General features: G+C 42.7%; 6 protein-coding genes, 1 long non-coding RNA gene and 2 other non-coding genes across 22 annotated transcripts; 4 read left to right on the top strand and 5 right to left on the bottom strand.

Annotated features, from left to right (window-relative positions):
* Window positions 1-32,960: 32,960 nt before the first annotated feature.
* On the bottom strand, window positions 32,961-81,989 carry Hspa4 (heat shock protein family A (Hsp70) member 4). Its single transcript, XM_069993738.1, has 19 exons — window positions 81,628-81,989; window positions 69,344-69,401; window positions 67,379-67,519; window positions 64,233-64,355; window positions 61,462-61,561; window positions 59,659-59,792; window positions 57,267-57,511; window positions 51,985-52,061; window positions 49,233-49,384; window positions 48,949-49,055; window positions 48,480-48,613; window positions 47,122-47,303; window positions 45,906-45,995; window positions 41,992-42,144; window positions 41,137-41,262; window positions 38,941-39,048; window positions 36,686-36,805; window positions 35,296-35,457; window positions 32,961-35,112 (listed from the first exon to the last, which is right to left on the bottom strand). Exons 1-19 carry the CDS (start codon window positions 81,732-81,734, stop codon window positions 34,906-34,908), a joined length of 2,526 nt encoding a protein of 841 aa, XP_069849839.1. The 5' UTR covers window positions 81,735-81,989; the 3' UTR covers window positions 32,961-34,905.
* Trnaa-ugc (transfer RNA alanine (anticodon UGC)) lies at window positions 65,214-65,277 on the bottom strand. Its single transcript has one exon. It is a non-coding gene; the product is annotated as a tRNA-Ala (tRNA).
* Window positions 81,990-82,220: 231 nt separating the features above from the next.
* Window positions 82,221-123,615, top strand: Zcchc10 (zinc finger CCHC-type containing 10). Its single transcript, XM_069993735.1, has 5 exons — window positions 82,221-82,402; window positions 102,400-102,602; window positions 116,781-116,939; window positions 120,746-120,787; window positions 122,361-123,615. Exons 2-5 carry the CDS (start codon window positions 102,562-102,564, stop codon window positions 122,632-122,634), a joined length of 516 nt encoding a protein of 171 aa, XP_069849836.1. The 5' UTR covers window positions 82,221-82,402; window positions 102,400-102,561; the 3' UTR covers window positions 122,635-123,615.
* Window positions 122,511-134,688, bottom strand: LOC138807909 (uncharacterized). Of its 4 annotated transcripts, none has more exons than XR_011366337.1 (4): window positions 134,641-134,688; window positions 133,893-133,981; window positions 133,364-133,499; window positions 122,511-122,596 (listed from the first exon to the last, which is right to left on the bottom strand). It is a non-coding gene; the product is annotated as an uncharacterized lncRNA (long non-coding RNA). The 4 variants fall into 4 exon arrangements; XR_011366335.1 differs by having other exon boundaries at window positions 133,432-133,499; XR_011366336.1 differs by lacking the exon at window positions 133,893-133,981 and having other exon boundaries at window positions 133,432-133,499; window positions 134,621-134,681.
* On the top strand, window positions 134,101-198,438 carry Aff4 (ALF transcription elongation factor 4). Of its 7 annotated transcripts, none has more exons than XM_069993723.1 (21): window positions 134,101-134,398; window positions 150,875-151,001; window positions 155,569-156,351; window positions 158,283-158,330; window positions 162,231-162,317; window positions 167,389-167,425; window positions 169,313-169,361; window positions 175,504-175,558; window positions 176,192-176,229; window positions 177,594-177,756; window positions 178,716-179,633; window positions 180,398-180,486; window positions 181,859-182,099; window positions 185,179-185,273; window positions 185,829-185,892; window positions 185,998-186,134; window positions 186,345-186,416; window positions 189,043-189,136; window positions 189,932-189,975; window positions 191,020-191,240; window positions 192,429-198,438. In XM_069993723.1, exons 2-21 carry the CDS (start codon window positions 150,879-150,881, stop codon window positions 192,554-192,556), a joined length of 3,486 nt encoding a protein of 1,161 aa, XP_069849824.1. In that variant the 5' UTR covers window positions 134,101-134,398; window positions 150,875-150,878; the 3' UTR covers window positions 192,557-198,438. The 7 variants fall into 7 exon arrangements, with proteins under 7 accessions (XP_069849824.1, XP_069849825.1, XP_069849827.1 ...); XM_069993724.1 differs by lacking the exon at window positions 134,101-134,398 and adding an exon at window positions 134,961-135,106; XM_069993726.1 differs by lacking the exon at window positions 134,101-134,398 and adding an exon at window positions 135,206-135,357 and having other exon boundaries at window positions 177,621-177,756.
* LOC138808092 (small nucleolar RNA SNORA40) lies at window positions 180,740-180,867 on the top strand. Its single transcript, XR_011366390.1, has one exon. It is a non-coding gene; the product is annotated as a small nucleolar RNA SNORA40 (small nucleolar RNA).
* A 1,671-nt stretch (window positions 198,439-200,109) lies between the features above and the next one.
* Window positions 200,110-201,240, bottom strand: Leap2 (liver enriched antimicrobial peptide 2). Its single transcript, XM_069993737.1, has 3 exons — window positions 201,096-201,240; window positions 200,539-200,678; window positions 200,110-200,290 (listed from the first exon to the last, which is right to left on the bottom strand). Exons 1-3 carry the CDS (start codon window positions 201,150-201,152, stop codon window positions 200,254-200,256), a joined length of 234 nt encoding a protein of 77 aa, XP_069849838.1. The 5' UTR covers window positions 201,153-201,240; the 3' UTR covers window positions 200,110-200,253.
* Window positions 201,241-201,659: 419 nt separating this feature from the next.
* Gdf9 (growth differentiation factor 9) lies at window positions 201,660-219,766 on the top strand. Of its 5 annotated transcripts, XM_069993730.1 has the most exons (5): window positions 201,660-201,919; window positions 205,258-205,417; window positions 215,119-215,314; window positions 218,523-219,449; window positions 219,659-219,766. In XM_069993730.1, exons 2-4 carry the CDS (start codon window positions 205,400-205,402, stop codon window positions 219,422-219,424), a joined length of 1,116 nt encoding a protein of 371 aa, XP_069849831.1. In that variant the 5' UTR covers window positions 201,660-201,919; window positions 205,258-205,399; the 3' UTR covers window positions 219,425-219,449; window positions 219,659-219,766. The 5 variants fall into 5 exon arrangements, with proteins under 5 accessions (XP_069849831.1, XP_069849833.1, XP_069849832.1 ...); XM_069993732.1 differs by lacking the exons at window positions 201,660-201,919; window positions 205,258-205,417 and adding an exon at window positions 210,331-210,394; XM_069993731.1 differs by lacking the exons at window positions 201,660-201,919; window positions 205,258-205,417 and adding an exon at window positions 210,354-210,427.
* On the bottom strand, window positions 208,440-210,358 carry Uqcrq (ubiquinol-cytochrome c reductase complex III subunit VII). The gene is made up of 3 exons (XM_069993736.1): window positions 210,268-210,358; window positions 209,940-210,106; window positions 208,440-208,638 (listed from the first exon to the last, which is right to left on the bottom strand). Exons 2-3 carry the CDS (start codon window positions 210,091-210,093, stop codon window positions 208,544-208,546), a joined length of 249 nt encoding a protein of 82 aa, XP_069849837.1. The 5' UTR covers window positions 210,094-210,106; window positions 210,268-210,358; the 3' UTR covers window positions 208,440-208,543.
* Window positions 219,767-228,681: the final 8,915 nt, after the last annotated feature.

Here is a 228,681-nt window from a genome sequence, read left to right as displayed (position 1 = left end):
TATAGAAAATTAAGCTGTGATCTTAGATAAGAGCAATAACTAGAAAATGTAATTTTTCAAGCAATACAAAACTTTATAGCACAAAATGCAACAGAGAATAAATCCTACCAAGACGCAAAGAATTGTTTTCTGGAGAAATTAGGTTTATAAAAGACAGAGTCAGGCACTGGTGGCTCATGCCTATACTCCTAATTACCCAGCAAGCTGAGATCAAAGCTAGCCTGGATAGGAAAATCCACAGGACTAATATACCAGGTCTCCAATTAGCCAGCAAAGAGCCAGAAGTAGAGGTGTGGCTCAAGTAGGTAGCCTGCGCTAGCTTTGAACTCATAATTCTCCTACTTCAGTTTCCCAAGTGCTAGGATTCCAGGCATGAACCACTGTACCTGGGCTCCAGATAAAATTTCTTGTTTGTTTTTGTTGATTCTTGAGGAGTTGCTGGGGATCAAACCCCGGGCTTCGTGAATGCTAGACAAGTGCTCTACCACAGAGCTATATCCCCAACATCCAAGGAAGATTTCTTATAAAGCTAAAGTAATTAAAATAGGTATGTTGCTGGAGAGAGAAATCAATGCACCCAGGAATTCAATAGATCTAAATGTATTGGTTTGGGTTTGGGAAGGGGAGCTTGTTCTTGTTTTTTTGAGAGTTTTTGGTTTTTTGTGGGTCAGTCATGGGTCTTAAAATCAGGAGCTTACACTCTTGCTTGGTTTTTCCACTCAAGGCTGGTGTTCAACCACTTGTGCCATGCCTCCACTCCTTAGATCTACATGTAGATGAAAACAAGACATATATAAGAGCCAGTCACCAGTGGCTTGTGCCTATAATCCTAGCTACGCAAGAGGCTGAGATCTGAGAATCCAGGTTCAAAGCCAATCTGGCAGGAAAGTCCATAAGATGCCTATCTCCAATTAACCACCAGAAAACCAGAAGTGGGGCTATGGCTCAAAGTGGTAGAGCACTAGCCTTGAGCAAAAGAACTCGGGGACAGTGCCAGGCCCTAAGTCTGAGGCCCATGACAAAAAAAAAAAATGTTTTTAAAGATACACACACACACATAAGCTCAGGTTTTTAAAACTCAGGGGAAAGGGGTGACATTGTTCAAAAAGAAATGTATTCTTTATCTGATGTAACTGTAACCCCTCTGTATATCACCTTTACAATAATAAATAAATTTTTTTAAAAACCTCAGGGGGCATATATATAGTTTGATCAGCAATTCTAAAACAAGTAAATCATCCGTAAGAAAACCATAAAACTTTTAGAAGCAAACAGAGGGTCTTTAAAACTCAAGAGTAAGAAAGATTTCCCAAATAAGTAACTGAAACACGAGCCATAAAGTAAAAGATTGATTTGACGGTATTTTTCTACATGGGGAAAGATAAGAGTTGTTGGAGCTTGCGCATGCACGCAGAGGAATCTGAAAGGATGCCTGCGTAGGTGGAGCAGAATGGATGTGGGGAACGTTTTATTTATCTTCCACTGTTGTCAATCCTGTGACTACAGAACCTACTTTGCAAATCCATTTTTAATGCCTATATTTCAAAAGATATCATAAGCAAAGTAAAAAAAAAAAAAGACAAGTCACAATCTCACGCTAGATATTTATAGTCCTATAGAAATGGAATGTTCATATCCAGGCTACTCAAGAAATTCATAAGGAAAAAGACAATCTAGCCAAGTGCTGGTGGCTCAGACTTGTAATCCTAGGTCTGAGATTGAGGATCATGGTTCAAATCCAGCAGGCAGGAAAGCCTGTGAGACTCTTATCTCCAATTAACCACCCAAAAGCCAGAAGTGGAGCTGTGATTCAACTGGTTAAGCACTAGCCTTGAGCACAAAAGCTCAGGTACAGTATTCAGGCCCCAAGTTCAAGCCGGAGGACCAACACACACACATACACACTCCAACTTTAAAAAAAAAAAAAAAGTGGAGCCAGGCACTGGTGGCTCATACCTATAATCCTAGCCACTCAAGAGGCTCAGATCTGAGGATCACAGTTCAAAGCCAGGCTGGACAAGAAAGTCGGTGAGACTCTTATCTCCTATTAACCATCAGAAAGCCAGAACTGGTGCTATGGCTCAAAGTAGTAGAGTTCTAGTCTTGAACAAAAGAGCTCAGGGACAGACCCAAGTTCAAACCCTACGACAAAACAACAAAAAAAAGTGGGTAGAAAGATAAACGCGCAAATCACAGAAGTGAAACTTCTATTTACTATTTACTAATTCCACCCTCCTAAGAGTGGCACTCACTAATTAACAAGCTCAATAAGACCCAATGCTGATGACCCCTGGAGGAAACAGGGTGCTGGAGTCACTCCTAGTGGAAGTGTAAATTGGACAACTACTTTGGGGAGCAGTTTGACAAAATCTAATTAAGTTAAAGATGGGTGTACCCTACCATCCCTATTTCAAAATGTATTCCCTAAAGAAATTCAAGAACAGATGCACAAAGAAACATTTAAAGAATGCTCACAGGCCAGGTGTCAGTGGCTCATGCCTGTAATCCTAGCTACTCAGGAGGTTGAGATCTGAGGATCTCGGTTCAAAGCCAGCCCAGGCAGAAAAGTCTGAGACTCTTTATCTCCAATTAAGCAATCAAAAAACTAGAAGTGGTGCTGTGGCTCAAGTAGTACAATGCTAGCCTTGAGCACAAAGAGGCTCAGGGACAGTGCCCAGGCCCTGAGTTCAAGCCCCACAACTGACAGAAAGAAAGAAGAAAAAAGAATGCTCACAGTTTCACTGCAATAAAGGAAAGCCGGAAGCAACCTAAGTGGCCCAAGAGTTGATAAATGAATGCATAGAATGAAATGTCAAATGAATTTAAAGAAATGTGTAGAGGGGCTGGGAAGTTGGTTCAGTGGTAGAGCGCTCGCCTTGCATGTTTAAGGCCCTGGGTTCGATTCCTCAGCATCACATAAGCAGAAAAAGCCAGAAGTGGCACTATGGTTCAAGTAGTAGAGTGCTTGTTTTGAGCTGAAGAGCTGAGGGACAGCACCCAGGCCCAGAGTTCAGGCCCCATGACCAACAAAAAAAGAAAAAGAAATGTATATTCACAGGGATAAAGTTAAAACACACACACACACAAACACACACACACACACAAACAGTATGAGTGTAGTGATACACACTTTCAATCCCAGCACTCAGGAGGCTGAGGTAGGAAGACTTTGAGTTTAAGGCCAGCTTGGGTTGCATAGCAAGACCCTGTCTTGAAATAATAACAATAAGAGTCATAAAAGCACATTACAGAGCTAGGCACTGGTGGCTCATGCCTATAATCCTATCCACTCAGGAGGATGAGAGCTGAGCATCAAAGTTCGAATCCAGCCTGGCCAGGAAAATCTGTAAGTCTCATCTCCAATTAACCACCAAGAAAAGCCAGAAGTGCAGGGGTGGCTCAAGTGGGAGAGCACCAGTGTTGAGTGGAAAAGCTAGGGGAGAGTGCCCAGGCCCTGCGTTTAAGCCCCTAAGGAGAGCACAAGAAAAAACGGGGTTGCCGGGCACTGGTGGCTCACGCCTGTAATCCTAGCTACTCAGGAGGCTGAGATCTGAGGATCACGGTTCAAAGCCAGCCCGGGCAGGAGAGACCGTGAGACTCCTATCTCCAATAAACCACCAGAAAAGCGGAAGTGGCGCTGTAGCTCAAGTGGTAGAGCGCTTGCCTTGAGCTGAAGAGCTGAGGGACAACGCCCAGGCCCAGAGTTCAAGCCCCACGGCCGACAAAAAAAAAAAAAAAAAGAAAAAGCTTAATCACATTAAACATCCATGGAGATATGCAAAAATAAATTACTATTTGACCATGTTGGAAAATCCTAAGACCAGAAATTTCAATTCTTAGTATATTCATTCAGTTGGGGGGGGGGGGGGAACCACCTAGTGAGGAAGGGGTGATATTGTCCAAAAAGAAATGTTCTCTTCACTGGGATATGATAAATTATACAGCAGTCTAGATATTCACACACTGTGGGACCAAAAGAAGATACTTTTAGGAGAGAAAAAAAAAAAGATGTGATGTATGTGCCTCTTCGTATTTGTATTAAATATATATATTGAAATAAACTCCAAGACATGGAAACAAGAGATCTCTCTTGGTTAAATTTTTATTATTTGATGATTCTGTCTTCTTCACCTGATAAATGGTGTATTCACATGGATATCCTCGGGCGGGTAGAGGGGAGGGCACAGAACTCAGGGGAAAAGGTTGAAAACATGCAGCAGCTCAATGGACATGGGTGACAGTGAATTACACAACTTGTGGGTGGAGATGGGACGGAGGCATTGGGAAAGAGCAAGGGAACAGAAGCTACTGAAGGAATATACTCATTACCTGACTCATGCCATTGTGATCCCTCTGTACATCACCTCTATACTAACTATAAACTAAATTATGAAAAAAGAAACCAATTCTTTGCCAGACTTATGTAACTGTTACTTATGTAACCCCTCTGTACATCACCTTTATAATAACAATTTTTTTTAAAAAAACACCTAAAAGTATTGTGCCTCTCTGCTACACTTCCCATCAGAATAATAGGTAATTCTCCAAACAGAACAGTAAACCCGGAAATGTGTTTCACCAAAGAAAACATACAGATGGCAAATAAGTGTAGGAAAGATAACTCAACACGCTAGGGACATGCAAATCAAGAGCAAAAGGAGGTATCACTAGAGCTGTGAACAGGCAAAATAAATACCAACAATGCCAACTGCCTCCTACCTGTGTGATGGGCATGTAACAATAGTATCATTAAGCCAGGCTCATGTCTGAAATCGTAGCTACTCAGGAGTCTGAAATCCGAGGACAGTGGTTCAAAACCAGGCTGGGTAGGGAAATCCAGGAGAGTCTTGTCTCCAATTAACTGCCTAAAAGCCAGAAGCAGAGGTGTGGCTCAAGTGGTAGTACCAGCCTTGAGTGGAAAAAAAGCCAAGGAAAGCATGAGGCCCTGAGATCACTACTCAAGAGAACACAGTCACAAAGGTGTACAACAAAGGTCTTCTTAGTATCTATCAGTGTGAGGATCTGTCCATTTTGCTCCATTTTCTTTATTTTGTGGGTCATGGGCCTTGAACTCAGGGCCTGGGCACTGTCCCTTGAGCTTTTTTGCTCAAGGCTAGCAGTCTACCACTTGGAGCCAGAGGACCTCTTCCAGTTTTCTAGTGGTTAATTGGAGATAGTCTAGTGGACTTTCCTGCCTTTCCAGTTGCATCTGAATTTCCTGCCCAGGCTGGCTTTGAACAATGATCCTCAGATCTCAGCTTCCTGGGTAGCTAGGATTACAGGTGTGAGCCACCAGCACCGGGTCTGCTCTCTTATTAGCACACCCTAATCCTCCCGCTGTACACCTTCACAAGCTCCAGAAGTGTGGCTGAGCTCTGTGGGGAAGCAAAGCAGCCCTGGGGAGCTCAGTCTAGAAAAAGTGTGGACACAGACGAGACAAGAGCTACAGGACTTCAGGAGAGAACATTGAACACAATCTTCTGCAAAACAACAGGGATTCCTGGAGCCCCTGTGGAAGAGGTCTTTGGAGTAAAGAAGATTGGTCCTAAGCTAGGCGCCTGTAATTCTAGCTACTCAGGAGGCTGAGATCTGAGGATCGTGGTTCAAAGCCAGCCCAGGCAGTAAAGTCCATGAGACTCTTATCTCCAATAAATTAATCTGAAAAACCTGGAAGTGGTGCTGTGGCTCATATGGTAGAGTGTTAGCCTTGAGCACAAAGAAGGGACAGAACCCACGCCCTGGGTTCAAGCCCCATGACTGCAGAAGAAAAAAGGAAGAAGGAGGAGGAGCAGGAGGAGGGAAGGAAAAAAGGAAGAAAAAGGAGGAAGTACAAAAAGGTAGGAGGAGGAGGAGCAGGAGGAGGAAGAAGAGGAGGAGGAGGAGGAGGAGGAAGGTAGGAAAGAAGAAAGGAAGGAAGGAAGGTGAAGAGGAGGAAGAAAGAGGAAGGAGGAGGAGGAAGAGGAAGGAGGAGGAGGAAGAGGAAGGAGGAGGAGGAAGAGGAAGGAGGAGGAGGAAGAGGAAGAGGAAGGAGGGAGGAGGAAGAGGAAGGAGGGAGGAGGAAGAGGAAGGAGGGAGGAGGAAGAGGGAGGAGAGGGAGGAGGAAGAGGGAGGAGGAGGAGGAAGGAATAAGAGGGAGGAGGAGGAGGAAAAGGAGGAGGAAGGAGGAGGAAGAAGAAGAGAAGAGGAGAAGGAGAAAGGGGAGGAGGAGAAGGGGGAGGAGGAGAAGGGGGAATGAAAAGGGGGAGAAGGAGGAAGAAGGAGGAAGAAGGAGGAGGAGGAAGGAGGAGGAGGAGGAAAGAGGAGGAGGAGGAGGAGGAGGAGGAGGAGGAGGAGGAGGAGGAGGAGGAGGAGGAGGAGGAGAAGGAGGAGGAGAAGGAGGAGGGAAGAGGAGGGAAGAGGAGGGAGAAAGAGGGAGGAGTGGGAGAGAAGGAGAAAGGAGGAAGAGGAGGAACGAGGGAGGAGGAAGGAGGGAGGAGAAGAGGAGAAGGAAGGAGGAGGAGGACATTATTGATCCCTTCAAGCTTCCTGTTCTAAAAGCTCTAGCTGCCCCCTGGCATTCACAGGCTCCTCAGTCCTCCAGGAGAGACAAGGACACTGGGAAAACCCGAGCCGGTCCTCTGCCTGAGCCGCCTCCTCCACGGAGCCCTCCAAAAGCCAAGTGGGAAGCCAGGCATCAGTGGCTCCCACCTGCAATCCTAGCTAATCAGGTGGCTGAGATCTGAGGATCGCAGTTCAAAGTCAGCCCTGGCAGGAAAGTCCCTTTGAGACTCTTATCTCCAATGAACCACTCAAAAAACCCAAAAGTTTTGTTTTTTGAGCAAAGTGGTAGAGTGTTCGCTTTGAGCAAAAGAACTTGGACAGCGCCCCAGGCCCTGAGTTCAAACCCCATGTCCAAAACAAAAAAGAACAAAGTGGAGCCTACAGACAGCAAACAGACAGGATGGAGATCTTCTTGTGATCCAGAGAAGCTGAAAGGGGCTGGCAGAGAAGAGGTAGCCAGGAAACACCAAAGAGAAGAAGGCCAGAACCCTGTGTCCATCTTTAGAGAAATGAGACAGGTATTGGTCACAGAACATTCTAGAAGGGGATGAAGGCAGAGCCTTGGTCCCCATACAACACCCTGCCTCTAGCGTAGTCATTCCTTCTGCCCTTTCTGAGACTAATGCTCAACAGGAGCTGGAATCAGCTGTCTGGAAAGCCAACCTGGACAGACTCCATGCATAAAACCAGAAATGCAAAACTCTCAGAGGACCAATCTCTACAGTGCTATATTCCCAGAATTTACTGGGTCACGGGGCTCAGGGACAGCATTTTACACAGGGAAGGGACTCAGGAACACTAGTCCTGGCAAAGGCCAGGCAAAGTTCAGGCAAGGAATAGCAAAACACTGACTGAAGCCCCCAGAGACTCTGACTCTCTGGTGCCCAACCCTGACTTCCGGTAGGGTAGTGTTTCTGAGCCACAGAGGTCATTCCTGGCACCCATGTCTATCCCCACACAAAGAACCATATATTAACTCTGAAGGCTGGAGTCCTGGCAAAAGGGAAGAGCCAGTACATTCTTTCCAGCCAACAACATTCTCTGGGTTTTGGCAAAATGACCTGCCATGAGCCTGTCTTACCATGCTAGACCCATTCTTCCCACTAAAGACTAAGACAGGCTCCTGACACCAGGGAGGAAGTTCTGACACGGGGGAGCAGAAAGCCAGGTGCACACAGATGCCACCAGCACCTCAAGTTCTGGAAATATTCCTGAAGGATGCAGGAAAGGCAGACAAAAGACTTCATAGATGAGTAGCCGTGCTTCTGTTGGGAGAGTTGGGGCGGGAGTGGGGGTGGGAAGACCACCACTGTGGGCTCTGACAGATTCTATAACCCAAATTCCATCTGTTAACCAGTCAAGTGTTACACAAAAAAGTGTCCCTATGGCTACCAGGCAATTGGATTCTTGACCTTCAGTTCCACTTTACTAGAGCGAGTCATAGCAGGTGGATTCAATGTATGAATACATACAGAAGAATGAGAAGAAACATGGAAATATGATTCAAGGTAAATAAGATTTCACAAAGCTAGATAAACTAGATAGAATCTGGCTGTTCGGTCCCTTTTTTTTTTTTTTTAACTTGGATCCATTTAAATTATATTTTCTTTTTTTTTCCCCCTCTCTCATTTTAAGAAAAACCAACTACTAAGGCTTTTGAGGGGAAATGATATTCCAGATGGAAAACGGCAAAAGAATTCTGTGGCTAGCCAGCAAACCAGGTTCTGTGGCTCTGAGGAAGAAATGTATTCATGGCAAAACTGGGCATTCCAGTTGACAACCATCCTCACGCTGCTTCTAAGGAAAAACCAGCAGCAAGAGAGAGGCAGAGGCCACTGATTCTTGCCTGAAATCCTAGCTACTCAGGAGGCTGAGATCTGAGGATCACAGATCAAAACCAACCCTAGGCAAGAACTCCATGACATTCTTAGCTCCACTTAACTAGCAAAAAGCCAGAAGAAGAGTTGTGGCTTGAATGGGACAGCCTTGAGTAGAAAAGCTCAGGGACAGTGTCTAGATTGTGAGTTCAAGCCCCTGTACTGGCAAAAACAAAAACAAAAAAGTGGGAGAACAGACCTCAGGGGACAGAAAAGGAGAGGCGTGAAAGCAACAGCACCTCTTGTTTCCACGAGTGATTTCCTAATCCCAGAAGAGCCTGGGTTAGGAAAACCTTGTACGATTTGTATCACTGGGTACTTGGAAGATAAATGAGAAGCTTTGGGAACTTAGATTATTTGCATCAAGGCCGAAGGAAGAGCTGAGCTGATCCCATGATCCTCTGCCATGAAACTAGACCTTCTCAGTCCCAGCATCCTAGGGACCATGAGGGTTCCTTCAATAGCACAGATCAGAAGAGCCAAGGATGAGGCACACCACAAAGATGATAAGGTCACAGCTATCAAACAGCAGTGTCTGACTTCCAGCCCTGGCTCTTCCAAAACAAAGACAGCAGTGAAGCCAGGTGCCACTGGCTCCATGCCTACAATCCTAACTACTCAGGAGGCTGAGATCTGAGGTTCAGAGTTCAAGGTCAGTTTGGATAGAAAAATCCCTGAGACTCTTATCTCGTAATTAACCACCAAAAAGCCAGAAGTGAAGCTATGGCTCAAGTGGTAGAGCACCAGCGTTGAGCAAAAAAGCCAAGCTAGACTGTAAAGCCTGAGTCTGGAGCCCCATTACTAGTACTACATAAAATTTTAATCTATTTCACACACACACAAAAAAAACCCAGCTGATCAAGAGTGGAAAGAGAGGGAAGGAGGGAGGAGGATTTTTTTTAATGTGCTTTAAAAACAATTTCTGGGTTGGGAATGTGGCTTAGTGGTAGAGTGCTTGCCTACCATGCCTGAAGCTCTGGGTTCGATTCCTCAGTACCACATACACAGAAAAAGCCAGACGTGGCACTGTGTGGCTCAGGTGGTAGAGTGCTAGCCTTGAGCAAAAGCAGCTCAGGAACTGGGCCCAGGCCCTGAGTTCAAGCCCCGGGACGGACAAAAATTAAATTAAAAATTAAAAACACTTCTGCTAGCTCCTGGGAGCTCAGAGAGCAACGTCAGGCCTCACAGCACCGAGCCATAGCCCATTCTCACCGCCATTATCCGATCAAATGTGTTCAATTGGTTAGCAGATGACTATCTACAGGACTCGGAATTATCTGCCCATTAAATCAGCGGGCTAATACAGAGGTTTTAATGTTGAGAATGAATCTTTTAGGCAATAGCTGCTTACCTCAAGCTTTTGTGCTAAAGACCCCCAAAATGAATCTCTAAGCAAAAGAACATCTGTCACAGCAGCAGACTTAGCCAACAGCGAGATAGCTGGGCCCATCCTGACACCCAGCAAGCATAACACACACCTATGCATGTGCAGCACATGCGTGGTACAACGCGCATGCCACACACAGCGCATGCGTGGTATGGCATATGCACACGCACATACACCGGGCATGCAAGACGCATGCGTGGTGCAGTGCGCGCATGCGCATTCACAGGCACATGGGGAACCTGTACATCTCCTTTGTAACAACAATGAAAGACATAAAAGCCAGTTGTGGTGCTCAAAACTCACATGGACAGGAATTCCTGTCTGGAGAGTAACCCTCCGAAGCTTAAGAGGGAGACTGAGGCCTGACCTAAATTCATGTGAATCTCAGCCACCTCCTTTTCAGGCAGCACAGTACCTTTCTCCCTCGGCCCCACCTTGGAGCATGCCATCAGCAGTGGGCAGCTCCAGCCACGTTTCTGTCCCTCTTTATTTTTGCCAGTCAACATAGCCATAGCAAAGCATTTGGGGTCTTCTAAGGGCTGCCTGGCTCTGGAGGGGAGTTCATGGTGCTGATACCTAGAATGCAGATATTGAGGAGAACCTGGGCCTGCCCCGAGGGGAACAGACACCTACAATCCAGTGTCAGCTGAGGCCACAATACAAACACAAAACAAGACATACAGGATGAAAGCCAGGCACTGGTGGTTCCACGTCTGAGATCCTAGCTACTCAGGAGGCTAAGATCAGATGATCGAGGTTCAAAGCCAACCCCAGGCAGGAAAGTCTGAGACTCTTCTCTCCAATTAACCATCAGAAAACCTGAAGTGGTACTGTGACTCAAGGTGGTAGAGAGTTAGCCTTGAGTGAAAATTCTAGGGGACATCACCCCAGGCACGGAGTTCAAACCCTAGAACTAGCACGTGTACACACACACACACTCACTCTCTCTCTCTCTCTCTCTCTCTCTCTCTCTCTCTCTCTCTCTCTCTCTCTGTCTGTCTCGGTGCTGGGCCATGACTCAAGAGCAAGGCTCTGAGTTCAATCCCCAGTTAACACCAAAAAGAAAGCATACACGAAAAACAAATGTCTGTCTCAGGCAAGCATGGTGGCATACACTCAGGAAATCAAAAGCAGAAAGATCATTTGAACCCACAAGTTCGAGACCAGCCTGGGAAGTACAATAAGAGACCTTTCCAAAATAAAATGTCTCAACTAGGAAATTTTGATATTTTGTCATTTTACCACAGTGTTGTGAGAGAAAGACAGCACTAGAGCTTGAACTCAGGGCCTTGACTTGGCTCTTTCACTTCAAGCTAGTGTTGCACCACACCTCCACTTGCAGCTTTTTGCTCCTTAATTGGAAATAAAGAGTATCCCAGATGTGTCTGCCTGGGCTGGCTTTGAATAGTTTTTGTTTTTGTTTTTTGTCGGTCGTGGGGCTTGAACTCCAACCACAGTTTTAACTGGGCAAAGCAGAGGACTGATTCTTCCTGGCTTTGGAAAATAACCAATGATTTAATGTTGATCAGATATACCAAGGTTCATATTCAATGTCTAATATTTAATAGGTGCCCAGTATATAATAGTGAGCTTTTTTTTTTTTCTGTCGGTCATGGGCTGAACTCTGGGCCTGGGCACTGTCCCTCAGCTCTTCAGCTCAAGGCGAGCACTCTACCAATTGAGCCACAGGACCACTTCTGGTTTTCTAGGTAGTTTATTGGAGATAAGAGTCTTATGGACTTTCCTACTAGGCTAGCTTTGAACCATGATCGTTAGATCTCAGGCTCCTGAGTAGCTAGGATTACAGGCATGAGTCACTGACGCCCGGCATAGTGATCATTCTTATTGTTTATCAATGAATCCGTGTGGCTTTTCTTGTATCACCTAAGTTATGAATAACAGTATTTAATATTTCTTAAATACCAGAGCATTTTTAGTACAATCGCAGACTAACTGAACAATCATTGTAGAATACCTATTGCTAACTAATTAACTGAACAATCATTGTAGAATACCTATTGCTAACTCTTCTCATGAGTGTAAAAATTCAAGTTCAGCTTCTCTTTTCATGGTCTATTCTTGTCTCCCACAATAAACTGTTTACCATTTCAATTATTTTCATTCCAACCACTGTGATCACTGTACTTAAAATCCAATCAGGCTTCTAATTTTAAGCATCTTTGTGTGTGTGTGTGTGTGTGTGTGTGTGTGTAGCACCAACAATTGACTAACATCCTAGATTTAACATCTGTTTGCAGCAGTAAACGCTTTTAAATTTGAGAACTGAAAACGCCCTATCAGGCAATTATGAGCAGTTCTTGTACTGTGATTCATGGCTGTACATCACCAACTTGTTTGGCAAAGGCAATAGTTGTGATAGATGGGACCCACAGCCAGAAAGAAGCATTTATGTAGCAAGAAAGCTCGAACACAGTACCTGCCAGAGGAATATCTTTGGACACGGCAAACAATCTACTATGTTTCCCTGGGTGCCCTGCTGAGGGTCTGCCTTTTAATTCACAAGGAAACTAGGTTACCCTCGAAATATGAATACAAAGAGAGGAATCTCTGATGAGGTCAAAATGAGCCCTCAAAACACAGGCTCTGCCGGGCGCTGGTGGCTCACACCTGTAATCCTAGTTACTCAGGAAACTGAGATCTGAGAATCGTGGTTCAAAGCCATCCTGGGCAGGAACATCCATGAGACTCTTATCCCCAGGTAAGCACCAGAAAACTGGAAATGGTGCTGTGGTTCAAGTGGTAGAGTGCTAGCCTTGAGCTGAAGAGCTCAGGGACAGCACCCCGGCCCAGAGTTCAAACCCCACGATGGACAAATACACACACACACACACACAAACACAGAGGTCCTGCTGGATACCAGTGGCTCACACTTGCAATCCTAGCTACTTAGGAGGCTGAGATCTGAGGATCCAGGTTTGAAGCCAGCCCAGGCAGGAAAGATGGAGAGATTCATATTTCTAATTAACTACCAGAAAACTGGAAGTGGAGCTGTGGCTCAAAGTGGTAGAACGTCAGCCTTGAGCACAATAGCTCAGGAACAGTGCCCAGGCCCTGAGTTCAAGCCCTATGGCTGGGAACCAGCGGCTCGCACCTTTAATCCTAGTTACTCAGGAGGCTGAGATCTGAGAATCATGATTCAAAGCCAAACCCAGGCAAGAAAGTCCAGGAGACTCTTAGCTCCAAGCAACCACCAAAAGCCAGCAGCAGAGGTATGACTCAAGTGGTAGAGCACCAGCCTTGCGCAAAAAGAAACCAAGCCAGAGTGCAAGGTTGTGAGTTCAAGCCCTTATAAATGGCACACACGCATGCACACACACACACATGCATCTACACCAGATTTTTACCCCCACTATGGCTGCCAACGCTGCCTGCAATGATACTGCTGGCAGGGCCAGGAGCCTGTTATTTAGAAGGAAGTCAGAGCAAGGAGAAATACAGCCATCGATTGTCTTGGAAACCAATGCCCTGCTGAGCTTATAGGTGCAGGGATCAACTAAGAAAGAAGAGGATGGAATTGGGGCTGAAGATGGGAGGTGATACAACTGAGGTAGCGTGGACTCATTACCTGCGTGGAAAGAAAGCCAGACTAGTGTGGCCTCCATCCTATCCCAAGACTCGAAATAGACTGTGAAGGATGTCTAAAATTTTCCAAGTGGGAGTTTTTAATACCGGTCACAGTGGAGGACAAGAGGTCACTAAGCATCTCAGCCTTCTATGGGAATGTCTAGAACTTCAGCTGCAAAACTGAGAGGATCTTTTCCCTGCTCTCCATTCCCCCTCCCACCCCACCCCACCCCCATCACCAGCCTCTAGTCAAGAACCTCCCTGCCTTCTCTTCCTAGGAATGAAAGCTGGCTGTGAACAGCAGATGTGGAAGGGTAAGGAGAGTCACTGTGTCCTGCTCTTATATCGTTACTTCCCCGCCTCCTACTACCTCCTCCTAAATGGCTTGGGCACCTGGCCGCCATCTTCCCCCACTGATCCAGCAAGGACGTCCAACTCTTTGTCTCTTCTCTTCCTACTCCCTCAGGACAGGTTAGGCACATGATGACAACCAATGTCTTGCTGGGCTGGTGGCTCACGCCTGTCATCCCAGCTGCTCAGGAGGCTGAGATCTGAGGATCACGGTTCAAAGTCAGCCCAGACAGAAAAGTCCATGAGACACTTACCTCCAATGAACCACAAAAAAGCCAGAAGTGGAGCTGCAGCTCAAGTGGTAGGAGGAGAGCCTTGAACTTGCTCTTATTACTTCATCAGTTAAATGTAACGCCAGCTTTAACTTGGTGCGTTTGGGTACACGATTTTCAAAAACATCACTCTCAGAAATGTCAACCACAGAGGTGTGGTGAGGGGAAAGTCGGGGAATGGAAGGAAGACAGAGCACCACATGAACTTTCTGAAAAGAACACTGCAAGAGCAGTGGGAACAGTAAATTCAAAGGCCTTGAAGGCGGCAGCATGCTAGGCCAAGTTCAAAGCACAGCCAGGAGGCTCACGTAACGGGAGTAGCGCAAAGCAGCCATGGAGCCAGCTGGCAGGAGGAGGACATGAAGAACCTGCGAAGCCACACGAGGGCAGTGGCTTTTATGTTGATAGAAGAAAGCTGTAGTAAGGAGGTTTTTGAGTAGAGAGGTAACAGGAGCCGCCTTGTATTCTGAAAGGCTGCTACCCCTGTAGGATTCAGAAGCAGGTATAAGGTGTAAGGCCAGGGCAGAAGCAGGAGTCCCGCAGAGGAAGCTAGGACAATCATCTAAATAGAAGATGGACAGGGCGGCAGAAAGCGGCACCAAGTGGTGAGATCCATTCTGAAGCGTAAAATCTGGCTATCCAATCTCTACCTTGCAGAACTAGACAGAGAAATCGGAAGTGGAAATAGCAATCAATAATAGGTTACTAACTAGGTCACCACAGGTGCATACACACACTGGAAAGGCATCTGTGAGTTGTTGTTGAGTGAAAAGCACATTGTGGCCCGGTATTATGGTGGCCCCATTATTAAGACCCTAAATTAACAGGTACATCATTATGCAGAGGAGACACTCAAATCTTTAGCAGTGCTTTCCCCTGAGGAAAATATGACAGGGAGAGCCTGTATTTCTCTTTTTGCCAATCTTGGGGTTTGAACTCAGGGCCTGGGCGCTGTCCCTGAGCTTCTCTTGCTCAAGGCTAACATCTACCACTTGATCCACAGCGCCACTTTCAGCTTTTTTTTTGGGGGGGGGGGGGCAGGTCCAGTCGTAGGGCCTGAACTCTGGGCCTGGGCGCTGTCCCTCAGCTCTTCAGCTCAAGGCAAGCATTCTACCACTTGAGCCACAACGGCTCTTCCAGCTTTTTCTGCTTATGTGGTGCTAAGGAATCGAACCCAGGGCCTCAAGCATGCAAGGCAAGCGCTCTACCACTGAGCCACCTTCCCAGCCCATTTAAAAATCTTTGTAAGTATATAACCAGGTGCCAGTGGCTCAGGCCTGTAATCCTGGCTACTCAGGAGGCTGAGATCTGAGGATCACTATTCTAAGCCAACAGGAAAGTCTGAGACTCTTACGATTAACTACAGAATAAGGAGGAAAAGGAAGAGGAGGAAGAGAAGCAGGAGGAGGGGGAGAGAAAGGAGGAGGGGGAGAGGAAGGAGGAGGAGGCAAAGGAGGAGGAGGAGGAGGAAGAAGAGGAGTAAAAGGCTGAAAGTGGAGCTGTGGCTCAAAGTGGTAGCACTAGCCTTCAACACGAAAGCTCAGGGACAGCAGGCCCTGAGTTCAAGCACAAGACCTGCATAAAATATTACTACAAGAAGACTGCTGAACTGATAGAAATATATCACCATTAAAAACAACAAAAAACAAAACAAAAAAACCCACCAGGTACTAGTGGTGCACACTTGTATCCTAGCTACTCAGGAGGCTGAGATCTGAGGGTCACAGTTCAAAGCAAGTCCAGGCAGGAAAGTCTGTGAGACTTTAATCTCCAATAAACCACTAGAAAACCAGAAGTGGCACTGTGGCTCAAGTGGTAGAGCACTCACCTTGAGCTGAAGAGCCGAGGGACAGCATCCAGGCCTAGAATTCATCCCACAACCACCAACAACAACAACAAAAATGCCGGTCACCAGTGGCTCATGCCTAATAATCCCAGCTACTCAGGAGGCTGAGATCTGAGGATCCCAGTTAGAAGCCAACCCAGGCAGGAAAGTCCTTGAGACTTTTATTTCCAATTAACTAACTACTACAAAAGCCAGAAATAGAGATGTGGCTCAAGGAGTAGAGCACTAGTCTTGAGCACAAAAGCTCAGGGACATTGCCTAGGCCCTGAGTTCAAGCCCCAGGACTAGCACCAAAAAAAAAAGTGTGAGGGTCTCCCTTAGAACAGAACAACTTTCCTCAGACCCACTCTGGGGAAAGGCTCAGAGTTTTGTAGAGTTACTCCCATCCTGCCTGGAAGGGCGCACAGGACTCTTCAAAGATCCCAAGTGAAGGTCAAAAGTTCCTGATGATTTATGATTTTCCTCCCTTGATATGCAAGAAGGCCATGGCAAAGGGGAAGAAGAAAAAGAAAGCTGAATGCTACTTATCTAAAATCACTAATACTTTCTGAGAAGCTATAAAATGTGTCTACACTTGCCAAATGCATGTCAAAAGAACTTTGATCTCCAGCCTGGCCAGAAATAGCCCATCCCCTTTCAAGCGTAGATATATGATTTCTGTGCCTCAAATCTTCCTGGTCAGAGACACAGCCTACTCTTAATTATTTTGAAATGATTGAAAAAATGGAGCTATAAATCGATACTTTGGTATGACATGGCGATTTGACACACACACACACCCACACACACCCTTAGACATACTATAATGGGTTATTAACAGTGTCTCCCCAAATCTATTGAACTTTTTCCTCCCAAAGCTATTCACTAATTAATAGTTGCTCATACAGTCATCTTTTTTTTGGAGTAATTATGTCACAAGGCCCTGTGATTTTGTGATGAGCACATAATTGTGGCCATTAAAATTATTTGTATGGTTTTTAACCTCGTGACAGAAATCAATGAGGCTAATTCTCAGGATGACACAAACTTCATAAAAATACAACCAAAAAAACACCTAAAGCTCATCTTCTCGTCACTTGCTTCCAAAAGCTCACTTGTGAATCTAGAAACTCCTCTATCTGTCTTTTCATAGCCACTTTACCCTGATGTGTAAGCCACATGCCTGCCCAAACTGTTTCCTGGCCCTTTGTTCCCTTAACCAGCTGTGACCTTGAAACCCAACTGCACATCTCACTGATGAGTGCCACACTCGCTCAGAGGGTGATGTGGAGAGCTTGCTGGCTTCCCTCATTCAATTTGAGGAGAGAAGGGGTAAGGGGATCACGTCCCAAGAAGCTCAGCTGTTCTCATGGTTCTCCGCTGTGTATTCAAGCTCTTCCTGTGTCCCTCAAGACCCAAAGCTACTGAACAGCTTCTGAAACCCTTCTACATAAACACCTATAGAGCCTCCTCTCATTTGCAAACAAAAAGCCCCTTTACTTATACCTCTATCATCTATTCCAAAGAAAGCAATCCATCACCTAGGGAGCTGTCAAACATAAAGACACCTACAGCTGTAATACCTGCAGTGGTGAAAAAAAAAAGTGAAAGTGAGCAAGGCTCATTATAGCTCGTGCCTGTAATCCTAGCAACCCAGGAGGCTGAGATCTGAGGATTGAAGTTTGAAGCCAGCCTGGGCAGAAAAGTCTACTAAGTAGCAAAAAGAAATGGAAGTTGGAGATGTGGTTCAAATGGTAGAACACCGCCTTTGAATGGCAAAAACCTTATGACAGCACTAGGTCCTGAGTTTAAGCTTCAGTAGTGGTATGCATGTGCACACGCACACACACACGCACATGCACACACAGAAGGAACTGCAGACAGTTGATGCCCATTTCCAGAAAGTGCTGCTGCACATCCAGACAGCTCCCTGGAGTGCAGGAGGAGGCATGGGGCGCAGAAAGGCCCAAGCATCCTTTCGCACCATTTGCAATGGAACCATTCCAGGAACCCTGCTGGAAATGTAATCCAATTAATGTGATGAGTTGACTGCTGATCACTATGATTAGAGCCTTTGCTGAAGCTGAAAATCTAGAGACTGGAAAGAACCAGATCTAAGCAACACACAGACACACACACACACCCCTTAGGTGGGCACTGATGTAGCCTGAGCAGCTGACAGCAAATGACTCCCCTCTTTCTCTCTCCATCTTCAGAGCCCCATGGCCAGACAGGCCGAGAGCTTTCCAGCACAGGACCCACTTCCTCCAGAGAGAACCTGAATGCAGAGGTACCCAGCAATCTTTCCTTCTGAGACTTGTTTCCTCCAAAAAAGAGATTCAGGCTTTCCATGCACCTACCCAGGGATGCTCAGAAAGCAGTCGTCAGGAGAAATAACTTTCTGGAAGGTCAAGTTGGCCTGGGTAAGGGCATTATTACACTCCCCATATTCACCAATATGAGCCGGGGACTGGCGCTCACACTTCTAATCCTAGCTACACAGGAGGCTGAGATCTGAGGATTGCAGTTCAAAGCCAGCCTGGACAGGAAAGTCTGTAAGACTCTTACCTCCAATAAACCACTCAGAAAACTGGAAGTGGCGCTGTTGCTCAAGAGGTGACAATGCCGAGGCCCAGAGTTCAAGCCCCACAACTGACCAAAAACAAAAAGAGTCACCCACCAATATGGCCCTAAAAGGAAATCTCTTTTTTTTATTATCCCAGATGATATTAACTTAGAATCCTTTAAGTGCTTTTCTCCTCCCTCTTCCCCTGTCAATCATACTTGATCATTTAGAAAGGCCGACAATGTTTGTCTAAGATGAAATGACTTGTGAAGAATTCCACACCCCACCCCCACAGTCTAAGAAAATTATCATTACATGCCCCAACTTGCCAACCTGATCCCCCAAAATGGCAGAGGTGGCCCACCAGGGAGCTGACAGTTCTAATTAGGGAGAGACTTGATTAGCACAATCACTACACCGAGAAATCTCTGTGGAGAATCCAATAAAAGCTCCAGACATGTCTAGGCAAACTACAAAGAGGAAGAAGAAATATACTATGTGCTGACCGGAAGAATGCAAGCCCTCCACAGGCCTGGCCAGTGCCTACACTGGGATACACCTTCCTCTATTCATCCTTTTATCCATCCTCCAACAACCCATCATCCATTATCTACTTAACTGCGTATCTTTAGAAGTAAAAATAGGCTGGGCACCAGTAGCTCCTACCTGTAATCCTAACTACTCAGGAGGCCGAGATCTGAGGATCACAGCTGAAAGCCAAGAAAATCCATTAGACTCTTTTCTCCAGTTAACCCCTAGATAACCAGACCTGGTACTGTGGCTCAAAGTGGTAGAGTACTAGCCTTGAGTGAAAAAGCTCAGGGACAGCACCCAGGCCCTGAGTTCAAGCCCCATGACTGACAATTTAAAAAATAAATAAATAAAAGCCATCCAGTCACTAGTGGCTCACACCTGTAATCCTAGTTACTCAAGAGGCTGAGATCTGAGGATCACAGTTCGGAGCCCAGGCAAGAAAGTCCATGAGATTCTTATCTACAATTAATAAGCAAAGAGCAGATGTGGAGCTGTAGCTCAAGTCATAAAGCGCTAGCCTTGAACCTAGAAGACAGGGACAGCACCCAGGTCCTGAGTTCCAGCCTCAGTACCAGCACAAAAAGAAAAGATTAAATAATCAGGTGGGAGTTTATTGTGTCCTAAGAGCCTACTTGTATCTCCAGTGAGCTATCTGGGCTCCCTACTCTTAGACTCAGCCGCCTCCTGTTTCTCTGGAACCCCACATGTCTGGACCACCCAATCAGCTCTGGCTCCCATCTTTGGTGCCGCTATGCATTTGGGAAATTCCTGCAAACATTAGTACCAGCAAGACCCTTCCTAGAGCAACTGTCCATCAAGCCCAGCATCCTCTACTTCTGTCTCCTTTGGTACAGACTGGTCATGAATCTCAGCCCCCATCACCCTCACACTCTACTTCTGGATGGAGGAGGAGGGGATATCAAGTGTCACAGGTAATTTAGTTTGCACAAGAGCATATTGGGAAATTATTTATCTGTGTTCTCTAGAAACTGAAGGCTGTCGTAGATCTTGCTGATTATATTACCCCATGGAGAGGCAGAAATAAGCCTAAAGGTGGCAAGTTAAATCACTACTTTGTAATTTACTAAAACAAAACTAATACCCAAAGATGTGTGTCCTCGGCCGTTTTATAGCAATTTCACCATTAAGCTGTCTTTGATTGCGAGTCATAACAATGAATAAAGCAAAAGGAAATGGATATCTTCTGCCTGGCACAAGAATTATTTATTCCAAGCACGAATGGTTTTCCCCATAAGCAAAAATACAATCAGGCATCATTTCGAGAGTAGCCACAGCCCACCAAACAAAGGAGTTAAGATCTGATTGACGATCGAAGTTTCGAAATTCAAAGCAAACCTAAGCAAGAAACTCTTTGAGACTCTTTAGACTCTTGTTTCCAATTAACAAATAAAAAGCCAGAAGTGGAGTTGTGGCTCAAGCAGTAAGAGTGCTAGCCTTGACAGAAAAAGCTAAAGGGACAGTGCCCAGGCCCTGAATTCAAGTCTCAGTACACAGTACACACATACACACGCACGCACGCACACACGCACGCATGCACTCACACACAACAAATGGGAATGATCAAGGTCCCAGTGTATAAGCATACTGCTTCATTTGCTATTGTCCCCAAAGAAAGTCACAAAGTCCTCTCAGCTGGAGCTAGAACCTGGGAGTCTGAATATCTGTAGGGTTTCACACACAGGCCACAGCTTGTGTTGAATTAATTCCACGTTCTTCTTCAGACTCTTAGCTCCCTTATTAGCAGAAGTCCAGGTTCTCCAGCCTTTGGCCTCTGAGTTGTACCATCAGCTTCCCTGCTTTTGGACTTGGATAGAGTCAACATCTCAACTTCCCTGGCTTGCAGCTTGAAGATGGCCTTAGCATGGGATATCTCAGTCTCTGCAATCACCTAGACCAGTTCTTAATAAATCTGATGTTAGAAATAGATACAGTTGCTGGGCACTGGTGGCTCACACCTATAAATCCTAGCTACTCAGGAAGCTGAGAATCTTGGTTCAAGGCCAGACTGAGCAGGAAAGTCCATGGACTCTTATCTCCAATTAACCACCAGAAAACCAGAAGTGGCGCTGTGGCTCAAGTGGTAGAGCATTAGCCTTGAGCTGAAGAGCTCAGGGACAGTGCCCAGGCCCAGAGTTCAAGCCCCATGACCAACCAAAAAGGAAAGAAAGAAAAAGAAAAAAGAAATAGATATAGGTCACCTATTAATTTTGTCCTTTGGGAAAACCCTGTTAGAATGGCTTGGACCCATTTGTCCATATTCTTGAGGACATATGTCTCTACACTTATCCAGGCACATCTTTTGGGATCCTGTGAGGAGCTAGTGACACTGGGACTATCAGCATTAAGCTTCCCACTAAGAAACTGGGGATTGGGGCTGGGAAGGTGGCTCAGTGATAAGAGTGCTTCCCTCACCTGCTTGAGGCCCTGGATTGCATTCCTCAGCACCATTTAAGCAGAAAAGCCAGAAGTGGTGCTGTGGCTCAAGTGGTAGGGTGCTAGCCTTGAGCTGAGGGACAGCACTTAGGCCCAGAGTTCAGCCCCCATGACCAACAAAAAAAGAAAGAAAAGAACCTAGGGATCTCCAACACCAGAACCACTACCCAGCCAGGCACTGGTAGTTCATGCCTATAATCCTAACTTCTCAGGAAGCTGAGATCTGAAGATCATGGTACAAAGCCAGCCCAGGCAGACAAAAATCTATGAAGACTCTTGTCACCAATTAACCAGCAAAAAACAAAAAAACAAAAAACCCAAAGCAGAGGTGTTGCTCAAGCTCTGGAGTGTTAACTGTAAGTGAAAAGGTCTAGCAGGAGCATAAGGTCCCAAGTTCAAACCCTAGTACTGTGACCCAGAATCTACTACCTACCCACAGCAGCTCTGTGTGCCTTGTCTGACCCCACCCTACATGCAGCGCACATCTAGTGTCTCGCAGCATCCTTCAAAAAAAAATGTTCCCCTCCAAGTATCCATCTGCCGAGGCAGGGAGGCGTCCCTGCTATACAAAACCTGTCTTAAAAAGCACTACGCATGCTCAGTGCTGGTGGCTCCTGCCTGTAATCCTAGCTACTCAAGAGGCTGAGATCTGAGGATCCCAGTTCAAAGCCAGCCCAGGCAAGAAAATCTATAAGACTCTTATCTCCAATTAACCACCAGAAACTGGAAGTGGTGCTGTAGCATAAAGTGGTAGAGGTAGAGCACTAGCCATGAGCAAAAGAGCTCAAGGACAGCTCCCAGGCCCTGAGTTCAAACCCTACAACGAGAGACAGAGAGAGAGGAGAGAGAGAGAGAGAGAGAGAGGAGAAAGAGAGGAGAGAGAGAGAGAATACAAGTGGGGTCCCCACTACTACCCCTGGCTCCTAGACCTATGGGGAATCAACAAAGATTCAGAGAGGCCACACTGGGACCAGACTCCTGACAGGGCTGACAATCAGAAACATGAGTAAATGTATGCCAGCCAAGGTTGAGGTTAGATCCACTAGTTACTCGAACTCAGCTCCTAGGCTCTGCCCCTGAGCTTTTGTACTCAAGGTTGGCGCTCTACCATTTGAGCCATATCTCCACTTCCAGCTTTTTCTTAGTTAACTAGAGATAAAATGTCTCATGGAGCTAGGCCGCTGGTAGCCCATACCTGTAAGCCCAGATACTCAGGAGGCTGAGAGCTGAGGCTTGTGGTTCAAAGACAGTCAGGGACAGAAAAGTCCCCATGAGATTCTTATCTCCAAAAAGCAGAAGTGGTGCTGTGGCTCAAATTGGTAGAGCACTAGCCTTGAGCAAAAGAGCTCAGCGATAACACCCAGCCCCATGACTGACAAAAAGAAAAAAAAAGCAGCAGAGGCAGCTCAGGGACTTTCCCGCCCTGGCTGGCTCCCAGTGGGTGATCCTCAGATCTCAGCCTCCTGAGTAGCTAGGATTACAGACCTGAGCCACCAGTGCCTGGCTTGCCCAGTTACGAGACAGACAGGAGAGAGAGAGGGAGGAGAATAGGGGAAGAGAGAGGGAGAGGAGAGAGATAGGGAAAAAAGGAGAGAGAGAGAGGAGAGAGAAGGGGAGGGAGATCTGAAATCAAAATGGTCCCCAGAGTCACAGACCTTCCAATTCTAATTCCAAGGAGACAGGTTTATGGATCATTATTAAATTGCTGAGAAAAGGTATAAACCTGAAGAATATTAAACATAAATCAGACAAATGAGGCTGCAGCTCCATTAGTAATAGGAGACTTGGGCACAGGCCAGCAGTACCAAAAGCCTCATGGCCATGTAGCTCAGGGTGGAGGGGAGTAGGAGTGGGGGGAAGGAGGGAGGTCTAGGCCCACAGACGGGAGTTCTAACCCTCAAGGTCCACCTGGAACTTTTGCCTTTGGGCTTCATGTTCGAGACTTGAGACAGCAAGAACAGAGTCACATCACAGCAAGTGAATGTGGCACAAACAGGATATGCCAAAAGCTGCCTGTGCTGATAGCTCAGCTGGGCCAAGCCAGGACAGAAGCGAAGCATAAAGACTCCTAAGCTTAGTCGGGTGCTGGTGGCTCATGCCTGTCATCCCAGCTACCTACGAGACTGAGATCTGAGGATTGTGGTTTGAAGCCAGCCTGGGCCAGGAAAGTCCAATTAATCAACAACAAAACCAGAAGTAGAGCCATGGTTCAAGTGGTAGAGCACTTAGCCTTGAACATAAAAAGCTCAAGGACAGTTGCCCAGGCTCTGAGTTCAAGCCCTAGGACCAGGCACCAAAAAAAAAGTTTGAGAGGCTTTGGTGATGGAAAGATCTCTGACATGCTCCCCTGGGACCCACAAGGATGATACTGTCCCACCTTAGACAAAGGGACACACAGGCGAAGTGAAGCCAGGGCTCCGGCTGCCTGGGAGGACATTTGGCAAACAGTTGGGCACAACTTCTCTGCCACACTGGACTCTCCCATCATTTGTTTCCTGTTTGGAGCATTAAAAAAAATATCTTAGCCGGGGGCCAGTGGCTCAAGTCTGTAATCCTAGCTACTAAGGAGGCTGAGATCTGAGGATCATGGCTCAAAGCCAGGCCGAGCAGGAAAGTCTGTGAGACTTTTTGTTTTTTTGGTCGGCCGTGGGGCTTGAACTCTGGGCCTGGGCGCTGTCCCTCAGCTCTTCAGCTCAAGGCGAGCGCTCTACCACTTGAGCTACAGCGCCACTTCCGGTTTTCTGGTGGTTTATTGGAGCTAGGAGTCTCACGGTCTCTCCTGCCCGGGCTGGCTTTGAACCTCGATCCTCAGATCTCAGCCTCCAGAGTAACTAGGATTACAGGCGTGAGCCACCAGCGCCTGGCTTGTGAGACTCTTATATCCAATAAACCTCTCAGGAAACCAGAAGTAGTGCTGTGCCTCAAGTGGTAGAACACTAGCCTTGAGCTGAAGAGCACAGGGATAGTGCCCAGGCCCAGAGTTCAAGCTCCACGACTGATCCAAAAAAAACCCAATCTTTTCCTCCTAGACCTGAAAGGACCTGGAAATGAGTTACACCCTCTCTCTGGGGCAATGGCAGAGATTGGCGCTGATCCCTGGGGTTGAGACAAGAGGACAGCAAAGTGGCCTGAAGTAGGTGGATCGTGAGAAATGATCAGTTTGAGGGCCTCCGCTTCCTTACTACCTGTGCCAAAAGCTTGAGTTTGTCCCCTACTTTCTCCCTCCACACAGAGCCAGGCAGTGGGCCAGGGCCATCTGGGACTGAAGAAGCAGGCTCAGAAAGAAAAAGAAAAACCAAAAACTTGTTTCTCAACTGTGACTAAGAACAATAAATGTTATCAATAAATTTATTGAGCCCCACAAGTCCTGTGGAGTAACAGTTTTACAACTATTTATAACAGTAATAAGAGAACCCCAGAGAGGGTAAGTAATGTCCTCAAGGTCACACAGGTGGAGAGGCTAGGTTTGACCAAGACCCTATCTAGCTCAGCCTTTAGGCCTCACTAAAAGGAATGAGCATGAAGCTGGGCGTCAGTGGCTCACGCTTGTAATCCTAGCTACTCAGGAGGCTGAGATTTGAGGATCAGGGTTCAAAGCCAGCCCAGACAGGAAATTCTACAAGACTCTAATCTCCAATAAACCACTCAGAAAACTGGAAGTGGAGCTGTGGCTCAAGTGGTAGAGCACTCGCCTTGAGCTGAAGAGCTGAGGGACAGGAGGCCCAGAGTTCAAGCCCCACAACTGACCAAAAAAAAGGGAATGTGCATGTGTGCCAGAGCATTCTACCAGTGAAGCAACTCTCCTCTTTCTGTACAAATCCGCTCCTTGTGGATCTCCGCCTGTGTTCAGACAGTACTGAGACTCCCTCATTTTCACAAATCTTCAGATGGATCCAGATGTCAGTGGCTCACGCCTGTAATCCTAGCTACTCAGAAAGGTGAGATCTGAGAATTCTGGTTCGAAGCCAGCGGAGGCAGGAAAATCCACGAGACTCTTATCTCCAGTAAACTACTCAGAAAAAGCCAGAAGTGATGCTGTGGCTCAAGTGGTAGACTATTAGCCTTGAGTGAAAGAAAAAAAGTATAGGATCAGCAGTGTAGACCCAGAGTTCAAGCCCCACTACCAACACAAAAATAAAGTAAAAAACAAACCTCCAAATTGTCCCAGGAGATGAAGCCATCACCAACCAATTCCATTTTACAGAAAGGAAGAACGGAGGCACTGAAAACAGAAAGGTCTTACCCAAAATTAGCCAACATAGGTAATCAAGTCCGAGCTGTGAAGCAGGCCTGGCCAGTTTGTCTCAGCCTCCAGGCCCCTGAGCCCCTTAGCAAGTAACAGCACCTGGAGTGGGGTAGCCTCTCTGGTCCTCACGGTCCTCTTGCAGGAGAGCATTTTTCTGGATCCTTCCCCTTCCTGGCTGTCCAGGGAAGCACCAACTGACAACACTTCCAGCTCCCCGGCTAGAGCAGCAGTGTCAGGCTCCCTAAATATTTACTAATAAATCCTGAGAATTTATAATAAAGTTAATGGGGCCTAACTGATGGGCCCAAGCCAAAAAAAAAAAAAAAAAAAAAAAAAGGAGCCAATTACCCAACATCCTCTGCTATGTGATCTTAAAACAGATGTTGAAATGTGTGAAATGATGGCTTGTGCTGGGGAACTGCAGGTACAATTCCACCCGTCCCTTTTATGGCCGCTCATAAATGTTAAAGGCGGCCAAGATCTACATCGGAAATTCAGTTGTTGTCATTTTTGTGTCCTGCCTTTCTGAAGCCCAGGCTACATTTTAGAGTTGGTGTCCTGGCAATTACCCACAATGCCAATGAAAAGCTTGTAAAAGAAAGAGCGGCAAATGGTAGAGTGCTAGCCTTGAGCAAAAGAAGCCCAGGGACAGTACCCAGGCCCAAGTTCAAGCCCCAGGATTGACCAAAAAAAAAAAAAAAAAAGACTGAATCAATGAAGGCTGGGAATGTGGCTTAATAATTGAGTGCATGCCTAGTATGCACAAAGCCCTGGGTTTGATTCCTTAGTACCACATACACAGAAAAAGCCAGAAGTGGCGCTGTGGCTCAAGTGGTAGTAGGGAGCAAAGAAAGGTTCAGGGACAGTGCCCAGGCCCTGAGGTCAAGCCCCGGGACTTGAACAAATGGCATTCCTAGTCCCCAGAAGAAGGTGAAAAAGAGGAACTGGCCGTCAACACTCACCTGTAATGACCCCAGTTCTGGTGGAAGAGGGAAATAGAGGTCACCAGCTCCTGTCTTAAGAGTTTACATGTCAACACATGCAAAGCAGAAGCGTGAAGCCAGACACTGTCAACTCACACCTGTAATCCTAGCTGCTCAGGGGGCTGAGATCTGAGGGTCACAATTCAATACCAGACTATACAAAAAAAAAAAAAAAAGCTCAGGGACAGCTTCTTGGCCCTAAGTTCAAGCCTCAGGATTGGCACATACAGAGAAAAATAGTTGCACAAAAGGTTTCAGCTTGTCAGTTTGAGTATAATGCATTTTGATCAATGGTACCCTTTTCATCATTTTCCATTTCTCCCCACCCCACCCATCCCCTCAATTTTCCTAGTTCCATTCTCTTTCTCCCTCTCTCTCTCTCTCATATATATACACACATACACACACACATTATGGTTGAATTCACACATCTGTCCTCTCTCTCCATTTGTCCACCCCCTTTCTTTTTTCCCCCTCCCACACACATTATGGTTGAATTCACACACCTGTCCTCTCTCTCCATTTGTCTACCCCCTTCCCTTTCTCTCTTACACACACACATTATGGTTGAATTCACACACCTGTCTCTCTCCATTTGTTTACCTCTTTCCCTTCCTTTCTCTCCTTCTCTCTCCCTCTCTCTCTCTCTCACACACACACAAACACACTCAAGTGCCAACTTCCTGGGATTCAGTTGTTAGGTTATAGGTCATCATCCTAAGTGACCCGGTTGGAACCCACCCCTGTCTATACCATACTTAGTCAATATGCATGTGTAAATATGCAGATGGACTTGTCTGCAGACCAAGTGCTTCCTGCAGACAGATGCGAGCCCTATCGGTCTCACCAAGCCAGTGCAGAGCCCCCTGGCTGTTCATGAAAGGGAGACAAACAAGCCCACAGATGACTCAGGCTCCCCAGTTGTGGTAACTACCAGGATCTAACAGTTGCTATGGCATTTAAGCCAGAGAGTCAGCTCCCTCGTGAAGTCCTGGAGAAGGAGTTGGGGAACCACCATCACAGCCATTTATTTCTGAAAACCCAAATTAACTGGCAGCAATTTCATCCACAAACTGTGCTGCTGGAGCTGTTAGCTCCAAGTTGGGCCCTGTGGAGTGGGCAGAAGAATTGAATGTGGTTTAATGGAAATTGTTTGACTTAGATGTCATTGGGAATGCTGGGTCGCCCCAAGGCCTTTCATTTGGGCTGAGGACCCGACATCTTCCCCCCGCCCCATCATACCACAGGGTTATCTTATGATTTGAGGAAAGTGTACTTGAGATTAGAGCTGGATCCAAAAAAGGAACTCCCAGTCAGGTTGCTAGTGGCTCACGCCTGTCATCCTAGCTTTTCAGGAGGCTGAGATCTGAGAAAGCCAGTTCGAAGCCAGAAGGGACAGAAGAGACCGTGAGACTCTTATCCCCATTATAATACTCCCTCCCCCCCAAAAAAAGCCAGAAGTGGAGCTGTGGTTCAAGTGGTGAAGTGCAAGCCTTGAGATAAAAAACCAAAAAACTTAAGAGAGAGAACACGGACCCTGAGAAAGCAAAAAACTTACAAGACAGGGCCCAGGATTGGCACTAAAAGCTCCCAACTCAAAAAAATGCTTCTCTACCTTTGACAAGCCTCCATCCTGGCCAGGAAAAAGACACACAAAGACATCCCAGACTTCCCCATCCAGCGAAGCTGGAGAAGAGGCACAGGAGGCCGCAGGAAGCCAGACACCCGAAGCAGGCAAGCGCCACACGCTATGACCAGAGCGAGGACAGATTCTTGTAACCCAGATCGCCCCTGAGCTAGAGCAAGCTAGATGTGGCATTCAAATCAACACAAAATCCTACTGTCAGAAATAACCTCAAGGAAACCCCACACTTACCTTGGCTGTTCGAAGGAACTCACTGCATAGTGGTTGTAGTAGTAGTAGTAATCCCTCCCTCTATTTATTCCCCAGAGCTGGGTCCGCCCTTCCCACCTCCCACTCACAGGCCTTGAGCTCGCTCACACACACAGCTGTTTATTATATAAATCCACAACCTCAAATGTTTCTCTCATAACTGGTGCTGGAAGAGTCTCTCTTCTCCAGGACAAAAGCATCATTAGCACCTGTGAAGCTGTTAGAACTAGCACATTCTAGACCCTTCTGCAGATCTACCGACAGTCTAGAAGTGAAACCAGGAACTGTGCTTGTAAGGAGTCTCAGGTGCTTGCAGTGTACTCCGGAGTGGGGAGCTCACAGGTTCAGGAGGGCTTTCAGCCGCTTCCTTCTACTCTTATGCCTGCTTCTCTGCTTCTGTCTTTTGTTTCTTCTCCTGATTATTTTTGCCAGTCTTGGGGCTTTGCCAGCCAGGGCCTGGGCACTGTCTCTGAGCCTCCTGTGCTCAAGGCTAGCACTCTACCACTGGAACCACAAGCTACTTCTGGCTTTTTCTATGTATGTGGTACTGAGGAAACAAACCCAGGGCTTCATGAATGCTAAGCAAACACTCTACCACTAAGCCACCATCCCAGCCCCCTCCTGATTAAATTTTACAGTAACCAGGGAAACAAACTGGTCCAGACAGAACTTGCAAGAAGGTAGTGCCAGAAAGCAATCATCTTTAAAGGGACTGGAGGCTGGGCACTGGTGGCTCACACCTGTAATCCTAGCTACCCCAAGGCTGAGATCTGAGGATTGTGAGATTCAAAGCCAGCCTGGGCAAGAAAGTCCATGAGATTCTCCAGTTAACTACCAAAAAGCCAAAAGTGGAGCTAAGGGACAGTGCTCAGGTCCTGAGTTCAAGCCCCAGTACCTGCACCAAAAAGAATAGACCTAAGTAGATTGAGGTCATTACAGAAGTAGGAAGCCCATACTCCCTACCTGGGGGCTAAGGACATGTGTTTCTGAGCCAGGATCCTGGCCTGGCTGAGGACAGGAAGAATCCGAAAGCTGACCACGGACTTTCTTATGCCTAGAAAGCCAAGTTCTTTCCCTTTCAAAGGGCAAGTCACAAACCTGCTTTGATTCCTTGTATGCTGTCTTCTGTCATTTCATGTGATATCAGGACTGGGGTAAGGCCAAATTCTAGAGCTGGAGAAACAGAAGATTCTAGATGCTGTCATTCCCCAGCAAAAGGCAGTCCACGATCAGCACGTGGCACAATCTTACTCTCTCTACCTCATTCAGACCTGTTGAAGTGGAATAAAGGACTTTGTTAAGTCACACCAGTTTTGCTTTAACTCTCCCGAAGAAGAGTAGATGGCTTCCACAGCAAGTCACAACTGTGGGTTGACACGGTGCTGCAGCCCAGCTACTAAGGCAAAGGGCAATGGCGCCCCCGTGTGGCAGCATCAACACTAACTGCATGTTACCCAAGACCAAAGGGGCCTAGGAGGGACTGGGGATTCTTGGGGTATGAATGCCACTTGAAATTTTCATTGTCCAATATTTGTTATCCATAGTCAGCCACTGTCTGAAAACATTAAATTGAAAATTCCATAAATAATTCATATTTTTTTTGGGGTCCGGACGTGGGGCCTGAACTCTGGGCCTAGATGCTGTCCCTCAACTCTTCAGCTCAAGGCTAGCGCTCTACCAACTTGAGCCACAGCATCACTTCTGGTTTTTCTTTTTGCTTATGTGGTGCTGGGGAATCATGCAGGGCCTCATGCATGCAAGGCAAGCGCTCTACCACTGAGCCACCTTCCCAGCCCCAATTCATAATTTTTTAATCACACACCTCATACCATAATGATAATCTCATGCTGTCCCTTGCAGGGCTGTGACATCCCTTCTGTCCAGTGTGTCTGTCATACCCTATCTGCCCATTTTGTAGTAGCCATTTAGGTTACGAGATTGACCGAGTCAGTGTTGTTGACCTCAATTACTGTTCCTAATTTATACATTTACTACAGATGTAAAAATAAAAATCATGTGCACACACAATTTAGTTGGAGTAAGTACCCCATTAATAAGGAAGCACAACTATAATGCTATTTCCAGACAAATTTAGTACACCTTTCTCCAGGCTAGTGCTTCTCAATGAGCTGGCATGAAGATTCCTGGCTCTACCATGTTTTATGAAATTCATTCACCTTGCTCCTTCCCTAATTTAGGAAGTGCAGGGTTGAATAAAATGATTCAAAATGCCAGACTCAGCCTGTACTGGTGGCTCTATACCTGTAATCCTAGCTACTTAGGAGGCTGAGATCTGAGGATCAAGGTTCAAAGCCAAACAAGGAAGGAACGTCCTTGAGATTCTTATCTTCAATTAACCACCAGAAAACCAGAAGTGGAGCTCAAAGTATTAGAACACTAGCCTTGAGCAAAAGAGCTCAGGGACAACACCCAGGTCTTGAATTTAGTGCCCAGACCTTGAGTTCAAGAGCCATGACTGGGAAAAGGAGTGGGGGTGGGAGGGAAGCCAGGCTCATGCCAGTAATTCTAGCTATTCAGGAGATTGAGATGAGGTTCATGACACAAAGCCAGCCCCAGGGAGTGAATGTCCTGCTTTTTCTGTCTTGCCAGCATATGCCAAAACTGGACTAGTAAAGCCAAGACTGGGCCTGGCACTTGTCCATGGATATTGGGCAAATTCAAAGTATCATCTGCCATCCCCCCTGATCCCCTAGAAATAGACATTTATTTTCCCATGTGTGTTGCTCATACTTTATGTGGGCTTTTTTTTTTTTTTTTTTTAACATTTCTACTGTTGAAGTGACCGATGCTTAAGAGGTCATGTCCTAACTAAGAACCCAGTGGTTCATGCCTATAATCCTACTCAGGAGGCTGATACCTGAGGATCACAGTGCAAAGCCAACCTGAACAGGAAAATCTACACGACTCTTGTCTCCAATTAACCACCAAAAGCCAGTTGGAGCTCTAGAGTTCTAGCCTTGTATGAAGTTCAGGTTCAAGGCCGAGTACCTGTTACAGAACTGCCCCCCTCTCCCCCCCCCAAAAAAAAAAGGTCACAGGAAAGCAGCATTCCAGGCCTCAAGGTCCTGTCTCAGGTCCAAGGTCTCCAGATGACTGTGGGAAACACTCCCATTTGTAGAACACTGCCCAACCTCCCTCCTCTCCCCTCCCTCTCCCTTCCTGGCCAAGTGCTCAGATACCTTTAGCCTACTGAGCTCAAAGCTCTTATACCAATCCCTAAGAGACAATAAGCACACGTTCTACCACCTAACCCAGGACTCCAGCCCTTTTTGTGCTTCTCCAGATAGGGTCTCCAATTTCTGATAGAGGCCAGCCTTGGATCAAGATCCAAGATCCCAAGCAAATGGGATTACTGGTGTTAGCTACTATACCTAGCTTCTTTGTTGAGATAGGGTCCTTCTGCCCAGGCCCAGGCCCAGAGGTACATATCACTATACACAGCAAAATAAGGATGGTTTTTGTTTCACATCTCCAATTTTTGGAAGCCTTTTACTTCACACACTTCCTAAGGGCATTCCTGAAAAATCTCCCCTCTTGTTAAAACATCTAAATAACTTCCTAACGAGCACCAATATCCTATCTCCCCTATGAAGACCACTGCTGTGCCTGAGAAGCCTCCAGTTACTGTCTTACAGCCCAAACCCTCACCAACCCAATGGAAGCAGAATTCTTCACACACTTCTCACCCAAGCGGCCCCATTGATAAAGTTTGTAATTGCTTTGGTTTCCTTCCCAGCACCCTCTTGTGCAGGGTCACACGCCAAACGATCCCAGAACTCCTGGAAGCTATCTGGGCCCTGGCCCACCTCTGGATGGCTGGGCCTAGGCTCCTACTCCAAGAACAGACACAGGAAAAAACCAAGCTCACCACACACATGCTTAAACCTGGCTAGACCAAGAGAGTATAAGATGCATGACTGAGCCCCAAGGCCCTGAGGCTGGGGCAATTAAGGTTATCTTCTGATGACTTCTGCCCCTTGCCACACTTGTAAGCACCCTGCATTCACACAAACACCCATCTTTCACACACCCCATTCATCAATCAGGGCACCAATTGTTGTAGCCGCTTCCTGCTTTGGGCATACCAACCTTGGCACCTTACCTTCTGATGCTGTCAAACCCTCAAAGAAAGACCCATGGGGAGCTCACACACTCTGAGGAGCAAGGCAGGGATTCCTACACTGGAGGAGCAGAGTAGGAGTGGGGGACAGGGATATCACCTCATGTCCCAGGGGGCAATGACTGCATTGTTACTCTGACCCAAGGGCTCCAACAAGGAGTTTTTATTTTTCTCCCTCCACTCCCCCATCGATCCCTTTTTCAACATGCATGTGTGCGCGCGCGCGCGCGCACACACACACACACACACACACACACACACACACACACACACGTTATATTAGGAAATTAAGAAAATCATTCCTCTGCGTTTAAGACAGGTTTCTTTTATTAGTTTTTCCTAAACTTGTCTCATGTTTACTGAGTATTTTTCTTTAGTGTAAGAATGTGACTTGGAGTTTTAACAAACCAGTTTGGATAACGCAACCTGGATAAATACTTGTTTGCACACAAGTTATCAATCCCCACTCTCTGGCCTGCTCCATGGAAATTTAGATGGTCTTACAGCCTGTCTATACAGAGGGCAAGCAGACCACATTTTATTTTTCCTCTAGTTTTTAACTTTCCAATCCACCCCCATCCCGACACCCAAACCCTTCCCCGCAACACACACACACACAATGTTTAGAAGAAATGGCCATTAAGGACTGAGTCAGTTGCATAAGAGTTGGCTTAATTCCGCAGCCAGCACTTTGAGGGGCTACTGGCCTCACGGCAGGCCAGCTGAAGTTCCCTCCTGAAGCACACCCAGGAAAGGAAAAAAGAGGATGCTGGAGGCCCAGGGCTCAAGTCCTGTGGAGGGGGGAGAGGGGAGAAGGCCTCCACGGCAGCCTCTCCCCTCTGTACACAGTTGTCTCTGTAGCGCCTAAGGGCAGTAACATTCTAGACACTTCCTGGATGGACAGAAAACACAATCTAGCTATGCACAGTATAAGCTTATTTCCAACACAGGCCAGTACTCACAGAGACGCTCTGTTACACAGATTACCAGTTATTACAAAGATCTGAAACATAACCAACGAAACTTATTTTATAGTAACAGTTGCTAAGGCAAGTAACCAACTCTGGCCTTTAATACAGGCTCCCCTTGACGTTTCCAAAACACCCCTCCCTATCCTTGTGCCCCCAAAGGGCACCAAGGAACACTTGGGCACACCTGATCCGTATGGCTGCACATTAAGAAATGTGGTGTCGCTGCAATGCCAGGCTGCGTGTTCCCAACGCTAATCTAGGACTCTTCCCATACAATCCAGTGTATCTGAGGTTTCTCATCATCTGTCAGCTGTTGAACAAATACAAATTGGCAGGTTCATGACAGATATTAACACTTAAACATAAAAGTAATCATGAATGAGCCTAAGAAAGCACTTTTAATTCTTATCCCAGGGGTTTGGGCTGAATTTACACAGAACATCTGCCACCTGAACAAACAGGCCGGGATCCAAATCCTTATACCATAATGGAACAAGGATCAATCATTTCCTCAAGACTTGCCATGCCCATATGGGACAGTATTTAAGCTGAACTGAGGAAATTAGCTCGCTTTAACGCTTGGGGTCTTCATGAAAACACTTTCAAGAAGTGTCTCCAAGTCTAAACTCAAGTTTATAACTTGCTCTGAGGGAAGAGGGTATTTCCAAGAATAGCACATGGCATTTACTGGGAGCTCTTTCCCGAAGGGGAGGAGGGAGGGGAGAGGGCTGGGGGTGAAGCGTGAGGAAGCCTGGGATCCTCTCCTAAGTTAACACATTCCAGGCCGAGCTCTGGCCCTGAGAGAGAAGGAGCCCCTACCCCAGCCCACACCAAGCACACAACCTTGGTGATCATCTCTACAATTGATTTTAGAAGCATAAATTGAGCTCCTTGCCATTTAAGTAATAATGCAAAAGAGCCTTCTTGGTAGCTAGTCATAGCTGTTGCTATAGCTCAGCTTTCCAAAACAAACATTCTTCTAGAAGCATGATTAAACAAAAAAAAGGAGTGAAGCGTAAGCTCAGTAACACTAACTGGGCTTCTAAATAGTACCATTATGAAGAGATACAATGCACTTATAATTTCTGTACCTAACTATTTAGAAGTCAAAATGCTCCATACATTACCTATATCCCCCGCCCCCCCAAGATCCCCTAAAAACTGACTAAGAAATCTCCAGTATTTGCTTGCTCTAGTTGATATTTAGAACAAAGTTGACAACTTAAAGCTTTATAATAGTCTGTTTTAATATAAACAAGTGTTGGTATCAATCAATCAATCAATCAATGTCCATCTCAGGAAGCTTCTTGTCCGTGTCCGAAGGCACAGCCGTGTCTGCACCCTGCTCCGTGGCCCGAGAGCCTGGGTTGAGGTCTCCTTGTCCGTCCACTGGTCCGTTCTGCTCAGCATTTTTCTGCTCCTCTTTCGGAGGTTCCACTTTGGGTTTGGGCTTTGAAACTATAGGACTACAAATACTTGTCAGCTCCTAGAATGTGAAGAGAGAAAAACCATAGTTTCTTAATCAATTAGTAAATTTAACAAATGACAGGCTTCATTCACCCTTTCTGGCCAGATCCCAACCCCCAACCTAAATGAAGTTGTCTCCCACAGGGCACTGGAAGACTAGAGATCAAAATAATGCTGACAAGAAATGACAGTTCACTATTACCTTAATTTTAGCTTCAATCTCTTTTGTCTTGACAACGGGATCCACAGTCAGACTCTGCTTGTTCTGTAAATTCAGCCTGGTGTTCATCCACTCCATTGCCTCGTTCGTGCTTTTCTCTACCTTCGCTACATCGGCAGCATCCAAATGGTCGTACTGGTCCTCCTGCAAGCGCACAAGGTCAGGCAAGTGGTCATGGGTAATGTCTACCTGACCTATTCAGCATCTCTCAAACAGCTCAAGAATGATCGTGTAGCATCATCATTGCAGAAGAGAGTAAATATTCAAGAAAGGAATGGCCCTAATTTCTCAGACACTGAGGAAACAGATTTTAAGGGCAAGAAAAAGATGTAAGGGGACAATTAAAAAGCTCCAATAGTGTAAATGGGTGTAGTTTTTACACAAAAATCTTAGGAAAATAATGTCACATTGTAACAAGTTACTAAGATACCACAGGCATGCTAGTCTGGAACAAACACAATAATGAATACAATTTTTAAAAGGAGGCCTTTCACAAGCATAATTTACTGACAATCTATCAAAGCAGAGAGGGGTATAGCTCAGTGGCAGAGTGTTTGCTGAGCTCAGGCTGTGACTGTGCAGACTCCCTGGGGAGCCAGGGAGGGGACGAGAATATAGTGGAAAACAGAGAGGTCAGAACCCACACTGTGTAGTCAAACTAGAGTTGAATTCCAGCTGTACTGGCTCAGAACCTTGGGTCTCTTCACATTGGAAGTCACCCACATATGGTGACTCTAATACCTACTTTTTTTTTTTTTTTTTTTTTTTTTGGGTCTGGTCGTGGGGCCTGAACTCTGGGCCTGGGCGCTGATCCTCAGCTCCTCAGCTCAAGGCTAGCACTTCACCACTTGAGCCACAGCGCCACTTCCAGCTTTTTTCTTATGTGGTGCTGAGGAATTGAACCCAGGGCCTCGAGCATGCAAGGCAAGTGCTCTACCACTGAGCCACCTTCCCAGCCCTCTAGCACCTACTTTACAAGGGTACTACGGGAGTCAAATATTTATGGAGTATGTTATAGAATACTCAAAATCCTTGTTAGGTAGTTTACTGGTGAGATAGTACTCCATCTGCGTAACAAACCACCTAAATTACAAGCCTAACATGTTCACAAGAAGTCCAGCACAGAACATGCTGCCTAATACAGAAGAAGCATTTTACAATAAAAAAAGGGAAATTATACAATACTTCTCTAGGTAGAATTCTAGATTCCACCTATTAAAGAGAAACAGCAAATCCTATGGTTCCTGATACATCCATAAAAAACATTGCACATTACATTAAGAGAAAGTCTGCTAGGTAATATCATGAAATTTAACTCTGCAAATTAAGAGTAAGAATATATGACAAAAACAAAAACAAAAAACACCCTTACCTTGTTTTTGAAAGAGCTGATTACTTTCATATACTGTTGGATTTGTTTGCCTAGTTCTTCAAATAATTTTGGTCTTTCTTCAGATTCCTGGAACCGTGTCTTAATGGGTTGGCCTAAATTCTTAACAAAAGAGAGAATACATAAAGTCTTCCTAGGGTAAACATTTGAAGGTTGTACTATTTCTATTCTGACTAAATCTGGATATGAGCTAAAGTACATCTAATCTCCATAATTCATATGTGCATGTACACAACTCAAAATATGTTTCAAAATCCAAGCACTGGTAGCTCACACCTATAATCTTAGTTATTCAAGAGGCTGAGATTTGAGGATCACAGTTCAAGGACAGCCTGAGAAGAAAAAGTCTGTGAAACACTTTGACTCCAATTAACCACCCAAAAAGCCAGAAATGGCTTTGGTTTATTTATGTATTTATTTTTTGGCCAGTCCTGAGGCCTGAACTCAGGTCCTGGGCACTGTCCCTGAACTTCCTTTGTTCAAGGCTAGCACTACTCTACCACCTGAGTCACAGTGCAACTTCCAGCTTTTTCTGTGTATGTGATACTGAGGAATTGAACAGAGGGCTTCATGCACTGCCAGCCCTTGAAGCTGTGGTTTAAGTGATAGAGTGCTAGCCTGGAGTAAAAAAAAAAAAATCAGGGATAGCAACCAGTTCAAGCCCCACGACAAGCACCAAAAAATACAGTAAAATAAAATAATAATAATAACAATAACAATAATGTCTCCCCAGACTGCTGGAAATCAAATGCTGCCACCTGCTGGGTAGAGTATGTGCCTCAACACTGCTTCCAGACTTCCTGAAGTAGCTGTCATCTGAGCCTTGGTTCTCAAAACACAGGGGGGGGGGCACGACACGACGATGACTGGGGGACCAAAACTTACTTCCCTCCAAACAGAGATACACAATACTAAAGTTTATCTGGCAAAAACTTTTTAAATTAAAAATTAACAACACTTGAATGTGTCTGATGAAGCCTTTAGATCTAACCAACTCTCTTACTAGATAAGGTTAAAGACAACTATGGTGATGAAAAACCAGCAAAACAGCCTGGAGGAAGACTCTGTGGAACCAATGACCACTTCTTCAAGTACTCAGGGAAAAGGAAAAGCTATTCACAGAGGTTGAAGGGACACATCAATAAATGTATGCATTTTATTTGGATCCTGATTCAAGCAAACTAAAAAATAATCATTTACTGAACAATGGAACTTGAAAAATGAATAAAACAGTGACATTAAGGTGTGATAATGGTACAGTATAAAGCTGTATTTTCTTTAAAAATACACACTGAAATGTTAATTGATTAAGTATCATTTAAAGCATGAGATATTTGCTTCAAACAATTGGGGATGGTCTGAGAAGCAGAACAAGAATGAAACAAACGGGCTGGGAAGGTGGCTCAGTGGTAGAGCACTTGCCTTGCATGCCTGAGGCCCTGGGTTCGATTCCTCAGCATCACATAAGCAAAAAGAAAAAAGCCGGAAGTGGCGCTGTGGCTCAAGTGGTAGAGTGTTAGCCTTGAGCTAAAGAGCTGAGGGACAGAATCCAGGCCCAGAGTTCAGGCTCCAGACAGGACCCAAAAAAAAAAAAAAGAGAGAGAGAGAGAGAGAGAGAGAGAAACAAACTGGCCTAGTGACTAAAGCCTCTAGTGACCAAAGTCTCTCAGAGTGGACTCCTGACTACGTTTGCCAGGAAGATACATAGTACTATCCTTGAGTGACTCCACTCAAGAGGTCAGTCTCAATAGCCGTCTGGTACAAACCCAGTAGTAATACAGGGCCAAGACTAAAGGGAAATGCACATCCTTGTATACTTGCATCCCTTTTCAAACAAAAGCCCTCAAGGGTCAACAATAATCGTCAAATACAAAACCGGATACTTTGATCACAAATCAAAACTACATACATGGCCCTGTCCACCCCAACTACAAACAGAATTTCAGGGTCACAGATTCCACATGGCTATTCTTTGAATCTCTAACCCCAAGAATGCAGAAAATTTTTAATTCAGTGGAATGCTGGAAATCAAAATCTAATTGACAGAGAAACAAGTAGTTATTATGAGACTCTAAAAGTGAAAATAACAATGAGCTTATATCATAAAGAGTATTCTCTAAATCACAGATTTTACCCTGTGTTTTTTAACATGACATGATAATTTGTTTCAGATGTATGCTACTCTTCTTGAAAACTACAAAGGTTTGAAGTATTTCTAGTCTCAAAGAGTCACTTACTTTTAACTCTGTCAATTTATCTACGTAAACTTGCTTTGGCTGGTCTTCTCCATCTTCATACAACCAATTTTCAGTATCTTCTAATTTCAAGGTAAAACTGTTACGATCCTAAAGATAAGAAAACATTGTAAACAGATCAAAAATCAATTGACACCTGGTAGGTGGTACATTCCTGTAATCCTAGCATTCAGGAGGCTGAGGCAGGGAGAACTCAAGTTTGAGGCCAGCCTGGACAACACAGCTATCTTCCAAAACCTAAAAATTCACAATATACAGAATGCATCTATTTTTCTGGAATTTGCTTTAAAAATTAATGTAACAAAGAAATAGAGGATATAAAAAAAAAGGCTGGAAATGGTGTGTTTTTTTTTACAAGGTACAGGTTATTTGTATAGTATCATTTATGCTAGAAGGAACTTGGATTGCATTTGAAGATTTCACAACTAAAAATTCCAGTTAAAAGTTAAAAAGCGGGCCTGGGAAGGTGGCTCAGTGGTAGAGTGCTTGTCTTGCATGCATGAGGCCCTGGGTTCGATTCCTCAGCACCACTTAAGCAGAAAAGGCTGGAAGTGGGGCTGAGGCTCAAGTGGTACAGCGCTAGTCTACAGCTGAAGAGCTGAAGGACAACTCCCAGGCCCAGAGTTCAGGCCCCATGACTGACCAAAAAAAAAAAGTTAAAAAGCCAGGCTGGGAAGGTGGTTAGTGGTAGAGCACTTGCCTTGCACACACGAGGCCCTGGGTTCGATTTCTCAGCACCACATAAGCAGAAAAAGCTAGAAGTGGCACTGTGGCTCAAGTGGTAGAGTGCTAACCTTAAGATGAAGAGCTCAGGGACAGCACCCAGGCCCAGAGTTCAGGCCCACTGACCAGCAAAAAAAAAAAAAAGTTAAATGCCAGAGTCAGACACTTACAGGTGGTGCACAACCTGTAATCTTAGCTATTCAGGAGGCTGAGATCTGAGGATCACAGTTCAAAGCCAGCCTGGGCAGAAGTCTGTGAGATGCTTATCTCCAATAAACTACTCAAAAACAGTCAGAAGTGGTACTGTGACTCAAGTGAGAAAGAGCTAGCCTTAAGCACAGAGGAGAGACAGTGCCCAGGCCCCAAGTTCAAGCCACAAGACTGGCAAAAATAAAGTTTAAATAAATAAACAGAAGTTAATGCCAGTGACTCAAGTTGTAACCTAGTGGTAGAGTACTAAGTTCAAAACCCAATTGTGGAAGGAAAAAACAATAAAAAATAAAACAATAAAAGCTGGGGATTAATGGTTTATACCTGTGCCAGCTACTGGGGAGACTGAGATCAGTGCAAACCCAGACAAAAGGTTCAAGAGAATCCCCCCATCTCAACAGACAGGTCTGGGCACATATGGGGCACTTGTGGCTCACACCTATAATCCTAGCTACTCAGATGGCTGAGCTCTGAAAATCAAAGTTAAAAGCTAGCCCAAGCAGAAAAGTCTTTGCAACTCTAATCTCTTAATTAAGCAGCAAAAAAATCTGGAAGTGAGGGTGTAGCTTAGGTGCCAACCCTAAATACGAGAGTGTAGTGTGAGGCTCTAAGTTCAAGCCCCAGTACCATGCGCACACAAACATATACACAAAGGTTGGGGCATAGTGGCACACAGTCTATCATCCAGCTATGAAATGTTAAGAGGATCATATTCCGGCCCACCCCAGAAAGCTAAGACTAAAGCAAAACATGGACTAGATGCATGGCTTAAGTAGAATCCTTGCTTGGCAAGTTCCATAGCAACAACAAGAAAAAACAAACAAACAAAAGGAGAAGTAAGGAGAAGTGCAGTCCAAGTCCAGCCCTGGGTAAAAACTCAAAACTCTACTTAAAAATTAACTGAAGCAAAAAGGGGGCTGAAGGTATGGATTAAGTGGTCTAGCAAACTGAAGCCCTGAGTTCAAACCCCAGTACCACCCCCAAAAAGAAAAAGAAACTAATATACACTAAAACTAACCTATGGGAAATACTACAAAAAAAAAGATACTAAATAAACTACAGGGCTGAAGAGAGGGGTATGATTCAAGTGTTATTGATTGCCTAGCAAGCACAAGGCCTTGAGTTCATATAAACTACCCCCATAAAAGTACATTTTAAACCATCAAGACATACACATAGACTAAAATTCCCTAACACAGTTCTAGATGCTCCTAGAAGAACAGCTTACACTGCGGCCACACTTACATCTTCACTCACAAACTTCTCATATTCACCACCAAGCTTGTCTCTCATTTCGTACACATATTCTTCCACGGCGTTCTTAGCATCATTACGCTCCTTCTCCAGTTTGTCCTGCATGATCATCTTACCCTAGGAAGAACAACGACATAAGTAAAGACAACTACAACAATTTCCTATTGAAGTACTTACTAAATAACCAGTGTAACTTAAAAGTACAGAAGCATTCTTCCCTGAATCCTTTTAGTTCTGTGAATCCCCTAACAAAGATAAGCTGGAAGACTAATTGATCAACAAATGGTAAAGGTCAAGGAGAGTTTGAGTGGGTTTAGGAAAAACTGATACTCAAGATACAAAAAAAAAAAAAAAAAAAAAAAAAAAAAATCAAGATACAAAAAAGAAAGACTACTGATATATTCTGCTGTATTATTTTGAAACACCAAGAAAAACTGAATTTATTCACAGTGTAAATGCTAAAGGCCTGTAAAACAAAATTATTTTGAGATGGAGCAGGTAATTCAAATAATGCTACCATTAATGCAATGTTCTTTTTCCTACTGATCCACTCCCATGACCCACCCACTTCAGGCACCCTCAAGTCTCTAGTGAACAGCACCATCCCTAAGATAAAAATAATACCGTCAGACATCTTACAACAGAGTTTCTGGCAATCAGACATTGTTAGTAGTGCTATAAAGAATTTGGGCTTACCACAGAATCTATTTCTTATACTATCCTTATTGCCCAAATACCTAAATTATTTTCTCAAAGCCCAAACTAGCAAAAAAAATGCATGGACACAACTAGACAAGAATCTGATTATAATCATACTATTTTGTTCTAACACACTGAAAAACCAACCTCATTTTCAATGTACAAGTTGAGCATCTCTCGGTCTATCTGCCATAATAGCTGATTCTCAATTGGCAGGTCCACAGTACTGGTCTTCACTTTTGCCTTCTTGGCTTGAGGTGGTTGGTCCGTCTTTTTGTCTTTTGATCCAGCTTGAGAAGTCTGAAATTTAAAACAATCATTAAAAACAAAATATATAGGCTAACTTGAATTTCAAAATGGGTCAAATGTCAAAAGCTACTGTGGTTCCCAATGATCTAAATAACCCGTAACCATACTAACTCGGAAGGATCCAAGAGTTAAGCTCAGAGATGGAAATGTGGTTATCAGGGATTGGGAAAGGGGAAACGGGGAGTTCTTTCACAGGTATAAAGTTCCATTGTGCAAAAATGAAGTTCTAAATAACAATCATACTGCAATATACAGATACTTTAAAATGTAACCTTTGTTGTATGCATTTTGACACAATTAAAGTTTTTTTAATTTGATTTTTTTATTGTGAAAATACCCTACCAGAGGGGTTACAATTACATGGCAAGGTAAAGAGTACATTTTTTTTCTTTTTGGGTCCGGTTGTGGGGCCTGAACTCTGGGCCTGGGCGCTGTCCTTCAGCTCTTCAGCGCAAGGCTGGCGTATAGAGTACATTTCTTATCAAGAATTGTTGCCTCCTCCTTTGTTTCCCCTTCCCATCTCAACCCCCTCCCCATGACGCTCCCCCGCAACAATTAAAATTTTTATAACATTATATACATAGCAACTCCTGCAAACCCACAACCAACACACAATCACTATTTTTATGTTTTAGAGCCGGGAGCTGGTAGCTCACACCTGTAATCCTAGCTACTCAAGAGGCTAAAATTTGAAGACTGCAGTTCAAAGTCAGCCTGGGCAGGAAAGTCCAATTAACCCCCAGAAAACCAAAAATGGAACTATAGCTCAAAGTGGTAGAGTGCTAGCCTTGAGTGCAAAAGCTCAGGATATGTCCAGGCCCTGCATTCTAGCTCCACAACCAACAAAAAACAAAAAACAAAAAATTTTAGGCTGGAGATTTAACTCAGAGGCAGAGTAGGTGTCTAGTACTCCCGATGCCCTGGGTGCTATTCCCAGCACAGGAAAAAAGTAAAACTTTTGTCTTCCTTTCTCATCTAAACACAGGTATGCATATGAAATCAGTGTGGAGAGGGTATCACAGTGTGATCCCTATAATGTCTATAGTTATGTACATTTCCACAAGGACTGAGATCCCATTTACCTGACATAAATGCACAGATGAGAAGGCACTGACCTTTATCCCTTTCTACACATTCTATTCTTCAAAGTGTCTACTCATACACTATGCAGTTTTCTTTGGGTTTTAGTGATTTCTTTCCCCACAACTAATTGTGTCTTAGTTTTTTCAAATTTTATATTTTTGTCTCTACAAGTTTTCATCACTTCTTCTATGCTTGTCAAGCCTTTCCTTGTACATTAACTCAAAAAATACATTTTTTGAAGAAAACCTTACTATATAGCCTAGACTTATAGTATAGTCTAGGCCATAGCCTTCTTGTTGGAATTACTGGTGTATCCAACCATGCCCAATCTCATTTCATTTAGAAACAAAACTAAGAAAGGCACTTCTGCTCCTAATCTACCCCACGGATCAGGACAGGAAACTTTCTATGGCTCCCGAGCATGGCGAAGAGGGCTTGGGCATGAGGTCTTGTGATTCTTTCTCATTCATCTATACACACTGACCTATACAGAGTTCCTACTCTCTCTCAAGTTGAATGGTTTTCCATCTTGGAAAACTCCAAGGCAACTAACAGAATCTGCAAGCACAATCTCTTTAGTCCATTTCTTTGTTGGGGGGACGGGGTTTGGCAGTGCTAGGATTTTATCAGGGCCTTGAACTTGCTAGGCAGGCCCTCAACTGATAAGCCATGTTTTCAGGTATTTTGAACTTTTTTTCTTTGCTAGTACTGAGGTTTGAACTTAAGCCCTTGCACTCCAGCTTTTTCACTCGGCTGGTGCTTTACTACTTGAGCCAAACCACACTTCCTGTTCTGGCTTTTTGTTGGCTTACTAGAGAAAAGTCTTACAGATTTGTTTGCTCACACTGTCTTGTAACCTTAATCCTCAGAACTCTTTTCTGAATGGCTATTTTTTGTTTGTTTTGGTACCATTCCTGGCCTTGAACTCAGCCTGGGCACAGAGCCCAAGTTGCTCACTTGAACCACGCTACCCTTTTGGCATTTTGGTAGATAAATGGAGGCATGAGTTTCATGGACTATCCTGCCTGGATTAGCTTTGAACCATGATCCTCACCACTGGCACCTAGCCTTTCTTCTTTTTGAATATTACTTGCCCAGCTAAAGGAAAGCAAGTAAAAATCTTGTTTGCGGACATGAAAATGGATAACATGTTTTAGCAACCTTAAGGCTCTGCCAATTTTGTTGAACACCACAATGAGAAATTCCTAAAAGCCCGAGATTATACTCTGCAACTGAAGAACAGTCTCAAATAACTAATGTAGGGGGCTGGCTCAACAGTAGAGCCTAATAAAAATGCAAGGCCCTGAGTTCAAGTGCCTCAGTTCTAGCACTGCCTACCCCGCCCCCAAAAGGGTTGAAAATATTCAAAAATGTTACACATTAACTTTAGCATGTATCAACTACTTAAATATAGTCAGTATTTTCAGTCTTTCAACAAAAAGACATGAGGAAGGCAGCTGACAGACTGAAGAAAAAAATCTTAATTCTCAATAGTATCAAATAAACTATGATGGTGTCTCAGCCACAGCCACCAAGAAACCAGCATGAACCATTTACTTAGCCTAGCACAACTAAGGCCTCCAAGTGCTGTCCTCCCATCCACCAACTAGAACAACTGAAAAGACATCTCACAAAAATGCCCTTCCCAAATACACCACAGAACCGTGCTAAAAATTATCTAAATAATAAAGTACAACTACCTTCCAAGGCATATCCTCCTCAGCCAAAATCTTGCACAGTACTACTGCCTTATTGGCAAAAAAAAAAAAAAAAATGGGGGTGGGGGAAGGGTCGGTCATAGGGCTTGAACTCTGGGCCTAGGCACTGTCCCTCAGCTCTTCAGCTCAAGGCAAGCACTCTACCACTTGAGCCACAGCAGATCTCCAGCTTTTTCTGTTTATGTGGGGCTGAGGAATCGAACCCACGGTCCCATGCATGTGAGGCAAGCACTCTACCACTAAGCCACCTTCCCAGCCCCATTATTGGCAAAATTGTTACAGGCAGTTTTGACCAAGCATGGTTTAAAAAGAAAAAAGAGAAATTTCAAAGGTTTTAAATTCTTACGCACATGCTCTGCAGTTCAGCGGCCATGTAGCTCTCAGCCCCACATTATCATTGTGTCATCTGATGCTTATTTGCCTCCCTTTAAATTTTGTGCACATATCCTCCCCAAAAAAGCAACTGCAAAAGTATGTCAATCCTTTCAAGTCAAAAAGGGGACATCATGTAGTAGTTTAACCAATAAAGGAAAAATTGTAGATTATTACCAGGTGTGGTAGCTCATGCCTGTAATCCTAGCTACTCAGGAGGCAGAGATCTGAGGATCATGGTTCAAAACACCAGCCCGGGCAAGAAAGGCTGTGAGACTCTTATCTCCAATAAACCACCAGAAAACCAGAAGTGAAGCTGTGGCTCAAATGGTAGAGCACTAGCCTGTAAGAGCTGAGGGACAGTGCCCAGGCCCAGAGTTCAAGCCCCATGACAGACAAAAAAAAAAAATGTTGAAAGATGACTATTTTTAATGTGGTGGAAGCTGGACAAATACCCCTAGTACATACCTAACTATGCCCCAGGGCATTCAGTTTTTCCCAACTAGGATTTTCTTGGAACCACATACATTCCCACAGGGCCTACTACATATGAAAAGTCTCAATCATAACAACTCATACCTCCATTTCTTCAGACTCCGCCTTATTTTCTGCTGGTGTCTGCTGCTGTTGCTCTTCCACATGTGGTTCTTCCTGGTCCACTTGCATCTTCTGAAAAACAGGTCAAATTAAATCCTGGGAAATGCAAGAAGTCTAAACCGCCTTCATGACATACCGACAAAGTCAGATGGTATAGAATTCCTGCTCAAGTACCAGCACTCAGAATACCTAGGCTCAAATTCCACCTATGGAATATACTATACTACCTGGAACACAAAGTTTCCATTCTTAGATCAACTAATATAATCTGTATGAAGAGGGTAACAGTTGCCCCACACATATATTAGGGTGACCAGAGAACTGTTGTATTTAACTACAGCACTCAAGAGTACCCCAGGGCGGCATTGTTCACAATCTACAAAATACAAACTCAAGACTGCATGAATTTCTCCAAGCTACCTCACAAGCAATTTCTTTCAAGAGTCTTAACTTTTCCAAGCAATTCCTACACCTGCATTTTCAGCCTTAAAAAAGTACAGCCACAGCCGGGCGCTGGTGGCTCACGCCTGTAATCCTAGCTACTCAGGAGGCTGAGATCTGAGGATCGCGGTTCAAAGCCAGCCCGGGCAGGAGAGACCGTGAGACTCCTATCTCCAATAAACCACCAGAAAACCGGAAGTGGCGCTGTAGCTCAAGTGGTAGAGCGCTCGCTTTGAGCTGAAGAGCTGAGGGACAGCGCCCAGGCCCAGAGTTCAAGCCCCACGACCGACAAAAAAAACAAAACAAAAAAAAAAAGTACAGCCACTGCATGCATTGAGGAATGTGAACACACTGAAGAGTTCTCTCAACAGCAATAATGAGGTTTATGGAGAGGGTGAAGGCTCCCAACACCTGAAATTTATATGAATACCCGAGTACTTTGAACAATGTTAATGCTGATATCAGAACACTTCAAACAAAATCTGAATATGAGATCCATCTTAGTTTAAGCTTTGAACAAGAGCATAATATGAATCACTACAAATGAGTAAGCAATTTATTCTATTTGTTAAAAAAAATAAAGACACAAGAGTGTTCTTCTATAACAAGAATCAATTTCCACAAACTATAAAAATGGCTCAACACACTGGAGTAATTAGACGTGTATAAACCTACTCTCAGCAGCTCAGTCTACCTGCTATCACATCTAGACAAGTCACCTGAGGCCAATATATATGATATAAAATAACCAGATTACCTCTTCCTCCTTTGCATTTTGATCAGTTTCCATAGGTTCCTCATTTTCCTCAGACTTGTGCACTTCCACTAGGGATGCACTGGACACACTGAAAATGCCATGAACATTTACTCGAACCTTGACTTTCACTTTTGAACTGGAGCCATCAGACTGGGGAGTGACTTTCTGAACTGAAAACTGAGCTAGGGACATGAGAGATACAAGAGAACAGTAAGAGGATGAATTCAAACATGAATACATGCTCACACTGCCAGGTGATGTTCGTGACAGATCAGTAACACAACACTTCAAATGAACAAAGTGAGCATTCATCCCTAGAATGTTCCTGAGTCATCATCCGATTCCTCTCACATATAGTCAAGCTCATCCTGTTCCAACAAAGGGCTCATATATCCCAATTTACTTTGCCTCCAGTTCCTTATTTCGTCTTTATTTGCTATGATAAACTTCCTGCAACACAGACATGTCATATTCTCATCTACCTGCTTTTATCATTACCAAGAAACTGCCATTTCTAGATTGTTACTATGCCAGGGTTCTATTTATGTTGAATTCCCACAATGCTGCAACTGAATTATCATGCTATTCCATGAGGAAAGCAGAGGTTAACTTTTTTTCCACAGCTTATACATATCAGTGAAAACACTTCCAGTTCTTTATCCAAAAAGTATAGATCAATTTTTATTATACAACTGTAGAGTTTTTTCTTCTTCTCATCTGGCAATAATTCCAGAGTATATACATATAAAGATTTCAAAACCTAGAACATACTAACCTGACAAATTGCTAATGATTTTGTATGTGCACCTTGTAACTATATGTTAAAAGTCAGAACTGATTTAACTCTTCTACACACCATCAAGCACCACCTTATGTACAAAGTATAACCATTCAGAGAAATACTACATGTACAGTTGGAGGCTCAATTAAGTAACAATCCCGCTATTTTCTGAACCTGGTAGTTAAGAATGGAAGAGATTTTCTTTTGTGGCCTTAAAAAAAAAAAAGCCTAAATTTTAGAATACCACATTGGGGGGGGGGGGGGGGTCCGATCGTGGGGCCTGAACTCTGGGCCTGGGCGCTGTCCCTCAGCTCTTCAGCTCAAGGCTAGCGCTCTACCACTTGAGCCATAGCACCACTTCCAGCTTTTTTCTTTTTGCTTATGTGGTGCTGAGGAATCGAACCCAGGGCCTCAGGCATGCAAGGCAAAGGCTCTACCATTGAGCTACCTTCCCAGCCCAGAATACCACATTTTTTATTGCTGCCCATTCATTTCTCCAAGTAGATGCAAAGTTTTGCTATTATTGTATTATTTCAATTTTCAATTCAAATCATTTTTTATTTCTAACTCTTCTTACCTATAGCAGGGTCTGGATAGGGCAAATCCTGAGGAGAGCTGTAATAAGCCTCGAGAGTGAAAGGCTCCTTTCTATAAAATGTGAGAACTTTAGAGAAAGGAGCAGCATGATTTTTTGGGAAGACTTCACAATCACTAAAGGGAGGAAAAAGACAAAAATCATTCAAAATTCAAACATCTAAGACTTGGTAATTACTATAGCTCAGTCTTCTCTAATGACATTATTTCTAGATTTTAAGTGTCCCAAAATACTCTCTTCTCTAAGTAAAAAAAGAAATACACCCAATCAGCACAAAAAGACATAATAGCAGTAAGACCAAGTATAGGAAATCAGGGCATAAAATTAACTAACAATAACTGTACCATATATTATTCCAAAATATTTCAGAGTTGTGTACGGTGGAGGACAATTTATTACTCAGACTTAACACTGAATTAACTAAGTATACAAATAATAAGTAATGTATTACCTTGATCCTTCTTCAGCTGGTGAATTCCATCTCAGCGATATTGGATATGCTACCACATCGGTGATAGAAAATTCTCTGACTTTGAAAGCAGGCGATAAGATTGCACACTAGAATGACAATTTTTGCAAATTTCATTTGCAAGTGGACACTAAATGAACCAGTATCACTACCATCATGATTTTAAGATAGCATCACTGAGGATAATCTTTAAATATTTACATTAATGACTTAATGGTGTCAGTCTAACTTTTGTTGCAATGATATAAGAGCAAAAGAAAACTTACCTGCAGTGCACAGCCTCGAGTGACCGCTTCATCAGCATTTAATGTTGTACTAAGCTCTTTACCAAAAAATTTACTGATCTTCTCTTTCACTGCAGGGATTCGTGTGGCACCACCAACAATCTCTACTGCATAAATGTCTTCTTTCTTTAACTCTATATTTAAATAATTAGACATTTAGGGTCTGATGATAGCTCAAACCTGTAATCCTAGCTATTCAAAAGGCAGACATGGAGAGGGAATCCATAAGACATTATTAGAAAAATAACTAAAACAAAAAGGGGCTGAGGGTATGGGCTCAAGTGGTAGAATATGCACTTAGCAAGTCCAAGGCCTTGAGTACAAACCCTAGTACCACCAAAAAAACCCCACACATAATTAGAAATTTAGATTAAAAAAATCTTGATGCAGGGTACTAGTGGCTCCCATTTCTCATCCTAGCTACTCAGAAGGCTGAGATCTACATAATCTCAATCTAACCCAAACAGAAATGCCCACGAGACTATCTCTAAAATAACCACCAAAAATCTGGGCTAGAGGCATATTCAAACCTTAGTACTGACAAGAAATAAGCTTATAGCAAAATAACTCTGACTATATAACTAACTCCTCATCCCTCATTCCCTACTCCAAGATTTTATATGCATAGACACAGAAGTGCGCGTTTTGATTCTCAAGTTATAGGAAGGGAGGGGAGGCACAGAAATAGGATTTTAAGGCCAACAACCTATGTCCTATGGTATACAGAACTGGCACCGTCCTACACAAGGAATTATTATAAACATCAACTAGCTAAAGATCTAAGTATGCTGTACCAGAAGAAGGCTTTCACAACCCTGACCTGCCATGAAAGAAAGAGAAATATTCAGTTTTACCACTAGACATTCCAGTATTTTATTCACAAAATACATAGTATACAGTTCACATTAAAACACTGGTACTCATGAGAAGGTAAGGAGGTATGTTACCAAGGCTCCACTTTTCATCACTAAATACAAACTTAATACTGCTTGTTTTCCTAGTCACACTTTATCATTATCAACCACTACTTCTATTTCTTGAGAAGAATTAAAGATGGGAGATAAATCAGGCACAGTGGTGGGTGCCTATAATTCCAGCTATTTGGGAAGGTAAAACATCAGGATTCCATGAGCCCATGAATTCTACATGACTCTGGGCAATGAATGTACTGAGACTCTTTTGCAAAAGATAAAAAATAGGAGAATGGGGGGCATAGGACAGGAAAACACGAATATCTGTCATTATCACTTTGAGCTTTTTGTTGTTTCGTTTTGTTTTTGTTGGTCATGGGGCTTGAACTCTGGGCCTGGGTGCAGTCCCTCAGCTCTTCAGCTCAAAGCAAGTGCTTTACCATTTGAGCCATAGTGCCACTTGGATTTTCTGGTGGTTTATTAGAAATAAAGAGTTTCACGAGGCCGGGCGCTGGTGGCTCACGCCTGTAATCCTAACTACTCAGGAGGCTGAGATCTGAGGATCACGGTTCAAAGCCAGCCCGGGCAGGAGAGACCGTGAGACTCCTATCTCCAATAAACCACCAGAAAACCGGAAGTGGTGCTGTAGCTCAAGTGGTAGAGCGCTCGCCTTGAGCTGAAGAGCTGAGGGACAGCGCCCAGGCCCAGAGTTCAAGCCCCACGACCGACAAAAAAAAAAAAGAGTTTCACGGACTTTTCTGCCCAGACTGCTTTGAACTTTAATCCTCAGATCTCAGCCTCCTGGGTAGCTAGGATTACAGGCATGAGCCACCGGCTCACTTTGAGCTAACGCTGTATCTCAATACTCATTGAAACAATAGCAACCAACAACAGTATATTCTAGGAAAACATTTTGTTCAAGAAGGTTAGAAAAGTGATGTATTCTGAAATTAAAAGGCTACCTTCTGGCTAAAGACAAAACTGAAATATCCTGATAAAGAAATAAGTGTCTATCATACCTTCCTTTTGCTGTATATTGTCTTTCAGCTAACCAAGGATTCACAGACAGAAAAAAATTACAAGACCACTACAACTCAACTGAAAAAAGAACTGTAAGCAAATAATTCAGAAGTTAGTATCTGAATGATTTTGTTGTTGGTGGTGGTGGTGGTGGGGCTTGAACTCTGGGTCTGGACACTGTCCCTCAGCTCTTCAGCTCAAGGCAAGTGCGCTACCACTTGAGCCACAGCACCCTTCAGGTTTTTTGGTGGTTTAAGTTTTCTGGTGGAGATAAATTTATGGGCTTTCCTGCCCAGGCTGGCTTGGAACCATGATCCTCAGATCTCAGCCTCCTGAGTAACTAGGATTACAGGCGAGAGCCACTGGCGCCTGGCCCTGAATGATTTTTAGTCTGTTTTTTTTTTTTTGGGGGGGGGGAGGGCGGGGGGTCGTGGGGCCTTAACTCTGGGCCTGGGTGCTGTCCCTCAGTTTTCACCTCAAGGCTAGCACTCTACCACTTGAGCCCCAGCGCCACTTCCGGCTTTCTTTCTCCTTATGTGGTGCTGAGGAATCGAACCCAGAGCCTCATGCATGCAAGGCAAGCGCTCTACCACTGAGCCACCTTCTCAGCCCCCCCTGAATGATTTTTTTAGCATCCTTATAAGATTGCCTTGGGGAGCAGTAGCACCCAAGGGGAAAGAAGTATAACATGGAACTGAAGCTGACAAAACTGATACTGCATAACTGTATGAATTGGGGAAATAATAAATAATATTCTCCAAAGGTTGAGAGATACACAAATGATGTCATCACAAAATACTTACTGGCTTGTTCTAAGACACTGCGAAGTGGTGGCTCCACCCGAGCCAAGAGATCATCACACATCTCCAGAAATTTGCCTCTATAAACAGAAACAATAGGAGAGATCACAATTCATGTCTATGTGGAATATATGACTAATTTTAACACAGTGTTGGCATGAATGTAGAAAACTTGGACCCCCACCTACATTCCTGGGTAATGTAAAATGAAAATGAGGTTTAGCAGATCCTCAAAATGTTAAACCTGAAAGTTATCAAAATATTCAGTAATTTCACTATAGATTTGCAACCAAAAGAATGGAAAATGTAGCCTGGCGCCGGTGGCTCAAGCCTGTAATCCTAGCTACTCAGGAGGCTGAGATCTGAGGATCTCAGTTCAAAGCTAGCCTGGGCAAGAAAAGTCCATGAGACTGTTATCTCCAATAAACAACTAGAAAACCGGAAGTGGCACTGTGGCTCAAGTGGTAGAGCGCTCCCCTTGAGCTGAAGAGCACAGGGCAAGTGCTCAAGCCCAGAGTTCAAGCCCCATGACCGACCAAAAAAAAAGAATGGAAAATATTAAATTCATGCAAAAACACCCAACATGAATGCTCAAAAGCAACATTATTCATATAGCCCAAAATGCATTCAACTCAAATGCTTATGAACTGCAATTCAGTAACAAAAAGAAATTCAAATAAAAGGAATTGACAGATGTCACATGTGAACAAACCACACACAAAAAAACATACTAAATAGAAGTCAGTCAAAAAAAACAAACAAACAAAAAACACCTATTATTCCATTTACATGTTCTAGATAGGCAAATCAGAGACAGAAAATTGATTAGTACCCCTGCCTAGTTTGGGGTAAGGAAGAACCAAAGAAAATAGCTAATAGAACTTTTTCACACACACTCTTCACTCCTAGTCCAGTTCCTCTATTAACAATTGTTTGTCTTAGTGTGGTGCATTTGTTATCAGCAATAAACTGATACTGATACTGAGTATAGTTTCTCCTAAGGCTCTAATGGTTTTGACAAACGCATTAGGATCTACAGTATTTTCACTGTCTGTGAAGTTCTGTGCTTTGCCCATTCATCCCTCCCTCCCCTTCCAAACTCCTGGTAACCATTGAGCCTTTCATTCTACTGACCCTTTTACTATACTCCATAGTTTTGCCCTATTCAGAACATTATGTGGGTTTCGAAAGAAACTGAAAAGTTAACAACATGTACTTAAGTCTCTCGCACATCTGGCTCATTTAGGATTTCTTTGTGAAGCAGGATAATGCTCTAAAATTGAGCTGTATGATGGCTGCACAGCTCTGTGAATATCCTAAAAAATTACGAAATTATACCATTTAAGGGTAACTGCTCCAAATTACATCTCAATAAAAAGAAAAATGATCAAGTATAAAATATTCCCAATAGAATGGCAAAGATTGCTAATACCAACAGCAATCAGAACTTGTATACACTGGGAGTTTAAACTAATGCTTTATAGAGACGAAAACAGTTAAGCCTACAGCGACAGTAGTCAGCAACACAAATACCTGAGGAATGATATGTGACTAAATGACTCTCACAAAGTGTTAGGTTACTTGAGTTAAAGAAATCTCACACAGAGACTACATACTGTAAGATTCCTTTAAAAGAAGTCATTATAATAAATTGAATCTATGATCAAAAAATAAAACTATCACATCAGTGGTTACTTCTACAAATCAAGACTAAGGAAACCTTGCCAAGACACTGGTATATTTTGCAATGTTAAGATTAATCACAAAGGTATATGCATTATTTGAAAATGTCCCCAATTATTAAAAACAGAAAGAAAATTCCTCAATTCTATCCCTAAATTTTATCCTTAAGTATTGGGAAAACAACAACAAAGAGTTCCCAATTAAAACCATAAAAAAGGAGATTTGAGAAAGATGGTAGCAGAGGTTGTAGGGTTTCCTGAGGAAAATAATTCACATGTTATAGAATTTACCCACTCCAAGAGTACAAGTTAATAACTTTTAGGATCAGAGTTAAACAATATCACCACAATGTTTCAAAGCATTTCCAACACCCTACAACAATTGTTTTTTCATTATCCTCAGCTATTACACCCAACTCCACCTTCACACATATCACACACTGCAACAAGCCCACAGAATCAGGCAACAATGAATCTACCTTTTGTCTTTATAGACTTCCCTATTTTGTATGTTTCACGTACAGTATTTGGTCCTTTACAACTGGCTTCTGCTATTAGCATGGTTTTCATGGTTCATCCTCAATTTAGTATATAGCTATACTTTACATTAATTGTCAAATAACTGTCCATTAGATACAGCAAAATGGGCTCATTCTAAAGTTCTTTTCAAAGGAAAAGAGGACTAAGTCTTTATACAAAAACCAAGGGCTGAGTATGTGGCTCAAATGGCAGAGCACTTGCCTAGACCTAAGTTTAAACCCTAATGCCATTAGGGGAAGAAGAAAGAAACAAAACCCAAGTAGGGTGCTGGTGGCTCAAGCCTGTAATCCTAGCTATTCAGGAGGCTATGATCTGAGGATTGCAGTTCAAAGCCAGCCCAGGCAGGAAAGTCCGTGAGACTCTTACCTCCAATAAACCACTAGAAAACCGGAAGTGCTGTGGCTCAAGTGGTAGAGCGCTCATATTGAGCTAAAGAGCACAGGGACAGTGCCCAAGCCCAGAGTTCAAGCCCCAGGACCGACCAAAAAAAAGAAAAAGACAAACAAAATCCAAACTGAGTGGTATAATTGGAAAAAGATGAAGAAAGGTATATGGCAGGAAAAACAGAGTGCAGAAAGTTAAGCACACATTTTTTAATAATTTACAAAAATAAGAAAAACTTGGTTTCAGTTCTAGTTATTTCATCTGAAACTGAGCAAAAGAATAAACTATCTGTCAGGTGCCAGTATGTCATGTGTGTCATCCTAGCTACTCAGGTGGCTGATATCTGAGGATCCCAGTTCAAAGTTAGCCAAGCAAGAAAGTCCCTGAGACTCCTAACTCCAATTAACCAGCAGAAATAGACCTGTGGCTCAAATGGTAGAGCACCAACCATTAGTAAAAAAAAAAAGCTGAGGGACAGGGCTGGGAAGGTGGCTCAGTGGTAGAGCGTTTGCCTTGCATGCCTGAGGCCCTGGGTTCTATTCCTCAGCACCACATAAGCAAAAAGAAAAAAGCCGGAAGTGGTGCTGTGGCTCAAGTGGTAGAGCGCTAGCCTTGAGCTGAAGAGCTGAGGGACAGCGCCCAGGCTTTGAGTTCAAGCCTCAGGAGCAGAACCAAAAAAGCAACAATCTAGAGACAGAAGCGTATTGATAGCTGCTTCAGATTTGGAGAGAATAGGTGCCAAGTTTCTTTGGGGGTGACAAAAAAAAAAATCCCATAATTAGCAAGTGACCAAAGTTAAATAATTGTATAAATATACTAAAAACTGAATTATATGTACACTTTATTTTTTTATTTTTTTGCTAGTCCTGGGCACTATCCCTGAGCTGCTTTTGCTCAAGGCTAGCACTCATCACTTGAGCCACAGCACCACTTATGGTTTTTTCTGTTTATGTGGTACTGAAGAATTGAACCCAGAGTTTGATGTATGCTACGCAGGCGCTCCACCACTAAGATACATTCTCAGCCCTATATGTACACTTTAAAATGGCAAATTTTATGACAGGGAAAGTCTGTCTTAGTACAAGAATGATACAAGAAATGCAACAAAAAAAATTAGAAAAACTTAGAAATTAGAAACAAATGTCAAAAAGAGACTGGAGGCCATAAAGTAAAAGTATAACTCAAGAAGAGAGGACCAGCGGTGAACAAAAAAGCCAAGAAAGAACACAAGACCCTGAGTTCAAACCCTAGTAAAAGAACTAAAAACTGAAATGCCTTATCTGGGCACTAGTGGCACTCCTCTGTAATCCTATTCAGGAGACAGAGTTGAGGGTGGCAGTTCAAGACAGCCCAGGCAGATCAGTCCGTGAGACTCCAATGAACTACCAGAAAACTGGAAGTGGCCCTGTGGCTCAAAGTGGTAGACTTAGGGATAGCCTCTAGGCCCTGAGTTCAACCAACAACAACAACCATCAAAAAAAACTAGTTATAATTGAACTGGGATGATAAAAAAAAAAATCTAACGAGTGCTGCCGAAAATGTGAAAAAGTGGAGCTCTTATGCGTTGTTGGTAAGAATGTATTGCGGCAGGCGCCGGTGGCTCCTGCCTGTCATCCTAGCTACCCAGGAAGCTAAGATCTGAGAACTGCAGTTCCAAGCCAGCCCAGGTAGGAAAGTCCACGAGACTCTTATCTCCAATGAACCACCAGAAAATTGGAAGTGGTACTATGGCTCAAGTGGTAGAATGCACACCTTGAGCTGAAGAGCTCAGGGCCAGCACTCAGGCCCAAGAATTCAAGCCCCATAAATGACCAAAAGAAAAAAAAGTCTTATTAATTTTGGTGATTACTCAAAGTTAAACAATGAATTATTCCAGGAACCAAAATTAATTCTACTCCTAAGTAGTCACTTAAATGAACTGAAAACAGATACTCAAAGAAATGTTTGTCCACAAATACCCAGAACACTATTCAAAACAGCTGAAAGGTAGAAACTAATGTGGTATATTCATACAATCAAATACCACTTGCCAAAAACAAAAGTACTCACTGATACACTCTATGATATAGACAAATGTAAAAAGCAGATACATATTTCACAATTCTATTTATATGAAATATCAAAAAAAAAGTATTTTTTGTTTTTTTTTTTAATCTGCCAGGTATAAGTGGCTCATGCCTGTAATCTTAGCTACTCAGGAGGGTAAGATCTGAGGATAGGAATTTAAAACCAGCCCAGGCAGGAAAGTCTGAGACTCTTACCTCTAATTAATCACACACACAAAAAAAGCTAGAAGTAAAGCTGCGGCTCAAGTTGTAGAGTTCTAGCCTTAAGCAAAAGAAGCTCAGGGATGGGCTGGGAAGTTGGCTCAGTGGTAGAACGCTTGCCTTGCATGCCTGAGGCCCTGGGTTCGATTCCTCAGCACCACATAAACAAAAAGAAAAAAGCCAGAAGTAGCGCTGTGGCTCAAGTGGTAGGGCACTAGCCTTGAGCTGAAGAGCTCAGGGACAGTTCCCAGGCTCAGAGATCAGGCCCCACAACTGACAAAAAAAGGAAAAAGAAAAAGAAATGAAGTTATCATATTAACTACCATGGTAATCTTAACAACTTGTTAATTAGAGATGATGAGGGGGGAAAAAATCACAGTTTACCACAACATGAAAATATTAATATGGTTACCTATTCATCGTTCCAGATACATCAACATCATTCATAAAACATTCAATGCTTAAAGGTAGATCTGAAGCATTTGCACTCATCAACTTCTTGAGTTTCTCACACTCTTGAGACAGTCGTAATAATGCACGGATTTTAGACTTTATGTCAAGCTTATACTTCTTCCCAAATTCTTCACAGAAATGATTTACTAACACCTCATCAAATTTTCTGCCTCCCAGTGTTGTGTCAAATGCTGTGGCCAACACCTTAGGAAGGGAAAAGAGGATAATTAACATAATAGCTAATAAATTCTAAAATTTATTATAGCACCTATTTAGTTATGAGTTTAAAAATCAGGGGTACATTTGTTATGGGTGAATAAAGCCATGTGTATCATATAATCCTTGCTAAGACTACACTGTAATAGAGACATCCTAAGTTCTAGTTTTTATAGTGTATGCCACGTATCTAAACACATGAGATCTATAGGTGACAAAGCTACTAACATGGTAGAAGTGGATTTCAAACCCACCCCTTTTCTCACTATAGCAACTGACTTCCCAGTAACAATTCCATATCCAAGATCAAATACATTAATCTATCATGTACTCACTTCTAGTCTTCACACTGCAGAAAAGCTGTGAATAATACTGAAAGCCAGACTGTTAACTATCTGTTTACTATTAGAAGGATCAAATCATTCTTAATCACAATTTGGGTTCTATATAATACAGAAGTCTATGAATGCTTCGGTTTTCAACATTCCAATTAGAAGCAAATTAAGATCTAATTAAACTTATTAATACAAGTAAGCAAGTAAGTCTCTTCAAACAATTTCACATGTCTAAGAAATTTTCTTGGAAGTGGGGCTGTGGCTCAAGTGGTAGAGCACTAGGCTTAAGCTGAAGAGATGAGGGACAGCGCCCAGACCCAGAGTTCAAGCCCTGGGACCAACAAAAAAAAGGAAAAAAAAAGAAAGAAAAAGAAATGTTTTTTATATTAGCTGAAAAATAAGACACAGAATTAAATGTGATTCCAATTCCATTTTTTTAAAACTTCAATTAAATACATCAAACTGGTAAAGAGCAGTGAGACTGTCTTTTCTTTACAGAATTTTTGAAGTTTTGATGTTCTATAATAAATATTATTAACAATTAATTTTAAAGACAATCACAAGATTCAGAAAACTGAGGTGTCAGCCAATAAGTCAATTTTAAAAATTAAGGAGCTGGGAAGGTGGCTCAGTGGTAGAGCACTTGCCTTGCATGCCTGAGGCCCTGGTTCGATTCCTCAGCACCACATAAGCAAAAAGAAAAAAGCCGGAAGTGGCGCTGTGGCTCAAGTGGTAGAGCGCTAGCCTTGAGCTGAAGAGCTGAGGGACAGCGCCCAGGCCCAGAGTTCAGGCTCCACGACCGGACCCAAAAAAAAAAATTTTTTTTTAAATTAAAAGCCAGGTGCTGGTGGCTCATGCCTGTTAATCCTACCTACTCAAGAGGCTGAGATCTGAATATCACAGTTCAAAGCCAGACTGGGCAGAAAAGTCCATGAAACTATTATCTTCAATTAACTATCAAAAAGCTAGAAGTAGAGCTGGAACTCAAATGCTATAGTGTTAGCCTGGAGCAAAAGCTCAGTGACAGTGCCTCATCTGTAAGTTCAAGTCCCAGGACTGGCACACAAAAAAATCTGTCACTAACCCATAGGATTTAAACTATGGCCAGAATTTTCCATCTAGAGATTAAAAACAGGGCCCACCATAGTGGTTCATGACTATAATACAGCTATTTGGAAGGCTGAGATTGAGGAGATCAGCCCCAAAAGGATGTCCACCAGGCAAGAATTTGAGGCCCTATCCAAAGGTTATGGAAAGTTCTAAGTGCCAATGGGCAGCTATTCAAGAAACTGAAATCCAGATGATTGCAGTCTGCAGCCGGTTAGGCAAAAAAAGTCCAGAGATATCATCTCCAAATTACCACCAAAATGCCAGGCTGGAGGTGTGGGTAAAGTAGTAGAGAACCAGTCAATCAAGAAGCTAAGTAAGTCCTTTTCACCATCCTTCCAATCATCAGGGCAAAACACACCAAGGGAATACATTGAAAGAATCCTCCTCATAAGCCTGCAAGGTAAACACTGCTTCTCCTGTATTATCTATATTATGAGAAAATTAAGACTCAGGGATGTTAACAGTTTTTCCTCAAAGTCTATGTACTTTATTTCACATCATGGCAACTTGCAATAAATTACTTGAGGCTCACAACCCCTACTCTGCCCTACAATACCTAGATTCCAACTCAGTTGGCTCACAGAAAGACTCCATTAGTCAAACAAAATTTTTCAACCAAGTATTTTAGCTTTAGCCCTCAAAAATGTGTCTATAGTCTTAATATAGTCTTCTGGAAAACAGTATACTTACTTTCAGCTTTCCTCTATTAAATGCACAGATGGAAACTTGGTAAGCAGAATGTCCCATGTCTACAAAAACTACATTTCTTGGTTTCTCTTCCAAGGCAGGAAGATCTTGCTTATAGATTCCATATGCAAGAGCAACTATACAAAAAATAAATTAATTCAACACATCATCTAAACAATAAAATTCACTTAAGTAGAAAAAATAGGTTTATATGTGGTCAATAGAGTTATATCATGCCATGTTTTAGATAGACTAAAATTCTTTGTAAGCACTGACTAATTTATTCATGAAGAACATTAACCCCCAAAAGGTTAAATAAGGTTAAATTGAGCCAGGGGCTGGTGGTTCATGGCTGTAATCCTAGCTACTCCGGAGGCTGAGATCTGAGGATCACAGTTCAAAGCCAATCTAGGCATGAAAGTCCATGAGACTCCAATTAACCATCGGGAAAACCTGAAGTGGAGCTGTGGCTCAAAGTGATAGGGCACTAGCCTTGAACAAGAAGAGCTCAGGGATAGGGCCCAGGGCCAGAGTTCAAGCTCCACAACTGACAAAAAAATTTTTTTAAACAATTAAGTGGGGCACGGTGGCTCATACCTAAAATCCTAGCTACTCAAGAGACTGAGATCTGAAGACCACCATTCAAAGCCAGCCCGGGCAGGAAAGACCGTGAGACTCCTCCTATCTCCAATAAACCACCAGAAAACCGGAAGTAGTGCTGTGGCTCAAGTGGTAGAGCACTCGCCTTGAGCTCAAGAGCTGAGGGACAGTACCCAGGCCCAGAATTCAAGCCCCACGACAAAAAAAAAAAAAAGGGCTGGGAAGGTGGCTCAGTGGTAGAGCGCTTGACTTGCATGCCTGAGGCCCTGGGTTCGATTCCTCAGCACTACATAAGCAAAAAGAAAAAAGTTGGAAGTGGCGCTGTGACTCAAGTGGTAGAGCGCTAGCCTTGAGCTGAAGAGCTGAGGGACAGCGCCGCCCAGGCCCTGAGTTCAGGCCCCACGACCGGACCCAAAAAAAAAAAAGAAAGAAAGAAAAAAGAAAGTCTATGAGATTCTTATCTCCAATTAACCACCAGAAAATGAAGTGGCACTGTGGCTCAAGTGGTAGAGCCCGCACCTTGAGCTGAAAAGCTCAGGGGCAGAGTTCAAGCTCCATAACTGACCAAAAAAAAACTTCAAAGTTGACCCATGCTTCCTAACATCTCTGGTGGACTTTCCAAGTCCTCCTCTCCCCCAACATACTTGCTTCAATTTCTACTACTTTAGTGCCATTCCCAAATATCTAGTCACTAAGATACCCATTTCTCTAATCCTACCAGTCCACAACTCAGAAAGAAGAACCAAAGCATTGCTACACACAGACAATAAGAGTGTTCCTTCCCAAACAAGTAACTAAGTTAAATACTATGAGGGTACAGAAAAAAATACTAATGGACTTAATTTTTTATATTTGACATAGTGTCCAAAAACACTTATGATACAGGTGTTAAGCAAAGAAGGCATTCCTCTAAACAAAAGAAATAACAAGGGGCTGGGAAGGTGGCTCAGTGGTAGAGCGCCTGCCTTACATGCCTGAGGCCCTGGGTTCAATTCCTCAGCACCACATAAGTAAAAAGAAAAAAGCCGGAAGTGGTGCTGTGGCTCAAGTGGTAGAGCGCTAGCCTTGAGCTGAAGAGCTGAGGGACAGCGCCCAGGCCCAGAGTTCAGGCCCCATGACCAGACCCAAAAAAAAAAAAAGAAAGTCAAGATTTTAAGATTCAAAATTTAACAACCAAAAAGTAATAGTTACATAATTCCTTCTTACCTGCAGTAGTTTCATTCATTAATCGCAGACAATTGAGACCAGCAATCTGTGTTGCATCCATCACTGATCGTCTTTCTGCATCAGTATAGAAACAAGGAACCTACAACATAATTTATGTTTATTGTACAACTATGAACATCATTTTAATTAGTAAAATCTAAGAATACTCTTAAATACCTATAGCAATTTATTCTGTATATAATCAAAAAAGTATTCTAAACTAGAAAGAAAATGTTATATGCATTCTTTCAGTAGTACTGGGACAATGGACAACAATGTACAGCATTATACAACATGTACTAAATAGATCACAATAACAAGAGATACTATTGTAATACAAAAGCCACAGAACACACTATCTTTACAAAGGCCTGCTTATGAAGTTTGACATCTAGAAATCCGATTAATAAACAGTTCCCTAAGGCTGGCTCTCCAGAGACTGAGGCAAGGAAATTGTGAGCTTGAGGACAACCTTGGTTCACAAGAGAAAATAATCTCAAAATGAAGTTTTTAAATAAAGTCTCTTAAATGGACAGAAAACTATTCCTAACTGATTAAAAGTGGCTCACTATACCTCAATTGTCTAAACAAACAATGTCATTTTTTGAGCTGATTGCCTGTTGTTCCTCGAGGAGCCTAGAATTTGGATATATGCTAGGCACAGGGTACATCTATGCGACTGACCACCAAAATAAAACCCCTGGACTTCTAGACTCAGGTAGTTTTCTGGATGGAAGTCTCTTCAGATATGCTATTATGCCTAAAGTAAGCACGTACTCTTAAAATCTTGTGCTTAATTTCCTCCAGAAAAGATATATTACCTTTTGTTAATTTTTTTTTTTTTTTTTTTGTTGGTCGTGGGGCCTGAACTCTGGGCCTGGGCGCTGTCCCTCAGCTCTTCAGCTCAAGGCGAGCGCTCTACCACTTGAGCTACAGCGCCACTTCCGGTTTTCTGGTGATTTATTGGAGATAGGAGTCTCACGGTCTCTCCTGCCCGGGCTGGCTTTGAACCACGATCCTCAGATCTCAGCCTCCTGAGTAGCTAGGATTACAGGCGTGAGCCACCAGCGACCGGCACCTTTTGTTAATTTTATATTGTGCTTTCACTATAAATAAAAATTCAGCTATAGCTCATCTATATGCTGAATCCTGTGATTCCTCTAGCAAATGGCTACAATTCAGTATAGTCTTCAGGACCTAGCATATTATCCTTTGTTTTTTTTTTTTTTTTTGCCAGTCCTGGGGCTTGAACTCAGGGCCTGGGCACTGTCTCTGAGCTTCTTTTGCTCAAGACTAGCACTCTATCACTTGAGCTACAGTGCCGCTTCCCACTTTTTCTGTTTATGTGGTACTGAGGAATTAAACCCAGGGCATTATGCATGCTAGGCAAGCACTCTACCACTAAGCCGCATTTCCCAATCTGGCAAATCACCTTTTAATTTGATCCCATAACTGGAAAAAGCTGAGTTATTTCACTATTTTACATAAATTTTTCTTCTGCATAACTCAGGATCAAAGCTAATGCACTAAATGGAAAAATAGGATCAAATCTGGGAGACTTGTGGAGACCTGAAGAGGGGTAGGAAGCACCTAACAGAGGACCTACTGCATCAACCAGCCACTGAAGGCATCAGGGTTATTGAATCTGCTTCTAGTGCAGTATTTTTATTCTTTGCTTCCACAGAATGTGGTACACAGCTATTATCAATTATTACTGCCAGTGCTGGTGACTCGACCAAATTAGCAAGGGTAAAAAAGCCAAACAGTCTATTTGCCAATCAACATACCAACTTAAGGCAAAAGAGGCCCCACAGATAAAGTACCAGAAAACAATGGAGACATAGGACTCATCAGCAAAGCCAATCTAGCCATCCATATTTCAACAACCTCTAAAGAGTCCACTGCACTTTAAGCACAAACCTACATATAGCTAGGCTTCCCACTAAACGGATATGGAAAAGACAAAACAAAATCTACTGCTATCTTGTTTTTAGTACTAGAGATATATACAGCAAACAGGAAAAAAAGACAGCATATTTAAAGCAAGTCAAGGACCTGGGTTTAACTCCCAATGACGAGAGAGAGAGAGAGGACAGAGGACAGAGAGGAAAGAAGAAGAGAAGGGAGGAGGGAGGAGGGAGGAGGGAAGAGGGAGGAGGGAGGAGGGAGGAGAAAGAAAGAGATTATTTCTTTGGAGAATTTGGGGGGAGGTACTGGTACTGCAGGTTGAACTTGAGTCTCATGCTCTAATTTGGCTTTTTCACACAGCTGACACTGTACCTCTTTAGCTACACCTACATCTCCAGCTATTTTGTATGTATGTGCCAGTCCTGGGGCTTGAACCTAGTGCCTGGGTGCTAGGAGTCTCATGGACTCTCTTTCCCATGCTGGCTTGAACTCAGGGCCTGGTGCTATCCCAAAGCTTTTTTGCTCAAGACTAGCACCCCACCACACAACCACAGCTTCACTTCCAGCTTTTTGGCAGTTAACTGGGGATTAAGTCTCATGGACTTTCCTGCCCAGGCTGGCTTTAAACCTCACTCAGCTACTTCCAGCTTTCTGATGGTTACTTCAGTCTCGCAGATTATTCTGTTTAGCCTGGCTTTGAAGCATCACTGGCAGATCTCAGACTAGAATTACAAGCATGAGCCAGCAGTACCTGGCTCGGAAAAGTCTTAAAATAACTATTATAGCCTGAGATAAAAACAATTTTACTTGCAATTAACACATTTCTTTCTTTGCTTCTGTAGCCATGTAGTGACCAAACTCACCGAAACAACACAATCCACAACAGGCTTCTTAAGAACACTTTCTGCTGTCTCCTTCAGTTTGGACAAAAGCATGGCCGTCACTTGCTCAGTGGTAAAACTTCGCTCCTCTTCCATATAAGTAACCTGCAAAAATACAAGTAAAAAGAATCCAGACTTATGGTACTTTGTCATGACCTAATCCTAATACCTAAAGTAAACAATGCCTTGCAAATCATCAGTGTAAGATTGTAAAAGGGAACTGAATAAAGCTATTTGTAAGCAATATTTACTTGAAGGTTACTTTTGGCTTTTTAACAAGCTTTCTAATCATAATACTCAAGAGATGGAAGATGCAAAGTAAAACAAAACTAAGACAGCTACCTACACAGAAGCAAACTAGTATAACTATGAACCACTCCACCCTATTTTACATCTGACATGTGTCTGACTTACTGTGTTTACTATATTATTCACCTCCCAATAAAATCTAATCTAATCTAAGCAGTATTTTTGTCTAACTTACCATAATACCACTTAGATGGTCACAATAAATACTTGTTGACCCGGATGAAAGTCTGAAACCTTGGTAAGAGTTATAAATGTTAAATGATGAAAGAGTGCCTAAAATAATCCATCCCACATGCCCTTATTCCAGAAATGCCACCCAGCAAAGAAAATGTTGCTGTCTTCTTTTAGCAACTACCCCAACTCAGAAAGAGTGCACCTTCTCCTCACTCCAGTCAATAATAACTGATCATAGCTTAGCATTTAACAATATATTACATTTCATACTAAAGTTTGGGAGGCTGAAGATGCTGCTTTCACTGCAACTTTTAAACTGTACCCATTCTACCTGCTTAATTCTTTTTTTTTTTTTTTTTTGGTCCGGTCATGGGGCCTGAACTCTGGGCCTGGGCGCTGTCCCTCAACTCCTCAGCTCAAGGCTAGCGCTCTACCACTTGAGCCACAGTGCCACTCCTGGCTTTTTTCTTTTTGCTTATGTGGTGCTGAGAATCGAACCCAGGGCCTCATGCATGCAAGGCAGGCGCTCTACCACTGAGCCACCTTCCCAACCCCTATTTGCTTAATTCTTAGTCAGTTCCTTCCCTTTGTACTAGTACCTACTGCTTCCCCAGATACTCCTCCCAGTCTCACTTTGCTTCCTGCTGTGCTGACTTCATCTGCAAACATCCATTCTATTTCTTATTTAGCACCTCTTCACCTCTCTCTTGTGCACTCAAGCTTCATCCCTTATGCCAACTGTACCTTAAGTAAACTTGTGATCACTTTTTAAGTTACAGAATTTTTCCTTTCTAAATTCAAATAACTTCTCAGCTATATAGTCACTAGTACCTTGATTTGTTCTTGTATTTCATTAATATCTGCTGTTTTTTAAGACTGTTCTTATGGTTACATCTAAAAGTGGGATGTTTCAAATACCAAATCCCTCTATAAACTCACCTGGCCTAAAAAGTTCACATACGCTTCTGAATTACTTTTATTATCTCTGAATAAAACAGGCAGTTGTGTCTTATCCTACCTACCTTCTAGTCTCTCACCCCTTTTGTGTGATCAGTTCGCTATTTCTTCACAGTGGGATTTCTCAAGATGTCTCAACATTAAAGACAAAATTCACTCTTCCCCAAAAGAACAAACCTCTTTCCAATCTACCCATCACCAAAAACATAACCTTACCTGGCTCATGACTTGAAAGTCAGGATTCTTTACACTTGCTCTGCCAGTCATTCCCTAAACATACTAGAAAAGTGGCTGCCCCACCAACAGCAATGTCAACTTCAAACCCTCACACTCTAGGCTACAATGCATATAGCAGCACCACCAATAGCTCCCACACACCATCCATATCATGCTAGGTGGTCAAGCATAGTGGTACAATCCTGTAATACCATCTACTCAAAAGGTGAAGTGGAGAATGCAGTCAAAAATTCAAGCTGGAAACCAGTGGCTCACACCTGTAATCCTAACTACTAAAGAGACAGAGACCTGAGGATCACAATTCGAAGCCAGCCTGGGCAGAAAAATCCCCGAGACTCAAAAACCAGAAGTGGAGGCTGGGAAGGTAGCTCAGTGGTAGAATGCTTGTCTTGCATGCATGAGGCCCTGGGTTCAATTCCTCAGCACCACATACACAGAAAAAGCCAGGAGTGGCCCTGTGGCTCAAGTGGTACAGCACTAGCCTTGAGCACAAAGAGGCTGAGGGGCAGTGTCCAGGCCTTCAGTTCAAGCCCCACAACCAACAACAACAACAACAAAATTCAATGCACATCCTACTTAAGAAAACAGGTAGGTTGGGAGGAATGGATGAGAATGTTGAAAGGGGTGACATTGATCAGGATGCACTGTCCATAAACTGCTCTGTCGAATGGCAACTACTTTGTATAATGACCTAAAGCTTTTATATGTGTGTATAGCCGGGCGCTGGTGGCTCACGACTGTAATCCTAGCTACTCAGGAGGCTGAGATCTGAGGATCACAGTTCAAAGCCAGCCCGGGCAGGAGAGACCATGAGACTCCTATCTCCAATAAACCACCAGAAAACTGGAAGTGGCGCTGTAGCTCAAGTGGTAGAGCACTCGCCTTGAGGTGAAGAGCTGAGGGACAGCGCCCAGGCCGAGTTCAAGCCCACGACCGACCAAAAAAAAAAAAAAAAAAAAGATTTTATATGTGTGTATAAAAGCACATACATATACATATATATATATATATATATATATATATACACACATATATATACATATATATACATATATATATATACACACACACACACACACAATTTTTTAAAGGTGGAGATACAAGGACCTTGCTTATTTTTATACAGGCCCAGTGGAACAGTTATCAAGACTCCATCTCAAAAACCAAGCTGGGCCTGGTAGCCTACTCCTATCATCTGTTAGGAGGATAATGGTCCAAGGCTATCTGAAAAATAAACCAAAGCAAAAAAGGGTTCAAGAAGTACATGCTAACAAGTGCAAGCCCCTAAGCCCTGAGTTAAAACTCCAATACCAAAAAGCAAAATCTAGTCTTTACAAGCAGAAGTTTTTCTGTTTAGTATTTACAGTTTGTATCATAAAGACACTGCTGTATACCTTTACTGCTAGTAAATACTGCTGTTTAATCATAAGACATTATCTTGAGAATCTCACCTTTATACCCGTTAATCCAGTGGACAATTGCACAATATCATATGCAAGGTTTGATTTTTCTGCTTCCACAAAAGGATCAGAGAATGCTCGCCCATGGAATCTTTTAAATCCTTGGACTGTGTTCTTTGCATTGGAAATTACCTAAGGGAAAGAATATCAGAATAAAAGACTTTTAAAAAAAATTTTTAACAACTTTAAAGTAAAAAGCATTTTTTACAGGGTTCAGTTACTTCTCTAATTAACCCCACAAAAACTGGAAGTGGTTTTGTGGCTCAAAGGAGTAAGAGTGCTAGCCTAGAGCAAAAGAGCTCAGGGACAGGACCCAGGCTGAGTTCAAGCCCACTGGGGGGAGAGGGAGAGTCTGTTCTTAAATTTCTAACACATATGAATGACTATGAGCTTTCAAGTATTGCCTAGTTTATGGCTCAAACGTTCTAGAAACAAGTTCATCAATTCAGAAATTAAAGTTAAAGATCAGTGCCAGTAGCTCAGGCCTATAATCCTAGCTGATCAGAAGACTAAAATCTGAGGATTGAGGTTTAAAACTAACCTAAACAGAAAAGTCCATGAGATTGAAAGCTGGAAATGGAGGTGTGGCTCAAGTGGCAGAGTACCCTCCTTGAGTAAAAAAGCCAAGCAAAAGTGAAAAGCCCTGAGTTCAAGCCACAGTGGATAAACAGCAACAACAACCACCAAAGAGTTAGAGGTGTAGCTCAAATGACAGCCTAACACAATGAAACCCTGAGTTCAATACTCAATACCAATTAACAACAAAGAAAAATAAAATACCCAATTAAATGAAAAAACAACTGATCAAGCTAGATGCTGGGGGGTCACTCCTGTAATCCTAGCTACTCAGAAGGCTGAGATCTGAGGATCACGGTTCAAAGCTAGCCCAGGCAGGAAAGTCTGTGAAACTCTAATTTCCAGTGAACTACAAAAAAACAGAAGTGGCGCTGTGGCTCAAGTGGGAGAGTGCTCACCTTGAGCTGAAGAGCTCAGGCCCAAAGTCCAAGCCCCACAACCAACAAAAAATAAAAAAAACTGACTGAGCACCTTTTCCATAGATTAGGTTTTACCTGGTCCCAAGACAAGTTCTACCAGTCTGAACCACAAGGTAAAATATATAACTCTTTAATTTTATGGACACCTTCGATATTTTTTTGTTTTTTTTTTTTATTTTTGGGTCCGGTCGTGGGGCCTGAACTCTGGGCCTGGGCGCTGTCCCTCAGCTCTTCAGCTCAAGGCTAGCGCTCTACCACTTGAGCCACAGTGCCACCTCCGGCTTTTTTCTTTTTGCTTATGTGGTGCTGAGGAATCGAACCCAGGGCCTCAGGCATGCAAGGCAAGCGCTCTACCACTGAGCCATCTTCCCAGCCCCACCTTCGATATTTGGTTGAACAAAATTCTTGCCATACTTACTCAAAAACCAGCACATACCTCAAGTTCTTGGTTTGCAAAGAAAACTAATGACAAGTCCCTAAATATCCTTCAAAAAACTTGAATAACAAAGATCAGTAATGAACTTAAGAATAAGATGAAAGGCCCAACAAAACAGACATCAGGGAACATTTCAAATATCAAGATCAAAGCAGCTTTTCTTTGCCTGACCTTGCTTTGTTTTGATCTTTGGCTTGTTGCGATTAATACTTAGTCTATAATCCCAACACTCTGGATCCCACTCTTACTACTGAGGTAAAAGGATCTGGGCTATACTGTGAGACTATGTCTTTTCCCCATTCCCAAAGAAACAGAGTGGAAAAAATACCAGAAGTTTTCATTAAACATATTGTACTGCTGTTGCTAGTTGAAAGCTCTTTACTTCTCACTCCATGAAAACATGGTTCAGGTCTGTCTCTGTCAGCTTACACGTAAGGTCTACCAGTACTACACAAAGCTGATAAAGAACAGAGGAACCAGAGAAATAAGTCAATTTAGGGAAAAAAAAAAAAATCAAAACTCTACCTGGCTCTTAGCTGCTGCTCCAATAGACCGATTCTTAGGACCAAAAGAAATGCAAGCCCTAGAAGATAAAGCATAAATTTAAGAATCAACTTTCATTTTAATATTACATTCAAAACCACTGTAGAAAAAAAACACTGCAGGCAAGATTTATTAATTTTCTAAAAACTACATTTTAATGGTACACAATATGACTATGATTTTGACCTTTCTATTGAGTTAAACTGTTCATGGAATGGGCTATCTTAGAATGAGTCCTATCAGCCAGGCACTGGTGGCTCATGTCTGTAATCTTAGCCTCTCAGGAGGCTGAGATCTGAGGATCATGGTTCAAAGCCAGCCTGGGCAGGAAAGTGTGAGAATCTTTTTTTTTTTTTTTTTTTTTTTTGTCGGTCGTGGGGCTTGAACTCTGGGCCTGGGCGCTGTCCCTCAGCTCTTCAGCTCAAGGCGAGTGCTCTACCACTTGAGCTACAGCGCCACTTCCGGTTTTCTGGTGGTTTATTGGAGATAGGAGTCTCACGGTCTCTCCTGCCCGGGCTGGCTTTGAACCGCGATCCTCAGATCTCAGCCTCCTGAGTAGCTAGGATTACAGGCGTGAGCCACCAGCGCCCGGCTAAGTGTGAGAATCTTATCTCCAATTAACCACCAAAAAAAGTGGCGCTGTGGCCCAAAGTGGTAGAGTGCTAGCCTTGAGCAAAAAGAACTCAGGGACAAGACCTAGGCCCTGAATTCAAGCCCCACAACCAACCACAACAACAAAAAATAGACTTTATAGTCTAAAAATAAGCATAAGTCTAATGTGACAGAAATTGCCTAGAATACCACGAAGTGGACAAGCCAGGTCTACCATCCTAATTCTTTAAGATTAACATTCAAAATCCCACTATAAAACAATACTTACCCATCAATCAATTAGTTGTTGATTTGTTTTGTTTTTGGTCATTGAATTTGGGAACTAGGTACTGTTCCTGAACTTTTTCGCTCAAGGACAGCACTCTGCCACTTTAAGCCTTAGTGCCACTTCTGTCTTTCTGGTGGTTAATTGGGGATAAGAGTGTTACAGACTTTCCTGCCCAGGCTAGTTTTGAACCGTGATCCTTAGGTCTCACTCTCCTGAGTAGTTAGGATTACAAGTGCCTGATACCAATTAGGTGCTATTGTTTTTAAGATGGCCCATGGCTAGCCATTGGTGGTTCTGACCTATAATCCTAGCTACTCAGAAGGTTGAGATGTGATAACGATCATGATTCAAAGCCAGTTTGAGCAGGAAACTGTGAGACTCTTATCTCATATTAACCAGCAAAAAAACCAGAAGTGGAGGTATGTTCAAGAAGCAGAGTGCCAGCCTTAAGCAAAAAGGCTAAGGAACAGTGCCCAAGACCTGAGTTCAAATGTGTACACACATGTACACACACACACACACACACACACACACACACACACACACACACACACACACACACACACACACACACACACACACACACACACACACACACAGCTCAGTAGCAGAATGTCTGGCTAGCATGTCCAAAGCCCTAGATTCAAGTCCCAATAATTAATGAAAAAAAGATATACACTTTGAGGTATGGTGGCAATACCTATAATTCTTGGGAGACTATGAGGCAGGAGGAACACAGGCTGGAGTTAAGTTGGAGGCTACAAAACAAGTTCCAGGACAGCCTGAGTTATATAGTTAGACCCAGTCTCAAAAAAAGGCCAGCTGCCAGTGGCTCACTCCAGTAATCCTAGCTATTCAGGAGGCTGAGGTCTGAGGATTGCAGTTGAAAGCCAATTCAGGCAGAAAAAGTCCATAAGACTCTTATCTCCAATTAACCATCAAAAAAGCCAGAAGTGGCCCAAGTGGCAAAGCACTAGCCTTGAGCAAAAAAGCTCAGGGACAGTGCCCATAACCTGAGTTCAAGCCCTAGGACAGGCATAAAAAAACAAAAAACAAACAAAACAACAACAACTATGAAGCATGCTTGTAATCTTACGTACTAGGACATAGAGGCAAGCAGGACCACAAATTTGAAGCCCGGCAGTTTGAAGCCAGGCAGGGGTAAAGTTAGGGAAACTCAAAAACAAAATAATGATTTCACTGTATTGCTCAGGTATTAAGGGCACTTGTCTAGCAAGCATGTAACTCTGGATTCAATCTTCAGGACTGAAAAAAAAGACAACTGGAAAATAGGAAGGATTAATTTGTTGAATTAAGTCAATAGGTAAAACACTAAATTGTTTTGAAACTAAAAATTCATGTTTAAAAAATAATCCTAATATTTCACTGAGAAGTCCAAAAAGATTAAGTTAAATGTTAGAACTAGTACTAAATTGTAGTCTGATACAAGTTCAATATAAGAAAAAAAATACAATTTAAAGAATACCTGAAATTACACTGTCCCTCCACACTGTAAGTGGCTACTATTGGCATTTAAGTAAATATTCCTCTTCAATCTTAATATGCCCAGTAAATTCTAAAACAAGAGAACTGAAATACCTAAATTGAAATACTCCATGCAAATATACTTCTCAAAATACTCTAGGTTTGTGGGGCAGGTAGGTGGGAGCAGCCCTAGGACTTCAGGGCCTGGGCACTGTCCCTAAGCTTTTTTTTCCTCAAGGCTTTTGCTCTACTACTTGGGCCACAGCTCCATTCCCAGCTTTTTGGTAGTTTATTAGATATAAAGAATCTCAAGGGGGGCTGGGAAGGTGCCTCAGTAGTAGAGTGCTTGCCACATAAGCAAAAAGAAAAAAGCTGGAAGTGGCGCTGTAGCTCAAGTGGTAGAGCACTAGCCTTGAGCTGAAGAGTTGAGGGACAGCGCCCAGGCCCAGAGTCCAAGCCCCACGACCAGACACACATACACACAAAAAAAAACAAAGAATCTCAAGAAGTTTTGTGCCTGGGTTGGCACAGTCCTCAGATCTCATCCCCCTGAGCAGCTGGGATTGCAGATGTGAACCACTTGCACCCAGCTACTCTCAGATTTTTGACATGAACAAGTGTGAGCGTATTTTTTTTAATTGTCAATTACTCCTTCCCAGGAACTTTCCAAAATTTTCACACAGTCTGCATGCACACCTTTCATCCAAGTAGGTCAAGCTCCCTTGTCTCACAGATTTCATTACAGAGCTTTCATATGCCAAGTAGTGTGCTAAGTGTTCTATACTTGATACACCCAAATACTGTAAGAACTCTAGCTGACCCAATTTTATACAGGAAGAACCAACTCAGGTTATAAACAGCTAGTAAATAATTAAAGTCCAGGATTTGTTATCAAGACCAAAAGACTCCTACCAACCCTGTTATATTCACCCGTACTTCTTCTAGAACTCATTTAGACTAGTGCAATCCTTCTTCTGTTCACATAGTCTCATCTTATTTTCAAGTTCTACGTAGTGTGCCTTTCCTGATCACTCCAGCCCCCACTGACATACTTCTCCATAGGTCTCTGAACATTATTTTAACTTTGTACTCTGTAATCTTTTCCATAATGTACTTTTGGTACTGTATTTACTATTATTTCCTCCTTGATCAGTTACGCCTCTAGACAAGAGGGATCTTTTCTATTCTACACATGTTAATGCTGTACAATCCTCAGGAGTGCTCACACACTTTGCTTCCATTTCAAACTGCAAACTGACACTACAGGAAATAAATTAATTTTACATTCAAAAACCTTCTGTTCTAAACTTTAAGTCAAAAAAAAGTATTTTCAGCCAGGGAACAGTATTGCTCTCCCTTTGCTGGGTCAGAGATGTTACTGACCAAATATTCATAGACATTCCTATAGGTTATGAATAACTGCAGTTGCATAGACTTAAAAAGTAGTTTATGTGTGTAGAAAAAGCTATTCATTATACACTGTTGCTCTAATTCATTTTCTAGAAAATAAAGTATTTTAGAGAACACACAACAGCAACTCCCAAGTTAAGAGCTATAGACAAAACTAACATGGAAATGGATCCTGACTTAATCAAGAGTCTTTGGTTACTGCCTCCGCCCTGAATTATAAAGTACCAAAAGTTAATATCAAACACTCACTTTTCAGATTTGCAGTTTCTAAATAAAATACAGCAAACCCTTAGTTAATTAAGTTTTGCATATTGTTAAAACACAGAGCTGTAGAATCTGAAAGGTAGCTTCTTGCTGTTCTATTAAAACTATACAATGGGGGCTGAGAATGGGGGCTGGGAATGTGGCTTAGTGGTAAGAGTGCTTGCCTAGCATGCATCAAGCCCTGGGTTTAATTCCTTAGTATCACATAAACAAAAAGTCAGTAGTAGTGCTGTGGCTCAAAGTGGAAGATGCTAGCCTTGAGCAAAGGGAGTGAGCTCAGGGACAGTGCCTGGGCCCGAGTTCAAGCCCCAGGACTGGGAAACAACGCAAACACAAACACAAACACACCCCTATACAATGTATAAAAACACTTCAGTCTGATGCCAGTAGCTCATGCCTTTAATCTAGCTACTCAAGAGTATGAGACTTAAAGGTCAAGGTTTAAAGCCAGTCCAAGCAGAGAGGTCTGTGAGACTCCATCTCCCATTATCCACCCAAAAAAAAAAACAAAAACGGAGTTGTAGCTCCAATGGTTTGAGCTCCGTTCTTTTTTTGTTGGTCATGGGGCCTCAACTCTGGGCCCAGGCGCTGTCCCTCAGCTCTTTAGTTCAAGGCTAGCACTCTACCACTTGAATCACAGCGCCACTTCCTGCTTTTTCTGCTCATGAGATGCTGAGGGAATGAACCCAGGGCCTCAAGCATACAAGGCAAACACTACCACTGAGCTACCTTCCCAGCCCTTGAGCTCCATTCTTGAGTGAAGAAAACAAAGTGAGAGGCCCTGAGGTCAAGCCCCAGAAAAAAAAAGACAACATGATTTACAAAACCCTGCTATTATCTACTGTGCCCTGCACACCTGCTCAAACTCATCTCACCATTTCCTTAAGTGGTCCACGAGGAGCCACAATCTCAACCTGTCAAGTATGTCAAGCTTGTCTGGCTTCAGGTTTCCCCCCTGAGTTCTCTCCAGCCAGGAACAATGCTTTCTCAGACCCACTGTGACAATGACTTCATGGTAACTACTCATCTTGCAGGTCTTGAGAGGCACTTATTTCAGAGCACATTCCAACTGTCCACTCCAGATTCAGCTTTTATCAAGTTTCCTCTTACACTCTTATCATATCCTGCACTTTTCTACTTTTTTTTCCTGTCAGTTTTGGGGCTTGAACTCTGGGCCTAGGCACTGTCCCTGAGCTCTTCAGCTCAAGGAGAGCGTTCTACCACTTGAGCCGCAGCACCACTTCTGGTTTTCTGGTGGTTTACTGGAGATAAGTCTCATGGAATTTCCTGTACAGGCTGGCTTTGAACCACGATCCAAAGATCTGAGCCTCCTGAGTAGCTAGGATTACAGTCATGTGCCAAGAGCATCTGGCTCCAGTTTGTTTTTTTTTAACTAGTAATAAATGTACTTTCATTTAGCATCTGGCTATTTCCATTTGCTATGTTCTATGTACCTCCATACTGCTGGCATTCAACATCAGCTAAAATAAAACCTAGATTTGGTGGAAAGGCAAGGACCTCTTCTGGGTAAGACTCCACTAAATCCAGATGTTACATGCACAATTTGACCTGTGGTATAGACACCAGTCAACCTGCATCTCCTTTCTACTCTCATATTTAAGCAAACCTACATCAGAATCTGCATAAAAACAAGATCCAGCCAGGTTACCAGTTGCTTACTCCTATAATTCTAGATGCTCAAAGGCTGAGCTCTAAAGATCTTATTTGAACACAGCCTGGGAAGAAAAGTCCATGAGATTTTTTTTTTGGAGGGGGGGTTGGTCATGGGGCTTGAACTCTGGGAACTGTCAGCTCTTCAGCTCAAGGCTAGTGCTCTACCACTTGAGCCACAACACCACTTCTGGTTTTCTGGTGCTTTATTGGAGATAGGACTCTCACGGACTTTCCTCTCCGGGCTGACTCTGAATCCCAATCCTCAGATTTCAGCCTCCTGAGTAGCTAGGATTATAGGCCTGAGCCACTGAGGCCTGGCTCCATGAGACTCTTATCCCACAGTTAACCAGCAAAAAGTTGGAAGTGGAGCTTTGGCTAAAGTGGTAGAATGCCAGCTAGTTGAAGCACAAAAGCTCACAGGGATATCACCCAGATCCTGAATTCAAGCCCCAGAACACACACACATACCCAAATCCAAATCTATTCTTCCACAAAAACCAAATTTTCCTTTTTTTTTTTTTTGGTCAGTCGTGAGGCTTGAACTCTGGGCCTGGGCACTATTCCCTCAGCTCTCCAGCTCAAGGCTAGCGCTCTACCACTTGAGCCACAGTGCCACTTCTGGCTTTTTCTGCCGGAAGTGGTGCTGAGGAATCAAACCCAGGGCCTTATGCATGCAAGGCAAGCACTTTACCACTCACTGAGCCACCTTCTCTGCCCTCCCTTTTTTTTTCTTTTACCAGATCTAGTTAAGAACTTAGTTAAATTTATGGCATTCCTGCATATTTATGGGGAACATGAAGGTAATTAATTTATAGTATTTTTATCACAATTATAGAGTATGTGGTAAACCACTTATTAGTCTTTAAGGCAAATTTAACTGCCATGAGAAGACTAGCTTCTTTTATATGAAATCAACTTCTTCAGTTTCAAATGGAACTCACTGTAAAACTATTGTACATGAAAATAATCTAAAAGGATGGATAGGAACATGGTTCTATCCAATCCTTAGGATTCTCTTTATATGTCCTGCCCCCTTTGGAAGTAAAGCATGGCCAATTCTAGGCAGGTAAAGAGCAAGGAACTGTGTTCAGGCTTTCTTTAATTCCTCAGGAATTATACTATTTTTATAGAAAAGAAACTTAGACCCAAAGAAACAAGATCAAATAGGAAATCGGTGCTAAAATGTTTAGTAACCATCTTGGAAAAAAAAAAATGTGTGTTCCACTCTAGGGGCTTGAATTCAGAGACTGGGTGTTTGTTGTTCAAAGCTAGCACTCTACCAGTTGAACCACAGCTCCACTTCCAGCTTTTTCCTAGTTAATTGGAGATGAGTGTCTCATGGACTTTCCTGGCCAGGGTAGCTTGGAACTGAGACCCTCAGATCTCACTCTCCTAAGTAGCTAGAATTACAGGCTTGAGTCACCAGCACCTAGCTAATCTTGAATATTTTATTATTTTTTCCTCAGTACAATTGAATCAACATGGTAATTTATTCATGCATATATAATAAAGTCAGACAAAGCTCAAGCATTGCCTTTTCCCAATCCCCAATACCCTATTGATCAACAGTTTTCATATCTTCATAAAAACACTATGTAGAGCTGGACGTTGGTAGCTCACGCCTGTAATCCTAGCTACTCAGGAGGCTGAGATCTGAGGATCATAGTTCAAAGCCAGCCTGGGCAAGAAAAGTCCGTGAGACTCTTATCTCCAATAAGCCACTAGAAAATGAAGTGGCGCTGTGGCTCAAGTGGTAGAGCACTCACCTTGAGCTGAAGAGCACAGGGACAGTGCCCAAGCCCAGAGTAAAAAAAAAAAAAAAAAAAAAGAAGCAACATTGAGCATGACCTTTCCAGGATGGCTTCTTGTTCCAGCAACAGAGTTCAGGACCCATGACCGACAAAAAAAAAAAAAACACCACTATGTAAGACTAGAAGTGTGGCTTATTGGTAGAGTGCTTGCCTACCATGTATGAGGCCCTGGATTCTATTCCTCAGTATAATAAACAGAAAAAGCCGGAAGTGGTGTGGCTATGGCTCAAGTTGTAGAATGCTAGTCTTGTGCAAAAGAATCTCAGGGATGGGGCTGGGAAGATGGCTCAGTGGTAGAGTGCTTGCCTTGCATGCCTGAGGCCCTAGGTTCGATTCCTCAGCACCACATAAGCAAAAAAAGAAAAAAGCTGGAAGTGGCACTGTGGCTCAAGTTGTAGAGCACTAGCCTTGAGCTGAAGAGCTGAGGGGCAGCGCCCAGGCCCCGAGTTCAGGCCCCACGACCGAACCCAAAAAACAAAAAAAAAACTGTATTTTTATTTATTTATGTTGGTCATGGAGCTTGAACTCTGGGCCTGGGCACTGTTCCTCAGCTCCTCAGCTCAAGGCTACTTCCAGTTTTCTGGCGGGTAATTGGAGATAAGAGTCTCACAGAATTATTGGCCAGGCTGGCTTTGAACTGCAACCCTCAAATCTCAGCCTCCTGAGTATCTAGGATTATACTTGTGAGCCACTGGTACCTGTCAACACTGTATTTTGATAGTTACCCTCCATCATTCTCTCCCCAACACCTGCCCCACCCCATGTCTCAGTCAATTCAAGTTATATTTTTATGTTCTCTATATCTTTAAAGTCTAGAATCTGCAAATGAGTATATTTGGGTTTTGAGCTTGGCTTATCCTGCTCAATAGGATCTCCTGGTTCCATCCAAATGACATTTCATTTGTCTTTTTTTTCCCCCCCCTGGTCGTGGGGCCTGAACTCTAGGCCTGGGCGCTGTCCCTCAGCTCTTCAGCTCAAGGCTAGCGCTCTACCACTTGAGCCTCAGTCCCACTTCCGACTTTTTCTGCTTATGTGGTGCTGAGGAATCGAACCCAGGGCCTCATGCATGCAAGGCAAGCACTCTACCACTGAGCCACCTTCTCAGACCCTTCATTTGTCTTTATAGTTGAGTAAATTCTCTCTCTCTCTCTCCCTCCGCCCCCCCCCCCCCAGATATCTTCTATTTTTCTTTATCCACTCATCAGTTCTTGGGCACCTGGGTAATTAAACTGTTTGGCTACTGTGAACAAAGCCGCAATAAATAGGCCTGCAGGTATCTTTAATGTACATTAATCTGCACTCCTTCAGCTATATGTCCCAAATGTGATATGCCACAGTCATAAAGGCAGATTTTAATTTTTTTGAGAAACCACCATATTGGTTTCTATAGTACTTACACTAGTTTACATCTCATCAAGCAGCTGTTTTCTTAGTGATAATCATTCTGACTGAGGTGAGACGGAATCTTAACTTTTATTTTTGAGTACTGGAGCTTGAAGCAGATCCTCTCACTCAAGGCTGGCATTTTACCACTTAAACTTCACCTCCAATCCAGTCTTTTCGCTAATCAATTGGACAGAGCCTCTAAGACCTTGGTCTCCTGAGTAGTTAGAATTACAGGCATGAGCCACCACTGCCTAGATTAGCAGTTTTGACTTACATTTCCTATACAGTTAAGGATGCTGAACACTTCTTGCATCTAGTTTCTTCTTCAGAGAACTGTATCTAATTCTCTTGCCCATTTATTAACTGGGTTATTTGTTTTCAAGTTTTGGTCCTTTGTTTTAGCTCTATGTAAGACCCTTTATCCGTTAAATGGCAGCAAAAAAAAAAAATCTTTAATACTTTTTTAGAAGCAGAACACAATACACTTCTCCGGAAAAACAAATTGGAATACCCATTGTTATAAATAAGGGCTAGGCGCTTGTCGATCCAGCCTGTAATCCTAGCTACACAAGAGGCTGAGATTGGAGGAATGAAGTTCAAAACCTGCCCACGTAGGAAAAGTATGTGAGACTTTTTTTTTTGGTATGTCATGGGGCTTGAACTCTGGGCCTGGATGCTGTCCCTCAGCTCTTCAGCTCAACGCTAGTGCCACAGCGCCACTTCCACTTTTCTGTTGACTTTCATGTCCGGACTGACTTTGAACCATGATCCTCAGATCTCAGCCTCCTTAGCTAGAATTCCAAGCATGAGCCACTGACACCGGACGAGACTCTTATCTTTTAACCACCAAAGAGAAGTGGAGCTGCTGCTCCAGTGTAGCAAAACTCAAGGACAGTGCCCAGACCTTAGTTCAAGAACCAGGACTAACACACACATACATAACATACATATACAGACACAGACATACACACACTATAAATAAGGTGGAAAAGAGCTTAACTGAGTTTTTGAGGGTGAAATGTCCTAAAATTGTGGGGATGGTTGTAGTGTGTGATTACACTAAAGCCTATCAAGCTGTACACTTCAAATAGGTGACCAAATAGGTGAAGTACAGTGTACTTCAATGAAGTGTTAAGAAAACTATAAAACAAACTCAGGTCAAAGACTGAATCAAACATCAACTTGAGAGTTCAAGGATGAGACTTCAGGTGAAACACCAAGAGCAGGCCAAAGGGGGTGTGGATAAAATCTGACAAGAGGAAAGACAATGAATCTTTTAAGTAATAAAAAAAAGTGATATATAGAACAATCTAGTTCAGCTAGAAACCTGCCAGGATAAGATAAAAAATTAAGGGTGAACTTAGTACTGTTGGCTTACACATGGAATCCTAACCACTCACAAAGTTGAGAGTTTAAAAACAGCCCAGGCAAAGCTGGGCGCTGGTGGCTCACGCCTGTAATCCTAGCTACTCAGGAGGCTGAGATCTGAGGATCGTGGTTCAAAGCCAGCCCGGGCAGGAGAGACTGTGAGACTCCTATCTCCAATAAACCACCAGAAAACCGGAAGTGGCGCTGTAGCTCAAGTGGTAGAGCACTAGCCTTGAGCTGAAGAGCTAAGGGACAGCGCCCAAGACCAGAGTTCAAACCCCACAACCGACCAAAAAAAAAAAAAAAAAAAAAAAAAACAGCCCAGGCAGATACTTCTGAGATTCTTGTGATTCAAACCTCCAATTAACCGGGAAAAAGCCCACAGTGGAGCAGAGCACTATCCTTGAGCACAAAAGCTCATGGACCAATACCTCAGGCCCTGAGTGTCAAGCCCCATGACTGGTGCAAAAAAGGAAAAAAAAACTCAGGATGAAAGGATGGGCCTCTGGCTCAGGATTTAGAACCTTGAAAAGCCACATTTGAGAACCTGGAAATAAGTATCATGGGAGTTTCTTACCGAATTGTTTCTAAATAGAAGGCAACAGATTATAAATTATCTACATGGTTCAGGGGAAGGAGTGGCAGAGGCCTGTAATCCCCACACTTGGAAGACAGGCAGGATGATTCAAAGTTCAAGGGTACTCTAGGCTACAAAGTTACCTGGCCTTTGAGGAGGAGAAAAAAAGAAAAGAAAAAAAGCAGCACAGACAACATTATCTACATGTACTCAAAGACATGCTTTTTACCCTAATGAAGGCAAGACCTGAGTGAGTCACCATTTTTGGAGCTCTGTCTGTACCGGTACCATCACCACTGCTAAATTGTATAAGTCAAACTAAGCCCTTGACTCTAATAATCTTGACCAACCACCTCCCACTCCCCCCCCCCGTATTATCTTCAAAATGCAACACTACTAAGGGATAGTTCACACAGATTGGGCAGAGAATACCCCAACACAGCTAAAAATCATGAAATGAGGTGAGGGAAAGCCGAGAAGTGTCGACAAGGATAGCATTAAAAGGTCTGGAGCTGCAACTTTTGTGTTACAGCGCTCGCCTAAGCCTACACAAGACCCAATACTCATCTCCAGCAACACCAGGGAAGGGGGTTGGGGGGAGGGGAAAAAAAAACTCAGAGGCTGAGGCAGGAGGATCACTAGGAAGAACGAGGCCAGCCTAAGCTACATAGCTTCTGCCTCAAAAAAAAAAAAAACAACAAAAAACAAAACAACTAACTACCAAGTGTCCATTTTATTAAATCTCTGTCTTTTATCAATCCATGCTACCCTACCTGGCTAGAGATAGCGGATGGGTGTATTCGGAGCCTGACCCCAAGGCTTCAGCTCCCTGCCCCCCCTCTTCGAGGTGCTGCCCCGCCCCCACTCACGTGGGACTCTGGAGATGGCCTCGCCAGTCCGCAGTCCTCAGAACCCATTCAAGTTAAGAACTCTCATTAAGCACCTGCTGTGTGTTAGGGTCCGAGCCTTAGGATGGGTATTCAAAAATGGTCAGCATGCCTTTTGGGGCCTACACTCCACCCTTTTATTACCAAAAAAAAAAAAAAAAAGACTCCTAGTCCATCCTCCATCCAGGGCCTGCCTCCCTTCCATTTCTGATCCATGCCCTCTCTCCGCTAATTGAGTATTGGTTCCCTCCCCCCCCCAAAAAAAATAGGAAATGAAATCTTCCTCTGGCCCACGGGAAAAGGCCCCGCACCTGGGGTCGACAGGCACTCAAAGGCGGGTGGGCCGCTTGGAGTACCCCGAAGGGGACGGTGCGGATCTCTTACCACCTGGGTTCTGGGTTTAGAACCAGGTGACCCGACCCCCCCCCCCCCGCCTCTCCCCGGGCCTGCATTCCCCAAGCCGAACGGAGCGAGCCGCCACCTCCCCAACCCCAGTGCACGCGGCCGGCCCGGCCCACACTTACGGCGTGCAGCGGTCGCTATATTCATTAGCAATCGTCTCGATGCCCCCGGCACGGGCCACGGCCACGTAGCAACTCTGGAAACCCAGGTCTATGCCCACCACCGACATGGCGCCGGTTATTTACTCGGGCTCAGGCCCGGGTCCGGCCGCTGAAGAACAGGACGCGGACCCCGGCGGGGCTGACTGGGCGCGCTGAGAACGGGCCGCGAGAGCTGCAAAGGCCGGAGCGAACGGGGGAAACCTGCGGGTTGTCCACACGCGAGCCGCCTGTAAGTCCTTGGAAGGAAACGCCGCGACCCTAGGGCACCCTCAGGCCGGCTCTCCGGCACCGGCTCAGCCGCCACACAGCAGGCGCCGGCCGCGGGGGCGGAGAAGATCTCGAAAGATCTCGTTGCGACGGGAATCCAGAGCTGCAGCGCGCGAGAACTGCGCAGGAACAGAATGTTCTCGCGAGATCCCGGCGCCTCAGCAGCTTTTTCTTTCGGAGCCTGCCTCTCCCCCCGCCCGCCTCCTCCCCACCCTCTTTCCCCCCCCCCCCGCCCATCTCCCGCGCGCCTTCATTACGCAAGCGCTTGCGTCACGTCCTGGCACCGGAAACCTGGGAAGGTGGAAGATGGCTGAAAGAGAAGCGGCCTGATTGAGCCTGCGCACCAGTTCCCGGCGGCGCTCACACACCAAGCACCTCCCTTTCCGGAAGAGAAGACGGAGAGCCAGCGGGAGGGCGCTGAAGGGGCGCTGTTGGCCTACTTCTGTGTTTAATCGCCGAGAAACTTAAGGTGATGCCGTCTCCGCCACTCCCCTCACCCTTGTGTTGAGTTCCCCGCCCCACTCCCCCCAAGAAAGAGACACGGTTTAATCTTCAAATTCTGCCAGATCCATTCTCAGGTCATCGGGATAAGTTATTAGGAGGTTAGGGGAACCGGCCATGGTTTGGGAGGGACAAGAGACGGGGGGGGGGGGGGGGTGGAGAGAATTCCGCTTTGAACATGGCCTTTAAAAGCGGATCTTTGCCACTGTCGAGGAGCGCCCTCACCAGCGAAAGGAAGGAATCCAATCCTAATCACCTCACCTCAGTTTTCTTTCTCTCAGCCTGCCTCCCACCCTGGTGAAAACCACGTGTCAGACTTAACCAGTCCCAAACACATTCCAAGCCCTGTGCTAGGCCCCCAGCTGGTTGCCAGGGGCCACTTATGTTCTGCCAGATGGATGACAAGTTTACATGAAGCTAATGAACCTTAAACTTCAAGGCCCTCTCACACCTGATCCTGGAAGAGCAGGAAACCGTTGAGACTTTAGTAGGTGGAAAGGGGAGGCCAACGTGTTTTCTGGGAGCAATTCTGTATAACATTTATGATCGGTTACCTATAGCGACTTAAGAAGAATTTGAATCCCCCAAGTCTCCAGTAATGTGTTTTCATTATTGTGAATATTTAATTGTAAATAATTAATTTTGGTGTATTTTAAGAATCCCCAGCAGGGGACCAGGTGGGTTAGATCTCGGCTGTAATCCTAGCTACTAGGGAAACAGATTAAAAGGATCAAGGGTCAGGCCTAACCCTAACATAAAGTTCTCCACACCTTCCATCTCAATAAACAGGGATGGGAATGTGGCTCAGTGGTAGAGTGCTTGCCTAGCATGCATGAAGTTCTGCGTTTGAGTCCTCAGTACCATATAAACAGAAAAAGCCAGAAGTCGCACTGTGGCTCAAGTAGTAGTGCTTAGCCTTGAACAAAAGAAGTTCAGGGACCAGTGCCCAGGCCCTGAGTTCAAGCTCCAGTTGGCATAAATAAACAAGCTAGGAGTGATGGTGCCTGTCTATAATCCCAATTACTGGGAGGCATAGGTAGGCAAATCATACCGAAAAAATTTAAGCAAAAAAGGGCGGGGAGTAAGGCACCAGTGATAGAGCACCTAGCCAGCAAGTGCAAGGCCCTGAGTTCAAACCCTAGTACCACTGAAAGAGAGAATTCAACAGCATATAAATTTCAATTCTACAAAACCTATATTACCCATATATTAAGGGAGGGGATAGCCAGGCACCAGTGGCTCATGCCTGTAATCCTAGCTACTAAGGAGGCTGAGACCTGAGGATCACAGTTCAAAGGCAGCCTGGGCAGGATAGTCAGTGAGACTCTGATCTCCATTAAACCACTCAGAAGTGGCTCTGTAGCCCAAGTGGTATAGCGCTAGCCTTGAGCTGAAATGCTGAGGGACAACACCCAGGCCCAGAGTTCAAGCCCCACAACTGACAAAAAATAAAATAAAATATGGGAGGGGGTTTACCTAGTACAGGGTGGCTATGTACATATGTACAGAATGATAGATACTGGGAAGATTTCCCAAAAAGAAAAAAATGCTCAAGCTGGAAAAATCAGCAATAGAGAACTAGTATGGTTTCAAGACTACAAAAAGTTTTGTGTTGCTGTAAAACAGACTGAGTTGAAGATAGGACTAGAGCAATGCCTTTAAACATTCAAAAAGTAAGCAAAGAATAAAGCACATTATCCTGACACCTCACTCCCCGTAAAGGAGGCATTTCAATCTCTAGCAGTACTACTAAAACATAGGTGGTTTGCTTTTAAATATCTATATTGCCACACGGTTTTCACCTTTTGGCTATTACAAACCTATTTTCTTTCTCTTTGTGTATGGGAGGAGGGGGGAGAGCGTGCCATGCGTGCATGCATGTTTGTGCCAGTCCTGGGGCTTGAATTCGGGCCCTAGGTGCTAGCCCTGAGCTTTTATGCTCAAGGCTAGCACTCTACTACTTGAGCCACAGCTCCATTTCCAGCTTTTTGGTTGTTAATTGGAGATAAGAGTCTCACAGGGGCTTAATGGTGGAGAGCTTGCCTAGCTTGCATGAAGCCCTGAGTTTGACTCCTCAGTACCACATACACAGAAAAGGCTAGAAGTGGTGCTGTGGCTCAAGTGATAAGAGTGCTATCCTTGAGCAAAAGAAGCTCGGGGACAGTGCCCAGGCTGAGTTAAAGCCCGCAGGACTGGTTAAAAAAAAAGTCTCATGGATTTTACTGCCTGAGCTGGCTTCGAACCTCTATCATAAGATCTCAGCCTCTTGAGAAGATTACAAGTTTGAGCTACCAACACCTAGCTTGCAAACCTATTTTCCCTTTAAAGAAGATACCGGGTGGTATATGGAAAGAGATAAATGGAGTAAAGGAGTGGAGACAAAATGAAAAGCCTATGGAAAAACAGAAAACAAAGATGAATAGATAGTTGTACATCCATGCTCATAGCAGCTTATGCATAGTAGTCAGAAGCTAGGAACACTTTATATTTCATAATGGATTTTTTTGTGTGTGTCAGTCTTAAGGCTTGAACTCGGCCTGGGAGCTGTCCCTCAGTGTTTCAGCTCAAGGCAAGCAATCTACCATTTGATCCACTGTGCTACTTCCACTTTTTTGCTGGTTTATTGGAGATAAGAGTCCCACAGACCTTCCTGCACAGGCTGGCTTTGAACCACAATCCTCAGATCTCAGCCTTCTGAGTAGCTAGGATTACAGGCATGAGACTCTGGCCCCCGGCTACATTGGATTTTTATTTTATTTTATTTTTTTGGGGGTCCGGTCATGGGGCCTGAACTCTGGGCCTGGGTCCTGTCCCACAGCTCTTCAGCTCAAGGCTAGCGCTCTACCACTTGAGCCACAGCACCACTTCTGGCTTTTTTTCTTTTTGCTTATGTGTTGCTGAGGAATCGAACCCAGGGCCTCATGCGTGCACGGAAAGCGCTCTACCACTGAGCCACCTTCCCAGCCCTACAATGGATTTTTTTAATGTGATAAAGACCTATCACAAAATACTGTACAGCCTTAAAAAGATGGCTTTTTCTGATGTACGCTAAAAGCTGGATGATTTTTTTTTTTTTCAGGAGTGAATAGGAGATCTATTCCTGGGGCTTGAACTCAGGGCCTGGGCATTGTCCCTGAGCTCTTTTGCTCAAGACTAGCACTCTACCACTTGAGCCATAGTGCCATTTCTGGCTTTTTCTGCGATTAATTGGAGCTAAGAGTCTCATGGACTTTGCTGCTGGGGCTTGCTTTCAATTGCAATTCTCAGATCTCACCCTCCTGAGTAACCAGGATTACAGGCTTAAGCCACCAGTGCCTGGCTAAAGATGGATGATTATTGAAACATTATTCTAAGTAAAAAGCCAACTAGAACTGGACAAACTTTTTATGATTCCACTTAAATAAGGCACCTACAATAGGCAAACACATAGAGACAGAAAAGCCAAATTACTGCTTAACACTGACTTGTGGGTGAAATGGAATGGGGAGGTACTATTAGGGCCAACAGAGGTTGGCGGTGTGGCTCAGTTGTAGAGTGCTAGCCAGTGAGTGAAAGTGTCAGATACCAAGTTTGAGTCCCCATCTCAAACCAAAAAGAAAAGGAAGAAAAAAAAGGCATACAAAATTTCTATTAGGTACAATGAAACAATATTGAGGATAGTTAGTGGTAAAGGTTGCACAATCATGTGAATATACACTCCATGACACTGATCTGTTTAAAAAAAAAAAAAGCACAGTACTCACAACTGAACGCTGGGCCTCACACGTGGTAGGCAAGTGCTCTACCAGTTGAACTATGCCCCCAGCCCTTGTGGGGTTTCATTCTTTCTTCCTTCCTTCCTTCCTTCCTTTCTTTCTTTCTTTCTTTTTTTTTTTTTTTTTTGTCTAAGACAAAGACTTGAACTGGGTACATGACCTTGTGTTTGTATTTTGTTTTGATTTTTGTTTTTGCTGGTCCTGGGGCTTGAACTCAGAGCATAGGCACTATCCCTAAGCTTTTTTGGCTCAAGGCTGGCATTCTACCACAACTTCACTTCTAGATTTTGGTAGTTAATTGAAGATGAGTCTCATGGACTTTTCTTCCCAGGCAGGCTTTGAACCTGTATTCTCAGATCTCAGCCTCTGAGTAGCAGGGATTATAGGCATGAGCCACCAATGCCCAGCTATATTTTGTTTTTTGGGTTTTTTTAAGGAAGAAATATTTATTTTTTAATGTCATATTTTATGAATATTCTAAAATTTCAATATAAAAAAGAAGACAGGGCAGGGACAAACCCCCAAATAGGAAGTAAATGGTGGGGCAAGTCTACATAATATATTTTGTTTTTGAGGTAGGGTCTTCATTAACTTTCCCAAGCTGTTCTCAAACTTGTGATCCTCTTGCCTCTGCCTCCTAAGCAGCCTGGATTACAGGTTTATGCCACCAAACTTGGCTGGTTTATAATTTTTAAAGTGATTAAAATAGTAAACTTATGTTAAGTATATTTTCACACACTTTTTGTTTTTGTTGTTGTTGTTTTCCGTCAGTCACAGGGCTTGAACTCAACATCTGGGTACTGTCCCTGAGGTTTTTTGCTCAAGGCTAGTTCTGTACCACTTTGAGCCACAGCTCCACTTCCTGGTTAATTGGAGATAACAGTCTCTTGGTCTTTTCTGCCTAGGCTGGCTTTGAACTGCGATCCTCAGATCTCAGCCTCCTGAGTAGCTAGGATTACAGGTGTGAGCTACCAGTGCCTGCCTCCCACAGATTTTTAAAAGTAGAAAAAAAGTCAAAACTGGCATGATGTAACATGCCTGCAGTCTCAACTCTTTGGGATGCTAAGGCAAAGGGATTCCTTGATCCCAAGAATTCAAGGCTACCCTAGGTAACATAAGCCCCATATCAAGAAATAAAGAAGCTAATCTTTTTTTGTGCCAATCCTGGGGCTTGAACTCAGGGCCTGGGCTCTGTCCCTTAGTTTTTTCACTCAAGGCTGGAACTCAACCACTTGAGCCACAACTCCACCAATAGCCTTTTGGTAGTTAAATGGAGATAAGAGTCTCACAGAATCTCCTGCCTGGGCTGACTTCAAACTGTGATCCTCAGATTTTAGACTTCCTCTCTTGGAAGGCATCCTTAGCCTTTGGCTAATTTGGCAAATGGTACATCTTTTTATGTCCCAGCTTCATATCTCACCCGCCCTGTTGTCTTTGGCACTACTTTCCATTTCAAATACCACCAGCCCTATCAATCTTTTTTAATGATTTGTCCTTCTCAAAATAAAATGTAACTAACATCAGGCACAGAGTACTCATCCTGCTATAAATAGTTTCCTGGATCATCAAACTTATAGCCCACGGGGCTATTCTGGGGTATTTAAATAAATGAAGTCAGAAAAAGTCACTTGAGAATTCTGAAGAATCTAAAGTGGTAAGAGTTCCAAGAGTCCTAGTTGTTGAAACAATAAAGTTTCCAGAATGCTGTTCATTCAGAAAGTATGTTGAGAATTTTAGAAGCAGGAAATTGTTAGATTGTTTTTTTGCTGGTACAAATATGAACCGTTTAAATGCACAGGGTTCACAAGCTGCCCAGAAACAAAAAGTTCCCAGTCCCTTGGGAACTCTTAATCCTCACTGCCAGGTGTCCATCAGAATCATGTCCTCCCTCCCAAGAGGTTTCTGCAATGCTTTGTGTCATGAAGAAGCCACCATTAGGGAATGGTATCTTTCTGACCTCCGTTCTCACAGTGAGTGGCTCATTGCCCATAGTCAGAATAACGTTCTTAAACTCTAAAACTCCAGTACCTCCATAGTAGAGGTGCCAGGTCTCTAACTCCCAGTATACCTGCTAGACATATATTCAGTGACTCTAAATTATTATTATTTTAATGTCTGTAATCCTAGCTACTCAGGAGATTGAGATCCAAGGATAACAGTCCAAAGCCAGCCCAGTCAAGAAAGTCCATTAAGACTCATGTCCAATTAACCATCGAAAAGCAGGAAGTGGAGCTGTGGCTTGAAGTGGTAGAGTACTAGCCTTGATCAAAGAAGCCCAGTTAGGGCTGGGAAGGTGGCTCAGTGGTAGAGTGCTTGCCTTGCATGCATGAGGCCCTGGGTTCGATTCCTCAGCACCACATATGCAGAAAAAGCCGGAAGTGGCACTGTGGCTCAAGTGGTAGAGCGCTAGTCTTGAGCTGAAGAGCTGAGGGACAGCGCCCAGGCCCAGAGTTCAGGCCCCACGACCGGCAAAAAAAAAAAAAAAAAAAAATAAGCCCAGTTACAGCAACTAGACCCTGAGTTCAAGTCCCAGGGCCAATATGTACGTACACATAATCAAGAAAGTGGCATTTTCGCCGGGCGCTGGTGGCTCACGCCTGTAATCCTAGCTACTCAGGAGGCTGAGATCTGAGGATCGCGGTTCAAAGCCAACCCCGGGCAAGAGAGACCATGAGACTCCTATCTCCAATAAACCACCAGAAAACCGGAAGTGGCGCTGTAGCTCAAGTGGTACAGCGCTTGCCTTGAGCTGAAGAGCTGAGGGACAGCGCCCAGGCCCAGAGTTCAAGCCCCACGACCGACAAAAAAAAACAAAAAGCAAAGAAAGTGGCATTTTCCTATTTAATAAATAAGATGGGCTTGGAAGGTGGCTCAGTGGTAGAGTGCTTGCCTTGCATGTATGAGACCCTGGGTTCGATTCCTCAGCACCACATAAGCAAAAAAAAAGCTGGAAGTAGTGCTGTAGCTCAAGTGGTAAAGCACTAGCCTTGAGCTGAAGAGCTGAGGGACAGTGCCCAGGCCCTGAGTTCAGGCCCCATGACCAACCAAAAAAAAAAAAAAAAAGTGAGACAACCAAGACCTGATGAAGTTGAGGAAGTGGTTCAAGTTTACACAACTTGCCAAAGCCCAACTTTTACAATTGTCTCCTCCACCACCACTGCTTCTCTTTCAGCTCAGGCTTCTTGTATACCAGACTCATTAAATGTTAAACTAGCTTTTTTTTTGTTCAGTGGTGCTGATGGCTCACACCTGTAATCTTAGCTGCTCGAAAGACTGAGATCTGAGGATCCAAGTTTGAAGCCCACTAAGCAAAAGAGTCCATGGATTGGAAGCATAGCCCAAGTGGTAAAGCGCCAGCCTTGAGCAAGAAAGTCAAGTGAAAGCAGAGGCCCTTACTTCTAGATTTAACACACACACACACACACACACACACACACACACACACACACACACACACACACACACACACACACACACACACACACACACCAGCATTTGCTAGGACTCTTAAATAATAAAAATAAAAATATTTTAAAAAATTGCTAGGTTAAGTCAAGTACAGTGACTCAGAACTATAATCTCAGCTGCTCAGAAGGTAGAGCTCTGGTAGCTCAGTATTCAAGGCCAATCCAAACAAAAGTGAGACCTCTAGCACAATATGGAAACTAAGCGTCTATAGGAGGATTGTGGTTTGTGGCTGGACTGAACAAAGTGTGAAAAACAATGTCAAAAAAAAAAAAACTAAAAAAGTTGAGAGCGTAGCTCAAGTGGTGGAGCAACTGCCTTGCAAGTGCAAGGCCCTGGGTTTAAACTCAATGAAAGCCCCCCCAAAAAGGAGCACAGTTTAGTCTCTTGCTGTTTTTACTGAAGCATTTGGCCAACCATAATACTCTGGGATGTTAAAAACTACCATCGTAGTTCACTAACTCCAAGTTGGCTGACAGCCTAAGTAAGGTCTTTACCACACCCTCTCCAACTGTCTGCTGCCATAGTAGCACCATGATCTCATCCAGAGTTCTTCCCCAAAGCCCAACTCTTATGCCCTTATTCAGGCCCATTCTCTTATGCCTTTGGCCTGCAGTATCACTAGCAAGTCCCTGCCCTTTCCTTCTTCATAATCCTCAAATCCTTGGTGAACTTTACACAGCCTTCCCCAGACCACGTAGGCTGCTATGATCAGATTTAACACCTTCATCTAAGCCCCTTGATCACCAATAATTTTCCTGGCATGACTCACACCTAGTCTCTTTATCCGCCAGCTCCACCCTCTTCTCAACCAGCCCCAGCCTGGGCCTTCTTCCACCTCTAGCAGCTGACATTCCAACTGCACTCTCAAGTCCTGCTTGTTGATCTGGTCAGCTGACACCAGAAAGGTGACTCCCTGTTCTTCAGCTCTGCTCTTGCTCTGGCCTGTCCTATGTCTCATCAGGCAGCCATCCTGCCAGAGCAGCAGCTGCCATTTCGTTCAACTTCAACTTACAGAATTTTTCATCTTTTTTTTTTCATTTTAATTAGCAGATTCATCAGTATGCAATATATCCTATGCTGCATTACCTTCAGCTGAAATACGGTTACTTGTCTCAGGAGTGAACATTTCCTTGCTTCTTGTTCCAACCTTCAAAGGCAATGATTTTTCAGGTTTCCACATTAAAGAGACATCCAGAGGGCTGAGGATAGCTCAATAGAAGAGCGTTTGCCTAACGTTTGAGAGACCCTACGTTTGATCCTTGACCCTCCCTGGCACCAAGGGCGGGGGAAGAATAGTATTTGTAATTTGATAAAGGCCAATGTAATGACCAAGTCTCAAGTTCATGTGGCACTGTGCCCATGCGTTGCTTTGCCACCAAAGGAGGACCATCTATTCCTTATTGACATGTAGTGTTCAAATGCAATGTGAGTTCAAAATCTAAATATATCACAGATGAGTCCAGTTTGACACTTGAACACCAGCAATGCAAGCTCTCAGAGGAAAGTGACCAACAAGGTATTTTCCAGGGATGGAGGATGGAACCAATCTCTGTAGCTACAGGCAGGAGCAGGAGCAGCAACAACAAGTAAAGAGGTAGCCCAAGCTCTTTGGAAGCATCAGGAGCTTCTGACAAGACAAAAGCCACATTTAGAAAAGGTTGAGTGACATCATCCAGAAAAAAAGCTTTCATTAAGGAGGTTTTGTAGAGCAAAAAAACACAAGACTGGGTAATGTGTGTGTGTGTGTGTGTGTGTGTGTGTGTGTGTGTGTGTGTGTGTGTGTGTGTGTGTGTGTGTGTGTGTGTGTGTGTGTGTGTGTGTGTGTGTGTGTGTGTGTGTGTGTGTGTGTGTGTGTGTGACAGTACTGGGGTTTGAACTCAGGACCTCTATTTCTTTTTTTTTTTTTTTTGCCAGTTGTGGGATCTGAACTCTGGATCTGGGCACTGTCCCTCAGCTCTTCAGCTCAAGGCTAGTGTTCTACCACTTGAGCCACAGCCCCACTTCCAGCTTTTTCTGCTAATGTGGTACTGAGGAACCGAACCCAGGGCCTCATGCATGCAAGGCAAGCACTCTACCACTGAGCCACCTTCCCAGCCCATGGACCTCTTTCGTGCTCAGCTTTCTTGCTCACTTTTTTTTTTTTTTTTGCTCAGAGCTGGAATTCTGCCACTTGAGCAACTTTTTTCAGACCAACATTTTGCTAGTCACTTGGAGAAGAATCACTGAGCACTGGTGGCTCATATCTGTAATCCTAGATACTCAGGAGACTGAGAGCTGAGAATTGCAGCTCAAAAATCAGCCCAAGCACACAAAATTGGTTATCTCTAATTAACCATCAAAAAGCTGGAAGTGGTGGTATGGCTCAGGTGGTAGAGTGCCAACTTTGATGGCAAAAAGCCAAGCAAGAGCACAAGGTCCTGAGTGCAAACCTTACTACAAACACAGATGAACGCGTACTCACATGAAAGCATGTGCACACACATACACAAATTGGAGGAGTCTTAAAGATTTTTCTGTCCAGGCTGGTTGTGAACCACAGTCTTTCAGAATAATGAAGATTATAGGCATTATCCACTGAAACCTAGCAGGACCTGATATTCTTGAAATGCTTTCGACAAATGAACTTCTCAACAGATAATAGAAAGGTGGTTAAGACGTTTTTCTTCAAAACCAGATAATTGACCCTTTAGGAACACTTTAGTCTACTAAACATGGGTATACTTCATATCATTTCCACCAAAAGGAAAGGTTTATTATTTTTTTTACAGTCCTAGGGTTTGAACTCAAGGTCTTATACTTGCTAGGCAGACACTCTATCGCTTGAGCCACTTCCACATTTTTCAGAAAGGGTCTTGTGCTTTCATCTGAGGCTGGCATCAAACTAGATATTCCTACTTCAGATCCCTTCATAGTAGAGTGATAGACACCATTGCACCATCATACCTAGCTTATTCTTTGAGATCAAAAGTCTCGCTGATTTTTTCCCTTGGCTAGATTTTTTTTTTTTTTGCCAGTCCTGGGGCTTGAACTCAGGGCCTGGGCACTGTTCCTAAGCTTCTTTTTGCTCAAGGGCTTCATGCATGCTGCCACTAAGCCATATTCCCAGCCCTTGGCTAGATTTTAAATGACAATCCTCTCTTCCAAGTATTGGGATTACAGATATGAGCCACCCTACCCAGCCCCCAAAAGTTATCTTTAAAAATATATATAGGGGGGCTGGGAAGGTGGCTCAGTGGTAGAGCGCTTGCCTTGCATGCCTGAGACCCTGGGTTCGATTCCTCAGCACCACATAAGCAAAAAGAAAAAAGCCGGAAGTGACACTGTGGCTCAAGTGGTAGAGCACTAGCCTTGAGCTGAAGAGCTGAAGGACAGCGCCCAGGCCCAGAGTTCAGGCCCCACGACCGAACCCACAAAAAAAAAAAAAAAAAATATATATATATATATATATATATATATATAGGGGCTGGGAAGGTGGCTCAGTGGTAAAGTGCTTGCCTTGCATGCATGAGGTCCTGGGCTCAATTCCTCGGCACTATATAAGCAGGAAAAGCTGGAAGTGGTACTGTGGCTCAAGTAGTAGAGCAGTAGCCTTGAGCTGAAGAGCTCAGGGACAGCACCCAGGCCCAGAGTTCAGGTCCCACGACTGGAAAAAAAAAAAAAAAAAAAAAAAAAAATATATATATATATATATATATATATATATATATATAATTTAAGTAGTTGTACTAAGGGATTACCATTCAACTTTTTTTTTTTCATTACCAGGCTTTGAACTTAAAGACATTGTGCTTAATTGGCTTCCTTGCCTGGCTGGTTCTCTACCTCTAGAGCCACTTCTCCAGCCTCACTCTTTGCTGGTTATTTTGAAAATAGAATCTCATGGACTTTTCTGCCAAGGCTGGCTTCAGACCTCCATCCTCTGCTACTGAGTAGCTAAGATTACAGGCATGAATAGAATAGGATGGAATAGAATAGAAAAGAATAGAATTAGAACTGGCTATAAAATAAAAAGGGACCAAGAGAGAAAAATAGTCTAGTGTGATAGGGAGTGTCTCTTGGATCCACCACATGTTGGAAGTAGGTGGCTGAACTTGGACTGCCTCAATAAACTCTACCAGAAAGGGCTGTTGACAGGAAAAATGACCCATACGCAGGAGATAGCTATTGGGAAGGAGTGTCCTCGTGGAACCAGCATCTCCCTTGTCAGGGAACTGTGGAGTGGGAGGTTGGAAGGGGCCGTCTGAGGATGCATCCTGGCTCTTGTTCACATACTGCATTAATACAGAGGCTCGCCAGCATTCACTAATGAAGCAAGGACAAAATATAGACCCACACACGCAAGTAAGAGACTGTTTTACTTGAGTTTTCTTTTCTTTGTTTTAGTGGCACTAGGAATATAACTCAAGCATGCTAGGTCCAACCACCTACCACTTTAGCCATCCCATGTTTGTTTGTTTGTTTGTTTGTTGGGGGCTTGAACTCTGGGCCTAGGTGCTATCCCTGAGCTCTTCAGCTCAAGGTGAGTGCTCTTCCACTTGAGCCACAGTACCACTTCTGGTTTTTTGGTGGTTAATTGGAGATAAGAGACTCTCAGAGTTTCCTGCACGGGCTGGCTTTGAACCTCAATCCTCAGATCTCAGCCTCTTGAGTAGCTAGGACTACAGCGCCTGGCCTGGTTTGGTTTTGAGATAGAGTCTCACTAACTTTGCTTACAGTGGCATCAGACTTGTGATCTTCCTGCCCCTATGATTTGAGGTTTCTATTACCTTTTCCCTGTTTTTCTTTTCTTTATTTCTTTTGTCTATTTTTTTTTTTTGAGACAGACCTCTCTATGTCACCCCTGAGTAATCCTCCTATCTCAGCCTCCCAAGTGATGTGATTACAAACCTCTACCACTTGACCTGGCCAAAAGTATATTAATAGATATACCTCTTTCATTGTAGATCATATTTTACACATACACACACCTCTATGTCTGTCTGTCTCTGTCTCTGTCTGTCTCTCTGTCTCTGTCTCTGTCTCTGTCTCTGTCTCTGTCTCTGTCTCTACCTCTCTCTCTCTCTCTCTCTCTCTCTCTCTCTCTCTCTCTCTCTCTCTCATCTGTCCATCACAGCTCTGAATATATGTGCTTCAGAGCAAGTTCTATTACAGGTATGAAAAGACCTTCAGTTTTTGTTAAGAGTCCCAGGTAAAAGACCCTGATTGTCCATCCTGACTCAATCATCATGTTGTTTCAGTCAAATGTAACTAGAGGTACAGGGTCAGTAACAATTTTCAACAACAAAAAGATCTGTAGGAAGTGGAGCTGTCGATCAACATGGTAGAGCGATAGCCTTGAGTGAAAAAGTTCAGGACAGTGCCCAGGCACTGAGTTCAAGCCCCATGATCAAAAAGGAAAAGAAGGGCTGGGAAGGTGGCTCAGTAGAGTGCTTGCCTTGCATGCATGAGGCCCTGGGTTCCATTACTCAGCACCACATAAACAAAAAGAAAAAAGCCGGAAGTGGCGCTGTGGCTCAAGTGGTAGAGCGCTAGCCTTGAGCTGAAGAGTTGAGGGACAGCGCTCAGGCCCAGAGTTCAGGCCCCACGACCGGACCCAAAAAAAAAAAAAGGGAAAAGAAAAATAACTGGGAATATGGCTTAGTGATAGAGTGCTTGCCTAGCATGCATAAAGCCCTGGGTCAATTCCTCAGTAACATACACACAAAAAAATGTGGAAGTGGTACTGTGGCTTAAATGGTAGAGTGCTATCCTTGAGCACAGAGAGGGTCAGGGACAGTGCCCAGGCCCTGAGTTCAAGCCCCAGGACTGGCAAAAATAAAAATAAAAAATCTGTCATCACAAGCTAGAGAACACTCCCAAAAGATGCCTTCCAGTTCTGTTGCTGTAATGAGAGCATAGGTTGTATACTTAGATACTTTAGCACTGACAAATCCAGACAGGCCTGGGCAGGATTTGAAATAAACACAAAATTGTTTAGGAAGACTTTATCTTACTTTGTAAGGAGTTGCATAGGTGATATGTACAGACAGTGAGAAGGAGCAGAGTGGAATTGATCTAAAAGAGGAAGTAAGGAAGGAATTTGAGACCCTGGGCCTGGAAATAGGGGTCATGTCCCTGCCATGTGATAGCTTTTCATAGCAGCCCATAAACTGTAATAAAATCAAGATGTGCTTGGTATCGTGGACACCCAAAAAACACATAACCCTGTGCTAGTGGCTCACTCCTATAATCCTAGCTATTCAGGAAGCTGAGATCTGAGGATCACAGTTTAAAACCAGCCCAGGCAATAAAGTCCATGAGACTCTGATCCCAATTAACCACCAAAAAGCTGGAAGTGGAGGTATGGTTCAAGTGGTAGAGTGCTAGCCTTGAGCTAAAAAGCTAAGAAACAGTGCTCAGTTCTTGAGTTCAAGCCCCAATACCAACACACACACACACACACACACACACACACACACACACACACACACACACACACACACACACACACACACACACACACAAATGGCTTTGTAACTTCATACACAGGATCTGGAACAAAAAGAGGAAGAAAAAGCCTAAGAGCAGCAGATCAAACACTAGTCATGATTATTGAGAATCATAATTGAATATTGTTGTTACTTCTTCCAAAAATTTTACATATCAATTTTTTTACAGCTGATAAAAGATTTTTACCAACAAACTACCACCCCCCAAAAAAACTTAAGAGGGATTGAACTACTAAAAAACATAGGAACTGAGAGTAATACTCCCAGTACTACAATGAAAAAAAAAATCTTTTAATTCCTCTAGGCCTTCAATATTTAGCCAAATGCATAGCAAAGCCTATAGATGATATATGGGTTTCTGTTTTATTTTACTTTTTATAGATAACCAGAGTAAATTAATTGAAAGTGAAAAGAAAGTAGTGAGACTCTCCATCCAGGGAACGGCCCCATAGAGGAATTTCTAGGTTTCTGTTTTTAATGGGGAAAAAAGAAAAAGAAAAGCTATCTAGATTTCACCAATGATAGCCTGGTTAAATAACCTGTGATCAAATTACGCCTGATTCTTCCTAAAATGGGGTTTCTGTGCTCTTCCTTACTGTTTGCATCTGTGCTTGCTGGAAGGTAAGGAGTTTCACAAGTCTTCACATGTGAAGGTCATAAGACTTGTATCTATATTTTATATTCTATATTAACTGATTTGAACACCAGCTAGCCTAAGGAATTTCCTTTAGAAAATTCCTCTCTCTCTTCCCCTCTCCCCCTCTCTCCCTCTCCCCCTCTCTCCCTCTTTCCCTCTCTCCTCTCTGTGTCTATCTCTCTGTCTCTCTTTTTTGCTCATCAGCTAGCCCATCACCAAATGAGCCATGCCTCCAGCCCTATCCCTTAAGGAAATTCTTGCTCTCCTGAATCAAATAGGCCTTAATGCTCTTACCCAGCAACACTGAGGATTTCTGAGAACTCTAGCCCAGTATGAACCAAATTAGGTCTTCAAACAGGATTAAAACAAGAGAAGTATGAAGTACTTTCCCACTTTTTCAAAAGAACACAGTAACTCTTGATCACCAAAGCCTCTCAACCTTTGCTATTTCAGCTTTAGTCCAGGATGATAACTGGGAAGAGGGAGTGGTCATTTTTCCAAGGAGGGAAACTGGGTGTCCTCTGAGACTGATTCCCTAGACTGTTTGAAAGAACTGATGGTCATTTTTGTTCCATTCATTATTATGATATCACTAGGTAAGGTGGAACAAAGTTTGCTTTTGTTCTAGTTCTTTAAGGAAACATTCTCAAATTGAATTCCTTTAGGGTTAAAGTGTGAGAGTTTGCTCCACAGGGGTGGTGATTTATTTGCCTTCTACCTCATTTCTTTACAATTCTAGTAATATCAATGAGCATATCTAAGTTAAACCATCCACATCATCTCCTCCTCTGGGCCACATGATAGCAGCAAAGATGAGCAGATAAGCATATGAGCAAGCATATGAAACTTCTCCAACTTCTGTCCCCTTTCAACAAATGGGGAATAATTATTCTCTCCAATGCCCTGTTACAGTTTTATTTTGTTGTTGTTCCTGGTACTGTTGGAAGCACACATGACCCTCTGGTGAAAATGAAAATGAATAAACACACAAGAGATATAGGAGAATTCCTCAAGGCCTTATAGCCTCTGTACAGAAAGGTGAACTACCCTCACTCTCCTGAGAGTTGGGGCAGGCACCCAGGCTTTATGGTATGCTTGTTTTTTATCCCTATCCAAGGGGTGCTGTCCTTTTTTCTTGTTGCTAAGGAGTCAGATCCACATTTTTTTTTTCAAACAATTGGTTACCTGGGTGATAGAGGAATACAGGGAAGTTAGAAAGTATTTTAGAGCCTTCCTACTATGGTGGTTGGGGGATGGGGGTGGGTAGCTGTCCTCTTGCAGGCAAAGACACATTCCTCTCACCAGGGCTGGCTGCTGACAAAGTTAGAGGAGGTGAAGAAGTTAGTGGGAAGTTCACACTCAAGGGAAGGGGAGGGGGGAGAGGGGGGAGGCTGGGAAGGGATGTGAAGGGTAAACAAAGGAGGAGGCTGCAATGCTTGGTAAGAAATGTATGCATTATCCTGCCCATGTAATTGTAACTCCTCTGTACAGTATGTTCACAAATAAAATAAAATTAAATTACAAAAATAAAAATAAAAAAAAGGGAAGGGGAGGCATTAGTCTTTAACTCCATTGGTAAGGACTCACCCTTCACTTTGGCTGGCTAGTATAAAGAAGCAAAGAATTCAAGACATAGTACACAATGATGATTGGTTACAAGATAGAAATATTTTAGTTTGACAGCAAAGATTGCTTCTTCTCACAGTAGTATTTTGTTTTGATTTGCTTTTGGTGCTGAGAATAGAACCCAAGACATTGCTCATGCTAAACAGCAGCTCTGCCCTTGAGCTACACCTCCAGCCCTGTCTTGACATTATTCCATGTTTCCTAAATTCTGTGCTTAATTTCTGATTAAGAAATATCTCCATTATTTTGTTGTTCCAGCTTATTGCAAAGAACTACTCTGAACTTAGATGATTTAGAATAAGACTGCTCATTACCCACTTATTAAATATGAAGAGACCAGACACAGACTCCAAATTCCTAATGTTTGTCTCATAAACCATTAATTGAACTCTTTGTCCCCTGAAACTAGCTAGACCTTGAGATAAATATTTCGTTTGGCTGACAGAGATTCTACTACTCACTGCCCTACCTCCCCCCAGCACAAAACAACCAATTTGCAGATAGCAAATAAAAGAAATCTGTTGACTACTTCCAAGCCCATCTTGAGCTTAAACTGATGCTTCTCATCAGGAAAAAAAAAAAACCTCCCTGGTGAAGCCAGGCGCTGGTGGCTCATGCCTGTAATCCTAGCTACTCAGGAGGCTTAGATCTGTCTGGGCTCCTATCAAAGCCAGCCCAGGCAGCAAAGTCTGTGAGACTCGTTTCTCCCTCCAATAAACCACCAGAAAACTGGAAGTGGCGCTGTGGCTCAAGTGGTAGAGCACTAGCCTTGAGCTGAAGAGCTCAGGGACAACACCCAGGCCTGGTGTTCAATCCCCAAGACTGACAAAACAAAAAAGAAAAACATCTTCAAGCTGAAAACAATTCTTAGGTTACATTTGCTCTTTTTGGTCCAAGAGGCTATGTTATGATTCTTTTATATAAAACGAAGTACACTTACTACTTCTATTGGCTTTACACACCATCAACCTGAATCTAAACAATATTTTTAAACATATTTAATTTTCTTGTTATTTAGGTGGCGTACAGAGGAGTTACTGAAGGGTCCCACACACCCATCCCAGGGGACCATGCAGAGGCAGGCACAGGAGAAAGATGATAAGGCTTATTAGAGGAGCCATATTTTCCCCCAAAGCCCTATCCAGGGAGCAGGAGGGTCTGGGGGTAGGAAGTGAGGTGGATGGGAGCCCAGGTGGATCTGGGCGGAGAGAGGGTGGGGCTAGCTGTTTAGTGGGAACTCCAGGAATGGGAGGGGGCCCAGGTCTGGGTGGAGCTGAGGACCAAAAGTGTGCATAATACTGACAGTTACTATTTCTTAAGTCAGGTAATGAGTACATTTCTTTTTTGGACAATGCCACACCTTCCTTCGCTTTCCCCCAGTTACCTCCTCCCGTCTCTGTCCACAGGTTGCATAGTTCATTTTCCACATCATGTCTATTGAGTTAATATTTTTCTTACTAGCATTTTTTTTTTTTTTTTGGCTAGTACTTGGGCTTGGACTAAGAGTCTTGCTCTCTCACTGGGCATTTTCACTCAGGCTGGAAGGCTGGCTCTCTACCACTTGAGCCACAGCTCTACTTCCAGATTGTTGCTGGTAAATTGGAAATAAGGACTTTTCTGCCTGGGCTGGGTTCAAACTGGAATCCTCAGATCTCAGCCTCTTGAGTAGTTAGGATAAAAAGCACAAACCATCAACATCTGGCTCTTATTAGCATGTTAACTGTTTGGGGTTTTTTTGTTTTGTCTCTTCTGTTTTGGTTCTAGAGATCTAACCCAGGACATTGCATTTGCCAGGCAAGCACTTTGCCACTGAGCTACAATTCAACCCTCTTATTAACATTTTATTAAAATTCTGGAAGATATTTTGTTGCTCATGAACTCAGACTGGGCGATGTCCCAGAGCTTTTACACTCCAGGCTAGTGCTCTACCACATTGAGCCACAGCATCACTTCCATTTTTCTGGTGGTTAATTAGAGACAAGTGTCTCATTGACTTCTCTGCCCAGGCTGGCTTTGAACCATGCTTTCCTGTCCAGGAGCCACCATCACCCTGTAAGACTTATTTTTGAGTGCAAAGGTTTTTTTTGTTTTGTTTTGTTTTGCTTTTTTTCCTTTTTTAAAAAGTACTTACTGGAAACCTGGGTGGGAGAGACATGGTGTGTGTGGGGGGTAATATATCAAATGTTTTATTTGCTAGCAAACAAAACAAACATAAGATACATTTTATTTTATTTCACAGAATATTGCTATGAAGCATAGACTGGCCTAGACTTCTTTGTGGGTTTTTTGTTTTGTTTTGCCAGTCCTGGGGCTTGAACTCAAGGCCTGGGCACTGTCTATGAGCTTCTTTTGCGTAAGGCTAGCACTCTACCACCTGAGCCTTATTTCGTTATAACTGGGCCACCAAGTGCTCAGATTACAGGCATGTTCCACCATGCCCAGCTATTTAAAAACATTTTAGAGAACTAGATGTACTTTCAGTTCACATGGTAACTTTAACTCTCAAGTCTAATCACTTTACCCTTTTAGACTGAATTATTATTATTATTATTATTTTGTGGGTTGTGGGGCTTGAACCATGGGCTTGGGCACTGTCCCTTAGCTCTTCAGCTCAAAGCTAGTGCTCTACCACTTGAGCCATAGTGCCACTTCCAGTTTTCTGTTGGTTTATTGGAGATAAGAGTCTCAGACTTTCCTGCCTGGGCTGGCTTTGAACCATAATCCTCAGATCTCAGCCTCCTTAGTAGCCAGGATTACAGGCATGAGCCATTGGTGCCTGGCCTGAATTAATTTTTCTTTAGAATACTTCATTCAACATGGTCTTTGACCCTTTTCTGTTGCTATAAAAAAGAAAGAAAATCTGAAAGTGACACTAAAAATAGAAATGTAGCTTACTTAAGTTTAAATAAGTTTAGCTTAGCAGACACCTGTGGCTCATGCCAGTAATCCTAGCTACTCAGGAGATCTGAGATCTGAAGATTGTGGTTCAAAGCCAGCCTCAGCCGAAAAGTCATTGAGACTCCTATCTCCAATTAACCACCAAAAACCCAGAAGTGCTGCTGTGGCTCAAAGTGGTAGAGCACTAGCTTGAGCTTAAGAGCTCAGGGATAGTGCCCAGGTCAAGTTCAAGCCCCATAACCAACAAAAAAAGAAAAATAAGTTTAACTTACTGTTATTGATAAATCTAAGAGAATGACACTGCATCTGCCAGGCTTGTGGTAAAGACTTTCTTGCTGCACGAAAATATGAGATAGGAGCTGGCCACTGGTGGCTCACACCTTAATCCTAGCTACTCAGGAGGCTGAGATCTGAGGATCACGGTTCAAAGTCAGCCTGGGCAGGAAAATCCAGTATCTCCAATAAACAACCAGAGAACCTAAATTGGTGCTGTGGCTCAAAGTGGTAGAGTGCTATCCTTGAGCAAAAGAGCTCAAAAGTAGTGCCTAGGGCCTGAATTCAAGCCCCACAACCTACCAAAAAAAAAATATATATATATATATATATAATAATTTTTATGAGCTGACAGCAAATATCAGCTAAAGTATCCTAAAATATTTGAATAGCCCTTTTTTTCACTTGACAAAGTATCTGTACTTTACATAGTCTCGTGTGGCCCTTATGAAGTACACATTTTTAAAACATAAATAAAAGGAAGCCCAGCGCCGATGGCTCACACCTATAATCCTAGCTACCCAGGAGGCTGAGATCTGAGGATCATGGTTCAAAGCCAGCCCGGGCAGGAAAGTCCGTGAGACTCTCATCTGTAATAAACCACCAGAAAACCGGAAGTGGCGCTCTGGTTCAAGCGGTAGAGCGCTGGCCTTGAGCTAAAGAACTGAGGGACAGCGCCCAGGCCCAGAGTTCAAGCCCCACGACTGACACTAAGAAATAAACGGAAGTAATTAACATGCTGTACTGGATGTTTTGCTGAAAAAAAAAAAATTCTCTCCACTGATGGCCTGAGTCTTGCTTAACTCATTTTGTTCTCCAGACTCCTAGCTATCAGAGCACTATCCAGTGCAGGTTCCATTCTTCCCTGGGCTGCCAGGGGCCCCGTCCGGCCCCGCCCACGTCTGCGCCGCCCAGCCTCGAGGGCCACGCCCCCTTCCACGGAGTTTCCCAAGAGTCCCTGCGGCGGCTCTCTCGTCACATCATGGCGACTCCCATGCATCGGCTCATAGCTCGGCGACAAGCGTGAGTGAGGGGGCCGCTAGGGACCCCCGGCGGGTCGGGGGTGGGGCGACGCGCTCGGGACGGGTTCGGGAGCCAGGCCCTGGCTTGCCGGGGGCGGCGGGGGAGGGCGGGAATGGCCGTTTGTCAAACATGTTGCCTATTTTCTTGTCGGGATTCGGCCCGAGAGTTAAGTTCGGTGGCGCCGGGGGGTGGGGAGGGGGTTCAGCGTCTTCGTGGGGGGCGGTCGGGGGAGAGCTGCGGGGCCGGGCAGAGAGGCCTGAGGGGAGCCCGCGCGCCTGGCGTCACCCCCACCACCCCTCCCACAGTTGGTCTCGGTGCTTGGGTGTCCCTCCGCCCACCTCACGCACGGTCGGTCCCCTGTGCGGTGTCTTTGCTTCCGCCGATGGGAAACCCCTGTTCCCCCCCCGTGCAGCCTCCAACCGAGCTGGCTTCTCCTGCCTCTTCCCTATCGCCTTTCTGGGCAAAAGATTCTTCTCCCAAGCTGGCTTCTCGCTTTCTGCCATTCATTCTGTTTTTCAATAAATATCCATTTATTTCACTCTGGCGTACCACACTCAGTATGCCAGAGCCAAAAAAAAGGTATTCAAGAAAAAAAATCTCTGCTTTCCGGGAGCTGACATCCTACCTAACGGTGAAAATAGTTGATAAACAAGCACATAGAGCTGGTGATGAACGCTTTGCGAGAAAGAAGTTGGGATGCAAAAACAGAAAGGATTGCGTTAAGTTGGGTGGACTGAAGTTTGGGGCCAAATGCTTGGCCAAAAGGTTGGACTGAACTGTGACATGTAAAGAGAGATTAAACGGGTAAGAAAGATTATAAGAGCATTTGGAAAGAGTAGCCAGGCAGGATCATGATTGCTTTGAGACTGGGAAGAAGTTGTGTGTGTGTGTGTTTGTGTGTGTGTTGATTCTGGGGCTTGAACTCAGAACCTAGGCACTGAGCATTTTTACTCAAGGCTAGAATTCTACCACTGAATCACAGGTTCATGTCCAGCTCAATTGGGGATAAAAGTGTCATAGGCTTTCCTACCAGGGCTGGCTTTAAACCAGATCCTTAGATCTCAGCCTCTTGAGTAGCTAGGATTACAGGTGTGAGCCGGGTAGGAACTTAATTTTTAAGAACTAGAAGTTGTCCAATGTGCCTATCAAATAAGCAAAACAGCACAACAGTTTTGCAAAGATAATACACAAAGGGGTGGTTTCAGACTCTTCTTTCTTTATCATCCAGTATTTTATGCCATCAAAATTTGCATCTTTAGGGGCTGGGAAGTTGGCTCAGTGGTAGAGTGCTTGTCTTGCATGCCTGAGGCCCTGGGTTCGATTTCTCAGCACCACATAAGCAAAAAGAAAAAAGCCAGAAGTGGTGCTGTGGCTCAAGTGGTAGAGCACTAGCCTTGAGCTGAAGAGCTGAGGGACAGCGCCCAGGCCCAGAGTTCAGGCTCCACGACCAGACCTCCCCCCCCAAAAAAAATTTGCATCTTCATTATACACAACTCACAGTTGGCCACTAGATACAACTATAGCTATCTAATTGTGCATGTGTATATTCCTTTCTATTTTGTATTCCAAGAACTCTATTCATTTTCTTCTGTTTATATACTATACATTCTCAGGCCTAGTAGTTCCTTACATGCAAGGATAGTCAGAGTAGTAAGCTTGGAGGAAGAAAGCTTTAAAGTCAGTTCTGAGGCCAAGAAGGAGATGATAATACTTTTTTTTTGTCTGTCATGGGGCCTGTACTCTGGGCCTGGGCGCTGTCCCTCAGCTCTTCAGCTCAAGGCAAGCTCGCTCTACCACTTGAGCTTTAGCACCACTTCCGGTTTTCTGGTGGTTTATTGGAGATAAGAGTTTCACTGACCTCACTGTCCTTGGCTGGCTTTGAACCAAGATTCTCAGATCTCAGCCTACTGAATAGCTAGGATTACAGGTGTGAGCCACTGGGCGCTCGGTGAGATGATAATACTGAATATGATTGCTAAACCAGGTCTCCTGGGTCCCAGGTGTCTCTTATATTGACCCTTTTGCCTTTTTCTTCCCCTCCCTCCCCTATTTTTCTCCCCCTCCCCCTCTCTCTAGCTTGCTCTTGTAGGTGTTGGTTCCTAGCTTGGTTAGGCTATTTCAGTTGCAAAATGGCTACAGGTCCTTTAATTCAATTTCAGTTGATTGTATTTCATGGTCAAAGGAGGCTTAACCTTGAGCCAGGCATTGAGATTGGGGAAAGTGCTTGGATTAGACATACTATTTTCCTATCTACACAACTGAATAGTTTGGTTATAACCAAGGGCCTGATAAGTGGTTAGAATGCCGAATTAGCATTCTACTAGCAAAATCAAAGGTCCACTGTAAATTTGAAGTGAAAGTGAGTCTTCTAGCATCTAAACAATGCTGTTCCTTGTTTAATAAGTTAAATGTGTTGTGATAATGTACCTGTTTTTGGTAAATGTGCTACGCAGAAGAGGTAAATGTTACCTTTAGGAGTTTCTGGTCTTGTTGAAAGAAAATGTATAGAATAAAAGCTGTCAAATAGGGCTGGGAAGGTGGCTCAGTGGTAGAGTGCTTGCCTTGCATGCCTGAGGCCCTGGGTTCGATTCCTCAGCACCACGTAGGCAAAAAGAAAAAAGCCGGAAGTGGCGCTGTGGCTCAAGTGGTAGAGTGCTTGCCTTGAGCTGAAGAGCTGAGGGACAGCGCCCAGGCCCAGAGTTCAGGCCCCATGACCGGACCCAAAAAAAAAAAAAAATAAAAGAAAGGTGTCAAATAACTTTACCCATTGAGGCAGATTGTCAATGGCTCATGCTTGTAATCCTAGCTACTCAGGAGACTTATCAGAGGATCCTGATTTGAAGCCTGGGCAGAAAAGTCTATGAGAATTTTATCTCCAAATAAGTTGGAAGTGGACCTTGGCTCAAGTGATAGAGCCTTGAGCACAAAAGCTCAGGGACAGTGCCCAGGCCCTGAGTCCAAGCCAAATGACTTGCACAACCAAAATACAAACAAAAAATGAGTTTTCATAAACCATCGTTCATTTCAGTAGGTACTCATTTTACAGTATTTACTGAGCATCAATTATGTGTTCACTAGAGATAAGATGACTGCTAAAGCTGGGAAAGTGGCTCAGTGGTAGAGTGCTTGCCTTGCATGCATGAGGCCCTAGGTTCAATTCCTCAGCACCACATAAGCAGAAAAAGCTGGAAGTGGAGCTGTGGTTCTAGTGGTAGAGCGCTAGCCTTGAGCTGAAGAGCTGAGGGACAGCAGCAATCAGGCCCAGAGTTCAGGCCCCACGACTGACCAACAACAACAACAACAAAAAAAAGATGACTACTGGCTGGGCTCTGGTGGCTCATGCCTATAATCCTAGCCACTCAGGAGGCTGAGATCTAAGGATGGAGGTTCAAAGCCAGCTGGAGCAGGAAAGTCCATGAAACTCTTATCCCCACTAAACCACCAGAAAACCGGAAGTGGCAATATGGCTTAGTTGGTACGGTGCTGCCTTTGAACTAAAGAGCTGAGAGACAGCAATCAGGCCCAGCGTTCAGGCCTCACAACCAACTAACAAAAAAAAAAAAAAAAAAGGAAAAAAGATGACTTCCATATTATATTCTATATACAATAAATAAAAATTGGATTATATAACTTGAGGGTAGGGATGGGATGGGGAAAGATATGTGAGGATGATATAAAAGGTGACATTGATCAACATACATTGTACTTATAATCTGACTTGTGGAACTGAAAAGACTTTATACTTCTACTTAATGAAAATTTTTAAAAAAGAAAGACTGCTCTAGATCAAAAGTAAAAATCCAGCCGGGCGCTGGTGGCTCACGCCTGTAATCCTAGCTACTCAGGAGGCTGAGATCTGAGGATCGCAGTTCAAAGCCAACCCCGGGCAGGAGAGACCATGAGACTCCTATCTCCAATAAACCACCAGAAAACCGGAAGTGGCGCTGTAGCTCAAGTGGTAGAGTGCTTGCCTTGAGCTGAAGAGCTGAGGGACAGTGCCCAGGCCCAGAGTTCAAGCCCCATGGCCGACCAAAAAAAAAAAAAAAAGTAAGAATCCAGACAGTTACTAATAACTGATGCCTATAACCCTAGCTACTCAGGAGGCTGAGGTATGAACTAGCTCAAGGTATGAAGCCAGCTCAGCCTGACAAATCTGGAATATTGGTTGTGGGACTTAAATTCAGGTCCTGGGCACTGTCCCTGAGCTCTTTTGCTCAAGGCTAGCACTCTGTCATTTGAGCCACTGGTCCACTTCCCTGGAAGACACTTATCTCTAATTATCATCAAAAGGCTGGAAGTAGAGATGTTTCAACTGGTTTAGCACTACCTGTGGGTACAAACCAAGCAAGAATTAAAGGCCCTGACTTTAAATGTCAGTACCGTCACTTGAGGGATAAAAAGAAAAAAGAAAATCCAGTATCTCACCATACAGCCATGTCTCAAAAAAAAAAAAAAAATGTAGGGCTGGGAATATGGTTTAGTGGTAGAGTGCTTGCCTAGCATACATGAAGCCCTGGGTTCTATTCCTCAGTACCACGTAAACAGAACTAAGGCCAGAAGTGGTGCTGTGGCTCAAGTGGTGGAACTACAGAGAGGCTCAGATCCCAGGGACAGATCCCAAGCTCTGAGTTCAAGCCTCAGGACTGGCACACACACACATACACGAAAAATGTCATGTGATCTTTGGTCCAAATTATCCTGAATATTCCAATATGTGGGCCAGTAGTAATAGCTCCCGTTTATTTGTGTATTTATGCCAGAAGCCTTATTGCTTGCCTTATATATATGTATCAATCAAATGGGGATCTTGTTCTCATAATAATCTAGTAATATAGATACTACTTTTTTTTTTTTTTTTTTTTTGCTAGTCTTGGGTCTGGAACTCAGGGCCTGCGCACTGTTCCTGAGCTTTTTTTGCTCAAGGCTAGCACTTTACCACTTGAGCCACAGCACCACTTCTGGCCTTTTCTGTTTATGTGGTACTGAGGGCTTTACACATGCTAGGCAATCACTCTACCACTAAGCCATATTCCCAGCCACTACTTTTTTTTTCCCCACTTTTTTTTTTACCAGTCGTGGGGCCTGAACTCTGGGCCTGGGGGCTGTCCCTCAGTCTTCAACTCAAGGCTAGCACTCTACCACTTGAGCTACAGCACCACTTCCAGCTTTTTCTGCTTATGTTGTGCTGAGGAATCGAACCCAGAGCTTCAAGCATGTAAGGCAGCCACTATTTTTTTTGTATGTGTGTGTGTATGTGTTGGTTGTGGTGCTTGAACTCTGGGCCTGGGCCCTGTCCTTGAGCTTTTCAGCTCAAGGGGAGCATTCTACCACACTGCCATTCCAGTTTTCTGGTGGTTAATTGGAGGTAAGAGTCTCAGGGACTTTCCTGCCTGGGCTGGCTTTGAACTGTGATCCTCAGATCTCAGCCTCCTGAGTAGCTAGGATTATAGGCCTGAGCTACCAGTGCCTGGCACTTTGGTTTGTTTTTTTGGTCGGCCATGGGGCTTGAACTCTGGGCCTAGGTGCTGTCCCTCAGCTCTTCAGCTCAAGGCTAGTACTCCACCAACTGGCCACAGTGCCACTTCCAGTTTTCTGGTGGTTTACTAATGATAAGAGTCTCACAGACTTTCCTGCCTGGTCTGGCTTTGAGCTGCGATCATCAGATCTCAGCCTATGGAGGAGATAGAATTACAGGAGTGAGCCACTAGCACCCAACATTTTTTTTTTTAAGAAGTTCTATGTTGGGCTGGGAAGGTGGCTCAGTGGTAGAGTGCTTGCCTTGCATGCATGAGGCCCTGGGTTCGATTCTTCAGCACCATATAAGCAGAAAAAGCCAGAAGTGGCGCTGTGGCTCAAAGTGGTAGAGGGCTAACCTTGAGCTGAAGAGCTGAGGGACAGCGCCCAGGCCCAGAGTTCAGGCCCACAACCGACCAAAAAAAAAAAAAAAAGAAGAAGTTCTATGTTGCATAAGCTGGTCTCCCAAGTTGGGCCCCTTTTATTTCTGCCAATGGGTGGAATTATAGATGTGTACCTCCTAATCTGACAATATTTCCCTATTTTTTAGAAGGGGAAACTGGTTCAAATAACACTTTAGTAAAGATCATATAGCTAGCTGAGTGCCAGTGGCTCATGCCTATAATCCTAGCTACTCAGGAAGCTGAGATCCAAGGATTGCAGTTCAAATCCAGCATGAGGAAAGTTAGTGAGACTTTTATCTCCAATTAATCACTGGAAAACCAAGCAGCAATGTGGCTCAAAGAGGCAGAGTGATAGCCTTGAGCACAAAAGCTCAGGGACACTGTCCAGGCCCTGAGTTCAAGCTCCATGACTGATAAAAAAAAATCATATATCTATGTATTGAAAAGTCAGATTTGTTTAAAGTTGTCATTATGAAATATGACACATATATAAAAAGCAACTTAATAAATGATTATAAAAGCAATATCCCATGCAATTACTATCCGAATGAAGCCATTTAACCAAAGCTCTCTGGGGCCTTTTCCCAATCATAGCCTCCTTCATCCTCTAAAAGTAACCACTATCCTAACATATTAGGGGTTAAGTAGCCCACAGTGGGTTAAGGCGGGCATTGACAGAGGGGCCCAAACTGACTTGCAATGTCAGCAGGTGCAGAGGGGCATCCAGCAGGTTGGGACTAGCACAAGGCATCAAGCAGATTTAGGAAACTGACTGCCCAGAGGCAATTTAGCACAAGTTTTCATCCTCTTGAGACATCTGCTTGGTTAGGGTAGGTAAGTGGAAGGTAATTTCTTCTTTTTTTTTTTTTTTTGTCGGTCGTGGGGCTTGAACTCTGGGACTGGGCGCTGTCCCTCAGCTCTTCAGCTCAAGGGGAGCACTCTACCACTTGAGCTACAGCGCCACTTCCGGTTTTCTGGTGGTTTATTGGAGATAGGAGTCTCACGGTCTCTCCTGCCCGGGCTGGCTTTGAACCGTGATTCTCAGATCTCAGCCTCCTGAGTAGCTAGGATTACAGGCGTGAGCCACCAGCGCCCGGCTAGTAATTTCTTCTTCTTCCTTCTTCCTCCTCCTCTTCCTTTCTTCCTTCTCCTCCTTTCTTCTTCTTCTTCCTCCTCCTCCTCCTTTCTTCTTTTTTTTTTTTGCCGGTCATGGGGCCTGAACTCTGGGTCTGGGCGCTGTCCCTCAGCTCTTCAGCTCAAGGCTAGTGCTCTACCACTGGAGCCACAGCGCCACTTCCGGCTTTTTCTGTTTATGTGGTGCTGAGGAATGGAACCCAGGGCCTCATGCTTGCAAGGAATGCACTCTACCGCTGAGCTACCTTCCCAGCCCTCCTTTCTTCTTCTTTCTATTCCTCTTCCTCCTTTTGCTCCTCCTCCTCCTCCTCCTTTTGCCAGTCCTGGGGCTTGAACTCAGGGCCTGGGCACTGTCCCTGACTCTCTATGCTCAAGGCTAGCACTCTACCACTTGAACCACAGCTCCACTTCTGGCTTTTTCTGTGTATGTGGTACTGAGGAATTGAACCCAGCATTTCATGTATGCCAGGCAAGCACACTACCACTAAGCCACCTTCCCAACCCATGGAGTGTAATTTCTTGTGGGCTATTAGGTTCTAAACAAAAGGAAGAATATGTCCATATGTGAAGGACCAACCTGGCAGTGAGAATTGGCACAGGCAGAGTGAACGTATGGAAAGATGGAGCAGGGCTGAGAATCAGATCCCAAGGGAAGTGAACAGAGCATCCCCAGAAGAAGCAGGTATCAAAGGCTGTAGTGGACAGTAGGTTACTTGAGGGTAATCGGCCAAATAACTAAATCTGTTATGGATAATGGAAATGGGGTTTCTCATTGAAGAAAGAAGTATGAAGGGAAAAATAGAATAAACCCTGTGAAGTTGGTTGGAATGAAAAGTCTCTGTGTAAGTGCATGATTTTCAGATGATTAAATGTAGATGTAAAATGTTTGTATTTGTTACCTCTAGAGAGTGTGTGTGTGTGTGTGTGTGTGTGTGTCTGTCTGTCTGTCTTTTCTAACTCTGTCTCCTGAGAGTACCTGGAAGCAGCAATATTGCCATAGTGAGCACATGTGTGCCTCTGCCCTGACTCCTAAGAAACATCAGTATTCCTTGGAGAAAAGGCTAATTTCAAACTGGGATAGAAAAAACAAACAAACAAGATGAGCCTGCTACTCTTGTTGTTGAATCAGAAAGCAAGAGGTCTTCAAAGAATGGAAGCACCATGTCAAAAGAATCCAAATGAATTATGGTGGTAAACTATACCTCATTGAGTAAACTAGGAAAGCATTCATTTGATACTTGTGGTGGGCCATATCTATATTGTCCCAGCCATTTAGGAGGCTCAAGTAGGAGGATCACAAGTTTGAGGCCAGCCAGTGTGTCTTAGCAAGACATTGTCTAAAAATAAAATGGGGTGGGAACATAGCTTTATGATAGACCACATGACTAGCACATGCAACACTGGGTGTTCAATCCTCAGTACTGAAAAAAAGAGAAAACAAAATATTATATTTTTCCCTCCATACTGGAGATTCAACTCAGGATTGGCTTGGATTCTTTTTTGGATTGCTCTGATCATTCATTCTAGGTAAAGCTATATTTGTGAATAGCCCTGTGGAGTGACCAACATAGCAAGGAATTGAGGCCTGCCAGCTAGCACATGAGTGATCTTGGAGGAAAAAAAAAAAATCCTCCAACTCAACTAGAAGCATGTTCTACAAAATAACTGGTCTGTAATATTCTAACAATGTCAAGGTCAGAAAAATGAAGATGTGAGTGAGGAACTCTCCCAGACTGAAAGATACTAAACAGGAGGCAACTGCAAAAATTGGTGCTGTACTGAACTTTTTATAAATGGCATTATTGTGACATTTGATCAAATGTAAACAATGTCTAAAGATTAAATAGTAGGGGCTGGGAAAGTGGCTCAGTGGTAGAGTGCTTGTCTTGCATGCATGAGGCTCTGGGTTTGATTCCTCAGCACCACATAAGCAGAAAAAGCCGGAAGTGGTGCTGTAGCTCAAGTGGTAGAGTGCTAGTCTTGAGCTGAAGACTGAGGGACAGTGCCCAGGCCCAGAGTTCAGGCCCCACGACCGACCAAAAAAAAAAAAAAAAAAAAAAAAAAAAGATTAAATAGTAGGAATAAATCAACATTGATTTATTGATTCTTAGGTCATTTTTGTCATTACGCAGGAGAATGTCCTAATTAATAGAAAATAAGCAGTAATATACTTTGGATTAATGAGATACTGGATTAAAAAGGACAGGAAAAATAGTTACCTAAACTGTACTTAAGGTTTAAGTTATTTTTATACTGCGAAAATTACTTGGAGAGGATGTGATATTTCAAAGTTTTGAAAGGGTACATAAAGGAAAGGTGATACTCATTTCATTTTCTCTTCTCCCTATCTCTCATTGTGGGGATCTAACCCAAGGCCTTATGCATTTAATAATAAGCAGGTGTTGCCATTCAGCTGTATCCCCAGCCAGGACAACAATATTTCTATGCTTATTTTCTGACATAGTTCTGTGTGGGCTTCTGTTTTAAGTACTTAGAAGTAGAAATGCTGGGCCATAAAATATGCATATTCTGTATTATGATGGATTTAATTTTTTTTGAAATAGTTATACCAGTTTGTATTTTTTATGTGTCAGCCTGGGGCTTGAACTTAGCGTCTTAAGCGCTATCCCTGAGCTTTTTTTTGCTCAAGATTAGTGCTGTACCACTTGAATTTACAGCTCCACTTCCAGCTTCTATGGTGATTAATTGGAGATGAGAGTCTGATGGATTTTCCTGCCTATGCTGGCTTTGACCTGCATCCTCAGATTTCGGCCTCCTGAATAGTGATGATTACAGATGTGAGTCACTAGTGTCTGCTCTCAGTTTGTATTCTGACCAACATTGGATGAATATTCTTGTTTGCTAACATTTGCTATTGCTAAATTTTAATTTTAGTTTTCTACTAGTATTATATGAGAGCTTTAGTTTGCTATTTGTTGATTTCTTTTTTTTTTTTTTTTTTTTTGGTCCGATTGTGGGGCCTGAACTCTGGGCCTGGGCGCTGTCCCTCAACTCTTCAGCTCGAGGCTAGCGCTCTACCACTTGAGCCACAGCGCCACTTCCGGCTTTTTTCTTTTTTTGCTTATGTGGTGCTGAGGAATCGAACCCAGGGTCTCAGGCATGCAAGGCAAACGCTCTACCACTGAGCCACCTTCCCAGCCCTATATTTGTTGATTTCTTTTTTTTTTTTTTTTTTTTTTTGGGTTGGTCGTGGGGCTTGAACTCTGGGCCTGGGTGCTGTCCCTTAGCTCTTCAGCTCAAGGCAAGTGCTCTACCACTTGAGCCATAGCGCCACTTCTGGCTTTGGAGATAAGAGTCTCATGGACTTTCCTGCCCAGGCTGGCTTTGAACCTCGATCCTCAGATCTCAGCCTGCTGAGTAGCTAGGATTACAGGTGTGAGCCACCAGCACCTGACTCTATTTGTTGATTTCTTTTTTTTTTTTTTTCCGGCCGTGGGGCTTGAACTCTGGGCCTGGGCACTGTCCCTCAGCTCTTCAGCTCAAGGCGAGCGCTCTACCACTTAAGCTACAGCATCACTTCCGGTTTTCTGGTGGTTTATTGGAGATAGGAGTCTCAGGGTCTCTCCTGCCCGGGCTGGCTTTGAACCATGATCCTCAGATCTCAGCCTCCTGAGTAGCTAGGATTACAGGCGTGAGCCACCAGCGCCCGGCTATTTGTTGATTTCTAATGAACACTTTTTCATATGTTTAATGTTCACTTGTGTTTCCCAATCCTGTATTTCTAATATATATATATATATTTTTTGTCAGTTGTGAGGCTTGAACTCAGGGCCTGGGAGCTGTACATGAGCTCTTTCAAGGCTAGCACTCTACCACTTGAGCTACAGCATCACTTTTGGTTTTCTGGTGATTAATTGTAGATAAGAGTCTCATGGACTTTCCTTCCCAGGCTGGCTTTGAACTGGGATCCTCAGATCTTAGCCTCCTAAGCAGGTAGGATTACAGGCCTAAGCCACCAGAGCCCAGCTGCTTTTTTTTTTTTTTTTTTTGTCGGTCATGGGGTCTGAACTTTGAGCACTGTCCCTCAGCTCTTCAGCTCAAGGCTAGCGCCCTACTACTTGAGCCAAAGCGCCACTTCCAGCTTTTTCTGCTTATGTGGTGCTGAGGAATCGAACCCAGGGTCTCATGCATGCAAGGCAAGCGCTCTACCACTGAGCCACCTTCCCAGCCTCTGCTTTTATTTTTTTTTAAGGACTTATAACTCATTTATGTAAATTTTCTTTATACTTTTTGTGTGTGTGTCGGTTGTAGGAGTTGAACTCTGGACCTGGGCATTGTCCCTGAGCTTCTTTTGCTCAAGGCTAGCACTCTACCACTGGAGCCACAGTGCTACTTCTGGCTTTTTCTGTTTATGTGGTACTGAGGAATCTAACCTAGGACTTCATGGATCCTAGACGAGCACTCTACCACTAAGCACATTCCCAGGCCCTGTACATTATTTTTGTATATGAGTATGATATGTATATGCATTTCTAGACTATTTTTCATTGGCTTATTTGTGTGTGTGTGTGTGTGTGTGTTTTTTTTTTTGTCGGCCGTGGGGCCTGAACTCTGGGTCTGGGCGCCATCCCTGAGCTCTTCAGCTCAAGGTTAGCGTTCTACCACTTGAGACACAGTGCCACTTCCGGCTTTTTCTGCTTATGTGGTGCTAAGGAATCGAACCCAGGGCCTCATGCATGAAAGGCAAGCATTCTTACCACTGACCCACCTTCCCAGCCCTTATTTGTGTATTCTTGTTCTTTTATTCTTACAAAGCAATGTCTTTTGTTGTTGTTAGTACATGGTCCATTAAATTCTGCTTACCAGTGCTTGTTTTTGTTTTGTTTGAGACAAAAGCTCACTGTGTAGCCCACCTCACCTCAAACTCAAGCCTCCTGCCTCTATTTCCTGAATATTGGGGATTACAGACATGAGCCACTGCCTTATCATATACCTGTTTTTGAAGGTTCTTAACACTTAGGCAAAGAATATTTTATATATGTATATACACATATGTGTATATGTATACATGATCAGTTTGTTCATGGGGACCTCAGCTGTGTAAAATATCCTCTTTCTTTCATATCTTGTCTTGGTAGTTTTTTTTTTTTTTGTCAGTTGTGGGTCTTGAACTCTGGGCCTGGACGCTGTCCCTCAGCTCTTCAGCTCAGGGCTATCACTCTACCACTTGAGCCACGGTGCCACTTCTTGTTTTCTGGTGGTTAATTGGAGATAAGGGTCTCACGGACATTCCTACCCGGTCTGGCTTTGAACCATGAGCCTCAATTCTCAGCCTCCTGAGTAGCTAAGATTACAGACATGAGTCATCAGTACTTGGCTTGGTGGTTCCTTCTTTCCATGTTTATCCTGTGAGTTCTCAAGCAGATTGTTAAAACTGTTTTGACTGGACTAGGGGTGTAGCCCAGGGTTAAGTTGCTTTTCTAGCATGCACAAGGCCTTGGGTTTGATTTCTATCATTGCCAAAAAATAAAAATATTTGGACTGTCCTCTCTTCAAATCAGTGGGTTTTTACTATACAATTATACTCATGTTATATTATGTTTTTATTTCCATCAATAAATACTTATGAAACTTGCTTTCTTTTTCGTTATTTAGGTAACTATACAATTTCCATAATTTTGCCTCCTGTTCTACAAATCTTGAATATGTACAGTTTGACCTTTCACAGAAACATTTGCCTGCCCTGATGCAAAGCCTTTCCTAAATTTGCTTAGTAACTCTGATTATTCTGGAATATCTTATTTATAGGTTCTTTCGCATAATATACCATCAACAATGAATATAGTTTATTCATTTCCATCTTATAACTACTTTTCTTTTCTAGCTATATCTCAAGTCCAATTTAGAGATTCACATTTTTGCAAGTCTTACAGATGTCAAGAAGCTAGGCTGCAGTGTGTGTGTGTGTGTGTGTGTGTGTGTGTGTGTGTGTGTGTGTGTGTGTGCGTGTGCGTGTGCGTGTGCGTGTGTGTGCGTGCGTGCGCGCGCGCAGGCCAGAATTGGGAGTTGATCTTAGAGCCTTTCATTCTTGACTTGCCTGCTCATGGCTGGTATTCTGCCACTTGAGCCATATTTCCAGTATCATTTGGTTTTTTCATACGGTATAGCCTTTCAGAGCCTTTTTTTTTTTGGGGGCTTGAACTCTGGGCCTGGGCGCTGGCCCTCAGCTCTTCAGCTCAAGGCGAGCGCTCTACCACTTGAGCTACAGCGCCACTTCCGGTTTTCTGGTGGTTTATTGGAGATAGGAGTCTCATGGTCTCTCCTGCCCGGGCTGGCTTTGAACCGCGATCCTCAGATCTCAGCCTCCTGAGTAGCTAGGATTACAGGCGTGAGCCACCAGCGCCCGGCTGCCTTTCAGAGTCTTAACTCATAGACACAACATTTATAGCACCCTCTTGTGATGGGCAAACACCTCCAGTTGGTTTAATTGTAAATTTCCATTCTCTTCTTTATCCCCTTGTTAATTCTCTGATTCTTCAAGCAAAGCACAGTGTTAAGTGCTTGCCTAGTATATGCAAGGCTCTAGACTTTAGATGTTTATTTTTTTAGGTTTGATCTCTGGCACAGCAAAAATAAATATAAAAATGTTTTGACTATTCTTTTGTGGTTCTGAGTGAATTACTCTCCATTACCTAATCTGTCATTAACTGAGATAGAGTGAAGAGTCAAGATTCAAGCTTAAGCCGGGTGCTGGTGGCACACATCTGTATTCCTAGCTATACAGGAGGCTGAGATCTAAAGATCACAGTTCAAAGCCAGACTGGGCAGGAAAGTCCATGAGACTCTTATCTCCAATTAACCATGAGAAAACCAGAAGTGATGCTGTGGCTCAAGTGGTAAAGCACTTGCCTTGAGCTGAAGAGCTCAGGGACAGAGCCCAGGCCCAGAGTTCAAGCCCCATGACTGACCAAAAAAATAAAAATAAAATAGATTCAAGCTCACTTCTATGTAACTGCAAAGTTTATGCTTTGAACTACTTATTATACCTTCTGTGCCTTAGTCATGACAATAGACATTTTGTACTTCATGTTGTTTATGCTTTTCAGGGCAAAAAGTGTCACCAGGCAGAATTCTAAGACTTATATTCCATTTTTTTGCTTTGTAGTGAAGCAAATAAGCAACATGTAAGATGTCAGAAATGCTTGGAATTTGGACATTGGACTTATGAATGCACAGGTAAAAGAAAATATCTACATAGGCCTTCAAGAACAGCAGAACTAAAGAAAGCTTTAAAAGAGAAAGAAAATAGATTATTACAACAAAGGTAGGTTTATAGGACTATTATTTATATTTTATTCATTTATAGTTTACTGTTTCGTGGTAGTTCTCTAGATTTTAATTATAATCTTAACTCTTAACTAGTTTTTAATGAATGCTTACTATATGCCAGGAACCATACTAAATACTTTGCATGAATTAGCTTAGTTAAACCTCAAATCTGTCCTATTAAAGTAAGTACTGCTGTTACCCTCAGTTTACATATGAAGAAAGGGAACTCAGAGTTAGTGAGTCAGTGTCACACAAGTCCAGTTGAACAACCAGCCTGTACCCCATGGTCTTAATTATGTTGCTTTATTGCCCAACTATCAGTGAAGTGACAACAGATAACACTGAGTTGGGAAAAATCAGCAGATAGGAAAAGCCATCAAATATATAAACAAAATAGAGACTAGTGTATATACTTTGATTTATGTTAAGGAAGCAAAGAATAGTGGAATTTTTTCAAAATTATAAGTGGTGGATAACAGTGGTATTCCTTAGAAGGAGAATAGATAGGAGGGAGACTAGAAAATTATTTACTCTTTTATATTCTTTGAATGAAGGTTGTTTTTTGTTTGTTTTATTTTGATGGTCATGGGGCTTGAACTCAGGGCCTAGGCATTGTCCCTGAGCTTTTTTGCTCAAGGCTAGCACTCTGAGTGCTTGTTCCACTTCCAGTTTTTAGGTGGTTAATTGGAGATAAGCCCAAGCTGGCTTTGAACCACTATCCTCAGATGTCTGCTTCCTGAGTAACTAGGATTACAGGCATGAGCCACCAGTAACTGGCTTGAATGAACCTTTTTTTTTTTCCTTTGGTCAATTGTGGGGCTTGAACTCTGGGCCTGGTGCTGTCCCTCAGCTCTTCAGCTCAAGGTGAGTGCTCTACCACTTGAGCTACAGCGCCACTTCTGGTTTTCTGGTGGTTTATTGGAGATAGGAGTCTCATGGACTTTCCTGCCTGGGCTGGCTTTGAATGGCGATCCTCAGTTCTCAGCCTCCTGAGTAGCTAGGATTACAGACATGAGCCACCAGCTCCCGGCTTTGAATGAACCTTTTTAAACTTCCTATGAAATGTATGTTTTAGAGAAGCTGAAATAGGAAGATGTTGGGTTTCCTTAGTGTTATATATTAGAAGTAGCATTTTGGTGAGGACTGTTAACTATATATTATAGTATAATAAACATCTGGACTTCTATGGTGGTAGTCTTTGAATCTGTGCACTGAAAGCTCTAAGGGGATCAGGCAGGAATAAACCATTCCTAGAAAATTAACATTCATATATGCTTATTATTATTATTATTATTATTTTTTGGTCATGGGGCCTGAACTCTGGGCCTGGGTGCTGTCCCTTACCTCTTCAGCTGAAGGCTAGCACTCTACCACTTAAGCCTCAGCCTTACTTCCAGCTTTTTCTGCTTATGTGGTGCTGAGGAATTGAACCCAGGGCCTCATGCATGCAAGGAAAGAACTCTACCACTAAGCCACCTTTCCAGCCCCTACATATGCTTTTTCCAAAGACAAATTCTTTTGTCTACTTTTTGTACCAGTCCTGGGCTTAAACTCAGGGCCTACACACTGTCCCTGAGCTTTTTGCTCAAGGTTCCCACTCTACCACTTGAGCTACAGCTTGACTTATGGCCTTTTTTTCTTTTTTTTCTTTTTTATGTGGTTAATTGAAATCTCATGAAACTTTCCTTCCTGGAGTGGTTTTAAACTGTGATCCTCAGATCATAGTCCCTTGAGTAATTAGGATTACAGGCATGAGCCACCAGTGTTCACAGTAAACACTTTAACCAGAGTAGATCTCATGCTGTAACTTAAGATCTAGGCCACTGACACACAAAATCAGGTCATTCTATCTAAAAATCCCAGATTGCCCCCTGGAAGCTAACCTTTTGAACATTCATGATCCATTAAGTGGTCATTATTACAAGAATGTGTTACCCATACATTATTACTTGTTTCTCTCTGTGCTTTAGTTGTGAACATTTCCTTACATGTGATGACTATTTTCAGCATACTCTAAAGCACATAAACTGTGCTCCCTCATCCCTTAATTCCTTCTTGGTAGATAATGTTAATCTTCCAAGCATGACATGTAGTCATTTAAAGGCATTAATAAGCCTCCTTATTTAGAAAGCTATGGATCCATGTCATACATTCGAAATTTAACCTAAAAAACACTTTAAATGTTTTTAACCAATCTACACTGTTGTGAAGAATTCACTGGAGCATGAATTACCTTATAAAGAGAAGCTGTCTATTAAGTTCTAAAAAACTGGTAAAGCCTTATGATCTCAGGCACTGAAAAGGTAAAAGTTCAGATATTCTACATACTATTGAAGTGTCTTAAGTGATCACTAAAACTTGTAGACATAAAATATATTGGGAAAGTGGGATAAAAGTACAAAGGGAAAAGAACAGTGTGAAAGTACCATCTATTAAAGACAAACTTATTCATATATGAGGTAGATATCAAATTGTAGTATTTTAGTTTTCTTTGGATATAAGATCAATATGGGCTGAGAGTGTACTCCATGTTGATGGCTTGTAACATGCATAAAGCCCTAAGTTTGATTCCCAGAACCACAAACATAGAATGACATGAATTTTAGATTTGGATCTGTTAGAGACTACTGATTTTCTGGTTCAGTGATCATAATTTTGTTGTTGGTGGTGGTGGTTGTGGGGCTTGAACTCAAAGCCCAAGTGCTGCTGTCTCTGAACTTTTTCAGCTCAAGAATAGCACTCTACCACTTTGAACCATGGCACAACTTCCAGTTTTCTAGTGGTTAATTGGAGATAAGAGTCTAATGGACTTTCCTGCCCAGGCTGGCTTTGAGCCACAAACCTCAGATCTCAGCCTCTGCATAGCTAGGATTACAGATGGAAGCCACCATTACCTGGCACAAATTCTTATATAATTTAGTAAATGTACTTCTACAATTGATTTTACAGCAGAAATTACAAGTCAGTGATTCCATTGTATAAAAATAATTATATAAGAACATTTGAAATAAGGATGGAAGCATTATGTAGGGAATATAGAGAAATTCAGAAAGTAGAAACGTTAAATTAAATTTACCAGTCAGTATTGTAGTGATAGAAGTAATTGTGTAATTTGACAACTTAAATATTGTGTATACTATTTAAGGCCATTTGTACATTTCATTCAAATTCATTAGACTTCACTCTTTATAAGATGTATAAGAAATTATAGTCCTGAAGTACCCAGTTTTTTGGCTTTAAATAAGTAACTGAAAATTTGGAAGACATACGGAAAAAGGTTAAATTTGCTTTTTAAAAAATATGAGCTAATCCAAGTGGTAGAGTGCTCGCCTTGAGCTGAAGAGCTGAGGGACAGCGCCCAGGCCCAGAGTTCAAGCCCCACGACCGACAAAAAAAAAAAATATGAGCTAATCATTTACACTATGTTTCTGGGGACTCAAATTATAACAATTACATTATTATTTTGCTTTGTTTGTTCATTTAGATAGATAACCTAACTCCCAAAGTAAAAAAGAATTAGATTTGTGCATTCAGTCATCTTAATTATTAACTTACCTGCCTCTGAAAGTACAAGTGATAAAATTGATTGCTTAAATGATAATTAAGTGGACTGCCTGTACCATATATAGCCTACAATGGGTAACTTTCCATGTGGTTGTAGCGAGTAATACTGTATTCTGAGAACATATTAGTATGAAAGATGGTGTGTTTCTCCAGTGTAAAACAATTCTGAGAATGGCAGAAGGGTTTTTTGAGTTGTGTATAGCATTATTAACAGGAGCTTTTTTCCTCTTCCATCAGCATTGGAGAAACTAATGTAGAAAGAAAGAACAAGAACAAAAGGTACGTGTGGCTTCAAGAGTATTATGTAGGGCTGGGAAGGTGGCTCAGTGGTAGAGTGCTTGCCTTGCATGCTTGAGACCCTGGGTTCGATTCCTCAGCACCACATAAGCAAAAAGAAAAAAGCCGGAAGTGGCGCTGTGGCTCAAGTGGTAGAGCGCTAGCCTTGAGCTGAAGAGCTGAGGGACAGCGCCCAGGCCCAGAGTTCAGGCCCCACAACCGGACCCAAAAAAAAAAAAAAGAGTATTATGTAGGTAACGTGTAATACTAGTTGGAGGGACAGGACTTAAAATAAATAGTTAAAAGGTTTGGATATGAAGTCTTTTGAGTATCATCCTACTTTCTGATATTGTCCTCTTCTTATCTATAAATCATTGCCTCCATTTCTCCTCTTCTATATCCATTTTTCCTTTTTCCTTTACCAGTACTAAGGCTTGAACTCAAGTCCTTGTGTTCTTGCTTAGCTTTTTCTCCTCAAGGCAGGTGCTCTACTACTTGAGACACATCTATATTTCTGGCTTTTTGGTGATTAATTGGAGATGAATCCCCACTGACTTTTTGTTGCCCAGGCTAGCTGGGCAGATCTCAGTCTCTTGAGTATCTAGGATTTCAGGACCTTTTTCTACATATTTCTAGAGTCTTTATACCTAGAAATAGTCGATACTGTCTTATCTTGAAAATGTTATTGAAATATTAAGAAACTGTTGGGCAGCTCTTATCTGTTCTGAAGTAGTTATAAATAAGGAATATATAAGACTAGGGGTGTGGCTCATGGGTAGGGTACATGCCTAGTTTGCATGAGACCCTAAATTCTGTCCCCAGCACTGCAAAATAAGAAAAAGTAAAAAGAAGAAACATTCACCACTCTATGTGATGTTTAAATAGTTCCAGTGGTTATACTGCAGCTAATATCCTTTACTCTAAAGCATAATACACTAATTCTCTTTTGGTAATTCAGGCTAAGAGTTGCTAAATTAATCAGAGACCTCCTTTTACAAGGTCTCTGGTTAATTTAGCAACTCTTAGCCGGAGTTAGGCAATTGAAAAGAACATCAATCCTAGAGCTCACATTCTAGCAATATTTCAAGATATACATACACGGTATTATGTGAGATTATTTTTAAACACTGTTGAATAACAGCTCCCCATGTATGTAGCAAGGCCTTGGTATTCATGGGGACATGGCTTTCAATGAAACTGACTTGAAAGACAGCCGATACTCAAGATGTGAGTTCAGTACTGCCCTCAAATATTCCATTTTCCCTTTAACACCAGACACATGAACTTTGAGCTTGCTTTGGGGTACCATTTGCTGTTTGGGGAGGCAGATTTCCATAAAATTCATGGCAGAAAATACTCAGCAAATCACACAGTGATTTAAACACAACTCAACCATCACATGGGCCTGCTGAGAATGTACTTCTTCATATAAACTCAGCCGTGTAATGTGTGCATGGGAACGAAACACTTCTATTTAAGTTTTTAATTAAATTATTATTTTATTATACTTAGTCAAACTGCATGTAATAAATCCAGGAACAAGAGGGCTTACTATATAACATTCATTGTCTAATAGGTCTAAGAGTGTAACTAGTTCCAGTAGCAACAGCAGTGACAGTTCAGACAGTGATTCTTCATCAGAAAGTGAAGAAACCTCTACCTCATCCTCCTCAGAGGACAGTGACACAGATGAAAGCTCTTCTTCTTCTTCCTCCTCGGACTCATACACCACCTCCTCGTCCTCCTCCTCTGATTCAGATTCAGACTCAGACTCCAGTTCTTCCAGTAGCAGCAGCAGCACAGATAGCAGCTCTGAGGATGAGCCACCAAGTAAGAGGAAAAAGAAATAGAATTGCTCCTTCCATACTGGGCAGATGGACTGAAAACCAGCGGGACACTCGAAGGGGAATTTAGAAAACATTCAACTAGGTTAGCTGACCAAAATTTCTAGAGTTCAAAGGTTTCTAAGTGTTTCATGTTGAAAAGACACAGAGTATTAATAATGGATTATATGAAGACTTATTTTAAGGTGGATCTTTTTTTAAAAAAATCTTGAAGATGTAACTCTAGAACTTGATCAAAGCTGAATACCAGTAAGTATGTTTTTGTGATGGTTTTTTTTTTTTCCCTGTGAAATAAATTCCATACTTAGTTAAATGTTAATGGAAGGTATGGGATGGGTTTTCAGGATAATACATCAGAATATTTGGCAAGGTATTTTTGTTCGTAATGCTTTTGGCTGTGTTTATTATGTAAGATTTATACATTGTCACTATAAGGAGTTTTCCTACCATTAATAAATGTGCTCTCTGTTTACTTTTATGTTCAGAAAGCTATTCTACTTTTTGTCCTGATTCAAGATCAAGGAACCTATTAATATATTTAGACCTTTTGAATGCTAGGTCTCAAGTTGTTCTGTCATAGTATTCATTTCCTCTGGTTCCTGAAGTTCTTAGAGTTACCCTTCTGAAAAATTCTAGTAGAATCTAAAAAGGGACAAAAATATGAATCTAAGAACTCTTAATTTTGGTGCCTTTAAAAAGATGCAATGTATCAGAAGAGAAAGCAGCCATGTAAAAGGCTAACCTAAGTAAAAATGCTTTAAATATATTTATGTATTAACATTCTATAGAAAGGTACCATTCAGAAGGGAAAAAGGAGATAATTTTTACAAAAAATTAGGGCAATGCCGGTTGTCTTTTATTAAGAATTTTTTTAATGCTTTCAATAAAGATTGCCTCTTACCAATTTTGCATTTACAGTGTGATAGTTTATAACTGGTCATCTATGACTTTCAACTGCATTAATACAAACAACAAAGGTTAATCTGGTATGTTTACATAATATATACACAATTGAAGCCTAACATGAAAATTAAACAAAATACTTCATAATGTTTCTTTCTTTCTTTTTTTTCTTTTTGTCAGACCTGGGGCTTGAACTCTGGGCTTGTGCACTATCCCTCAACTCTTCAGCTCAAGGTGAGCATTCTACCGCTTGAGCCACTGCGCCACTTCCAGTTTTCTAGTGGTTTTATTGGAGATAAGAGTCTCATGGACCCAGTGCCAGTGGCTCACACCCGTAATCCTAGCTACTCAGGAGGCTGAGATCTGAGAATCATGGTTCAAAGCCAGACTAGTCTGTGAGACTCTTATCTCCAATAAAAACCACTAGAAAATTGGAAGTGGAATTGTAGCTCAAGCTGTAGAGTGCTTGCTTTGAGCTGAAGACCTGAGGGACAGAGCCCAGGCCCAGAGTTCAAGCCCCATGACTGACCCCACCCTCCCCCCCCCCAAAAAAAAAACAAAAACGAGTCTCATGGGCCTTCCTGCCCGGGCTGGCTTTGAACCTCGATCCTCAGATCTCAGCCTCCTGAGTAGCTAGGTTTACAGGCGTGAGCCACCAGCGCCCAGCTTTTTTTTTTTTTTGGTCAGTTGTGGGTCTTGAACTCTGGGCCTGGGTGCTGTCAAGGTCAGCACTCTGCCACTTGAGCCATAGTTCCACTACTGTCTTTTTGGTGGTTAGTTGGAGATGAGAGTCTCACAGACTTTCCTGCCAGGCTAGCTTTGAACTGTAATCCTCAGATCTCAGCTTCCTTTTTTTTTGGTCAGTCATGGGGCTTGAACTCTGGGCCTGAACGCTGTCCTTCAGCTCTTCAGCTCAAGGTGAGCACTCTACTACTTGAGGCACTGTGCCACTTCCGGTTTTCTGAGTGGTTTATTGGAGATAAGTGTCGCACAGAATTTCGTGCCCCGGCTGGCTTTGAACCGTGATCCTCAGCCTTGAGTAGCTAGGATTACAGGCATGAGCCACTGGTGCCCAGCACAATATCTTTCTTTTTTCTGCTCTTCCTTCTTTCCTCCCTTCTTGTTCTTCCTCACTTTATTTTCTTTCTTTCCTTCATTTTTTCCTCCCTCCCTCTCCTTCCCTCCCTCTCTCTCTCTTTCTCTCTTTCTTCTTTCTTTCTTTCTCTCTCTCCTTCCTTCCTTCCTTCTTCCTTCCTTCCTTCTTCCTTCCTTCCTTCCTTCCTGCTTTCTTTCTTTCTTTCTTTCTTTCTTTCTTTCTTTCTTTCTTTCTTTCTTTCTTTCTTTCTTTCTTTCTTTCTTTCTTTCTTTCTTTCTTTCTTTCTTTGTCTTGAACTCAGGTCCTAGTCCCTGAGCGTTTTTGCTCAAAGCTGGTGTGCTACCATTTATGCCATAGTTTCACTTGTGGCTTATTTTGTGATTAAGAGTCTTATGGATTTTTCCGCCCCAGCTGACTTTGAACCACAATCCTCAAACCTGAGGAGTTAGGATTACAGGTATGAGCCACTGCTGCTCAGCTTACAATATTGTGTGTGTGTGTGTGTGTGTGTGTGTGTGTGTGTGTGTGTGAGCTTACAATAGTGTGTGTGTGAGCTTACAATAGTGTGTGTGTGAGCTTACAATATGTGTGTGTGTGTGTGTGTGTGTGTGTGTGTGTCTAGAAGCTTGAACTCAGGGCTTGGGCACTATCTCTGAGCTTTTTTGCTCAAGGCTAGCAATCTTACCACTTAAGCCACAACTTCATGTCTGTGGTCTTAATTGGAGATAAAAGTACCAACAGATTTTCTTGTCCCATCTGACTTCAAACAATGATCCTCAGGTCTCAGTCTCCTGAGCAGCTAGGCTTACAGGGGGTGAGCCACCGACACCTAGATGATAAATCCATTAAAAAAATTTCTTTTACTTGTTTTAAATTTACTTTTATATATCTAAAGGAAAGAAATCTCAAATAGAAAGTAGTGTGTACATAGAGTGTATATGTAAATAAGAAAATAAAAGTTGCACCAATATAAAATCAGATTTTAGTGTTCATTGGTGGGTTTCCCCCTTGGTGTAAGTGCTTAAATACATTGCAAGTAGTGGAGAAAAAATAATGATCTGGATTGTGATAACCAGCTTCCAAGATGGTTTCCAGTGACTCTCATTGTGGTAAGTTCCTATACTGGATTAAGGCTATCTATGTGAGTAATAGAATGGGACAAAGGTGAAAAGGTATGACTTCATAATAGTCTTCTGCATTCTTTCTGGGGTAATCTGGCATCTATGCCACAAGAATATGTTAGTAGCCTTGTGGAGAGCTCAGGAGGCTGAGATCTGAGGATCGAGGTTCAGAGCCAGCCCAGGCAGGAAGGTCCCTGAGACTCTTATCTCCAGTTAACCACCAAAAAGCCAGAAATGGAGCTGTGGTTCAAGTAGCTTTGGGTACAAAAACTCAGGGACAGAGTCTAGGTCCTGACTTCAAGCCCCATGATGGGCACAAAACAATAACAACAAAGTCAACTGGAAAGCAGATCCTCCATTCTCAACCTTCAACTAATGACAAGCTTTTAAGGGACTTCAAGCCAGAGCTGCCCAGCAAAGCCACTTGATTTCCTGATCCACAGAAATCGTGAGAAAATAATTATTGAAGTAAGCCACTTTTGAGTATAATTTGTTAGGCAATAGCAATAAAGCCAGGCCTACACATTTTGAAGCTAATGGTTATCAAAAGACTACATTAAAGCCTGGGTGTCAGTGATTCTGGCTGTAATCCTAGCTACTCAGCAGGCTGAGATCTGAGGATCTTGGTTCAATGCTAGCCCAGGCAGTAAAGTCAATGAGATTCCTATCACCAATCAACCACCAAAAAACAAAACAAAACAAAACAACTGGCTCAAGTTGGTAGAGTGCTAGCCTTGAGCAAAAAAAGCTCAGGGACGGTGCAGTTTAAGCCCCAGGACAGGCACAAAAAAGAAAAGAAAGAAAAGCCTGGTGCTGGTGGCTCATAACCCTACCTATTCAGGATTGTAATTCAAGGCCAACTTGAGCAGGAAAGTTATCAATTCCCAGCAAAGGGCATTGGAGGTGTATCTCAAGTGGTAGAGTGCCAGCCAACCTGAGCAAGTTGTAAGGGCCCTGAGTTCAAACCCTACTATGGTCAAAGGAGGTGGGAAGAAATGAAAGATAATGTTTACAGGAGGATTATTTTTGTTGATTCACTTTTCTTCAGAAGGCATTGTATTAATCACCCTCTAAAATGCTCCCCTCCCCAATCCCTGCCTCCTGGTTTTCATGTCTTTATGTACTTGTAAAGTCCCCTTCCACACTAAGGCTGACTATAAAACCAACCGGATGTTGCAAAAATGAAGAGTGTGACTTATGAGACTAGCTCATAAAGGATACTGGATTTTTTTTTGGGGGGGGGGGAAATGTCGTTTGTGGGGCTTGAATTCTGGGCCTGGACACTGTCCCTCAGCTCTTCAGCTCAAGGCAAGTGCTCTACCACTTGAGCCACAGTGCCACTTCCGGTCTTCTGGTGGTTTATTGGAGATGAAAGTTTCTTCCTGCCTGGGCTGACTTTGAGCCATGATCCTTAGATCTCAGCCTGAGTAGCTAGGATTACAGGGGTGAGCCACCGGTGCCCGGCTGATACTGAAAATTTTAAATGGACTCATCCTACTATAATTTTTTTCCCACAAAAATAAACGTGTAAAGGAGGATATTATCAGAGTATATTTCAGAGTAACTGATTTGCTAATGAAGCATGCAAAATCATTTACTGATGGGGAGTTGAGAATGAAGTCATGTTTGATTGCAACAGCCAAAGAACTATATCCAGAGAAAAATCTAGATTGGTCAGCATTGAAAACAATAGAGACAGTGTTAATAATCAAGAAATAAAGCAAGGTCCCTGTGGCTCTAGCCTGTATTCCTAGCTACTTGGGTGGCAGTTCAAGTTAGCCAGGGCATAAAATTCTGTGAAGCTTTGTTTTGGCCAATGGCTGGGTGATTTGGTGTCTGACTGTTGTCACCAGCAACACAAGTGGAAAGAATAGCAGTCCCGGCCAGCCAAGGAATAAAGCTAAGCACTACTTCAGAAATAACCAATGAGTAAAAGGGGCTAGAACTGTGGCTTAAATGGGAGAGTTCCTTAAAAAAAATTAGTGTGCATGTTTGTGTGTGTGTGTGTGTGTGCGTGTGTGAGAGAGAGAGAGAGAGAGAGAGAGAGAGACACCTGCTTGCTGGTCTGAAAGCTTCAATTCAGGGCCTGATTGTTGTCCCTGATTTTTTTTTTTTTCTTTCTTAAGGCTAGTCCTCTACCACGTGAGCCACAGCTCTACTTCTGGCTTTTTTAGGTGGTTTACTGGAGATAAGAGGCTTTCCTGCCTGGATTGGCCTTTTTTTTTTTTTTTTTTTTTTTTCTTTTTTTAAGGGGGAAGATCCTGAGTTCAAACCCCAGAAATAAAGCTAAATGTCCTAACTTGATCCACCACACAACAGTTCTAAAGCTTATCACTAATAAATTATTATAATGATTATTTGAACTCGGGCTGAGATGGGAATTTTTTTTTTTGTAATTATGGCAAACTGTTATAAAAAATTTACCACTTTAGCTGCTTTAACTTAGTTCAGGTTTTGTTTATTTGTTTCTTTTTTGTCAGTCATGGGGCCTGAACTCTCAGCCTAGGCACTGTCCTTCAGCTCTTTAGTGCAAGGCTAGCATTCTACCACTTGAGGCACAGCACCACTTCCAGCCTTTTCTGTTTATATGGTGCTGAGGAATTGAACCCAGGGCCTCACGCATGCAAGGCAAGCACTCTACCACTGAGCCACCTTCCTAGCCCTTCAGTTGTATTATGTATGTTCATATTGTTGTGCAACCATCACCACCATCTACCTCCAGAATTCATCTTGCAAAACTGACAATTCTTTTTTTGGGGGGGGGTCCGGTCGTGGGGCCTGAACTCTGGGCCTGGGCGCTGTCCCTCAGCTCTTCAGCTCAAGGGTAGTGCTCTACCACTTGAGCCATAGTGCCACTTCCGGCTTTTTTCTTTTTGCTTATGTGGTGCTGAGGAATCGAACCCAGGGCCTCAGGCATGCAAGGCAAGCGCTCTACCACTGAGCCACCTTCCCAGCCCTCAAAACAATTCTTAATATCCACCACTTGCAACTACAAGGCTTGAAGTTTGAACTCAAGCCCTCATGCTTGAGCCACACTCCTAGACCTTTTTGCTGTCAGATAGGATCTTGAACTTTTTTGCTTGTATGGGCCTCAGACCATGATTCTCCTAGTTCTGTTACCCAAAGAGATGGGATTATAGATGTGTACCACAGCACCCCATTTGTTCTTTGAGATAGGATCTCTTAAGTTTCCCCCCTGGCTGGCCTTCAATTATGATCTTATCTTTATTACTTAAATAGTTAAGATTACAAGCTGCTGTGCCCAGCCCTCTACTTTTTGTCCTTATGAATCTGACTACTTTTGACACCATATGTATGGACCTATGCAGGTTTTTTTTTTTGTTGTTGTTGTTTGTATGTTTGCTTGTTTGGTACTAGTCCTGGGGCTGGAGCTCAGAACCTTAGCACTGACTCTGATCTTCTTTTGCCCAAAGCTAGTATTTTTACCACTTGAGTGACAGCACCATTTCTGACTGTTTTTGAGTTTTTTTTAATTGGAGATGAGAGTTTCACTGGCTGCCTGGGCTGACTTCCAACCTTGATCCTTAAATCTCAGCCTCCTAAGGAGTTAGGATTACAAGGGTGAGCCATGGGTGCTCAGCAATAATTTTATTTATTTATTTATTGGCCAGTCCCGGGGCTTGAACTCACTTTGGGCACTGTCCCTGAGCTCTTCAGCTCAAGGAGAGTGCTCTACTACTTGAGCCACAGTGCCACTTCCAGTTTTCTGGGGGTTAATTGGAGATAAGAGTCTCATGGACGTTCCTGACTGTGCTGGCTTTGAACTGCTCTACCGGTTGAGCCACAACACCACTTCCGGTTTTCTGGTGGTTTATTGGAGATAAGAGTCTCACGGACTTTCCTGCTCAGGCTGGCTTTGAACCTCGATCCTCAGATCTCAGCTTCCTGAGTAGCTAGGATTACAGGAGTGAGCCACTGGCATGGGCTAGTCATTGTTTTCTTAAGTTAACATATTTCATTAAGCATAAGGTCCCCATATATTGTAGCAAACATGTTTCCTTCCTTTTCAAAAGCTGAATACTATTCCATTGTAGTTATGTAACATTTTGTTTATTCATGTATCCATTGGTGGACACTTGATTTGTTTCTACTTTTTGGCTATTATGTATACAATATTACCAGATAGTGTGAAATTATTAAGATGCTCTTAGGAACACCTAAGAATTGCTGGGTTCCTGGCTTAAACCTAATACCCTAGCTACTCAAGAGGCTGAGATCTGAGGGCTCTGGTTTGAAGCCAGCCTGGGCAGAAGTCTGTGAGACTCTTATCTCCCATCCAAATGGTGGAGTGAAGCCAAGAGAAGTGTGACTCCAAGTTCAATCGTTGGAGACATGCACGCGCGCGCGCACACACACACACACACACACACACACACACAAAGAACATATAGGTGGGCTCATGCCTGACATCTGAGGATTGCAGTTCAAAGCCAGTCTAGGCAGGAAAGTCTGTGAGACTCTTATCTCCAATTAACCACCAGAAAAATGGAAGTGATGCTGTGGCTCAAAGTGGTAGAATGCTAGCCTTGAGCAAAAAAAGCTCAGGGATAGCATGCAGGCCTTAAGTTCAAGCCCCATGATCAAAAACAAAAAAACAAGAACATATAAGAACAATATATAAACTTGGCACTGGTGGCTGTTGGCTCACACCTGTAATCATAGCTACTCAGGAGGCTGAGATCTGAGGATCATGGTTGGAAGCCAGCCTGGGCAGAAAAGTCTAAGAGACTTTTTTGGGGTCTGTCATGAGGCTTGAACTCAGGGCTTGGGTGCAAGACTTTTTTTTTTTTTTTATCTCCAATTAACCAGCCCCAAACCACAAACAGAGGAGTGGCTCAAGTGGTAGAGAATTACAAGTTGGAGCCACCAGTGCCCAGCTGAAAACTTGTATAGTGTTAGGGCTGGGGAGGTGGCTCAGTAGAAGAGTGCTTGCCTTGCATGCATGAGGCCCTGGGTTCGATTCCTCAGCACCACATGAGCATAAAAGGCCGGAGGTAGTGCTATGGCTCAAGCTTTGAGCTGAAGAGCTGAGGGACAGCACCCGGGCTCAGAGTTCAGGGCCCATGACTGGCAAAAATGAACAAACAAACAGAAAACTTGTATAGCCTGCAAAGCCTAAAATATTTTAGATCTTTAAAAAAGTTCACTTGCCCTTAGGTCTAAATGAAGATAACAGGGGAAGAGGAGAGAGAAAAGGGCTAAAGTCCAAATGTTCACTCACCTGAATTCATTAGTCATGAACAGATATATGTAGGATCTCCAGCAAACAATGGAGAAAAGTAGCTTTCTGAGCTTGCTTTATAGGCTGGTGCTGTCCCATTTGAACTATATCTCCAGGCCTGCTTTTGCTGGTTAGTTTAGAGATGGAGTCTTAATGAACTATTCTGCCTGGGCTGGCTTCAAACCACAATCCTGGGCTCATCTTGAACTGTCCATCTTTGGATCTCAACCTCCAGAGTAGCTAAAATTACAGGTGTGATCCAGAATCAGTTGAGCTCTTTGTGCGTATGTGTGCATAAGGACTTGAATTCAATGCCTTCCACTCGTAGCTTTTTTTTTTCTTTCTCATGGCTGATACTTTGCATCTTAAGCTATGCCTCCAGTTACAGCTTTAATTAATTAGAGGTAAGAGTTTCTTGGATTTGCCTGAACTGGCTTTGAACCTTGATCATTAGCTCTCATTCCCCTGAGATGCCTAATTACAGGTATCAACCATGAACACCCAGTGCACTCTTTTTTTTTGGGTCCGGTCGTGGGGCCTGAACTCTGGGCCTGGGCGCTGTCCCTCAGCTCTTCAGCTCAAGGCTAGCGCTCTACCTCCTGAGCCACAGTGCTTTGGCTTTTTTTTCTTTTTGCTTATGTGGTGCTGAGGAATCAAACCCAGGGTCTCATGCATGCAAGGCAAGCGCTCTACCACTGAGCCACCTTCCCAGCCCCACCCAGTGCACTCTTAATTTCTTCTTTCTATTCTCTCTGTCTCCGTCTCTGTCAGTTTTACGAATAGATTCTGCCATCCACATGGAGCTAGGAATGGAACCCAGGGCCTCAGAGCTACTATGTCACATGGTAGGCAAAGGCTCTACCAGAGCTTCATCCCTAAGCCTCTTTTATTTTTCAGATTTTTTTTTTTAATTCTGGGGATGGAACCCAGGGCCTATCTCATGCTAGGCAAATATATTAATATTATATATAATAGTATATATTAATATATATTTACATTTATATTATATTAATATTATGTTATATAAAGCTACATGTCAGTCTCATATTACTATGAGACTTTTTTTTTTGCCAGTTCTGGGGCTTGAACTCGGCTTGAACACTGTCATTTAGCTTCTTTTCTTCAAGGCTAGTACTCTACCACTTGAGCCCCAGTGGCACTTCTGGTTTTTTCTGTTTCTGTGGTACTGAGGAATTGAACCCAGGGCTTCATGCATTCTAGGTAAGCACTTTACTACATTCCCAGCCCTGACTATATTTCTTTTCTTTGTTGTTTGTTTTTTGGTAGTGGTGGGGCTTGAACTCTGGACCTGGGTACTTTCCCTCAGCTCTTCATCTCAAGGTGAGCGCTCTACCACTTGAGCCACAGTGCCACTTCTGGTTTTCTGGTGGTTTATTGGAGATAAGAACCTCATGGCCTTTCCTGCCCAGGTTGGCTTTGAACCATGATCCTCAGATCTCAGCCTCCTGAGTAGCTAGGATTACAGGCATGAACCACCGGTGCCTGGCACCGGTTTTGAGGACTGATCAAAGTGTGTGTGTGTTTGTGTGTGCGTGTGCTGGTCCTGGAGCTGGAACTCAGGACTTGAGCACCTTCTCAGAACTTTTGTGCTCAAAGCTAGAACAGCTCTACTTCTGGATTTTACAGTAGTTAATTAGAGATTAAAAGTCTCACAGACTTTTTTGCTTGAGCTAGCTTTGAACTGTGATCCTCGGATCTTACTCAGCTTCTTCAGTAGCTAGGGTTTACAGGTGTGAGCCACTCAGGGCCAGGGCCAAAGCACTTTTTTTTTTCTTTTTTTTTGGGTCCAGTCATGGGGTCTGAACTCTGGGCCTGGGCGCTGTCCCTCCGCTCTTCAGTTCAAGGCTAGCACTCTACCACTTGAGCCACAGCGCCACTTCTGGCTTTTTTTCATTTTTGCTTATGTGGTGCTGAGGAATCAAACCCAGGGCCTCAGGCATGCAAGGCAAGCACTCTACCACTGAGCCAACTTCCCAGCCCCCCAAAGCACTTTTTTATACGCACATTTCTTATAATACCTTGATCATAAAGCTCTTTCAAAGCTTTTGTATTTTGTCAAAAATACAAAAAAAAAAAAAAAGTTCTTTCCTCCAGGAAAGGAAAGTAGCTAGGAAACATAAGCTTGTTTTTCAAATGAATAAGAGGTAGCCTGTCTAGACAGTTCCATGACACCCTAGAACCCTGTCTAGTCTGTATTACTTTGTTCCCAGCTAAATTATACCTTGTGGGACGGGCAGGATATTAAAAGGGGGTGCCTGACTATTTTCAGAATCCTTTCATGAAGAAAAATCCTAGTGACAAAAACCATTTAGGACAAGGATAAGTTCCAGACGATTCTAGACATCTTCCTACCTAAGCACAACGCCCCCACGCCTGCTGCCCTTCCACTGGACTTGTGGAAAGGCAGCACTTTTGCACACCTTGGGAGGCTGAAGTCCAGGTTCAGATAGCACCAGAAGACAGGTCAGGGGGCTGTGCCCAGCTTCACCTGTAGGGCAGAATCAGAAGATCTAGCCGGCCCTTAGCCCCGCCCCCTCCTCCTAGCCCCGCCCCCTCCCCAGCTCACTAGCGGGCAGCACAGGAAGGTGTGTGTGTGCGCGCGCGCACGGGGACGTGAAGGCCCCGACATGCCCGCCCGCTCCCTCCCACCCCCACCCCCCTTCCACCGAGGCCCTTCGGGTCGCCCTCAAGCTCTCCCTCAGGCCGTCGGGGCCATGACAGCACACCCCCACCCCACCCCGTACGTCACCATCCCAGGATCCGCCAGAAGCACCTCAGGCCCGCAGGGCCCTCGTCCCCCCCCCGCCCCTCCCCACACTGCCTCCCAACCCCCGCCACCCCTCCCCGTGCTCGCGGGCGGCGTCACGTGACTGTCCCACACCCGCCCGGCTCCGGTCACATGGGCCGCACGGCCGCTGCGTCAGTCAGTTCTGGCTGCGGGAGTCGAGGCGTCGCCGTCACCGTCGCCGCCTGCGGACGGGGCGGGGATCTCAGTGTCCGGGTTTTTTTTTTTTTCCCCCTCCCGTCAGCCCGCCCTCCTCCTCCTCCTCCTCCTCACTCCCTCCCCTCTCCCCTCTTCCCCCCCTCCTCCCCTTCGCCACTTCAGTCAGCCGTCCGGGCTCGGCCCGACCGTCATGGAGCGGGGCGGGACCTCCGCGTCCACCGAGTGAAGCGCGTCGCCGTCGCCCGGCGAGGCCTCCGGATCCGCCGCCGCCGCCCACAGCCCTTCGCCCTTGGCAGCCCGTCGCCGCCTCTCTGGGCGCCTCCCCCCTCAACCCCCCCCCCCCGTCTCCCCGAAAACGCGTCCGGTGAAGGTGGAGGCCGGGCGCCCGTCGCAAGCCGCCGCGGTCGGGAGATGGTTCGGGCCTAGCGGAGCCGGGACTGGAGGTGAGAGAGGGGCGGGTGGACAGACGGACGGACGGACGGACTTGATGGACTGACGGACGGACGGAGTGTGTGTGTGTGTGGGGGAGGGCCGGGGGAAGGGGGGGTAGGGACCCCAGGGGCGGGGGCTGTTCGATCCGGCTTCGAACCCCCCCACACACACCTCCCTCGTTTGTGTGCGCGTTCCCTCCCACCCGTGGACATAAATAAATAAATAAAGACAACCTAACCCAATCCCGGCGAACCTTCCAGGCGCCCATCTTTTTCCAACCGGTTTCTTCCTCTCCTCCTCGCTCGTTTTCTCCTCCTCCTCCTCCTCCCGCCCCACCCCAGGCTCTTGTCTCGGTGACACCTCATCGGCCGATTTTTGTCGTGCTTTTTAATACACCTTCATCATTGACAAAGATTTAATTTAAAAAAAATTAAAGTGTTTTTTTTTTTTTTCTCTCTAGTTAAAGAGAAAATAGGCCTCTGGGTTCTGGCTATCATGACCCCAAACTAGTTCTCGCTTTCCTTCTCGCGATCCTGCGCACCTCCTCCCCCTCCCCCCCCCCCCCAGAACTACGCTGCAAAGAAAAAAAAAGGGAAAAAAAATTCCACCTTACACTAACGTTGGGGATCGACTGAAAATGAGACTTACGGGCGACGGAGCGGAGGAAATCCTGGAATTCTACCCCCTTCCAACTTGAGGGGTCGGCCTGTTACCTGCAGGTTCTCCCCCTCTTCTCCCCCCCCCCCATTGGGTGGTGTTTGGTTAGTGATGTCTAGGCCCAGCTGCCTGAGCTCCGGGTTAAGCTCGTAATTGACGTCAGGGCTTTGTTCCTTCCACTTTGCTTGCTGGTGGTTCCACTCTTTGAGGATGGATGGTGGGGTAGAGGAGTTTGAGGTGTCGCGGGATTGCCTCCTCATTCCCAAACGACGTCGTGGATAGGGTGTGGGGAGTACTGATTGGAAATGTTCAGGTATGGACTTGAAACTAAGTTAAGATTTAGGCTTCTAGGTTTTTGGGGGTTGGTGTGTGTGTGTGTGTGTGTGTGTGTGTGTGTGTGTGTGTGTGTGTGTGTGTGTGTGTGTGTGTGTGTGTGTGTGTGTGTGTCTGTGTGTGTCTGTGTGTGTCTGTGTGTGTGTGTGTCTGTGTGTGTCTGTGTGTGTCTGTATCTGTGTGTGTGTGTGTGTGTGTGTGTGTGTGTTACAATTTAAAATTGTCCCTTTTCTTGCCTGTTGGGTGTTGGGAGATTATAAATTAAGGCCAGTCCTTTTCCAAGTTACCAGTGTTTTTCTTGACCGAATCTAAGCCATAAGTACCCATGAATAGTCTTATGTAGCATTTCAAACATGTGCTGTTTTTTAGGGTTCAGACGGTAAAAAAACACTTGGAGCTTTGTTTCTGTATTGACTCTGAAAAGCTTTTTAAAAAAAATAAAGTCTTTTATTTAACTGCCTTTCAACTTATTGAAATTGAAATATTTATGAGAACTTTCTTAATCTGGGTTTTCTTACGGCTTTTGTGGCTTCTGAGTCTGCTTGAAATCACTCTCAGTCATATGTGCATAAAAGAAGTGTTGGCAAGTGGCCACTTGGTTCTCAACAAAGCTGGCTTCAACTCTTTTAAGGTTTATTTTCCTTAATTATCATTGCATTTCAGTCTCTAGACATAAAAAAAAAGTGTGGTTGTTTTTAATTAACTTTCAGAAAGAACTTACTAAACACCTGGAAGCAGTAAAAAAAAAAATTAATTCCAGCAATGTCACTCAGTTTGTGTCATTTGCAGACTTATTTTTGTCAGCTCTGGTGAAACAGTAGACACACATTAGACAAAATTTGGCTTCAAGTAAGAACAAGGTAGGGTGTCTCTGAGTGACCAAACATTTACTGTTTGCTTGAAAAAAAAAATAGCTGTGGTCTAAGCTCTGTAGTCCAAGCGTTGGCATGTAAAGATGGCTCTACGGTGCTTTGGTGAAGCTGTGGAATTAAGAATTCCTAAAGATAGAATCTTTTCATTACAATTCACTTTCTACTCATCGCATTCTCACATACTCACACATTCTCTTTGTGCTCTGAAGTTATTGTATGCCTTTTGTAAGTTAATATAATAGTAATTTTCTCATAGGCCTTTTGTACTGTCTTTAGAGTATCATGTTTATTCTTCTTTATTCTCTGATGAACAGTATGGTTTTTTTTTTTGTTTGTTTGTTTTTTGGTCAGTCATGGGGCTTGAACTCTGGGCCTGGGTGCTGTCCCTGAGCTCTTCAGCTCAAAGCTAGTGCTCTACCATTTGAGCCAGAGTGCCACTTCCAGTTTTTCTAGTGGTTTATTGGAGATAAGAGAATCATGGACTTTCTTGCCTGGGCTGGTTTTGAACTGTGATCCTCAGATCTCAGCCTCTTGAGTAGTTAGGATTACAGGTGTGAGCCATCTGTGCCCGGCCACAGGTTGATTTTTGAGTGGGATCCTGTTTTGAACTTGAAATTATTGTTGTATCAAATTATCCAATCTGATTTTACAAAAGAGGTAATCTGAAGAAAGCTGTGTGAGCTAGTGATAAATAGGTTTTTGTTGTTTTTGTGCTGGTCACAGGACTTGGGAGCTGTCCCTGACATTTTTTGCTCTAAGCTAGTGCTCTGACACTTGAGCCACAGGCTCCATTTCCTGTTTTGTTTAGTTTTTTTGGCCATTAATTGGAAATAAGAATCTCATGGACTTTCCTACCAGACTGGCTTTGAAAATGATTCTCAGATCTCAGCCTCCTGAATAGTTAGGATTACAGGCATAAGCCAACCAGCGCCCAGTGATAAGTATTTTAAGGGGGGAAAATGAATATCAGATTCAGAAGGTGAAACAAGATGAAGCCTTCTAAAAGTTATATATCTTTCAGTTTTGAAGAGGCAAAGGGGAAATGTATTGGTTTTACGTGTACCTGAAAGGAACAAAGAAAACAGGTATTTCTTCTTTTGTGGCCATCTACTGAATTAGAATGGAGTCCAAAATGTCCAAAGCCTACCCTTTTATTGTTGTATTTTTCATAAAATTGAAGAGGTGTTAAGTATTCAGGAGATGGCTGAATATGAAAGTTCAGTGTGTATTATAAAAATAAATTTATAGGGGCTGGGAAGGTGGCTCAGTGGTAGAGAGCTTGCCTTGAATGCATGAGGCCCTGGGTTCAATTCCTCAGCACCACATAAGAAAAAAGCCAGAAGTGGCGCTTTGGCTTAAGTGGTAGAGCACTAGCCTTGAGCTGAAGAGCTGAGGGACAGCGCCCAGACCCAGAGTTCAGGCCCCACAACCGGACCCCCCCAAAAAAAAATTTCATAAAAACGTTCCTATACAATAAGAAAGGTTACCCAGCTCTCCCCAGTCCTTACTTTATCCATTCTCTTTTGCATTTCCTCTGATAAGTTGGGACACTTTTATTTGATTTCTGGGAGGTTGTTTGCCAGTCTTGGTTATTACGAAATAAAATTACTAAAGACTTCTTAAAGCTATTCTGTCCTGTTACCTTGCTGCTTTTTCCTTTGCTTAAGAAAAGCACCCCACTTGTTTTCAACTTGATAACCATTGTGGTTATTTGAAGTGACACTACAATATATAAAAGACAGCAATAGTAAACATTCTAGTTACTAACTTTTGACTAATCATTTGCATTCCTCTTTGTCTTCATGTTTGTTTTCAGTGGTATTGTATTTTGAGAATTTTAATGTTACTGGTATACAGAAAATATTCTAAAATTAATTTTAAAATATCCAAGAGTGTTTGTTTTTTTTTTCCTTGACAGTCCTGGGGCTTGAACTCAGGGCCTGGGCACTGTCCCTGAGCTTCTTTGTGCTCAAAGCTAGTGCTCTACCACTTGAGTCACAGCACCACTTCTGGCTTTTTCTGAGTAATTTATTGGAGATAAGAGTCTCATGGACTTTTCTGCTTGGGCTGGCATTGAACCACAGTCCTCAGATCTCCTGAGTAGCTAGGGTTACAGGCATGAGACACCATTACCAGACTCCAAGAGCATTTTAATATTGGAACTATCTATTCTGTTTCTGAAGAGGGAAAGTCCTTTTTTTATTCCAGTCATGAGGCCTGAATTCTTGACCTGGGCACTGTCCCTCAGCTCTTCAGCTAAAGGCTAGCGCTCTACCACTTGAGCTACATGTGGCGCTGAGGAATTGAACCCAGGGCTTCATGCATGCAAGGCAAGTACTCTACACTGAGCCACCTTCCCAGCCCCAGAAAGTCTTATTTAATATATTTTCTGCTTCATTATACTTTATTTAAAATTCTGTAATCTGAGCAATCTTAGTGTAATGTTGGTATGTCTAATGAATTATAGTGACTTTTAGTTAGGCAGACACAGGTTAACAGGTTGATTAGTGGGTGCTAGTTTACTTATTTATTTATATTTGTATCTATGTGCTGGTGTTGGTTGGGTTTTTTGTGTTTTTTTTTTGGTGTTTTGTTTGCTTCGTTTTTTTTTTGTTTTTTGTTTTTTTTTTTTTGCTGAGGCTTGAATTCTAGGCCTAGGCCCTGACCCTGAGCTTCTTTTGCTTAAGGCTAGTGTTCTACCACATGAGCCACAGCTTCACTTTTGGCTTTTTGCTGGTTACTTAGGGATAAGAGTTTCATGGACTTCCTGCCTGGGCTGGGTTTTGAACCATGATCCTCGGATCTCAGTCCTGAGTAGTTAGGATTACTGGCATAGGGCCCTCTGATTTCTTGATATTTTTCCCTTTATTTTTATGACTCTGCCTTTTACCTGGCTTTTTTTCTACTGGCTGTTGCATACAGCCAGTATAACCCCTTAATATGAATAGCTTTGAATCTTAGCCTGAGTACCCTTTGTATATTTTTCTGAGTTGACCACATCTGTTTATTTTGATTTCAGTAGCTAATGTGTTAGTCAGTTTTCTGTTGCTATAATAAAATGCCTGAGATAAACAACAAAAAGGAGGAAATGTTTATTTTGGTTCAGATGTTTCAGTTGCTGGTTGTTTGGCTCTGTTGTTTTTAGGCTTGTGATAAAGCAATCATCTTAGTGAAAGTGCCTGGTGTGGTAAATGTATTTACTTCATGGTGGCCAGGAAGGAGAGCAGGAGAGAGGGAGCTATCATTAGACCCATTTTCTAAAGGTTTCTCCATCCTCATCCCCCCCATAGCCTACCACTGGATGGGGACCACACTTTTAACACTTGAGCCTTTTGAAGAGAGAACATCCTCTTACTCAAACTCCTAGTGATTTGTGATCACTAGAACTTCATCTAACCAAGTATCCCCTTTAGATTACTGATTAAGCACTTTAGTTATAAGACACATCCTAACTACATACAGCAAAGAGGAATTTATTGGTAGCATGTTAGGTATCCTATGAATGCTAAGAAAGCTGAACAGCTATAGGAGGACAGCTAGAACCCAGGAATGGCTGGAACCAAGGTTTTATATTTTGTTGAAGCTGGGTGCTGGTGGCTCACAACTGTAATCATAGCTACTCAGGAGGTTGAGATCAGAGGACTACAGTTCAGAGCCAGCCCAGGCAGGAAGTGTCCTTGAGACACTTAATCTCCAGTTAACCATTAAAAGGCGGGAAGTAGAACTGTGACTCAAATGGTAGAGTTCTAGCCTTGAGCAAAAAAGCTCCCAGACCAGACCTTGCACTGGGATCAAGCCCCAGGGCCTGCACTAAAAAAACAATTTTAACAAACAAACAACAACAGGGACTAGCTCAGTGGTGGAGTGCTTGCCTTGCATGCATGAGGCCCTGGGTTCCATTCCTCAGCACCACATAAGCAGAAAAAAGCCAGAAGTGTCTCTGTGGCTCAAGTGGCAGGGCACTAGCGTTGAGCTGAAGAGCTGAGGGACAGTGTCCAGGCCCAGAGTTCAGGCCCCATGACCAACCGAAAACAAAAACAAAACTTTGTCAGGAGCATGTCTTTATCTCATCTGAATTTTAACTCTTTTTCTTTTTGTTGGTGGTGGGGCTTAGACTCTGGGCCTGGGTACTGTCTCTGCTCTCTTTGGCTCAAGGCTAATGCTCTACCACTTGAGCCACAGTGCCACTTCCAGTTTTCTAGTGGTTTATTGGAGATAAGAGTCTCATGGACTTTCTTGCCTGGGCTGGCTTTGAACTGTGATCCTCAGATCTCAGGCTCCTTATTAGCTAGAATCACAGGCGTGAGCCACTAGTGCCTGTATCTGAATTTTAAATCTTCTATCATTACAGAGAGATTGACCTAATTCTCAGTTCCACATCTTAGAAAGGTTCTCATTAAGTTTACATGGCTACCTTATATGTCTGCTTTGGTTAGGGTGCTACATTGTAATATCTTTTATTTAGAATTCATAAGGAAGAAGTAAAGGACATTTCTGTCTCATTTATTCCAAGAGTATTTCATACATATGCAATATATATATATATACACACACACACATACATACATACATACATACATACATACACATACATACATACATACATACATACGGTGGTCCTCAGAGCCTGGGTGCTATCCCTGAGCTTTTATGCTACCACTTGAGCCACAGCTCCACTTCTAGCTTTTTGGTGGTTAATTGGACGTTAATTGGAGTCACAGACTTAACGGCCTGAAACTAGCTTTGAACTACAATCCTCAGATTTTAGCCTTCTGAATAGCTAGGATTACAGACGTGAGCCACTAGTGCCTGGCTTGTCCTTATTTTATCTTAACTTTATTTTTTGTTGGTCATGGGGCTTGAACTCTGGGGCCTGGGCACTGTCCCTGAGCTCTTCAGCTCAAACCAAGCGCTCTACCGCTTGATCCCCAGCATCACTTCCATTTCTGGTGGTTAATTGGAGATAAGAGTCTCTCAGAATTTCCTGCCCCGGCTGGCTTTGAAGTGTGATCATCAGATTTCAGCCTCCTGAGTAGCTAGGAATATAGGCGTGAGCCACCTGCGCCAGGCTTGTCCTTTTTTTTTTTTATTTGACATATTCAAATTATCTTATACATCAGCAAGCATTCTCTTTCTGTGGAAGAAAAACAGTAACCTCTGGATGTGGTCACTAGAAATGAATTTGGGGTTCCCTTCCATAAAAGAAAGGAGAATGTTTGCTTATTTTAAAGGTGATTGATAGTCACAAGTCTGAGCACTGTGGGCTGAATGCTGATGTAACTGATAAACAGTGGTGGGAAAAACCTTCTGAGGGGAAGGGGAAAAGAAATTATTATTTTTAAGTTTGTGCCATATCTTGTTGGAGAAATGGTATAAGGTAAGTGATAGAAACTGAACATTTCTTTGTTGACTCACTTCTTTGCAAATGGAGTGAGTTCTTTGGTCAGCTAACTGAAGATTTTCAGCTCATTCACTAGATTTGTCTTTGGTCTGACACTAAGATTAATACTGAAGGGATTTGGGAGAAAGAGTTTAAGGGGAAGGCAGTTCTATGTTGCCTTAGTTCAAGAGTCCATGAACTTTGATAGACTGAATACAACCTGCTGCCTGATTTTGTCTGTATTTTTTGCTTGGCTTATTTGAAACAGGGTCCTCCTAGTTAGTGTAGTCCAGGATGGCCTGTAACTTGTGATCCTCTTGCAACCTCCCAAGTACGGGGATTAGAGATGTTCATCACTATGCCCAACTGGTATTCACTCATTTACTTATTTATTTTTCAGTCATGGGGCTTGAACTCTGGGCCTGGGCGCTGTCCCTCAGCTTTTCAGCTCAAGGTGAATGAATGCTCTACCACTTGAGCTACAGCGCCACTTCCGGTTTTCTGGTGGTTAATTGGAGATAAGCGTCTCATAGACTTTCCTTGCCTGGGCTGGCTTTGAATCATGATTCTCAGATCTCAGCCTCCTGAGTAGCTAGGATTACAGGCGTAGCCACCAGCACCTGGACTATCTTTTTATATTTTAATTGTATTTTTTTTGTCTTTTTTGTTACTGGGGCTCAAACAGGACGTTCTGCTTGCTAGGCAAGTGCTTTGCCACTGAGCTACATCCCAGCCCTATATTTTTTTGATATTAGGAAAAATCAAAGGATGTTTTCTGGCAAGTAAATATTATAGGAGACTTAAATTTCAAGGTCTGTAAATATGATTTTATTGGAATATGGCATACCATTTTGTTTATGTGTTGTCTGGCAGGTTCTGCTGCAATAAGAGCAGAGTTGAGAAATTGTGACTATATAGTCTGCCAAGTCTAAAATATTTACTTTCTGGCTCTAAAAAAATGTTGCTTTAGCAGATCAAGTGGACTTTAGTGGTTACTTAGGTCTGAGGATTGCCTTAAAGTAAGTTATAAGATATCTGTTTATTTTATTTATTTTGTGCATGTGCGTGTGTACATGCGTGCATGTGTAGTGCATATCTTGAACTTAGCGTTGTCCCTGAGCTTTTTAACGGAAGGCTAGTGCCCTATAGCTCCATTTTCAGCTTTTTAGTGCTTAACTGGAGACAAATCTAATGGGTTTTCCTGCCTGGGCTGACTTCAAACCTTGATCCTCACATTTCAGCCTCCTGAGTAGCTAGCACTTACAGGCATGAGCCACTGATGCCCAGCTAAGGTCTTTTGCTTATTTAGTGCTGGTTCCTGGGGCTTGGAAGTGAGGGCCTGAGCACTGTCCTTGAGCTTTTGTGTTCAAGCCTAGAGTTCTACCATTTGAGCCACAGCTGCACTTCTAGCTTCTTTCGGTATTTAATTATAGATAAGAGTCTCCTGGACTTTCCTGCCTGGGCTGGCTTTGAGCCACCATCCTCAAATCTTAGCCTTATGAGTAGCTAGGATTATAGACTGAGCTACAGCACCTGGCTCCATTGATGAGTTTTATAAAAGTTATGAATAACTGTTTTATAGCCAGATAGTCCTTTAAGACTTTGCTGCTATGTTTAGACTTGGTTTATTATTTGTTTGTGCCAAGTGCATTATACTAGTGATTTTGCAGTGGTTTAGGTAGGAAAAGAAAGTGAGTAAAAGTGTTTCATGATAACTGTATATATTAATATAGAAAGGCCAACCCAAAAGAACCCTGGCAAAGTGGCTAATACCACTTTACCTGTTTCTGACAATATTTCATCTTTGTAATTAATCACCATGAAATAGCTTATTTGCAATAAATGTGTTTTGTTTCAGACTTCAACAGTGATACAGATATTGAAAAAACTGTCAGTTTCAGTAAGGTGCATAGCCAAAGATGAACAAGGTAGTGTGCCAGAATTAACAAGTGAAAGCTCAGCATTTAAGAAGCGTCAAACTAGCCTAGCGCTGGTGGCTCATGCCTGTAATCCTAGCTACTCAGGAGGCTGAGATCTGAGGATCGAGGTTCAAAGCCAGCCCGGGCAGGAGAGACCGTGAGACTCCTATCTCCAATAAACCACCAGAAAACCGGAAGTGGCGCTGTAGCTCAAGTGGTAGAGCGCTCGCCTTGAGCTGAAGAGCTGAGGGACAGCGCCCAAGCCCAGAGTTCAAGCCCTACGACCGACAAAAAAAAAAAAAGTGTCAAACTAGTCATGTAAATCGTAGTACTTGGAAGGCAAGTTTGAGGCCAGCCAAGCCTACATAGTGAAATCCCATCTTCAAAAACCAAACCCCTTGCACTGCTAAAAAATACCCAAAAAACATTGCCAGGTAGTATGATAACATAGGATTGTATTTCTCTGAACTAGAACATGAAGACTTGGGAGTTATTAATTATCCTTAATATTACATATTTATAAGCATGTTTTACAGGAATGATTTTTATTGGTAAGTTTTATGTTGTGTATATGGGAATTTTACCACAATAAAAAAGAAAATTGTCCCTCTATTACCTATTTAAAAATAAAAGCCCTGACTTAGTGGTATAGTGCTTGCCTACCAGGCATGAAGCCCTGAAAAAAAGCCAGAAGTGCCTAGGCCTGAGTTCAAGCCCCAGGACTGGCAAAAATAAATAAATAAATAAACAAACAAGTAAATGCCCTGCTTCTGTTCCTAGACCATCTAGAGTAATAGGGTCTCCTTTTGTGGCCCAGAGAGGCCTCATATCTTTCATTACTGAAGTCAAAATACAAAAACATACTTAAAAATATAAAACTAATCCAGGACTACTTATTTCCATGCTTAACTACATTGTTGGTCTAATTTTTTCATAACAACAATATCTGTTACATTGTTATTTTATTTATTTATTTTATTTTTTTATTTTTGGGTCCGGTCGTGGGGCCTGAACTCTGGGCCTGGGCGCTGTCCCTCAGCTCTTCAGCTCAAGGCTAGCACTCTACCACTTGAGTCACAGCGCCACTTCCAGCTTTTTCTGCTTATGTGGTGCTGAGGAATTGAACCCAGGGCCTCATGCATGCAAGGCAAGCGCTCTACCACTGAGAAACCTTCCCAGCCCCACATTGTTATTTTAAATTTTACTTTGTATTTAATTTTTAGTCTTACATAAAGACCAGCTCTTTTTTTTTTGTTTTGGTTTGTTTTTTGGCAAGGGCACTAAGGCTTAATTTCAGGACCTGAGCACTGTCCTTTAGCTTTATAGTTCAAGACTAGTACTCTACCACTTGAGCCACATTTCCACTTCTGCCTTTTTGCTGGTTAGGTTGAGATGAGTCTCATGGACTTCCCTCTGGACTGGCTTCAAAACATAATTCTCAGATCTCAGCCTCTGGAGTAGCTAGGATTACAGGCATGAACCACTGGAGCATTGCTGAGTTTATACTTAATTCTACTTTGTATGTATCTATTTAATATTATGTACATTTAACACACACATATATATATATACACACATACACACATACGTGTGTGTGCACGCAAGCACGCGTGCGTGCATGTGTGCCAGTCAGTTCTGGGTTTGAACTCTGGGTTGGGGCACTATCACTTTTCAGTAGTCTTCTCCTCACTTCCTGGTACTCACTTCCCCATCAACAGAGTTTGTTTTGCTTGTCATGCTACATGCATATTTCTAAACCCCAGAACTTCATAATACTAATAGCCTTCAATGTTCTTTTTCTCTTCATTTTGTATTTGTAACTCTCTTCTTGCTTGGCAAGAGCTGTGGTTCTTCTAGACTCTCATTTACTAGTCATTTGCTAGTCTGTAGAAATGAAATTGCTGCACTATTAACTAGCACCAAACCTAGAAATTACAAATTTTAGATAGCCTTTGTTGTTGTTGTTGTTGTTGGTACTAAAGATTAAACTCAGGGCTTCGTGCATTTAAGCTCTTTACTCATTTATGGATAAAGTATTACATTTATGACCATACCAACTTACACACACAGTCTTCTTTCTTTCTTTTTTTCTTTTTTGTTGTTGGTCATGGGGCCTGAACTCTGAGCCTGGGTGCTGTCCCTCAGCTCTTCAGCTCAAGGCGAGTGCTCTACCACTTGAGCCACAGCACCACTCCAGCTTTTTCTGCTTATGTGGTGCTGAGGAATTGAACCCAGGGCCTCATGCATGCAAGGCAAGCGCTCTACCACTGAGCCACCTTCCCAGCCCACAGTCTTCTTTCTTTGCTTCCCAAAGTAGCTAAGATGTAAGATGCTTGCCACCTTCATCAGCTATTTTTGAGAATGGGGTCTTGCCTGAAATAACCCTCCTTTCTACTTTGCCATTTTCTCTTTCCCTTTCCCTTTTCCTTTCCTTTTTACTAGTTTCCCCCTCTCTCCTTCCTTCCTTCCTTCCTCTTCTCTCTCTCTCTCTTTCTTTCTTTCCCTCTTTCTTTCTTTCTTTCTTTTTTTCTCTCTCTCTCTCTCTTTCTTTCCCTCCCTCCCTCCCTTCCTTTCCTTCCTTTCCTTCCTTTCCTTTCTTTCCTCCCCTCCCTCCTTCCCCTCTCTTCTTTTTTTGGTATGTGTGCAAGTACCAGGCCTTGAACTCAGGGTCTCATGCTTTGCCTCATGTTTTGTTGTTTACAGGTTATGCTCTATCACTTGGCTATGCTTTTTTCTAGTCTGCCATTTTCTTTCTCTCTCCCCTCTGCCTTTTTTTGTTGTTCAGGACCTGAACTCAGCATCTGACAGTTTCTCTTATTGGCTGATGTTCTGAGCCATGCCTCCAGCCTGCAGTATTTCTTTTTTGAAATATTTAATATAGTAATTTGTTGTGATGTAGCATTTTTCTAATTTTGACTAAATTCTTTTTCATTTCAATAGTTTAAACTAGTTTCCTGAGGGATAGGCTATAAAAGTTTTGCTTATACAGCAAAGATGTATGCTTTAGATTGACTCTTGTTTAAGTTGCTTAATTTATTGGAACTCAGATTACTGGAATTTTTAGTTTGGGGAAAAACTTTAGTCAGCGATAGGTACAAGAAGAAAATGAAATCTCTAAAATAAACACAAAAATAAGTTAGATTAGAAAAAGGAGATTAGTGAGTTGCAATCGAATGTAAATGATTATAAACAATCAGTTCATTTAATTCTGAGCTTTCTAGCAGCACTGTTAAAGGAAATATTAGGTTGGATGACTTTCACTGTTAACCAAATATTTCCAGGCTGGGAATGAAGCCCTGGGTTCGATTCCTCACCACCACAAACAGAAAAAGCTGGAAGTGATGCTGTGGCTCCAGTGGTAGAGTGCTAGCCTTGAAGCTCAGGGACAGTGCCCAGGCCCTGAGTTCAAGCCCCAGGACTGGCAAAAAAACAAACAAACCCCAAAACAAACAAACAAAAAAAACCTTTAAATTAAGTCATAGAGGGAATTTTGTTCTGGGAAATATGTCTTCTTCTTCTTTAATACAATAAATATGCAAATATTTTTCTTCACTTTCTCACTCCTCTTCCTTCCCTTTCTTTCCTTTGAGATATAGGGTCTTACTTTCTTGACCAGGCTGGACCTGAATGAGGCTCAAGCAGTTCTGTCTCTGTCTCGAACTAGGATTACAAATGCATGCTACTCCTCTTAGTTCATATAAATATTTGTATTCTTTTTTTTTTCTTCTTTTGTGCCACTGGATTTGGAATTCAGGGCCTTGTACTTGCAAGGCAAGTACGTTGCCACTATAGTCACACCCCAACCCATTTTCCCGTTTTTTTAATAAGGTCTCACTTTTGCCCAGACTGGCCAGGCCCATGATGCTTCCCAAGTAGCTGAGCTAGGAGGCGAGTGCCACCACACCCAGTTTTTTATTGGTTGAGATGTTTTTCAGGAACTTTCTTGCCCAGACTGGCCTACATCTTTGATCATCCTAATCTCAGCCTCTTAAATCATTAGAATTAAAAGTGTGAGCCACCATGCCTGGCCTCAAATATTTTTAAAGTGGTTTTCTTCTTTCAGTTTTTTGCTTTGTTTTGCTTTATTTTTGTGTTTGATAATGGGGCTAGAACCCAGGACCTTACACATGCTAATCATGCTACATTCATTATATAATCTTTCAGGATCTGAATGTAGGAAATTTGGAAAACTGGTAGTTAACAGGTCCTTAGACTCTGCTTAACTTTTTTTTTTTTTTACTTTATTTTAATTTTTGGTGCCATCCTGGGGCTTGACCTCTGGTGCTGTCTTAAGGCGTTTGTTGCTCAAGGCTAGCACTCTACTGCTTGAGCCACAGCTCCATTTTGAGCTGCTTTTTTTTTTTTTTTTTAATTTTTTTATTGTAAAGATACTATACAGAGGGTTACAGTTACATGAGTGAGGTAATGAGTACACTTCCTCTTGATTGAGCTGCTTTTTTGATATTGGAAATAAGAGTCTTGCACACTTTTCTGTTCAGGTTGGCTTTGAACTATTATTCTCAGATCTCATTCTTCTCTGAGTAATTAGGATTATAGGTGTAAACCACCAGCGCCCTGCTTGACCCTGCTTAACTTATTTTTGTTGTTAATTTCTTTTATTAGTAAGTATCAGGATATGCACTTTTTTTTTTTTTTTCTTTTGGTCCGGTCATGGGGCCTGAACTCTGGGCCTGGGCACTGTCCCTCAGCTCTTCAGCTCAAGGCTAGCGCTCTTCCACTTGCATCACAGCACCACTTCCGGCTTTTTTCTTTTTTCTTATGTGGTGCTGAGGAATCGAACCCAGGGCTCATGCATGCAAGTCAAGCGCTCTACCTCTGAGCCACCTTCCCAGCCCCTGCTTAACTTTGTATTTTGGTAGCACCATAATCCAGGAGACTGGATGTGAGTAATAAAAAACCTACTAGTTGGTCCAAATACTGAAGGTCGGGCTGGGAAGGTGGCTCAGTGGTAGAGCACTTGCCTTGAATGCATGAGGCCCTGGGTTCGATTCCTCACCACCACATAAGAAAAAAGCCAGAAGTGACGCTGTGGCTCAAGTGGTAGAGCGCTAGCCTTGAGCTGAAGAGCTGAGAGAACAGCGCCCAGGCCCAGAGTTCAAGCCCCACGGCCGGACCAAAAAAACCCAAAAAAACAAATACTGGAGGTCATTCTTTGGTTTCATTCTCCAAGTAAAGCATAGATTCTTTAAAGAATGATTAAAGGCTGGGAAGGTGGCTCAGTGGTAGAGCACTTGCCTTGCATGCCTGAGGCCCTGGGTTCGATTCCTCAGTACCACATAAGCAAAAAGAAAAAAGCCGAAAGTGGCACTGTGGCTCAAGTGGTAGAGCACTAGCCTTGAGCTGAAGAGCTGAGGCCCAGAGTTCAGGCCCCACGACCGGACCCAAAAAAAAAAAAAAAAAGATTAAAATATGTTTCATGTCACCCTCTGGTGCTCATTATTAGAGAAAGCAGAAATCCCATAGTATATTATATAACACTCAACAAGTTATATTGTTATTTACACTTACTAGAATATTATGCAGGTAAAAAATTTAAATATACATTTCAAGCACTTAGATCTCTCTTCTCCCTTTCTCCTTCCTTTCCTTTTCCCCTTCCTTCCTTCCTCTTTGCTTCCTTCTTTCTCCACATTAAATTGCTTTATTTGCATGATACTAAATCGTACAAACCACCATGTTTTATTTTTGGATGTTTGTTTTCTCTAACCACAAAAGAAAGCCCTCAAGAGTATATTGGTTTTGCTGTCCATTCTAATTTTTTTTTTAATTGTATTTTATTTTATTTGAGAACATACTGTACAGAGGGGCTACAATTACATGGTCAGGATAATGCATACATTTCTTACCAAGCATTGCAGCCTCCTCCTTTGTTTACCCTTCACTTCCCTTCCCCGCCTCCCCCCTCCCCCCACCTGTCCATTCTAATTTTATAATTATAGTTTCCCTTAGTCTTGATTGACTTCCCTTTCTGATTTGATTTAAAATTATAAACTAGAAATACTCCACAGGTATAATTTGATTTTTCCCTTTGGATTTAAAAAAATTTTTTTTGTTTGAGACTGAGACTGTCTCACTTTTTGTCTGACACTTTCCCTCATTGCCTGATGCTCTACAACCTGAGCCATACTTTCAGCCCCATGGATTTTGTTTGTTTTAAGACAAGATCTTATGTAATCCATGCCACCGGGGACATACACTGTAGCCCAGACTGGCCTCAACTGGAATCTTCCTACCTCATCTCTCCAGTGCTAGGATCATGGGTGTGTCCTATCCTTTTATGAGATTGATGTGCTCTACCTACTGTGCTAATGAAGCACCTTAGCGACTCTTTAAAAAAAAAATCAAGAAAGATGCTTTAATCTGTCTTCAGAAAAAAGATGTGTCAAAGGCTGTGGTAATCGCTTACCTCAGAGTTTGATACTTTTTCCATCTTTGTCTCTGCAACCTTTACTGCTATAAATAAGCCTGTGGCCCTTGGTTTGTTCTAGTGAAAATAAACATACTGTGGTGATAGTAGGAATTACATTCCCATTTTTCTCCCAGTCAAGACTTTTTTTTTGGTAATACAATTTTGAATTATAATTTATTAACCAATTGCTAGTTTTAGATTCTATCACTCAAATCTTTAGTTTTGCCACTTATTGAGGTGCTTATTGTAATATTAATATATTTAGAGCAGAAATGTCGTTTTTTAGGGAATCTAGAGCAACAGCAAAGCTGAGGTCAAACTGCCATAAGGATGGACACCAAAGAAGCTGTGTTTGGGACAAAAAGAAATCAAGATAAGGTAGATGTGAAGTAGAGAAAGAGCTGGCCCCAGGGAAGTGGGTGGTAGGTTGGAGCGGGTTGTATATCTCTAAGGGCAAAGGGTAGTTAGATTTTTGAAGTGAAAGCCATGAAAAACTTACAGGAAATATTGATGATTGAAGCTCAACTAGTATCTTTCCTCTAAATATACAAGTTTTCACTGACAACTAGCAAAATCCTTCAAAGATGGTAAGTTTGGGCTAGCCTTATTATGTGTGAGAATCGGGGTTCAATTCCTAGTACAGCATTTTTTAAAGAATTGTTATCTACATAGAGGAGTGAGTGCTAATATTCTGGAATAGTGTCCCCTCTCTGGCTATTTGTAGAAGACGCTATGATAATAGTTGAGAAACCTATTAAAAAATCCCACCTTGAGTACCTATGCCTGTTGTTATTTGTAAGTTAAAAGAGCATCTCCAATTGGAGTATTCAACTGACAAAATATGTACAGAGGATTTTTCTTCTTATTTTATGTAAAAATTGTGTTTCTCCTCATAGCAACATGAACCGTGAGGACCGGAATGTGCTGCGCATGAAAGAACGGGAAAGGCGGAATCAGGAAATTCAGCAGGGTGAAGACGCCTTCCCACCCAGTTCCCCTCTATTTGCTGAGCCATACAAAGTTGTAAGTTTGAAACTTTTTTCCCCATCTATGTAACCCTTTTACTTTTAAAATGTTTTAAACTTGGGCTGGGAATATGGCTTAGTGGTAGAGTGCTTGCCTTGTATGCCTTGAGCAAAAGAAGCTCAGGAACAGTGCCCACGTCCTGAGTTCAAGTCCCAGGAATGGCAAAAAAAAATTTTTTAACGATTTTTAATGTTAGAAATTTATTATAAAAACCATTTGCTTGGGCTGAGAAGGTGGCTCAGTGGTAGAGCGCTTGCCTTGCATGCCTGTGGCCCGTCCTGGGTTTGATTCCTCAGCACCACATAAGCAAAAAGAAAAAAGCCGGAAGTGGCATTGTGGCTCAAGTGGTAGAGTGCTAGCCTTGAGCTGAAGAGCTGAGGGACAGCGCCCAGACCCAGAGTTCAGGCCCCACGACCAACAACAAAACAAAACAAAAACATTTGCTTTCTTTCTTTCTTTCTTTTTTTTTGTAAATGGAGCATCCTTTTTTTTTTTTTTCGGTAGTAATGAAATGCATATGGGAAAGTATATAAAATGTGTTATGGCTTGAAGAATTTTTACCACACAAACCACCTCAGATAATCAGTGTTCATATCAGAAAAAAAGAGTATTACACAATAGATGTCCTTGAATTCCCATTCTCATTGCTGTCCTATATTCTTTAAAAATGTGGGCGGACACTGTTGGCACATACCTTTAATCCTAGCTACTCAGAAGGCTGAGATCTGAGATTGAAGTTCAATGCTAGCTTGGGCAGGAAAATCTGTGAGACTCTTTATCTTCAGTTAACCACCAGGAAACCAGAAGTGGCACTGTGGCTCAAATGGTAGTACTTACCCCAGCCCAGAGATCAAGCCCCACAACAGACCAAAAAAAAAAAAAAAGATGATTTTTATAGATCATTTTGTCTCCCCCTACTTCTTGCCATTCTACTTAATTTACTAAGTTTCATTGACTATTAGTGTGTTTGGAAAAATGTGTTATCACTATGTTTGGTTCTTTTTTTATTATCATAGACCTGAATTCTCTCTCTCTCTCTCTCTCTCTCTCTCTCTCTCTCTCTCTCTCTCTCTCTCTCTCTCTCTCTCTCTCTCTCTCTCTCTTTTTATTGTGAAAATACTGTACAGAGGGGTTACAATTACATGGCCAAGATAATGAGTACATTTCTTATCAAGCATTGTAGCCTCCTCCTTTGTTTCCCCTTCCCATCCCTTCCCATCCTCCCCCCCCGCCCCCCTATCTCTCTCTCTTTCTCTCTTTTTTTTATGCCAATTCTGGGACTTGAGCTCAGGGCCTGGGCACTGGCCCTGAGCTTCTTTTGCTCAAGGCTAGCACTCCAGCACTTGAGGCACAGCACCACTTCCAGCTCTTTCTGTTTATGAGGTACTGAGGAACCCAGGCTTCATGCATGATAGGCAAGCTCTCTACCACTAAACCACATTCCCAGCCCCATAAATATTCTTGATTTTCTAATATATTCAATGCTTAACTGTCCAGAGTTACATTAGCATATTATCAGAAATGGTAAGTTAAGTCAATTGCTAGTTTTTTTGGTTTTTTTTTTTAGGTCCAGTCGTGGGGCCTGAACTCTGGGCCTGGGCGCTGTCCCTCAGCTCTTCCAGCTCAAGGCTAGCGCTCTACCACTTGAGCCACAGTGCCACTTCCAGCTTTTTTCTTTTTGCTTATGTGCTGCTGAGGAATCGAACCCAGGTCCTCATGCATGCAAGGCAAGCGCTCTACCACTGAGCCACCTTCCCAGCCCTTTTGGTTTGTTTTTTAGTGCCAATACTTGGGCTTGAACTCAGTGCCTCCCATTTTCACTCAGTTCTTTCACTTAGCTGGGTCTCTTCCACTGCAGCTATATATTTCCACTTCAGGCTTTTTGCTGGTTAATTGGAGATAATTTGTCTGTTTAGGCTAGTTTCAAACTGTTATCCTCAGACCTCTTGAATAAGCTAGGCATGAACATTTGGTACCTAGATCAATTGCTGTTTTTTTGTTTTGTTTTGTCAGTCGTGGGGCTTGAACACTGGGCGTGGGTACTGTCCCTCAACATTTCAGCTCACGGCTAGTGCTCTACCACTTGAGCCACATCGCCACTAATGGTTTTCTGGTGTTTTATTGGAGGTAAGAGTTTCATGGACTGGGGCTGGGAAGGTGGCTCAGTGGTAGAGCACTTGCCTTGCATGCCTATGGCCCGTCCTGGGTTCGATTCCTCAGCACCACATAAGCAAAAAGAAAAAGGCCGGAAGTGGCGCTGTGGCTCAAGTGGTAGAGTGCTAGCCTTGAGCTGAAGAGCTGAGGGACAGCGCCCAGACCCAGAGTTCAGGCTCCACGACCGGACCCAAAAAAAAAAAAAAAAAAAGAGTTTCACGGACTTTCCTGCCTGGGCTGGCTTTGAACCGTAATCCTCAGCCACCTGAGTAGCTAGGATTACAGGTGTGAGCCAGCAGCACCCGGCCAATTGCTGTTTTTATTACTATCATTTTACTTTATTTGAAATTATAATGTCCACCAAAAAGTACTACCTTTCATAACTTTTAGTTTTAGTGGCAAAAGATGTTTTTCTGACTTTTAATTTGACTTTGGATTTCATTTCAGCTGTTCTTAATATTTTAAAGGTATATATCATGTGTAATAGATGATATACTATGTATTATAGCTATAAGTATAAAATTGAGTGTTAGACTTTCTGATGAAATATTAAAAGTAGCAATGTATTCTCAGTTATCACATAAAGTTTGATGTTTATAGAAACCATTTATGATTGCTGACATAGTGTATGTGAATGTAACACCATGGATTAGGGATTAAATAGAGATTAAAAGTATATTGAAAAAAATAAAATTTTCTCCAGAATTTTTGCATCATCCTACCATTTATTTTGCAATTATTCTGTAAAGAATTTGATTTGTTTTCTAATCCTGTTGCTACCTATAAGTAGCTGTATATTTGCCTGTCCTGTTTAATAAGATCAAACAGATTTTCAAACAATCAAAAGGCTTTATTTGCAGATCCTAAAATAAATAGGGGTAGTTTATTCTTAATTTTTTTCTTTCTTTTTTTTCTTTTGTTAGTCATGGGGCTTGAACTCAGGGCCTGTGTGCTGTACCTGAGCTTTTTCACTCCAGGCTAGCACTCTGCCATTTTGAGCCACAGCACCACTTCAGTTTTTTGGTGGTTAATTAGAAATAAGAGTCTCACGGACTTAATCCTCAGATTTCAGCCTCCTGAATAGCTAGGATTACTGGTGTGAGCTACCAGGGCCTGGCTCTTGATTTCTTTTTAATATAAACAGTAAGCTTTCTTCCATATATATGAATGAAAGTCTTACACTTAATAGATATATTGGACCTCCTCATTATCCTGATTTGAAACTTAACTCATTGATTTAAAATTTTAATAATTTGTTGATTTAATTAATAGCCAGATTTAAACTTTATCAATGAATTTTTGAGGCTTAATTTATTGTTTGGCTTTTTTTTTCTTCTTTTTTTTTTTTTAAGTTTTTTTGAGACAGGTTCTCACTATGTAACTCAAGCTAGTCTTGAACTTGCTGAGGCTACTCTCAAATTCTAATGTCTGATTAAGACCTGGAATTTACATATGCTGACCTACACTGCCACTCCTGGTAGTTTCTGACTTAACGGATGAATCATATAAACAAAAGGAATTAATTTTTTTTCAAGATGACTGTATATTGCTTGGTTTCACTACATTTTTGTTTCTGCTCCTAACTGTTAACATTGACTTAGAAGGTGTGAAATGTTTATTTACATCAGTTACTAAAATGTGAATGTTGGCTAATCTGCTGGCCATGGATCTTAATCATATAAGGGCAGATTCCTTTACTGTTTCTCAAAAGCCCCCTTTTTTTCTGCTGTTCCTATATGTTTACTGGTTTAAGAAAATTGTTTTGCTCATTTTTTTCTCTTAAATTCACTTTATATATTTCTCTGTGTCCTACAGAGTATTTGTGTTTTAGCATGGTTATTTTCAGACACAAATTTTATTTCACTGTGAAAATCATGTATTTGAGTGCTGGGAGTATACTCAGTGGTAGAGCATTCATCTAGCATGTGAGAGAGGCCCTGGGTTCAGTCCCAGAACCATCACAACCAACAACAACAAGAGACAAGCACATAGACACACATTTGAAGTTTGTTTCTAAAGGTTAACTTTAGGATGTGAGGTAAATGAAGCCTCACTTTGGAAAGGTCTTTTCCATTTGAAAGTTAGAAAATCAGCCGGGCCCCAGTGGCTCACACCTGTAATCCTAGCTACTCAGGAGGCTGAGATCTGAGGATCATGGTTCAAAGCCAGCCTGGGCAAGAAAGTCTGTGAAACTCTTATCTCCAGTAAACTACCAGAAAACTAGAAGTGGCGCTGTAGTTCAAAGTGGTAGAGCCCTAGCCTTGAGCTGAAGAGCTGAGGGACAGTGCCCAGGCCCAAAGTTCAAGCCCCACAACCAACAACAAAAAAAAAAAAGTTAAGAAAATCAGCTTTAGAAGTATATTTTATTTTCAGATTATGCTAATATAATTTTATCTTATATTTTTTGTAGACTAGCAAAGAAGATAAATTATCAAGTCGTATTCAGAGTATGCTTGGAAACTACGATGAAATGAAGGATTTCATAGGAGACAGAGCTATACCAAAGCTTGTTGCAATTCCCAAGCCTACAGTACCACCAACAGGAGATGAGAAATCAAACCCAAATTTCTTTGAACAGAGACATGGAAGTTCTCATCAGAGTAGTAAATGGACTCCAGTAGGACCTGCACCCAGCACTTCTCAGTCTCAGAAACGGTCTTCAGGCTTACAGAGTGGACACAGTAGCCAGCGTGCCAGTGCAGGTGGTAGCAGCAGCACTAATAGTAGTAGTCAGAGGCATGACCGTGACTCATACAGCAGTAGCCGGAAGAAAGGCCAGCATGGATCAGAACACTCCAAATCACGATCTTCAAGTCCTGGGAAAACCCAGGCAGTTTCTTCACTAAGCTCTAGTCATTCCAGGTCTCATGGGAATGATCACCATAGCAAGGAACATCAGCGTTCCAAGTCTCCTCGGGACCCTGATGCCAATTGGGATTCTCCTTCCCGTGTACCCTTTTCAAGTGGGCAGCACTCAAATCAGTCTTTCCCACCGTCGTTGATGTCAAAGTCCAGTTCGATGTTACAGAAACCCACTGCTTATGTTCGTCCCATGGATGGACAGGAGTCCATGGAACCCAAGCTGTCCTCTGAGCACTACAGCAGCCAGTCCCATGGCAACAGCATGACTGAGCTGAAGTCCAGCAGCAAAGCACATCTCACCAAGCTGAAAATACCTTCCCAGCCACTGGATGTAAGTCACACATTTAGACCTTTTTAACATTGTGACTGTGTGAAATAATTGTCCATGAAATTTTGAGTAAACTTGGAACCACCTTTTTCCCTTAATAGTAAGGAGTATAAAGTTTAAAGGTAGAGAAAAAAAAAGTTTAAAGGAAGCCTGTGAGTTGACTCCTAAGTGTATCCATAGAATTGTAAACTTCCCCTCTCAGGGAAAGGCTAAAAGTCATTGATGGTTTTCAGTTATTCAGATGACAGATCCATTATAAATAAAAAAGTGTGATCCACCAATATCTTGGGTTTCCCGCTATTGAGTCTATAAAGAATATATTGAGGGGCTGGGAAGGTAGCTCCGTGGTAGAGTGCTTGCCTTGCATGCATAAGGCCCTGGGTTCGATTCCTCAGCACCACATAAGCAGAAAAAGCCAGAAGTGGTGCTATGGCTCAAGTGGTAGAGTGCTAGCCTTGAGCTGAAGAGCTGAGGGACAACCAGGCCCAGAGTTCAGGCCCCACGACCAACCAAAAATAAGTAAATAAAAAATGTATATATATACACACATACATTGATTCTATAAAGAATAATATACCCTGTTTTCTTTTGTTTAAAAAGAAAATTAAGGGTCTGGGAAGGTGGCTCAGTGGTAGAGCGCTTGCCTTGCATGCCTGAGACCCTGGGTTCAATTCCTCAGCACCACATAAGCAAAAAGAAAAAAGCCGGAAGTGGCGCTGTGGCTCAAATGGTAGAGCACTAGCCTTGAGCTGAAGAGCTGAGGGACAGTGCCCAGGCCCAGAGTTCAGGCCCCACGACCGGACCCCCCCCCCCCAAAAAAAAAAATTAAGTTATTTGTTCTTATAGTAACATTCATGAGTAAGATACAAGTCGTGGTTCATGTGGAGATGGTAGTTTGGATGCTATCATTCTTTTCTCTGATTACACTTAAAAGATTGAGACAGTTGTAAAAGTACATGTAAAACGTACTTTTAAACATAGCATTGAAAATAGCCAAAGAAATGAGCACTTATTATGAAGTAATTTATGACATAATCTTTTTTAAATTAGCAAAATTATGGATTTAATTGTGACATTACATTGATACATGGAATTTTGTCTTTTGATATAGGTTGTGCAATAAAAAATTAAAAAGTAATATCAATAGCCAAAAATCATAGCTCAAGTGATGGGAAACAGGACTGAAGGATATTTAAACTACTGTTTTGAGAACATTTAAGTATCCTTCCTGTGGCCTTAGGAAACTGTTATGTTTATCATCTAATTACTCCCCAGAGAACACTAAATGGTAATTTGTTCTTTCTTTAAACAGTAACATCTTAAGGGTAAGACTTAAGCTTTCTGATTCCTATGTGTGCCTTAAAATAGGTACTTTACCTTCTGTGATTTAAGAAAGACTGTAAAATGTGTTAAAAAATCAGTCATCTTTTCAGTAGTGCTCATATTACCCTGCTTGTTAATGTGAAATGGTAACAGTATCTTGATAGATTTTGTATATGATTAAACTTGTGAATTTTTTATAAGTTGCTCACCTGAAAATTATATTAAAATATTAAATTTAGGTATAATAAATGTAAAAAAAATTTTTAAAAGACAAATGGAAATGTTTCCTGGGCTGTGTGGTTTGGTGAGTTAGATTTTTTAGTACTTAAAAAAAATTTATGTTTAGGGAAACCAGTCCAAATATTCTAAGTAGTATTCTGATTTAGAGTACTGTTATCATAAATACTTCTTTAAATTTTATCTTTTACAATTTGTGCAATAACAAAATTAAGAAGTAATATCAGTAGCCAAAAATCATAGCTCATAGCTCAAGTGATGGGAGAAAGGACTTAAGGATAGTTGTGTTTTGTACAACTGTGTAGTAAATACTAAAAGTCTAATAAGCTACTCCAACTCTAATGTGGGCTTTTTCCCCTCCCCTCTTTCTTAAGGCATCATCAGCTTCTGGTGATGTGAGCTGTGTGGATGAAATTCTTAAAGTAAGTGTTAAAAGAATAATTTCGGTGTTTTTATTTATGATGCTTTAGCATCATAATTACCCTTCTTGGATCCATTGCTGCTTTCTGGCCATTCTCTGCCTTTTATAGTCGCCTGAAAATGACCTACCATCTTTTGCTTGCTTGAAATCTTGCGGATAGTGTTTGTTTCGTTTGTTTTGCTGTGAGGCTCAGGTGGGGTGTTCATTGGCTCTATTGTGTTTTATTCACCAATTTGTATATTATTTGTTGTCCTTTACTACTGTAAGCAGTAAATATTGTTTGGTTTTCTGAAAAAACATTTTCCTTCTTACACATGAACTTCACAAAGGATCTAAAGCAAAGCATTGTTTATGTGTGTATTAAATACAAATAGTTGTTTTCCTTAACTTTAAATTCCATGGTTTGTATATTTGCCTTCAGAGATTTGGCTTTGTTTTTAAGTAAAACAAATTCTAGTCTTGACAATTTGCTTTGAAAAGAGGAAGATATCAAATATAACTGCACTTCCTCAGACTGAACCATTTAATAATCTGAAGTGCTAAAGAAGCTCAACAGTTACTAGTCAAATGATTATGTCAAAAATAGCTTGCTTCATAATTTGTCTGTACTTGGTGGTCAAACTGTACAATAATTTGAGTACTTACATTTTGAGTCTTCATTGGATACATTTACAATATGCATGACAAAAAAAAGAACATTTTTCTATTGGAAAAAGACAAAGTCTAATGAATTAGTGAGTTGCATTGACTTCATTTTGTTATTAGGAGAAAAGTATCTGTCACAATTTTTGGTGAGCTCCTGAATTGTTTTGTTTGTACTGTATTTTGCTATGAATTCCCTTGTGACTACCTGCTTTTTAATGCTCTCATCCTTTTGCTTTCCCCTTCCTTCCTTTAGCGCGCTAAAATCTTTTATGGCTACCATTTTGTTGAACTTGTTTCTCTAAGGCATTATTTTTTCTTCATCTAGCAGTTTAATTTGACTCCTTTTGTTTGTTTGTTTGGCTTGTTTTGTAACTGCCTGCTGTTTTATACTTGATTTTTCCTGTTGGAAATACGTTGAAGTAGGTATGACTGTTGTTATGCTCCATTGTTTTTATGTCCATCTGCTTTTCCTGTCTTTCTGTCTGCCTTTTTGTAATCCTGTGACTTCTCTTAAATAGGAGTGCATTCTTTTTGCCTCTGCCCTTTTCTTTCTGTGCTTTGGCCTACCTTTTCTACCATCTTTGGCTTTATTTGTTAGACGGCTATTCAGTATTTCTCTGTTGCCTTGGTCTCTTTTGGGTCTTAGTTTTTGTCTCTTAATTGCTTTTATCCTGGGTTTTTATTTTAATTTCTCTTTGCTTCTTTTGACTCAACATGTCAGAAGCCATATTGAAATAGATTTTTCTATTAGTAGTGTCATGCCCCACGAGTTAAGTGTAGAATTCTCATTATGTCTTGTTTCTTCCTCATGTTATATTTCATCACAAAACTAGATGTGGACTTTGAAATTCCCATTCCTTGCTTTCCATTTCAGTCACCTTGAGCTTTAGTACTTAGAAGAGTCTTCACTTTCTGTTTGTAGACTCTCTTGGCTCATGTGTTTTCTACATTGTTTTCAGATTCTTCAGTCCCTGTCTTCAGAACTTTTTTTTTCTTAGCATTTTTTAGCAGCACCCTAAGATTACTATTCTAAGAAAGAATGGTGTCCAAATTTAACACGTAGACCTTCCACAGGCCAGTCCTAAGCCTTCTTCCTACTGATGGACCACTTTTGCCAGGCTGGTTTCATAAAGCCATATACATTTTCTTGTTCTTTTACTTCCTTAAGTAAGTTTCCTTGGAATGTTTCTTCTTGTTCTTCAGTTTCTTCTTTTATTTTCCTTAGACACCGAATAAAAGCCTTCCCCCTGTAGGAGACATATTAATAACTCTTCCTTTGAATCTGCAACCTGTAAATTTTAGGTGCATGTATATGAAGTCTAAGAAGTCTTTCCCCTGAATCCTCAGTAATGCACAGAATTTTAGTACCTAGAAGATATTCTTGTATTTAATTATGCCTTTGATCTTATAATTTTTCCGTATTTTATATATACAGGGCTTGACACAAGGCCTGTTTTAGGTGGAGTCATTTGGTGATAAATTATCAACTGAGAGTATTCTAATATTTCCGATGTAAAATGTTAATACCAAAACCCAAGGTGTATTGGTTTCTGTTTCCTTTTTCCTTCCCGATCTGTGGTGTGCCAGGAACTAAAAGTCTATTTCTCTTCATCTTTTTTTTTTTTTTTTTGGTCCTTTATGCCACTTGAACTCTGAAATTGGGTGCTATCCCTGAGTTCTTTTGCTCAAGCCTAGTGCTCTACCACTTTAAGCCAAGCACCACGTTGGGTTTTCTGGTGGTGAATTGGAGATAAGTGTCTTGGAACTTTGTTGCCAAGACTGGCTTCGAACTGTGATCCTCAGGTATCAGCTAGGCCTTCAGGCATGAGCCCCACCACACCTGGCTGCTGCTTCATGTTTTTCTTCAGATTTTTTTTCCCTTTAAACAATTTGTAGTTCTAGACATCCCATGATGAAAATTTTAATTTGAAACTGGTACATATTTATGGGAATTTTCAATTTACCAATTAAAAGCATGCTAATTCAGCACCCTGTTACATGTCAAGCACTGGGATACAGTGATGGTAATGATGATAGTTGCATGCTTTGAGCTGACCTTCTAGAGCTGGATGTAAGAAATAGTAAGAGCATTGGATAAAGAATATGTGAGTGACTATTTTAAGAGCTTCTAGTAGAGACTATATCAAGTGTCCTGTTTCTGCCCTCTTTACTCATTCTGTTGCCCAAAGATAGTCAGTCCCCCCAGAGACTATATACATTTACTAGGACATAGATTATTATTTATGTTAGTTACTTAACAGTATACTGTAGATATCATTTCATATCAGTTCAAATTTTCATTTTAATGTCTGTTTGGTGTTTCATTGTATGGATGTCTGCTAATTAACACTGTACTGTTGGGTACCTGTTCTCCCCGCACCCCCTACCTACTCCCCCGTCCCCATTTTTCAAATGTGAGCCTGAAATGTGTGTCCTAATTGTGTGGTTGTAGCTATAGGATAAATTCCTAGATAAGCTACCACCTTTAACAAAACATTCCCTCCTTATTGTAAGTCTTTCATCATTCTCTCCCCTGCTAATATATACTTTTTTAATCTTATTCAAACCTCACTTGGACATATTTAGCATAATTAGAAGACATTGAGTGAAATCATACTTAGGGTTTTGCTGGTCTGCTTTCCTTCTTATGTGCTTTTGGAGTCCCTTTTCTGGTTTTCCCATGTGACCATATTTTCCTCTCAGCTCATGGGTTATGTTGTCAGATTTCTTACTATAAAATTCTGTGTGTCCATTACTTAGTAAATATATAGTGTTAAGTAAGTAATCTTTATACTTGGATTGATTTATTTCTTCATAGAGCTACACTTATCTGTATCATAATAGCATTGTAAGAAGTGAGTAACAGACAAGCAAAACAGCACACTGTGGGTCAATTAAAGGTAAAGTAAATGTTAGCTGTTAGCCCCATGCTTCCATTGATTCCCACAACAAACTCTCTTTAGTAGCATTTTATTATGTGCCTTGTATTTGATACAGGCCCATTTCTATCACTCTTCAGAGTTTATCCTAACTGCAAATTCCTTGCAGGAAATAAGCATTTATTATTTACCCTCCTATTAACAGCCCCGTAGTGCCTTGCACACAGTTGTGCTTCATCAGTATTTATTGACTTAAATATGTATAATTTTAAAGAGCAATCACAAAACCAGCATTTATAAGTACAAATCTGGTTTTTAGCGATACAGTTTTTAATCCTTGACCTGGTTGAAAACAAACTGTAATAATTACATTTCAGGAGATGACGCATTCATGGCCTCCCCCTCTAACGGCTATTCATACACCATGCAAAACAGAGCCTTCCAAATTTCCTTTTCCAACTAAGGTAAGTAAATAAACTCTATCTTTAATAATATAAGAAAACACTAAATGGCTCACCTAAAATCATGTAAGTTCAAAATTGGCTTGCATTCCCATTCTGATGGAAAATACACAATAATTAAGTTCAGAAAGTGAACATTGCTATGAAGAAATTCAAATAGGGTAATGGAAGTGAGGGCATCGTGGCCTGAGGTATTTTATTTAAGAAAGCTTGGCAGGCAATATAGGGGGAGAGACATTGATATTTATTCTAAACTATTACAGTTTTCTAGGCCAGAGATGGTTAGGGCTTCTCAAACCATTATTTTTAATGAACCCCTTTATGTAGATCTTAAAAACTATACTGTAGAAAGAAGTTCCATGAGTAATACAACAGTTCCCACCCAATCCCAAGATTTGCAGATTAAATTTATACTCAGACACAGAATACACAAATGAATTCTCTTTGTGAGAGTTTGACCATGGCTCCTAGTAATAGCCTTTCCCTCATTCTTGTTCTCCTCCATCTCACCAAAGCTGCTTTCATGTGTACTTTTGCAAGTCTTTTATATGAATTTAGATACATTTATATGTAATTATGTGTGTGAAATCATTACATACAAGCATTTCCTTATTTTCTTCTATTCAGCTATATTGTATATATAGCCTTAGGAAACTTTTCATATTATTACATATAAGATTTTAACTTTATTCAAAGTATAAATATATCCCAGTTTATTTGCTCATTTCTCATTGGTATTTAACTTGTTAATATGTTTTCATTTCTGTGAACATTTCTTTAGTAACTTTTTTGTGTCTTTTTATATATTATTTAAGATGTAAAATAAGACAGAATTTTGGGGATTAAGGAGTATGTATCATTATACACTCTGATTTCTCTGTTGTCACAGATTTGTAACAGCCTTTACTCTTTTAATACCTATTATTCCTTACATGCATACCAGTATATGGTACTGCAGACCAGTATATGGTACTATTAAGTACCAATCTTTTTAGTGAGAAATTGCATTTTATTTGCTAGATTGCTAGTGAAGCTCCTCATCTTAAAGCTCATGCTTTTGATTTCTTTGTGGATGAATTCCCCTATTCTTGCTATTCTTTTTTTGGAGGGAAAGGGGTATTGGTCATGGGACTTGAACTCTCTGAGCATTTTTTTTTTTTTTTTTGATCAGTCATGGGCTTGAACCCTGGGCCTGGGTGCTGTCCCTCAGTTCAAGGCAAGCACTCTACCACTTGAGCCACAGTGCCACTTCTGGTTTTCTGGTGGTTTATTGGAGATTAGAGTCTCATGGACTTTCCTGCCCGGACTGGCTTGGAACTGTGATCCTCAGATTCTCAGCCTCCTGACTAACTAGGATCACAGCCATGAGCCACTGGCACCCAGCTTCCTTGAGCTCTTTTGCTAAAGGCTAGCACTCTACCACTTGGAGCCACAGCACAACTGCTGTTTTTTTGGTGGTTAATTGAAGATTAAGATTCATGTCTAGGCTGGCCTTGAACTGCATTTCTGATCCTCAGATCTTAGCCTACTGAGTAGCTGGGATTATAAGCATGAGCCACCAGTACCTGACTTATTCTTGCTATTCTATAGGTGGTATCTTTAATCTATTGAGTTTCAGGAGGTTGTCTTTTTCATTTTTTTTATTGCTTTTGTTTTGTTTGAATTCCTTATTTTATTTTATTTTATTTTTGTCAGTCATGAGGCTTGAACTCTGGGCCTGAGCACTGTCCCTCAGCTTTTCAGCTCAAAGTGAATTACCTATTTTAATAAACAACATTTTAAACATATCTCCCAATTAGATTTGTGTTTTAGTTTCATGGTTTAAATATTTTACCTTTGTGTGTGTGTGTGTGTGTGTGTGTGTGTGCGTGTGCGTGTGCGTGTGCGTGTGCGTGTGCGTGTGCGTGTGCGTGTGCGTGTGTGTGTGTGTGTGCTTGGGCACTGTCCCTGAGCTCTTCAGCTCAAAGTAGCACTCTACCATTTGAGCCACAGTGCCAGTCCTGGTTTTCTAGTGGTTCATGGAGATAAGAATTTCACAGATCTATCTTCCTGGGCTGGCTTTAAACCATGATCCTCAGATCTCAGGCTCCTGAGTAGTTAGGATTACAGGCGTGAGCCACCAGCACCCGGCTTGGCTTTACTTTTTAATGTTTGCTTTTTAATGTCTTCCCAGAATCATAAACATATGTTCTTATTTTTCTTTCTCTCTGGTTTTAGGTAATTTTTTATGTTTTGTGGTTTCTGTGGTTTGAGGTAGGGTGTTGCCATGTATTCCCTGAGACTGACCTTGAACTCTCATTCCTCCTGCCTTAAGTTTTCCAAGTGCTGAGATTACAGGCAGGTGTCACTATTAATTTATCTTTTTTTTTTTTGTGGTTGTGGGACCTAAGCTCTGGACCTGGGTGCTGTCTCTCAGCAATTCAGCTCCAGGCTAGTGCTCTACCACTTGAGCCACAACTCCAGTGGTGATCAATTGGAGATAAGAGTCTCATGGACTTTCTTTCCTGGGCTGGGCTTGAACTGCAGTCCTTTATTATCAGCTTCCTGAATAGCTAGGATTACATTATCTTTTGCTTCAATTTTTAAAAATTTCCTTTATGACTTAAGTTGTTAAACTTTTTTTCACATATTTATTAGCCATTTGTTCTTTTCAGAACTGTTTAATTCATTTGTCCATTTATTAATTGGGTTTTTTAAATTAAAGTTTGATTTTTGAACTCTTTATATATTCTGTATATTAATCCTTTACTAAATAGAGGGAATAGCTGGCAAAGTTTCTCTTATTCTCTATGCCAACTCTTTATTCCAGTAATTGTTTCATTTGAACATGAGGAATCTTTTTAATTTGATGCAATCCCATTTATCAGTTCTTCCTCTTATCTCTTGAGCAATTAGAGTTCTATTCAGGAAGTTGTAGCCTATGCCTACATCTTCCATTGTTTTCTCATAGCTGTTTTCAGAGTTCCAGGTCTTACATTAAGGTCTTTGATACATTTGAATTTGGTTTTTGTCAGGGTTCTACTTTCAGTCTTCTACATGTGGATATCCTTTTTAGCTTACAACATTTGTTCAAAAGGCTGTTTTTTTCTTATTCCTATTGAAAAATCTGATGGCTCTAATAGGGTGGATCTATTTCTGGGTCTTCTACTCCATTGGTATATATATCTGGTTTTGTACCACTATCTTGCTGTTTTTGTTAACTATGGATTGGCAGTTGAAGTTGAGATCATATATTGTGATACTTTCAGCATTACCCTTTTAATTTAGGATTACAGCTCAAATATCTCCCTTACTCCCTCCCTCAGTGGGACACGGTCTCACTAGGAAATGAGTCCAGTCAGTCAGTCCACTATTTGTGCTGCAATTCACATACTTTTAGGTTTCCCATTGTTGTTAGCATCACTGGTGCTTGCTACCTTTTCCAGCATCCCTTCTGTGGAGATGGAGTCTCTCAGTAGACTTTTCTGTCTGCACTGACCTGGAAACACAGGCCAATCTCAGTCTTCTGTGTACCTTAGGATGTCTTATGCCACTGTACCCAGCCTTGGGTTGAGAAAGAATCTCAATCTTTTTTTTTTTTTTTTGGCCAGTCCTGGGGATTCTGTCCTGAGCAGCTTTTTCTGAGTAGGTTATTTGAGATAAGGGTCATTCACTTTCCTACCATAATCCTCACATCTCAGTCTCCTGAGTAGCTAGGATTATAGACATGAGCCACCAATACCTGGCTCAGTAACTTTTTTGCTTGAGCTGGCTGTGAACCTTCATTCTTGTCCTCTCAAGTAACTTGGATTATAGACATGAGCCACTGGTCCTCAACTAGCCCCAAATTTTTTTATTTTTAAATTTGTTTATTTATTTTTGTTGGTCGTGGGGCCTGAACACTGGGCCTGGGAGCTGTCCCTCAGCTCTTCAGCTCAAGGCTAGTGCTCTACCACTTGAGCCACAGCACCACTTCCAGCTTTTTCTGCTTATGTGGTGCTGAGGAATTGAACCCAGGGCCTCAGGCATGCAAGGCAAGCACGCTACCACTGAGCCGCCTTCCCAGCCCCTGGATTTTTTTTTTTATTATACTGGTGCCAGGGCTTGAACTCAGAGCCCAAACATATATATATTTCTTTCTTTTTCTTCTTTTTTGTTGGTTGTGGGACATGAACTCAGCCTATGCACTGTCCCTCACATCTTCAGCTCAAGGCTTGCAGCTCTACCACTTGAACCACAGTGGCACTTCCAGTTTTCTAATGGTTAATTGGAGATAGGAGTCTCACAGACTTTCCTTGCCCAGGCTGGCTTTGAGCCGCCATCCTCAGATCTCAGCCTCCTGAGTAGTAAGGATTACAGGTGTGAACCATTGGCACCCCGCTAAGCATATATATTTATTTGTGTCATTACTGGGGCTTGAACTCAGGGCCTGGGTGCTGTCACTGTGATTTTTTGCTCAAAGATAGCACTCTACCACTTGAGCCACAGCTCCACTTCTAGCTTTTTGCTGGTTAATTGGAAATAGGAATCCCACGGACTTTCCTACCCAGGCTGGCTTCAAACTGCAATTCTCAGATCTCAGCCTTCTGAGTAGCTTGAATTACAGACATGAACCACTGGTGCTCAACTGAAACATATTTTTAAAACCAAGGATCTTTTTTTTTTTTTTTTTTTTTGGGTCTGGTCGTGGGGCCTGAACTCTGGGCCTGGGCGCTGTCCCTCAGCTCTTCAGCTCAAGGCGAGCGCTCTACCACTTGAGCCACAGCGCCACTTTTTTCTTTTTGCTTATGTGGTGCTGAAGAATCAAACCCAGGGCCTCGAGCATGCAAGGCAAGCACTTTCCCACTGAGCCACCTTCCCAGCCCAAAACCAAGGATCTTAACCTGAAATAATTTATTCTTTAGACCTCTAAATTAGGTATTGACTAATACCATAAATGCTGTTGAAAAGAAATAAATAATGGCAAGACTATCTGGTGGCTTAATAGTTTCTTTTTATATACTTGAATAATTTGTGTACAATTTAGACCACTTGCCACTAAATGAACACTTCTCTCTTAATTTTACTTGTGTAACTTTATGTTCTTTTTTCTTAGGAGTCTCAGCAGTCCAATTTTGGCCCTGGAGAACAAAGTGAGTATTTGTTTTCCTCTTGTTTTTCAAAGTTGATCTCTTTATTGACCATTTGATTCACATGGCCTTGCCTTCTATTGCTTTAAATAATTTTTTGTGTGTATCTTACTCTAATTTTATGGCCTGCTAAGTGATACTGGGTTGAGCTGAATCCTAGTTTACTTAAAGAATCAAAAAGTGTTATGTAGGTTATTGGAAATCAAAATAAACTTTTGATAATTTGAACTAATATTTGGTAGTTCACTAATTCAGGTTAATGGACACCTCTTAAGCTCAAGAGCCGCCGTCCTTTCTACTTCATGTAGATACTTGGTTCTATGGTAGCAGCACTCTAGACAACAATTGAGTCATTTCGCTGGCTGCCCATAGCTCTTCTCATCCTATATCCGTGCCTCCTCCCCTTTTTTTTCTGCATCTTCTGGTCTGTTGTCTTCTACATATGATCTCTCTGAAGAACTTGAGTAGAAGATATCTTTTGGGGATTCATATGTGGTCCCAAAAAGATCTGTAAGATTAACAAGGTCAGGAAACACTGCAGTGTCTTAACTTTGCCAAGTAACTCCAATTATTTCGCAAATAACCTCTTAAGTAAGGTAGACAAACCAGTTTTAACGTATGTTGGGAAATGAAATGTGGAAGTTGTTTTTTTTTTTTTTTTTAAACCTTTTGCTAGTTACCTTTAATTATCTTAATGCAAAGAGATAAAAACTAGAATAATAACTTTTTTTTTAGTAGGTCATGGAGCTTGAACTCGGCCTGGGCGCTGTCCCTCAGCTCTTTAGCTCAAGGCTGGTGCTCTGCCACTTGAGCCACAGTGCACATCTGGTTTTCTAAGTGGCTTATTGGAGATAAGAATCTCACGGATTTTTCCTGCCTGGGCTGGCTAGGATTACAGGTCTGAGCCACCAGCACCCAGCTCCAGAAGAATAACTTTTAATGTTAAGCTTTATCTGAGTATCTATTTCAGTTCCCTGGCTCTAGAAGAATAACTTTTAATGTTAAGCTTTATCTGAATATCTATTTCAGTACTATCTTTCAGCTATTGTTATAGAAAAAAAGGAAACAGACACTGGGTTTTTTTGTTGTTGAATTTTTTGGTGGGGGGAGGGGGTGAATTTTAGGGCATGCTGCAATTGAACCAGGACCTTGGGCATTCGTGCTAGGCAGTTGTTGTACCCCTTACACTGAGTCCTGGTCCTTAAGAAAAAAAAAGTTCTTAAGACAGAGTTTTGCTACCTTTGCCCTTACTGGCCTCAAATTTATGATCCTCTCTCTTGCTTTCAAAGTTGTCTGGATTATAGAAACCTAGCTGTTGTTAATATGCAGAGAATAGCTAGCTATAGATAAGAATATTTACATTTTCTCTCTTCTTTTAAGAATATCTTTTCTTATCACATTCCTACTGTCTCTCCCCAAAGCTAACTATAGCAAATGGTATCATAAGCTACATCTAGTCTTTATTACCTTGTGGCTTTCACTGAACTTCCTTTAAAGCTAGATTTCAGTATAAAGTACCTTGTTTTTATATGAAAATATCATACTTTATTTAACTAGTCTTTGTTTTTGCTATTGAAACCATTCTGTTGTAAGCATTCGTGTGTGTTTATGTGTAAATATTCCTTCAGATACACCAGATGTATGTAAAGTATGTCAGTAGCAATATAGATACAGTATTGACAATGTTACATTGCTCTCTAAAAAGATTGTAAAGTTTATAGCCTGTGAACATGCTTGTTTCTATCACATGCCATATTATTGGACTTGAATGTGTTGCCATTTTGAGCATTGAACAATTATCTGTTGTGACTTATATTTCTTTGTGGTAAGACATTTTGCAATCTAAACAGTTAAATTCATTTTCTCATTTCTGCATTGTTTTTGTTCTAGAAAGATACAACCCTTCTACTAAAACTTCAAATGGTCACCAATCAAAATCGTAAGTTTCTTATTTAATGAGTTTGTCTTTTGGGCTGGTTACCTGTAATATCTGAATATGTTAAATAATATTTAGAAACAATTGATTTTTTGTTTATTTACATATTCACTTATTTGTATGCTTCTGGAGAGCAAGGTTAGGCCCTTGCACATGTTAGGCAAGTGCTTTACCACTTAACTACATCCTCAGACCCATTTGTTTATTTTTGAATGTAGACTAGAAATTGAACCCAGGATTTTGTGCATGCTAGACACATACTTTACCTCTGAGCTATTTTCAAGTTAAAATACTACCCTTTGAAGTCAGAGGTAGGCAAACTTCTGTGTGAAGGGCCAGGTTTAGGTTTTCCGGGTCACTTGTTTCTGCCCTGAATATTGTATAAAAATGGCCATATGGACTTCTGTTTAGGCCTCTCTCTAGATCTAGAGTCTCCCTACTCTTTTATGGCTTCTCGTTCAATTTCAAATAAATTTACTATGTTTACCTAAAAAGAAAAGAAAAAAAATGACCATGGACTATATATAGGATTTTTTTCCCCTTTTGGTAGTGTGCTGGAATCAAATCCAGGACCTCATAAATGCTAGATAATCACTACTATTGAACTACATCCTGAGTCCTGTAAAACTTTATTACAAAGCAGTATTAAGCTAAACTTTGCTTGTGAGCCAGTTTGCCTACCCCGGTTCTTAGCTCAGAGTTTTTCCTCACCTCTCAGAGGTAGAAAATGGTGTGTGTATTTTCTTTTTTATTATTATTATTATTTTATTTTATTTTTTGCCAATCCTGGGGCTTGAACTCTGGATCTGGGTGCTGTCCCTGAGCCTCTTTGACAAAGGCAAGTTAGTGCTTTACCATGTGCTCCACAGTACCACTTCTGGCTTTTTCTGTGATTAATTGGAGATAAGACTCATGAACTTTCTGGCCCGGGCTGGCTTTGAACTGTGTGATCTTCACATCTCAGCCTCCTGAATAGCTAGCAGTACATGCATGAGCCATTGGAGCCCACCTTGGATGTTTGTATGTTCATCATTCATATTTAATCATGAAATTATAGACTAGGTTTGACAGCTGCAGGAGTACAGGTAGGTAGGGCAATTGAAGTCTGACCCTAACTCTAGACAAAGACACAAGATCCTTTTTTGTTGTTGTTGTTGTTGGTCAGGTCGTGGGGCCTGAACTCTGGGCCTGGGTGCCATCCCTCAGCTCTTCAGCTCAAAGCAAGCGCTCTATCACTTGAGCCACAGCACCATTTCCAGCTTTTTCTGCGTATGTGGTGCTGAGGAATCGAACCCAGGGCCTCATGCATGCAAGGCAAGCACTCTACCGCTGAGCCACCTTCCCAGCCCAAGATCCTTTTGAAAATAACTAAAGTACAAAGATGTGGGGGCCATGAATCAAGTGTTAGAGCATCTGCCTGTCAGGCCTACATCATTGGGTTCAAATCCCAGTTCTTGGAGGGGAAAAAAAGTTTGTTTCCTTTTTAAAAAATTGTTATTGGCGGGGCTGAGAAGGTGGCTCAGTGGTAGAGCGCTTGCCTTGCATGCATGAGGCCCTGGGTTCGATATCTCAGCACCACATAAGCAGAAAAAAAAAGCTGGAAGTGGCGCTGTGGCTCAAGTGGTAGAGCGCTAGCCTTGAGCTGAAGAGCTGAGGGACAGCGCCCAGGCCCAGAGTTCAGGCCCTACGACCGGACCCAAAAAAAAAAAATTGTTATTGGGGGCTGGGAAGGTGGCTCAGTGGTAGAGTGATTGCCTTGCCTGTATTCCTCACTATCACATAAGCAGAAAAAGCCAAAAGTGTTGTTGTAGCTTAAGTGGTAGAGTGCTAGCCTTGAGCTCAAGAGCTGAGGGACAAGGCCAGGCCCAGAGTTCAGGCCCCACAACCAACCAAAAAAAAAAAAAAAAAATTGTTATTGGAAGCTAGGCGCTGGTGGCTCATGCCTGTAATCCTAGCTACTCAGGAGGCTGAGATCTGAGGATTGTGGTTCAAAGCCAGCCTAGGCAAGAAAGTCCATGAGACTCTTGACTCCAATAAACCAATAGAAAACCAGTAGTGGTGCTGTAGCTCTCAAGTGGTAGAGAGCTAGCCTTGAGCTGAAGAGCTGAGGAACAGCCCTCAGGCCCAGAGTTCAACCCACGACTGACCAAAAAAAATTGTTATTGGACTGGTAATGTGTCTTAGTGGTAGAGTGCTTGCCTATGATGCATGAAGCCCTGGGTTTGATTTCTCAGTACCACATAAACAGAAAAAGCCATCAAGCCCCAGGACTGGCAAAAAAAAAAAAAAAAAAAAAAAGTTATAGGGCTGGGAATGTGGCTTAGTGGTAGAGTGCTTGCCTCACATGCATGAAGCCCTGGGTTTGATTCCTCAGTACCACATACCCAGAAAAAAAACCAGAAGTGGTACTGTGGCTCAAGTGGTAGAGTGCTAGCCTTGAGAAAAAACAAAGTCAAAGTCAGGGGCAGTGCCCAGGCCCTGAGTTCAAGCCCCAGGACTGGCAAAAAAACAAAAACAAAAACATATATTAAAGGTAATGTACAGCTGGGCACCGGTGGCTCACACTTATAATCTTAGCTACTCAGTAGGCTGAGATCTGAGGATCGCAGTTCAAAGCCAGCCTGGCAGGAAAGGATGTGAGACTTACCTCCAGTAAACCACTCAGAAAACTGGAAGTGGTGCTGTGGCTCAAGTGGTAGAGCACTCACCTTGAGCTGAAATGCTGAGGGACAATGCCCAGGCCCAGAGTTTAAGGCCCATGACCTACAAGACCTACAAGAAAATAAAAAAATAAAAAAATAAATAAAATAAAGGTGATGTACAGAAGAGTTACAGTTACATAAGTTAGGTAAAGAGTACATTTCTTTTTGGACATTGTCACCCTTTCCCTTGCTCTCTCCCAGTTTTCACCTCTCATTCCCACCAATAAGTTGTATAGTTCATTTTCAACACAGTGTCTAGTGAATACCACTGTTTCCTTTTTTCACCTTTTGTCCATTTCTGTGAAAAAAAGTAATTTTTTAGGACAATATTCTTTCTAATAGGCCTTCCATGTAACTAGGAAATATTGTATATTTAAGCAACAGAGTTTGTATTGGCTCTTATTTTTATTTTATAGGAGATGCAGAAATATGCATCACAGTATATAGGGTCTTTAGATGATAATAAATTCCAGCATGGGGTCACCACTTGAATTCCAGAGATCACAAATTAACTTACTGAAGCCAGGTGCTGGTGGCTCACGCCTGTAATCCTAGCTACTCAGGAGGATCGCAGTTCAAAGCCAGCCCGGGCAGGAAAGTTCGTGAGACTCTTATCTCCAATAAACCGCTAGAAAACTGGAAGTGATGCTGTGACTCAAGCGGTAGTGCGCTCTCCTTGAGCTGAAGAGCACAAGGACAGCGCCCAAGCCTAGAGTTCAAGCCCCACGACCGACAAAAAAAACACAAAAAACAAAAAACAAATTAACTTACTGAGGAGATATCAAAGGTCTAAAGAAAGTGGCCACGATTCCAGCTTTCTTTGCTATAGCCTCAAATGGTACTGACTAGACTGGTATCTTCTTTAGTTGAACAAAGAGAAGGACTGAGAATGAAAATATATAAATACACATACTTCCCCATATACTACTGAAAAATTCAAACTCTATTTCCATTATATTTCCATGCAAAGAACTAATGCTACCTACCATATATGTGCCTATTGCTTTGGTTGCTGAGGGAACAAAAGCATTGAGGACCTGGAGCAGTCTGGTAAAAGCTTTGACATATTCACATATGTAAACAGTTTCATTGAGTTGCCATTATTAAATCATAAGGGCTTAGAGAACTCACAAGTTGGTTCATTTCCTTACAGGAAATCAGTCCTACAGATGCACTAAGCCCTTGTCCAAAGGAAAACTCTTTTTTATTTCCATCCCATTGAATTGAGCCAGTTTAAAACACCTTTTATAATAATATATCCATCTGGTTACTTTATTTCCAGGTGATCTTTTGTATATTTCTTGGAATTTGAGGTCAGATGTAGAAATGCAGGTTAAAGTTTGAGGGAAAATACAAATAGTTATTGGAGTAAAAGAAGATTTCCTTCCTACTAATTGAAGACTGATGAAATTTTAAAAGGAAAGGTAATGGAACTACTAATAATGAGAAATTAAATATTTTTCTAGTTGCATTTCTCTCCTAAACTTTGTGTTAATTTTTTTCTCTTCTTAGAAAGGAGTGTTTTGTAGTTTGTTACTGTGATTTTTAAAGTTTAATGGTTTGATTTTTCTGACTTCAAAGAAAATATAAAATTTAATTTTTATCTTCAGAAACAGATTCCAGAAGCTGTTAGCTTATAGAAACTCTTCCTTTTTTAAAATTGATTTAAAGGGGCTGGGAAGGTTGCTCAGTGGTAGAGTGCTTGCCTTGCATTCATGAGGCCCTGGGTTCCATTCCTCTGGAAGTGGCTCTGTGGCTCAAGTGGTAGAGCGCTAGCCTTGAGCTGAAGAGCTGAGGGACAGCGCCCAGGCCCAGAGACTGGACCCAAAAAATAAATAAATTGATTTAAAAAGCCAGGAACCAATGGCTTATACTTGTACAGTCCTAGCTACACAGGAGGCTGAGATCTGAGGATCGCCATTTCAAGCCAGCCTGGCCAGGAAAGTCTGTGATACTCTGATCTCCACTACCAAACAAACAAAAAGCCAGAAGTGGAACTGTGGCTCAAAATAGTACATCTCTAGCCTTGAGCAAAAAAGCTGAGGTACAGCACCCCGGCTCAGAATTCAAGTCCCAGTTGATTTCTGCTAATTTCTCACCTCAAACTGTTATTTCTACAGAAGGTACTCGTCTTTCGTAACAAGGCATTTATAAAGTTGGCTCTTAGGAGAAGAACAAATGCCTATATGCATGTGATCAGATAAAGTAGAACGTTGGCTCTTAGGAGAAGAACACATGCCTATATGCATGTGATCAGATAAAATAATATTTATTGAAATGAAATACAGGAAATGGAAACAAAAAAATTTTTCTTTGTTGCTGTTTTTGTTTTCTTTTTGTCTTGTTTGTTTCTCTGACTTTGGGAGGGCAAGGATAAAGGGTAAACAAAAGGAGCAGTTGTATTCACTAGACACTATGTTGAAAATGAACTACACAGGTTCTGGGTGGGGAAGGGAGGGAAAAACTGGGGAAGAATGAGGAAAGAAGTGACATGGTCCAAAAAGAAATGTACTCTTTACCTGACTTATGTATCTATAACCCCTTCATACATCATCCTTATAATAATAATAAAAATTAAATAAAAGTAGGACTTTGGCTTAGGAAATTGTGTCCTTAAGGTACTGACAATTACCTATTTAACAATTGTATCAATCTTCATGGAACATTGGAGGTATAATTAAGCTTAGACCTTCCAAATTCTTTAGAATTAGAGCTTTAAATTGTGTGTGTGTGTGTGTGTGTGTGTGTGTGTGTGTGTGTGTGTGTGTGTGTGTGTGTGTGTGTGTGTGTGTGTGTGTGTGTGTGTGTGTGTGTGTGTGTGTGTGTGTGTGTGTGTGTGTGTGTGTGTGTGTGTGTGTGTGTGTGTGTGTGTGTGTGTGTGTGTGTGTGCTGGAACTTCAGATTGAACTCAGGGCCTTACAATTGCTAGGCAGATCTACCACTTAACCATGACAACATGGTTAAATTCTTATGAGTTTTTTATTTCATAACCAGATAGAGTAACACTGCTTTTATATGTATGTATGTATGTGTATATGTATCTGTGTGCACACACACAGGTTGGCATTTGCCAAAACAGTGATTATTTCTAGAATTATTGGTAGGATGTATGTGGGTATGGGTGTGGGTTGGGTGTACTGGGGCTTGAACTCAGAGCCTGAGCACTGTTCCTTAGTTTTTTCCGCTCTAGGTTGGAGGTTGGTACTCTATCACTTGAATCACAGCTTCACTTTCTGAATTTTTGGGAGTCTCACAGACTTTTACTGCCTGGGCTGGCTTTGAACCCCGCAATCCTCAGATCTCAGCCTCCTGAGTCATCAGTATTACAAACATGAGCCATCAATGCCTGGGCATTGATAGAATTATTGATATTTAATACTTTGTCATGCCATGATAAACTGTTCCCAAAATAATAATATTCTTTTTTGCTTTTTTTCCTCTAGTATGTTAAAAGATGACTTAAAACTAAGCAGCAGTGAAGACAGTGATGGGGAACAGGTGTGTGTGCTATAGAGTTTTACCAATGTCATACATATTTATTTTTATCATGTTTTATAAAAATTGATATATATAGTTCATTTGTATAAAATAATTTCCTAAACTTTATAAGCTTTTTGATGTTAGAGTGTTGTAATTTTCTGCTCTTTTGTGTGTGTGTGCTGGTACTGGGGCTTGAACTCCAGGCTTGGAACTCTCATTTGACTTTTTTATTCACAGCTAGTGATTGAGCCACACCTCCACTTTAGGCTTTTTATTGGCTAATGGCACATAAGAGTCTGCTCAGGCTGCCTCTGAACCTCTCTCCTCATATCTCAACCTGTGGAATAGCTGGGATTATAGGCATGGGCCAATGGTACCTAGTTCTGCTCTTTTAATTCCCATTATTTTTAAAAATTGACTTTTCCTTAACATTTACTGTGGATCAGAATGTACTCATGAAGCAGGTTATTGACAAGAAAAAATATTAACAAACTTAAAAAAAAACTTATCCTCTAAAAATAGTATACTATTTTATTCACTATATTAAGTTTACATTAATCCATGTTAGAGAAGCCAATTTTTAAGAATTCAGATACTCATATTTATATTAAGTATTCTTTCACAAATTTCCTTCTTACATTTTAATTGTAGGATTGTGATAAGACAGTGCCAAGGAGTACACCAGGAAGGTAAGTTTCCTTTTATTTTCTGTTTTATTTGAAGTACTAATGTCAATCAAATTAACATTGTAGTGATATATAAAACAAGTATGCCTGGGCACCGATGGCTTATGCTTATAATCTTAGCTACTCAGGAGGCTGAAATCTGAGGATCATGGTTTGAAGCCAACCTAGGCAGGATGACTCATGTCCAATTAGCCACCAGGAAACTGGAAGTGGTGCTATGGCTCAAAGTGGTAGAGTACTAGCTTTGAGCGAAAAAGCTCAGGGTTAGCAACCAGGCCCTGAGTTCAAGCCCCCCCAAAAATAAAAAGTATGATCAGATGTGATGATAATTGTACTTTCTGTTAATTAACCAAAAGTCATTAAACTGTCCACTTAACCTGGATTAATTCTGTGGTATTTAAATTACACCTCAGACTATTTTCAAAATAATACCAAGATATCACATCAGAGGCAGTTGGGGCTGCCCACTTGCTAGACAAGCATCTTAGCACTTCATCCATACCTTCAGTCTTCTGTTCTTGGACCGTTTTTTTTTTTTTTTTTTTTTTTTTTTTTTCGGTCCGATCATGGGGCCTGAACTCTGGGCCTGGGCACTGTCCCTCAGCTCTTCAGCTCAAGGCTAGCGCTCTACCACTTGAGCACAGCGCCACTTCTGGCTTTTTTCTTTTTGCTTATGTGGTTCTGAGGAATGGAACCCAGGGCCTCATGCCTGCAAGGTAAGCGCTCTACCACTGAGCCACCTTCCCAGCCCTTCTTGGACTGTTTTTAAGGTAGATCTCACTTTTTGTCCAGGCCAGCCAAAGCTGTGGTTCTCTTATTTATATTTCCTATGTAACCAAGATCACAGTTGTGTACTCAGTTCTATTGGTTGAAATGGGATCTCATAACCACTTTGACTGAGCTGGTATCAAACCTCAATTTTGATTTCTACTTCCTGAGTTCCTAATGATTGCCAAAACAAGCCACCTTGCCAACTAACATAAGAAACTTTTTGTTGTTGTTGTTGTTTGCCGGTCATGGGGCCTGAACTCAGGGCCTGGGCGCTGTCCCTCAGCTCTTCAGCTCAAGGCTAGCACTCTACCATTTGGGCCACAGCACCGCTTCCAGCTTTTTCTGCTTATGTGGTGCTGAGGAATCAAACCCAGGGCCTCATGCATGCAAGGCAAGCACTCTACCACTGAGCTACCTTCCCAGCCCCCATAAGAAACTTTTTAAGGAAAATTATTTTATTTTATAGTGAAGTCTATATTGTAGAATTGTAACAGCTTATGTAAAGATTGTACATAAAGTTACTTTTCAGATTTGAATGTTTCCCTGTTGCCACTATATAAGAATCTTTTGGTCATTTTATGTTTTGTCTCCTTCAGTAACTCTGAACCTTCCCATCATAATAGTGAAGGAGCAGATAACTCCAGGGAGGATTCTAGCAGCCACAGTGGATCTGAAAGCAGCTCTGGATCTGACTCAGAGAGTGAAAGTAGTTCCAGTGACAGTGAGGCAAACGAGCCATCCCAGAGTGCGTCTCCGGAGGTGAGAAGGGAGCTTATGGGATGTTCTCATCAGGCCATGGGCAATGTCCATTTAAGATAGGGTTCAAATGTAAAAGGAAAAGGGAAAAGATTTCATAGTCTGACAAAGGCCATTGAACTATATATATGTTTTAGAGAAAACTTAAGTATTTTGATTTCCTTATTATTTGGGCATACATTTTTTTCCCCTAGGTTAGTAACTGTTTTGAGTTCAGATTGTCTACAGGCCTTTCTGTTGACTTTTAGATTATTCTTTATGTCTCAATATCAGAATTCACATTCTGTAGTTATTCTGAATAAAATGACCTTATATGACATAATTATACCTAAATAAAATAAAATTACAAAACTTTCTTGTTACCTACATTGTTCACTTCTTGGAATTAAATACAATACATAATTTTTTTAAAAAAATCAGTCATAGGACTTGAACTCTCGGTCTAGGTGCTGTCCCTGAGCTCTTCAGCTCAAGGCAAGTGCTCTGCCACTTGAGCCACAGCACCACTTCTGGTTTTTTGAGTGGTTTATTGGAAATGAGAGTCTCACAGACTTTCCTGCTCAAGCTGGCTTTGACCCGTGATCCTTAGAGCTCAGCCTCCTGAGTAGCTAGGATTACAGGCGTGAACCACTGGCACTGGGCTCATAATATTTAAAAAAAAAAAAAAAAGATACCACAATGTTTTATTAGAACAATCATTAGTATATAGTCATTTTTCATAATTCCTTTCGAGTTAGAATCCTTACAGAAATATTTGATAAAGGCCACATGCAATATTTTAAGTTTACTTGAGTTATTAGAGATAATGATGAATATTTCACCCCATGCTTTGGTCTTAGTTAGAACTTTGAAAAGCACATGCTTTTGTTAACTTGGGCTTTACATTTTTTTCCCCTCTCCCTTGACTTTGTGAAGAAGAAAGCTTCAATGTTGAGAAAACCATACGTTTTTCTGTTTTTCAGCCCGAACCACCACCAACAAACAAATGGCAACTTGATAATTGGTTGAATAAAGTGAATCCACATAAAGTGTCACCAGCTTCCTCTGTAGATAGTAACATACCATCATCTCAAGGCTACAAAAAAGAAGGCCGAGAACAGGGCACTGGGAGTAGCTACACTGATCAGGGTGGGCCTAAAGAAACAAGTTCTGCTACTCCAGGACGAGACTCCAAAACTATCCAAAAGGGATCGGAAAGTGGGCGCAGCAGGCAGAAATCTCCTGCACAAAGTGACAGCACAACACAGAGGAGAACTGTAGGCAAAAAACAACCCAAAAAAGCTGAGAAAGCAGCTGCTGAAGAGCCTCGTGGAGGGCTAAAGATAGAAAGTGAGACCCCTGTAGACATGGCTACTAGCATCCCCTCCAGCAGACACAAAGCAGCCACCAAAGGCTCAAGGAAGCCGAATATTAAAAAAGAGTCCAAATCTTCTCCTCGGCCTACAGCAGAGAAAAAGAAATATAAGTCAACAAGTAAATCTTCCCAGAAGTCACGGGAAATCATAGAAACAGATACCTCGTCCTCAGATTCGGATGAAAGCGAGAGCCTTCCCCCTTCTTCACAAACTCCTAAGTACCCTGACAGCAATAGGACTCCTGTTAAGCCCTCCTCTGTGGAGGAAGAAGATAGTTTTTTTCGGCAACGAATGTTCTCTCCTATGGAAGAGAAGGAACTCCTTTCACCCCTCAGTGAGCCTGATGACAGGTATCCACTTATCGTGAAGATTGACCTGAATCTCTTGACTAGAATACCAGGAAAGCCTTACAAAGAAACAGAGCCACCCAAGGGGGAAAAGAAAAATGTGCCAGAAAAGCACACAAGAGAGGCTCAGAAGCAAACTTCAGAAAAAGTTTCTAACAAAGGCAAGAGGAAACATAAGGTTTGTGACTTTTTTATGATTATTATTTATTTTAGAATCTGAAGTGCTGTAGAAATCTCAGACCCAAAATGCCAAGTAGGTTAAAAACTATAAGTGAACATAGGGGATGAGCCCAAGGCCCTGTTGAAAATGTATATGAATAGTCTGTTGAGGACTTATCTCCCTCAGGAAAGCAAGATGATAATTAAATAAGAAATAACCTGGGGCCCCTGTTTCAGAGTATGTGGTACCCAGAGAAAGGAGAAAGAAGTGCTAACACTGTAAATTGCCCTTTATAACATTATTGAAGGCTTAGTTGGGAGTGGTATTAGTTAGCCATTCTCTTCTATGTGACATTCAAATTAAGTCACAGTTAAGATTACTGGTTAATTCTTAAATTGGTGTCAGTGATGTTGTACAACTCTGTAAATACACTAAATGGCATAGAATTTTGTACCTTTCAAGAGTGGAGTTTACCGTATATGGATTAAATCTTGTTTGTAATTTGTGGATACCTCCTCTTTCAAAACCATTATATACAGAAGATATTGTACAAGAGCATAGAAAATCTGTTTCAGCATTTGGGTTCTGTGTATCTAACATAATCAACCTTTCTCAGACTTAAGACCTTATTTATTATACATTGTTTAAATTGTCCACTTCTCACCTTCTATATGAGATTTTATCAGGGATTGACTGTTTGGGGATTTCTAGTGGTAAAAGCTGGTTAGATGGGGAAAAAAAAAATCAGACATAGTATCTGCTGTTTTCGGTTTTTTGTCCAGAATGAAGATGATAGCCGAGCCAATGAGAGCAAAAAACCCAAAACAGAAGACAAGAATTCATCCAGCCACAAGACGCCCAGCAGCAGAGAGTATGTCCCCCAACATTTTGCATGTCAGTTTTAACCTTTGTGGATCACTGGGTACTTTTTAAGGACCTTTTATAGTGTTCTTTTTATTAGTAATCGATTTTGATATACATTCACAACATACATATACTAAACAGTGGGAGTTTTTTATTTTAATTTATAGGGATTGAAAGCATTTAACATTCAGCTGCTTTTTCTCACTTTTTTTTTTCATGGAGTAAGGGTGAGTATGGAGTAAAAGAGTTGTTACTTTTGTATCACTTGTGTGTATGTTTTTGTTTAATTTGTAACAAAGACTAAAGACAAGTGCAAACAGTAAATCCTCTTTTGCAACCCAGAACTCATTGTTGAGTATGAACTGTTGTACAAGTAAGAAGGAATATTAGCCAGGCACCAGTGGCTCACACCTGTCATCCTAGCTACTCAGGAGGCTGAGATCTGAGAATAGCAGTTCAGAGGCAGACCAGGCAGGAAAGTCTGTGAGACTGATCTCCAGTGAACCACTAGAAAACAAAATGGCGCTGTGGCTGAAGTGGTAGAACACTCACCTTGAACTGAAGAGCACAGGGACAGCACCCAGGCTCAGAGTTCAAGCCCCAAGACCAGAAAAAAAAAGAAGAAGAAAAAAGAAGGAATATGATTCCTACAATAGTTGGTAATGTGGGGATTCTTTTTTCTTTTTCTTTTTCTTTTTTGGGCAGTTGTAGGGCTTGAACTCAACCTGGGCGCTGTCCCTCAGCTCTTCAGCTCAAGGCGAGCGCTCTTATCACTGGAGCCACAGTGCCACTTCTGGTTTTCTGGTGGTTTATTGGAGTTTCACGGACTTTCCTTCCCGGGGCTGGCTTTGAACCACAGTCCTCAGATCTCAGCCTCCTGAGTAGCTAGGATTACAGGTGTGAGCCACCAGCACCCGGCAATGTGGGGATTCTTTAACTCATACAGCTTCACTCAGAGAATAAAATTGATGTAAAAGTTAAAGGAAAAAAAAGGTTACTTTCTGGGTAGATGTAGATGGCAAGCTTTATAAAACTTGAAAAGACCAATTGCTAACTTAGAGCATTAATATTTTTCCAAAATACCTATTTACTCATTCATCATCCACCTTTCATTTATTAAGTACTTACTATTTGCTAAGTCATGTTTTAGGCACTGGATATACAATTGAATAAAGACAAAGATTAAGGGAATAGGGAGAGGAAAAAAAGACAAAGAAGCTCATCTCATAGAATTTACAGTCTCATTATATGTTGTAACAACATATCTTAGTAATCAGATGGGGTTGGGGCTAAATTTTTCTTGAAAACAGGCAAAGAAAAATGGAAAAATATATCACCCCTGCACCCCAGAAAATGATTTTGTTTGCTTTGTTTGGCAGATCATCTAAGCAGAGTGCTGCAAAAGAAAAGGACTTGTTACCTTCACCTGCTGGGCCTATTCCTTCAAAAGAGTCAAAAACGGAGCATAGCTCTCGGAAGAGGACTATTAGCCAGTCTTCTTCCTTAAAGTCAAGCAGTAATAGCAACAAGGAAAATAGTAGCAGCAGCAAAAGCAGTTCCTCCGCATCAAAACAGAAAAAGACTGAAGGGAAGACTTCCAGTAGTTCTAAGGAAGCTAAGGTATGGTGTTGAGGACTAAGCTTCTGAAAATCATCTTTGTTTTTATTCTGAGAATGGAACTCTGATGCTTTTGCTCACTAGCTGGCTCTCTACTACCTGAACCACAGTTCCAACCCTGAAAATCACACTCATTGCCATGTTATCTCCTCAGGGTGACAATATGCTTTGAAATGTTTGAAAACTTCCCATTAAATCAGTAGTCTTTGGCATTTTACTCTGGGATATTGATGATAGACTTCAGTGATTTCAGATGATGAAAGCAATAGACCAGTTTGGCCACATGCTTATTAGAATTGTTCATAGATGTTTTTTAAATAAGCACAAAAAGATGGCAATGCTAAGATTTGCATTCTAGACTGGTTTGAAATACAGTTTGGGTTTCTTGGCATTAGACTTTCTACTTAATGTACCACATAAAGTGACAAGACAATCATTTGGCTTTGGTTTATGAAATAGAAAAAATAGCTGAGTTGTCACTGAAATAATCTTCATTATTAACATATTCATAATGTATATAAATGTTATTCGCTTGGATTCAAAAGCTTTTTCAAGGCTGTGCTGGAATAGGTCTTCACTCTGTTTACCAGGTTGTTTGTTTACTTTTAAAGTGTTCTGATCAGAAGCTTACTAAAATCAGAGAAAATTAAGAAAATACCTAAAATATTAATTTTATAATCCACTGGATTATTACCTAGGGTTTAAGTAAGCAAAAGTTTGAGTTGAAAGATTAGACTGCAGTGTATTTATTGTGTAACAAAAATTCTTAAGTTGAGGTCATTGAAATTATAAATCACTGCTGAAATTGAACTGTGCAGGTTTTCTGTCCCAACTGAACACCCAGCTCTGTATTAGTCTGGAGAGTTTACCTGCTATCTGTTGGCCTCCTTCACTGCTCTAGCTCTCCACCTGCTTGCATATGGGCTCTTCATTTCCCATCCTTTAGCTGCAGAATATGAGATCTCTTGCTTGCTTGTAAAAAGAAGCAGTCTGCAGTTTTCCCCCTCTGTCAGTGGTATTGGAATTTGAAGTTTAAAATGACAAAAATAACAAAATGAAAATTGTCTTACAGTCTTTGGAATCTAAAATATCAGTTTCTATCTAAACAATTCAAAATTTTGATAAGAATCATGATAGAAATAAACAGAACCCGTAGGAAACTTTAAAAGGCATATGTGCATCTTAATATGAATTTTTCCAGAAGGAAGTAAAGTTTAAACAAAGTCTGAAGTTAATAGGAGCTTGAAGGGTTAGCTGTCTTGTACCTAGCAGTTTATTTACTTCACCCAGTATCAGATCATTTGCATGTACCATTTGTCACACCATAACATGTAGTAAATGCTCATTTAATTCATGCATAGAATAACCATAGCTATTCAAGAGGCTAAACTCTGAGAATCAACATTCAAAGCTAGCCAAGGCAGACAAATCCACAAGACTCTTCAGTGAACTAGCAAGGCACTAGTGGCTCACACCTGTAATCCTAGCTACTCAGGCAGCTGAGATGTGAGCATCGCAGTTCAAAGCCATCCAGGGGGAAAGTCCATGAGACTCTTATCTCTAATTAACCACCAGAAAACTGGAAGTGGTGCTTGGCTCAAAGTGGTAGGTAGAGTGCTAGTCTTGAATAAAAATGCTCAGGGACAATGCCCCGGCTCTAAGTTCAAGCCCCACTACTAACCAAAAAAAAAAAAAAAAAAGCTATTACTAGAGGTGTGGCCAAGGTGGTAGAGTACCAGCTGTGAATGAAAAATCTGAGGAACAGTGCTAGACCTTGAATATAAGCACCTCTACTGATATAAACAAAAAGAAGCAGGCAGCAATGAGTACGGAAAAAACAAAGCTTCAGAGCTTTGCTGATGAAATTTGAAACAGCATTTTTAGTAATTGTGTTTATAACTCATTTTAGTATTCATTTCCCAGCTGCCACAACAAACCACCACAGATTGGGTTAGCTCAAACAACCGAAATTCATGGCTATACTGCATAAAAATTCCCACATCAAAGACTTGAGCATTGTCCTTAGAAAACAAGGAAGAAGCTGAAAATAGTGTTCCCCCTGAGGTGAGACGCAGAGTCTTGGAACTAGAATGATTTGTCTTTGTCTCTGAGCACACGTGATGCTCCCCTGAAGCCCAAGAGCAATAGTGCTGCTATATGGAGTTTGGCCCTTGGGTCCCAGAAGAGTACTCCCTATCCAGAGATAGTTCTGTTTTTGTTTGTTTGTTTTTGTTTTTAGTCAGTAGTGGGGCTTGAACTCTGGGCCTGGGGGCTATCCCTGAGTTCTTCAGCTCAAAACTAGCCCTCTACCACTTGAGCCACAGCTCCACTTCCAGTTTTGGAGATAAGAGTCTCACAGACTTTCCTGCCCAGGCTGGCTTTGAAGTAGTACTACCGTGGGCTGGGAAGGTGGCTCAGTGGTAGAGCGCTTGCCTTGCATGCTCAAGGCCCTGGGTTCGATTCCTCAGCACCACATAAGCAAAAAGAAAAAAGCCGGAAGTGGCGCTGTGGCTCAAGTGGTAGAGCGCTAACCTTGAGCTGAAGAGCTGAGGGACAGCGCCCAGGCCCAGAGTTCAGGCCCCACGACCGGACGGACCCAAAAAAAAAAAAATAGTAGTACTACCGTGTTGATACTAGGTTTATGTTTTATTTATTTTTTGTGCTAGTCTTGGAGCTTGTACACAAAGTTGGAGCATTGTCCCTGTGCTTTTTGCTCAAGGCTAATGCTCTACCATTTGAACCAAGGCTCCACCTTTGGTCTTTTGGTAGTTAATTGGTGATAAGAATCTCAAGGATTTCAAACTACAATGCCCAGTATCTCAGCCTCCTGAGTAGGTGGGATTATAGGCTTGAGCTACCAGCACCCATCTATCCACATTTTAACAAATGCATAGTCCAAGTGCCTGCCATGAAGTAAGTCCTCAATAAATAAGGAAATTTAGTATTTTGTTTACATAAAATTGACTTATTCTACTAAAGTTTTATCATAAATTAATTACTTAGAGCAGAGAAGCTTTGTTTTCATTTTTACAGTGACTGAAGAAATACCTTATTTACTTATTATTTTTATTTTACTTATCAGGAAAAGGCTCCAAATAGCTCCTCTAACTGCCCTACAACTACACCAACTCCTGAGGCCTCCAAGCCTCGGAGAACAAAGCTTGTCTTTGATGACAGGTAAGATGAAGATGATGCTTCTGTGTGCCATTTAGCAGTCAGTCCTTAAACTCATTTTAATTCCTGTCACTAAGGGGATTCATATTTGTGTATAATATATAGCATATTCAGATTTTAATTTTAAAACAACCACTCATCCAACTGTTTATTCCTTTAACTGAGCTTGCTAACTTCACTGGAGGATGCTAATGGTTGGCCTTCTGAGAAACTGTTATTGCTGCTAATACTACTGTTTGTACTAGGTGTAATAAAGTAGAGCAGTGTTGGGATTCTTTTGCGTGTGATAAAAAGTTATGTATTTCTTACTTGAAATCTTTAAAACAACTTACATTAGTCTTTAACACCAGGGAGCTGATTCTGTGAAGGCCATGAGTTGGCCGAGACAATTTGGTGTTCTAAATCCAACATAAACATTTGTCAGAAAAGAATTGAAATGTTTGATAATAGCTTGTTTTGACACTGTGAGAACTAGGGGATACTAGAGACTAAAATGAACTGAAATTATCTTATGAAAATAATGTGCCATTATATTTATAGTGAAAATTTACATTGCAGAAATTATTCAGCAGACCATTATTTACAAGAAGCAAAAAAGCTAAAGCACAATGCAGATGCATTGGTATGTAATCTCCTTACATTTGTGTATTTAATCAAATTAGTTTAAATATCCCTTTGTAATTTTATATTAGATTATTATTCAGTACTTTCATTCTCCCTTCTTTAGTCTGATAGGTTTGAGAAAGCAGTATACTATCTGGATGCTGTGGTATCTTTCATTGAATGTGGGAATGCCTTAGAGAAGAACGCTCAGGAATCGAAATCTCCATTCCCTATGTATTCAGACACAGTGGAGCTCATCAAGTAAGTGGAAAAATTTGCCACATCATTGACAATACCATAATTTCTCTGGAGGAAGCTGATAAAACCAGATACAGTAAACCAAAGGAGATTGCTAATGCTTTGTTTTTCATTTTCCATGGATAATTTTTTGGTTTTATTTAGGTTTGATTCTAAAGCTTTGAGGACAAAGGAAGCTGTAAGATTAAGGTCATTTGTTCTCTTAATTCACAGATACACTATGAAGTTAAAGAATTATTTGGCTCCTGATGCTACAGCTGCAGATAAAAGACTCACAGTGCTTTGGTAAGTGATGGGTATTATAGCCTTTGCTAGATAATGGGCAGTTCCTTGATAAATTATGCTCTATGCTCTTGAGAAAGTTATAATGATTTTTCACAAACCTGTTCTTAAGGGTGAAGCAGGAAATAACTCCAAATGCCTACTGCAAGATTTTAGCAGTTGTCAGTGTCTGATCCCTTGCCTTCATGGTGACATGTGACTGATACTGGGCACTAACATTGAGTTAATTAGCCACCTATTTTTGGCTCTTTTTTGGGTCTGGTCATGGGGCCTGAACTCTGGGCCTGGACGCTGTCCCTCAGCTCTTCAGCTCAAGGCTAGTGCTCTACCACTTGAGCCACAGCACCACTTCCGGCTTTTTCTTTTTGCTTATGTGGTGCTGGGGAATCAAACCCAGGGCCTCAGGCATGCAAGGCAAGCGCTCTACCACTGAGCCACCTTCCCTGCCCCTTTTGGCTCTTTTTATAGCTCTCCATTCACATAAATCCTTTTCCTTAGGACAGTAAGGAATGTAATTTATTTGCTTTGTTCTAGGCAAGTATCATCAGTTTACTAGTTCTTTACCTGGCATTGTGTTTAACACTGAGAATTCAGCTGTGAATAAATCTGACATGGATCTATTCATTATGGAGTTGATAGTCTAGTGTCAGGGGACAGAAATTCATAAAAAATTGTACAAGTTGGAGGTGAATCTGTGGTTCAAGAGGTAGAGCCTCCAGCCTTAAACAGGAAAAATACAGGAGCTGGGTACCAGTGGCTCTCACCTGTAATCCTAGCTACTTAGGAGGCTGAGATCTGAGGATAGCAGTTTAAGGGAGCCCAGTAGGAAAGTCTATGAGATTCTTATCTCCAATAAATCACCAGAAAACCAAAAGTAGCACTGTGGCTTAATTGGTAGCACGCTAGCCTTGAGCTGAAGAGCTGAGGGACAGTGCCCAGGCCCAGAGTTCAACCCCCATGACTGACGGAAAAAAAAAAAAAAAGCTAAAGGATAGTTCCCAGACCCTGAGTTAAAGCCCCAGTACCAAAGGAAAAAAAAAATTGTACAACTATATGAATTCAGTACTTTGAAAGAAAAGTACATGTAAGGATATTACAAGTAGAGAGAGCCTGTAATCAAAATTGTAATCCTAGCTACTCATGAGGCTGAGATCTGAAGATTGAGATTCAGAACCAGCCTAGGCAAAAGCCAGGAATAAAGATGTAGCTCAAGGAATAAAGGATAGGGAAACTTATTTTAAGTAGAAGGGGAGAGAGAGAGAGAGAGAGAGAGAGAGAGAGAGAGAGAGAGAGAGAGAGAGAGACACACACACACACACACACACACACACACACACACACACACACACACACACACACACACACACACACACACACACACACACACACACACACACACACACACACACACACACACACACACACACACACACACACACACACACACACACACACACGGGCTAAATAGTAGAAGGAATAAGAAACTTTCAAAGAGTATCAGGGAGAAGTGGTAGATACTGGTGCTGCTGATGGTGGTGGTGGTGTGGTAATGATGTAGAGCCTATTTTATATAGGTCAAATTCCGTTCAAGTTGTAATCTTCATAGTTTATTTTCCTTTTTTTTTTTTTTTTTGTCGGTTGTGGGGCTTGAACTCTGGGCCTGGGTGCTGTCCTTCTGCTCTTCAACTCAGGGCAAGTGCTCTACCACTTAAGCCATAGCACCATTTCTGATTTTCTGGCGGTTTTTTGGAGATAAGTCTCATGGACTTTCTTGCCCTGGCTGGCTTTGAACCACGATACTCAGATCTCTGCCTCGAAAGTAGCTAGGATTACAGGCATGAGCCATCAGCTCCCGGCTTAGTTTCCTAATTTTTATCTTTTAATTTAATTTAATTTTTTTTGCCAGTCCTGGGGCTTAAACTCACGACCTGGGCCCTGTCCCTGAGCTTCTTTTGCTCAAGGCTAGTGCTCTACCACTTGAGCCACGGCACTACTTCTGGCATTTCTGAGTAGTTTATTGGAAATAAGAGTCTCACAGACTTTCTCAGACTGGCTTTGAACCACAATCCTTAGATCTCAGTCTCCTAAGTAGCTAGGATTAAAAGCTTGAGCTAACATTGTCCAGCTTATTAGCAATTTTTTTTTTGTCAGTTTTGGGGCTTGAACTCAGGGCCCTGAGCTCTTTTGCTCAAGGCTAGTGCTCCACCACGTGAGTCACAGTGCTACTTCTGATTGAATAATTCATTGGAGATAAGTGTCTCACTTTTCTGCCTGGGCTGGCTTCAGACCTCAAATCTCAGCCTTCTGAATAGCTGTGATTACAGGTGTGAGCCACTGGCACCCCGCTTACTTAGCAATTTTTAAATAAATATGTTACTATGACATGTTGGTGCCCTTGGGATAAAGTTTTAGTTTTTGAATATCATCATCCACTGTGAAGCTAGTCCCAGGTTTCATTGCCACCTTCCCTTCCTACTGTGCATACACACCTTTGAGTTTGCCTAAGGGTTAGTATTGCTGATCACTCCCTTGAGCTAGTCTTGTACTATCTTGCAATAATACTAGCTTGTCAGTGCAGATAGGTTAATCTGCTTCCTGGTAAATACAACTCTCCTTTTCTGTTGGCTAGCCTGAGATGCCAGTCTTTGCTGTACCTAAGATTATTCAAACTGAAGAAGGAAAATGCTCTCAAGTACTCAAAAACACTGACAGAGCACCTAAAAGTAAGTATGGAAAAGAAGGGCTCCATTTCTTAAGAAACAAAATTTATAATAGCATCCCATCCCTACCATAGACATGCTCTCATTAAGATAAAACGCAGCAGGAGAGGAACTGTTATTTGAGAACCCTCAAAAAGATTTGAAGTTTCTTGGTAAAGTTTTTAAATACATATATACCTGATTGTAGCACATATTTAGCTATACGAAGCTGCCATATTTATATCTTTTGACCTACTTCAGAATCTCCTCCTCTTCCTCCTCCTCTGCCTTCTTTATTTTCTCCTCCTTGACCCCTATACTAGGCAAGTTCTGTACCATAGAGCCAAATTTCCTCTCACTCTATATTTAAGTTTCCTAAAATCTTGCTCCATTTATGACTTAACACCTCTCAGTAACTCAATCTGTCTATAGGATCAGGTCCACAATGCTTATTCTTGGCTTACAAGGGACTTTTATTTCTTGTTACACCTCTGTCTTAGTCAGCCTATATGGGTCATATATACTCTTCTCTTCTGTCATTTTATACATAGTATGAGTCATTCCTGTCCTCTCCCCTTTATCAATGACTCAGTGTTACTTATTGCTTCCTTGTGTCTTCTGTGAAGTCTTCTAGAACATACCTGCACTCACCTAATAACTTTTGTGCATTTACATACACACACATACACACATGCATTTTGGTTCTTAAATTTATAAAGCATAAAATCAAGATCTAGTCCAAATTGTTTAATATATTTCATACTTTGTAAGTAGTGATTGTTTTCTTTTAAATATTTAAGTACATTTTTTTCCCTACAGAATTCTTATAATAATTCTCAAGCACCATCTCCTGGTTTGGGAAGGTAGGTAAAAAATTTTTCTATAAAATACTATTTTTGACAGGTTTATGTATAATATTAAAATGGGTAAGGGAAAAATGATTATTTTCTTACAAATTAATGAATTTGTAAGAAATTGGGAATGTGGCTTTAAAGAAAAAAATAAAAAAGAGCCAGGAGCCAGTGGCTTATGCCTGTAATCCTAGCTACTCAGGAGGCTGAGATCTGAGCATCGTCGTTCTCACATACTGTCACAGTTTGGGGGGTTGTGAATTACATCCAACCTTTTGTAAAACAATTGGAAAAGTATATAATTGCATGCCTGAAGAGATAGAACGTGTGTTGACCTGGGAGTGAAGGATCCTGACTTCTTGAGATTTGAAGCTCTCATTATAAGGTGTGACTTGTGAGGGTTTTTTTTTTTAAATCTCTTGTTCTGTGCCACTTATTAAAACAAAAGATCTAGAAGCCTGGTGCTTATTGCTCACAATTAAAAGCCCAGGTTCAGGCTGGGCACTGGTGGCTCACACCTGTAATCCTAGCTTCTCAGGAGGCTGAGATTTAAGGATTACAGTACAAAGCCAGGCCAGGCAGGAGAGTCTGTGGGACTCTTCATTTCCAATTAATCACAGAAAAAGCTGGAAGTGGAGCTGTGGCTCAAGTGATAGAACACTAGCCTTGAGCACAAAGGTACTCAGGGACAGAGCCCAGACACAGAACAAGAAAGAAAAACTCCTAGCTGCTCCAAAGGCTGATATCTGAATAGAGGGTTGAAGCCAGGGCAGACAAATATTTGAGACTTTACATCCACTAACCAGCAGAAAGCTAGAAGTAGAATTGTGATTCAAGTGGTAGAGTGCCAGCAGTAAGTAGATGAGTCTGGGATGGCAGCCCCCTCTAACTCCCAGTGGCCTTCAGTACTTTAGAAGAAATTGTTCTCTGGGAGCCCCTCTGGCCTAAATGAATGTTTAGATTCTAAAAGCCTTCACGTAGGAAGATCTAGTAGTACATTGATTTCCTAAGTTCACTGTGTCTATATGAACATGCTTCCTTTTTTTCCATGTGTAGCAAAGCTGTTGGGATGCCTTCCCCAGTTTCCCCAAAGCTGTCACCAGGCAATTCTGGAAGTTACTCCTCGGGAGGCAGTAGTGCTTCAGCAAGTGGCTCTTCCGTGGCCATTCCGCAGAAGATCCACCAGATGGCAGCCAGCTACGTTCAGGTTACCTCTAATTTCCTCTATGCCACCGAAATTTGGGACCAAGCTGAACAGCTTTCCAAAGAGCAAAAAGGTAGGTAGGGTGCTGGGAGAAGGTTTGAGCATTGTAATTGGTAAAAGGAATCTTTTGTAATTACTTATCTGATAGGTATTTCATTTATCACCTAGCTTATAGTTAATCATAATCACTTTGCTATTAATCTCTTTTGCTTCGTAATCATACTAAATATAATTGAATTTATTTATATGTGTATACACATGTGTGCTGGTATTGAGGCTTGAACTCAGAGCTTAGGCACTGTTCCTTAGGATTTTTAGCTCAAGGCTAAAGCTCTATCACTTGAGCTACAGCTCCACTTCTGGCTTTCTGGTGGTTAATTGGAGATGAGTCTTCATGTTACTTCATGTCTGGGCTGGCTTTGAACCATGCTTCTCAGATCTCAGCTTCCTGAGTAGCTAGAATTACAGGTGTGAATCACTATCACCCAGCTTCAGACCATGTTTCTCAGATCTCAGCCTCATGAATTAGCTAGAATTGCAAGTGTGATTACCCAGCACTACTTCTTTCTTTCTTTCTTTCTTTCTTTCTTTCTTTCTTTCTTTCTTTCTTTCTTTCTTTCTTTTTTGTCAGTTGTGGGGCTTGAACTCTTACACAAAAACAGTGCATAAAGAATATTTTGTATAATCAAAGAGTTTGTTGCATGTGAGTGGCACATCCATTTTCAAGATGTATGTATAACAATTCCTGACTATGCATTCTGTTTAAAATGTTGTATAACTTATAGAACAATATAACAAGAGACTTTAATGCTTTATTCTAAAACATAACCAAGTCATTCAGTGTAGGAAGGCTACTTTTAAAAAATATTTTGAGGGCTGGAAAGGTGGCTGGAAAGGTAGAGTGCTTGCCTTGCATGCATGAGACCCTGGGTTCAATTCCTCAGCACCACATAAGCAGAAAAATCCGGAAGTGGTGCTATGGCTCAAGTGGTAGAGTGCTATCCTCGAGCTGAAGAGCTAAGGGACAGTGTTCAGGCCCAGAGTTCAGGCCCCAGGACTGGCATAAATAAATTAATAAATAAATAAATATTTGATTATTATAAAGGTAATAAGCAGAGGGATTATTAGAGTTTCATAAGGCAGGTGAAGTCATGCCTTTTACTTCATGCAGATGCTATTTTACAGTCTAGATTGAACATTTTTAATTAATGATTAAGAATGTTTTGGGATTGATGTTAATGAATGGTTTTTCATTTTCTAGAATTCTTTGCTGAACTGGATAAAGTAATGGGTCCTCTCATCTTTAATGCAAGCATCATGACAGATCTAGCTCGTTATACCCGGCAGGGACTACACTGGCTTCGCCAGGATGCCAAGTTGATATCTTGAACTGAACACATTCTCGTTGCCTCTGATTTTCTCCACAACACTGTGTCACATCACGAAGGAAAACTGCCATAACATGCCACCTAGTCGACACTAAGAATGAGGAATGGTTTCTCCTCCTTGGTTTATGTGTTGTTTTTTATAACCCAAAGCCATCATATCAATTGACCCCTTCAGTATTCCCAGTGTGAAAAACTTATTTAATTGCTTTTCAGTCTGCAGCACATTGATAAGGTAGTTTTATTGATCTCGTAAGAAGATTGAAGTTCCAGTTGCAATTCGTAATTAATCAAGTGAAAATTATTTATTTTAATATTTTTAAGTTCCCAGACTGGGGCTTCTTTAAAACTTATTTTTTGACTATAAATTTATTCTGTTGAATATTTAGTGTAAATCTAATATAGGCCTTTTTATTTATGTATTTGGGGAGTTTTGTTACCTAATGTCTTTTTGTGGTCGCTCTACCAAGAGTGAGAGTTGATTCATCTAAAATAGGGACGTGTTCTTTCTACACGTTCTATCTATTATTTCAGTTCTTAACTACAATTTTATTATTGTAGAATTTATGCTTAGTGTTACAGTTATTCCTCTACACATGAAAGATCATTTAAATATGAAATGGCATTGTATGTGGTTGTAAAATGAAATATGTCTGATTTGATATGCATTATTTCAAAAACTGTGAACATGTTAATAACACTACACCAATCACAAGGTGACTATAACATGCTTTTAATGCATTACAAAAGAGCAGGTATAAAACTTTCTAGGAATATATCATATTGAAAGGTATCATAAAAGGACAATCTTAAACTATGAATTTTATTAGGACCAGGTGTTCATTTTTGTTGCTAGTTATTTGACACTTAATTGAAGCAGAATAAGTTACTCTTGTTCAAAAACAAAATTGCTCCAACCCAATGGGGGTTGCTGCCTATGTCTCTTCAGTTGATGATGTTTAAAGGTTAATGATCTCTTTTCAGATTTTTCCCCCACAGTAGAGTGTGACGCTCCTGAAGAAAGAGCTTGCAGGGACTGATATGGAAGTGGACAGGCGCTTCGGTGTATCTGCTTCCACTGTATAGCCAACAGTTCTCATGCCTCACGTTGGGATGATGAGTTTCCCCTTTTTAAACGCCTTCATCAGTGATGCATGTTTCTGATGGAATCAGAAAATTCACACTAGAAAAGTGTACCTAACTTGGTTCAATATGAGTTCTCTTGGAAAGGGGAAGAGAGCAAGGGTAGAATTTAAGAAGGCAGCTCTGTAAGAAACATATATCAAAGTACCTTTCCCGACAAGGTGCACATAGGACTCAAGAGTGAGAAATATATCTTCCTCTGTACTTTGTTTTTAGTGCCCCTATCACGTTTGGCGTGCCTTAAATCTTACCTTTAAATGGAAGACTCTCCAGATTGTTTACAGATGATGTTTTACATTAGGACTAGATCTATACATGGTTGGTCCTCTAGAGTAATAATTTAAAATTCTTTCATTTAAAGCTTCTTTTAAAGTCATGTAAGGATTTAATTTCAGAAAAACTCATGTTTTGGTATATGACGTAGTCTAACCAATTGGATAATGCTGCTTAAAAAAATAACTTGTTCTCATTCTAAAAAAGAATCCATCCAATTGGACAAAGGATTGCCGTACTACTTGTAGATAATTGCTAAGACTTGAAATAGGAAAAGGGGTAAAAGGGATAGAAAATTCTCCCAAGTTCCCGTGGTGCAGTGAGTCTTTTAAACTTATTTCTGAAGCTTAGTGAACTTTTCTCTTTCCTTGTTTTTTTTTAATTAGTGTAAATTGTACAAGGGGTTTCATTGTGATACTTAAACTTTGATCAGATTCACCACATCTGTCTATCTTCTACATGAAGCTGGTGAACTTTCATTGTCCTGCAGCCTCAGACTTACTATAGAGCTGCTCAATCGTCTCGTACCTCGTTATTTTTACATATCATTTGAAGATTGAGATCTACAAATTAAGATGAATTTACCTTGTTTTCCTGTAGAGAAATTGCTTCTGGTATTTTTCTAGTTTAATGTGTTCCAGGAACAGTTTCTCTTCAGAGGACAACTTCTCAGCAATCACAATAGTCATTTAGTAAGACATGAGGCTGGTTAACTAAATATATTTATGTCCTGTCCTCTGATTTCTCTAACTCTTAATTCCTTGATTTGTAATGATGTCCTAAAAGTGGAAGGAGCAAAGGTTCTTAGGTTTTTTTAGGCTTCAGCTAAAAGTGGAAGGAGCAAAGGTTCTTAGGTTTTTTAGGCTTCAGCAGCCACAGCCAACAGGGCACCTCTGGATTCCAGTACATTCTATCCTCTTGTGTGTCCTGCCTGGAGGCAGTGGGAGCATTCAGAGTCACAGTGCTGTGGTGTTTAAGCAGAGTTTCCTATGTGTTTTATGGTGCTGCCCTAAGATATTTTCTCTCAAAAACTGTATTAATTCTTGGAGAACGTGTTAAACAGCTTTTCATTGTGGAAGGGGGCAATGGATCAAAATCCTAAGTAATTGAATTGTCAATGTTGTAGACTGTGAGACTCGTCCTCCTCCTCTGTGTCTGTCGCCTCAGATGTCCAGTCTGCATCGTCTCCTCCAGCCACCTACCTTGGACTCTCTTACAGGTGACCATTCCTCCCACCTCAGTAGAGGGGTCCTTGGTGTTTTCCAACCATTGAAACCTGAATTTGACAAGTGGCTACAAACTTACTTAGTCTAAGACTTGTATCTAGTATCCAGTTAACTACAGAAATAGCAACTATTTTAAAAGTTACTCTGTTGACTGCTCTTTAAGACCACACTTGTATGCCAGGAGGCAGCAACCTGCACTACTGGACTCTTCAGGCAACCAGCAGACCAGCTGCAGTGGATCACATTGCCACAGTAGTTTTGCCCAGGTTAGGCTGGGCTAGGGAGGGGGTGGGAAGGCCTCTCTTCTAGGCGATTCAAGCTTGCACAGCTCAGCCTCAGGCCCCAGTCTGGCTGCAAAGCATCCAGCCCTTTCCTTGTCCTTTTTCTTGACAAGGAGTCAAGAAGTGACCATAAACAGTGCATACTTCAGATACCTGCACAGCTACAGCTGTTGAAGAACAAAGAAGATTGACCACTACTGATTAATTCTCCAGTATAAAAAACAATTTAATGTGTGTACGTGCCCACACACGCCTTTTTTTTTCTGTTTGTTTGTTTCCTGGGGAACTCTTGCACTAGGGATCCATAGACCTCTAGGCTGCACTTTGAATGACACACTTGTGGCTTTAGTAGATTTCACTGTGGGTTCTTTTGTTTGTTTGTTTGTTTTGCTGTTGTTTTTAATTATCGTTTCTTTCCATTCAAGGTTTGAATCAGCTAGATCAGCTAGATCATTTTGTATTTAATGGCAGAAACTTTGGTACCTTGGTGTTTAATGAGTGAGTGAGCTTGCATAGTGAGACATCTGGTTCTAAGCGCTGGTCCTGGGGCCAGGGCTCGGTGGAGTTTCAGAGCAGCTAGTGATGTCTAGCTGTGTTGAGGAGGCTTATGCTGTGCACTCTTCTAGGTATAAAGGTATACAACTTTGGATCTTAAAAATTATGTACACATACACACTTTATATATATATATATATGTATGTATGTATGAAAACATGAAATTAGTTTGTCCAAATGTGTGTGTTTAGTATTTTAGCTTAGTGCAACTATTTCCACATTATTTATTAAATTGATCTAAGACACTTTCTTGTTAATACCTTGAATATTAATGTTCAAGGGTGCAATGTGTATTCCTTTAGATTGTTAAAGCTTAATTACTATGATTTGTAGTAAATTAACTTTTAAAATATATTTGAGCCCTTATGTAGTATAATACAGGGCTCTTACAGGGTGGGAAGGATTTAATTTTCCAGTAGCTAATTAAACAAAAAAGCTTATGTATTTTGATTTATAATAGGAGTCTATTTATAGGCGTTTGGGTCCCAGGAACATTTACTGGTACTGGGGATGCCTGTTTTAGGCAGATTGTGATGATGCTTTAAAAAACAAAAAATATAATAAAAGCCTAAGTAACTTGGGGAGCCAGAGCATTTCAAATCCATGTAGACTCCTGTAACTCATATTCCCCATTCCCTGGTTCCATGCAATGCAGACTTCATTTCAGCTTCACATATCAGTGTGTGAGAGGCAGACTTTCTCCCAATAATAATATTACGCACATAAGGTTGCTATTCAGTAAATAGAAGATGGAAGAAATAATCATTGAAACTGAATGACTTAGAAGATAACAGTGACAAAAGGCCAAAATAGTTATGTTTGACAACATACCTTTCATATATTTGCTAACGGAAAAATTGAGTTAGGACTTCCAGGCCCTAAAACCAAGCTAGCAAGTGATAGGAAGTCAGTTATTAAGAGTTAATAAAGGCATACTCATCTACTAATGATATTTCATATAAACCCCGTAGTTGGTTAATTAAAAGGAACGTGGGGGTTGATGTATTGCTCAAGTGATAGGGCACTTGAGTTAGCAAGTTTGAGGTTCTTAATTCACACCCTAATACCACCAAAAACAACAACAGTAAAAACTTTGCTGTCTCTAGAACCGAGAATAGAAAGAGGAGCAAACTCTGGTTTTAATGGAATTTGGTTGCAGAATAGGGTATTCCGGTTCTCAGCCAAGTCAGAAAGACAATTAAGTATCCTAAAATAGCAGCCTAAATAGCCATCATGTAAAGAACTGGTTTTCAGGAATGTCTGCATGGACCTCTCCTTGCTACCATTCTTCAGCTAACTGTCAGTTGCCATTTTGAGAAAGAAAGCCGTCTTTTAAGTGAGCATTTTAGAAAAGCTCCCAGCCAGAAATTCTAGTAACATTTAGTTTTTGCCTCATACTGCTTCCATGTAGGGTTTCTTCTCAGTTTTTCACTATTGGAATTCTCTACCTACTATGTCCCTATCTGGAAAGTATCTATTTGGAAATGCTGCCTTTCAAGTCAATGCCATGATGAATCCATATTGTTGAGTTTGTTGTTGCTGTTCAAGAAGTGTCCCCATTTTACAACTTCATGCACACACCTGGCCAATCACTGACATGAGCATTCAACAGTACTGGGATTTAAAAGGGGGGCGGGGAGCAGCGCTCACCAACAGAGATGGCTCAGTGAGGGCCAGATGTGGGGTTGGTAAGCACAGTTAAGAAAATTTCTAGCCTCCGTTTTGAATGGTTTTAAGAAATTTTGTATATGGAGGATAGAAATGCTTATATATTTATTGAAAATCCTTTTATTTGAATTTAAAATTATTTGGTAAATAATGATTTGATATGGGTGGGGGGGGTTAGAGGGGAGGTAACACTATTGACAAACAATAAGTCTGTTGGTTCCACAGAAAGGTACTGTTAATGACTTAAATAGGATGCCTTTGTTTTGTACATGATCGAAAACTTCATTTTACATTTCTTTTATTCAGAATATTTAGGCATCTGACATTTGCAACCAAAATTTCAATTATATACTGTGATTTTTATTTGTTGCAATACATTAAAATTTTAGAGGTACTTTGGGGCTCAGAAGCTAGGATTTCTAAGTCAGTATGTGCATTTCACATAATAAAGCTGTTAATGGTGAGCAAAGTATTATATACTAACTAGATTTTTCCACATCTGTATAGTATATTATATGTATTTTGTGGTATTGAGATTATAGAAAGTTTAGAGTGTCAAACATGCGTTTAATGTGTATTTTTAAACAAATTTATGGCAATTAAAATATTTGGAGACAAGGGTATCACATTTCAATTTGTAAAAATCTTTTTAACTCTACTGTGTCATTAAGATGCTTTGTATAATGCCAAACCATAGCTGGAGAAACTAAGTTTAATAAATATCAAATAGATTTTCTGTATGAAAGTTTATAAACACTGTTCTCTTTACACCCCAGCTCCTTACCCTTTGCATGCAGCAGCTTGTTTTGTATTTTAGGGTTCTGTACTGAGTCTGGTTCCCCCTCCCCCCCACACCCCCCAGCACGTCACATTTACTTGTTACAGCATACTGGTCCTGGGTCCTTGTGCATAACATCACTATCACCTTACCTGAAAAAATCTCAAATCCCTTTTGATGTTTTCAGTGGCGTGGATTTTTATCCCTTTATTAAACTAGATTTTTCCTTGAGTTCTGCTTTCATGTTCAGAGAGGCGTAGACAAAATCACACATCAGGCAGCAAGGGCCACCCTGGCCCATCTTGACACTTTTATATGGAATGAAGATCCAGAAGGCAGGGCCACAACTTAGGGTCTTGCCATATTAACTCATTGTTTTGTTTTGCCAGCCTAGGGCCTGGGTGCTGTCCCTGAGCTTTTTTTTTTTTTTTTTGCTCAAGGCTAGTGCTCTACCACTTGAGCCACAGCTTCCCTTCTGGCTTTTTCGTGGTTAACTGGCGATAAGAATCTCACAGGCTTTCCTGTCCAGGCAGGCTTCAAACCATGATCCACAGATCTCAGCCTCCCAAGTAGCTAGTATTATGAGTGTGAACCACCAGCACCTGGCCCATTATGTTCTTTTTAAGGCTTTTGAAGATGTTAACTTGTAGTCATGAAACTTGAATTCAGGGCCCGGGTCTGTCTCCGAACTTTTTCGCCCAAGTCTAGTGCTCTACCAATTTGGGCCACAGTGTCACTTCCAGTTACCATGTAGTTAATTGGAGATAGTCTCATGGAAGCCAAGCGCCGGTCGCTCACAGCTGGTCATCCTAGCTACTCAGGAGCCTGAGATCTGAGGACCATGCTTTGAAGCCAGCTGGGCAGAAAAGTCCCCGAGACACTTCTCCAATTAACCATTCAAAAACTAGAAGTGGTACTGAGGCTCAAGTGGTAAAGTCCTAGCATTGAGCAAAAGAGGCTCAGGGACAGAGCCTAGGCCCTGAGTTCAAGCCCCACAACTGACACACACAAAAAAAGTCTCACAGGCTTTCCTGTCTGGAACTATGATTCTCAAATCTCAGCCTGCTGAGTAGCGAGGATTACAGGTGTGAGCCACTGGTACCCAGTAAAAATCTGTTAACCACACTTTCCAGACAGAGAAAACACATCATTATTGGGCAGTGCTAGTTTTTTTTTTTCTTCTTTTTTTTTTGCTAGTTCTGGGGCTTTAACTCAGGGCCTGGGCACTGTCTGAGCTTCTTTTGCTCAGGGCTAGCACTCTACCACTTGAGCTACAGCATCACTTCTGGATTTTTCTGTGTATGTGATACTGAGGAATTGAACCCAGGACTTCATGCATGCTAGGCAAGCACTCTACCACTAAGCCACATTCCCAGCCCTCAATATTCCTTTGCTAAAGTGAATGACAGGAGGTAGGAATATGATACCTTCTCAGGAATACAGTCTTTACCTGGCCTGAGACCCCAAGTTTTTAATTTTCTTTTTCCTGTACTTTACAAAGTTGAAGCCTTTCAAGTTTGAAGTCAGACTGCCAGCATTTCTATTTGAGTTATTTAATAGTATCCATAGAAAAATAAACTTAAAATAGACATATTTGTTATCCACACATCAATATACCAAGAAGAAAATGGAGACCAGTCGAAAGCATGCATCTTTTAAATATTAAAAACACAAGATTGCTTCACTTAAGTATCTCCAGCCAAAATGCAGTTCATCAATATTCCATAGAACGGAGCATTGGAGGTCACGGCTGTCTCTTCTTCCCCTAGGATGGGCGTTATTCCTGGGCCACACTTAAGGAGCAGCGTCTTTTTCTAGAGGAGAAAAATGGTGGTTTTTAAGAACTAGATCTAGCAGAGCCCAGTCTTTGATCTATCCAGCCCAAGGAAAGGAACCTGGAGTGGACCTTGGTTTTTCATACCCAAGGGCTTCTCTGTGCAGCTGACTGCCTCAGCCTTAGCACCCCAACATCCCAAGCTCTTCTTGGATCTCTATTCTTGCCCCTTCCCACTTTTCCAGGCCTTTCTGGCTCAGCCCTGCACCCAGATTTGTGGCGTAGTACCTGCATAACCTTGTGATGCACTCAGAATCATCCCGACAGGAGGCTCCAATAGGTCTGAGAGAAACCCCTCTCCAAAAAGGTGTCATTCTCCGTGGTCGTCTCTTTGCTGAACTCAGTTCTGGTACCGGGGAGCCATTTGCCTATAGAAGAAAGATTCAAGTGTGGATGTTTGATGCCCTCCACTACACACATCTACAACACTGGAGACTCAACAGGAGCCATTCCTCAAGACCCAAGTCTGACTTACAAGTTCTACTTAAAATCCTACTGCCACCAAGCTGGGTACCAAATGGGTCACACCCATAATCCTAGCTACTCAAGAGGCTGAGATCTGAAGATTGCAGTTCAAAGCCAGCCCAGGCAGGAAAGTGTTAAGACTCTTCATCTCTAATGACCCATGAAAAAGATGGAAGTGGAGCTGTATGTAGCTCAAGGGATAGAATACAACCTTGGGCACAAAGAAGCTCAGGGACAATGCCCAGACCCAGAGTTAAACCCCCAGGACTAGCCACACAAAAATCCCACCATGTCCAAGCCTACACAGGGCCCTTCCTTACCTCACCCAGCATCAGCAAGCAGATCATGAGCACTGCAAAAAGTTTGAGGTGCCACATCTTGGCAGAGAGAAGATGCTAAAGCCTGAAAGCCAGGAACACTTAGCATTTCCCTTTTTATAGACAGACATCTACCTTTCTCCTGCTTGCCAGGTGAGATTGGACAAAGTTTATATTTGTAATCAGGATCGATTTAATAAGTTAATATCTACCCGAGGCATGTGTTCAGGGCTACCTTTGAGGCACGTTGCATTTACTGATCCCTCATCTGGACTTTGAATGATTGTGTTGCTGGCCTGGACTCTCTCACCCATTTGATCAGGAGTCAGCCCTGCCCCTCCTCTTTGGAAGCCACGTGAAACCACGAAGGGAGATTAGGCATCTGGCCATATTTCAAAAATAGCTCAGGCGAGGTGGGGGAGGGGTGGAGTGTTAGCATGTAGGAGGCCCAGGGTTCAATTCCCAGCTGTACAGGAGGAGGGAGGTGGGGGGAAGGGAGGGAGAGACCAAAAAAGTCTCAAAATAGCTCAACTATTTTCACTAGTCAAAACAGTCTTCAGAAATAAGGTTGACCTCTCTGAATATTTGTCTAGGCAGGAAGCACTGGACTATTGTATATGGCTCTTCTCTCTCCTGTGGGAAGATACCTCATCAGCCTACAGGGTCAGGGGTCCCTCATTGGCATACAGGAGCCATCACTCTGATGATGGGGCATCAGCTGATCCTCCCACAGTGAAGACCCTGCTGTGGACAACTCAGTCCTGGTATCCATGCGGCCTGCCAAGGGAAATGGCAACCCATTCTGGTGGGATTTATTGGAGCCATAGGTGAGTTGAATAATGACATGTTGGGGTTTGGGTTTTTCAAGGACCTGTGAATGAGATGGTAATGGGAATTGTGAAATTGGTGTAAGAGCTTATATAGTCACAACATTGAATTATATACAGGCTTTACTTCCAGTATAGATGGTTGGGTTTTGGCAGAGCAGCCTTAGGGGAACAGGCATAAAGCTAACTCTAAAGCTCAATATTCGTGAACCTTAGTAGGAATCTAGACCAAAAGAGGATATACATTCAAACCCTGAGTAGTGAAGGAGGGTACTCATTGAGTAACCTGGAATTTTATCATTTTCATTGTTTCTGAAGGCAGAGAGTTTTGCCAAGTAGCCCAGGCTGGTCTCTAACTCAAAGATTCAAGAGGCCTTAGCCTCTCAAGTGCTGGGATTATAAGAGCATCTTCTCCAGTGTTGATTATGAGCATTTTTTAATACATTTGAGAGGAAAGCTGACTTCTGCATAGGGAGATTTGAGATCTCCATGAAAGGATAAGAGAAATGCAACAAGATTTTTTGTTGTTGTTGTTGGTGGTCGTGGGTCCTGAACTCTGGGCCTGAGTGCTGTCTCTCAGCTCTTCAGCTCAAGGCTAGCGCTCTACCATTTGAGCCACAGTGCCACTTTGGCTTTTTCTGCTCATGTGGTGCTGAGGAATTGAACTCACGGCCTCACGCATGCAAGTATTCTACCACTGAGCCACCTTCCTAGCCCCAAGATTTTTTCTTTTAATCTGCCTGCCTAGTATCTCACTGGAAACTTGGCTAACACCTCTTCTCAAAGCTCCTAAGGTTGGATATTTGGGGAAGAGCTTGCCTGTTCCCTTTACCTCCCAGCAGGAATGGAGGATCATTACCAATCCTACAGCAAGGAAGAGGGAGCTTCTCCCAGGGAGAAGAGCATGGTCTCATGATGTATGGGATGTGACTCCATACATTTGCTGGCCCTGATTCTAGTTCTCTCGGGACCATGGAGGTCCTAAATTTAGAATCATCAAGAAGCAGGCCTTAGACATGTACCTGTGGCTCACACCTGTAACCCTAGCTACTACTTAGGAGGCTGAGATCTGAGGGTCATGATTCAGTGCCAGCTGGACATACAAGTTCATAAGACTTCCCACCTCCACTTCGTGGGGCTTGTACTCTGGGCCTGGGCGCTGTCTTTCAGCTCTTCAGCTCAAGGCTAGCACTCTACCACTTGAGCCACAGTGCCACTTCTGGTTTTCTGGTGGTTAATTGGAGATAAGAGTCTCTTGGACTTTACTGCCTGGGATGGCTTTGAACCATGATCTTAAGATCTCAGCCTCCTCAGTAGCTAGGATTACAGGCTTGAGCCACCAGCGCCCGGCTCATGAGACCCTTCTAACCAGCAAAAAACTGGAAGTGGAGCTGTGGCCTCAAGTGGTAGAACACTAGGCTGGAGTAAAAAAGTTCAGGGGCAGTGCCCAGGCTTTGAATTCAAGTCCCCAGGGCTGGTGCACACACACACAAAAGAAGGAAGGAGGAGAAGGAGGAAGATCGAGGAAGAAGAGCAGAAGGAAGAGGAAGAGCCAAAGTCTATATGACAAACCATAGAAACTCAGGATGAGTTAGCTTGCTCCCTCCTTTTATCCCCTGGTGGTGGATACTGAATGACCCCAGGTAAGAGACTATGGAAAAAGCTTTTGCAGGGTTAGGGAGAGGCTGTGTGGTGACCTAGTGAACATTGAGTAAGAACACAAATTTGGTTAGATAAACAAGGCTGGGCAACGTGACGTCCTAGAACCAGTGGGGCTGTGGGCTTAATGCCAGCCCCCCCAACCCAGCCTGCAGGGACATGCATAGCATCTATTATAGGAGTGGTCTCCTAAACCCACCGTTTCTGTCTTGCCTATGTTCTGAACAAAAGCACACTAGCCTTCTGTGTTCATCTATAAAGCCAATACCAGAGTGGAGGAAAAGTGCCTGAAGCCAGGGGGCCCTGTGCTTGGGAAAAAGGCCTCATGGGTGCAACGCTGCCAAAGCCTTCATGACTCAAACTTCTATCTACATCCTCCCAAAAGGAGGACACCTGGGGCCAGGAACCAATCTATGGCTCTCATCTATAACCATAATTGCTCAGGAAGTTGAGATCTGAGGATGGAGACTTGAGACCACCCCAGGCAGAAAAACCTGGCTTATCTCTAATGACCCAGCAAAAGACTAGAAGTGGAGGCATGGCTCAAGTGGTAGAGCACCAGCCATGAATGAAAAAACCTTGAGAGAGTGTGAGGCTATGAGTTCAAGCTCCATTTACTGGCACAAGAAAGGAGAGAAAGGAAGGAAGAAAGGAAGGAAGGAAGGAAGGAAGGGAGGGAGGGAAGGAGGAAGGAAGGAAGGAAGGAAGGGAGGGAGGAAGAAAAAAACAACAGTTAGCTGAATTGAGCAATTACCCATAGCCATTCCTTACCTTGAGGCTAGACTATAAAAATCTATTCTTAAAGTTGAGGGAGAGATTAAAAAAAAAAAGCATAGTTTCTCAGCAACAATCAAGTATCTCACTGACTGAATAAAAAACCACATGTTAGCTGGGCATGATGGCTCATGTCTATAATCCTGATTACTCAGGAGATTGAGATCTGAGGGTTGCAGTTCAAAGCTAGCCTAGGCAGAAAAGTCCAACAGACTCTTATCACCAATAAACTACTCAGAAAAAGCCAGAAGTGGTGCTGTGGCTAAAGAAGCTCAGAGACAGCATCTAGACCCTGAGTTCAAGCCCAGGACTGGTTGGCGCGTGCACGCGCACACACACACACTCTCTCTCTCCCCACCCCCCTCTTTCTCTCTCAGGGAACTAGTAAAATATTCCTCACCTTAGGCCAGCCCTTTCCCTAGCTTAACTCTGCCAGTGAGGTGGCAGTAGATCTCAAGCCTCCAGGGCACTGTCATTTGGGGGTTCCAATGATTAATTTACATGAAGAAAATAACACTGAAGCAGGTTTGATTGCTGCTCTGGATATCACTCCTGGGACTTTCTGCTTCAGAGGTAAGCCCTAGGATGAAAGGGTGTGGGTACATGAGCAGCTGACTTAAGTACTTTATAGGTGGCGAGATCATTAGGACTTGGTGGTAACCTGGAACTTTTTCTTCTTCTTTTTTTTTTTTTAAACCAGTCCTGGGGATTGAACTCAGAGCTGGGACACTGTCCCTGAGCTTCTTTTGCTCAACGCTAGTACTCTACCACTTGAGCCACAGAGTCACTTCCAGCTTTTTCTCTTTTTGGGGTACTGAGGAATCGAACCCAGGGCTTCATGCATGCTAGGCAAACACTCTACCACTGAGCCACATTCCCAGCCCCTTCTTCTATCTTTTCAACAGGAGATGCCTACTAAAAGATGAAAAGACTTTGAGGGGTAGGAGGTGTGGCTCAGGTGGTAGAGCACCAGCCAATGAGCAAAAGCAAGCATCAGATACTGCATTTGAGTGCTGGTTGAACAGAAGAAAATGAAAGGACTTTGAAATGGGAACACTTTTGCAGGTAAAATTTCTAACCAAAGGTCAAAGTATATTTGCTGTTTTGCTGGCTGAAACTGGCATACTTCTGGACCTCCATCTTGGGTACCATGTTGGCAGACTGCCCTGGTGGGGCAGGAACACTGGGGAAGTAATAGAGCAAATGGTATAGCAAGTAAGCACCACATCTAAGGCTGTAAGCTCCAGGTGGGCAGGCCATGGCATCAAGGCCCACAGCAGTTGTGCATCCTTTAAGAGGCTTTCCTGAAGTCAGGTGCTGGTAGCTCACGCCTGTAATCCTAGCTACTCAGGAGGCTGAGATCTGAGGATTGTGGTACCAAGCTAGCCTGAGCAGGAAAGTCGAGACTTTTTTTTTTTTGGGGGGGGGGGCCTGGTCGTGGGGCCTGAACTCTGGGTCTGGGTGCTGTCCCTCAGCTCTTCAGCTCAAGGCTAGAGCTCTACCACTTGAGCCACAGCGCCACTTCCGGATTTTTTTTTTCTTATGTGGTGCTGAGGAATCGAACCCAGGGCCTCATGCATGCAAGGCAAGCGCTCTACCACTGTACCACCTTCCCAGCCCAAGTCTGAGACTCTTAAGTCCACTGAACCACCAAATAGAGCTGGAAATGGTACTTGGCTCAAGTGGTAGAGCCACTAGCATTGAGCACAAAAGCTCAGGGACAGCAAACCCAAGTACTGACACAAAAAACTTACCTGAAGGTGTCCTTTGTAAATTCCTACAAATAGTCCCTAAAGTGACCCCTGATTATCTATACTGATACCTAGCCACCACATCCCCCACACCCATGTCTCCAGCTGGTACCAGATCCACGCTCCCAAGTTCCAGAGAGAAGTCCCTCCTCCAGACAAGTGGAAAGCATCTTTTTTTTTTTTTTGGTGTGTCAGATGGCTTGAACTCAGGACCTGGGAGCTGTCCCTAAGCTTTTGTGATTAAGACTAACACTCTACCACTTGAGCCACAGTGCTACCTATGGTGTTTTGGTGGTTGATAAAAGTCAGACTTTCTTGCCTAGGCTGGCTTTGAACTACAATCCTTAGATCTCAGCCTCCTGAGTAGCTAGGATTACAGGTGTCCAGCTTTGAACGCATCCTTTAACAAACTGAGCCATAAGTGGAATCTCAGACCCTCAGGTGGTCTCCGAAGAGCACTCTGGCATATAAAGGAGTCAAAGAACCAACAATAACTGTAGAACAAGTCCAGTAAGGTGAAGAGGAATCAAGGTAAGCAGTCCTCCTTGGAGGTGAACCAGCTGAAATGCTGTGTGACCAGGATAGGGGCAGCTATACTGTATTCAGGCCCACAGCTTTTTATAAATTCTCACTGGACTCTACAATCCACGTGTGTTGTAAGACTTGGCAGCCAGACCAAGGAAATTAATCTGGACCAAAAAAAAAAAAACAAACAGGAAAACTGGACCATGTCTGGGGAGGCAAATGTTTTCTTGATAGCTGTTCTTAGCCTATACCACCTTGCCAGAAACTTCTAGGTTCCTCATGCCATCATTGCCACAACTCAAGGACTTTGTCACATTTTTGTTATAGGTGAGAAACTTAAGACTCAGGGTTATATCACAGTGAGAAGGTTTTGGGTTATGTAGTACTGAGGAATTGAACCCAAGGCTTCATGCATGCTAGGTGAGCACTCTACCACTAAGCCATATTCTCAGCCCCAAAACGTGAGTTTAAAGGAATGGGCCCAGATTGTCAGATATGGTTGTCCCATATATCTGTCTTTTTTGCAAGCCAAGTAATTTTAGTTCTCAAAAGGCAATCGCAAATTAAAAAAGAAAAAAAGAAATTAATCTGGGCATTGGTGGCTCATCATGTCTGTAATCCTTGCTACTCAGGAGGCTGAGATCTGAGGATCACAGTTCAAAGCCAGTCCAGACAAGAAAATCTGTGAGACTTTTCTTCAATTAGCCAGCAGAAAACTGGAAGTGGTGCTGTGGGCTCAAAGTTAAGTTACAGCACTAGCCTTCAGCGGAAAAAGCTCAGGGACAGTACCCAGGCCCTGAGTTCACGCTCTATGACCAACAAAAGAAAAAAATTAAAGGAAAAAAAAGGGGTAACAGCAACCGTCAAACATTAGAGGATATAAAAGTTGCTGTAGACTAACCAGTATTCTAAAAGAAGTTTCCACTATCTTCAGGTGAAGGTTAAATGGTAGCTTTCAGCTCCAGCGCAGGAATAGACATTTTCCACAAAGGGATAGAGAAAATAGTCTTTACAGTTCACATATAGTTAGCAATCATTGTCAGCTCTGTGGTATAATCAGCCCACAGCCTCCATTCACAGTTGACCCTCCTCAAACCAAGTCCTGCCTTTGGAGGAGAGGCAATATGGCATAGTTTTAAGAGCATATCCTGGGTGCTAGACTCTACCATTCACTGTTGTATAATTTTCAGCAAATTACTTGTATCTGTTTTCTTGTACACAAAATGAGCATAGTAATGATACTTAGTTCAAAGGTTGCTAGAAAGTTTAAAAGATCATTTGTGCCAGGCACCAGTGTCTCACACCTGTAATCCCAACTACTCAAGAGGCTGAGATCCAAGGATTGGAGTTTGAAGCCAGCCTAGGTAGGAAAGTCTGGGAGACAATTACAGAAAAAGCTAGGAAGTAGTGCTATGGTTCACATAGTAGAGTGTTAATTTTGAGCAAAAGGAGCTCAAGGACAGCAGCACCCAAGCCCAGAGTTCAAGCTCCAGGACTGGCAAAAAGATCATTTGTGTGGCTAACAAAAGTACTTGCCACACAATAGTTAGCAGACTTATCTTCATACTGGGAGCAGAGAGCCAAGAATCAACATTCTTCATAGTCCATGCTACCACTATTATTGATTAGCTGTGGCAACTTTCTTGCAAACTACAGAATTGGGGTGGGGGAGTTTATCCACTCCTTTCTCAAAACCTGACTACACAAAGCTGCATAGAACTTGTGAAAAGTATAACTTCATGAACTTGAATCTAGACTATTAGTAGTCAAACTTAGGATTCTGCTTACAAAAATGTAAAGTTACAACAGTGTATACAGCCCAGAAGTTTATTATATCTTCAACACACAACAATACAGACTCCTCTCCCAGAGAAGGGTCTTTCAGAGCGAGTAAACCTTCATGCCGGTAAGCTGTTCATTTGTCATTTTCGTAGGTAGCTGGATTCTTCCTCTTGGACCTCTCAAACTCGTGGTTCCCCCATGTGTAGATAAGATAAACCCCTACAAATGCTTTAAAAAAAAAATCAAAAGTGAGAATGAGTCCTTCTTGTCAGGTTTGGCATTTTATTACCTGTCTGCAGAATTAATAACCTCTTGTCTAAGATATTATACTAAGGTCTCCTATTATAAATAATTCAAAATGAACAGACTGTGAACTTGAAATTTACTTATGTAAAAAGCTTAGGAGATTCTTCAAAGTTTGTGTTCATAACCTTGCAGTTTTATAAAAATAAAATCAACTGAAATAGAAAAAAAAAAAAAGACAAACCCCTACAAATGCTTAAAAAAAATCAAAAGTAAGAATAAGTGGTGAGTACCTATGACAGAGTTACAGGTCCTTCTTGTCTGACTTAGGCCAGGTTCTGCTCTCTAGCTTTTAAGAAACTACTTTTAGTCCATGTGCTGGTGACTCATGCCTGTAATCCTAGTTACTCAGGAGGCTGAGATCTGAGCATCACAGTTCAAAGCCAGCTCAGGCAGTAAAGTCTGGGAGACTCTTACTTCCAATGAACCACCAAAAAGCTTTAAATTGGAGCTATGGCTCGAGTAGTAGAGCACTAGCCTTTGAGAGGAAGAAAAAAGAAAAAAAAAAAAAAAAGCTCAGGGACAGTACCCAGGCTCCAGCACCAGCACAAAATCAAAACTTACTTTTAAACTTTAGAGTCAAGAAAGGTTAAGTTACAGGCTGGGAATGTGGCTTCGTGGTAGAGTGCTCGCTGAGCATGCATGAAGCCCTGGGTTCAATTCCTCAGTACTACATAAATAGAAAAGACGGGAAGTGGTGCTGTGGCTCAAGTGGTAGCGTGCTAGCTTTGAGCCAAAGAATCTCAGGGACAGTGCCCAGGCCCTGAGTTCAAGCCCCAGGACTGGCAAAAAGAAACAATCAAAAGTTACACATCCATTCCACAAGAAGCTACAATAAAGATGACCCCTCACTATGCACTACGCCAAAAATTGCCATCAGTGGGATGAAAGATCCACTTGGCCTTGACCACCTTGGCATATTCCCTACCCCCCCCCCCCGGGGGCCCGTGGTTCTGGGCGGAGTCGCCCTGTCCTGCACCTGTCAGCATTAGGCACCAGCGGTACATTTCCCACGAGACACTGTACCCACGATAAGAAAAGTGAGATATAGGTTGACCTCGCAGGGAGAACGCTGGAATCCCGCAAGTGACCTTCGGCCGGTCATTTGGGGAGGCCGGGGACAGTCACTGAGTGCGATCAAGTGTCAGAGCGTCCCGGCCTCTCGGGCAGGCCGGGGTCGGGGTCGGCAGCTCCCGCCTCCCGCGCCGGGGATGCGCGGTACTCACGCGGGGCCACCCGCAGGAGGTTGTCCTTGATGCGCCGCAGCATGTTGGGGATCCCCTTGCTGAAGTAGTGGGGGAAGGCGCGCTGCTCGAAGGGCGACAGGCTGTAGGAGATGACGTGCCGCACCCGGCTCAGGTTCCCGAACTCGCGGCCCATCTTGGCGGGGACCCTGCGGGGCGACGCCGGTGGGAAGACAGGGCGCTGGGGCTCAGCCTCGGGGTGCGCCACGGCCTCATGCAGACCCCCCCCCCCACACACACACTCCCGCTGCCACCGCCCCCCCCCATCCTCCTTTCCCGGGGACACCCCCTCATCCCTTCCGGCCCATACCCGAACGCGATGTCCTCCGCCGCTGACCTCCGCGCGTCACTTCCGGTAGAGGCGGGGCGGGGCTGCCGTGACGTCACTTCCGGAAAGTACCATCCTAGCGTCGTCTCCGGGGCGGGTCCCCCTGCTGGTGAGAAATGGCCGAGTCCGCTGGGCCTAGGAGGTGAAGGGGCCTGTGGGGAAGGCGGGGTGTGGCCTAGCGGACCACTTGGAGGTGGGGTGGGGGATCCCTACCTTCCCCCACAAGCACTCCCTCTCCCCTCTCCCGCGGCTCTGTGGAGCCTTGGGTAGGGAGCAGCTGGATGCTGGGGAGGCAGCAAAGAGGTGAAAACAGCTCAGGCCTGTCAACCTAGCTACTCAGGAGGGTGAGATCTGAGGATGGAGGTTCGAAGCCAGCCTGGGCAGGAAAGTCCCTGAGACCCTTATCTTCAATAAACTACCACCACCACCACCAACAAAAGCCAGAAATGTAGCTGTGGCGCCAATGGTAGAGTGCTAGCCTTGGGCAAAAAGGCTCTGGGACAGCATCCAGGTCCTGAGTTCAAGCCCCAGAACCAGCACCCAAAAGAATTAAATCAGGAACGCTGTTCTAAGGTCTCTCAAGGTAATCTCTGCCCTAGGATCTTCTGGAAGGCTCTATAGGCTTGTCCAAGATGCAATGCAAATAAATATTCCTTTAGGTCCAGCCATAAAAGTCATCCAATCATCATCTAGCAGTTGGCAAAACGCTATTAGTGGGCACAGAAGGGAAAGCACCTACCTTCTCTACCCAGAAGGTTTGCCTGGGGTGGGGATATGTTAGGATGCCCAATTCTTTCCATTCCCCCAAGGGAGCTGTAGGCCTGTGTTTTCTCTTAAGTCTATTCTGCATATTGGTGTTATTGTCCTGACTCTTCTACTCTGTCCAGGGTCTGTAAATGTTTGTCAGTGAGATTGCTGGTTATGTATTATCTAGGACTAAGCTCACATTCAACAGTTTGGGGTGTTTTATTACCCTGCTTATTCTATATCTGCAAACTGGTGGAGCTCTGCAGGTGTCAAACTTAATTTTGCAAATGTAATCTTACCTTTTGTCGATCTAGGGACTGCACAAACTGGTTTGAGACCTTGTATTGAAATGTGGGTTGATTTTGGGTCAGCCATTGGCTCCTCCCAGGAAGTCCCTCCTTTCAGCTTTCATGATACACCTTTGCCTCAGTTTTCTGAAGTAGTAACTAATCTAGCTTCAGATCCAAAGCAGACACATAAGGCAATAATACTCTAATAAATGCTGGTATTTTTAACTGAGTTCAATGTACATTTTAATATCTACTACATGCAAAATATGGCAAGATTAAAAAGTAAAACATTTACCCATGTGTCAATACATGTATCACTAATGGAATTTAACCAAGGTAAATTTTTGTTAAATGTAGTCATGGTACAATCAGTGGTATAAACAAATACAGTTAGATGAGGGAAGGATTCAGTAAATCAATGGAGGCATTTGAGTGATTAATTTTTTTCTTTTTCTTTTTCTTTTTTTTTTTTTTTTTGCCAGTCCTGGGACTTGAACTCAAGGCCTGAGCACTGTTCCTGAGTTTCTTTTGCTCAAGGCTAGCACTCTACCACTTGAGCCACAGTGCCACTTCCAGCTTTTTCTCTTTTTTTTTTTTTTGTCGGTCGTGGGGCTTGAACTCTGGGCCTGGGTGCTGTCCCTCAGCTCTTCAGCTCAAGGCAAGCGCTCTACCACTTGAGCTACAGCGCCACTTCCGGTTTTCTGGTGGTTTATTGGAGATAGGAGTCTCACGGTTTCTCCTGCCCGGGCTGGCTTTGAACCACGGTCCTCAGATCTCAGCCTCCTGAGTAGCTAGGATTACAGGCGTGAGCCACCAGCGCCCGGCTCCAGCTTTTTCTCTTTATGTGGTACTGAGGAATCAAATCTAGGGCTCCATGTATTCTAGGCAAGCACTCTACCACTAAGCCACATTCCCAGCCACAACCCCCCCCCTTTTTTTAATGCCAGTAATGGGGCTTGAACTGATCAATTTTGCTCAAGGCTGATTCTGTATCACTTTGAGCCACATCTTCACTTCTGTTTTTTTTGGTAATTAATTGAAGATAAGAGTCTCAAAGACTTTCCTGCCCAAGCTGGCTTCAAACTATGATTCTCAGATTTCAGCCTTCCAAGTAGCTAGGATTTTAAGTGTGAGCCACATCTATCTATCTATCTATCTATCTATCTATCTATCTATCTATCTATCTATCTATCTATCTATCTTGCTCTCTCCATCTATCTTTTTTTTGGGGGGGGGCAGACATGGGGCTTGGACTCTGGGTCTGGGCACTGTCCCTCAGCTTTTCAGCTCAAGGGGAGCACTCTACCACTTGAGCCACAGTGCTACTTTCAGTTTTTTGGTGGCTTATTGGAGATAAGTCTCACAGAGTTTCCTTCCCAGGCTGGCTTTGAACCTTGATCCTCAGATCTCAGCCTCCTGAGTAGTAGTACAGGCATGAGCCACCAGCGCCCGACATATATTTTTTAAATCCATTATTTAATAGTATTTGCAATCATCTCAAAAACCTTTCAGCCAAAATATCTACAGATGAATGTACAGACTAGTGTAAGGGCATCAAGATTTTTATATTTTAAAACTCGTGATGGCTAGATGTAAAGTGCTCAAGTACTGGTGCAGTTTGCTAAGCACATGCTTAGGATATACTAAGCCACCTGAGAAAAGTTGAGCTCAGCTGGTTCTCACCTGTTAGAAATTGTGCCTTTCCTCCCTTCTCCAAACCAACAGCAGTAAATAATTACATAGAGAAATGGTGTTCTGAGGAAAATTAACCAAGAGGAAGAGTAACCCAGCACTGTGAATTGCATGCCAACATGTGCTGAATATTATCAGCACAACAGCTTTGTCATATGCCTTGGAAATTTCAACAAGCAAAAAAGAAATATTATTAAAAAAAAATCTTACTTGTTGGGCTGGGAAGGTGGCTCAGTGGTAGAGTGCTTGCCTTGCATGCATGAGGCCCTGGGTTCAATTCCTCAGCACCACATAAGCAGAAAAAAGCCAGAAGTGGCACTGTGGCTCAAGTGGTAGGGCACTAGTCTTGAGCTGAAGAGCTGAGGGACAGCGCCCTGGCCCAGAGTTCAGTCCCCACCACCAGCAAAAAAAAAAAAAAAAAATGAGTTGAACCTGGAGCTGATGGCTCACACCTGTCATGGCGGCTACTCAGGAGGCTAAGATCTAAGGATGGAAGTTTGAAGCCAGCTTGGGCAGGAAAGTTTCTGAGATTCTTGTCTTCAATTAACCAGCCAAAACAAAACAAACAAACAAAAACCAGCCGGTGCTAGTGGCTCATGCCTATAATCCTAGCTACTCAGGAGGCTGAGATCTGAGGGTCATGGTTCAAAGCCAGCCGAGACAGAAAAGTACGTGAGACCCCCTCCCCCACCCCGAACTAGCTAACACTCTACCACTTAGGCCACAGTGCCACTTCCAGCTTTTTCTGCTTAACTGGTGCTGAGGAATTGAACCCAGGGCCTCGTGCGTGCAAGGCAAGCACTCTACCACTGAGCCACCTTCCCAGCCCTCTCTGAGACTCTTATTTCCAGTTTACCACCAGAACCAGAAATGGCACTGTGGCTCAAGTGGTACAGTGCTTGCCTTGAAGTGAAGAACTGAGGGACAGTGCCTAGGCCCAGAGTTCAATCCCCATGACTGACAGAAACAAAAAACAAAAACCTAGAAGGAAAGGATGTAGCTCAAGTGCTCCAGTAGATTGAGCAAAACAGCACCCAGACCCTGACTTTGAGAGAGAAAGCAAGGAGAGAGAGCTAGAGAGAGAGAGAGAGAAATTGGAAAAAAATGTACTTGTTTTTGCCTTGGGGATGGGATGGAAGCCAGTGTCTCTAACATACTAGGCAAACAATGACATTGAGTTACATCCTTGACCCTGAGAATTTTATTTTTTTTGTTGATGCTGGGGCTTGAACTTTGGGCCTGGTCTCTATCTAGGCTGTGTTTGAACCGCGATCCTCAGATCTCAGCCTCCTGAGTAGCTAGGATTACAGGCATAAGCCACCAGCTTCTGGCTGAGAGGTTCTTTTTGGTGGTTGTTTTTTGTTGGTCATGGGGCTTTAACTCTAGGCCTGGGCACTGTCTCTGAGCTTTTCAGCTCAAGCCTAGTGCTCTACCACTGGAGCCACAGTGCCACTTCCAGCCTTTTCTGCTTATATGGTGCTGAGGAATCAAACCCAGGGCCTCATGCATACAAGGCAAGCATTCTACCTTCCTAGCCCCCTGAGAGGTTTTATTTGAAGATGATTTATCTGTTTCTCTTAGACTTTCAGCAAGAGAGCTAGTCCATTAGGATATGGACAATCTTGACAGGTGTAAGTGCCAGAGAAAGGGGAAATAGGCTACATAACCAAATATATTTGAATCTCATGAGGACAAATTAAATAATTAGGACGTGATCAGCTGACTGCGGTAGAGTTGATAAAAATGATCTTCAGCTAAGTACCCTTGAGGTCTGATTCCAGAAGTGATGCTCATCCATTCTCGCACCTAAAATTTATTTAAGAGACCTAGCGAGGGCCTTCCCTTTAGGAAGATGACCAGTGTGGGGAAATGTTTTTCTTGTTAGTTCTCTCAAGCCATGGCACTTCCCAGCAAATCCCTGCTATGGTTTTGCTGCTTGGCCTGGCTCTGTGGCCCTATTTATCTTAGCCTTGGTTCTCAGACTTTTGGGGGAGAAGCTAAGATTACAGCTAATGCTGAGTCTGAAGCTGAGGTAGACCCTTGGTCCTTACTACAGTTTGTAGATGGGGCAGACAGATCCGGTCTCTTTCCTCCTCTCTTCAAGGTCCTGTCTGATAGGCGAGGTGAGTCTCCTAAGCTGCAGCCAGATTCCCGAGCACTGTACTACATGAAGAAGCTCTATAAGGCCTATGCTACTAAAGAGGGGGTTCCGAAATCCAGTAAGAGTCACCTCCACAACACTGTCCGGCTCTTCACTCCCAGTACTCAGAACAAACAGGCTTCTGGAGACCAGGTGACAGGTATGTAAAAGTGCTTAAATGGTGGAAAGGGAAGTTTATGGAGTTGCGGTGATTTGGGGTTTTTTTTTTTTTGGCAATATTGGGGTTTGAACTCAAGTTCTCCAGCTTGCTAGCCAGGCTGTCTTACTGCTGAGCCACATCTCCAGCCCTGTCTTTGTTTTTTTTGTTTTGTTGCCAATCCTGGGGCTTGAACTCAGGGCCTTGGCACTGTCCCTGAGAGTCTTTTGCTCAAGGCTAGCCATTCTACTGCTTGAGCCACAATGCCACTTCCTGCCTTTTCTGCTGACGTGGTACTGAGGAATTGAACCCAGGGCTTCATTCTTTTTTTTTTTTTTGTCAGTCGTGGGGCTTGAACTCTGGGCCTGGGCGCTGTCCCTCAGCTCTTCAGCTCAAGGCGAGCGCTCTACCACTTGAGCTACAGCGCCACTTCCTAGGGCTTCATTCTTGATAGGCAAGTACTGTACCACTAAGCCACATTCCCAGCCTTTCGGGGTTTGTTTGTTTTTAAAGATAGAGACTTCCTGGGCTGGGAAGGTGGCTCAGTGGTAGAGCGCTTGCCTTGCATGCATGAGGCCCTGGGTTCGATTCCTCAGCACCACATAAGCAAAAAGAAAAAAGCCAGAAGTGGCGCTGTGGCTCAAGTGGTAGAGCGCTCGCCTTGAGCTGAAGAGCTGAGGGACAGCGCCAAGTCCCAGAGTTCAGGCCCCACGACTGGACAAAAAAAAAAATTAAAAAAAAAAATAAAGATAGAGACTTCCTGCCAATGGAGGCACCTGGACCACAATCCACCTATGTTAGAATTGTAGCTACGATATGACAAGTATGTTTTACCAAGTCCTATCTCTCCAGAAATTTCGGACTGGATTGGCCTCAAACCATGATCCTCTCAATTTCTGCTTTCCGAGTAGCTAGGATTACAGGTGTAAGTCACTGGAACTCACCTTGTTTTTGACCTTTTGAGATAAGGGGTTTACTCTGTTGCCCAGACTGGCCTTGGGAACTCTCCGTGTTTGAGCTTCAAACCTCTCAAGTGCTGGGATTACAGGTGTGTACTGACATGCTGGGTTCCAAAGATACTTGGTTATGGGAAGGGGCGGGACTGTGATGTATCTTGATGTATTCAGGTGGTTGTGGTAGTGCTACTGATGATTGAATATGCTAGGTAAGCACTCGACCATTGAGCTACAGCCCTACCTAGCACTCATATTTGGTCTTACTGGGCTTTTTTTTTTTTAATGCCCTCATTACAAGATGGGGCTAGGAAGGTGGCTCAGTGGTAGAGAGCTTGCCTAGCATGCATGAGGCCCTGGGTTCGATTCCTCAGCACCAGTTAAGCAGAAAAAGCCAGAAGTGGCTCTGTGGCTGAAGTGGTAGAGCGCTAGCTTTGAGCTGAAAAGCTGAGGGACAACGCCCAGACCCAGAGTTCAGGCCCCACAACCCACAAACAAACAAACAACAACAACAACAAAAAGATTTAGTGGCTTTAAAGATTGGAAAAAACAGCTGGGTGCCAGTGGCTCATGCCCATAATCCTAGCTACCCAGGCTGAGATCTGGGGATCACGAATTGAAGCCAGTAGAAAAATCCCTATGAGACTCTTGTCTCCAGTTAACCACTCAAAAGCCAGAAGTGGAGCTGTGGCTCAAAGTAGTAGAGTGCTAGCCTTGACATAAGATCTCAGGGACAGCTCCCAGGCCCCGAGTTCAAGCCCCATGACTGACCAAAAAAAAATATATTGGAAAAAAAGATACTAGAAAGTTCACATGTCTTTGTTCTACCAAACTATTGGTGAGGAAAATGTACCTAAAACATTTTTTTTTTCAGTGTGGGGTTTGAACTCGGCCTGAGCCCTGTAACTGAGCTTCTGTCCTCAAGGCTAGTACTCTACCATTTTTGAGCCACAGATCCATTTCTGGTTTTCTGATGGTTAATTGGAGAAAAGGGTCTCAGACTTTCCTGCCCAGCTGGCTTCAGACTGCGAGCCTCAGATCTCAGCTGCCTGGGTAGGATTACAAGTGTGAGCTAGAATGCCTTTATTGAACCTGGTAAGCTTTCTTTTAAAATTATGGTGATGATTTCCCCCTATATTCACCACAAGAAAAATCCTGCTTATTACCCTCTTCTGTGTGTGGAGCTAGCTGTGAGGAGGGAAGCTGCAGCATATATTTACTGTCAAAGCTGGTCTCACTAACTGGAGATAAAAAGTCCATCCAAGCCAGGTGCCTGAGCTCAAGCCTGCAATCCTAGCTACTCAGGAGGCGGAGACCTGAGGATAACTGTTTGAAGCCAGCTAGGACAAGAAAGTCCATGAGACTTATCTCCAATTAACTACCAGAAAAGGCTGGAAATGGAGCTGTGGCTGTAAGTGGTAGAGAACTGGCCTTGAACAAAAACTCAAGGACAGCACCAAGGCTCTGAATTCAAGCGTTAGGATGCAGGTGTGCATGCGCACGCACACACACACACACACACACACACACACACACACACACACACACACACACACACACAGCCATTTGGCCAGGCACCAGTGGCAATCAGTCCTGGCACAAACTAAAAATCCATTCAAATTAGTTATGGTGGGCTAGGAATATGGCTTAGTGGTATAGTGTTGTCTAGCATGCATGAAGCACTGGATTTGATTCCTCAGTATCACATACCCAGAAAAAGCCGGAAGTGATGCTGTAGCTCAAGTGGTAGAGTGCTAGCCTTGAGTAAAAGAAGCTCAGAAGCCAGGCACTGGTGGTTCACGCCTGTAATCCTAGCTACTCAGGAGGCTGAGGATCACGGCTCAAAGCCAGCCTGATCAGGAAAGTCCGTGAGGCTCTTTTTTTTTTTTTGTGTGTCGGTCGTGGAGCTTGAACCCTGGGCTTGGGCGCTGTCCCTGCGCTCTTCAGCTCAAGGCGAGCACTCTACCACTTAAGCCACAGCGCCACTTCCAGTTTTCTAGTGGTTTATTGGATATAAGAGTCTCATGGACCTTCCTGCCCGGGCTGGCTTTGAACCATGATCCTCAGATCTCAGCCTCCTGAGTAGCTAGGATGACAGGCGTGCGCCACCGGCACCCGGCATGACCTATATTTTTAAATTTTTTATTTTATTGTAAAGATGCTGTACAGAGGAGTTAGTCACATGAGCAAGGTAATGAGTACATTTCTTGGTTGATGTGGCCTTTGAGTCAATGCTACCAGTGAGTTTTTCTCCCCAGGCCTGCTCCCCTCTGACGCCCTGCAGTTCAACCTGGATCGCGTGGCTGCCGTGGAGCACTTACTCAAGTCCGTCCTGCTTTACACGTTCAACACCTCCATCCCTCCTCCCTCTGCTCTCACGTGCCTGTGCATCCTGGCCATCCACGAGTCCAGATCCAGCCCAGCTCCGCTATCCTGTACCTTGAAGAATCACAAATGGATGGAGATCGACGTGACCTCTCTCCTGCAGCCCCTGGTGGACTCCAGTGAGCGCAGCATCCACACGACAGTCAATTTTACCTGTTGGCTGGCCCAGCCACCGCATCCTTCAGGCCGGGAGGGACCCCTCCGCATGTCTCGCCTGGTACCACCCTCGCTGATCCTATATCTGAACGACACCAGTGCGCAGGCGTATCACCGGTGGTACTCCCTGCGCTATCCAAGAGGGCCAGCCCAGGGCCCTGACCTGGACAGGACGGAGACCGAGACCCCACGACTTTCTCGTCACCCTAGAGGTCAGGAAGTCCTCAGCTCGGAATCGAAGAAGCCACTGCTTGCGACTTCCTTCAACCTGAGTGAATACTTCAGGCAGTTTTTCTTCCCCCCGGGTGAGTGTGAACTGCACGACTTTAGACTCAGCTTTCGGCAGCTCAAGTGGGATAACTGGATAGTAGCCCCGCACAGGTACAACCCTCGATTCTGCAAAGGGGATTGTCCCCGGGCTGTGAGACACAGGTATGGTTCTCCGGTGCACACCATGGTACAGAACATTATCTATGAGAAGCTAGATTCGTCGGTGCCCAGGCCATCATGTGTGCCTGGCAAATACAGTCCCTTGAGCGTCCTGACCATCGAGCCCGATGGCTCCATCGCTTACAAAGAATACGAAGATATGATAGCCACCAAGTGCACCTGTCGGTAACCAAACCTGGGAGCCTATCTGGCAGGTGAGGACTTGTATGCCTTAGGGGAAAGTCTCGTGGGTTAAGAGATCTAAGGAGGGCAGGCACATGGTATGGCATCTGTCAGTGTTACGGGAAAACATCTTTTGTTGCAACGGAGCCTTTTTAAATTTCTAAACTTCCATAAAGCATAATTACTTGGGAGGGATTTAATTTTTTTTCTTGAGTAATAGGTTTTTTTTTCTTTTCCACAGGAATTGTAATTCAGATGGGAAACTGATCGGCACAAAATGTTGGATAGAATTGCAGCTATAAACAATTCAGTGGGCTAGCACCTTCTGTAATAGAATAAATTTTCCTATCAGTGCCATATGTTCTGTATGTTCTATTAAAGAGTTTTTTTTTTTTTTTGCCAGTCTGGGGGCTTGAACTCAGGGCCTGGGCACTGTCCCTGAGCTTTTTTTGCTCAAGGCTAGCACTCTACCACTTAAGCCACAGCGCTACTTCCAGCTTTTTCTGTGTATGTGGTACTGAGGAATTGGACCCAGGGTTTCATGCAAGCACTTTAGCGCTAAGCCATATTCCCAGCCCTATTTTTTTTTAATGATTTGTGGGAGAGGAGGAGGAGGGAGATCTAAGAATTGGCTTTGGCTGGACCTTAGCTTTTTTTTTTGTCCTGGGGCTTGTACTCTGGGCTTGGGCATTGTCCCTGCGCTCTTCAGCTTAAGGCTAGCACTCTAATTGGAGACAAGAATCTTATGGATGGGGACTGGGAAGGTGGCTCAGTGTAGAGTGCTTGCCTTGCATGCATGAGGCCCTAGGTTCAATTCCTCAGTACCACATAAACAGAAAAAGCGGGAAGTGAGTCTGTGGCTGAAGTGGTAGAGTGCTAGCCTTGAACTGAAGAGCTGAGGGACAGTGCCCAGGCCCAGAGTTCAGGCCCCATGACCCACAAAAAAGAAAAAGAATAGAATCTCATGGACTTTCCTGCCTGGGCTGCTTTGAACTGCAATCCTCAGATCTTAGCCTCCTGAGATTACAAGGCGTGAGCCACCGGAGCCCAGCTCATTTTGTTGGAATAAAAAGGAAGTCAGCAGCCAGGCACTGGTGGCTCACGCCTGTAATCCTAGCTACTCAGCAGGCTGAGATTTGAGGATCATGGTTCAAAGTCAGCCCAGGAAGGAAAATCTATGAGACTCTTTATCTCCAATTAACTGGAAAACCGAAGTGAAGCTGTGGCTCAAAGTGACAGAGCTCTAGCCTTGAGCAAAAGAAGTCAAGAATAGGGCCCAGGCCCCTGAGTTCAAACTCCATGACTGACCAAAAAGAAAAAAAAAGCCAACTTCTCTGCCTGCGTCTATTCCTAGAAATAGAAGTGATGAAATATAAATATAAATATTATTTAGTGCTAGTACTAGGGTCTCAGACTATTCCTAAAAATGGAATTGATGGATAATGTATTATTTATTTATTACTAATGCTGGGACTTGAACTCAGAACTTGAGCACTGCCCATTAGTTAGTGCTCTACCACTTAAGCCACAATTCCACTTTGAACTTTATGAGGGTTAATTGGAAATAGGAGTTTCTTGGATATTTTTGCCTATGCTGGCTTTGAACCAAAACCTTCAGATCTCAGCCTCCTGAGCAACCAGGATTACAAGCATGAGCTACTGGTGCCTGGCCTTTTTTTGTTGGTTGTTTGTTCTTTGTTTTGAGTTTTAAGAATTCTTTACATTTTGAATATTCCTTATGCAAATATTTTCTTCCATTGTGTGAGTTGCCTTTTTTACTTTTTTTTTTTTTTTTTGGGTCCAGTCGTGGGGCCTGAACTCTGGGCCTGGGCACTGTCCCTCAGCTCTTCAGCTCAAGGCTAGCGCTCTACCACTTGAGCCACAGCGCCACTTCTGGCTTTTTTCGTTTTGCTTATGTGGTGCTGAGGAATCGAACCCAGGGCCTCATGCATGCAAGGCAAGCGCTCTACCACTGAGCCATCTTCCCAGCCCCGCCTTTTTTACTCTTAACAGTTCTTTGCAAAAAAATTCAATTTTTTAAAATCTAATTTATCTGGTAATTTTCCTTTGTGGACTAAACTCTGTTGCCTATAGGAAGGAAATTATTACTAAATCTAGTATCATAAAGATAGCTCCTGTATTTTCTTCTAATTTTACAATTTTAGCTTTATATAAATTCAATCCTGGGATGCTGGGTGCCGGTGGCTCACACCTATAATTCTAGCTACTCAGGAGGCTGAGGTCTGAGGACTCAGGTTAGAAGCCAGTAAGGGTAGGAAAGTCCAATGAATCACCAAAAAGCTGGATGTAGAGCTGTGACTCAAGTGGTAGAGCACTAACCTTGAGCACCAAAGCTCAGAGGTAGTGCTCAGGCCCTGAGTTTAAGCTCCAGGACTGGCACACACACACAAAAAGTACTGGGTATGGAACTCAGGGCCTTAAAAATGTTTGGCAAAGACTGGGTGCTGGTGGCTCACACCTGTAATTCTAGCTACTCAGCAGGCTGAGATCTGAGGATCACAGTTCAAAGCCAGCCCGGGCAAGAAGTCCCTGAGACTCTTATCTCTAATAAACCACCAGAAAACCAGAAGTGGCACTGTAGATCAAGTAGTAGAGCACTTGCCTTGAGCTGAAGAGCTCAGGGACAGTGCCCAGGCCCAGAGTTCAAGGCCCAAGACTGACCCCTGCAACCCCCCCCCCCCAAAAAAAAAGAAAGTTAGGCAGATATCCTATGACTAATCCACAACCCTTGGCCTCAATTTGAGCTGCTTTTGGGGAGGGGGATGGGAGAGTGAACACTAAAGTCCTTTAAATGTACTGCGATTTATTGTGAAAGGTCATTGCAGAATAGTATTTGCAATATTCAACAATGATTACTGGTTCCCTTGTGTGGGACAGATTCAGGCGTTAGTCCCTGAGCCCAGGAGTTCAGTGTGCCTGGCACACTGGCCTGTTCCCATGGCCCAACACAGGTACAGAGCCATGGCGGTTGGGAGAGGCCAGAGAACTAGCACCGACATGAGCCCTCATACCCAATTTCTTTGTTGCGATGGGGGAGGTCTTTGTTATAAGTAAATCCGAATATTAAACTTCTGCATTTTGCTATACAGCTGAGTAATGATAGCTTAGAGAGCTATAGGCTAGGTGTTACTATTATTTTTTATTTGACAAATTTTAAACCTTATTCGATCATAGGACAATGTTCATATTCAGGGTAGCTAGATCTCTCCTAAATGTAAACTTCAAAGGTTCTTTTATGCACACTGCACTATTCTGGACCTTCCATCTTTATTTGAAACCCACTTTTCTTTCACTCCTCTTAGAAAAGCTGCCACTTTAGAAAAGGACTAAGAAAAGGCAGCAGCGATTTGAATCTGGAAACCCAAAGATGAAGCTACATGTGCCCTAAATAGATGCATTGAGGGTTGGTATTTAGTCCAGATGCGATAGGAGGTTGCCTAGCATGATGAGGGCCCAGTGTAGCAAGGAACAATGAACAATGTCAGGAGTCGCTTTTACCCTCGCTCTGGATTTCCTGCTCTTTATCCGTTTCAATCAACTCCTATGTTCCGCCCCATACTTTGTGTTTTGCAGGAGGGAAGCAGCTACTGGCTGGGTTTCTAGCCTCGGTTCAGGACAGTGTGGGGGAGAAAATTTGTTTTATTCATAGAGAAAGGGAGGAAGCATTCAGTGATAAAAAGTAAATGGAAGAAAAAAAATAGAGGAACCTAGTTCCTAGAAGAATTGCAGAGTCAATATAATGTGTAATTATGTAGGGATTATAATTTATAAAATGATAGATGAAGTATAAGACTAAAAAAAAAAATATATATATATATATATATATTTTTGGGTCCGGTCGTGGGACCTGAACTCTGGGCCTGGGCGCTGTCCCTCAGCTCTTCAACTCAAGGCTAGCGCTCTACCACTTGAGCCACAGCGCCACTTCCGGCTTTTTTTCTTTTTGCTTATGTGGTGCTGAGGAATCGAACCCAGAGCCTCGAGCATGCAAGGCAAGTGCTCTACCACTGAGCCACCTTTCCCAGCCCAAGACTAAAATATTTTAAACGTGTGAAGAGGCTGTCATTTCAATCATAGAGATTGTTGAGGCAAGAGCAAATTGATACTGCTAATATCCATGAACAATCCTTCAAATAAATGCCAAGTGCAACAGTGGCTCATGCCTGTAATCCTAGATATTCAGGAGGCTGAGATCTGAGGATGGTGGTTCAAAGCCAGCCTAGGCCAAAAACAAAACAAAACAAAAACCCCAAACTCCATGAGACTCCAGCTCCAAAATAACCAGCAAAAGGTGGGTCTGGATGCATGACTCAAGTAGTAGAGGATCGTGTTAGTGAGCAAGCTGGGCAAATGTGAGGGGCTGAGTTAAAATCCCACTAGCTCAGCCCCCCCCGGCAAAAAAAAACCCCAAAACTTAGATGTTTCTAGATGTCTGACCTAGTACTGACATAGCATTTCTTTGTCCCCCCTTAGCCTGTCATAAATGTATTTGGTGTAGAGAATTGTGCAGCGATGGTGGACATCTCATTGTTTGAGGCATCTGTGCCTCATGAACAGTCTTGTTCTTCATGGAAGTGTCATTGGTTCTTGTGTCCCTCCATGTTGAATTGCTGTCACCAGCAGTGTTCTGAGCTCTCTGCAGCCTGTACCTGGCAGTCATGTTGGCTTTCTCAGAAACAATTGCCTCATTGAATAAATACTTACTGAACATTGAGCTAGGAGCCAGGTGCCAAGTGTGGCCAAGAACAGAGTCTGATGAACTCAGCTGCAGTAAAAATATACCTACCCAGCCAGAGTCGATGGCTCACACCTATAAATCCTAGCTACTCAGGAGGCTGAGATCTGAGGATCGCCATTCAAAGCCAGCCTGGCAGGAGAGACTTATCTTCAATTATCCAGCAAAAAGCCAGAAGTGGAGCTGTGGCTCAAGTGATAGAGCACTAGCCTTGAGCACAAAAGTCCAGGGTCAGCGTCCAGGCCCTGAGGTCCAGCCCCAGAACTGGCACACACAAAGGCATCTGCGTGAGGCCAGACACTTGCAACTTATACCTTTAATCAAGCTACTCAGGAGGCTAAGACCTGGAAGATCAAGGTTCAAATCCAAGCTGGGCAGAAAAGTCTAGATTTTTTTTTATAATGGGTTCAATGATGTAGACTTGTTTTTTATTTTTATTTTATTTTATTTTTTTACTTTTTTGGGTCTGGTCGTGGGACCTGAACTCTGGGCCTGGGCGCTGTCCCTCAGCTCTTCAGCTCAAGGCCAGCACTCTACCACTTGAGCCACAGTGCCACTTCTGGCTTTTTTTCTTTTTGCTTATGTGGTGCTGAGGAATCGAACCCAGGGCCTCGAGCATGCAAGGCAAGCGCTCTACCACTGAGTCACCTTCCCAGCCCCAAGTCTAGGAATTCTATCTCCAGTTAAGTGGCAAAAACCTGGAGGTGTGGCTAAAGAGTCCCAGTACTAGGGACTTCTCTTTCTCCTCCAACCCCATCTCTTTTGGTAGGAAAAGCAAATATTTATTTTTATTTTTTTATTTTTATTTTCTTAAATTTTTATTGAACTCAGGGCCTGGGTACTGTCTGAGCTTCTTTTGCTCAAGGCTAGCACTCTATCACTTGAGCCACAGTGCCACTTCTAGCCTTTTCTGTTGATGTGGTACTGAGAAATCAAACCCAGGGCTTCATGCATGCTAGGTGAGCACTCTACCACTAAACCACATTCCCAGCCCAAGCAGAGATTTATTAGGACACTATTAAAGAAAAATGATGGGCAGCTACACAAGAGATTATACTATCTCTCCTTTTCTTGTAAAGACCACCCAGTTGTTCAGCATTCTAAGTGGTACTATTGGCAGGGACTCTGCAGCAGGAAGTACTCTCAGAGGGCTAGCATCCTGGTCCACATAATGAATGATGCGAACTTGGATGATGACAGCGATAAGGATGCAGGGAAGTGGGGGAAAAAAAAAGCAACCTTTATTTTTTGGTCATGGGGCTTGAACTCTGGGCCTGGGCGCTGTCCCTCAGCTCTTCAGCTCAAGGCTAGCACTCTACCACATGAGCTACAGTACCACTTCTGGTTTTCCAGTGGTTAATTGGAGATCAGAGTCTCCGTTTCTTGCCCAGGCTGGCTTTGAACCATGATCCATAGATCTTAGCCTCCTGAGTAGCTAGGATTACAGGCGTGAGCCACCAGTACCCAGCACTTTATTATTTTTTTAATAACTTCTCTCCTTGGTACTGGGCTTATCTCTCCAGGTTGTGCAATAGCAGTCTTCTAGATAGGGAAGAAAAAGCTTTTTATGTGGTTAATTGGGGATAAGAGTCTTACTCTCTTTCCTGCCTGGACTGGCTTTTGAACCTTGATCCTCAGAGCTCATCCTCTTGAGTAGCTAGGATTACAGGCAAGAGCCATTGGCGCCAGGCAGCTCTTCAACTTAAAGTGAATGCTCTACCACTTGAGCGACAGCGCCACTTCTGGCTTTCTGGTGGTTTATTAGAGATAAGTCTCATGGACTCTCCTGCCTGGGCTGGCTGTGAACTGTGATTCTCAGATCTTAGCCTCCTGAGTAACTAGGATTACAGGTGTGAGCCACCAGCACCTGGCTTTTTTTTTTTTTGTACCAGTTCTGGGCCTTGAACTTGGGACCTAGACATTGTCTCTTAGTTCTTTTGTTCAAGGCTAGCACTCTACCACTTGAGCCACAACTCCACTTCTGGTTTTTTGGTGGTTAACTGGAGATAAGAGCCTTACAGACTTCCCTGCTGGGGTTGACTTCGAACTGTGATCCTCACATCTCAGCTTCCTATGTGGCTAAGATTACAGGCCTGAGCCACCAACACATCTTCCTGTCATCCCTGGTCCGATCCATTGGGGGAAAGGAGACATAGAGCTTTTCCAAAACAGAGAAACATCAATATTTGGCCCGTATCCCATATTTAATATAGAAGTACCTCATTGAATGGTATTAACTTAGCACCTGAAGCCACCTGACAATAAGTAGTCTGAATTTGAGTTAAGGAAATGAGACGAATGGGTTTAAGAATTGATTGGTTGAAAGAACAGGTCAGCCTGCCAGGTCCCCATTGCATCAGCCTTCGGGAATATGTGTGCTTTGACTTTGACAAATAGGTGCATTATTGGAGAACGAATCAGCATCACACGCTTTCATTGTGTTCATGCCCTTAACTATGGTCAGCTGGTGGTTTTTTTTTTTTCTTTTTGCCAGTCCTGGGGCTTGAACTCAGGAGCTGAGTGCTATCCCTGAGCTTCATTTGCTCAAGGCTAGAGCCCTTGCGCCACAGCACCACTTCCAGCTTTTTCTGAGTAGTTTATGGAATCCCATGGACTTTCCTGCTTGGACTGGCTTTGAACTACAATCCATAGATCTCAGCTTCCTGAGAAACTACAATGACAGCTACAATGAGCTGCCAGCAACTGCCTGGTGAAATATTTGTAGAGGGTTCAAGCAAGATTGGAGAGGTGAAGGAATCTCAGAGATTTGCTGAGCTGTAGTATCCTGGCCTCAAGACTTCATGAGTTCCCCTTTGTCAAAGCCTTTTCCAACAAATCTGCAGCTCCAGAGGTAGCTGCTGAAAGTGAATGTATGAATCACATGAGTGAATGCATTCATAAATGCATGAATAAGGGTTGGGAAAGTGGCTTAGTGGTAGAGTGCTTGCCTAGCATGCATGAAGCCCTGGGTTTGATTCCCCAGTACCACATACACAGAAAAAGCCAGAAGTGGTGCTGTGGCTCAAGTGGTAGAGTGCTAGCCTTGAGCAAAAGCTCAGAGAATCATGGTTCATTGTCAGCCCACACAGAAAAGTCTGCTGGATTCCATTTCCAAATAACTAGCAAGAAGCTAGGCTTGGGGGGTGGGGGTAGTTGTGGAGGTAGGAGGGAAGGGATGGTAGGGGAAAAACAAAGGAGGAAGCAACAATGCTCAATAGGAAATGTACTCATTACCTTGTTCATGTAACTATAACCCCTCTGTACGGCATTTTTTTTTTTTTGGTCGGTCGTGGGGCTTGAACTCTAGGCCTGGGCGCTGTCCCTCAGCTCTTCAGCTCAAGGCGAGCGCTCTACCACTTGAGCTACAGCGCCACTTCCGGTTTTCTGGTGGTTTATTGGAGATAGGAGTCTCGCGGTCTTTCCTGCTCGGGCTGGCTTTGAACCGCGATCCTCAGATCTCAGCCTCCTGAGTAGCTAGGATTACAGGCGTGAGCCACCAGCGCCCAGCGGTACGGCATTTTTACAATTAAAAAAATGTACAAAAAAAAAGCTAGGCTGGAGGGGTGGCTGGAAAGAGAGTACCAGCCTAGCTTTATGCTAACAAGCTGAGCAATCTTGAGGCTCTGGGTTCAAACCCCCATACCACAAAAAGAAAAACCTTCTGCATTTCTAGACACACACTTAAAAACATCAGGTTAGAGCTAAATTGTGCTTTATTTTTGTCAGTTATGGGCACTGTCCCTGAGCTGTTTTGTGTTCAAGGCACTTTGAGCCATAGCACCACTTCCAGTTTTCTGGTGGCTTATTGGAGATAAAGAGTGTCATGGGCTTTCCTGCCCAGGCTGGCTTTGAACTGTGATTCTCAGATCTCAGTCTCCTGAGTAGCTAAGATTACAGGTGTGAGCCAAAGATGCCCGGCTTAAATAGCAATAGCTTAATGAAATTCATTCACTTCCACTTGGTGCTAAAAATGCTGCCTGTTTGCACTTTCCTCACACCTACCCAAAATATACACATACACACACACACACACACACACACACACACACACACAATGATCAGGTTTTGCTCACCAACCATCCTTGCACTATTGCTTTCATGCGAGAACTCACAGAATGAACTACCTCATCCATTTGCATGGGATTGGGGCTCCCACAAGTGTTTGAAATCACCTTAGTTTTTTGGCCCATGTCGATGTAAAAAAAAAAGTGACTTTAGGTCAACTCTCCTTAGCACAAGAATAGGAAAAAGCAACCAATATACAAATCCTTTTGCTTTGATGATTATCAAGGGAAATATTGTTTTCATTTTTGGGGGTAGCAGATATTTATGACTTTGAACCAGGAACTTCATGCTTTGTATTTCTTTGGACTGTTTTATCCTGTTTCCCAGGCTGTTAGATTTTTGAGATTGCGAAAGAAGGCCTCTGGTCACTTCAAAGGGCAGAGGCTGACCCTTTGGCAGCTAGAACTTCTCTCTTGCTCTCTTGCCTGGTGGTTGTTACTTCT

The sequence above is a fragment of the Dipodomys merriami genome, unplaced genomic scaffold (assembly GCF_024711535.1).
Source record: "Dipodomys merriami isolate MVZ:Mamm:240054 unplaced genomic scaffold, mDipMer1.0.p SCAF_44, whole genome shotgun sequence".
Taxonomy (NCBI): Eukaryota; Metazoa; Chordata; class Mammalia; order Rodentia; family Heteromyidae; genus Dipodomys; species Dipodomys merriami.
Note: the sequence above shows the minus strand (reverse complement) of the source record. Positions and strands in the feature narration are given on the sequence as shown.

Bases quoted from the DNA above. Each gene is read 5' to 3' on its own strand.
- Hspa4 (XM_069993738.1), bottom strand. From the start codon at position 81,734: ATGTCGGTGGTGGGCATAGACCTGGGTTTCCAGAGTTGCTACGTGGCC. The intron at 61,562-64,232 runs GTGAGTTTGGTC...ATTATGTTGTAG, and splicing joins TTGTGGATTGTGTTGTTTCG to GTTCCTTGTTTCTATACTGA. The intron at 42,145-45,905 runs GTATGAGTTGTT...TTTAAATTTCAG, and splicing joins CGGAGTCTGAAGAAATGGAG to ACTTCTCAAGCTGGATCAAA.
- Zcchc10 (XM_069993735.1), top strand. From the start codon at position 102,562: ATGGCGACTCCCATGCATCGGCTCATAGCTCGGCGACAAGC. The intron at 102,603-116,780 runs GTGAGTGAGGGG...TTTGCTTTGTAG, and splicing joins CTCATAGCTCGGCGACAAGC to TGAAGCAAATAAGCAACATG. The intron at 120,788-122,360 runs GTACGTGTGGCT...ATTGTCTAATAG, and splicing joins AGAAAGAACAAGAACAAAAG to GTCTAAGAGTGTAACTAGTT.
- Aff4 (XM_069993722.1), top strand. The intron at 162,318-167,388 runs GTAAGTAAATAA...CTTTTTTCTTAG, and splicing joins AATTTCCTTTTCCAACTAAG to GAGTCTCAGCAGTCCAATTT. The intron at 179,634-180,397 runs GTTTGTGACTTT...TTTTTTGTCCAG, and splicing joins AAGGCAAGAGGAAACATAAG to AATGAAGATGATAGCCGAGC.
- Leap2 (XM_069993737.1), bottom strand. From the start codon at position 201,152: ATGTGGCACCTCAAACTTTTTGCAGTGCTCATGATCTGCTTGCTGATG. The intron at 200,679-201,095 runs GTAAGGAAGGGC...TTTCTTCTATAG, and splicing joins GCTTGCTGATGCTGGGTGAG to GCAAATGGCTCCCCGGTACC. The intron at 200,291-200,538 runs GTACTACGCCAC...TTTCTCCTCTAG, and splicing joins TGCATCACAAGGTTATGCAG to AAAAAGACGCTGCTCCTTAA.
- Uqcrq (XM_069993736.1), bottom strand. From the start codon at position 210,093: ATGGGCCGCGAGTTCGGGAACCTGAGCCGGGTGCGGCACGTCATCTCC. The intron at 208,639-209,939 runs GTGAGTACCGCG...TTTTTTTTAAAG, and splicing joins CCTCCTGCGGGTGGCCCCGC to CATTTGTAGGGGTTTATCTT.
- Gdf9 (XM_069993729.1), top strand. From the start codon at position 214,912: ATGGCACTTCCCAGCAAATCCCTGCTATGGTTTTGCTGCTTGGCCTGG. The intron at 215,315-218,522 runs GTATGTAAAAGT...TTTTCTCCCCAG, and splicing joins TTCTGGAGACCAGGTGACAG to GCCTGCTCCCCTCTGACGCC.